This window comes from Caretta caretta, chromosome 3 (genome assembly GCF_965140235.1).
Source record: "Caretta caretta isolate rCarCar2 chromosome 3, rCarCar1.hap1, whole genome shotgun sequence".
Lineage (NCBI taxonomy): Eukaryota > Metazoa > Chordata > Testudines > Cheloniidae > Caretta > Caretta caretta.
Genome location: NC_134208.1, coordinates 107,101,329 through 107,389,686, shown reverse-complemented (window position 1 = coordinate 107,389,686; position 288,358 = coordinate 107,101,329). Strand labels below are relative to the sequence as shown.

Sequence of the window (288,358 nt, the reverse complement as noted above, 5' to 3'; positions counted from 1 at the left end):
GGAGCTCATTTCTAGTTCAGGCCCATCTTTTTAAAAAAGAACTTTAGGCAGGGTTAACATATATCGTATTTTCCCGGACAGGTCAGGCTTTTTGGTTCTTAAATCGCCGTCCGGGAGGAATTTTTAAATTTTAGAAATTCCTCCCGGGAAAATACAGATGTATGATAACCCTGTTGGTACAAAAAATACATACTGGGGCACATCCCTTAAATCAGAACTTTTTATAGGGAACTGGTTGTTAAGATTTTGGCAGCTCATCACTGCCTATAACCAACCTTTCAGTTTGGTCTGAAAGGAAAGACTTGAGCTCCTTCAGAGAGTTTCCAATCACCCTCGCAGCTTTTTGGAGTCAGGGTGTGAGTTAACACTACCAAATGCTACACAGAGTATAGCAGGATAAGTATTGATAGAGTTCCCTTGTCTAGAGATAGGAGGAGGTCATTTATGGGACCAAAAAGTGCTGTCTCAGTCTCATAATGTGGCCTGAGGTCTGACTGAGAAGGATTCTGGGAGCTGACAGGTTGTACTGGAGACTGTTTTCTGCTACCTCTCAATTAACTTGCTTAGAAAAAGGATGTTATGCCCAGGGAGGTCTCTGGTGTTGAAAAAGAGTTTATTCAGAACAAAACATACTAATGCATATTTCAGCCTGCATGAGATTAAAGAAGGTGTTGACAATCTGTGTATTAGAGGCTCCCAGGTGTTTTCCACTCTCCTACAATCCACAAAGTGCAGGGCTCAGAGGCTACATCTCCTTTTCTTCAATTCTGATTGCTGTGGTCTCTGTGTTTTCCCAGTGTCTGACAGAGGTAATGACCTGCAAGGAAAAGTTGGATTCAACTCAGATAAGAAACTGTCAGGAGGACTGGGGCTGGTGGGTTATGAATGTGTCTTGTTATGGAGGTGGATGTATAATTTTCCCAATACCATTCACCGATGTGGGGACATTATTGGATCCTTTGCTACTCCTGGATTTCCCAGACATTTGTGAAATATAATGCCTTTCTCATCCTCAACAAGCTTGGAGCTATGACAGTTCATCTCAGATGAGGACCTTGCCAGGCTCTGCATAGTGCTATTTCTGAAAAGCACCCAGCTTTTCAGTGCAGCCAGTCTCTTGTCTCCAAAATGGACCAGGCCACATAATACTAATGTTATTAGACTATAATATCAGTTTGGACTGCATTGGCTACATATCTGTTCCCCAGATGCAATTTAAGATGCTGATTATGAGCTCTCAAGCTGAGTCTGAGACCTATTTATCAGACAAATCATCTTTCATCTTGTGTCTGTTTTGGTGGGATTATTCCAGTGGATGAGTCTTGAGGTATGGTGGTCCAGGACCAGTACGTGGGTGTTCTCATGCCTCTGCAACCTCATTCCTCTGGCAGTCTATCAGAGACTGAATTTGCTGAGCTTCAGGGATTAACCACCCAGATTTTTAATTGATTTGTAGGCCATTTTAAAAAGAGGCAGAGGTTTTGTTATTGAGTCTTTCATCTCTGAAGAACCTCATGTTTTGTTAATATATTGTTTAGAGCAAAGTATATAAGATCAATGATTAGGCTAGCCATGACATATGGTTCAGAATGCTGGCCAATGAGGAAAAAAGAAGAGCTTCACACTGCTGAGATGAAAATGCTCAGATGAATGCTGAGTAAGATGAAAATTGATAGACTATACAACAAAATGATGCAAGCCATGGTGCAGGTAGCCTCCGTTATGGAAAAGCTGATAGAGAGTATTAACTGAAATGGTTCAGTCAGGTGAGACAATGAGACAATGCAGGATATGTTGGCCAGAGAGTACAAGATCTAGTAGTCACAGGACAAAGACCAAGAGGAAGACCCAGAAAAAGATAGTTCAAGGTGGTGAAGGAGGACATGAGGAATGTTGGTGTCAGATTGGAAGGCACACTTGACAGGAATGCTTGGAGATGAAGAACAAGAGCTCAGGACAAGGCAAAAAAGAAGACTCTTAATTTCTGTAAATTGCCTACATGCTAAGGAGATGGGCAATGTACCAAATCTTAAAGAACTACTTAAAGAAAGAATAATTGACTGGTTTCTGGTTAAATCATGACCAACCCCCTCCCCCCCCCGATATTATAATAGATTATTATATATAGGAAACAATACGGAATCTTCTTTATTAGAGCACTTCCTCATGCACAAGGCAGTGTCCAGTTTGAAAGGCATTATAGACAAGATTAACAACAGTATTTAAGAGAGACCTATTTTCTACTGCACTGTAAATCACAGTTTGGCTGTATGAATTGAAAAAATTGATTTGTTTTGGGGGTTTCCCTGTTTGGATTTAGTAGAGGAAGAAGGATCGGGACAAAAGAAATCAGATCCAGTCTGGCAAATGGAATGAGCTTTGAAACAGCCAAGATATTATCCACTGAAAATAAAGATATTTAAATACAGGTTAAAAAAAAAAAAAAGCAAAGCTGTGCAGCAATATGCCAACAGTCAAGCTTCTTTGTGGGCTATATCACAAGGTAATTGGCTGTGATGTGAATTATGCATCCTGAGCCAAATGTGAGAGTGCTTAACAGACACAAAGGTCAATTATCTCTCAGTACAGTCTGCTGAAAAGAAAGAGGTTATTGCAATTAGAACACACTATTAAAATGGTTAGTCATTTTTAGTATTTTAAATCACTATGTCTCTTTAAAAAGTTGTGCATTGTACTTGTGGTAGCTGTAAGCATCACAGAGTAATATGGACTCAGAAAAGAGATCACTAAAAATCTTACTCACCTAGGTTTCTTCTAATGTGAAACTCAGAAGCTGAAGTTATTAGAAGAAGGGATACATTCTCAAAAGAGATGAGGCCTTAGCTTATTTTCATGGGTTCAAGTCTAAACATATGCTTGCTTACTACCTAATTTCTTCCCACAATGAGGCACAAAGGCTTGCATCTGCGGAAAAACATACACAAACTGCACTCGCAAAAAGGACTCTGAATTTTGAAAATGTGGCCTTGTGTATGTTTGATAGCCTGCTATGGTGTTGAGTATTGCATAATAGATAGATGGGCCTGAATCAAAACTCTGGTCCTGTACCCAATCCCCACCCCAATATTTGGAAAGATCTTATCTGGATTTCACTGTAATTGTTTGTTTCTATCCCAACAACAAGCTTACCAAAATCCTGGATATGAAACAACTCCATACACAGTTGAATTTTGAAAAAAACTATTCAGATTTAGTTTGAGATATGAACTTTGTCTCAAACCCATCTAAAATAGAAAGAGTATGTGCCATAAGAGAGACAAGGTAGGTGAGGTAAGATCTTTTATTGTGGACCACTTTTGTGGGTGAAAGGTACAAGCTTTCAAGCTACACAGAACTCTAGTAGGTTAACTATTCTGCATACACTGCAGTTCTTTTCTACATATAAATACTGGGACTATTTGTAAACTCTCTCTTTTTTCAGTACAGCAAAAACCACTCCATATTAGGCCTTACTACATGCCATTTTTTTTAATATAGCCTTTCACAATGGAGCTTAGCAGACAAAAAACAAACTCTTTTCAACCATTCATTATCAAAATTGGACTGCCCAATTTATACTTTTCGTTTTAAAAACAAAAGCAACTCTTTCAACCTTCATATCAGGTTTCACCCAGCAGGATAGAAATATAGGACACAGGTGTTGCCTAAGTAGCCAAGACAGTCTTAAAAGGATGTGTGCTATAAATCACCACACGCCACACAACAAAACCACAAACCCAGGTACCTATCCTTGCAAAAAAGCCCGTTGCCAACTGTGTCCACATATCTATTCAGGGGACACCATCATAGGGCCTAATCACATCAGCCACACTATCAGAGGCTCGTTCACCTGCACATCTACCAATGTGATATATGCCATCATGTGCCAGCAATGCCCTTCTGCCATGTACATTGGCCAAACTGGACAGTCTCTATGTAAAAGAATTAATGGACACAAATCAGACGTCAAGAATCATAACATTCAAAAACCAGTCGGAGAACACTTCAACCTCTTTGGTCACTCGATTAGAGACGTAAAAGTGGCAATTCTTCAACAAAAAAACTTCAAAAACAGACTCCAATGAGAGACTGCTGAATTGGAATTAATTTGCAAACTGGATACAATTAACTTAGGTTTCAATAAAGACTGGGAGTTGATGTGTCATTACACAAAGTAAAACTATTTCCCCATGTTTATTTACCCCCTCCCCCCCACTGTTCATCACACGTTCTTGTCAACTGCTGGAAATGGCCCACCTTGATTATCACTACAAAAGGTTTCCCCCCCCCGCCCCCCCGCCACTCTCCTGCTGGTAATACCTCACCTTAAGTGATCACTCTCGTTACAGTGTGTATGATAACACCCATTTCATGTTCTCTATGTATATAAATCTCCCCACTGTATTTTCCACTGTATGCATCCGATGAAGTGAGCTGTAGCTCACGAAAGCTTATGCTCAAATAAATTTGTTAGTCTCTAAGGGGCCAGAAGTCCTCCTTTTCTTTCTGCAGATACAGACTAACACCACTGCTACTCTGAAATTAAATACACTTTCTATAAAATAATACACTTACTTAAACTTAAAACAATAGATATTTTAAAAGTTGCTTGGCACCAATCTCTGTACAAAGAAAGTTACACCCCACTCTATTTCCAGTATGCTGAATGTAGAACAAGTTGAGATCCTACCACAAAAATAAAAATAAGATATAGGGCATAGAATATGATGTTTCACACATACAAAATATGACCTCTCAATACTCCATGGGGCAACTGGCTTTTTGTCATCCGCCATTGTATGATAAAATTAAGAGCCTTGTTCAAAAAAGGGATACCTTTGTCTGTTTTCCTCACCCCTAACATCAAAACAATAAAAATTGTAAATACAGTGACCCCTGTGGCACATATGAATTGCCTGTGTAAATACCTAAATGCAAACCCTTACTTTGTGTAGAGTTTGGAAAATTTTACTCTTAATGTCTCTGACAGGTTATTCCCCTCACAACTTGGATTTTCACTTTACTGCTCTGTTGTTGTTGTTTTTTTGGAAGATGATGTGGTTCCATTCTATACAGATGCTCATGCCACACCTAAAATCATAGTACCTGAAACAACTTTCTGGATGGCTATTTGTGATGGATTTTCAGACTAAACATTGCAAAACACATTACATAAAAATCCTAAAGGTCAGGAATTTCTCCTTAAAATATACCTTGGTTGGTTGGGCCTTTTTGATAATTTTACACCCAAATAGTATACCAGCTTCCAGCAGGGCACAAAAAGGAATTTTGTCAAAATTGAAACATTTCACAGAACTGTACCATGAATTTCAGTGAATTTTCATCAGAAAGGTTGAGAGGAAGACAGACGATAGCCTGGGATGTGGGAGACCTAGGCTGGTTCATATCCCTGCTTTGCGTGCTTCAGAATGATCTGGGATGAAAAACTCTGCTATGAATCATGCAGAACAGAGACGTGAATCAACCCGAGTCTCCCACATCCCTGATGACCAGGCTACACACACATTTCAAACAGCCATTTTTTGCAAAAATATTAGAAAAGGTCATGGTTTTGTTCCAGTGTGGAACAAAAATACATTTCTAAGATTGCCATAAAACAGAATTTTCATCCTCCAGATAGCTTTGCTTGCCACCTCTATAACATCACCTTTCAGGAACAGTGTCTGACCCTCATATCCTTCAGAAAGTCCACAGCTCTGCTGTTTACCTGGATCCCCACTGCTTCTAGGTACACAAATAACCATGGCTGTGAAAAATACTTGTTTCTATAGAGCATGCTATGAGACTGCGTCCCCTCCTGTTGGATTGAGATGTACTCACAGTGATCCACGCATTCAGAGCCTCATTGTAATCCTTTGGAGCTAATATCTACCTTACAAAAAAATAAGAAAGTAACAAAACGCTCCAAATGGTTCAGAACACAGTAGCCCAGCTGCTCAGCATCATAGGCCCTTGACAGCAGGTCACTTCACTTTCCTGCTCTTTGTTGAATACTGGGTGATATTCAAGATTTCAGACTTCATCTTCAAAGACCTCTATGAGAACGGCCCAACTTCCCTGAGTGATTGCCTCACTATGTATGATCATGCCCTCCCATGACAACTGTATTCCCTTCCACTGGAATAATGAAACTGTTACCCTCAAGGGAGAAACTCACTTTTGGAGGACAGAGAGTTTTCTTTAAAACGGGCCCATGAATCTGGAGCTCACTCCTGCAAGAGATCAAGATGGCAATAGACCTCAACACTTTAACAGAAACCCACTTTTTGACCCACCCTTCCCCAATAACACCAGCACCCAAATACACACAAGCACAGATTCCTGCTGACTGAGGGAATATTGAGAAAGATATACACAGTACCATATGTATACACTGTATAATTCTGGGAGTTGCTAGATCACCACAGGGAACCATAAGAAGCTAACTAAGTTAAGTCTGTCTCAAATGCTAGATAAAAGTTTAATAATACTGAAAGCACTCACTCCAAGCCACAGAAAGTCTTAGGCACCTAAGTCCAAAATTTTGGTGAGACTGAGATCTTTAAAACACCTGCTCAGTCACCACTTAACTCTGGAAGTGCTTAAAATCCCTCGGCACCTAAATTTTTGCCATAGAAGTCCCTGGGCACCTAAATTTCTGACACACACACACACTGCCTCAGTATAGGTGCCTGAGTGTTTATCTCATGCCTAAGTCCCAGCACAATCATCATACACAATGTGTATCTCACTTGCAGGGACTGATCTGGTAGGCATTCTCAAAGCATGCCTAAACCCCACAAAGGATGGCTGGCAGACACTCACCTGGATGTGGGAGACCTGCTTTCAGTTCCCCGCTCTGCCTTATGTAGAGAAGGGAGTTGAACATGGCTCCCTACCTCTCAGTTAAGTGCCCTAACCACTTGGCTATGTGATATTCTGAGTCTTTCTCCTGTTGAAGCTGTTCTACTGTGTATAAATAATTCAATATGCAGTGCGTAAGAGAAGGTGTTCATAGATATATATATATATTTAGGTCAGAAGGGACTATTATGATCATCTAGTCTGACCTCCTGCACAATGCAGGCCACAGAATTTCACCCACCACTCCTGCAAAAAACCTCACACCTATATCTGTGCTATTGAAGTCCTCAAATCGTAGTTTAAAGACTTCAAGGAGCAGAGAATCCTCCAGCAAATGACCCGTGCCCCATGCTACAGAGGAAGGCAAAAAACCTCCAGGGCCTCTTCCAATCTGCCCTGGAGGAAAATTCCTTCCTGACCCCAAATATGGCGATCAGCTAAACCCTGAGCATATGGGCAAGATTCATCAGCCAGATACTACAGAAAATTCTTTCCTGGGTAACTCAGATCCCACCCCATCTAATATCCCATCACAGGCCATTGGGCCTATTTACCATGAATATTTAACTACCAAAATCATATTATCCCATCATACCATCTCCTCCATAAACTTAAATGACTTAAGTGTTAGAATGACTGACTCTATAGCCCAGAGATTAGAGCACTCACCTGAGAGGTAGGAGATACAGATTCAATTCCCTTCTCTTCATCAGGCAGAGAAAAGACTAGAACCCTGGTCTTCCATATCCCACGTTAGTTCCTTAACCACTGGGCTAAAGGTTATAAGGGAAGCTGCTGTCACTGCTGCTATTCCCCCTGGTCATTTTGTGTGGTGTCAGGTGTGCACTGCCACTGTTCTTGCAAAAACGCCTGACTCCAGGACAGGATTCCTGGTTGTGGATCCCAAGCAGAGAAAAATACTTCCTTCCAGCCTGGATTTAGGTGCCACACTCCATGAAAGGGGTGGGGCTTAGTTCACCCTTTCCTCAGCATCTCCGATTGGCTATTTTAGGCAGCTCCCCGCCTAGCATGCTGGCTCTTGTGAATCCCTCTCCTAGGCACCTATCTCTCCCCATGCATTGCACAGGGAGCCTACATGCCTAACTCAGGCTGCGTGGCTTCTACTGGGTGGCTAGGTGCCTAAAAATTAAGTGATGCAATGCTCAGCACTGCAACGCCTAGTCCCTTTGTACAGTGAGCCTCAGTACAGTAATTGTTTTCAACAGCTTTCTCTGGCAACTTAAGTTGTATCATGATACCAGATTTTTTTAAGTGTCAGTTGACCACATAGTATAAAATGAAACAAGTAGAGTTTGCTAATTTGAAACGAGTCCTAAAGGCTTTAATATTCCTTGCACTATAGCAATGCAGAAAGTCATTCCTGTTTAATTAGTTAGGCCAAAGTATTTGCAAAACAATTAAGAATGTAATTTAATTTTGGCGTTTGGTAAACATCCAGGGATTCATTCATTGTGAACTTATGACCTACACGTTGAGTTTACTTTGCAAAGTATCATTAAACTAGTCAATTAGAACTTACAATTAAAATGCATGACATGAGGAGTCCCATATATATACTGCAGAACTAGAACTGTGCTCCATTAATTCATTTTTGAAATATTTAAACATTTTTAAAATATGCAAAAATTAATTTGGGGGTGAAATCCAGATTGTTTTTTCCTCACATCAGAAGTTTCTTTGAAGCTATCAGGGTAAGGCAGACAGCATTTGGCCCTTACAGGGAGCATCTTCCATTCCAGCTCACTGCTCATGTAGAAAAGTTAATCGGCTTAGCCTGTTTGCTCAGAGGCTTCTCCTGCAAGCAACCATCAATAACAGTACAGTACTCCTCCAAACAGATCGGCAAGCTGTGGTGTTGGTGTATGTACTACATCTAGTCTGTTGCTAGGCATAGTCAGCAAAGCCCTTAGCACAGCCAGCCAGGCAATCGAAAATTCTGATGTAGTCACCACCTAGTAATAAGAAAAGGAGGACTTGTGGCACCTTGGAGACTAACAAATTTATTTGAGCATAACCTTTCGTGAGCTACAGCTCACTTCATCGGATGCATGCAGTGGAAAATACAGTGTGGAGATTTATATACACAGAGAACATGAAACAATGGGTGTTACCATACACACTGTAACGAGAGTGACCAGGTAAGGTGAGCTATTACCAGCAGGAGAGCGAGGGGGAAAAAACCTTTTGTAGTGATAATCAAGGTGGGCCATTTCCAGCAATTGACAAGAACATCTGAGGAACAGTGGGGGCGGGGGAAATAAACATGGGGAAATAGTTTTACTTTGTGTAATGACACATCAACTCCCAGTCTTTATTCAAACCTAAGTTAATTGTATCCAGTTTGCAAATTAATTCCAATTCAGCAGTCTCTCGTTGGAGTCTGTTTTTGAAGTTTTTTTGTTGAAGAATTGCCACTTTTACGTCTGTAATCGAGTGACCAAAGAGGTTGAAGTGTTCTCCGACTGGTTTTTGAATGTTATGATTCTTGACGTCTGATTTGTGTCCATTTATTCTTTTACGTAGAGACTGTCCAGTTTGGCCAATGTACATGGCAGAGGGGCATTGCTGGCACATGATGGCATATATCGCATTGGTAGATGTGCAGGTGAACGAGCCTCTCTGATCGTGTGTCTGATGTGATTAGGCCCTATGATGGTGTCCCCTGAATAGATATGTGGACACAGTTGGCAACAGGCTTTTTTGCAAGGATAGGTACCTGGGTTGTGGTTTTGTTATGTGGTGTGTGGTTGCTGGTGAGTATTTGCTTCAGGTTGGGGGGCTGTCTGTAAGCAAGGACTGGCCTGTCTCCCAAGATCAGTGAGAGTGATGGGTCATCCTTCAGGATAGGTTGTAGATCCTTAATGGTGCATTGGAGAGGTTTTAGTTGGGGACTGAAGATGATGGCTAGTGGCGTTCTGTTATTTTCTTTGTTGGGCCTGTCCTGTAGTAGGTAACTTCTGGGTACTCTTCTGGCTCTGTCAATCTGTTTCTTCACTTCAGCAGGTGGGTATTGTAGTTGTAAGAACGCTTGATAGAGATCTTGTAGGTGTTTGTCTCTGTCTGAGGGGTTGGAGCAAATGTGGTTGTATCGTAGAGCTTGGCTGTAGACAATGGATCATGTGGTGTGGTCTGGATGAAAGCTGGAGGCATGTAGGTAGACATAGCAGTCAGTAGGTTTCCGGTATAGGGTGGTGTTTATGTGACCATCTCTTATTAGCACCGTAGCGTCCAGGAAGTGGATCCCAACGCTTCCTCAGCTCTCGTCCCCTAATGACCCTACTCTACTTACGCTACATTGATGACATCTTCATCATCTGGACCCATGGAAAAGAAGCCCTTGAGGAATTCCACCATGATTTCAACAATTTCCATCCCACCATCAACCTCAGCCTGTTCCAGTCCACACAAGAGATCTCTAATAATCTAATAATAGAGCACAAGCTTATGCTCTAATAAATGTGTTAGTCTCTAAGGTGCCACAAGTTCTCCTTTACTTTTTTGCAGATACAGACTAACACGGCGGCTACTCTTACACCTGGTAATAGGCAAGCAGCAGCAGCACTCCCTAAAACCACACTCCCTAAAACCATCAGAGGCTGGCTGCCCATGTAAGAATTATTAAGCACAATAATTAAATTACATACAAAAAACTATGTTAAAAAAACATTGCCGTGGGAAATGCCAGAATGAGGGTTGCTTGTGCAACCTTAATTTGGTCCCTTTGTGCACATGTGTTACAGTACAGTCTCTTATTACATGATCACATACTATTTTTTCCACAGGATTCCTACCTCATTCAGTGAATGGGTAGTTACTTGTTTCTATCCTCCTCATCTGATGTGTGGCCCAAGCCTTATTTAACACACACCACCTCCAAGCCTTTCACTGAATACAGAATTATTAATTTCTCCTGAGTGTTTCTAGGGTGCTTTCACCATAGTATCTGAGTGCTTCACAAATAATGACTATATCTTCATAACACCCTTGTTCCCATTTTACAGAAAGGGAAACTGAGACACAGAGAGATTAAGGCCAATATTTCCAAAAGTGTCTATTAATTCTGCTTTTTTAACTTAAGAAACCCAGGACCTGATTTTCCAGAATCCTTAGCATTTTTATAGCACTTCACATGTTCAAATAACAGTGCCCACTTACTTCAGTTGCAGTCTGTGCATTCAGCACTTCTGCAAATGATGTTGGACAAATGAGAAACACACAGCTAGTGGCCACCTGTGAAACATTTGATTTAAGTGACTTGCCTAGCATCATATAGGCACAGGCAGGGAGAGAATCCAATTCTTCAGGGCAGCACACAGCTGTCTTAACCTAGAGTCTTACAGACAACAGCCTCCTTTCCTACACAGCCCGGATTCCTCCCCAGAGCACTATCATCCTGTGCACTGAATGAGGCAGGGATCCTCTGGAAAAAATAATATGTGATCACGTCACCAAAGATTGTAACATAATGCATATGCACAAGGGGACTAAATTAAGGTTGCATAGGCAACCTTAATTCTGGAATTTCCTAACTTTTGAATGTTTGGCTTTGCAGTCTTAACATTCTTTTAATACAGCTTTTTTAATGTAATTTATTGGTTTAAAAAACAAAGAAAGAATAGAAATTCTCTCATGTGGAACCACACTGACTCCCAAAGTGGGTCATCAGCAGGGTTTGGACTGTTAGATCCACAGCACAGACCTCTACTGCTTGAACTCACGGCGTAACTGGTAGCAGTAGTATGCTGTTATTATGCAGGTGGACCGGTGCTAGAAGTGGATGAGGCACACACTTTGTCAGTGAATTTTGCAGCTATTTACTGACAGTGGAAGAATGTAAGAACTCGGGACTCCTGCATTCAACTCCAGGTACTGAAGGGGAGTGTTAGTCACTAGTGGTTAGATCCTTCTGTCCCTGTCCCTTTCCTTCTATCCATACCAAGCCCCTTCCAGCTCTCACCCTACTTTCTACCCAGATTCTATCCCCTTTTGTCCTGCCCTTACCCTTCCTATCCACCACCTTTCACCTTGGCTCCTATCTATCTCCACCCTTCTCCACTCTGGCCTTTTATACCCTCCCTTTCTGGTTCCCTTCAACCTGGAATTCCCCTGCCATTTCTCACCCCACCCCTGCATGTCAATCAAGCTGTTTCCTTCTTGCTGTCTGGCTGCTGACAAGGGGAGCATTGAGATCAAAGCCATTCCATTGCCCAGCACCACAATTGCCCCCGGCTGAAGGAAGGAGCAATTGCAGGAAAGTCCTGCTCAGCTCCAGGACGCAGCATGCTTAGTGAGCCTGTGAGGATGTCACAGGCACGGTCAGATTGATATGTAGAAATTATAAGGTGCTGGAGCATGCTCAGTGCAAATAGAATCTTTGGAGAATTTAGCTTTCAAGCTCCAATAAGTTTCTACCAAGTATGTGCAAATTGAGAATTTCCAGAGACTCATAACTTTGGCCAAATTTGGGTGAATTTTCACTGGGATGGCAAAAAGCACATCTCTGACACCAGGGTGATGTCCCTGTCAAATTTCAAGTCCCTGCACCAAAACACCAGAGGCACCAGAGCTTTTCAACAAGATACTGTAGTTGTAAGAATTTTTTTACATGGGCAAACCAACATATTTTCCCTTCATCTCATTCCTGGAAACAGCTGAACCATTTTTGCTGAGCCTTTCAAAATACAATTCAGCCTGAGGCACCCACCCAGGGAAAATGTCAGCTTTGGTGAAATTTAGGCCAAATTATAAGCTGAATAAGGATTAAATCATGAGAAGTGCCAGGCAATTTTAGTGATCAGTAGCATTAGCTGTGCTGCTTGTAATGTCTATACACATACAACGCTTTGGCAGAGTCTTGTATAGTATTTTCCTCACACTGATATCAATATATCCCGATCCTGCCTGGTCTGCAACACCCTTATTGTTCCAATCTTGGGACTTCTCTGAGCAGAAACTGCCAGTCATGTAACATATATCAAATTGTGGCTTGATTTTTGTGGTATGGCCAGACACCCACTAAGGACAAGACTGAAACCACCAAACCCACGTTACATATGACCTAAGCTACCATCAAGCTTTCTAGAGGCAAAAGGTGCTAGTGTATTAACCTACTTTGTCACCTAGCCCTTCACTATTGATTAGTAATTATTCTTTTCAAATGAAACAAGGACACAGGATGTAAGGTCATCTTCAGTATATCCTGAGAAAATCCAAGACTTCTAAACCTCCTTCAATCATTCATTGCTGAAGGTTGATTAAAAAACAATGGTTCTCATTGAAATACAATTAGAAACGTAATTTAATTCAGGCCTTTGTAAAGAACAAAGGGTTCATGCATGTGAACTAGCTATGAAGCAGCAATGCCAGATAGGGTAGGTACGAGCTATAATCCCAATACGGTATAATTTGATAAAGTAAATTGGTCAAATAATAAATAACCCAAGCAGGGTCCAACAGACACTGATGACATCATCAGACGCCTTTCAGTAGTTTCCACTTTGAACATTCTCTTCTTGTGCTGATTGGCTGTTTGCTCCAACTCCTCCAGCTCCCCTTCCTCATGGTCTCCCTCCCGCTCCCTACTTTTGGCTTTGTGTATAGCCCACTAATCCCCTCCTAAAATAACTCCATACAAATTATTATTATAGATTAGCAACAACCAGAATCCCTGATCTAAATGCCCACAAATTTTGTGGGAATTGTAAATCTGAATCCAGATCCAATTGTTGTAGCTAAAACATAGCTCTATAATTGGATTAAAATCCTAGCTCCAAGCTCCCACCCAAACTTTCCAAATCCAGATCCATCTTGGGCCTTTTATCTTTATCCATAATGCATGCAATACCATGCCATAGCAGGGGGAAATACCTAGGTAGATAGAGATAGTTGATAGAAATCAGATTTCTTCTAAATCACAGCTGGTATTCAGCTAATTCCATGAAACATGAGCATTATTGTCAATTTTCAATGTAACAAATATTTTGTTCAGTTTTAATGCCCATCACATTTTCCCAGAATATGGAATGGAGCTGCCTTAATTAGTGCTAGGAGATACAGTTTGATAATGTTGATTTACTTTGGTTTTTTTCAGCCTCTACTTTAATTCAGTTTCCAAAGTCAGATGACATCCCATCTCTGAGATCCATAAATGCTTTCCCCAGCATGTAGACGCAGCACATTAGCATTTTGTATTCACAAGTGTCCTAGTTATACAGCAGAAGTTGCAGCATGCATGGTCATACAAATAGGTGAAATATATCCTGACACACAATATATTTGCAAAGTAATGAAAATTGGTCAATCTCATTATGTTTTACAGACTTTCGTTCATATCATACATTGTCAGTATAACTTAAATATATATGGGGCCTGCTTTATTTTAAATATAATATGGAAATAAATATTTTTGACATATGGGATTTAGATTAAATACAGGAAACTAAATTTCAGGGCCTGACCCTAAACCCACAAAATTAAAGAGTCTCAGTTGGGGCTATCATTCTACCAATAACTATTTCTTTTTTCCTTAGGTGTAACAAATGTCTTGGAACAGTTCTTAATCTTATACACATTGGACCAGATTCTTGCCCCCAGCTCTGCCTGCTGCTAGCAGAAAGTTTCTTTGAAAGATTTCCCCCACTAATAGGAAACATTGGGTATAGCCAGCTCTATAGCATCCACATAGAGGGTACATGAGGGAGAGGGAGTGAAGCAGAACACGCTCACTCTGCCTCACCCCAGCCAGCACGGCTTTGCATTTGCCATTCTTTGACAGCTTCCTAATTTGGCTTTACACCATGCTTTGCTCTCTAACCCATATTCTCTTCCTCATTTCTAGTTCTAATTCTTACCAGTTCCTTCAGTCATTCAGGTTTGGGGCTTTTTGTTTCTGTCCCAATCTACTACACTCCTGTCTATAAGTTGAGTGTCCAGTTAGTAGCAAGCATCCCTTTCTCTGTATCCTTCCTGGGTTGACATCCTGTTACTGAAATTGACTTTGAATATATAATAGACCCATTCACAATTCCTTTCCTTTCTTTTACTCATATCAAGAACCCCATTACTAGGGTACACACATCTTAAATATTCACAGCTAAATCGTCCACTCTTCACAATCTATCCTATTTTTAAGTTTTAATAGCTTGCTTACCTCCCCCATTAATATTATTTTTTGTGTAACAAGCAAAGGTTTCTTGCAGTAAAGACACAGGCCAAGAGGCTTGGCTTTCCAAAGCAAGAATTTCAAATGCTTTTCAAAATCTGTCTGTGACCCAGTCACTCTGGCATTTGTTCAACATATGTTGGAAAAGCAAGTTCTGTTTCTTTGTTCAGCAGCTGTAACAGTCACTAGATTCCCTCTTCTCAATCCAAAATCTTTGTTGGATCATTGTCCGTAGCCATCAGCAACTCCTCAGCATTCCCTTGACCGAACAGCATTCCCTCGGGAGTTTAAAACTGAGGTGTTTGTTTGTGTTTCCCATGCCAAAACGTAAAGACCCTTTCCACTGTTGTTGAATGTATTTGTGCTAATCTAATAGCCACATCATTCCCTTTCTTTCTTTCTTTCTTTCTTTCTTTCTTTCTTTCTTTCTTTCTTTCTTTCTTTCTTTCTTTTATGGAGGTGAGTAGGGAATGAAATGTGAACTTGCAGACACTGATGCAATGGTGATGCGCGCAGGATGAGTCTTAAAGCACATTTCTTTAAACGATACTATATCAAATATATCTTTCCTAGATTTTTTAAGTTATGCATTGGGGTTTTCTATGCACCATTCCGGTACTATATAAGAATTAAGCATATACGCACATGTTTACAGACAGAATGAATCAAGGGATAGATAATGGGAAGTAGGTTAATGGCGGGGCGGGAGGGTGGGGGGGCGCAAAAATCAGTTGGTTACAGGCCAAAATTCATTAATGTTGTTCAGTTCTCTATATGAAATGAATTGACTGTATCTCAGCTGAGGACCTAATGACCAGGTGTAAAACCACCACAATTGTCACTAGTTGTCAACCTCAGCAGAGAGGTTAAGTATTCAGTGGACATAAAAAGTGAGTTATCCCTAGAGACAGTCACTCAAAGTCAAGGCTGAAGCATGTTGGTAGTGCAGTGTGGGGACCCTTGTATTGCCTTTGCCAATGCTCTACCTGTTCTGTGAGTAAGCAGAGGTTCCAGGGCTGTCAATCTAGCATATCTCATGAATTCTGAAATGTTCTGGACAATAACTGGTTCTCTGGAGTTGGATGCCAAAAAGTTTAATTTTTTTTAAAATGAAATTTTGCAGCCAGTCACCTTAGTAAATTTAATAGTCCTGTTCAGTTTGGTATTTCTTTCTCTTTTTTTTAAATTAAAATGACATTATTATCATATAAATGTCAGCTGCTGTGCATATGAAATGACTTTTTTCCTTCGAGTTTTTTTTAATATGCATAGCTCTATTGGAATCATAATGGCTCTGACACGATGTACTGACGTGATACATGGGACCACAATTACTCCAAAGCAGCCATTGCAATCTGGCAAGGATAAAATACACATTTTATGAATGTCTGAGTTGAGAGAACAGTCTGTCATTCAAACTCTCATACATTTCAATGATTTTTTTTTTCCTCTGACACTAGTGGTTTCAGTGTATCTGCTGCCTGGAAAGGACATTGTTCTGGAAGGTTTAGCACAAAAGCATTAAAATGAAACCACAAAAAAGACTTCAAGTAGCATTAAGAATCTGATTTAAACCCACAAAAGCCAGGAAATTTAGTATTAAGTCAGACAATTAAGGCTGACATGCTATCCTTAACTCACTCTAGAGACTGCCTGCCATGCATATAGGATGTTATCGAAACCATTAAAAAATATAATTTGCACCGGGGCAGCCAGATTTCAGAGCATACTAAATTACAACTAAGGATGGGTAAACTTCAAAATGTTCAGGGGTTAATTCGGTTCAGAGATTTAACTAAACGTTCAGGTGATTGGGCAAACCTTTGTAGCCTGTTAATTGAACTGTAAATCTTCTCATAACAGCTTTCCTGCAATGTTTTCAGCCAGAATCCCCCAACCTGGTGACCTAAAGTTAGGCATCTAAATCAATAGATAGACAACCAAATAGAAGTGACCTTATATTCAGAAGTGGTGAGTACCCATAAGTCCTGCTAAAGTCAATGGGCACTGCAGGTGATCAGCCCCTTTGAAAATCAAGCTACTTACACTTAATATTTAAATATGGATTTTGGAACCCATTTGGAGGCACACCCAGGGTTGAAAATTTTGGCCTGGATTCTTTAGCTTCTGGTCCTGGTTGAAACAATTATTATGACTATTTATTATGCAGTGCCACAGGTGTTTGTGATGCTTTACAGACAGAAAGAGATGGGCAAGATCCCTGACCCGTAGAGCATATAAATCAAAGCCTTGCAAAAATACAGGGCAATAAACAAACACAAAGATTCCAAAAAGGTAGTGCATTTTCATTTTATTTCATTTTATTTCCCCAAACCTCAGCACAGGGTTGGTTCTCATTCTCCTCTGGTTTGGGGAGAAGAGTTGGGTCAGTTTTTCTTTTATCCTAATTGGTTTGCTTATCCCTAATTAAAAGAGTCTGTTTAAATGAGGACATGGAGGAAACATAATTGGAGTGGATTTTTACAGGGGTTTTAAACTGAAAGAGTGACATTTTGGGTTGGATTTGGTGATGGCTTTTGGAAGGCAGCGTGCTTAGAGGGTAGACTGCTTTAGACTGGGAGTCAGGAGACCAGGCTTCTATTCTCTGTTTGGCCACTGATTTATTTTGGGACATTGGGTAAATAGTGTCATGTCTCTATACCTCTTTTTCCCCTCTGACTCTTTCTCAGTCTCTTCTTTTTACAATAGAAGCTTGTCAGGGCAGGGACTTTCACTGTGGGTATGTACAGCATCTAGCACAATAAGGTCCTGATATCAGCTTGGGTGCTACCATAATACAAATAAACATCCTTACTATTACTATCACAGTAAAACATAATAATATAATATTTTGGATTACAGTGCACCTCCCATGCAGTGATATGAAAGCATTTTGGAAACATTAATAGTAGAATCATAGAAATGTAGGGATCGGAGGGACCTGAAGAAATCATTAAGTCCAGTCTCCTGTGCTCAGGTAGGACCAAGTGAATCTTCCCTGACAGGTGTTTGTCCAACCTGAGCTTAAAAACCTCCAGTGATGGGGATTCCACAACCTCCCTTGGAAACCTATTCCAGAGCTTAACTACCCTTATAGTTAGAAAGTTTTTCCTAATATCTAACCTAAATCTACCTTGTTATAGATGAAGCCCATTACTTCTTCTCCTACCTTCAGTGGACATGGAGAACAACTGATCACCATCCTCTGTGTAACAGCCTTTAACATACTTGAAGACTGTTATCAGGTTCCCCCTCAAACTTCTTTTCTCAAGACTAAACATACCCAGGTTTCCTCACAGATCAGGTTTTCTGAATCTTTTATCATCCTCTGGAATCTCTCCAGTTTGGCCACATCTTTGCCAAAGCATGGTACCCAGAAGTGGACACTGTACTCCAGCTGAGGCCTCACTAGTGCTGAGTAGAGTGGGACAATTACTTCCCATTATTTTTTTTGTAACTGCATCACATTGTTGACTCATATTCAATTTGTGATTCACTATAACTCCCAGATTGTTTTCAGCAGTACTATTGGCTAGTTTCAGTTACTCCCCATTTTGTGGTTCATTTGATTTTTCCTTCCTAAGTGAAGTACTTTGCACTTGTCTTCATTGAATTTCATCTTGTTGATTTTAAACCAATTCTCCAATTTGTCAAGGTCATCTTGAATTCCAATGAATTAATCTTCAACCTCACTGTGAGGTATATAAGTATTATCACCATTTTACAGATGACAATATCAAGGCATAGAGCAGTTAAGCAATTTGCTTCAAGGTTACACAGGAAGTCTGTAGCAGAGCACAAATGGTATCCATATCTCATGAGTGTCAGTTCTGTACTTTAGTTACATAATCATTATTTTCCCAAAACACTGTCTTTTCGTGCATGTGTCCTTAGTAATAAAAAAATAGGGAAAAGAAATACATTTAATATATGATACAGTCTATAAGCAGAACTGTCTCTAAACAATATGTCTTTCAATTTTTTCCATGAGGCATCAACATCACTTTAAGGACTTTATCATCATAACTGACACATAATCATTCCTTGCAGGTGGAAAACATTGTGCCACGGGATAATTAGGATAGTTATTGGATATGACTCCTCACCAGTTTTAAGGCTGTATCTGTGGCATGATTGCATTCTGCTCAAAGAGAAAAATGAATGTTCTTTGCACTTATGTCAGATTGAGTGATTTATGGGCACAGTATGTACTGAATTCAATGATGAGGGCTAACATTATCTGATATGTTGCAATTTGATCTTAAAATATGTATGTTTCCCTCCTGTACATAAATATAAATTCTTTGGATGTGTGGAGTCACCCTGCTATTAGTTTCTATATGTGGGTAATTTGACCCAATTTATATGGAGGAAACTGTCATTTCAAAGCACAATATTCATCCTAAGAGAAGCACATAGTGTTAAAACTCATGCTGAAATAGTGGTTTCACTAACAAACAAAAGTTATTAGCTGTTGTAGATGAGAACTTTAGCATAACTGTTTTTTCTACACTGAGCTGACACATTGGTGAGCATTAAATTACTCACATGAATCCTCTATCCAGTGGGCAGATTAAATGACTAAACAAGTTCTGGTTTTCTCAGACTCATGTTGCTGGATTTTGTTTTTTTCTAAGGGATGCAAGTGGGTCAGAATATGGGCAAGATAAAGGCCATTTGAAGTGGGAAATTCTCTAACCAGAGAGATTTCTGAGATCGAAATCTGTGCCCAGGTAGAATTCCTTGCTGAGACACTAGTTGGGGAAAGGGAGACAAAATACCCATGTATCTGGAAAAGCAACCAACAAGGATGAAATGTGCTACTGCTTGCTTTCCAACATCATATTCCATCTACCAGAACTCAGGAGTCAAGGAAAGAGGAATAGGGACGCGAAGTTCCTGGATCAAACTTTTTTGCAATTGTGGGTCTTGACAATTGTTTTAATGAGTTTTCCAAACACTAATTATATACATACTGTAAATCTGTCTTATTTTTCACTGTGCCATTACCAAAAAGGAAATTAAATAGAAAAACATGTACGTAATGTGAACTTTAGGTGTGTAACACAGAGAACAAAAGAGCAAGGACTTTTCTGTAGTAATGCTCACACGCCATCTTTAACTCAGAATGGGCCTGATCCAAACACCAGTGAAGTCAATAAGAGTCTTTCCACTGACTTCCCCTAGGCTTTGGATCAAGTCCAGTTTCATTCCTGTTGTCAGTGCTCATTGTTTAATTTTAGTAAAACAAAGTTGTTTAATTTCCTTTTTAGCAGTAGAATTTTCTAAAAAAACATGTTTCAATAGTGTACACTATTGGATTAGAAGCTTTTTCATTTCATGCTAGGTCAGTAGAACTGTTATGCTTTTGCCATATTATTAGGACCTAATTTCAGTAAAAAGGATGCCCAAAGCTAAGAGCCCAAAAGTTCACATCTGATGCCATGGAAACCTCATGAGAAATAACAGAGAAGCCAGACATAATTTTATTGCCAAATTAAACCCTTGGTTATTATTTTTTTGGCGCCTTCATGGGATACAGTGTCAGTATGTACAGTACTAGAGGCATATCCTGTCATTGTTCCACACGCGAAACTCCCATTGAAGTCAATGGCAACTTTGTGTGAAACTCGATGGCAGGATATGACTGTAAGAGTAGTAAATATTATTCTAATGTGAAAAATCAGACGGCATAGAAAGTATGTCACTGACTCTCAGACTGGTGATGACAACTGTGAGCAAGGTGTTCTTTGGAGAAGATGACAAACATGTAATTTTGGTAAAAGACACTAAGCCCAGATCACTTCTGCTGTAATTACACTGACATCAATGAATTTACACCAGAGATGAATTTAACCCATTCTGTTTCTTATGCTATCTTTTACCCTTCCATCTTGCATCCCTCTCCCTCTCCCTCTCTCTCTCTCTCTCGGGATTGAGGGAGTTTCTGAGAGTGAGGCTGTGTTTGGTACATACTGGGTTTCTGTTAGACTGTGTTTTTTGTTTTTGTGTTACTTGCTGTTTCTTCGCTTTATGGATGTTGTTTGTTCCCCCACCTTTTCCTTAGGGTGGGGTGAGGGGTTCACTTCAGATGAGTTCAGTGATTTGACCCACAAGCATGGGGTTCGGCATGTGCTTGCTGTCTCCTGCACTGTGGAGGATGTGTTGCTGTGTGTAGGTAAGGTTATAGGCTGTGCGCATATAAAATCTGCCGCTTGAATGAGCAAATCTATAGTGATTTTCTTGGCCCAGGAGCAGCTACCTCTGAAAACACGAAATGTTTCCTGTATGGTGACCCGGGTCATTTGAGGGGTTCCTGCCCAGGCACTGCTGGGTCAGAGGTCCCTGGGAACATAGTGGGGAAGGGGTTGGGACATCAAGGGACCAGCAGGAGACAGAACCTGCATCTGCACTGCCAGATTCCATCTCCCCGACTCTGTAGTCTGCCATTGTCCAGGGAGCAGCCCGCCTCCAGAGGAATGCTTTGTTGTGACCCCATCTCTTGTGCCTGCACAGAAGCAAGTCCTGGAGGTTGAGGAGCATCTCCCTGCAGAGGAAGTGGAGATAGGTTCTAGATATGGGGGTGAAGGACAGACCAACCATATGGATTTATGCAGGACAATTTCTAAAAAGGCTAAGACGTTGGAGGCCTCTGAACTGCTGGCAGCGGCTGAGTATGGAGCTGTGTGCCCTAAGGAGGAAGATAGCAATGCATTGGGTGACAGCTCCATGTCTGAGGCTCCCAGTGGAGTCCTGTCTTTTCCTGGTAACGCAACTCCTCCAGCTGCCAATCCTGCATGCTGCAGTGATGACACTGGGTCCTAGCCTGGGGCTGCACTGTCTCCCACTCTTGGGGAAATAGATATGCTAGCTACTCTCACTGAATGTCCCTCCTTTGTGAATGATGAGCATGTTACAGTGGCAGCTCAGTGGTTCTTCTGAGCTGATGGAGTCTGAGGTAGATTACGATGATCTATCTGAGTCATCACTGGTTCCTAATGTCCCAGACAGTCAGCTAGATAGGAAGGGTGGATACAGTGTGAAAGAGATAGTGACTTTTTGGATAGCACTGAAGGGAAGTGGGGAGTTGAGGTTGAGGCCTAGTTCCCTAATTTTCGCAGAGCTTCCCTTGTCTTGAGAGGAAACGTTTCCATCATAGGAAACATTTCCATCTCAAAAAGTTGTTGAGCAAAGTGAGGAAGCATACAGGGATTATTCAAGATAAAGAGGCCTCCCCATGGCTCATTTTCTTCAAAGTACTTCCACTTTCCATTGTCTCTCTCTGCTGCTTAGCTTTCTCCTTCTAGTCTCTATGGCTCTCTAAATATTATTGGATGCAGGATGATCATAAAAGAGCACAACTCTGAATTTCTCAGACAAAAATGGACGGATGTCCTTTTGCAAGAGATGCACTCAGACCCTGATAATCAGGGGAACTAGTTGAATGAATGGGAAAGGGAAGCTTTCTTGAGCCCTGGCTGGGGTTGCTGTTCTCTTTTCCCCAGGGTGCCAGGGCACAGATGCTCTCTGGGAAGAACATTTGCAGGGCCAGCTCCTCCAGGTGGAGGCACGTATTGGCACTATTGTTTTTAATATTTTTATTGTGAATGCCCCTACCCTGGGGCGAGAGCGTGTCTCCTTCTGCAGACACTTGCCCAGGCCATGCTGGTACTATTATTATTGTTCTGGGAGGAGATTTCAATTGCACTGCAGACTATGTTTTAAACCGGAACCACAAGGAGCCACACGGTCAGGCAGGGACCTATGTTGTCGCCTGCAGACTTTTGGGCTAGTAGATGTCTGGAGGGTCTCTCACCCCAGTTAGGCCAGGCTCTTTGCTGAAGGGTCTCCCAACCAGGTCTTAGGACCTAGATTGGATTGTTTTTATTCCATGCCGGCCAGTGTGAATATGTTTTTTCAGTCTTCCATGTCTCCCACTCACTTGTCTGATCATCATTATGTCTCTGTCAGTGTGTCCCTCCCTCTTCCTGCCTGTGCTTCCCACTGGCACTTTCATACCAAATTGTTGCTGGACTTGAATTTCACCCAGATGGTTGCTGTGTTTTGGGAGCGTTGGCGACAGCACAAGGCCATGTATGAATCCCTGAGACAGTGGTGGGATGTGGGAAAGATACAGATCCAACTGTTCTATTCTGCCAACAGCATACCCAGGCTGCCATGCTATCCTTGCATCAGTCCATGAGTGCCCTGGAACGAGACATCTTGGGACTTCATGGCAACCTTCATGTGGGAAACCCAGTGCAGATTCACCAAACCTTAACTGAGAAGTACTAGCCCCTGAGGTACTTGTTGGAAGAGAAGGTGCAAGGAGCCCTGGTTCACGGCTGTTTTACTCAGCTGCATGAAACTGATGCTCCTGCAAGGTTCCTTCTTCGGTTGGAGAAAAAGTCTATGGACCATGGGCAGATTTTTGCCTGCTGCTGCCAGATGGTCATCTGATGGCTGACCCTTCTGAGATCTGAAAAGCAGCAGCTTCTTTTTACAGTACTATGCACTTACCTGAAGCCTGTGATGGGTTGGCAATGGAGGAGTTGCACCGGGGTTAGGAAGAGGGGCTCTCTTGCAGCCCAGAAGCTCTCCACAGGCAAGGTCCCAAGTATTGATGGGCTGCCATCTGAATTTTACAAGCATTTCTGGCATCTTATTGGTCCTGACTTTTTTTCTAGTGGTACTGGAGTGCATCCAGAAGAAATAGCTGCCCCTTAGTTGCTGCAGGGCAGTGATGCCTCTGCTGTACAAAAAGGGGACCTCTGGGACTTACAGAACAGGAGACCTATTTCCCTTCTCTGCTCTGATTATAAGATTTTATCCAGGGCCTTAGCCAACTGGCTGAAGGACTGTCTGGATTCTTTGATACACGCTGATCAAACATATTGTATCCCTAACAGCTGTATTTTTGATAATTTGTGTTTAATTTGTGATGTTTTTACTGTTAGCAAACTTTGTAGTCTGGATATGCAGCTTGTTTCAATAGGCCAGGAGAACACCTTTGAAAGAGTTATCTTTTAAAGACATTAGAAGCTTTGGGTTTGGGCCAGTGTTCTCTTCATATATTTCTTTATTGTACCATAATGTTTTTAGTGTCCTAAAGATTAATGGGGGTCTTAGACACTGTTTCCCAGTCCTCAGTCATTCGGCAGGGGTGTCATCTGTCTGGAATGCTGTACAATCTTAGTTTGGAGCCATTCCTACACCACCTGAGAAGCCGTCTGACTGCCCTTTCTGTGCCAGGAGTGCCGAATGTTTTCTTGTTTCATCTGTCAGCTTATGCAGATGATATCTCAGTTTTTATCACGTTTGACAGTGATGTGCAGGCACTTTGTGCTTGTTTACAAGTGTATGAACAGGCATCTTCTGCCTGTATTAACTGAGCTAAGATCAATTCGATCTTCCTGGACCCTTGGCAGTGTAGCCATCCCCCTTTATTGCCCAAACAATTGCAATGGGGCATCTCTGGGATTAAGGTCTTGGGGGTCTTTTTGGGATCTGAACAATACATGCTAATAAAACTGGGAGTGGCCTGAGGAGAAGATGCAAGGCCACCTGCAGAAATGGGGCTGCCTCCTTCCTGGATTCTCTTTTCTGGGATGAGTTTTGATTGCCAACAACCTTGTGGTCTGAATGTTGTGGCTTCAGCTAGTATAGCTGGACCACACACACACACAGTCCTTTTAGCGTGGATTCAGGGGCATGATAACCATTTGGGGGGGAAGGGAGGAAAGGGGAGGGATAGTTACCACTGGTTGTGCCCTGTTTTGCTGTTCCTTCCATTAGATAAAGGGGGTCAGAGGCACATTAATTTAGTCAGCAGGGTGGAAGTCTTTTGCCTCCAGTCTGTTCAGTGGTTGCTGTACTCCTGTACTCTGACTCTCTGCTGGCCTGGAAATCCTTTGCTTTCTCTCTCCTCTGCTGTGCTGTGCGTTGACTCTCATCTATTTTTGTTGGCACCTGGTTGATTACAGAATCTAGATTTGCCTCCATTCTATAATGGCCTTTTTGATACCTGGCGACTTCTCCAAAGTGTGTAACCAAAAGAGCCGCTGTTTTTTAACCCTCTTTTTCCCACTAAAGCTCTCTCTTCCAGGAGCGTGTTTTCTGCCTTTACTCAGGCTGGGTTGACCAAGCTGTACCACCTGATTGTTCCTAGCTGGTGAAGCTGGAAGTCAGTGACAGCTCTTGCTGTTTAGACCAGAATCCGGCCTGTGTGTTTTTTGGATAAGATCCTCTCTGAATTCCAGGCGGTGCTCCCTCAGTGGGCTGCTCAGTATTTCCAGAAAGTTTTTGCAGGGATAGTTCTTCCAGGCTGGAATCCTGTGTTCCCCTCACTAGCTGTCTCCTCTTCTGTTGATGAGATCTTTGTGCAACCAGGCAGATTGTTGTCCTGGAAGGGTTTGGTGTATATGTTCCTTTTGTAATCAGGACCAAGAAACAGCTCTATTGTATGTGTCAAAGTGCAGCATTATGCCACCGTCTCTAATCTCCCTGATACAGCCGGAAGGGTGCCTCTGTACTTGGGTGACTCTACAGCCCCAGCTTGGAGGATGTTGTACAAAGCTCCTCTTCCTAAGAGCTCTGGGGACTTGCAGCGGCGGGTTCCACATAGTATCATGTCAACCAATCATTTTGTGTGCCATATTACCCTTGAGATGTCTGCACAGTCCCCTTTCTGTTTGGCTTCAGACATAGTGTTTCATTTTTTTCCTACATTGCGCCCAACTGATTCCTCTCCTTGGGTTTTTTGCAGCAGCTTTTCCAAGATTTGGGACTGCTAGTTCTCCAAGTGAGATTCAGTGCTCACATTTGGCTGGTTTCTTGTCTGGCTAACTTTTTGCAGGGTCAAGCAAAACTGGCCGTTTTGAAATCTAACCAGAACAGAATGGCCCGGGTAGAGCAGTGTGATGTGCTAGGGCTGTTAAGTGCACTGATTGCAGCTCAGCTGCAGATTGATTACACCTTGTATAAATTGACTTGTACCTGGACACTTCTTAGTTCATTGAGAACTAATATTTTGAGTGAACTTGGTGATGATGATATTTTAATGATCTATGTACAATGTTTGCTTAAGAAGTGTTTTTCTTTATTTTGTTCATATCTTTTGTGTATATATTGTAATTTTATAACATTTTAAATAATTTTAATGTAATTTTATGAAAATAAAGGTTTTTTTCATGTCATTTTTCTCTCTCGCTCTCTTTTTCTCTATCTCTCCTCTCCTCCTACCCACTGTCAGAAAAAAATGGCAAAAAGAAAAGCTAGTTTCTTTGTAGTTAAGGATGAAGCTAACCTAATGATATAATGCTAGTTTTGGACTAACTTCACTAACACACTAACTTCACCAAACCCAGTGCAAAACTAAACCAATCCACCTGAAATTTTATAGGGGTGATGTTATGTCTATTCCATCAGGATAGGTTTTTTTTTTTTCCTGAAAGCTTGAGGCATATCAGACAAGGCATTTGGAAGGTATGGCAGTTTTTTTTAAAAATGATGTGATATCACTTCTCAAATACTTTCTTAACTTTCGTTGATTCATCATAACCCCAAAATAACATACGTTTAATTTGTTAGTCTCGATGACGAAGGCTGGTGCCTTTGTCTAGTTCCCAGGAAATTTGATGTCAGGCTCATTTACTCTGGGTTCTTGATTCCTCATAGCCTCAGTATGGGCAAAGCACAATCAGTCCAAAGGAAACATACTGTTTTGGAGGAAAATGACAGCATGCTCCGCCAGAGCAGCATTACTGTTTCTAATAACGTGGAGGTGCTACATCCATTGCTTACTGCCACATTCAGGGTATGCCCAAAATCTAAATATTGTTTTAGGAACCCCTCATTTCACACTCATAATTTTCCCAAATATTCGGTCATTAGGCTGATATTTTCATTTTTTCAGTTATTGGATTCTGCCTGAGCTGATGTTTTTGTTTTGTGACGAAATTTTGCGGAAAAGGCCATCAGCAGTTTTATGAGTTATGAGAAATGAGAAAAAATACACTTTTTTCATTATAAAAATTTCTAACACAGCTACAGCAAAAATTGCTCATTTTGAGATGTGAAACTTAGCATGGACATAGTTGTCATTGAGGACAATTGCCTGTGCTTGGTGTGGTATAAGAAAATATTAAATTATAAGCAACTGAAAAATCATTCTTGTGCATAGTCAGTGGATAATTGACATGAGGGGGCTAAGGAGGACAACGGCTGCTCTTATTGTGCCCTATGTCACTGACTAAAATAACCCTGTTTAAAAACATGTGAGGGATCTGTAAAGCATAGACTACAACTCCCATGGGCCCCTGCCCCTGCACTTCATTTTTCCCTGTGCAAGTAAGGGAATGGGTCATGAATGAAGTGGCTGGGCTCTGCTTGGAAGTGGGAGTTGCATGACATCAGGAAGCTGTAGAGGCTCAGGAAAAAAGATGCAGACCCTTATGTGGAACAGGCTGTGAGTGCTGGATATTACAGCTGGGTGCAGGTCTGTATGGAGCTTATGGGGAGGATCAGCTGTGGCTGGGCCGGGAGCTGATGCAGAGGGGCCCAATGAGAAACACTAACTGAGGCTGGCCTGGAGCCCTGCAAGCACCTATTTTATGGAATAGAGACTGGACTGGAGAGGGCACCCTAGGCCTGAACAGCCCTGACTCTCAATTGGACTGCCCAGGGACCCAAACAGAAACAGCTATTGCTCACGCCGAACGGTCATTTTTTAAGTCTCCGTACCTAGGGCATCTGCAACCTTTCCGTTTCCTGCCAGCCCTAGTAAAATATCCTTTCCCTTAGTCATATGTCTGAATGGCTATCGGGATCCACCAGGGCTAGCGCCTACAAGATCTAGCTGCTGAAGCACCTACAGTGCTTATTTCCGAGTTGCAATACCCCTGGTATGCTACCAGCACCCTAGGGCTTTGGTATATTGGTCAGTCACAATCATTACAAACAGTTATGAAACATGACTGTGGGCTACTAGACGTTTTTTCATTGCCAATATGGATGGGAAATATGGTTCTATAACTATGTTAGCAAAGAGCAGTTTTTAGCCTGGAGGCAGTGTGGCCTAGTGGATAAACACTACACTGGCACTCAGGAGAAGGAGTTCTGTTTCCATATCTGCTGGGTGACGTTGGGCAAGACACTTCACTTCTGTATGCCACAGTTTCCCGACCTGTAAAATGGGTCCTTTATAAAGCCACTTTGAGATCTACTGATGAAACGCACTATATAAAAACTAGGTATTATTATTATTAGCCTAGACTGACATAGGGTTAATGACTAGTCTATGCTGGGCCTTTTTTGCTGAAAAATGTCCTGAAGTTAACACTGCCATGGTGGGTATATTGGTGCAGACAAATAGCAAAGTATTAAGGCCACTCTTTCAAAAATGGCCACTGATTTTGGATGCCTCAATTTTGGGAAGCCCAATTTAGATGCCTAAGACAGGATTTTTCAGAAGTCCTGAACACTCATAACTCAAACTGAAATCAATGGGAGGTATTGCTGCTCAGCAGTTCTGAAAAATCAGGCCCAAGGTATCTCCAGTTGGGCTTCCAAAAACCAGGGGTCTTTTGTCATGTAAAATATGTATAAATGTAAACAAAGTGATTTGCATGAGAATTTTGGGACCACAAGGAATCTAGAACTAGGTCTAGTCTGCTTTCATAGAAATAACTTCAGAGAGTAAATATATATATATATATATATATATATATATATATTTTATAAATATCAGGTTTTATAAAACCTTCAAAAAGAAAACTAAATCTGGGCCCTCAACAACTGTAATTGACAGTGCCCCTTGATGCAGGGCTTTATTTGATTCAGAGGGTATGGCACCATTTTACTCATGGATAATGGCAGCGGGGGTGTTGCCTTTCTAGAGAAATCTGACTGGACTGAACTTTTGAGGTCTATGGAATCTTTCTTGTTTATAATGCTTTACAAGCTCTGACAAGACAGTATTGCTTCCAGAAGTGCAACTCCTTACTGAGTTTCCCGGAATACTTAAAATATTGTATGTATGCAACAGCATTCCAAGGGTCACCTGTATCGTGCTAAGATGACCTGGAAAATATATTATTTGCTCACTCGCTCTCTCTTTTTCCTGGAGATATGTTCAAGATCCAAAACTGTTCTGACATTAAGGGCACTCTGCGCTAAGAGGGCCACATTTTGAACAGCGGGAATAGTGGATTTTTTAAATCTTTAAAGAGTTCTCACTTAATAAAACCAAAAACCTTAAAATTTGTTGTCTTTTATGTTTAAAGCATATCATGGCATCCATTTAGTGTTTTTCTTACACCATTTGTACATAGCATTTCAGTGAGGGCACAGAACGGGGATCAGAGTTTGAAAGTCTAGAAAGTATAAATCAGTCCTCATAAAACCCAATACTGCAACCTTTTCTCAAGAAAATAATACTAGTTAGTAGCACTAATTTACATAGTGTTTCCATTAGAGCAATAAATCTACCTGTCTGAGTAAAGATCATGTGATAAAAGGTTTTAAACTGTAGTTCCCAGATGCTAACTATGCAAAATCAAGTGGTTGCAGACTGCGCAAATGTATTTATTTGTTCTGTTTGTTGAACTACAAAGTATCTATCATGGTTGCCACTATGTGCTTTCCAATAATATTAAACCAAACCAAATGAGTGCTCAAATGTTGACTTAGTAATCCATATCCTCCCCTCAAGGAAAACTTGCATGCCATAAAATTCCAATCAGTCACACACACACAATTATGAAAATCTGAGCCTAAAAACTTCATTCAAAAGCCTGATTAGACTAAAAATAGATCAACAAGTAATTTCACCATCGTTTCTATTTTTAAGTCCTGTTATTGACATACATTGAAACGATAGTGAGTGGTTTGAAATTTTTTGTTGAGTGGAGGGTTTTATGGAGGGGTTTAAGGTTTTAATAGCTTGAAATATTCTATATTAATGTTTTAAAATACTAATAAAAGTGATGAAAACGCATGAAAAATCATCATTGTTTGCACAGGATTTCATTTAAAATATGATTTTTCTCTAGCTCAGTTATGATTTGCAGTGGTGTTCCCTTACAAAATGGTAAAAGGCTAAAAGAGCTTAATAAAAAACACATGCTTTTCTCTATTCCACCACCACACTTGGATGTATCTCCTTGTGGCAAACTAAACCCACTGCTAGACAGCCGTATTGTGAACTGGATCTGTATAAAAACATTCCCCAGAAATTTCAGTCTAATGGATCTTTCTGAGAATATGCCTCAGAGGATGTCTTTTTTTTAAAAAAAAATAATTCTTGCCATTTAGGTTTAAAGGGGATGTGTAGGGGAATGCCATCTATATTGTTCCAAACTAAGGAAGGGCTTAGCAACTGCAAGCAAAAGAATGTTTATGTTGAACTTGTATATCTCTTGCCATCTAAGGATAGATAATAACTATTCCCCCTGTAGTGGGGTCGTATTGGAAAACCCGGGAGGTGGGCGGGCGCAAGCCCACCCACTGCTAAAAATCCCTACCCCAGCCTAGCGGGAGGGACCACTGGACCCAGGGAACAACTGATTGTGGGGGACAACTAATGAAAAACAGGGATCGGAGTGAAGGTCAGAGGTTCAAAATGAGGATACGGGATAGGGACAACGAGCAGAGAACCCCGGACAGCGCCCACTGCTCCTCAAAGCTGTCGAGGAAGCCCGCGAATGCTGCCCAGTGGAACTCTGCCCGGATGCATGAAACTAGGGAGGAACGGAAATAGGCCCCGCAGTCGCAGAGACTCCCTCGTCCAACATGCTCCTCTTGGTATTATAGATGGAGACTTTGGCCAAAGCCAGGAGGAGGTTGACGAGGAGGTCTCACGACTTTGTGGGGCCACGGATAGGGTGTGCAAAGAGGAACAAGTGTGGGGAGAAGTGCAGCCAGAACCTCAACAAGAGGTTCTGGAGGAGCCAGAAGAGGGGCTGCAACTTGGCGCATTCGAGATAGGCGTGCGCCAGGTTCTCCCTCACGCCGCAAAAAGGGCAGGCCTCAAGTGTAGGGGTGAACTGCGCCAGGTGCATGCCTGTGCTCACGGCTCCATGAAGGAGCCGCCAACTAATGTCCCCGGCAGGCCGTGGGACCAACGTGGAATAAAGGCTGGCCCACCAGGGCTCCTCACCCTCTTTAGGTGGAAGATAGTCCCGCCATTTGGTGTCGGGGCATGACACGAGGGTGAGGAAATCCAATGTATGGAGCATGAGCGTGTACATATGGTTTCTGGGCGTGATTCAAAACCGGACCGACTGCAGGGTATGCAGCCGGCTCGGAGTGTGGGAGCGGGGAGGCCGGGGGGGCTCGCGGAACAGGGGCCCAAGAAAAATGTCCGGAGGGCCAGGGGTGAGGGGTGGGCGGGGAACACCCTCTCGCAGGGCTCGCCGCAGGAAAGCGAGAGAATCGGGTGACAAGGCGGCCTTCACCTCCTGGAGTACGCACCTAGGGGTCAGAAGGTGGAAAGCCCCATGTATCATCCGAGCGTGCGGGGCTCCACCCAATCCCCCCTGTCTAGTCCAGGAGGTCTCCGACTCTGGTGGTTTCTGCCAGGACCAACCTCCGACACACCGAGGGAGACTCCGCCACCTGCACGCGGAGGTCGAGGTTGTGTAACAGGGGCTCCGTGAGGAGGTCCGCTCCCTCGGTGGCCACAAATGACCTGGTCACTGAAAAAAGCTTCCAGGTCCGGATGAGGTCCTGGTAGAAGACCAGCAGCTCTGAGAGGTCTCGCAGAAGGCCTCTCAGATGGAGAAAAAAGAGCTGCTGGTCATATCGGAGCCCTCAGAGGTGGCGGAGGAAGGTGTGCGCCAATATGCTCCACGCCGGACTACCTGCACCGTAAAGGAGCCTCTGCAGGGCCTGGAGGCGGAAGACATGGACCTGGCTGCGCAAGCAAACCAGGCCCTGTCCTCCCTCCTCCCGGGGAAGACTCAGAGCCCCTGCAGTGACCCAGTGCAGCCCCGGCCAGAAAAACTGCAGAGCCATCCTCTGGAGCCTGGCCAGGATCCTCGGGGCCGGGCTCAGGGTATTGAGTCGGTGCCAGAGCATGGACAGAACCAGTTGGTTCAGCACCAGCGCCCTCCCTCGCAGGGAGAGACACCGGAACAGTCCTGTCCATCTCCGCAGCTGCTCACCCACCCTGGCCTCCAAATCCTGCCAGTTCTCCGGTGGAGAAGGATGCGTGGCAGAGAGATAAATGCCAAGATAGAGCAGCGGACCTGCGCTCCACCGGATGGCTTGAAGCACGGGTGGGAGGGAGCTCGCCTGCCACCCATCCCCGACCACCAGGCCAAAGCTCTTGACCCAGTTGACCCAGGCAGAGGAGGCTGCCAAATAAACGGCCTGGCAGGCCTCCACCCACACCAGGTCATCCAGGTCCTGGACCACGAGGAGTACATCGTCGGCGTACGCCGACAGGACCAGCCGCAGCTCCGGCTCTCGAAGCGCCAACCCCATCAACCTCCAGCGGAGGAGACGGAGGAAGGGCTCGATCGCCAGAACATACAGCTGGCCCAAGAGGGGGCACCCCTACCGTAGCCCGTGCCCAAGAGGGGGCACCCCTACCGTAGCCCGTACCGTACCCCGCTTTGCAAGGACTCGGCCCAGACGATGACAAGGTCCGGGCCGACGACGTCCCAGAACACGCGGTAGAACTCCACGGTCAGCCCGTCCATGCCCAGAGATTTGTTAGTGGGCATGCGACGGAGGGCTTCCGAGAAGGCTTCTCTTTCTCCAGGGCGTAGAAGTAGCGGGAGCCACGATCCATCTCCCGAAGGAGGCGGATGCAGAATCGAACAAAAGCGCCCCAGGCTCGACTGTCCTCCAGGGCCTGGAGCTCCTCCCGCTTCTCCCAGTATGCTGCACGGAGGGGTAGATCCTCGGGGCTGGAGGCGAGACGCCTCTCTAGCTCTAAAACCTCCCGCTCCAACTGCCCTATCACTACATCCCTCCGCCAGGTGGTGCCCCAGGTGTAGTCGCGGCAGAAGAGCCGTGCGCGCACCTTCCCCACATCCCACCACCGCCTCGCCGAGGGAAAGGCACGCTGCTGCCCCCGCCAGGCCAGCCAGAACTCCCGGAAGGACGCCTTGAAGCCCACGTCCTCCAGCAAGCTGTTATTATCTGGACTGAGAGAGGCTGTCACGGTCACCAAGTGGTGATCCGAAAACGATCGTCCTTGCCCCCTGGCCCTGCCCCTGCTGACCGGCCCTCCACCTCCACTTCAGAGGGCTGGGTGCTCGTCCGGGGGAAGTGTGGCGCCCGTAAATCGCGGGCTCAATCCCTCCCCTCCGAGGAGGAGGGAGAGGAGGCCCCCCGAAAAATGCTGCAGGGGGCTGATGCTGTTACATCTGTAAAGTCATATGGAAATCAGTGGTAGAGCTGAGACTAAAACCCAGGGCTGCCCAATTCCCAATCCAAACTCCCTCTCTGAAGCATGGTTACACCCAGAAGCCTCTATTTAGACACACTGTGTGACCAGCCTTGGAACCTAGTAGGCATGTACAGTAGCTGCACTTATTTATGTATTGGGTGTGGGGACCCTGAGCAGGGACCTTTGTGAAAGGAGAAGGGAGTGCTCTCTAGCAATGCCCCTTTCCTCCTCCCCTTCTACTCTGTTCAAAGATCTATGAATAATGACAGGCTTTATAGCGAGATGTATCTGAATTTCCTCACTAGAGATAGGCTCAGAGCAATGGAGGGCCTTGAGCATAACAGAAATAAAAAGGTGGGATCTTTGTTCCAAGAGAAGGGCCTGGAGCATGCATCTCCCCTTGCCCTGGAAGATGAAAAATAGTCAAAGTAGACAATAATAGTTTTGGCATGAGGGCAGAAAGTTTTCTGGTTAACATGGCTTTCAGGAGAAGAATCAAGGTAGCAAGAGTAAAAATTAAATCTACACTATGGTTTAGAATGCACCACAAGGATCGGCTACCTTGGAATTACACAGAGGAGTTTTTTTTTTCACACAGGTGATATAGGTCATGTAGCCTGTCAAGGAAGGTGCTCATTTTTTCTGAGTTTCTATCTTGGACCATAAGAGGTTAAAATGGGCAGAAGCAGTTCTCCTCAGTCCATATTATGCTTCATTTCTAGTAACAGTAAAATGAAGGAATTACTTATAAGGCCAGAAATGTCATTATTTTTGCACTCATCCTGATCCCAGCATCTAAAAATACAAACTACTGGAATTTTACAGCAGGTGACATTTTAAAAAAGGGCACAGGGAAGTCTCATAGTTTAAAGGCTAAATGTACTTAGGTGGTGGGTGTACAGAAATAGAGAGGTATCTCTGCTACTGACCTAGGTTTAGCAAGATTGGCGACATAATTCATTTAAATGACTTCTTGTCTGTGGAGTTTACCTCTGGGTATAGACAGAAGCATTCCTCTTTTCACATAATGGATCACAGAGTCAAGCTGGCTACCTCCCATCTAAGAGTGGGGTTAATTTTAGTCTGATCTTCATGTTGAACACACAAGGAATTTATATTACTTATCAACCTTTGCCAAAAGCATAAGATATCGTCTCTGAGACTTAAAGGAAGTCTGCTATTTGAAAAGATTCAACTGCCTGTCATTAATTGATCGAATTCTCCTTTTATGTCCTGGGTAGTATGATGAAGCTATATAGGAAGGTGGTTAACATTTCTAAAATGCTGTCTATCAAAGTTTGAATACCAATTCTGTAAACGTTGTACTTTTCCTTTTGTAAATCACTCTCCTTTATCTTGATAGAGACTGAGGGTCTAACTCTTCACTCACAGAGATATTACTAATGTAAATGAATTGTCTCCTGCTTAAGGGTCCAATCCTGTAAAGTGCTGAGGCCCCTCAGTGGGTGCTCAGCACCTTGAGGATTGGACCCTTGTGCAGATGTCAATCAGATCCTGACTTCTGAATTATATATCTCCCTCAGGATTTTATTGTTATATTATTTTCTACTGCTGAAGAGTCATTGTTTGAGGGCATAAGTGCTAAATGCTGTCATCCATGCAGAAAGGCAATAAGACTTCAAGTTACCGCTACTAAGGATGGGCAAATAGAGTCAGAAAAATTAAGAATCTCCCTATATCTCCTCTGAACCATAACCCATTTCCTTTCTAACAGTTAATATTCTAGTGTATGGTATGGAAGGTTGTTAACAGTCTACCATACATGTTGTGCCCCTTCTTCCAAATTTCCCAGGCAAGCTCCCCTCTTCTTTGTCCTCAAAGCAGTGATTCAAGAGATTTGGCTGGAGGTCCAGAGTGGCTCTCTAGGAAGAAGTGTGTTTGTCATACGTCCTCAAAAATTAGGATCTGATAGCAAGGAGCACTAGTTTTTTGTCACTAGGCTTCTTGCTTTATGTTGGGGTGGTGCAGGTTCTGGATGTGGTAATTTTTTCAGAAGTTTAAACACTCTGAAATCAAAATAAAACACTCTGAGGTCCAGATCCTCAGTCGTTGTAATTTCACATAGTTCCATGAAAATTATGCTGAGTTACACCATTTGTTACCATAACTCTACCTGCCCTTGTGTGTATGAATCATGAAACAGGTTTCAGTTACAGGATCCCATGTTGCTTCTCACATAATATAATATAACACTGTATAGTATTTTTGTTCACAGCATACACAGAGAGAAGTTAGATAGAAACCTTCTCAATGAAAGGTTGCAATATATCTCTACTTTATTTCTTACAATCCAGAACCCTAACCCACGAGAACAAACAACGGAGAGACAGAGACTAAGCAGGCTGCTCCTCAAGCTAAGAGGCACAACTCAATCCATCTTGACTGAGGCTGGCTCTTTGCAGGCCCACTCTGATGGCACACTTCCCTACAGAGCCCCATAGACTGCAAGCAGGACCAGGAAACCGCTGGCAAACTGAAACAATACCTTGTAATTTTAACACTGTTTTCCATACGCCACAGTTTTCAATACTACTTCGACACACGTGTAGCATCTTGTAATATTCTTTTCCTACCTACACCAATTTTATTATCATAATGGCTCAGTGTTTGCTGCTTGATTAGATTGTAATTGGCAAATGGATAACTTTTGAAGATTTCATTCATCCACTAGAGATGGGCCCAAAGTGAAGTATGGGATCTCATACAAACTCCAGACTTTAGTTGCATTCATAATGTGAAGTGTGATGTGAAAAGAACAAACAGACTCTATCTTTATGATGAGATGAGACAAAACATATGGTTCCAAATACCCCGAAAATTGGAGGTTTTCTAAATCTGGACCTGAGTTTTGTAGCTGGAGCCTACTTGTATGTAAAAAGGACCCTTTGTCCTTCATAAGACACTTCTTCCTCCTCCTGATTATTCTTACTCCAATGTCATAGTCTGGTGAATATAACAGGATTGGTTGCATCATGATTGTTATAAAAGAACTTGCAGATTGTTCATGCCTGGCTATAAACACTCTCAAGAAGGAAAGATGAATAAGAGAGGATGAAGCTTCCTCCTATTCTTCCCTCTCCCCACACTCAAACAATCTCTCTCTCTTTGTTATGTGAATTGGACGCATGTCTGAGGGCAGAATTAGGACAAAAACTTTACTATGCAAGAATTTTTATGAAAGGCACAAGTAAAGTGTTTTATGTTTACATAGAATGTTCCCAAAATTGGATAAAGGCCTGAGAAGGTTATTGCTAAAACTATGATTTTTCCATAAATTGTTTCTTCCCTTCCCTAGTCTCTCTCCTTCCACCACTATCATATTTGTCCTTCTCCTTAGGGTCATATCCAAAAGCTGAGAAACTAATAGACAAGCAGAGGCTAAGCCTCCCCTGGCACAGCTGCCACCAACCTGCCGCCAGACGCCTGGGCCATGGTGGCCCACCAGCACTCCGTCCCTTCCCTGAGAGGCCCCCACCGCCCACTGCAGCCTGATGAGTCCCTCCTCGCTCCTCTCCTCCACCCCACACCCCCCTCCAGAGGTCCCCACCACTCACGACATCCCTCTTCTCCTCAACCCCCTCCCCATAAGACCCCCCCCCCACCTGCTGTGTCCTAAGTAAGGCCCCTTAAGGAATCTGGCTCCTTAACTTGTATGGAAATTCAGGAAACTCTGCACCTATCTGGATCAGGCACTTAGACCTTGATCCTGCAAAGACATTTGCTATACACGTGCTTAACTTTGGGACATAGTGGGGCTACTCACATGCATAAAATTAAGCACATGCCTGTGTCTTTGGAGGATTCAGGCCTTAATTCCCTTTTCTCTTCCTATTCCCCGTTACATTTTCTCATTGGTGTTGAAACTCTCTCTCTCTCTCTCTCTCTCTCTGGCAATAAAAATAGGTTCTTACACTGGAGAGGAACAGAAATAGGTGCCAGTTGCCACTTCCGATTTTCTAAAAGCTAATAATCTAAGTAAAAATTCAAGGATTCACAATATTACTGCACTATCATTTTCCACAGAGCTAGAGGAAACCCTCAAACTCAATTTGTCTTATGGTTTGTCTAGGCTGTCACACCACAGGTGCCATATTTTGGTTTTAACAATGAAAAATGTTCACATTCTTTCTAGTTCAGCAGAGAAGACATGACAAAAGATAGTTATCAAGAGCTAATTACAACCGTTTGAAAATTATCTTTGTGCCTGGAAATATGCATTTTTTTCTTTGCTGCTGATGAAAAAGTTGGCAGTTCAAATAAAAAATACTATTTAAGGTAATAGTACAGTTACGTAACCTGTTCACAAAAATCACATGATAACTTTTGGAGCTTTGCATTGCTAAAAGAATTGTGCGACTTGTTAAGAAGATCTATGTGGATGATAATCGATAAAAAGTTTTTATACAAAAATAGTTTTTCCAGGTTGTAACCTTTTGAAAATGTAGCAATACTGAGGGTGCAGAAACTGGCAGTGAAACATCAGTCTTTCTCCTATTTATGACCATTTTTCTATTATGGCAGATCCTACCCACAGAACTCAGGTCTCCCTACCTTTGAGACCATGGGGAATGTGTACATACTCGATGACAGACTGTAGCCCTTAGTCTAGCTACATTTTCAGAAGTAGCCATTGATTCGGGGTGCTTCAGTTTTTGGCTGCCCAGCTTCAGATATCTTGAGCATGATTTTCGGAGTTGCTGATTGCCCACAGGTTCAACTGAAAGTAGTGGTAGTTGTGGGTGCTCAGAAACTCTTAAAATGAAGTCCAAACTGTCTCAAATCCAGGCCCATGCACACTGAGACAACCAAAATCTGTGACAGCTTTTGAATATTTTGTACAGCTGTCCAGTCTCTCCTGTCTTTTGTAAACCTATGTGTATGACATTTGACGGGGTCATCTATGCAGCAGATATATATAATATGACAATTTATAGTTGATTGAGGACCCATTGTGCTAGGGGCTGTACACATGGTGAGTAAATCCCACCCCCACACAGTTTATAATCTAAATAGATACGGCAAATGGGAGGGGAAAGGAAAACACAGAGATGTGAAGGGCCTGCTCATAGTGACACAGAAGGTCAATGGCAGAACTAGGATTAGTAAGTAGGTCTCTTGACTCAGAGACCAGCAACTCATCTGCTAGACCAGCGCTACTCAAAGTGGTGGTCCACGAGCCATCGGCTGCCTGTCTGCGCGCACATTGGGAAAAAAAATTGCCGGTCCCCCACATCAGATAGCTTGAGAAGTACTGTGCTAGATCACACTGCCTTACCTAGGGCCAAGTCTATTACCCTGTCTACACTAAATGAAAGGTTATTGAAAAAGACACTGCCTTTTAATACCTAGATTATACGTGTACAACCCCTGGCAACTGCACACAACAGCTGCTACAAGAATTTTCCAAGTGTTCTTTGTTTTAATGGGTTGTAGTGGCTCGGACAAGATCTGTAGCTCAGGTCTAGCTTAACTGTCAGTTTATAAAGTTTCTCCTCAGTGTGGACATGAAGCTGTAAGGGTTATAGCTCCGTTGTAGCATTGTAGCTTGTTGAGTCAGTCCTCCTATCTCCCACAACGAAGTGCTCTTGTTCTCAGCAACAGTGCTAGCCACCATGAGAGAGATGTTTCAGGAAGCAGGATCGACAGTTGTAAATCAGGCTGTGTGTGCACCCACCTAAATGCATGTGTTGCTCTATTGCAAGGATCCGAGGTGTAACAAGCCATTTAACACAATAGCTGTCCCTGCAATTTGATACAGAGTACAATATGGACATGAACTGAATCCCCAGAGATGAAAAGTTAGGGGCTCAGCCATGGTGAGGATATGAGCATTTTGTAAGATAGCTGCTACATGGGAATCATAGATAAAGACACCAGCTGATTTTTGATGACTGGTCTCTTTGTCTAGTGGTTGCTGAGGCATCTGAGAGTGACTAGAAAATGAAGGACTAGAGCAGTCAGGTGGGATCTCTTAGTAATCCCTGCCAATGTGAGACAAAGAATCAAAATGAGGGTCACAGGACAAAAAATGCAAAATTTTGGATTAATTTCTTAAAGTAATATTTTCTGTAATCTTAGATTCCTAATTCAGCATTTCTCATGCAAATCATATACTATGTACATTGAGAAATTCCCACTTCTTTTGTTGGAGGTGCTAGATTTACATCTATATTGAAGGACTATAAGAAATAATCCTTCAGCAGCCAATCCAGAGAGTTATAGTAGCCCAGATTTCACAAGATGCCACGCCCCCAAAATTGGTGCAGTGATGGTAGATAACTGTATGGTAAATGTAAGGTGTTTTCATATGGGGAAAACCAAACGCCATGTGAATGGTGTGTGAAACCTCTTATTTTTCCAGGTCAGTAGAACAAAAGAAGACATCTGTCACAGAATCTGATATAATACCTCTGGATCTATCCTGCCCACCAAAAAATAAATTACAAAATTGTAAAGGGTCATGAGTTCTTTGGTGATCATTGTAAATCTCTTCAAATTCTTGGTCCAGTTTTGATGGAGAACATTCAGTTCTGTAATAATAGTACTTGGGTAACCTGTACTTGACCTATCTTTGGACAGTGATGATTTTCCATACAAGATGTTCTGGCATGATAACACAGTGATTCAGATGCTCTGTCTTAAGGCAGCCAACGTACAAGTGGTTGGTTCTGGAATTTTTTTTCTTTCACTGCTGAATATGAATATAAACTGCATGTTGAAGGCCTGTCATGCCAGTCACATTTTCAAAGTACTCCGCATAGTTAACTCATTTCCATTAGAATTCTTCTGGTTTTGATTTCAAGAACATAGCATTGCACCCATGGGAGATGAGCTTTTCAGGTGTTAAAGAGGATTTGTTACAAAGAAAGTGATTATAATAGGATTTAATGTAATTGAAAGTCAAGGTACAGTAGCCAGGCACTGTATCAGAGTGTATTAAAACTTGTACTGAGGATGGAGGAGGTATCATGAAGTAAACAGCCAAAATGGAGCCCAAAAAATAACTATCTAGTAGGTTCTTCAAATTTCGAGCTGCCATGAATAAACCAATGAGGAAGGGTAGCTCAGACCTTGCACAGTTGTTCACTTTTAGTTGGATTGCCACTCCAATGCATTTTCCTCTGCAGTAATCAGGACAAGCAGCAGAGCTGAGCGATCAGAAGTGTGTAGCAGAATGTCAGAAGCCACAGGAATAAAGGGTCTAGTTCCCATCCAGAGGATCTCAGCCCATCCACATTTCCCACATGCTTCTATGCCGCAGCATTGCTCTTGTTCCTATATGGCTACTTTTACCTGTGCCCCTGCCCCCATGCCATCCAAGGTAGATAAATGTCACAGAGGTGGATTTACTGCTGCACAGGGCAATGGTTTTTGCATCATAACATATGCTGCCTTAAGATGGGCATATGCCGTTTAGACAGACCATTCCCCAGGATCCTTGAACTCTAATTAGGTATCTTCACAGCATCACTTTCACACCATGTAGTGAAGGGATCAGCTGTGTGCCCATTAGTCATCCTGATAAGACAAAGGCCAGATTCTCAGTTGTGTAAATCAGTAAATTGATTTCAATGGTGCTATCGTTTATTTCAGTGATGGTTCTGTAGATACCCTCTGCTATATGGTGAGAGAGTAGAAAGGGCTTTAAGGGGGTCATGCAGAAAGGAAAGCTGGTTATGTTGCCCTGATAACATGAAAAGAAATCATTCAACATCTCTGCAATATCCTTATTTTCCTCAGTTGCTCTCTTTCACTCCTTGACAGTCCAACAGCCCTACCTATTTTCTTACAGGCTTCCCATTTCTTATATACTAAAATAATTCCTTGTTAATTGTTTTTATATCTATGACTAATTGCTTTTCCTCAGACTTTCCATTTTACTGCTTACCTGTCCTAGTTTATGCTGCTTTCTATTGGTTTCATCTGTGCTGGGTCGTCATTATCTGCAGGATACTTGTTTGGCTCAAATAGCATCTTGAACTTTGCTATTTAATTATAGTGGGATTTATTCTTGCCTCCCAGCTTCCTTTTCTGATACCTTCTGTGTTCCTGATACAATATCCTTAAATAACCTCTGTGCTGACTCCTGTGGGTAGTTGAAGTCATTGTTGTTGTTTTATTTTAATTATATTTAGTTCCGTCTTTCATGTCCCTCACCATTTTGCCTTCAGTACCCTTCTCCTGTTCAGGAGGCCAGTAATGTTGCCCTGCTACTAGCATAGTTGTACTCTTATGTCTTGAGTCAAGTTGGTTGACTTTTTCCTCTGAACATGAACATTTTTTGTGCAAAACTTTAATTTTTGACAATATTTTCCACCAAAAACTGAATATTTTTGGTGAATGTTTTTATCCCAAACAACAAATGTTTTCTGGGAGCAGATTATTTTTCAATTTTGTTTTTTTATGGACATTTTTGAAAAAAACAAAAATCCACACACTTTAAAAAAATCCCCATGAAAAATAATCAGCAATGTTTGCCATCTCCAGTCTTGAGATTTGTATCCATACAGAAGTTTGCCTTTTTTGTTTTGTTTTGTTGTTGTCAGTCCTGTGTGATAAGTCTCTGCTGATCTAATAGCTAATGACAATGGGTTTAGCACATAAGCACTTTCACTGGTTGCCAATAAAGTACAAGGCCTAATATGCTGTTATTTATTGATTTGTTTATGTTAGGGGGTGTGGGTGATAGAAAAGACTTTGGAGGTGTATTTCACTGTATGCACTGCTGATGGAACACGTTCCTGATCTTTAATCAACCAGAAGATGGATAATTGGAGTTGTACTATATATACAATCCCACAGGGATCATTTTGCCTCACCTTCCCATCACTGAAATGTACACACCTCTATGGTGCCATGTGGCAGCCATATAACAGGACCAGCAGCAACGGTTCACCCATGCTAATTGATTCCCCCCACCCCCCATCTTTGTCCTGCTGGGAATGTCTTCTTGCCCAGGGTGTTTATAACATGGATGAGGAGGGAAAGGAAGTATGATTACTAAGGGTAGCAACCTACTGACAAAATACATGCATATAACCCGTTTAAGTGAAGGCCCCTCCAGTCGTAAGTGATGTTGTTAATATCTTCCTGCTATTTTAGTTGGTATTTTAAAGGGCTACTTATTAGCTGTTCATCTTGCAACTGAGCTTTAAAGTTCAAATGGGTTGGGAGCTGAACTGGTACATTCAGCCAGAGGGAGGCTATCGTTATCACACCATCCACCCTTCTTGTCAAGCAATGGGGACTTGCTTGACTTCCCCGAACTTTCTTTTGAGACATCACTCTAGCTCACTTTCCCAAATTTCCAGTGGACACGTACTTCATGCATTCTTTAGATGTAGGGGAGGGAAAGCTGTTTACACTATTATTTCCTTTAATTATTTCTGGCATTTCACCTCTGGTATTGTCAAGCCTTTTTTCTTTCTTTCTTTCCCAGGGAGAAAAAAGAACAATTGAGGAAGTTCATTATAAAGAAAAGTGAAATGTCACCAATAATTAGTTAAAAACACCAACCCAAGGAACCAGTTTGAGGACAAAAAAACCTGCAAAACACTTAGTGTTTCAAGCTTAAAATTTGGGGCCTTTTGATGAAAATGTGCAGTGGTGAGAGGATCAATTTCTGATGATGTTCTTAAAGGGCAGAAACTGAGATAATAACTTTGATGTGGGTTCTTTGTTTAAATGACTATTGTTTGTAGTTAGCTGCTATTTAATCTCCACAGTGGAGAGGAAGCACTTCTCCACAGCTAAACGCTCTTCTAATGAGATCATTATTTTCGTACCACTCTTTCGGATGAATGTCATTTTATATCGCAAAACTACAGAGACAGCATTTTAGAACAGTGCTACCTTTTATCTAGCCAACATAAGAGACACTTGAGAAAAGGACAAGGAGGGTCATGAAGAAAATTTATGCAGCATACTCTCTTTGCCTGATAGGCAGGAAAAGGACAAAGGAATAAGTCCATGATAACAAGAGTGACCAGGGTTATTACTGGAGATGGTTCCAAGCTGCAAAGTTTGGGGATAGTTGGATTCAGTGTTCTGGTTTGGCCCAGTATATATTTAGGGGACTGCCATAAGGTTTAGACCTGAATGCAAGCTTCCACAAAGTTCAGGGGTTTATGCCCATCTCTAATTATTATCAAATAGTTTGCCACTTGCCCATTCTCCAGTCCACACAGATAATGACAACTATGGTAACATAGAAAATGTCTGTTCTGCTTCTGTGTGCTGTACATTTAAACTTTGAGGTGCCTCCCTTCCTCCTAAAGAAGCTAGATATACTGTAGCTGCTATTTTGTGTTTCATTTGAGGTGCAGAATGTTTGAGGATCTCAGTCTGTGTTAATATTGCTGTCCTTGAGCATTCAAATATCATGAATCTGGCCACAAAAAAACATAAGATTGGCAAAGCCCGACTTCACTTGCGATATTGCAGAAATTGTGGATTCCTCTATATTAGGCTTCCACCGCAATTTTGACAGTGCACAGGACTCTCAGCCCCAGGTGCCGCAGGGCTGAGAGCAGGAGCCCTCGCTGTCAGCCCCAGGCAGCCGCTGTAAGCCCCGGGCGGCCAATAGCAGGATCCCCCCGCTTTTAGCCCTGTGTTCCCACTGTCAGCCACAGGCTCCTGCTCTCAGCCCCTGGCAGCCAAGAGTGGAAACTCGCAGAAAAATGATGGTGGTCTTTATTACCATAAATAATAAGGTAAATAAGGTAAATAAATTCTGCAATTTTCCATGGCTTGTCCATGACTCAGCTGCACTTTTTTTGACAATCATCCCTCAATTCAAGTAGGGCCTTAAAGATTGGCTTAAAAATCAGAAAAATGTAATAAATACTAAATTTAGGATTCTTTTATTTGCCTTCTGATTTTAGGGGGTCATGTTTACAAGTTTTCCTCCACAATCATGAGGACCAGAAACTTCCTTTTAAAAAAAATTGAGGATTCTCATGTAATCGTACGAGTCAGGAACTGGGGCTTTTAAAACAAAGACAACAAATTTTGTGAGATTTGTGGTAAAATCACAAGAGTTGTCCATAGTGTAGTATCTCTGAGTCATCAAGATTTTTGTATTTTTTCTTTCTTTGCGTTTCCCCTTAATCTGCAGCAAATCCTCTCTTTTGCCCTTTATTTATGGAAAAGCAGGTAATGGGGGGCTTGAGGAGAAGAGACTCATTGCTTTGCTCCTCAAACGTAGGGGTTCTTCATTCTTAATTGGAATGACCTTAAAAAAAAAAAAAAAAGCATCTGGTAGCCATTTTTAGTCTGCACTCAGCCTTACCAAGGCCTCGTTAGACCATGCCTGACTATGATGGGTGGTGTGGGAAAAGCGGGCCTCTTTACAGGGTTTCTATGTAACTATCAGATCATTCAGGCTTATGCAGACATGCCAGTACCAATGTGTGCTTTCTTTCATTTTTGTGTGTGTTTGTTTGTTTGAACAGCTGCTAATCATTATATTTCCTGCTAAAGAGAGAGTTCTGGGGAATCAGGAACTTTGAAAGCCACCAGACTGATAGGAAGGGGAAGATGCTGCTCCCATCCCCCCCCCCCCCCTTTCTTCGTGTTGGTATTCTGATACAAACAGCATTCCAGCCTCGTTCCCCTCTGAAGTTAAAAGACTTAAATTCTTTACAAGGAAGGTCATCTTTTCATAGCAAAAAGTCTGCTTTAGTCTTTCCCCCTTCCTTGCAAATAAAAACCGAGGGCATACTCCAGCCTACTTCCCCAATTCAAAAATTAAGCATAATAAACTCAGAAAAAAGACTGTCTCTCAGTTATTAATATGTGTGTTAGGTACAGGCTGCTTTCCAACAGCCTTTCCAAGAATGCTCTAAGGATTGTTCTTAGCTTGACCTGCTTAACAGTTAAAGAGGCCTGGAGTACAAATCACATATTGTTCAGAACCTCACTGTACTTACTCAAAAGAACACTGTCAAGTACATCTAACAGTATTAAATATTACTTATTGATTCTCCATTGTTTGTAATAATAACCTCTTAGAAGCTGGAGAATAATGTTTTTTTTTCCCCCTGCAGATTTTGTCCTATCAAACATTATTTTTTTCCTGGTGTTTCTAATAGACCTTGAAATTAACATTGCATTCATGTCTGTGTATATACCACACTTGTTTGTGCTGGTGCACCAATATCATCAATCAAAAAAGCAAAGCACACACACACAAAAAGCCACCTACGTGGCCTCTATCTCTCTGGGAAAAATGGAACAGATTCTGCCCTCAGACTTATGCATGGGACTCTTGTGAAGGTCAACAGACACTGAGTGTGTGTTACAGAGGCAGAATTTGACTCAGTGATTTGTTTGCTGATCGGTGCTGCATAGGTAGAATGAGCATAAAATGTTGCTTTTGAATAGGTCCTATATAAACATTGACAACTGAAGATTTTTTATTACTCTGTGATAAATGGCATGATTAAAAACAACAGATACCTGTAAAACAGAGGAAATTCCTTATGGAATTAGAACCAACTTTAAATGTTGGGTCTCAACTAAATGACCATGTCCCTTTGAACCCTGGACGAACAGCATAAGAAACATTGCTCAGCTCTCAGTGAAATATGAAATAATTGTTTTGTCAGACTGACTTATGTTTAATGAAAAGGCAATTATTCCACTTACATTAGGAATTACCAATAAAATAATTTATAATGTACTTTGAACAGTTTTATTCACTAACATAAAATGTCATTAAAATACTTATGCGGCTATTAAAAGCTTATTATGTTGAGAACCCCTGGTAAAAATTCAACATGTTTCAGGGTCACATTAGAAAAGAGCAACGGGAAAATATTACTTCAGTGCTGTTTAAAAGGTCTCCCTGTTACTTAATAGCATCTTTTCTTCCCCCATGCAAACATAAATGTGAGAAATGAGCTGACATATAAACAGTGAGAGACGTGTGGATAAGAGATGCACCATAAGCTAAGTAATAGGGCTTTGTACAAGGATTCCGAGCTCTGCGGAGGGGTTTTCCAGAGATTGTAGCTAACTGATCATGCATGGAAAGGCTGACACTGCAAAACAGCTGGTGGGGGGGAAGGGAGAAAGGAATGGGAAGGGAAGCAAAAGGAGAAGGAAAAGCATATAATGTACTGCTTTTCACATTTAGGTCTCTATTCAAGGGTACTGTAGGAGACAATTGTTAATGTTAAACCCAATAGAATCTGATGAAATGATCACACTTGCAAAGTCTCTATGTGGCTAGAGATTGCCAGAACTTCATCTGTATTTTGGGTTCCCATACAGGAAATAATGCTGGTTGATTTATGGCATTTTATTGCTCTTCTTGGCCATTGCTAACATTTTCTTCATTGAGTCATGACAGAAGCTGCAACTTGGATTTTTATTGTGCAGTTTGCCAGGCTTTTTTGCTTTTTTTTTTTTCCTGGGTGAGCTTGCACTGACTTTAGGAGCTGGAAGTTTATGGAGTCAGAGAAACCTCAAGAGAACCAAATCCAAACACTGAGCCAGAAAGAATATTGCCAGAGTTTTATCTACCCTCACTGAAAACATAGTATCCTTTAAAAAATTTAAAAAGTGATTATAAAGGAGAGAGTGACTTAGCCTGTAACTTACGCAAAAAAAATTTGGCCAGGGTTGCTGGTGTTCTTTTTTAAGCAAACAAAACAATATTTCCTAGTTGGCAGTTCCCAAAGCCCTTCCTTTTTTTTTCATTTTTTGGCACATTTTTGAAAGGTCATACTGATATTTTTCCAAAACATGGTCACTGAGTAAGTCTTCACATAAAATAGGGGCCCCTGCTGGAGGGCCCAATCCTGCTTCCATTTAAGGCAGGGGCAAAACTCCAATTGGTTTCAGGGGTACAGGTTTGGTACCTTAGTATCGCAAATCCCAGGAGACCAGCTCAGATCAGAATTATAGGTAGGGCTGCTAGCACCACCTCTTACTAAGGTTGCTCAACACTTCGCATTATAAGATCCTGTTTGAGAATCCTTATAACTTTGCCAAACTTTAACAGTTAATTTTCCGTGCTGGGTTTCAGCCTCAGGCCTCCATTTCTGAGAACAAGGCTAGGGAAAAACGCATTTCCTTGCACATGTTAAAGAATTCTGGTGACTTTTTCTTTGGAAAGCTCTCGTGCTTCCAGGTTTGGATCAGAGACTTGAACTTCGGCAGGGGGTTGGCCTTTGTGTCAGAGACAGGCCATTTGCCATCCCCATCAAAATCTGACCACATCTGATAAAGTTATAAACCTTTGAAAAATTGCAATTCATACATGCTTTGTAGAGACTATTTTAGATTTTGAAATCTATGATACATAATAGTGTAATTAAAGACTGTAATAATGCCTATGCCCAGGGAGGCTGCACAGACAACCTTAATTCTGGCATCATGGAGCAGGTCCTCAAAGAATCAATCCTGAAGCACTTGCATGAGAGGAAAGTGATCAGGAACAGCCAGCATGGATTCACCAAGGGAAGGTCATGCCTGACTAATCTAATCGCCTTCTATGATGAGATTACTGGTTCTGTGGATGAAGGGAAAGCAGTGGATGTATTGTTTCTTGACTTTAGCAAAGCTTTTGACACGGTCTCCCACAGTATTCTTGTCAGCAAGTTAAGGAAGTATGGGCTGGATGAATGCACTACAAGGTGGGTAGAAAGCTGGCTAGATTGTCGGGCTCAACGGGTAGTGATCAATGGCTCCATGTCTAGTTGGCAGCCGGTATCAAGTGGAGTGCCCCAAGGGTCGGTCCTGGGGCCGGTTTTGTTCAATATCTTCATAAATGATCTGGAGGATGGTGTGGATTGCACTCTCAGCAAATTTGCGGATGATACTAAACTGGGAGGAGTGGTAGATACGCTGGAGGGGAGGGATAGGATACAGAAGGACCTAGACAAATTGGAGGATTGGGCCAAAAGAAATCTGATGAGGTTCAATAAGGATAAGTGCAGGGTCCTGCACTTAGGACGGAAGAACCCAATGCACAGCTACAGACTAGGGACCGAATGGCTAGGCAGCAGTTCTGCGGAAAAGGACCTAGGGGTGACAGTGGACGAGAAGCTGGATATGAGTCAGCAGTGTGCCCTTGTTGCCAAGAAGGCCAATGGCATTTTGGGATGTATAAGTAGGGGCATAGCGAGCAGATCGAGGGACGTGATCGTTCCCCTCTATTCAACATTGGTGAGGCCTCATCTGGAGTACTGTGTCCAGTTTTGGGCCCCACACTTCAAGAAGGATGTGGATAAATTGGAGAGAGTCCAGCGAAGGGCAACAAAAATGATTAGGGGTCTGGAACACATGAGTTATGAGGAGAGGCTGAGGGAGCTGGGATTGTTTAGCCTGCAGAAGAGAAGAATGAGGGGGGATTTGATAGCTGCTTTCAACTACCTGAAAGGGGGTTCCAAAGAGGATGGCTCTAGACTGTTCTCAATGGTATCAGATGACAGAACGAGGAGTAATGGTCTCAAGCTGCAGTGGGGGAGGTTTAGATTGGATATTAGGAAAAACTTTTTCACTATGAGGGTGGTGAAACACTGGAATGCGTTACCTAGGGAGGTGGTAGAATCTCCTTCCTTAGAGGTTTTTAAGGTCAGGCTTGACAAAGCCCTGGCTGGGATGATTTAACTGGGAATTGGTCCTGCTTTGAGCAGGGGGTTGGACTAGATGACCTTCTGGGGTCCCTTCCAACCCTTATATTCTATGATTCTATGATTCTATGATTTTCTAACTTCTGAGTACTTGAGTTTACACCCTTAATAATGGTTTCCTAATGTAGCTTTTGTGAGTGTAATATAGATCGATTCTGTTTGTATGAGTAAGCAGAGGGATAGTCTAGCAGACGTGCACTCAAGAATCTTAAATTCAATTCCTGTTTCAGCCACATTTTTTCTGCATGACTTTGTGTCAGTCATTAAGGCTTTGTCTTTTGTTGGCAAAAGTTTTGTCGGTCGGGGTGTGAAAAAAAAACACACAAGTGCCGGTTTGGACAGTTCTATGTCGGTGGGAGAGCATCTCCCGCTGACATAACTACCGTCACTCGTTGGGGATGGTTTAATTATGCCAGCGGGAGTGCTCTCTCCCGCTGGCATTGAGCAGCTACACAGGAGAACTTACAGCGGCACAGCTGCGGTGGTACAGCTGTGCCACTATAATGTCCATAGTGTAGACACAGCCTTAGTCTGTGCCTCAGTGCTCTACCTATAGAATGGAGCTAGTACTTCCTTTCCTCATAAAGGTGTTATGCAGCTAAAATGCATTCATGATGATGAGGCTTACATAAAAATAGGAGGGGTGATCTAAAATAGGGAGCTTCTTGAAATCATGATGGTTCTCACTCCCTCCAATTAACCGTAATTAAAGAACATCTAATATTATACATAGTTACTATTTGTTTTATCGTAGCACCTAAGAGCTCCAGGTATCGGGTAGAACCCCATTGTGCAAGGCACTTTACAAATGCAGAACGAAAAGCCAATGGTGCTTGACTTCCAATACTTAGTCAAGCATAATCAGAACTGATATTTTTCTGGCATTATATACATCTAAGCCACTGTGACATGTGTCTTTCTGTCCTGGCTCTGAAAGATGTTTGTTTTTCTGGGTTTCTTATATTTATTCGTACGAAACAAAAAGGCAAGACTCAAGAACTTTAAGGATTCCTCAGACGTGCAGCCAATTGCCTCCCTCCTTCAGTCACTTTCAAAAGAGAAATGTAATATTGGCAGGGGCTGATGGCACTAATGCTTCTGGAGCGTGGGTTTATGTAAGGAGTTAAAAGCAAACACCAGTCTGTTGCCAGCTCGGATCCCTGTAAGTTTGTACAGGGCTGAGAGACTTTGAAAGGAAAGACAGGTTCCTCATCACCTATGACAACAAACATCCTAGGCAAGTTACCTTTTTGTTTATCTCACTGCAAACCTCAGAACAAGCTGCATTCAGGGTGCTTACCTTCCATAGTGTGACCTTTCCAGCAAATATATCACTTCAAACATTTGAATTCAGTGAGGTAGAATTAAAATAATTGACCTTTTATTCTTCCCCACCCCCACCCTGTTATAGCCTTTGCTTTTAATAACCGAGAAGCAGATTTCCAATTTTTGTTGTAAACACTGCAAAAAACATCAAGGTTTTTGTGATACCTTGGGCAAAATCTGAATTAGAGAACATGCTGCAGGGATTCACATTTAATCCCTAAATTATGTTACAGGGCAACTGGCAGTCTGCATGTTTCAGAACTTTGTGTCTGTGTGGTTCCTCCACCCTCCACCCCCATAAACAGAAGTACAAAAAAAGTTTCAAATAACTTTGTCATATTAACAACAAAAAAGAAGCTGGTTTTCTGGAATAGTTGGGTATCTCTTTAATTGATGAATTAGAACTCTTGAGCTTCCTCTCCTCTAGTCAGGGCCACTCAATTAAGAATCTACTACCCTGTTAAAGTCATTGTGTAATTATCATTTTGTTTAAAACATGCCAGTGTTGCTGCCTTTGGTAATGCTTCAGATTTACCATGGTGACAGAGGGAGACTTGGGTAAACGGGGGAGGACATAGCCTGATTCTCTGCACTGAACCCATGTGGAGTCAATCAGCTAGGGTGGACGACATATCATGACATCCTTCATTCACTGACAAAGCAAAAGCAAGAGGAAGCAAAACAAAGAAAGATGCTACTAAGGGAAGGGGTGGGGTTCTGTTTTTCTCAGAAACAGTGCTGTGCTGTAGGACTGTGCCATTTATTTTTGGCACAAATTGCTGCAGCAAATTATATAGCTTATCAGCTGTGGTTTGTTAGGCTCAGTAAAGAAACCACTGCAAGGACTTGTTTTCCTTGTTGTCTGCACCCAGTTAAGAGCTCAGCACCAATCAAATTCCTGATGTTGTACAGAAGTGAGGTAGAAATTCTATTGGTATTGTTTTTACTGTAATCGACTTGAGCATGACTGGGTTACAAAAATACCCCAGTCCAATGGGGTGAACCTCTGTCTTGTATACAAAAATGGAAGCGGTCCCAGTGTTCACCTTGATGCAGGTGGATTTTCAAGCACAGCTTGCATGTGAATGGAAGTGTATTAGACAAATTCAGCCATGCTGTGAGCAGACCGCAGCATAGACGTCAGCTCAGTGGAACATAAGCACACTCACTCCAGGGCTAAATTTAGTCCCTTGGTTTAAGTTGGAGCTATGGGCCCATATAGGTTGCAGAATCAAGCCTATAGGCTTCAGTTCTTTTTTCCTTAGGCTAGATTGAGCCTTTAGGACTCAGCCATGAATAAGGGATGACACGCTACTGCACTGTCCCAGATGCAGTCCTGGGAAGGCCTCTGCGTCATAACACCTCCCCTAGCCCATTCTTGCTCTGAGAGTGGGGGATGTAAGATGCTGTGGTCCTTGCAACTTGCAGCTTATTTCTCACCCTGGCCTCTCATACTTGGCTAGCCCCTCCCACCAGAAAGGGTGGGGGGCAGAGCCCAGGGTAAGCATGCATAAGGAGGAGAAAGCAGGACAAATATAACCTCTTCAAGCACTGACATGTATTTGAGGGAGGAGATAAAATGTCTCATTTTATCATTGTAAACAAAATTGGATTCATTTCACATCCTTCCTTGATTATTTCTAACTTTATGTAATTCAGTGGATTAGCTGGCTTGTTTAGACGGGGGACTAGAATTCTAATTGTGAGCCTCTGGTAGGTGAAATGGATTGATGTTCCTGGAAAAAATTCAGAGGCATAAAATTACTAGAAGACTTAGACTGTGTCTACACTACACACTTTGATCAATGCAAGTTAAATCGGCATAAAGCCACCACATTTGGCATATTGCTTGCACATGTGCATACTTGAATTGGTGCTGCGTGTACTTACCAGGAGTGCTTGAGTCAATGCATGGTGCAGCGTAGCATGGATAGGTATCCTAACATGCAACCCGCCACCATACAGCGTACTATCTTTTGGAAAGTTTCAGCAATGCATGGTGAGGCAGAAACAAGTCACATGGGGTGACTATGAGCAAGAGGTTAACTTCCCAGCATGCAACTGTCTCCATCCCATAATGTCATCTATATCCCATAATTTTCCAAGCCTTTTAAAAAAAAAATCACACAAATCCGTGCAGCCCTCCTCACTGTCTACCATCTCTGACAGAAGCATGGAGCTCTGCACTATTGTCATGAGCACTGCAACCACAGGCACACGATCTTCCAGTATTTGCAGAGCCATAAGAAGAACCAAATCAGCAGGGAACATGACAATTTCTTGGAGGACAGATTGCTGTGGTACCTAGCAAAAACCTGTTTACGGTTTCTGGTGGCATTCACAGAGCAGCTGCAGATTGTGGAGCACCATTTCTGGATCCAAGAAACAAGCACTGGTGGGATCACATCATAATGCAGGCTTGGAATGACAAGCAGTGGCTGCAGAACTGTTGGTTGCAAAAGGCCATATTCCTGGATCTGTACAATGAGCTCGCCCCAGCTCTCCAGCACAGGGACACCAAAACGAGAGCTGCACTGACAGCGGAGAAGCGAGAGGCGATCACACTGTCGAAAACTTACACCACCAGTTTGCTACTAGCCAGTGGGAAATTATTTTGGAGTTGGAAAATCCATAGTGGGAGCTATTGTCATGCAAGCATGCAGGGCCATTAGTCGTCTCCTGCTACACAGGACTGTGACTCTCAGCAATGTGGATGGATAGTGGATGGATTTGCAGCCATGAGGTTTCTGAACTGTGATAGGACAATAGATGGCACACATATTCCTATTTTGGCAACAACCCACTTTGCCACAAAGTACATCAACAGAAAGAGCTACTTTTCTATAGTCATGCAAACTCCAGTGGATCTCTGGGGATACTTAATCAACATCAGTGTTGGCTGGTCAGAGAAGGTGCATGGTGCTTGCATCTTTAAGGATACAGGACTGTTCAGAAAGCTACAAGCAGGGACTTTCTATCCCATCCAGGGGATTACAATTTTAAAATGCCAATCATGATCCTGAGAGACCCAGCCTAGGGTCCCCTGATTCATGAAGCTGTACACCAGCCACCTTTACAGCACCGAGAAAAGATTCAACTACCAGCTCAGTAGGTGCAAAATGACTACTCCAAGCCTGAGGGCATCTGGAGTGTGTACCTGGCACAGTCAGCAGGGCAATTGCACACAACAATGGAGAGCTGCTAGGTGTGCTCGCCAAGCTGGACAATCAGGAAAATGCATTTCAAAAATTTGTTTGGATTTAAAGAGGAGGGGAACTTTCCAGTCTCCATGACTCCTGCACAGTGGAGGTCACAATTGTGTCAGGCACTGTGGGATAGCTGCTGAAGGACTGTCCGGGTCGACATAAGCAACACAGTATCTACACCTGTACTGCATCAACTTCAGTACATCAACCATGGATCATCACATCTCAGGGAGGTGGTATTACTGCATTGATGTAACAGGGCAGTAATACCAAGAAATTGTTGGTTTTAAAGGTAAACAGCAAAGTTTAACAAGATAAACAAATAACTGTGTGTAAGACTTCCAACTGAATGTACCGTATATGCAGCCTTAAACATTCCACATACATACGTTGACAAACAAAATTAGTTTCCTTTATTATTTGTTAAACACCAGTTACATACTCAGTGCTGCACAATCTACAGTTTAAGGAAGTCCTTGTCCAAAAGACCTTATAGTGTAGAAAGTAGACCTAGCTAAGACAGGATTTAGCAGGAGACCAACAGAGAGAACATGAATGTGTATAAATGTTCGGTGTTGTTATAGCCATGTTGGTCACAGGATTTTAGAGACACAAGGTGGGTGAGGTAATATCTTTTATTGGACCAACTTCTGTTGGTGAGAGAGACAAGCTTTTGAGTTTACACAGTGCTGTTCTTTAAGTCAAATTAACTGGATAACTTTTTGATTAGATTAGAAGTTTGGTTGATACAGGTCATAGTGTTGACATAGTATACTTGGTAAGCTGAGTGCAAGCACACAAGTATGTGTTTTAATCCTGCTAAATGTAAATGTATACATCAGAGAAGTAGGCTATTCTTACAGGATGGGGGACTCTATCCTTGGAAGCAGTGACTCTGAAAAAGATTTGGGGGTTGTGATGGTTAATCAGTTGAACAGGAACTCCCGGTGCAGTACTGTGTCCAAAGGGCTAATGCAATCCTGGGATGCATAAATAGGGGAATCTCAAGTAGGAGTAGAGAGGTTATTTTACCTCTGTATTTGGCACTGGTTTGACCATTCCTGGAATATAGTGTCCAGTTCTAGTGTCCACAAGTCACTAGGGCTGTTGATAAATTCGAAAGGGTTCAGAGAAGAGCCACAAGAATGATCAAAGGATTCGAAAACATACCTTAAAGGAATCGACTCAAGGAGTTCAATCTATTTAGCTTAACAAACAGAAGGCTAAATGGTGACCTGATTACAATCTGTAAGTACCCACGGGGGAACAGATATTTGATAGTGGGATCTTCTATGTAGCAGATATAACACAAACCAATGGATGGAAGTTGAAGCTAGACAAATTCAGACTGGAAATAAGGTGTAATTTTTTTAACAGTTTGACCATTGGAACAACTTACTAAGGATTTTCCATCACTGACAATTTTCTAAAATGAAAACTAGTAATTAGCTTAGGGAAGTTCTATGGCCTGTATTATACAGAAGGTCAGACCAGATCAGCATTTCTCAACCTTTTTGTGCTATTTGGACTTTAAAAAAAAATCTTAAGAACATAAGACTGGCCATACAGGGTCAGACCAAAGGTCCATCTAGCCTAGTATCCTGTCTTCCAACAGTGGCCAAAGTCAGGTGCTCCAGAGGGAATGAACAGGTAATCAGGAAGTGATCCATTCCCTTTCACTCATTCCCAGCTTCTGGCAAACAGAGGCTAGGGACACCATCTTGGCCCCCTACTAGAAAAAACTACAACCTCCTACCTTCAGCTCAGCTGCAGCTCCAGGCTTCAACCCCCATTTTGAGTTCATAATCCACAGTTTGAGAACCGCAGCACGAGATGATCACAGTGTTCTTTTCTGGCCGTGGGGGTCTATGAATCTATGTGATAACTGCCAGCAGAAAGAGATTCACCATATGAGCTGCTCACCTGACCATGGAAAATGGTGGTAGCAGACTCATTACCTTTTAATGAAAATCAATACTTGACTGCAATGGATTTATATTCAAACTTTTGGGAGGTTGATGTCCTGCCTGCTACAAGAAACAAGTTAGTGATTAGCAAACTGGGGGCCTACTTTGCAAGATATGGCATTCCAGACATGGTAGTCACTGATTCTGGACCCCCAGTTTGCATGCAATTTGCATGCAAATGGGAGTTTGACCATCATACCTCCTCCTCAACGTAGCCACAGAATAATGGTAAGGTGGAATCAGCTGTGTAAACAGCTTAAGAGACAGGTACACAAAGCTGTTTCTTCTGGTTCAGTCCACTTGTTAGCACACAGGACTACCCCATCACAGAGGTGCCAACACAGTCAAGCACAAGGGGACTAATGAAGGGACTAATGACCAAAATCCTGAAAGGGCTGTTATTGGGGGACACCACCAGACCAGGAAATGTGGGGAGTTAGGCTGGAAGCACTTAGCCATATGGGCAGAGCAGTCCACAGGATTTAATAATGTTCCACTTGTTCAACTTAACCCGCATTCAGCTTCACTCTTTGCAAATGAAACGCACCCCATTTCTCTGCCAGTTCCACTGAATTTTTACTGATGCAGACTTTTGTGTGAGAATTGGTACAATTGGGTCATGGTGTATTGATTGGTATCTTTTTAGAAACACAGCTGTTTCTGTTCTTATTTAGCACAACTTTTCAACAATGATTTACTTCCAATAGTAGAGGCTCAAAGAAAAACAGTCCCTTTAGGGTACAGTTCCTGCAGTCAGGGTAAAGATATCTGTTATGATTCATGAAGGCCTACAGCAATAAGAAGGTGCAAACCAAAGATACAGTAAAAGATGAAGAGGTATCTATTGATACTGTTATGAAACTACACAACTTCTACATATGCTTCTGAAAATGCATGATCATCTCATTTCAGGACAGGCAAAATTATAATAAACAATGAAGCTCTGGTTCAGGAAAGCACTTAAGTAATGCTTAAATACATTTGTGCTCCGCAATAACTTAAGCATGTGTGTAACATTAGCCATGTGTTTAAGTGCTTTGCTGAAGTCTGAATTTGAGACATGTTGCTAAAAAAGGTTTAGGCAAAAAATTTCAAACTGACAACCTACAGTTAGACACCTACATAAGTGATCTGAGTTTCAGCGTTGCTGAGAACCACAACTCCAAGTGAAATCAAAAGGAATTGCAAATGTGCACTGCTTCTGAAAAACCATGCCATTTATCCAGGTGCCTAAGTTTGTGCTCAGATGCCTGGCATGAAGGCATCCACATTTGAAAATGTTAGCTTTTGCTTTTAAAAATCCTCTTGCCAATTCTCACGTATTGCAAGAGTTAAGCAAGCAAGTTTGGAATTTGAACTTAAGTTGTACAAACAACTCCCATACACAGGGCAATGGACAATCTACCTTATTTAAGAAAATGTATACTGCAACTGTTTCATGGTCTCGCCTTGGAAGTATCTGTATAGAACCAGTGCTGCTGTATTTAACGATAACAAATTTATCTAGCTACACAGAAATAAATGTTAATTTTAAAAAGTATTATGTGTAGTAAAAGAAAAATGGAAGAAAAGAACTGCTGCATGCTTCTGTTTGTGGACTTTCTGAATTTTCATGCTAAATGTGAGTTTAATGTCATTCATGAAAATACCAGGTCAGCACAGTTGAATAAGAGACTATACCCACTCCTACTTTCTGTCATTTCAGTTTAGCAGATGTACACAAGCAAACTGCAAGATGGGGGGGCAAAAATGAAACTCAAAACAGCCTGGCAAGAGAAATGACCTTTGCCATTCCTTTCATAGTATTTTGCAAATTTCTCTGCTAGTGGTTAGGAATTTTTTTTAAAACCTCTTTCAGGCAAGAGTGGAAGATTACATGAATAAAAGTGTATGGAGTCTCATGAATTTAATAGAACCATTATAGCCCCAATCATTGCTTTTTCCAGAATGCACTTTAATTTGGAGCTGAAATTCCCACTTTGATTTATTTAGCAGGTTATCTTATGCAAGGTAAGCCTTGCACATGACGTGTGTGTAAGTAAGAGAAACATTTCACTTGACAGTACTCCTGATTGGACTATATTTCAGGAGAATTACAGAGCCACTGCTGAAATATAAGAAAAAACTGGCAATCTAACAGACTCATGTAAATACCAAAGATCTAGAAGGGACTGTGACCTATCCTCACTACAAGTCTTCTGTTTCCCAGCAATCAAGGTCATGGTCAGCCTTTGTGCCCTTTTGCACTCATCACTATTCACAAAAACACTGATAGCAGAAATAGCTAGCAATTGACTGGTTTAGGGTATTCTTACTTTAAATATTTGCCTAACCAGGAGCCCCTGCTTGTGTGGGGGATCAATATGGGGTGAAGGAGCATGGTATCCTGGGCACTAATCATCTACATAGATTGCCCCCATCTGCTTCCACAGACTGTGGGTTGTGTTTATCCTGTTATATTCCCCACCACATGGAGATAGGGCCTAACAGATCTGTTCCTGAGTCTGCCCCACACATAACCCCTATGCTGACATGTAGAGTGCTGTTGTAGGAGGTTAGATCCAGGATTTATAAAAAACTAGTAAGTTCATCTGCAGGGTCTTCTGCACCTCTTGCTCCAGGGAGCAGCACAGTAGCCATTCCAGTGTGTCATGGGCCTTCTGCAGCCCCTCCACATAACCCTGGAAATTACCTTTTAAGTCCTTATTGCAGAAATAAAGTGAATGTATTACAAGGGTAGCACACTTTCATACTGCATGTTGTATAAACGATATTGAAGATTAAATAAGGCAATATTGTTCTTCATCAACACTTTACATGCATGCAGCCACATAAAATTGCATGAGAATGTAAGTAATCTGGGAAGATTCTGCTCCTGCTTTCCTAACAATAAGTTCTTACAACTACAATACCCACCTGAAGTGAAGAAACAGATTGACAGAGCCTGAAGAGTACCCAGAAGTTACCTACTACAGGACAGGCACAACAAAGAAAATAACAGAACGCCACCAGCCATCACCTTCAGCCCCCAACTAAAACCTCTCCAACGCATCATCAAGGATCTACAACCTATCCTGAAGGACGACCCATCACTCTCACAGATCTTGGGAGACAGGCCAGTCCTTGCTTACAGACAGCCCCCCAACCTGAAGCAAATACTCACCAGCAATCACACAACAAAAACACTCACCCAGGAACCCATCCTTGCAAAAAAGCCCGTTGCCAACTGTGTCCACATATCTATTCAGGGGACACCATCATAGGGCCTAATCACATCAGCCACACTATCAGAGGCTTGTTCACCTGCACATCTACCAATGTGATATATGCCATCATGTGCCAGCAATGCCCCTCTGCCATGTACGTTGGCCAAACTGGACAGTCTCTACGTAAAAGAATAAATGGACACAAATCAGACGTCAAGAATTATAACATTCAAAAACCCCTTCAGTCTCTCTGGTTACTTGATTACAGACCTAAAAGTGGCAATTCTTCAACAAAAAAACTTCAGAAACAGCCTCCAACAAGAGACTGCTGAATTGGAATTGATTTGCAAACTGGACACCATTAAATTAGGCTTGAATAAAGACTGGGAGTGGATGTGTCATTACACAAAGTAAAACTATTTCCCCATGTTTATTCCCCTCCCCCCACCCCTACTGTTCCTCAGATGTTCTTGTCAACTGCTGGAAATGGCCCACCTTGATTATCACCACAAAAGGTTTTTTTCTCTCCTGCTGGTAATAGCTCACCTTACCTGATCACTCTCTACACTCTTCCACAGTATGCATCCGATGAAGTGAGCTCTAGCTCACGAAAGCTTATGCTCAAATAAATTGGTTAGTCTCTAAGGTGCCACAAATACTCCTTTTCTCTCTACAGTGTGTATGGTAACACCCATTGTTTCATGTTCTCTGTGTATATAAAATCTCCCCACTGTATTTTCCACTGCATGCATCCGATGAAGTGAGCTGTAGCTCATGAAAGCTTATGCTCAAATAAATTGGTTAGTCTCTAAGGTGCCACAAGTCCTCCTTTTCTTTTTGCGGATACAGACTAACACAGCTGCTTCTCTGAAACCTATTATAATGCAGATTTCCTGTAGAATCTCACAGATCACTCTGTGCTGGGATTTCACTTTTCAGCTGAAATACATTTCTGCAGAGGTATTGTTCTTTTATTCAACAGCTTTATTTTTAAATATAGCACAGCATAACTGTGCTTCACTAATTCATTGTAAAGTTGTTGAAATGTTCAGTTTTTGCTTAGGGCTTCAAGAATCAAGTAACACTTAAATGAGTTACACTGAAGTCCTTTTTATCCTTTTCTTCTTTAATTTAAAACTCACCATTAAAGGTTAAAAGTAAAAGTAAACAACCTGAAAATTCCACTAGTTTTTTTTCATGTATTCATTTCCAATCAAGTCTGCTTCTTCTTTCATACTTTCCACAGATTTTTTTGAAACCATTATCACTGGCCCATTGACCTTAGCATCCCATTTTCACTTCACTTCCATTTGTGGCAGGCCAGAGTGACGGTCTCACTCTGCTTGTCATTAGAAGCCAAATTTAACCTCTGTGGCATTTCAAAGCACAGAGCCAGCCAGAACTCCATGGCCTCGCCAGGGGCCACAGTCAAGAAGCAGAACAGGAATTCTGAAGGGGGATTTAGAGTGATGACTGTGTACCATGACTGCAAATCCCCATTGTCCTGGCCAGAGTAATCTGTGAATTCACCCCACAGGGATGGTATTGGAGAAGTCTTCTGCATGTATTGGACCTCTCTGGCCCTGAGATGGTGACAGGATGGTCTTCTGCAGTGCAGCACTAGAGGATTTTGAAGGTACCACGCAGCCCAAAGTTTACCATCAGGTGGCAGTTCCAAAAATGAGGAGTAGATAAGATGGAAGTGATGGCATCACAGTGAAGAAACTCCCAGTGGGAAAGAATAGGTAAAGGGCATATCTGCACAACTCATCACCCTTCCCACACAGGTATTTTTCATCTGGAGGCTGAGGACAGATTTAAGAAACCAATTCTGATCTTGTTCTCTTTCCCTCCTGCCGCTGCTCTCTGGAACTTACTGCAGCTTTTGGGGAGATAGAGGGAGACTGTGGTTGGCAAACAGCAAGGTCTTTGGGGAAGAGGTTGCTCATTTGCATCAGCTACCTACCCCTGAGCAACTCCATGGGTCCCCACAACAAAGCTAAGCACTGAGCCTTTCTGCAGCACTTTTCATATAGACCTGATGATGCTTGAAATCAGTAAGGCTGATTCAGATACCAAAGGAGCAGGCGTAAAGTGTTAATGCACCCTTTGTCCCTGCTTAACTAGGCCTAAGGAAGTAGCCTTAAGTGCACAGTTCTCAAACAGTCAGAGGAAGGTTGTTTGTCCTATGTTTAGAACACCATAGGACAAAATCATGCCTTTACTATCTTGCCCCGGTCAAAGGGGTGGGGAAATCAATACCAGCCTTGTAGATCATGGTTACTGAGCCATCCTACCAGTACAGGGCAGGTTGACCCAGGGAGTCCAGAGGGGCATGAGCTTGAGAGCACGTCTTACGGCTACTTCCAAAAGGAACAGTAAGGTTTGCCCTTGCAATGCCTACTACAGCAAACACATGAAAACCAGCGTGCCCAGTCGTATCCTGTGAGTCCAGCTCCGGGGCTTCATTAACTGGGTCCCTCTATTAGCGTTCAAGAGAGCACTTCGGCCCTGATTCAGCAAAACATTGAAGCCTGCGCTTAAGTCCCCTGACTTTGGTGGCCCTGAAGCACTTGCTTAAAATAAAGCATCTGCTTAAATGATTTGCTGAACAGGGATGGATTTAAGCACATATGCATGTATTTTAAGTGCTTTGCTGAATCAGAGCCGTGAGAGGGACCTTTCTCTGCTGCTGCATTGGTGCTCTTGACATGAAGCATTTCTCTATATTTTCTGTCCTCGTAAACCACAGAATGCAATGGAGATTTTAACCTTTACTTTAAAAACCCTTGATCTTAGTTAATATCAGTTGGAACCCTTAAACTAGCTCCATGAGCTAAATTCTTTCTTCACATATGCATGTGCCACTCCTCTTGAGCCTCTTGCACACAAATCCAAGGACAGAATTTGGTTATGTTGGCATGTACATTACTACCCTAAATATCATTCTCTTTCTGAGGTTAAATACAAAACACAACTAGAGAGGTCCCTGATAACACCAAACCTCTTGCTTATACTTAAAATGCCAGGCTCCCAAGGATGGCATTAGAAAGAGACCTCAATATATATGAGTTCCTGAAAAGAAAAACTGATTCAGAATTTTTAAAAAATGTTCAAGTTTACACCAAAAAAGTTTAGCAGTAGAATGATACATTTTAAGCACTAATGACTATGCCTTATGAGTATAGCTTTACCCAGTGTATAATGCATGAGCGGTAAAATAGGTCAAACCCTGGAAGCATTCATATCTTTGAAATCATTATGAATGCAATATAGCGCATCACCACTTGCATAAGCATAAGCAAAGCCTTCTGAGGAATGCAAAGCATACTGAAAATCCTTGCTCATGTGGCAGATTAAAGAGCTACTGCGATTTTTGGACCCTTTCCCATTTGATACATTTTTGTGGCCAATACTTCTAGATTTTCTCTCCTATGTGAGATAGAATTTCTTTATATTTTTTATATTGCTCCTAAAACTTTTGTTGTTTGTGACCCAACATTTCCGTATGTTAGCGATGATATTGTTTTTTGTGCAGGGAAATCTTCTGGTCACACCATTAGTACTCTGCTTGGGTTTTTTTTATTCCATAGTTTGTTTTCAATGTCCCATCCCCCACAAACAGAGAATGCTCATTCACTCTACCTACCCTTACTGCTAAAGTTATGTCAGTGTCAGATAATGAGAAGGCTTTGTTATTTAGCAGGCAAATAATAGAGAACCTTTGTGCAGGGATAATTACAGTGGTTTGGATATTCCTGGATTAACTCTTGGGTGAACAGACATCGCTGTAAATCACTGATGTATACATTAGCACTACATGTCTCCAATTTATCCTCACATCATCATGGTCATGTTGCACTCAAAAAATAATCTAGAGCCATTTTTACAGAATTGACTTCATTACAGTTTGTTTAACTTTGTTATATTATTTTAACAAAACAACCTGAGTCTCTTGCATTTTACCTCTGTCTGGTTTGCTAAACCAGGAACAATAGTAGATAGCTCATAAAGGTGTGGTGAAGATTAATTGGTAAATGTTTGCACAGCTCTTTGAAGATATATGGCTTGACTCATTGCTGCCTTACTTCAGTTTTATGCTGGTTTGAAACCATGGAAATCAATGGCATTACACTGGCATAAATCTGGAGTAATGTAGCAGAGGATCCAGCCCCCCAAAGGGCTAAGTGTTATTACTGTCACTATTGTACCTGTTCATGTTGCCACTGGTACAATCACACCATTTCATATTGCAGAAAAGGATAGTCTCCACATCATGTGAATGTGGACACTATTGTCACGATTCATTGGAATCAAATTCCATTTGATAACATCTGTGGAAATCCATGAACTTAAACTGGAGTTCCCTGGTTGTAAGGGAGAGTAGAATTTCACCATTAATTTCTGATCTCTTGCTACTCAGTTGACAAACAAAAGTGTAAATTTACCATAGCAAAATACCTTTCATTATAACATGGAAGCCCCCTGCACTCACTGACACCTTATTGTCAGACTGGGTCATAAAGAGGTGCTCAAAGAGTATAAAGAGCATTAAATATTTACTACCAAATTGTGTTGCATGGATTAATATACATCATGCCATCCAATCTTTAATATAATATTTATTTGTAGTAACCAACAAGCATTAAATACATTGGCTATTTCAATATTGCCATGGCTTCTTGCTTCAGATGCTGACGTACAGTAAGTATAATAATACCTTTTGCCTAACAGATTGGCCCTAATCCCAGGGCCTAACTGGGCAGTGTTGGTGCAAATCAGGAGGGGGCGAGGTAGAAACACTGCCTTACACTCACTGGCCCTGGGCTACTGTGGTGCCAATCCAGTCCTCCGAAAAAATTTGAGAAGAATTCAGGTTGTTCTGAATATTACCAGCTGACATCTTCCCCCAGAGAGCTGAGGATTGCTGGAGCATAGCGATACCCCAGCAGTGCCTCCTTTTGCCCCAGCTCATACCTCCTATCCCAATCATCAGGAGAGGGGTGATGTCAGAGCTGCTGTGGCAGCTGTATGCCACCCATGAATTCACCTATTACAGAGGGAGTCCTCCAGTAGTTGGCTAAGCTGCCTGTAAGACAGCATTATCACACTGCATATTTGGGCCTGGTATCAATTTCTTACATTTCTTCACTGACAATATTCAGCCATGCCCGCTGCCTGCAACAGCAAACACTTTTTTCTCATGACTGAATGTCATGATACGTTTTCATTTATGAAGTTCTGTTTCATAGGAAATTTTTTAAGCTCTTGTCCCTTTTTATTTGTGTACCTTTTCACGACAAAGGGAGCATCTCACCTTCAATGTTAACATGATGCCACCTGCGCAAGGGCATGTGAACATGGCCCAGTAAATCAAGAGGTGCCAGCAAAAGTGAAACATCATCTCCACCATGCTCACCTAGCAACACATCCTTTCTTCCAGTCCATAGATGATACAATAAATGTTTAAGTACAAATAAAATACAAAGTTTATGGAGGGAAAGTAACACTGTTATTATGGAACAAAAAGTGCTCAGCAATTGCAGTGAAAGGCTAGAAATCTATAATTGTATTGCCCAACCTAGCTTTGCCTTAAAATAACAAAACCATGACTGTTAGAGATGGAAAAAGACCTATTTGGTCATTTTTTTTCTGTCTTCTTATTAAGGGTTTCTCCCTCTAGTATTCTTGACTGTTTTGTTCAGTTTGAAATTACTCAAGCAATGAGGGTTCCATCACTTCCCTTGGGACACTATTGCACAGCCTCACAACTTTCACTACTAGGAATTATTTTCTGGGGATCAGCATTTTTTTCTTCATTCAGTTTCATCCCATTACTCCTAGTTATCTCCTGCTGGACCATTTCATATGGTTCGTGTTTCTTCATTTAATCTCATATGCCAATAAGCATTTCTTTCCTACTGGAGTGAGATATTGGGCTAAATCCCAACTTCAGTAAAGTTACTGGATGTAAACTTAGAAGACAGCATTTGGTTTACCACAAGAAAGTCCTTTATCCCTAGACAATGAGCAAAAAAATTCATCTGATACTTAAATTTGTGGGGGAGGGGGGGGAACGAACGCTTTCTTCTCCCCTCCCCTACCAAATGTTAGGTTTTTGCACATACAAGGCTGTCTGCTTCTCAGATTCACTTGGGCACTTAGAAAACAACTCAGATCAGAATCTGCCTCCCCACCCACCCCCGGCTAATCTAACCTTCTGGAGCTGCTAGACAGATTGCATTATAGTTCACATTTAAGGGGTAAAAATGTCTATTCCCTCTTACAGGACATGATGCAAATCATATATTTGTCCAAATTATTAACTAAGAGTGACAATCATCTCTATGCAGAAGGTTGGCACAGGCCTATGTACCACTTTAATCCCATTTATGCCCTATTTCACCATAACTGCAGATTCCAGGACCTCTTTTCATTTAGCTGTGTGGAAGGCACCCTACCCTCAAGGTCAGTTCTGTCGAGGGTCACTTAACCATCATGGGTTATTAAATGTTGTAATGTACACCGAGATATTACAGTGAAGGGCATAATTTTTTGAAAATGTTAACTATTATTGTTCTTCCACTCCCCTGTGCTTTCACAATCCCTTAGGAACTCCAGCAACTTAACCCTTTATGCCTGTGTTAAGAAAGTTGAGGACTTGTTGAAAAGCCTTTACAATTTTTCATGCATTTTTGCTACAGAACAGTAGAAAAATACCAGGAAAGGAAATGCACAGTTATCTTTTTTATCTAACACTTAAAGCCACGATGGGAGAAAGAGAAACCAAACCACCAGTGCATAAAAGAACAAATAAGTTTCAGGAGTTTAGTGTTAACTTTAAATTGAGCTAATGAAATGTTTAATAGTAAAAATGTTTATGGCTTTTTGTTTCAGAGATGTAGCCTTTGATTTGGAGCACAGACACCGGAAAAGGACACTCGGCTCAGCATGTCTTCTCCTTTCAATCTTACAACCCTTCGTTCTCTGTAGTCTGTCCCTTTTCAAGCATATCTGCACTCATCCTCAGTCGGAAAAAGAACCTTGGCCAAAAGGGTCACACCTGGGTTCCTAAAGTTAGGCCCCTAACTCCAGAGCTCAGCATTTAATTCCATAGTTAGGTAGCCAAAATAAAAACCCAACTTTAGGTATTCAGGGCCAATGCGTCTGGTTTCTGGGGCCTTGGTATCTATTTGTATTATTAATTTTCTGAGCAAAATAGTTTTGTCAAAAATATATACTTAGTCCTTGTTTCCTGTTGTATAAAGTCAAGTTCTGTCTTTTTATGCGCAGAGGGTTGAATTAAATGAAACTCTTTAAAATTTACAGAATAAATATTTGGTCCCCTATAAGTGTCCCTTTGTCTAGTGAAAATAGGTTCCATTTACTCAGCTGTCTTTATTTGTAATACACATTCTGGAATGATAGACAGTTCAAGACCATTAGAGCCCTTTGGAACTAGTCAGCAGGATGCCCTGTTGAATGAAATAAATGTGGTGAGCTCCATTTTTTTTTTTTTTGCTGTAAAACTAAATTGTTAAGTAAAAAGTGTGTAACTCTACATTAAATCATAGGTATCTAGTAGTAAAAGGTGAAGCCCAGCGTGTCTGTTTAGTGGAGAAAGGTACACTCCATCTGTAAATTTCCTAGGCTGTGTGTAAGTTAGGCGCTTCAAATTAGTTGTTTTATATGTTCTTGTGGTTTAATTTCTTCTTTGTTTTTTCAGAAGTGGGTGAAAAGAAAAAGAAAACAAAGAGAGAGAAAAATAAAGAAACTCATCAATACTCACCCTTTCGGGAGTAGGTCCTTATACCACCCTCATTACTGTAGTATCCAAGCACCTTCCAGTAGTGCATTAAGCACCATGACGACACATCTGTCACATGTTTATTCTCTCTTCCTCTCTTTGGGAGAAGATGTGTGTGCAGTGGAGTAATTTGATTTGGAGATACTATAGGCAAGGTCAAAGAGTGGAAGGTGATAAGATTAGTGATGGCCCTTCATTCCCATGGGAGTTCATCCCAGTGTCTTGGACCAGCGTCTGAGATAATTCTATCGCCTGTCTCTTGTCTAGTGCCAAGTGCCCTAAACTCCCAGTCAGCCAGAACTGTTAGCAAAGATTGGTGTTGACACAAGGGACTACATTCCCCAGGGGATGAGTGATCTGCAGCACTTCCAGACCTTGCCAGCCCAGCAAGTAAGAGACTAGGTCCAGGAGCCCTTCATCCATCCACAGCACCAGAGCTAACCCACCAGAACTGACCCACAAATGGATTTCTCTCTCTCTCTCTTTCTCTCTCTCTCTCTCACACACACACACGTCTCATTCCAAAATATAAAGAAGTCTTATCAACCTCAAAGTTGGCCAGTAAGATCTAAAGGCTGAAGTAGAAATGTTTTATTTTATTTGAAATGAATTGAACAAGAAATCAAGGTATTCACCAGAATTCCAAAAGTGTACTAATGTTTTTGCCATGTTGGAATAAGAAACCAAAAAGGAGAGATCTCAACACCTCTTTTATTGGACTCCCTTAGCTAGGATCTGCTGTACACAAATAAAAGTGATTGATTACAGTTAATTTGACAAGTAATTCTGAATCCTAATGGTAATGATGCTGTGGCTTGCTGGTCCCAGTGACCTATTTTTGGTTTGTCAGACCACTTATCGGTGATTGGAGAAGGTGGATCTTCAATTCCCAGATGTTCTTCATGAAGTCAGGTGAACAACAAGGAGAGAATCACCTGTAATTATGTTGCTCACTGACTCCCCCATTCCTGCACACTTCTTGCTGTCTATAGGAAGAATGTCCTGCCCCTGAAGACTTTAGGAGAGCTGCAGGAGTAGGGATGGGAAGAACACTTGGATAGAGCAGGGAGCTTTACCAGTTGTTGTTAGGAGCTCATTCCCCTACTTCATTGGTCTCCTGAGGCCAACCGGAAGGAGACACACCAATCACCCTTAGGAAGCTTTTGAAAGTCCCCCACCCTCACAGGCTTTAGTGTCATTGGGACCACTGAAGTCTTTGAAGGCTGAGTGAGAAGCCCTCACATTCTCTAACTCCCCACCACCACCACCACCCACCCTTAATTGGCATGTTAGCTCCTAATTAGACTATTTTGGGAATTACTGAAAACAAATTATCCTGGGAAACAATTTCAGATAATTTTCCAGGCCATACACTCATGAACAAGAGTTGGAGACGTAGTCCAGAAATCAACCAATTTTCCCATCACTCTCTTTGCTGACTTCTCACCGTTAATGACATCCAACTGGGCACAGACTTCCTTAAGCCAACCTGTACACATAACATTTTGAACTACTTTCTAAAACAGTCTGAGAGTTCTACACTGTTACATCTCTACTGAGACAAAATTAAGGTTGTGGTGACTGTGACAGGTTCCCCCAGGGTGCCACCTGGAACTGGGGTACCACTGAGCCCCCTGAGCCACCAGCCTGGGCTCCCTCTTACACTTATTGCTCTAACATGCTACCAAGCCCTCCAGGCTTCAGCCTGCACTTTCACTAGCATACGTACAGGTAGGGACACACCCAGCTGCAGTTACATGCAGACAGGCTCTTTGACCAGCCCCTGCATGGGAAGGCTTCAGCTAGGGCACCTCCCAGTTCCTCAAGCATGCACCCCTTCTGGAGTATAAACTCAAAATTATACCATCTTGCGCTGCACAGGGAACTGTACAGCATAAGCTCATAAAATTCTCCCCCTCCCTCAATGTGGAGAGGAATATGCAGCAGCTTTCTGCCCCTGAATTATGATTTCCATGCACTGGTTTAGATAAAGCAAAAACACATTTATTAACTACAAAAGATAGATTTTAAATGATAATAAGGGATAGCAAACAGAACAAAGCAGATTACCTAGCAAATAAACAAAAAATGCAAACTAATCTTAATATACTAAACAGATTGGATATGAATAGCAGATTCTCACCCTAAGTGATGATACAAGCAGGCTGCAGATTCATAAGGGGCAAGCTGCACTTGCTTACAGCTTGGAATCCCCAGATGTTTCATTCACAGGCTAAAAATCCCTTTAGCCTGTGTCCAGCACTTCCCCCAGTTCAGTCTTTGTTCCTCAGATGTTTCCAGGAGTTTTCCTGGATGGGGCGTCAGTGAAGAACCAAGATGATGTCACTCCCCTGCCTTATATAGTTTTTGCATATGGCGGGGACCCTTTGTTTCAAAGCTTGGTTCCCACGCCAGTCAGTGGAAAAATATTGACATCCCAAGATGGAGTCCAGCACCAGGTGACTTGGTCACATGTTCCTGTAGAATCACAGCAGCCATCCGCCACTGGCTGTTTGGAGTGTTCACAGAAAGGCTCACTAGGTGAGAGATCAGCTTCTCCTAAGGCCTATCGTTTCTTCCTAATGACTCATTAACCTGAATGGGCCCTTCCCAGCCAGACTTCTAGACTGAGAGCATTTTGCCTAGTGGGCGTTGCCCAGGAAGAGCTACATGTGAAATAGATACATAGTCAATATTCATAACTTGGGATACAAAAATGATACATGCATACAAATAGGATAATCATATTCAGCAAACCATAACCTTTCCAATGACACCTCACATGCCTTATCTTGCATATAATACATCATAATTATGATATAATTATATCATAGATTCATAGATACTAAGGTCAGAAGGGACCATTATGATCATCTAGTCCGACCTCCTGCACAACGCAGGCCACAGAATCTCACCCACCCACTCCTGTGAAAAACCTCTCACCTATGTCTGAGCTATTGAAGTCCTCAAATCGTGGTTTAAAGACTTCAAGGAGCAGAGAATCCTCCAGCAAGTGACCCGTGCCCCATGCTACAGAGGAAGGTGAAAAACCTCCAGGGCCTCTTCCAATCTTCCCTGGAGGAAAATTCCTTCCCGACCCCAAATATGATGATCAGCTAAACCCTGAGCATATGGGCAAGATTCACCAGCCAGACACACAGAAAATTCTTCCCTGGGTAACTCAGATCCCACCCCATCTAACATCCCATCACAGGCCATTAGGCCTATTTACCATGAATATTTAAAGATCAATTAATTACCAAAATCATGTTATCCCATCATACCATCTCCTCCATAAACGTATCGAGTTTAATCTTAAAGCCAGATAGATCTTTTGCCTCCACTGCTTCCCTTGGAAGGCTATTCCAAAACTTCACTCCTCTGATGGTTAGAAACCTTCGTCTAATTTCAAGTCTAAATTTCCCAATGACCAGTTTATATCCATTTGTTCTTGTGTCCACATTGTGTCCACTGAGCTTAAATAATTCCTCTCCCTCTCCGGTATTTATCCCTCTGATATATTTATAGAGAGCAATCATATCTCCCCTCAACCTTCTTTTAGTTAGGCTAAACAAGCCAAGCTCCTTGAGTCTCCTTTCATAAGACAGATTTTCCATTCCTCGGATCATCCTAGTAGCCCTTCTCTGTACCTGTTCCAGTTTGAATTCATCTTTCTTAAACATGGGAGACCAGAACTGCACACAGTATTCCAGTTGAGGTCTCACCGGTACCTTGTATAACGGTACTAACACCTCCTTATCTCTACTGGAAATACCTCTCCTGATGCATCCCAAGACCGCATTAGTTTTTTTCACAGCCATATCACATTGGCGGCTCATAGTCATCCTATGATCAACCAATACGCCAAGGTCCTTCTCCTCCTCCGTTACTTCTAATTGATGCGTCCCCAGCTTATAACTAAAATTCTTGTTATTAATCCCTAAATGCATAACCTTACACTTCTCACTATTAAATTTCATCCTATTACTATTACTCCAGTTTACAAGGTCATCCAGATCCTCCTGTATGATATCCCGGTCCTTCTCTAAATTGGCAATACCTCCCAGCTTTGAATCATCCGCAAACTTTATTAGCACACTCCCACTTTCATGCCGAGGTCAGTAATAAAAAGATTAAATAAGATTGGTCCCAAAACTGATCCCTGAGGAACTCCACTGGTAACCTTCCTCCAGCCTGACAGTTCATCTTTCAGTAGGACCTGCTGTAGTCTCCCTGTTAACCAATTCCTTATCCACCTTTCAATTTTCATATTGATCCCCATCTTTTCCAATTTAACTAATAATTCCCCATGTGGCACGGTATCAAACGCCTTACTGAAAGCTAGGTAAATTAAATCCACTGAGTTTCCTTTGTCTAAAAAATCTGTTACTTTCTCAAAGAAGGAGATCAGGTTTGTTTGGCACGATCTACCTTTTGTAAAACCATGTTGTATTTTGTCCTATTTACCATTGACCTCAATGTCCTTAACTACTTTCTCCTTCAAAATTTTATCACACTAATATCACTATGAAGAATAGGGGGTGCAGTACCACACTGACTATTTGAGTGGATGCCGTGGCTTGTGAAAGTGCAACCTTAACTCTGAATTACTTGAGTTTCTAACATTTGTTTTTTTCTTAGACACTAATGTTTTTTGAAAGCTAATGCTGATATGAGCTGGCAAGTGTTAATTTCACTCCAGCAAAGCTTTAGAATTGTCAATTAAACTCTGAAACATAAGGGTTCATAATGGAAATGGAAACCGACCTTGGTATAAAGCTGCCAACATGAGAAACAGTATAAATAGATTTATCTAATATGTTGGCTATATGTACACAGGCTGCTATTCCTGCTCATGCTTACTAACAAGGGATGGATTTTAGACAGCAATAACAAGGAATTCGCCATGTGAAACATTACAGTACATTCTACTTTAAATACAGCAAATGAAGCATTCCAGCAGGTTGGATGCTGACAATCTCATTTCATCTTTTGATTGTGTTTGAAGTGGCAGCCTAGGTGACTTTAATTTATTGTCAGCATGTATTTACCTACCAGCTGCATCAAAACTAGCGTTTCTTCTGAAGAATTTCCCATCATTGCTAAGAGCAGTACAGCTCCCTCAGTGGTAGCTCCCTCATATGCTGCTATGGACAAGACTCCAGATGGCTGGTGGTGTCTTGTCCACCATTTTGTCTAAACCTGCTCAGAGTAGTTCTACACCACACAGTCTCCATTAGAACACCGACTATTGCTACCACCGGTGGAGATGCACTGAGGTTAGCAATGTTGGGAATTTTTTTCAGGCAAAAACCTAGTGAAGACAAGGCCACAGAAATGACCCCTCAAAGCCAACCCTCATCCTGCCCCACTGCTTTCTGAATCCTTTTAAACACATTTTTTAAAAGTGTTAATTTTTTTTAAATGAATGGTTTTCGGAAAAGGGATTGTGATGCACTCAGACTATCACGAGTGTTTTTAGTGTAGATCTGAAATGTATGGTTCAAAGTGGTAAGCATAAGGAAGCCACATATGACTCACCTTATTGCAAATGAATCACCTGCGGGGGAGGGACAGGGATCAGAGGTAAAATTTCCAAAGCACCTCAGTGACTTAGGAGCCTAACTTTCATTTTCAAGAGTGATTTAGGAACTTAGGAACCTAAATCTCATTAAAAGTCAATAGGACTTGGGGTATATCTACTCTGCAAATAAAACCCATGGCTGGCCCAATCCAGCTGACTTGGGCTCATGGGGTTTGGACTGTGGGGTTGTTTCATTGCAGCGTAGACTTCCATACTCAGGCTGCAGTCTGAGTTCTGGGACTCTCCCACCTCACAGGGTCCTAGAGACATGGGCTCTAGCCTGTGCCTGAAAGTCTACATTGCAATGAAACAGCCCTGCATCCCGAGCCCCATGAGCCCAAGTCAGCTGGCATAGGTCAGCCACAAGTGTCTAATTACAGTGTAGACATACTCATAGACTCCAGATCTAAGTCACTTAGATGCGTTTGAAAATTTACCCCATGTCATCTTCTATGTCTATACACCATCGAGCACACTATTGATACTCCAAAGGTTAGCATAGTCACAACCTCCATGTCTTCCTAGGAATGTAACAATTGCAGATGAAGTGTCCCAGTCTTTTCCTTTTTTCTTCCTGATTCTATTTCACATTTGCCATGTGTCAAGTTTTCATTTGCATAAAACATTTTGAAAGATGGAGGTTTCAGAAAACCTTTCTGTGAGCCAGCCCTTTCTTCATCCTTCCAAATGGAATGCTAGGATCAGTCACACACCAATTATTGAATTTTTAAAATTAATGAAGGAAGAAAGATTCATTTTGTTTCCTGGTGTTGACAGCAGAATCTGATGATTCATCTTTCTATTTAGGGTATATGGCATCCATCACTGTCATATCCTAGAGTAACTACATCTTCTTTGGGCTTTGGTACACTTGGCCTTATTCAGATTACACGCCTCTTAATAAATAAATACTCAGCAAGATATTACCAAGAGCCGAGTGAGTCATGAGAGGCAGTGTGGTCCAGTGGATAGGGCACTAAAGTGTCAGTCATTTCCAGCTCTTCCACTGACCAGTTGTGTGTTGTTGAACAAGTCTGTTTGCCTCTGTTTGACAAGTCAAACAAGTCACTTCACCTCTCTGGGCCTGTATCTCCTCTATCCCTTGTCTTGTCTGTTTAGAGTGTACTTCTTTTGTCTGTTGCTAAATGTCAGTACAGCACCTCACATAACAGACCTCCAGATGAGACTGAGGATGGTAGGTGCTACTGTAATACAAGAATTGTAGATGGAGTGCACCAACCTGAAAGCATGTTCGGGTAGAATATTCAACTCGCTAACACCAAAAGATGACCTGAAGAGTGTAAATAGTGAATTACCAGCTAGCAGAAAGAATTAGGCTAGCCAAATGGCTCAGGAACAATAGCAAGAGACACATTCAGAAATGAATAAAAATAGCATTAGTAGCAACAGTGATCTTGTTTTTGAGCTCTTGACATTTTTTTCATCCAGCTTCTTAGCAGATCTGTGTTGCCTACTTTTTATTTTTTTTTTTTGTCTGAACACAGTATTTTCAATCTCTGAACATCTTCTTTGTAGTGACCAAAACACAGGACATGTGGATGCAGTTCCTGCACTGACACTGATTGATTCTCTGATCTTCACCAAGTCAATTAACATATCTTTTTTATCTTGCTGTAAAATGGACATAAGAATTCAGCAATTTCCCAACATACAGGAGTGTTGTGAGATTGATCAATGTCTGCAAAATGCTTTGAGGTCTTCAGCTAGGCTTGTATGTGTGCAAACTATTATTGTTATTACCAGTGCATCACCTTTCTTCCAGACACATTTTCTGAGATTGCCATCAATACCAGTTCAATAGATCAGCCATTGTGGGGCAATGGGAACTGTCAAAATAATAAAACTGATGCCCTCCCCCAACACCAACCCTGTTGTATCTTCAAAAACAGAGGTGTCATTTCTCTGGCAGGGAATGAGGGAGGAACTCAAAAGGGTGTTCTCAAATCAGGACTCCGCAAGGCCTTGCCTCTCAAACAAGACACTAAGGGAGTATCATGACGACAGCTGCACTTACATCACTGAAAATAATTATTCTGATCCAGGGATACAAGCTAAGTCATAAGAGTGGTCTTGTAAGCAAAGGTTTGTTTTAATAGAAACATAAGTATTATGCATTACAGTCTATTGTAAATTGGCTGTAATTTTCTCCTGACACTCTGCGAATTAAACTAGTTAGGATACCAAATAAATAAATAAATAAAATAACAAATGCCACAAAGCAGAAAGCAAGCTCAGTGTCTGAAGGTTAATGATTGCTCATGAAAGCTACAGAAATAAATTATCTGCCTAGGGACACTGTCACATGATCAGCACAAAAGCTGTAACAGCCAAAAATGTTTATGTAGAGGGGGAAAAAAACACTGTCAGCATCACAGAACCCTTCCCCCACTGCTAAATCTGAGTCCCAAGCCAAACAGCTGCTCCTGACTGCTTACATTAAACTAATTTGTGCTGCAACATTGCAGCTGCTTAATTTTTAGTCTGAACTTTATCACCAATAAGTGTTACAATAACAAGTGATTCAGTTGTATCTCTGAAGAAATATCAGTTCCTCAGCAACAAAAACGGTTTAACATAAGTAGATTGCAAATAAATGTAAATTTAAAAAAAATAAAGACAATGAACCAAACAATGCAACTTAAAAACTTGGAGTGGGGGAGACTTAAAAGCCTGTTTTGTTCCTAAATTAATTATAGGACAGATTTTGCCCTCAGATACACGGGCATCTCCCACTGGTGTCAATGGGTGCATATGCAAGGACAGAATCTGACCCATCAATGATTGAAAATATAGAGTGTGGAATCTAAATAACAATAGCTCCTGGAAATAAAGATGAATTGCAACCATCTGAAGGGAGAGGCTAGATTCATGTAGGGCCCAGATCCTGCAGTGAATAGTGTGTGGGTGAACTGCTATGTTTGTGTGGAAAACAATGGGGTTTCCCGCAGAGGTTTCCCAGCTGTCCACCCATGCACTAGACACTGCAGGACTGGATCCTTAAAGAGCATATGCAGCATTACTCTTCCCTTTACCCCAGACCTAGCCTGACTTTTACTCCAGTGGAATGTGGGACTTCCTCTCTTTGGATTAAATATTTAAGTAGTGTCTGTATGTCACTCTTCCTGTGGAAGATTCTGATGTGTGTGTTGCTGTGAGAGATTTTTTTAAATAGTCACACTCACCATTTAAAAAGTCTAGCTCATTTATATGGTCACAGCTTGAACATCCTGACCTCTTCCCCCCCCCCCCCCCCCTCCTCCCATGAATAAAAATTTGTTCAGACTCGGTTGCATAGAAGGAAGTGTTTTGAGAGTGACTGCAAAATGTTGTTCCTTGGGTAACAGTCCTGCTGCAGTTACAAAATGTCACATGTTGTTCCTCATGTTTTCCTCTGAATTATTTTCCTAGCCTGTGTCACAAGCTGAGCCTCATCTTTCTGCTGAAACAGACACTGACCTGAACTGGTTGTAATTCCTGCCAAATATGCAGGCACTGTTTTGCTACATTTTGGAATTTGACTTAGTCCATGTGTCAAGCATTTGCTTGCACTCAGGAAAGAACTTTTTTTTCACCCAGTGTTTGGAATGCACAGAAATTTCAGTTTTTAATTAGTTTAAATATGATTAATGTTTTTAAGCTGGATATCTTATTACGCCTAGTATTTCCTGTAAAAAGCGACCATTCAAATTTACTAGTCTTAGTTATTAAGAAAACAATTTGAAAGGAAAAATAAAGATTAAAATAGCAATTTTAGTTAAACAAAAACCTGTAGTTTCTAGTAGTACTAACAACAGGGTTCAAAATATAATGTTGCTTGTTTGATGGGGAAAAACGGGCTTTGGGTTTTGCTAAACTAGGGGTTATTTAGCTGCAGGCCCCCATCTTATCCAAACCTCCAAAGATTAGCTGGGGGAAAGAGGAGTTAAATGAAGCTATGCCCCATCTCTTTTCGAAACAGAACTGGGGGGGAAGGGGTGGTTGGTTGGTTGGTTGGAGGTTTGGGGGCTTTTGTTTGGGTTTTTTTGTTTGTTTATTTTGTAAAACTCATCAGTAAGGTTTTGGCTTAAAAAAAAAGTCAAAACAAGGGAAGGTTTGATATCTGCATGCCCATTTTATCCTGCCCCCAAAGTTTTGGGAGTGGGGGGGTGACTCGATAAATGGGTTCCTGCTTGTATGTATTAGTATTTATGGAGTAATGTTGCTAGTGTGGAAAAAAATTCTGATGGCAAAAAATAATTGCCTCAAGCTGTTCGTATGGAGGAGGAAAGGTGAATAGGGTAGTAGTTCCTTATGTCCCTATGGAATCCCTGAGATTCCTCCTCTATTTTTCTCCACTTCACACTTTAAACCTAGAAACGCGAAGGGAATATACTAGATATAAGATCAAGATATAAAATTTGAATCCAAATCTGTATTTTGAACACCCCAAGTTCCAGAGTGGGCTGGATTCTGAGTTTTGGCTTAGTCCATTATAAATATGGTCCAACCAAATTCACAGCCATGAAAAACGCATGACGGACCATGAAATCTAATCCCCCCAGTGAAAATCTGGCTACTGTAGGGTGGTCACAGTTTTGCCACCCTTACTTCTCCACTGCTTTCAGAGCTGAGCGCCCAGAAAGCAATGGCTCCTGGCCTGGCACCTAACTCTGAAGGCAGAAGCCACCAGCAGCAGCGCAGAAGTGAGGGTGGCATGCACAGTTCCCTCTAAGCTGTGCGCGTGTGCGTGCGCACACAGATCCTAAACGGCGAAACACTGCGCACACAACAATTTGCACAGAAGCACAACAATTTGCACAGAAGAAATTTTTTGTGCACACGGCCTGTCAAAAATTAGAGGGATCATTGGTGGCATGGTATGGAGGGTTGTCGCTTTTTGGGGTGGTGCAGGGCCGGCCTCTGTGGGCGACCGCCCAGGGTGCCATGCTCAAGGGAGCGGTGTAGTCAACCCTACACACACCGCCAGCCCAAGGTCCCTCTAACCCCTGAGCACTGGGGAGGAGCAGGGCATGGCTCCTACTATGCACCAGGCTCCAACTGCTAGTCCTGGGCAGGCTGCGGAGTGACAGAACTCTCTCTTCCCCTGCATGGGCCGCTCCGGGGGCCGGGTCACACCCACCTCTGGAAGCGGCACAGAAGTAAGGGTGGCAGTACCATACCATGCCACCCTCACATCTGCACTGCTACTGGTGATGGCGCTGTCTTCAGAGCTGGGCTCCAGCCAGCAGCCGCCGCTCTCCAGCTGCCCAGCTCTGAAGGCAGCGTCGCCGCCAGCAGCAGCGCAGAAGTAAGAGTGGCAATACCACAACCCCCCTACAATAGCCTTGTCACCCCCCCCACACACACACACACACACAACCCCTTTTTGGGTCTGAATCCCACAGCTACAACACTGTGAAATTTCAGATTTAAATATCTGAAATGATGAAATATAAGATTTTTAAAAGCATAGGACCATGAAATGTATCAAAATGGACCAGGAATTTGGTAGGGCCATAATTATAAAGAAGTAAGGTGTCATCTGAAAAACATGGAGCTCGGTTTTGGAGCTGGATTGTGAACTTTGTCCATCCAAAACTGTCAGGGTGTTTGGATTCTGGGTTCAGGTCCATCTCTATTGTATACATTATTATTATTACTGTAATTAATTTATAGCACACCATAAATAAAAAGATACATATGCTGCCCAAAGAGCTTTCAATCTATATAATGTAAGGCAAACAGAAGATGAAACACAGGGCACTTCAGAAGAGTTAGGGGGAGAAGATTATAGCTAGCTGAGAGGTCAAAGGACTGGCTGGAGAGAGGAGGCAAGTTGGGGCAAGAAGATTTGTTTCAGCTGTAAGGGCAGCATGGTAGAAGGTATGAAGCCAAGTGTAGGAGAAGGAGACAAAGGAGAGATCACAGGAAATGAGAAGGGCAATAGGACGAAATATAGGTGGAAATTTAACTAAGTAGGGTCCTATAGGTGAAGCTGAGAAGTTTAATGTGATGCAGTTAGAGACAGCAAGCAAATACAGAGATTTAAAGATGTTGGTAATATACATGTGTAGCCGTTCTGCCAGGTGGAGTTGGCAGTAAGAAGGGCCAGGTTCCATATCTAGGGGTTCCTTTTAACAATACACCATAGAACTGGCTTGACCCCAACCCAGTAATCTGGGAGAATTACGCCCCACTCCTGGGCACCTCTGAAAGGGAATACTTCCCCTCTCGCAAGCACTGAGTCTGAGTATAGAAAAGAAAACCTTTAATAGCTTGGCATTAATTTGGGGAAACACCGCAAGCATATGACCATGAGCAAAACATCTACCCCAGAGTATGTTGGGCCTTTGCCTCAGGTTCTCAGCTTGCGGTGTGAAAATCCAAGAAACAAATGTTCCTTTAACATGCCACTCCCCGCTCCCTTCACCACACCCCACTCACAGTTGTTGTCCTGGGTCAGCGAAGACCCAGAGTTCAAAGGTGCATTAGCATGAGTTCACCTCCCACCCCAGCGGGAGGAGTTGTCAAGCAACGCCTCAGCTGCTGTGCTGCTCACTCTGCATTGCTACCTGCTGCCACAACCACTCTGCCATTCACTCCACACTGGCCGCTGCGCCGTCATCTATTCCATCACTGGCCACTGTGTTGTCATTCACTCTGCCTCTGTGCTGCTGGACCACTGGACACTGTGTCACTCTACTACAGCCCCTGCGAGGTCCCGCCACTTAACACAGCTATCAGTGATGTCAGCAGTTAGCAGAGGAGCCTCAATAGTAGGGCAGGTTGGTCAGTCTCTGTCACTGTAGATGTTGCCCCCCAGCAAGTCTAAGGCTTAGCACTCAGATCTGGTTATCAGTGATTTTAGCTCTAGCGATCTATAACAAAACAGAAGACTCCCCATTGAGTCTAATCAGCTCAGGCACTAAAAGTGGAGAGAAGAAGGGTCAAATAGTGTCTAGGACTCTTTAGGGAGAGACAATACCACCAGAACAGGTACTTGTCCCCACCCACTCTCTCTTCACTGTGCTTTGGCATCCCTGCCCCCTACTTACCAAGTGCAGTTCAGCTGAGGGTGACCACCCTCAATCAGGGCATGCCAAGCACAGTTCTGCTGCCCCCACTCACGCATCAAGGACAACAACCTTGCATCACCCCTGCACCCAACACCAAAATGACTTGCAATCTAACAACAGCCCAACGTGATCATTTGAATGAAACACTCCACCAAGCTGCACACCTAGGCAGAGTAGGCATGTCTGTGCAAACAAGGTCAGTTCCTGAAGTCTTTTTCCCCAGCTCATCACTCGATGTCAGGGGAGAGTTCATTCAGACCCTGCTTGTACATGTGATGGACCGGAGGGGCAACTGGTAAATTGGACAGTCATATGATACATGTATTCATCACTCCCCTTTCACTGCATTACCTACCCACTAATCCATCCTTCCACCCTTTCCTTCAGTTAGTTGAACATTGAAAAACTCAGTAGAATCTAGCAGCAACCAGTTCCTTTCTAAGCCAATCTGCCAGAAAAAAGTTTCTTCCTTCTCACCTCAAATGTAGTATTTTTCATACACACCCAACTTATAAAATAACCGCAGTTTGAATACATGGTGTGGTATAACTCTGATCTGTGGCCAATATTTGTGTAATATTATAAATTATCATGCACCTTCGACCTCTGCACACCTTTCCTCTTGACCCACTAATCCATCTCTATGGAACTTAATCTAACATTCCAGAGCCAGAAGGAGCTTCAAAAAAGTACCAGTTAAAAAAAAATCATTCTTCTCCTTCTCCTCCCTAAATTGCACTTACCTAAGGACCAAGAGGGGCAAGCTCTGTAGTGAACCAATGACAGATATTATATTCATTAAAATGTCACATATTTAAAACCTGCTACCTTGCACTCCTGGAGGGCACCAAACAGGGAGCGCTGCCATTTTCCCAGAGGATCCAAGACTTGTTTCCAGCCCTGAAAATTTCCTGACATATCACATTTTAACCTCCTGAAGTTCTTAGCTAATTTTCAGAGGTTTTCATGGCTCCCTCTAAGATCTATACAGATAGACTCATAGTAACTAGTGCATTTGGGTTTGCAGACAGAGACAAACATGAAATTACCCTGATATCGTTTTCAAACTCTTGAACTTGTTTCTAAAATAGTTTTTCTATTGGCATAACACAAGTAGCCCATTCAAAATGCAAGGTGGTGTGATATGGCACAAAGGTTATATTGAGACATATCTGGGATGACTTGCAATAATTCACTCAGTAATAATGTAGGTAACCCAAGTCATGCAATATATATATATATTTCTAATGTACATAATCTTAGTGCAATAAATTATTCTTTCCACTCAGATCCTGGCAAAATGTATCATATCCATTCTCATTTTTAGTAAGAAAATATGTCTTCTCATTTCTAATTATCACATAAGTTGAAGCAGTTAATGAGGTATGCAGCAATTTCTAATTCACAGCATTAATGCTCATAGTAATAAGCCTCAAATTTATCATTTTTTGGAGACAAGCAAAATGTGAGCTATTTTATGAACATGAAAATTGTACAGCTCTTATTTTATAGAGAGGTGGGCCTGAGCCATAAAGTTTGTATTCAAACTACTCAATAAAGTGTAGGGGGGAGGAGATACAGGAAGTATGTCCAGGATTTTGTTTTGAGTCAAGTTTTGTGTGTTTTGAAACAAAAGTATATATAAGGATCAAATTCTGTGCTCAAACCCATATGTTCAACTCCTTTGGAGCTAGGCTGAGCCTTTAGGTTCAGCATGTAGCTGTGCCTCAACAGGAGGAGCATCGAGAAGGAACTGTGACTATGTCACAATCCCTCCCCTGCTCTTTTCCTGATCAGGGCAGGGGGAGAATAATAATTTTTTTGCAGTTTTGATAAGGGTTCAGCTCACGTCTATTCTCATTCCCAGCCAGTTCCAGTTGCTACAGCATAAGTTGTGGCAGAGCCATGATTCTACCCACTCCCTGCCCTAGCCACCACATTAGGAAGAGCAGGAGCAGGGCAGAGCCTTAACTCTGCCAGGGACTCAGAACTGTGACCCAAGTAGCCTTAACAAAACCTCGCAGCAGGGTAGGTTTCTCCCCACCACTCCTCTGAACAGCCACTTCAGGCTTAGGCATTTCAAGTCTAGCCCTTTGACTTCAGTAGAAGTTCAGCTGTGTAGGCACATCTGAAGGTAAAAAACAAGTACTTAGTTGTAAGGCAGTTTATTAACTTGCAGGACAAAACAACAAAAATACAAAGGCTCAGGTCAACATCCCAAAGCTTCACAGCATTTTATTAATGGCACAGTAGTCAGCAGTACACTGATGAGAGCAATTCAGAAACCCAACATCTGCAATTCAGAATCAGAGTTATCAAACAAACGGTGAAGCCTGCTATTAATATACTGTCTGCACTCATGTTTTCATGCAAAGCATCCTCCATATGGTAGTAGCTGCAGCTTTCTTTATCGTTGTCATCATCATAGATGGCACCATTTTGGCACACTGCATGCTCATTATAAGTCACCTGTAGCTACCTGATTTATCATAACTAAGGCTACGTTTATGTCATGGAAGTCATGGAAGTCGCAGACTCCGTGACTTCCAGAGACCTCCATGACATTCTCTACTTCAGCCCCAGGGGCTGCCAGACTCTGGAGCTGGCAGCTAGCAGGGCCCTAGCAGGGTTCCAGTGACAGGCGACAGGACCCCCTTGCAAGGTTCCAGCCACAGGTGACAGACTCCTGAGGGGGCCCTCCTCAGGGTTCCAGTGACAGGCAACAGCCTCACATGGGGGAGAGGGACGCCTCAGGTGTGGGGCTGGGAGTGTCCCATTTTCTCTTGGGGAAATATGGTCACCTGCAGCTCCCAGCTGCGGCGGGCAAAGGGGAATCCCACAGCTCCCAGTCACCACGGTGGCAGGGGAAACCACAGAGCCGCAGCAGCAAAAGTCACAGATAGGTCACGGCGTCCGTGAATTTTTGTTTATTGCCCGTGACCTGTCCGTGACTTTTACTAAAAATAACCATGAAAAAATCTTAGCCTTAATCATAACTGTATCTTTAAAACAGCCCATATATAGAATGATCCTGCAAATATTGAGCATGACTAAGCATCTTCAAGTATGTATGGTACTGTGAATTAGGTGACCATATGTCCATTTTTTATAGGGACAGTCCCAATATTTGGGGCATTTTTTTCTATAGGTGCCTATTACTCCCCACCCCCATCCCGATTTTTCACACTTGCTGTCTGGTCACCCTACTGTGAATTCATTCTGTGGCTCCAATCTTGTACACTCTCATGCAAGTTGTGCTATTGAATTCAGTGGAACTGCTCCTATGTGCAAAGTAACTCATATTGCTAAGAGTTTTTCAGATGGGAGCTATAGTACATAAATTACACAAATTACTACATTTTAATACACAAAACTTATTGACACAGTAGATAGTGCAGCCCTGGGGGGCCCTACAATCTATTGTGTCAATAATCTGAGGATTAGCAGAGTCTCATACTTCCACTGACTTCTATTTGGTTGTTTATGAACAAAGACAACAAAAAAGTGGGAGTACTGCAGAGGCAGAAAGGTAAAAACCCTGTGGAAAAAGACACTTTGTGTACTGGTGTGCAGTTTGAAAAGGGGATACATCCTGACTTTCTCCAGCCAAAGAAAGCTGGGACCGTATTATTTATGTTGTGTATATAATTAGATTGGATAGCACCAATCTCAGACTCTTGGGGCCTGCTTTTTAAATGCACTGAGTACCCACAGTTTCCAGTGAAGTCAACTGAACTTGTGAGTGCTTGGCACCGTTAAGAATCAGGCCCATTAAAAAAATTTTAAAACAACAATATTGAATTCAAACATTCTAACCATTAATCTATTAACTGAATTGCCATATAAGCCTCCCCAACATGTACACAGACACAAACAAACTTCTGCTTCTCAAAAAGAAAAGGAGTACTTAGAGACTAACCAATTTATTAGTCTCTAAGGTGCCACAAGTACTCCTTTTCTTTTTGCGAATACAGACTAACACGGCTGTTTCTGCTTCTCAGTCCATCAACCCAACCCTTCCACAATTGCCTATAGTAAAGCTGGGGACGCCAAGTTCCAAAGATAAGGAGTCTTCAAACAAAAAGCTCTGACAGCCAGAGTCTTTCATTTAAAATGACTGCCACTGCTGAAATTTATAGCTTTGCTAATATCTCACAGTGAGAGAGATACTTTCTCAGGAAATGGGTTACAAACTGTTTCAGTTTAGAGCTGCTCAGAAAATTTAAGCAGTAATTTTCCTGAAGTTTGGTCTGTGTTCTGAGCAGGTCTCATTAAAATCAATAACTTTGAGCTTCAGTTTGAGCTGCCAGCTCTGCAGTGTAGCATGCTCTCTGTGAGCAACTTGAGCAGTGATGAGCTGCCAGAAGCTCAAGAACCGGTTCCTTCCTCAGGCCCACTGAAGACCTGGAGCGAGTGACGGACCCACCGCCGAAGTGCCACCAAGGGCTCGGAGTGCCGCCAGATCAGTAAAAATTCACTTTCGAGCCTCCCCAGCTGAGAGCTGAGGCAGGATGGACAGGACGGTCCCGCGGGCCAGATCTTCCCTGAGCTTGAGCTTCCCGCCTGAGCTTCCCCACCCCTTTAACTGACTCTAATTCTTTTCTCTGGACATTACACCATGTCTACTATGCAGTTAGGCAAATAATTTCTTAAAACTATGTTTGATTTTATCAATCATTAATCTGTCCTAACGCTGAACTTTTGGAACTATTATTAAGCAGAAATCAAATTATTATTATTACTACTAATAATAAAGTTTACACTTCAGAATGAAGATTTAGTTATCATAACACATATGGTATCTGTGAAACCCTTAAAGGAATAAAGGAAGGGAGTTAGATGTCTTCATGAGATGAGGGCAACAAAAAGAGTGCACTGTGAAACTGCATCAGTTAATGAATTTCCCTTGGAAAGTGGGAGTACTGTTTATGAAAAAGTATTATGCTGAAGATTTTTGTTCTTGTTTTAATAGTGTAGGTCTTGAAACTGACAAAAGCAGCTGAAAACAACAATGGAAACTGAAGGGATGTTGTATATTATGAAAAATAACCACAGTCTCCTTCTACAGTAAGTTTTCTAAGGCTCACAAGTTTTTAAGCAATGGGTTACAAAGAGTGTGCCAAGTCAAGCACTTTCCTTTTTGGTCAGTCTGCTACCACTCCTCATGGTAAATAATACCTCACTCTGTGAGGAGTCTACTGATCTCAAGGGCACTACTTAGAAGAAAGCACTATTCAGTGTAAGGATGGTAGAATCTGGCCTTGACTGAGAAATGACAACATCGCTAATGGAAATGGCTAGTTGGATGGCTAAAGAGACCTCTCATCAGGTAATCTTAATGGAGAGTAATAAACCTGATACGCAATAAGTGAACAATCAGGTAATGGAGTCATGGAACCATATAGCCAAGGTGGAAAATAAATGTCAGGGAGTTGAGAAATCTAATCAATGCCTGATTAAGCTAATTGAAGCCTGGCCACTGAAAATTAATGATTTGGAAAATTAGTCCTAGAAAAGGAGAAAAAGCAAAGATTATTGGGTCTCACAAAAGAGACAGACAGTTCAAATGTGAACACAGTTACCAAGAGATTAATAACTGGTACCCTGGGTGTGGAAGAGTTTGCGATATCACCTCCTACTGCATTGAGTATATTGCTCCCCAGTTGCTTCTTCAAGCATGTGCCACCCAGTAAGCCTCAGAAGCCCATCGGTTTGAATTTTTAAAATTGTAAGTAAAAGGGAGGAAATGAGATTGAAAGGTGTTATGTTCTAATGGCTCCAGAATTTCTTTCCCTTCCATCTTCAGTGCAGGGGTATAACGAAGGAGCTGAGCACAAAATGACAAACTTTAAGTAGAACTGATAGACAATTGATGGCATAAAATGCAAGTATTCAAACTGTATTCTGCCCAGTTGCAAGTTTCTAGCTCCATTTACCACTCAGGGTCCTTACAACTAGAACAGCCTCAGGGTTCCTGATATTTAAAGAACTTAATCAAATTAAAGCAGGGGCCCTGGTAGAGAGACACATGATCCAGTGGATAGTGGGTGGAAGTCAGGAGACCTTCCTTGGTTCTAAGCACACCTTACCAGGAATCTTAACATTTTGTTTGCTTTTTTTGACCACCACTACACATTGAGCAGAGGTCTTCCTTCGCGGTGAAGAGTGATGCCCAGGTCTTTTTCCTGAGTTTATGTAACTTAGATTTCAATAAAATGTACAAATAGTTCAAATTATTTCTTCTAATATGTATCACTTTGTTTGAGGCAACACTGAATTTCATCTGTGACCCTGCTAGCCATATGCCTAGCTTGGTTAAGTCCTGCTGAAGTTCCTCATAGTCTTCTCCAGTCTCAACTAACACACTGTTCACCCCCTTTTCCAGATTATTAATAAATACACTACCCAGCACCAGTCTTGGAGGCATCCCACAGTTAAACTTTTGCCGTGATGAAAATTGACCATTTTCTCCTACTCTTTGTTTTGTGTCTCTTACTCAGTTTCTGCATGACAATACTTTACTTCTCACATCATAACTACTTAGTTTCTTTAGTAGCCTCTTGAGAGAGACTTTGTCAAAGGCCTTTGTTTGTCCAAATAAATTATACTGTCTGGTTCCCATTTATCCACTATTTTATTGACACATTCAAGGATTTGAATACGTTAGTGAGGCACAATTTTCCTTTGCAAAAGCTATGCTTATTATATCCCCAATGTATCATGATCATCTAGATCTTTTGTAATTCTGTTTTTAATTATCACTTCAACCAAATTGCCAAAGGCAGAAGTACTCGTCTGTAATTCTCCCAATCACTGCTATATCTTTTTTAAATGTAGGTACAATATTTGCTACCCTCCAATCTTTTGCTATAGTACAGTGGTTCTCAAACTGTGGGTCAGGATCCCAAAGTAGGTCGTGACCCCATTTTAATGGGGTCGCCAGGGCTGGCTTAGACTTGCTGGGGCTTGGGGCTGAAGCCGAGCTCCATAGCCCTGGGGGGCAGGGCTCAGGTTACAGGCCCCCTGGCTAGGGCTGAAGCCCTTGGGCTTGGCCTTTGACCCCTGCCCCCCCCCCCCCGGATGGTGAGACTCAGGTTTTGCCCCCACCCCGGGGCGGTGGGACTCAAGCAGACTCAGGCTTTGGTCCCCTCTCCTGGGGTCATGTAGTAATTTCTTTTCATCAAAAGGAGGTAGTGGTGCAGTGAAGTTTGAGAACCCCTGCTATAGTAGCTGACATTAATAAGAGATTGCATATTTTTTTTTACTAGCTGCCACTGCATTCTTAAATTCATTCAGAATTCTTGGGCATATACAATCTGGGGTATACTGCTATTTTTAGCTAATCACTTTATCATGTTTGGATTCTTCAGCAATTTATACTTTATCTCATCAGATGAGCAGAGAGAACCTCAACTCCCAAGTCTTCATTGCCTTAAAGGTGAAATTCCTTAAGCTGGTAGATGTCAAAATGCCATCCTCTGAAAGGGTGCCTCCTTCAGGATTTGTCCTGACTTAATCTATTAGCCAGTGCCAGTATCCTGGAATGGAGATATGCACCAGGAACAATGCTCATCACAGGAACATAGGCTTCACATCAACATCCTGGAGCTGTGGATGGTCCAACTAGCCTTTCTGATCTTCAAGGAGTCCTATAACAGCCACCACATTTTGTTAGAACAGACAATACAGCAGTGGTCACCTATCTGAACAACCAAAGCAGAACAAAGGGTAAGATCCTGTTGCTAGAATCAGCTCTTTTCTTCCATATTACACATTCTGGGGAAACAACCTCCAGGGTGACTGAAGGAACCTGGAGGAATGGACATTCAACAGGGAATCTTCAGAATTGTATCTCCTACAGCTGTCTTCCCTCCATGTACTGTTTGCATCCCAGTCCAATCACTTCCTGCTCACAGGGCAGTACATACCTCGAGCCAAAAACCTGGAATCAGGAGGCTTTCTCTGTCCCTTGAATAGCAGTTATTTTATGTACCCCCACAACTTTTCTCACTGATCTGGAAGAGACTAAATAAAGCACAGCGAGACAAGTGCCAGGTGATTCTAATTTTCCCCAAGTGGCTAAGAGCCTCATTTGCTGAATATCTGTGGCACTCCTCCATCTTCCAGATAGGCCAATCCTTTTCCAGCAAATGTCCATCCCCCAGACAGCTTTGAAGTCCTCAGGATCAAATCTCATGAGAGGAACTTCTTAAAAGTTGGATCATTCTGATAAAGTCCTGTGCACTCTGTAATATTCTCATAGGAAAAAGTATCAACTTAGTTTACTAGAAAGCATGGCTGTCTTCTCAGCTGGAATACGTCTACTGAACTTGGGCAAAAATGATCTCCAACTCAGGACAACTAGCTCTCTACAGGACCAAGCATTGGCCCTTAATGCCCTCAGGGGGTTTACTGAAGGGGAACTGACTCATCCCTTTGTGACTATACTGCTAAAATTTAGTAAATATTCAAGCATTCAATCTTAAAATTAACTTTTCTGGAGTATTCACAATTGTAACAATCGTGCTTGAGTTTTCACAGAAAGGACAGTGGACATGACCAGAACAAAACTTGCTTTTGAATTCAAATGAATGATTGCATACAATTTTTCCCACTATTCAATCAGCTCTAGTCAGATTTGGCACTGAAATAGCAATGTACCAAAACATGCATATTGTGAAAGCACTTAGAAGGTGCACTATGTCAATATGTTTGTATGGAATTTTAAAAATAAAAAATGAAATTGTCCTATGAAACAGATGAAGTAATTTTTTCTGTTCGCTACTGTTGTAAGTCAAAGAACTATATTAGAACCAGTCAGGAAATGCACACATTCATGAGCACTTCATGAGAAGTTGGGTTGTATCCAGGCTTCATAACTCTTACTCTACCATTACATATTGTGATGTGATCATGATGAGCAGGAATGGTTTAAATTGGGTGTGCAAGATACAAAAAACCCCCAAACAAAGCCAGTCCTCAGGTCAACTCAAAAACATATCCACCCGTTCTTCCATGTTGCCTCACACCCATGGGACTCTCTCTCTGAATCGATAAGGTTACTGCTCTCTCCTTCAAATCCCTACTCAATACCAACCTTTCTTCCACCATTTAAAAGAAATTTTCCAGAGGCAGGTGGGAAAAACTAATAATGTATCTACTTAATAATAATAAAAAAGCAAATGTGTATATGTATGTAACAAGGATATATATTTGATTGTATCTTTGGCTACCCTCCCACATACATCAAATGTCACCTGTCTTTTAAGGCCCCAGTCCAACAAATACATATGTACATGTTTAACTGTAAGCATGTGAGTAATCTCAATGAGCTAACTTTAAGCACGTGAGCAGTCTCAGGATCATGCCCCCAAACAGTAAGTTTTATGTGAAGCAAGCTGTGACAGGTTGGATCACAGAAACCCCCTTGGGACTGTCACCTGATGTGCCAAGACTACTTCTGCTCCTGCTTTCCTGCTCTCTCAGCTTAAGACTTCAGTGCCCTGCCTGGTTTGAGCCAGACCCACTAGCCTGCTGCAAACCCAGACCCAGGTCTGAACCACGTCCCCTAACAGCTGTAGGCTTAATTGAAAGCAACTTAAGAAGTGTTCCTGTCTTTAACACTCAGATGCCCAACTCTCAATGGGGTCCAAACCCTAAATAAATCTGTTTTACCCTGTATAAAACTTATACAGAGTAAACTCATAAATTGTTCGCCCTCTATAACACTGATAGAGAGATATGTTTGCCCCCTCCCCCTCCACCCCACCTCCCCCCCACCACCAGGTATTAATACATACTCTGGGTTAATTAATAAGTAAAAAGTGATTTTATGAAATACAGAAAGTAGGATTTAAGTGGTTCCAAGTAGTAGACAGAACAAAATGAATTACCAAGCAAAATAAAATAAAACACGCAAGTCTAAGTCTAGTACAGTAATAAAACTGAATACAGATAAAATCTCACCCACAGAAATGTTTCAATAAGTTTCTTTCACAGATTGGATGCCTTCCTAGTCTGGGCACAATCCTTTTCCCTGGTACAGCCCTTGTTCCAGCTCAGGTGGTGGCTAGGGGATTTCTCATGATGGCCTCCCCCTTGTTCTGTTCCACCCACTTACATATCTTTTGCACAAGGCAGGAATCCTTTGTCCCACTGGGTTCCCACCCCTCCTTCTCAGTAGAAAAGCACCAGGTTAAAGATGGATTCCAGTACCAGGTGACATGGTCACATGTCCTGTGAGACCCCAGCCTTCATTCCTCCCAGCCTGACTCACAGGAAGGCCTGCCTGCAAACAGAGCCATCCACAGTCAATTGTCCTGGTTGATGGGAGCCATCAAGATTCCAAACCACCATTAATGGCCCACACTTTGCATAATTACAAAAGGCCCTCAGAGTTATATTTCATATTTCTAGTTTCAGATACAAGAGTGATACATTTATACAAATAGGATGACCACAGTCAGTAGATTATAAGCTTTGTAATGATACCTTACAAGAGACCTTTTGCATGAAGCATATTTTAGTTACATTATATTCACACTCATCAGCATACTTTCATAAAATCATATAGAGTGCAATGTCACAGGAGCCATATCTCTATATGTGTTGGCACATTGCCTATCACACTGGAACTTTGATCCTCCTGATCGGGGCCTCTGGACTCTACTGCAATATAGGTAGCTACTGCAATATAAATATTAAATAATAATAAAATGAAACAGTAAAAATTAAGTTCCCAGACTGAATTTGTCTTCTTCCAACAAAAAAATATGAACTGTGTGCTACTCTTTATAATTTCATGGTGTATCCCAGTGTTACCACAAGCCTTGAAAGATAAGGGTTTTTTTCTTTTAGGAAAATCAAGTTATTAAATTGGTCAGAGAGGACACTAACAGAAATGTACTAAAATATTTTTTATTAATTACAGAAGGAATTTCATTTGAGAGTCGCACAAAATTTTGCTCAGTTTTCACAGATAAAATATATTATATTAAAAAAGTCCTAGGATTTAAATTTGGTAAAACTCCAATAGTGTTTAACTGAGCAAGTTATTCACTGTATGGAGAAGTGCTCTGTGGGACTGTTTCATTCTTTTACAGAGCATTAGTTTAATCACCTAGGAGATTTCTAACAAATGTTGAAATCTAAATGGCAACAGGAACTTAAGTTATCTTTGAAGGAACATACTTGGTTTTACATTCTGTCTTAGCACCAGACAATGTGCTGAAAATAAAACAGTCTAAATGCACTTTAGTTTCATCCCACAAAACGTATTTTGCTCCTGTTAAATATAAAAGAGCACTGTCAGAATACTTTCTATTGACGTTGTAGGGATTTTTCACTCTTTCCTGTTAACAATCCTCTTGAAAGTGAAGTCTTTTTGATTCTTTAATTTGAAGTTTATTATTTTCCAATATAAAATAATTGCGATCAGTACAGTGGCAAATTATTAATTGCATGAACAAAAGGAGACAAAACCAACAGACAAAGGGGGAAAATCCTGTACTCCCTATTCAGGAAAAACTGGCATTACATGTCTTTCCTGAGCAACAAGTACAGGATCAGGCCAAAACAACATAACAATAATAATAAAAATACAATTGATAATAAAATAGACATGGTAATATAAGTCAATAATGAAAAACCACATTAATATTCAGTATATACTGCTGCCATGTATACTCCCACTTCCTCAATGCTGTTAGCAGTTGCAAATGTGTTCTGCTCTATAAAATGCATAAAGATATCCCATGTATACAGCTTGACATTCAGTAAATCATCCTGAAGTTTGCACAGGAGACAGACAAGCTATTTTACCACCATTTTTTCTCCATCCTTGTGCTCTTGCACTGTTATTGTAGGATTGTTGGGCTTGTAATTATATTTGTTGTATATAGTTCACACCTAGTAGCCCTGATAGCCCAAAGGTTGAAGTACTCACCAGGTACCATCTAATTCTAATAGACATATCATCTTAGTAGTGTATAAATATAAATGGGAGCTAATATGCAATCTTTTTGTCAAACTCATGAATCGCACCAGTAGATCAGAAAGTTGACATCTGGTTCCTGCTTCCTCATTTTTCCAGGTAAACTGCACCAGCCCTTATACCTCCCTCTGCTTCCCTTCTCCTCCACACTGGTTCAGCTCTGCTAGCCAGTGCATGGGGGGAGGTGGAGTCAAGGCTCCTCCCATTCCCTGCCTTTGTTCACTCACTCCCTACGCCCTTGTGCTGGAAAGGAACAAATGGCCCCATGGCAGCGATGCTCTTCTCCTGCATAGGCTGGGATGAGGGAGCCCACACAGGGGCATACTCCCCTTCATGGGTGCATAAAGCAGCTCACAAACGAGCCCAATGGAATTAGGATATAGTGTGGAGGATATGAATAAATTGTATTGTCTTATTTACATGGTAGATATATTTAAAGGTTTAAATGGACACATATTTTCCTTAGGTTAATTAATCTGAGCCCAATCCTGCTGTTGTTGAAGTCAAGGGAATTTGGCCATTGATTTCATGAAGAGAAGGAGCTGACCCATGACTTAGCTAGTTATAAGTTTAGATTTGCTCCTTCTCCAAGTGAAATCAATGGACTTATGCAAGGGGAGTATATAAAATGTAATTGTCAGATATATTTCTTCATATTCATGTGCATACATTTAAACAAGAGAGTAAAGCATGGAAAATGATTGATTAAGAATATGCACATAGTGTAACAGAAATGAATGTGATGTAGTACTAATGCAATACTCAGTGAGTACGCTGGTGAAAGAAAAGGAAAGGTCATGACCCTGTTTCAGTACTATGAGTTCTCAGAAAGGGGATCTCAGAGTAGCAAAGGGAACTAGGAAAAACAAAACCTCCAGTGCTAAGAATACACTCAAAATGGATCCTGCATGTAAGAATCTAAAGATACTGAAGAGTGGAAAAAGCATATACTACACATATATGATAACCATGCAAAACATTTATTCATGATTACATTAAAATTTGTATTAAATACCCCCCCATCTGGACCTAACCGGTAGACACTGGATGAGAAAACAGATATAGATAGTCAAATATTTAACTCTGGGAGAAGGAACTGTTCTTTCACTTCCAAACATTTGCACAGACAGTTTTCATATTTACATCAGAATTATGTGGATAGCTGCTAAAAAACCCACTTTTATTTAGATTGCATGTTCTCTGGGACACGGACTGTCTTTAACTCTATGTTTGTACAGAACCTCTACAGGGTCTCTGTCACAGCCTATATTGTTATTATTTATATTACAGTTGTTCCTGGAGGGCCTATCTGAAATCATTGCACTAGGCACTATATACGCTAAGAGATGGTCCCTGGCCAAAGTGCTTTCAGACTAAATAGACAAAGTGTGGGAGAAATGAAGTGATATTATCCCCATTTTACAGAGGGGGAACTGAGATATAGAGACTAGTTCAGTGACATGTCCAAGGTCACACAAATTGAAGCTGCCTCTCCTGAATCCCAGTCCAGTGCTATAAAAACTATCGGGTTTTTATAGGTAGATTTTTATATTTTGGAATCCAATACAAATTCAGGAATCCACAAATATAGTGGAGCCATATTAGACTTCTGTTTTAGTGGGGAAGAAGTGTGACTGAGTGTTTAGAGCAGGGAACTGGGTGTCAGCACTCTTGGATGTTAGTCCCAACTATGACACTGACTCTGAGCGAAGTGAAGACAAGCCACAGTGCCTTGTCTGTGCCTCAGTTCCCTTATCTGTCAAATGGGGGTAAAAACACTTCCCTACCTCAAAAGAGTGTTGTGTGATATTCTATTAAGGATTGTACAGCATGTCGAGTTCCTCATTTGAAAGGCCCAGTTAAAAGTGTTATATTTTACATCTCCTAACTTTTACTATTTGTAGTAAGCAGTCCAACTGGATGCTCTGGCAGGGTTGCAATTTTGATTCTGAAGAATCAGGCCAATCTGAGCTATTATTAGTTACCCTCATTCTGCTGCAGCCCCTCCTATCCCAAAGCCAGAATCCCACAAAACCTCTGTGCAGTCACACTGCTGCTTTCCAGCCTCTCCTATTCACCCAGCAATTTTATTCTTTTTGTTTGTTTGTTTTTCATATGAGTAAACCCATCCCACAGAGTCTGTGGAACAATGTGAGACCAAACAGATTTTATTTTTAAAAACTTCTTACAGCCTGATCTCAGGCGAAAGTCTAACTCCAAATGAGCTTCACTGAGTGCAAATACAAAGCTTGGAGCAAAGCCCATTGGGCAGAGAACCTCAGGGGCTATTAATCCACAGCCTACAATTTGTAAACGTGCAGGATACTGAGTCAGTAGAAAAAAATAATTTTAAACATCTGTGGTATTCTTTCAATTCCAGATTAATTACACTGCTCAGATTTTAATGTTAGCCAGAAATTTCAAGTCTCTCCACTGCTATGTTGGGAATGTTGCATTTTCCTTTGTGTTTATCACTCCTCTGCTACAGTAGGAGGCTTCCTGTCCAACACAATCTTATGCTGTCTTCTGTGTCCTACTTTATTCCGCTGCTCACCTTGTCTGCCTTTTCTTTCTCCCTTTGTACTGCGACTTTCTGTAACTCTTTGTTAAACTGGATTATTATTACTTTTAAGACAAAGGCTGTATATATACCCCCACATCACTCCATCAAAATGGCAATATAAATGAAAATCTAAACAGGCTGTTTAATTCTTTTGAGAAGCTAATAATTATTTTCAATCAGCAAGGACTGCTCTGCCATTTCAAAGAATGATTAATGAGAGCAAATGTGTTTGTAATTTATTAGCAGCAGCTTTTGGGCAGGGGGACTCAGAAGTGGCAGCAGTAGAATCAACATCTGACTGTGTATTACCGTACTATAGTTAAATATGAGCCCCATACTCTATACAGTGATCTATACTCTGTATAGTGACATAAAGCAACTGGGACATATTAATGAATGGTGCATGATTACTTTTTGTGGAAGTTTTGTAGAAAAAACACCATTAGGTACCTCTTCCACAACACTTACTCAAATATCAGTATTCATCAAGGTGTGTTTCTCTAAGAACAGAAACATATTCCACCAGAACATAGTGGAAAGGGTGTGTAACAGGGCATGCATGCCCCGCACTGGGACTGCAGGGGATAATTCCTCTCTTTGGGCCAAGGAGGCCATGCCCCCTCAACCCTTCTGGGTATGCTCCGTTTGGAGGCAAGGTATAAAAGGGAATAGCCCAGTTCATTTGGGGTTGACTGCCAGAGAGGAAAGCGGTTTGCTGCAGGTTCCTGCTGAAGGACCGCAACACTTGATGACACAGAGGCCAGCCAGGCAGCAGCCACCCGTGACCCCCAGGGGCTGGATGCCACAGAGGGAGGAGAGACCGGAGGAACTCCAAGACCACAGGGCATGGAGAAGCAGAAGTAACCCAGGAAGACTTTGCGGGGAGGTGATTGGAGAACTGGAGACTAGCTTGGCATGTTTCCGCCAGATCCCCGCCGAGCTGATGGCAGGCAACCCTGCCACCGTCAGGGCCCTGGATTGGGACCCAGTGTAGAGGGATGGCCTGGGTCCCCCTATCCTGGCTGCCGCCCACCCTGGGGTGGCAGCCTGCCTCACCAGCCCTATGGACTCTGGCCGCTGGGCTGCACAGCCCTGATAAAGAGGGCAGGTGGATTGACTTTGGCTGTTAGGCCACATTACTCTGAGACCCAGAGGGGGTTGCTCAGACTTGACCATGGGCCTATAATGACTGTGCCCCATTCCCAAAAGGGGACAGGGTGTGCATGACCTGCGACAGGGTGTATAAGTTGAAACCAAAAAAGCAGACGATGCAGCAGGGAGGGACAATAGGAAGGAATACCTATCGTAACTAGACGAGGCTAACTGCATGAGCTCCATTACCATAGTATCTGAGCACCTCACAATCTTTAATGAGTGTATTTATCCTGTGAGGTAGGGAAGCACTATTGTCCATATTTCACGGCACAGAGAGGCTCAGAGAGACTAAGGGCATGTCTTCACTACCTGCTGGATCAATGGGCAGTGATCGATCCAGCGAGGATCAATTTATCGTGTCTAGTCTAGATGCAATAAATCGACCCCCCAAGCGCTCTCCTGTCGACTCCTGTACTCCAGCGCCACCAGAGGTGCAGGCAGAGTCAACAGGGGAGTGGCAACAATTAATTCATTGCGATGGAGACACCACAGTAAGTCAATCTAAGTACGTCAACTTCAGCTATGTTATTCACGTAGCTGAAGTTGCGTAACTTAGATCGATATCCCCACCACCACCACCCCAGTGTAGACCAAGGCTAAGTGTCATATTTTAAAGGTATGGAATGTAGGCCTTCCTCTGTTCAGCATTTAAATACCTTTAAAAATCTGGCACTCAGGAGCCTCAGTGCAAGTCTGTGCAGTGGTTTTTTACACCCCTAAGCGACATAATTATACTGATGTACATTTTTTGTGGAGACCTGGCCTCAGTCTCATTGTAAGTCAGTGGGACTTTGGCTTTTAAAAGCCAGATTTTTAAAGGTGTTCAGATGTCTAGTGGGAATTTCAAAAGCCCCCAGGCACCTGACCCCCTTTGATTTCAATGAGAGTTAGGTGGGCACCTATCTGCATCTTTAGGCACCTAAAATTCTTTCAAAATCTGATCCTAAATACCTAAGTGACTTTTATAAATATGACTTAGGCTCCTAAGGCCTGGTCTACACTAGGATTTGAGGTTGAATTTAGCAGCGTTAAATTGATTTAACTCTGCACCCGTCCACATGACAAAGCCCTTTTTTTCAACTTAAAGGGCTCTTAAAATCAATTTCTTTACTCCACCCCTGACAAGGGGATTAGCGCTTAAATCGGCCTTGCGGGGTCAAATCTGGGGTAGTGTAGACGCAATTCGACGGTATTGGCCTCCGGGAGCTATCCCAGAGTGCTCCGTTGTGACCGCTCTGGACAGCACTCTCAACTCAGATGCACCGGCCGGGTAGGCAGAAAAAGGCCCGCGAACTTTTGAATCTCATTTTCTGTTTGGCCAGTGTGGCAAGCTGCAGGTGAGTGCAGAGCTCATCAGCAGAGGTGACCATGATGGAGTCCCACAATCGCAAAAGAGCTCCAGCATGGACTGAACGGGAGGTACGGGACCTGATCGCTGTATGGGGAGATGAATCCATGCTATCAGAACTCCATTCCCGTTTTCAAAATGCCAAAAAATTTGTAAAAATCTCCCAGGGCATGAAGGACAGAGGCCATAACAGGGACTGGAAGCAGTGCCGCGTGAAACTTAAGGAGCTGAGGCAAGCCTACCAGAAAACCAGAGAGGCAAACGGTTGCTCCGGGTCACAGCCCCAAACATGCCGCTTCTATGATGAGCTGCATGCCGTTTTAGGGGGTTCAGCCACCACTACCCCAACCGTGTGCTTTGACTCCGTCAATGGAGATGGAGGCAACACGGAAGCAGGTTTTGGGGACGAGAAAGATGATGAGGAGGAGGTTGAAGGTAGCTCAAAGCAAGCAAGCGGAGAAACCAGTTTTCCCGACAGCCAGGAACAGTTTCTCACCCTGGACCTGGAGCCAGTACCCCCCGAACCCACCCAAGGCTGCCTCCTGGACCTGCCAGGCGGAAAAGGGACCTCTGGTGAGTGTACCTTTTAAAATACTATACATGGTTTAAAAGGAAGCATGTTCAATGATCAATTTGCCCTGGCATTCACGGCCAGTACAGCTACTGGAAAGTCTGTTAATGTGTGTGGGGATGGAGCGGAAATCCTTTAGGGACATCTCCATACAGCTCTCCTGGAGGTACTCCCAAAGCCTTTGCAAAAGGTTTCTGGGGAGGGCAGCCTTATTCCGTCCACTATGGTAGGACACTTTACCACGCCAGGCCAGTAGCACATAGTCAGGAATCATTGCAGAACAAAGCATTGCAACGTATGTTTGCTGGCATTCAAACAACATCCGTTCTTTATCTCTCTGTGTTATCCTCAGGAGAGTGATGTCATTCATGGTCACCTGGTTGAAATAGGGTAATTTTCTTAAGTGGACATTCAGAGGTGCCCGTTCCTGCTGGGCTGTTTGCCTGTGGCTGAACAGAAATGTTGCCCGCTGTTAGCCACATGGTGGGGGGAAGGGTGAGGAGTTAGCCACACGGTAGGGGGAGGCAAAATGCGACCTTGTAATGAAAGCACATGTGCTATGTATGTAATGTTAACAGCAAAGTTTACCATGAAAGAGTGTACCCATTGTTGTATAAAATGTGTCTTTTTAAATACCACTGTCCCTTTTTTTTTCTCCACCAGCTGCATGTGTTTCAAGGATCACAGGATCGTCTCCTCCCCAGAGGCTAGCGAAGATTAGAAGGCGAAAAAAACGCACTCGCAATGAAATGTTCTCTGAGCTCATGCTGTCCTCCCACACTGACAGAGCACAGACGAATGCTTGGAGGCAGACAATGTCAGAGTGCAGGAAAGCTCAACATGAATGCGAGGAGAGGTGGTGGGCTGAAGAGAGTAAGTGGCGGGCTGAAGAGAGGGCTGAAGATGATAGGTGGCGGCAGCGTGATGACAGGGGGCAGGATTCAATGCTGAGGCTGCTGGAGGATCAAACTAATATGCTAATTTGCGGATGATACTAAACTGGGAGGAGTGGTAGATACGCTAGAGGGCAGTGATAGGATACAGAAGGACCTAGACAAATTGGAGGATTGGGCCAAAAGAAATCTGATGAGGTTCAATAAGGATAAGTGCAGGGTCCTGCACTTAGGACGGAAGAACCCAATGCACAGCTACAGACTAGGGACCAAATGGCTAGTCAGCAGTTCTGCGGAAAAGGACCTAGGGGTGACAGTGGATGAGAAGCTGGATATGAGTCAGCAGCGTGCCCTTGTTGCCAAGAAGGCCAATGGCATTTTGGGATGTATAAGTAGGGGCATAGCGAGCAGATCGAGGGACGTGATCGTCCCCCTCTATTCGACATTGGTGAGGCCTCATCTGGAGTACTGTGTCCAGTTTTGGGCCCCACACTACAAGAAGGATGTGGATAAATTGGAGAGAGTCCAGCGAAGGGCAACAAAAATGATTAGGGGTCTGGAACACATGAGTTATGAGGAGAGGCTGAGGGAACTGGGATTGTTTAGTCTGCGGAAGAGAAGAATGAGGGGGGATTTGATAGCTGCTTTCAACTACCTGAGAGGTGGTTCCAGAGAGGATGGTTCTAGACTATTCTCAGTGGTAGAAGAGGACAGGACAAGGAGTAATGGTCTCAAGTTGCAGTGGGGGAGGTTTAGGTTGGATATTAGGAAAAACTTTTTCACTAGGAGGGTGGTGAAACACTGGAATGTGTTACCTAGGGAGGTGGTAGAATCCCCTTCCTCAGAAGTTTTTAAGGTCAGGCTTGACAAAGCCCTGGCTGGGATGATTTAATTGGGGATTGGTCCTGCTTTGAGCAGGGGGTTGGACTAGATGACCTCCTGAGGTCCCTTCCAACCCTGATATTCTATGATTCTATGCTCCAGCATATGGTTGAGCTGCAGGAAAGGCAGCTGGAGCACAGACCGCTGCTACAGGCCCTGTGTAACTAACCACCCTCCTCCCCAAGTTCCATAGCCTCCTCACCCAGACGCCTAAGACCGCGGTGGAGGGGCCTCCAGCCATCCAGCCACTCCACCCCAGAGGATTGCCCAAGCAACAGAAGGCTGGCATTCAATACATTTTTAAGTTTTAAAGTGCTGTGTGGCCTTGTCCTTTCCTCCTCCACCATCCCTCCCAGGCTACCTTGGCAGTTATCCCCCTATTTGTGTGATGAATTAATAAAAAATGCATGAGTGTGAAGCAACAATGACTTTATTGCCTCTGCAAGTGGTGATCGAAGGGGGAGAGGAGGGTGGTTAGCTTACAGGGAAGTAGAGTGAACCAAGGGAGGCGGGGGGGTTCATCAAGGAGAAACAAACACAACTGTCACACCATAGCCTGGCCAGTCATGAAACTGGTTTTCAAAGCTTCTCTGATGCACAGCACACCCTGCTGTGCTCTTCTAACTGCCCTGGTGTCTGGCTGTGCGTAACCAGCGGCCAGGCGATTTGCCTCAACCTCCCACCCCGCCATAAACATCTCCCCCTTACTCTCACAGATACTGTGGAGCGCACTGTAAGCAGTAATAACAATGGGAATACTGGTTTCACTGAGGTCTAAGTGAGTCAGTAAACTGCACCAGCACGCTTTTAAACGTCCAAATGCACATTCTACCACCATTATGCACTTGCTCAGCCTGTAGTTGAACAGCTCCTTACTTCTGTCCAGGGTGCCTGTGTATGGCTTCATGAGCCATGGCATTAAGGGGTAGGTTGGGTCCCCAAGGATAACTATAGGCATTTCAACATCCCCAACAGTTATTTTCTGGTCTGGGAAGTAAGTCCCTTCCTGCAGCTGTTCAAACAGACCAGAGTTCCTGAACCTTTCATGTACCATTCCCGGCCATCCCACGTTGATGTTGGTGAAATGTCCCTTGTGATCCACCAGTGCTTGCAGCACCATTGAAAAGTACCCCTTGTGGTTTATGTACTTGCTGGCTTGGTGCTCCGGTGCCAAGATAGGGATATGTATTCCATCTATCTCCCCACAACAGTTAGGGAATCCCATTGCAGCAAAGCCATCCACTATGACTTGCACATTTCCCAGGGTCACTACCCTTGATATCAGCAGATCTTTGATTGCGTTGGCTACTTGCATCACAGCAGCCCCCACAGTATATTTGCCCACTCCAAATTGATTCCCAACTGACCGGTAGCTGTCTGGCATTGCAAGCTTCCACAGGGCTATCGCCACTCACTTGTGAACTGTGAGGGCTGCTCTCTTCTTGGTATTCCTGCGCTTCAGGGCAGGGGAAAGCAAATCACAAAGTTCCATGAAAGTGCCCATACGCATGCTAAAGTTTCGCAGCCACTGGGAATCATCCCAGACCTGCAACACTATGCGATCCCACCAGTCTGTGCTTGTTTCCCGGACCCAGAATTGGCGTTCCACCGCATGAACCTGCCCCATTAGCACCATGATGCCCACATTGCCAGGGCCCGTGCTTTGAGAGAAGTCTGTGTCCATGTCCTCATCACTCTCATCACCACGCTGATGTCACCTACTCTCCCGGTTTCACTTTGGCAGGTTCTGGTGCTGCATATACTGCTGGATAATGCGTGTGGTGTTTATTGTGCTCCTAATTGCCAAAGTGATCTGAGCAGGCTCCATGCTTGCCGTGGTATGGCATCTGCATGGAAAAAAGGGGCAGAATGATTGTCTGCCATTGCTCTGATGGAGGGAGGGGCGACTGACGACATGGCTTACAGGGTTGGCTTACAGGGAATTAAAATCAACAAAGGAGGTGGCTTTACATCAAGGAGATACAAAAACAACTGTCACACAGAATGGCCCCCTCAAGGATTGAACTCAAAACCCTGGGTTTAGCAGGCCAATGCTCAACCCACTGGTTATCCTTCCCCCCGGTATTCCAGGCAGGACTGAATCGCCATTAAACTTTTCAAGGTGCCCCAACAGACCTCACCAAAATGATTGTCGGCCATTGATTTCATAGAGGCAGGGAGGGGGGAGCAAATGACTACAAAACAAATCTGGTGTATTTCTTGTTTTGATCCACTCCGTCTATCTTTTACATCTTAGGCTGGCAGCAGACGGTGCAGTAGGACTGCTACCCATCCTCATCTCCTGGCTACTCGGCAGAAGATGATGCAATAGGACTGCTAGCCATCCTCATCTCCTGGCTGCTCAGCAGAAGACAGTGCAATATGACTGCCAGCAGGACTAAAGAGAATGACCTGGTCGAGTCACTCCTATTTATGTCCCTGCGCCCATATCTGCCCAGGTGCTCCTGACCGATCTCACCGAGGCGGCCAAGAGCACTTAGGACATGATGATGATGGTTATCAGGCCTATTGCACTGTCTGCTACCACAAGGCAATGAGCTGCTGCTGTGTAGCAATGCAGTACCACGTCTGCCAGCACCCAAGAGATGTACAGTGACAGTGAACTGAGTGGGCTCCATGCTTGCCGTGTCTGCACAGGTAACCCAGGAAAAAAGGCGCAAAATGATTGTCTGCCTTTGCTTTCACAGAGGGAGGGCAGGAGGGAGGGCCTGATGACATGTACCCAGAACCACCCACGACAATGTTTTTGCCCCATTAGGCATTGGGATCTCAACCCAGAATTCCAATGGGCGGCGGAGTCTGCAGGAACTGTGGGATAGCTACTCACAGTGCAGTGCTCCGGAAGTCGATGCTAGCCTCGGTACTGTGGAAGCACTCCGCCGAGTTAATGCACTTAATGCACTTAGAGCATTTTGTGTGGGGGGACACACAATCGACTACATAAAAACAATTTCTAAAAAACCAACTTCTATAAATTTGACCTAATTTCGTAGTATAGACATACCCTAAGTTAGTTAGGCATTGCAACATCAAGCAGAGCCATGCCTAAATATTGTCTATAAATCTTGACCTAAATAATAAGGCCCACGGTCACTCAGGAAGATCTGTGGCAGAGCAGGGAACTGGACCCCACTTTCCCACATCCAGGCTAGCACCCTAAGCACCAGACTGTCCTTCCTCTCAGGTATTATGACCTTCCTTGGGCACTAGAACATGCACAAAGGAGCAATGAATTCACATTCATGAATGGAAGAATGTAAAAGTGTTCTGAGAACTCAACAAATTACAGTTGTTCCAAACAGTTTTAACTTGCAAACCCAGCACTTACCACACAAAGCATATATAACTCAAGCAGACACTGAACTTGGCAGCATTACAGGGATAATATTTTCCTAAGGATGAACTATTCTTGTAGAATTTTGCCAGTGTATTAGACACAGATATGCTTTCCTTCATCAACAGGAATGCGTGTCTTCTTGTTCCTCCTCATTCTTATTTAGCCAATGTGTTTACAATGAACAATGCAAAGAAGCCCTGTTCTTTGGGATTTCTCCATGGTGCATTATAAAGTAGATTTTTTTTTTATTTTTTATTTTTTTGGCCTTCCTTTACCGCATGGAGGATTGACCACTGCTGGAAGCAAGATACTGGACTTCATGGACCAATGAGCTGAGCTGATCTAAAAAAGCCAGGTTTTTATTCCATTCCCTTTGATGTCCCCTTCTCCATGTATTCTTTTGTTTTTGTTCTAAGTGTTGTATTTGTCTGATCTAGACTACAAGATCCTGAATTAGACATGCTTGGCCAAGATTTCAGATCTGACTAATAATTTGGGGTCCTCAAATTTTGGGTACCCTCCTTGACACACTACTTTTAGAAAGTGTTGAGCACCCAGCCTCTGGAAAGCGGGCCCCTTTTAGGGTTCTTTCATCTCCCTCTTACAGTGCACCACTGTATTTGTCTGTCTGGACTCAATGACTAAACTTATGATGAACAGTGCCTCCCCCTAGCCCAAAGTACTGATAGAATACAGTGTTCTGCATTTGACGTTTGAGAACACAGCAGTAGTTAGAAACTGTCTGCCCCAATAATTCAGGGACTGATTGTGCCCTGAAGATCTGTTCACAGAGGGGGACCTTTGTATATGGATTTTGCCTCCCATGCAGAAGTGGTCTCAAATGCCTTTTCAGCAGCATTCCCCACAACTACCCCTACAGCTTCCATGGAAAAAATGGATCTGTGCAGCGGGAGATAACAGGCAGTGGGAAGGCTGGGGGAGGAGGGGCAGGACCAGACATCATTCTTTCTGTGTCCAGTAGAACCCAGTAGAGTGGGAATGTAATACAGCTTCTGTGGTGGGGATCCTTCTTTAAGGTGGAGTCCCAGGGTCTGCCACCTGCTGCCGAAGCCCTAGCAGCAGAGTTCTAATGGAGCCACACTGCCTAGTTGTTGGAGATGGGGTCAGTGTCAGACAAAGGCATAGAGCCTGTGCACTGGTGAGCCTCTCCTTCTGCTGATCCTTCAGGATATTGGGTGAGTCCTGGGGTCCGTAGGGCTTGTAGGTGGGAAAACTCTTCCTCCCCCACACCAATGGAAAACTTCTCTCTGTACCCTCCTGCAAGCATTGCTGCAGAAGGGGCTGATCGGTCCCTCAATATTTAAGTGATTATACTTCGTTTTCCTCATCTTATAATGTGAAGATCTGGAATATGTTCCTTGACTCATTAGTCAAATATGTGTAGGTAGGGGAATGACAAAGGATGAAGAGGCAACAGCTTTTGAAGCATCTCATGCCTGCATCAGGAAAGTCAGCATGAACAAAAACCATGCTGATGCAGGTGTCCTGTTCTGCCTTATGATTCCAACTAAGTTTTGTGCATTATGGATGGAAGGCTACTTTGTGCTGCTGAACAAAGCATAGCATTTGGTGTATTACAGGACATTTGCGTCCTGCTCTCATGAAGGCACAATAGTAGCAAATCTCTTGTCAGTCCAGCATAGTACATCTTGATAATGTTCATATAACCCATGCCAGAGCACCCCAATGAGCTGGCAAGGGTTATGTTCACATGGCAGAATGAGTGTTTTCCATACATCTGCCTAATGAAATCAAATATATGAATAATTCCAATCTTAATTACATTTATCAGAGTACAGGTTATTAAAAGATGTGTTTATATTTCACTGAGTTATTAGGAGAACTTTCTCACACCATTTCTATGGTTTCTAATGAGAAGGAAGGTGCTACTGGACCTGGCTACAACTGATCCTGCAGACCTTACCTGGGATATCTGAGAACCTCTTGGTAGCATCAATTCTCTGATGATTTGGTTCTCTGATTGCTGGGCAGGAGCAGACAGAAGATGTTTAATGGGAAGCTTTAGAAAAGCAAGGTTTTTTATTTTTCAGAAAATGCATTCAGATGTTTAACTGGAACTACTGTACAGTTCAGTATTTTAAAGGTAAGGGAGTGAAATACTGATGGAACATATTTAATTTGGTTCTACTTATCATGCAGAGCAGATTTATCCCAATTTTCAAGAAAGCAAGTAGAAGCACAAACCAGTTATCTTGGCTTGCCAGAGAGATGAAAATTATGTGATCAAAAAAGAAATGTCTTTATAAAAAGTGGAAGAGTAGTGAGGTGAAAGGATGTAGTGGGTGAGGTGAAAGAATGAAATGAAGACTAGTTTCAATGAGTTATCTTGGGCACATACAAGAAGAATCACAGACAAAAATGTGTAAAGGGCATGGTAGCTAAAATAATATGATGTAGGACTCTTGAACACTGAAGCAGTAGAGACCTTGACAGAGGACATGAGAATGGCTGAAGATCTGAATTAAGGTTTTTTTCAAAGGTATTTATTAACATTAGGAGATGAGAGATCCAAAATATATGCTTTTAAGTGTGCAAGAGGGCAAGAGATGAAGATGATTTTATAATAGCCACAAGCATTGTGTTCAAAAATTATACATAAACTGATAGACATAAATGCTTTATACCTCAGAATACTAAAGGAGCTCTTTCAAACCATTTAGCATCTGTAAGCAATGTATGCTAGGTCTCAGGCATATCCTAGACAATTGGAAAGGGGCTCATATTAGCTCCATCTTTTAAAAGGCATGAATTATGGAATGTTAGGGCATTATCTATTGGGAGGGCGATGAGGAGGGGTCAGATCCTCAGCTGGTGTGAATTGTCATTTGCATTGCTGTAGCTGTACAGATGAAGGTGCACCAATGCAAACCCCTAGTGTGGACAAACTGCTCTGGTGCAAAAAATGAGTTGCACCAGTTCAGTTTAGCCTGGGTATTCTGATGCAGCATGTCTACATTAGGGATTAACACCAGTGCAGCTACATAAGTGCACAAAAAACAAAACAATGTAGACAGGGCTTCAGCCATTCGTAGGTAGAACTATGGAATCTACCATAAAGGACAAAACGATAGATAGGCTTATAAATAAAGTAAACAAAGATATATAGTATTACAAAAGTATGTTAGGACAACTCTTTTTAAAGAGGAACAGAGTAAAACTATTTGTCTATATTACTGTCTCTGTAAAGCTTTTGCCAAGCATTTCTTTCTAGGGCTATGTCTAGACTAGAATCTAAGAGGTGGGGCAAATACATTTTAAAAGTCTCACACAGGCAAGGAATACTGCCTTTAATATATGTTAGCTGGTTGTGATACTGCAGAAGGGGGAGCTTAGGCTTTGACTCAGCCAGGTTAGCATGTGTTATAGTTAACGTGTGCTAACATCACACCTTTAAATCCTTGTCGAGGCTCAGAGAGGCCAATTTCTGTGTGGAATGCAGATATATAAATTAGAAAGGTTAAATAGGCATAAGCAAAAAGTTAGTGTGATGACAATTGCAGTGGACAGAACTCACCAGTGGGGTACCTCAGGAATCAGTGGTGGGTCTGTTGCATTTCAGGTGGTTTATTAATTGCCTAGAACAGGGTTGTGCCTGTAGATGGGCAAAATTTTGTGACGACTCCTGAATCATTATTAATACCTTATGTGACTCACAGTATGTCTTCACTTGTGCATTATCTTGACTTAACCACACTCAAGTAAGAATGGCCACACTGAAATAACACTCCAGCTGCTTTGTCCACACTGACACTGCACTCATTCATGTGTAGCACTAAAAAGACTTCTGGGGGAACATCCCATGATTTTTTGCATTGTAGTAAACTTTAAACTGAGCCACTTTACGAATTCTTCCCCCGTGAATTGTGGGAGAATTTGCCTGTCCCTCTTGGGCACACGGTGGGGATTGTGGAAAGGGATTGGAGAACTAGTAGCACTCAAGTGGTGCTAGCTTGTGTTCACACTACAGAGTAGCCATGTTACAAGGAGACAAATTGTGTTTATTCAAGCTTTAGCCTATACCTCCTAACAGGACAGCCCACTTGTGTTAAAAGCATGATGGCACTGGATCTAACGGCTTTTGTGTGTGGAAGGGACTTGGGTTAGGAGGAGCAACCCTTGAGTTATAACTTGAGTTAACTTGATTGTGGGTTCGATTGGTTGCACGCTCAAAAATTGGCATTAAAATTGGAGACTGGATCTTAAAATCTGGTGCTCAGAGATCACAGTGAGGTTATTGGTGTGCTGAGACCGCAGTCTGTCATGCTAACCAACACTGTCTGATTGGTCTCTGTCACAGGGCAGCCCCTTCCTGGTGCGCCCTCCTGATCAGGCCAGGTCTCGGTGAAAGGCTCTCCCTGTCCTAACCCAAGTAACGTGGCCTGGTCAGGGGCCTAACCTTGACAACACTGGCGTTGGCTCTCTATGAAGGACTAGTGTTTATATTATGGACTTTAACACCCAGATGGCTATTTTTGAGATGAGTTTTAATTTGTTTCCTGTCCACTGTGGGGCTAGATTGAGAGCTGACCTGGCCAGAGAGCTAGGCCCTGGAAGCAGCAGACCATTGTAGAATCAGGACACTACAGAGGAAGAACCCCTGCAGAGCAGAGGAGGGTGCTGTCGTCACAAGTGCACAGGATAAGAGTCTGTCTGTATTCATCTGTTGTCTCTTATTTTATACTTAGATTGCAAGGTTCTTGCGGCAGGGCCTGTCTTTTTGTTTTGTGTTCATACTGCACCTAGAGAGCTGGCAGGTCACATGGTATTGGCTCCTGCTCCTTGTTACCAGCGGAGAGAAACAACAGTTGAGAGGAGGAGATAAATAAGTAGAAAAAGTAGATAGCGTGATTCACTTTTTTCAAACAGAACAAAACAATTAACACATTAAAAGACAGCTAAGAATACATCTTTTCCTAATACTATTTTACCTTGTAAAAAAATTGCTACAGTTGCCACAGGAAGGCAACAGATTTACAGTGGTCTAAGCAATTGCGAATGGTAGCGGAGGTATCCACTTCAGTCTCTCTATGCAAAAGCTTGAAATTTAGCCTATTAACTCTAATATCATTTATTTGAGTGCATTTGCCTCCCATTCTAAAAAATAAGCTAGTCATAAGCATTACCATGCTTTATATCAGACAGTTTCCCTGTGAACGTTAGTATATAAAAAATAACTTATAAATGGCTACCCACTGGGCATTAAAGTAATCTAATGAAGTTAAAGCAGCTGTTTTAAAACATATTCAAACAAAATCTAATCATTGAGATTTGGCTCTCTGAATTTTATGTTGTACTAATAGATATTTAAAATGTAGGTGATATTAAATGAATTCTTCAAATCAAGTGAAAAGTCTAGCTATTTGAACACCTCATTATACTACACTGAAGATCTTTTTCATCCATGATATCCTATTAAGGGTTGTAGTGATAACCAAAATTGTTTTCACTGGTATAATAAAAATGACATGCACAGTACCATGGTCCTGATCCTGCAGATCTTACACAGGCATATCTCCTGCTTATCTCAACAGGAGTTTTGTCAGATAAGGACTACAGAATCAGGCCTTCATTTGTAAGCCTACAATATGACTTCCAACAGAAATGTAATTTTCTGCGGCATCTTAAAAAAAACCAAAGCTTCAATCATGATTAAACACTCATGCATGGATATTCCTTCCCCTTCCCATTCACAGATCTTCTTTGAAGCAGGATGGGTGCATTAGCTTCAGACTATTTAACCTTAAATGGGACACCATCCGCTTCAAAACCATATTTCTCTTCTACCTACAAAATGTTATATCTATCCCATTAAACAATAATACCTAAGATTACTATAACTGAAAGGAGTTAGCCTTGGGGTTTTTTTTATTTTTGCTATTTCTTTTCAGTACTTTTACTTTGCCCATCATGTGTAAGCAGCTTCACTCTACAATCAGGCTGTTTATATGATCAGGGTCTTAGTTTCTGCCTGGCTAAAAAGACCCTTATAAACAGCAGCAGGGGAATAGAAAACCTTAATTTTTAAAAGATTTTGTTTTAATTCAGGACCTATTATTTAAAGGGCAAGCTACCAGAAATCTGTTTGGATTTTTTGTTGTTTTTTTTTAAATTCGTAAGTTTAAAAAAGATCGAGCTGACAGTGTCCCTTTAAAATATTCAAAATAAAAGAGCATTCATTCAGGTAGGGTTACACATATTTTATATTAAAGTATAAATGATAGATATGGGCATCATTATTTTAAATTCAACCATAAAAAATATTCTGCAAATACTAATGTGGAATGAACAGTGTAGTAGAAAGGCCCCCAATCTTAGGAAGGAGAGCGTAGAAAATGTATGGTTTCAATGTACAGACATGATCCAGCTCTAACTAAAGTCAATGAGTATTTTGCTATTAAATTTAGTGGGAATAGGTGAATGCCTTTTGAGAAGACCTGGTTCAATACAATGTATTTTAGCTAATAATTTCTGATACCCACATAACTAATTCTTGTCCTAGGTGGTAGCTATCAGCTATTAATATTTATATACTATAAGAAAATATATTGCCCCAATCTTTTCTCTTAACATCTTCCTTCTGATTGTTCCCATCATTCTCTGAAGCAGTCATCTCATTATGCCTAGTGAGCCAAATTAATTGCTGGTGTAATTCAACTAAAGTCAATGATGTTGCACCACGTAAGAGTTTACCCAGGATGATCACTATTAGATAAATATTACCAATATATATGGCTAAAATGAAACAGTTAATTTCAATCAATAGTGAAGTATAGAGATGCCTATGAAGGGTAAAATAAAACAGAACAAAAGATTCAAAGAAAACAATTACTAACAAACAAATAAATGTGTTTTATGCTAAATCACTTCTGGAGTAAAAACAAAAAATCTATCTACAATAATTGCAAAATGAGCAGGATCATTTTAAAATAGAACCATTAGCCAAATGGATCCTAAATGTGACAAAAATCAATAGCCATGTTTTGCTGAGTTTAGTTTTATATTCTCTTCATATCACATTCAGCTTTTTCCTCCCATACTCCTCCCATTCCTCCCTTTCTTTTTTTCAATTTCAATTTCCTCCCCCAACTCTGTTCTGAAATGTACTAGAATCCTTAGTGATGTATACTAAGCACAAATATTGCCACAAAGGTGAGAATTCTAGTAACTGTCACTTTGCTGCTGGCCCATCAGAACTACATGAATGTGACAGTCCATCTCTGTTCTCACAGTTGGTCCAGGAATAAAACAAATGTATAAAAGAGTGAATGGCATGTGTACTTTAGCCATGAACCTGGTTGCCTCTTTAGCTGCTGCTTCTCTTTCATACTTTTTCTCTTCTCTCTTTCACACACTGAAAAGATGGGACAAGGGGTACCATTTGGTTGTTCTCATGCCAAGATGAGGAAAATAGACAAACCCTCCCTTCCCCCCCCAAAAAAAAAATCTAAAATAAACTAACTCCTGGTGTGGGGGGTTATTTAACATTCTGATCTTGTGGACTAAGCACTTGACTGGGAGCCCAGGAACTCCTAAATTCTAATAATAGCTTTACCAATGAGTTTTTCCATGGACTCAATCAATTCATTAAGCCTCTCTGCCTCAGTTTATCTGTAAAAATTAATATAATAATTCTTGTTTGCCTCCCTCACAGAGCTGTCATGAAAATTAATTAGGTCCCAGTTCTGTCCATAGTGTGTGTGGACACCATTTCCATTGCCTTCAATAGGAATTGTGCCTATTTATCTGAGAGTAGAATTAGGCCCTTGAGTGTTGGATTTTGCACTGCTCTTTGAAGATGTGATAGGCTGAGTATTATTATTAATTTATTAAGGGAGATGCGACATATGCAAAAAAATAAATGTTGAACAAGAAGCTGTATTACTTAGTCATACCCCTTAAATACTGTACAAAGGAGAGGAAAAGGCAAACAGTAAATGGAGAATGGAGTTATCCTTTGAATTAGTACAAATATGTGTCCCAGAATAGAAGGTGGAACGAGAAGATGGTTGCTGTTGAAGGAAAGTATGTTAAGTGCCTAAGACACTGAGTAAATTGTTCAAGAACATTTCATGCTTACTTAATGAATGATTACTCTATAATGTTGCCAAGGTCAGGAAAACCTTGGGTTATCTATCATGTGAATGCCAGTTCCATGAGTTAAAGTGACCATAAATGCAGTAACTTAACTGATGTTTTTCAAAGATGTGTACCTCTACTATTTATTTATTTAGACTTAGTAAAAATGTGCCTATCCCATATGCTGTTGTGCAGGTACAATCTTTACAAACTATATATTAATAAACAGGGCCAAGGTCCAAAACTGGAGATTCTCCCACTTCCCCCTGGCCAACATATTAAAAAATGTCTTGGAAACACCTCCCTCATCCTCTTATCTTACTCCCCCAAGAAAAGACCCAGAAGGACAGATACTATGACTTAAAGGTCCACAAGTTAAGGCTCTGGGAAATAAATGAAGGAAGAATGTTCCATAGTATAAAAGATACCCTCACTAAATTTGCCTTGACTACAACCCCTCAAAACAAAATCAGGATCTGAAGAAATATTGAAATAAGACCTGAAGCAGTGCTCTGTGTAGCCTGAAAGCTTCTCTCTATCACCAACAGAAGTTGGTCCAATAAAAATTACCACATCTACCCATCTATCTCTCTAATAAAATCAGGAGGCTGTTAGCTCAAGCTTCTTAAATATCTCCAGTGCCGTATTATCACCTGTGGAGAAAGGCAGTCCCTGAGTTAACTAGGACCAAATACATTTAAGGATTTAGGGCTTAAAACTAACACCTTATATTCCATCCGGAAACATATCAAAAGCCAGCTAAGAACACAGAGCAGAAGTGCAATGTGCTCTGTATGACAAACACTACTCAGCAAGAGGGCTGCCACATCTACAGGAGTTGAAGTTTCGGAATGCTCTTATGGTGCAGCCCCATGAAGAGTACTTTGCTGTAACCAAATCATGAGTTGACAAAAGCATGGGTCACTGTGGTGAGGTCTGAAAGGAAAAGTTGTAAATGGTAAGTGCTTTTAGACATCCTGCTGGACATCTAGAAACAGATGATTAGTGAATCTATGTAACACAAGGTGTGCATACTCCCCCAGCTGAGGGAGCAACTATCAACTCTTGCTACTTCTTCCAGTTTATTCCTCCAACCTACCAGCATTATCTTGACCTTGTCTGGATTACATTGCATACCCTGATTCTGGCAAGACAGTGGGTAAAACAATCAACCCTCTCCTCGGGAAAAGAATAGAGCCACTCAACAATGACTCAATTTTTCATTACCAGGTCTGCATCCAGGGCTGGATTTACATCTTGGGTGCCCCTAGGAACAGGGGCTTGTGCTGTGGGGCTGTTTCATTGCGGTGTAGACTTCTGGGTGTGGACTGGGGCCAGAGCTCTGGGACCCTCCCCCCAGCAGGGTCCTAGAGCCCAGGCTCCAGCCTGAGCCCACAAGTCTACACAGCAATGAAACAGCCCTGTAGGCCGAGCCCCATGAGCCTGAATTAGCTGGCATGGGCCAGCCATGGGTTTTAGTTTGCTGTGTAGATATACCCCATAAGGGCAGATTTCTGTGCCTGCCCGGAGCTTCACTGATTTAAGTGAAGTTTCATGTGGGCTCAAGGATCTACCCACTGGGACCTAGGTATACAATGGTGACAATGCCTCAAAGAGCACTATAGGTCAGCAATTAGTTTCCTTAACGAATGGTTCATTTTGTTGTTAAAACTTTTTAATATATACCTGTACAACAGCATTTGTAATTATTTGTATAACTATTAATTATTCTTGTGGGGATATATGATATATACCATTAACACTATCTAATACTGTGCTATTCAGATTTAATCCTGGGAATCATTCTCTATTATGAACAGTTTCCTTGTAATTTACTGAGCATTTTTTAAAATGTTTATATATAGATAGAAGGGTTATATAACCACTGTAAAGTAGATTTTGCTATCGTGTGACTGCCTGCTTAACTAGCCAAACTGAATTTAGGGCCTTATCCTGAAACCCCTTAATTCACACAAGCAGTTTGAATGAGGTCAATGGGAGTTGTGCATACTCAGCACCTCTCAGGATTAGACTCTTCTGATGTAATACAATACATGGCCCAGTCCTGCATTCCTGTATGCCCAAAACTTCCACTCGTGCTAATGGAAGTTTGGAGTGAACCAAGACTACAGAAGCAGGCACATGATATTTTGCTCTTGCGCTCAATTGCTCTTTATGACTAGGTCATTTTTTTTGTATAAAGAGGTTTTCCCCTCCCCCTCAGTTGGTTTATTTTTCCTGATTCAATTAGGTAGTGCATTAAAGTGAACCAAACAGTTATTACTGCAAGTGCCACAATTCAGAAGTGGTTTCTTGAACAATTATTTACTGTTCTGTTTTTGTTTGGTCTGCTGGGTCTGTACAGTCTGTTCTGTCAGTGCACAGAATTTAAAGAATAATTCTCAGTGGATGTTATTAAACCAATGCCATCTGAGTGCTTCAGTTTTCTTATTTATATACACAAAATAAAAATACTGCACCTTTTTGTTGTTGCTAAAATGGAAAGGGTCTTGGTAACAATTGCTCTTTAATTTACCAACACCGATAAACCAGACTTATTTTGATGGAGCTTTTGTCTAGTAACTGTTTGTTTTGTAGATTATATCTAAAAATGTTTCCATTCAGAATCTAGAAATTCATTTATTTAACCATTCATAAAAAAATTAAACTCGTATGTAAATATAAGATGCTGGACTGTGCTACCTTTGTTTCCTTCATTTATTTTAATCTCATTTGGAAGGTTTTTATTTTTTTAACTGCTTGTTGATTTTGTACGAAAAGTGATTATGTCTGTGTTAGATGTGGCTTTGGAATTCTCTTTAACATTATAGCACTTGTTTTGGACCAGGTGTTGACCGGTCAAATTACAGGAACATGAAGTATAATTTGTACTTGTCACACAGGCAGCCCTCGTTTAAAGATGTTAAGTACTATCTTTTTCACCTGATTCAGTGAAAGGCGATCTAAATTTGTAGTGGGCAGTTATACCCTCTCAGTGTGCCTCCGCCCTCAGCACTCCCTCACCCTGTGGATAGTGCTTTGTTATTTGAGCTCTGGAATTATGCAGGACACAGCTGGTGAAGTAAGTTAAAGAGGGGTGGATGTGGGAGGGATGGAGCTTAGAAACCATGCCTGGGTTTGTTAATAGGGAAAAGCTATTTCAAATTGAGAGGATGCCATTTCTAAGTGATTAAGCCAGAGAGAAACATGATTTATTATTCTTCCACAGGAACTGTAGGAGATATGCAGTTATACCCTAATGCACACAATGGTCCAGATTGTCAAATGTAGGTGCCAAAAATTAGGTTCCTAAAAATGTAGACACCTTAAATAAAAGAGGCTTATTTTTCAAAGGACTTGGGTACCCACAGCTCCCATTGATTCTTGCTTAATATTGACTGATTATATTTGGACTCATTAGAATAACATTAACATACATAATAATGACCAATTAATTGAAAGGTATAAGAAATATTAAAATTGCATCCCACTCTTTTTAATGCATCACACAGCACATTGTGGGCTATAGTCTGAGTGGTGGTTGGAGTGGGGGACTGGCAGTCAAAACTCCTAGTTCTTGTCCCAGTTATGCCACTAGTTTGCCACTAGCTGTGTATACTTGGGCAAATCACTTAACCTCTCTGTGCCTCTGTTACCCATTTTACAAATGGGTATACTAATACTTACCTACCTCATAGGGGTATTATAGAGTGAGATTCACAAAAATACTTAGGCCTCTTAGTCTGGGGTTTGGGTACCTAAATCCCAGTTTTTAGGCTCCTTGTGATCCACAAAACTCCCCCCCACCCCCAAGCCTGTAGGTGTCCAAATTCACTCAGTGCCTCAGTTTTCAGGTTAAAAGTTCCCTAGGTGCCTAAGTTTCTGCCTCTGAGCATGTGCACTGCTGGCCCATGCTAGGCATCCAGGTGCCTATCTTCCACCTAAGCCCTAGATTGATCCATGAACTGGGGGGAAGATAGGCCTTGGCTGCCTATCTCACATGAGGAGCCCAATCTGACAGGCAGGTACAGAAACCACCTACCAGAGTAGGTCCCATTCAAAAGCTGCAGTGGTTACAGCCCTGATGTGAGATATTTGGGTTCAATTTCCCCCTCTACCTGATGGGGAGAAAAGATATGAATGCACTTCTCAGGAGAGTCCACTGAGTTATGATGGGGGGTGGAGGGCTCTCAGTCATAGAATCATAGAATCATAGAATATCAGGGTTGGAAGGGACCCCAGAAGGTCATCTAGTCCAACCCCCTGCTCGAAGCAGGACCAATTCCCAGTTAAATCATCCCAGCCAGGGCTTTGTCAAGCCTGACCTTAAAAACCTTTAAGGAAGGAGATTCTACCACCACCCTAGGTAACGCATTCCAGTGTTTCACCACCCTCTTAGTGAAAAAGTTTTTCCTAATATCCAATCTAAACCTCCCCCACTGCAACTTGAGACCATTACTCCTCGTTCTGTCATCTGCTACCATTGAGAACAGTCTAGAGCCATCCTCTTTGGAACCCCCTTTCAGGTAGTTGAAAGCAGCTATCAAATCCCCCCTCATTCTTCTCTTCTGCAGGCTAAACAATCCCAGCTCCCTCAGCCTCTCCTCATAACTCATGTGTTCCAGACCCCTAATCATTTTTGTTGCCCTTCGCTGGACTCTCTCCAATTTATCCACATCCTTCTTGAAGTGTGGGGCCCAAAACTGGACACAGTACTCCAGATGAGGCCTCACCAATGTCGAATAGAGGGGGACGATCACGTCTCTCGATCTGCTCGCTATGCCCCTACTTATACATCCCAAAATGCCATTGGCCTTCTTGGCAACAAGGGCACACTGCTGACTCATATCCAGCTTCTCGTCCACTGTCACCCCTAGGTCCTTTTCCGCAGAACTGCTGCCTAGCCATTCGGTCCCTAGTCTGTAGCTGTGCATTGGGTTCTTCTGTCCTAAGTGCAGGACCCTGCACTTATCCTTATTGAACCTCATCAGATTTCTTTTGGCCCAATCCTCCAATTTGTCTAGGTCCTTCTGTATCCTATCCCTCCCCTCCAGCGTATCTACCACTCCTCCCAGTTTAGTATCATCCGCAAATTTGCTGAGAGTGCAATCCACACCATCCTCCAGATCATTTATGAAGATATTGAACAAAACCGGCCCCAGGACCGACCCTTGGGGCACTCCACTTGATACCGGCTGCCAACTAGACATGGAGCCATTGATCACTACCCGTTGAGCCCGACAATCTAACCAGCTTTCTACCCACCTTATAGTGCATTCATCCAGCCCATACTTCCTTAACTTGCTGACAAGAATACTGTGGGAGACCGTGTCAAAAGCTTTGCTAAAGTCAAGAAACAATACATCCACTGCTTTCCCTTCATCCACAGAACCAGTAATCTCATCATAAAAGGCGATTAGATTAGTCAGGCATGACCTTCCCTTGGTGAATCCATGCTGGCTGTTCCTGATCACTTTCCTCTCATGCAACAGTCTTTCCTGTTGGAAGATTTTTCCAGTTTGTATAAATACTTAGAGTCACTGGGCCAGAGAGAGAGAGAGTGTGTGCGCGTGTGAGAAGGACTTCATACCCTTGCATCAAGGTAAGAGACACAGTCCAGTCCCTCTGCGCCAATGATGACTGTTTATTTATCTACAGTGGAAAGAGCTTTGACAGGCGAGATTGAGAGAGCCCCATATCAGACTATCCCATAGCTCTGCAGTTCGAGCACTTACCTGAGGTGTGTGAAAGATCCCATTAAAATCCTTTCTCCCCCTCAGGTGAGTGCTCTAACCACTGCACCAAAGATTATAAGGTGGGCACCACTTCCTCTTCCAGATGTTTTGTGTGGAGTAAGGCAGGCACCTAACTCATTCTCACAAAACCAAACTTAGGCACCTAAGCTGCCTAACTGCAGGAGAGGGGTTCCCAGTTGTGGATTTGCAAGCAGAGACAGTAATCCTTGCAGCCTGGATTTAGACCCCTATCACTTTGGGAAGGGAAGGGCTTAGGACACACATCTGTCCTTGGCATCTCTTGTTGGCGAGTTTGAGATCTCCCTGCCTAGCATGCTGGCTTCTGTGGATCCCATTCTTAGGCACCTAGGCTCTCTATACAATGAACAGGGAGAGCTATGTGCCTAATTCAGGCTTTGTGGATGACAATGTTATTCCTGTGATTTTCTAGGTTCCTAAAAGTTAGACATTGCAACATTCAGCATCAGAGCACCCAAGTCCCTTAGTGGATCCAGGTCATAATGCTTAGTTAGCTCAAATTTGTAAAGCACGAGACTTTCATATGGAAGGTACAGGTACAATAAAAGTCCAGTCAGGAGTGCCGGAAGCTCCCTAGAAGTGGGGAAGGGGGCACCAGTGCCCAAACCATGGTTTTGTCCCTTCCCCCATGGCCCCACCCCTTCCCCAAAGCCCTGCTCTTGCCCTGCCTCTTCCCCAAGGCCCTGCCCCACTCACTCCTCTCCACCCCCTTCGTCCCCATCACCGACCCTTAAGGCAGGTAAAAAGTGATGGGGCCATGGCCCCCTGGCCTCACTGTTCCAGCACCCCTAAAATCCAGTATATTTTTATTTTATATGTTGTTCATCCTGGGACTGATTCCGCAGCTCCTCCACTTGCAAAGCTCCCAATTAGGTCAACTGGAGTTTCAGCAGAAACTAGAAGTAGGCCCTCTATAATACTCATTGACAAGATTCATTATCAACGCTCCTTCTGAATCATTATGAGCTACATCAGTACTCTAAAATATTTTGCTGATGAGTGGATTATTTAAATTTCTCAATGCACCATTAGCAAGATGATTTTAAAAATTAAATAGCAAAAGGATGATTTTCTTTTCCTATCTTTCTCTCTAGCCCTCAAGGCTGTGAAAGAAAGTTTGAAAATGTGACATGAGTCCACCCTAACGGCAAACAGAAAGAATAACCAATGTATTGTTTTTAAAATCTCATCCTTTTTAAGCCAATCTCATGATTTTGGTGGGTCTAACTCATGATTTTTGAACACGAGTGGTTGGCAATACTAGGTGAGGGGGAACTGGCCTTAAGCTGTCTCTTTACCTTCAGTTCTGCAACTGGAGGGAGATTGGATTAAGTTATGAGATGCAGAACTTGGATGGGATGTGGGATCCCCCCCAAAACAGAGCACCTCAGAAGAGCAGGAGTCCAAACAGATTCTGTCTTTGTGCCTGAGGCCAGCCCTCAAAACAGAGGGTCGAATTCCCCCTAGTGTTCTAAGTGCAGTGTCACAATTTTATTTCAAGTCTCACAATATTTGGTGGTTTTCCTGAAGCCCAGCAGCTGGAATCAAGGGATTACATGAAAACCTCTGCTTTCAATGAAAAATAAAGAAGTGTAGCCCGCACACACACTGCTGGTAAATGTGAACCAAGCGCACCCTGAGGACTTAGAAACTAGAGAGCAAATATAAACAAACAATCTCATTATTTTGGAGCCCATTTCACGATTTCCGAATGCTTGGGGCTCACAAGGCTGTAAGTGGGTGCCACCCGGTAAAAGGCCATGCAGTTGCAGGTGACTCTGCTGCTCCCTTCACGCCACGCCCGCTTGCCCTTGCGTTTGTCTTCTTAGCTGGCTGCAAGCAGTCGCCAGCTCCACTGCACGCTGAGAAGGGAACAACAAACAGCCTTGCACAGAGCGGATCCGGTTTACACCCCCCTCGCCATCCCACCCGGGCAGCTGCCCGCAGAGCTGGACGGGCCCGCAGCGCAGCCCTGCTGCCTCTTGCTAACGCAATAACGCTGCCCCCCTCCTACCACAGCGGGAGGGGAGAGGAGGGCAGGGCCAGCGCGGCGCAGCAGCCCCTCCCTCGCAGCTCGTCTCGTTCGGCCAAGGGGTGAGGAGGAGGGAGGGAGGGAGGTAGAAGCGCGCAACATCGGCGCAGGGCTGATGGAACGCGCCCCGCCGCGCGGGCAGGCTCGCTAGGGCTTGCGCCCGCCCACCTCCCGAGTTTTCTAATAGGCGCTGCACGGTGGGGGAAGTGCCCAGTGGCAGCAGTGGCGGGGAGAGGAAGGCTGGCTATTGGCTGAGGAGATGGGGGCTGGCGTTGTGCTGGTGGGGAGGTGTCCAGCTGATTAGTTTGAGGGAGGTGGGGGATGTGGCAGGACAGGAGAGGCTTAGCTGGAGGGAGGGAGAAGGTGGACATGTGGCTGAATGAGGCGATAGGGGAGGGGGAGAAGAGGGAAAGGCTGAAGAAGGGTTTGGGGCGTTTGGTTGGCAAGAGCTTGACTGAAAGAGAACAGGGCGGATTTGCCCCCAAATCGTCTAGGGCTGTAGGGTCAGTTAGTATGCAGGAGAGTCTGCCACTGAAACAAATATAGCTAACCAACTCTCCATCCCCCCACCCCAGACATACACCCACATCCTGGAGAGGAAGTGATTAAAATATGGCTTCACCTTTGCTGTCATGCATGTGCAAAAACGAGCCACCTGAGTGGCTCTTGGGGTGAAAATAAACCCTTCACTGGAGTGAGACCTGTCAAATATTAGTCCTAGAACAGGTCTGTGGTGCTTTCTCATTGGTAAAACTTGATTTTCCTGATTTTTTTTTAAACAAGCTTGCAAGTGGTTGAAAGCCTTGCCCCTGGAGGGTTTCTAATCGTGCAAAATGGATTAGCCTCTTGAATGTATTTACCTTGCAAAATAGTTCCTTTCTGCTGTGGCATTTGATTAAAATGGGACTGAGAATGACTCCTGCATTTTTTGGAACATGTTGGGACGACATAAGATTTTTTAAAAATGCTGCTAAATAATATTACATTGAAAACTGCTGGATCAAAACATGTTTTTAAAGGACTCTGAAGTTATGTTTACATGCTCTTATTTATTTTATAATGGTAACAAAATAATGGGGATCCAGTGGATGTAATTTATTTAAACATTCAAGAGGCTATTAGGGAAAGTTGCTAACACAGAGGGAGAGGTAAATCCTGTCAATCATGGATTAAAGTCTGGTTAAGAGATGGGTGGGGGGAAGAATAAGAATAAATGGCAAATTCTCATTGTGAAGAAAGTTAATAGTGGGGTGCCCCAGTGATCAATACTAGGCCCAGTGTTGTTTAATATATTTATTAAGGGCCTGCTGGAGATGCTGACTAATGAGGCACTGAAATCTGCTCTCTTCACAAATGACATAGGTTATACAAGATTGGGGAGGCACAACAGAATGACTTGACAAAACTAAATAATTGGGTAATGCAATGGCAGATGGGATTCAGTGTAGGTGAATGCAAGGTAATGCACCTTGGAAGGAATGATTTAAACTATTTGTACACACAGATGGGTTCTGAATTAATTGTAACCTTTCAACAATAGGATTTAAGCATCCGTGTGGACAGCTTAATGAAGATGTCTGCTCAATATGCTATGGTGGTCAAAAACAGCAAATAAAATGTTAGGCTGTAATAAAAAATGGAACAGAGAAAAATACAGAAAATATTGTAATACCATTATATAAAACATTGCTAAGTAGGTTCTCCCTTTGATTATTTTGTTTTGGTCACCTTTATCTTTAACGGTATGTGGGGATAACTCTGTATGAGGAAAAAGTTGAATGGCAATTTAGGGCTCAATCTTACAAAGTTGAGTGACCTGAACTAGAATTGACTACAGTATTAGCTCAAGTTTTCAGCACCTTACAGGAGAAAGGCCTAAGGGTTTTGTTTGTTTGGGGGGGGGGGGGCTGCAAAAAGTACAATTTTATATATACACATACAATGAAGGATGGAAGAGAGAAGACCATGTGACATTCTTATTTTATCTTGTCCCTTAATAATAAGGGGCTATTCAAAAGGATACATTTTATCTCTGCAATGTATAATTAATCTGTGAAACTCACTGTCAGAATGTTATTGATGCAAATAGCTTAGTTTAATTCACAAATGGATTAGCCACATGCAAAAAAGAGCAGGCCAAATCTGTAGCTGGTGTAGGTCCTTCAAAGTCCACGGAGCAATGCTGATTTGATCACCAGCTAGGGATCTGGCCCAGCATCTGCAGTTATAGAAAGATAAAATTGACAACAGCTATTCATCTTCCTGTTTTGAGGCCAAAACTGAATGCCAGCTGGATTAAGATAGAAATCCCCTCCAACATATATCTCCACCACTGTATAGATAACTGGCTGGCTGCTTTATCTTGGGTGGTTTGTCTTCTGAACTATGGGACCAGGAAAAAATTCTTCCCATTCATCCATGGTATAATATCATTCAATTGGCAGGTGCATTATAAGTCTTCATGAGAAGTAGTTAATGTAGACCACTACTTGGAGGCCGGATCCACTGGACTAAATGGGTCACTAGCCTGTTCTGTCATAGCAGTTCCTATGTTTAGGCAAAAGATGTGTGACTGAACTTCAGATGTCCTTTTAGCTGTTTGTTTTCCTTCCTGAAATCAAATCCCTGAGCACTGTGCGAAACAAAAATAAACCAAGGCTATACATGAGCAAGAACAAACCTAGTATTAGGGTAAAAATAGCATAAATTCAATTTAAGCCTGCTACAGTCACAGAGCTGTTTGTTTGTTTTTATTCTGCAAGCCCATCATAAGTATTCTGTGAGGAATCAACTGCCCTTGACAAGTTATACATTTAAGATAATGACTGAAGTGTTAATAAAACATTATTAGCTGACAGAAGTTTTCTTCTCAAATATGAAGACCTTTAGAAAATCTGTAAATGAAATTATTGAGCAATTAATGTTTGTAAAGCCTGTGGAAGATTAAAAGCTTTACATAAATGCTTATTAGTGTATTAATAACAAGTCTTACCCTACCAGATTTACTACCATCCTCATCCAGGGTGGGTTAGGCAGGACTCCATGGCAGATAGAGAAGTGAGTCAGTGATGCTCCTCTGAGAACATCTTTCACTAAAATTCCTTGAGACTATCCCTAAGACAACTTCAGATGGATGTGAGGGCTCTCACACAAAGCTTCCCTCCCCTCCACCAACACACATTCACATTCCGGAGCAAGCTATGAGGGAGTTTTGGGGGGGACTATTTGCTCAGTGAGTGGGCAAACTGGTTGGTGAGGATGTCCTGGGATTAATTTTGGGAGAGTTTGTTTGGAAGGCAGCAGAAGGGTGGGGACAGGGGTGTGGGCAGGGGGAGCTGCTGTTGAAGAACATGGATAATTTGTTAGGCTGCTACTGTTTGCTGTATCAAGGATATTTTTCTAATGGGGAGTTGCAGGTAAACCGCAGGAAATGGGTAATTTGGAAAGAAAATTGCAGTGATCTTACTGAGCATAGACAGTGAAGATTGAGAGTTTGCAAGGATACTTTATCCTGGAGTTGAGAGGAAGCAGGGGCTCCAAAAGGATCATTTTTGCAGGGGTAATTTGTAAGGGTCTTGGAGCTGGGATATTTGGGACATACAGAAGGGTAAGAGTAGATATCAGTGTTTAATTCTGCTGTTTGCCCTCACATCCATCCATTAATTCTGCTGTTTGGGAGTGTGGAAAGGAACTGCGGCCAAGGGTAGGGAGCTGGAAATGTATTGTAGTATAGGTTTAAATATATATATAGGACAAAATCCTAGCTCCATTGTGGTCCATAACAAAACTCCCATTATCTTCAGCTGGGCCAGGATTTCACCCATGATCTTAAATAAAAACAAGGAACCAGCATAGTCTTAATAATTGTATGACAACAACTACATATAATAATAACAATAACTCAAACTAATGTAGTGTCTTTCATCCAAGAACCTCCAGGCACTTTACAGAAGTGAGAACATGTTATTATCCCATTTTACAGACAGAGAAGATGAGGTGCATTTGAGATTGAGGGGATGGAGTTTTCAAAAGTGCATAAGGAAATCAGATGTCCAACTCCTATTGACTTATATGTCACTGGCAGAGTTGGGAAAAAAGCCCACCTGACTCCCAGTCCCTTGCTATAACAAGTGGCATAAGTCATTATATAACTCTAATTTACTTTTCTGATTACACAATAGTTATTTAAATATTCTCCTTTAGAAAGTAAGTAGAAAAGAATGCATGCTGCTTTCTAGAGTAATTAGTTAATATTGGTATTGTGCTTTGAAGCCATAAGATGCTACTTTAAGTAAATATTAAGTATTATTATTATTATTATTATTTACTATTATTAGTGCATGAGTATGATATAATTAATCTGACGTACGTGGACAATACAACCTGCTCAGCTTGCCTAAAAGTTAAAGTTACAAAATTGCACAATTGTCTAACATATATTTGATTAGAAAACAGGTTTTAATTTTAGGTTTCTAAGCTATTGTTATTAACAAAATTTAAGTTTAAAAATAATTTTAGAAAGTATGAGTAATTTTATAGTTTAGACATTAATTTTTAAAATATAATTACTTAGTTGTTTCCCAGAGGGCTCATCTGTGTTACTGTACATATTCCAACAGTTAAACAGCCAACAGTTAAAATCTATCTGGACCCATTGTACTGCTTCTAGACACAATGGCCCAAGAACCAGCCACTGTCAAAAATGAAAATAGAAACCCACAAAAGTTATCCAAAAGGAAAAGAAAGTAAAAAAGTGAGGTTTTCCAAAGGACACAATTCAAATGGAAAGGTCTTAGAACAGGGGTCGGCCGCGTCCGGCCCACCGGACGTTTTAATCTAGCACTCGAGCTCCCGCGGAGAAGCAGGGTCTGGGGCTTGCCACGCTCTTGCACTCCAGTCGGAGAGTGGGGTCTGGGGCTTGCCCCACTCCACGCGTGCATGTCCCCCCTCCAGCTCCTACACAGAGGGGTAGCCAGGAGGCTGTGCACACTGCCCCCAAGCCAAGCACTGCCCCCGCAGTTCCCATTGGCTGTGGTTCCCAGCCAATGGGAGCTGCAGGGGCGGCGCCTGCAGACAGGGCAGCGTGCAGAGTCACCTGGCCATGCTGCCGCATAGGAGTTGGTGGGGGAACATGCTGCTGCTTCCAGGAGCTGCTTGAGGTAAGCGCTGCCTGGAGCCTGCACCCCTGACCTCCTCCCACACCCCAACCCTCTGCCCCAGCCTTGATCCCCCTCCTGCCCTCTGAACCCCTTGGTCCCAGCCAGGAGCACCCTCTTGCACCCAAAACTCCTCATCGCCAGCCTCACCCCAGAGCTCGCACCCCTAGTTGGAGCCCTCACTTCCCCCTTGTAGCCCAACCCTCTGCCCCAGCCCAGAGCCCCCTCCAGCACCCTGAACTCCTCATTTCTGGCCCCACCCCAGAGCCCGCACCTCCAACCACAGCCCTCACTCCCTCCCATACCCCAACCCCAATTTTTTGAGCATTCATGGCCCGCCATATAATTTCCATACCCAGATGTGGCCCTCGGGCCAAAAAGTTTGCCCATCCCTGCCTTAGAACAAGTCTTGATGGTTGTAACAGCAAGTCTCCTCTGGATATGTTCAGGAAGGGAGATCCACAGACATGTAGCTTCTGAACTGAGAATGCCCTACCCAGATAAGATTAACTCTTATGACAAAAAACCAGGACAATTTATCTTATCTCAAATGCCTTAGGGAGACAGTGGGGGAGTGTTGAGTTGAAAGCTGGCCTGAGTTACAAAGCCTGAAACCTAAGGGTTTGCAATAAAAATTATTACCAACCTGTAACTAAAGATATGTACTAAAGGGCTTCTGAAAAGATTGGTCAGACTGGGATGTTTTCCCTTTCCCAGGGGTTATAATTGTAAAAGGAAATCAAATCAGGGGGAAATGTGTGTGAAAGATTCTCACAAAATTCTGACTGAACAAAATAAGAAGGCTCAAAGCTTATAAATTCCCCTGAACCACAACATATTCCTGATAGTCCTTGCGTGAATGTTTTTGTCATTACACACATTTTGTATACGCATTATAATTATTTAATTTAGAAGAAAAACAGAATCAAATCAAAGGGGAAAATGTAACTAATTCTGCAACTGTCAGCAGTGCATAATCCATGACCACTGCCACCTCTCCTTGTAACCCTTTATCACCGAAAGTAAATTGGAAGGATTCAAATACTTCACAATGTATGTAAATACAACATAAACATTTAAAATTAGCAAGGATGCTGGTGAAGCACTAGTGGCAGCCATGGTCACAGTGACAGCAACAGAGCAGGAATTACTTACTTACATACACAGCCCCTAATCCTGCAGACACACGTACTGAATTTTGAGCCCACGCAGAGTGCCATTGAAGTCAATTTTGTGTGTGCAGATTAGAAGATACTGCTCCACATGAAGATGTGAGATCCAAGAAGGGTATGCAAGTCTGTACTTACCTAAACCTGAAGTGAAGTATAATACCAAAGATAGTTCTCTTATATATCCTAATATATTATTACAGTCCATCTTAATATGGCTAATATTTTTACATATATGTAATAATGGACATGTAAAGGTAAAATGCAGGTTTTGTAAATAGAAAAGTACATTCACATTTTAGATTTGACATGAAAAATCTTTGAGCCATAGCCTCAGCTGGTGTATATCAGCATATCTCCATTGATGTTAGTGAAGCTATGCTAATTTACACAAGCTGAGGATCTGGGCCTACGGAAGTCAGAACTGAGATTGACATCATGCTTATGTCTGAGTTGCCCAGGTTTTGTCATTTTAGATCATAATCATAATGGGCCAGATTCTGTTAACCTTGCTCATGCTGAGCAGTCAGTTCCCAGGTAGTCCCATTGATTTAAATGCGAGTTTGTGGTATGCAAGGAATGAAGTGCAAGGCTCTAATGTGCAATGATCTACAAAAATATAATAGAGCTGTTAGTCATGTGCATAAGTATTTGCAAGATTGGGGCCTGTACGGGTGTAACCACAAATCTTTGTGAACAATAGTTGCTTTTTTTTTTTTTTTTTTTTTTGTAGAACATAGCAACACAGTCTAACAACTTATCCAGTGAATAATGTCTGTGGTCTGCATCAAATTAATTACTTGTCAACTACCAATTAATTTATTCCAGGAATATTTTCTCACATGTTCAACCTCTAGGATATAATTAGAGGGAATTCTCTATTTTCTGTACCAAAGAAGTTTTCAGAAATGTCCCACCAAGACATCTGCATGCACTTATGCAATACAAGAATACACAGTATCTGTATGATTATCTTTTATAAGGTCATCTGTACCAGGGCTTGGATCCAGCTAGTATGTGGCAGCATGGTGTCCAAGTACCTCTCTCCAGGGGTTATCTTGGTCTCCAAATCTCAGCCTTCATTTTTTAATAGTAAGGGCACGTCTTCACTAGCAATGTTAAAGTTCTGCCGCAGCAGTGCTTTAACGTGGCTTGCGTAGTCGCAGCAGAGCGCTGGGAGACAGGTCCCAGCGCTCTAAAAAAACCACCTCCAGGAGGGGAATAGCTCCCAGTGCTGGGAGCGCGGCTCCCAGTGCTGGTGCACTGTCTACATTGGCGCTCTACAGCACTGAAACTTGCAGCGCTCGAGGTGTGTTTTTTCACACCCCATGAGCGAGAAAGTTGCGGCGCTGTAAAGTGCCAGTTTAGACAAGCCCTAAGTCATTACCTGGTGTAGTTGTAAAGAAAACCTCAAATATGTGAACGGACAGTAACCAATGTGGAGAAGTCTACACGAGTCTGCAAAGAGCCTGCCACAATGGCTCTGAGAGGTAAGAACTGCCCAATTCATTTGATAGGTGTTAACTGAGACGACCAGTGATGATAATTTTATGTTAACTATTTCATTCCACATGTAAGAAAGGACAGGAAGGATCACAGATCTGAAAATGTACTATGAGTGAGATCTGATTTTGGTGCCACAAATAGCTGGCATTTAGGAGATACCACCACTTATTTTCCCCCCTCAATCAAGGAGCCAAGCTCTAGGAACGTAGCAGAGTCTATGGGCATGGGCAAGGCCCACCAAAGGAGAGTTAGGCTCAAGGAGCCCAATGTTGCTCAGAGAGATGCAGTCTTACTTTTAACATCTGTACAATCTACTACGAGTAGTGTTTCCTCTTACCAATTCACAGAAGAAGGGCTTATTTTCTGTGTGGAACTTGGAAGAATACCTCCAGCTTTTTTTTCTCAATTTGACATCTATCTTTAGTGTTTGTTGTCCATTCTTGTAAAAGGGAGGTTTTGATGGATTTCTGTGTACTTCAGGTCCACAGTAGTATATTTTATCAGATGAAGCAACAAGAATGGTATAAAGGGGTCTGAGTTTAAAGTGAGAAGCAAGCCCAAGTCCCAAGTTAGAATGCGCACCACCACCAGAAGTAGGGCAGTGTGGACATCAGCCATCTCAGTAATTACTGGCTGTAAGTAAGAGATGATTTTATCATGGTTACAAGTACCTTCATGGAGAAAAAAAAAATCTGATAGTAGACAACTCCTTAATCTAGCAGAAAAAGACATAAGGAGATTCAATGGTTAGAACAGGGATTGGCAACCTTTGGCACACGACCCATCAGAGAAAGCTGCTGGCGGGCTGAGCCAGTTTGTTTACCTGCAGCGTCCACAGGTTCGGCCGATCGCAGCTCCTACTGGCCGCGGTTCACCATTCCAGGCCAATGGGGGCTGCGGGAAGCGGCGTGGGCCAAGGGAATTGCTGGTCGCTGCTTCCTGCAGCCCCCATTGGCCTGGAGCGGCGAAACACAGCTGCGATCAGCTGAACCTGCGGATGCTGTAGGTAAACAAACCATCCCGGCCCCCCAGCGGCTTTCCCTAATGGGCCATGGGCCAAAGGTTTCAGATTCCTGGGTTTGAAGCTGAAGCTAGACAAACTCAGACTAGGCGCACATTTTTAACAGTGAGTGTAATTAACAATTGGAGCAATTTACTGAGGGATGTGGAGGATTGTCTGTCACCTGAAGCTTTCAAATCAAGTCTGGAGCTCTTTCTAAAAGATATGCTATAGCTCAAACAGAAGTTGTGGTATTGATACATAAAATATTAAGGGAAGTCCTTTGGCCTGTGTTACACAGGTCAGACTGGATTATCACAATGGTCTCGTCTATGAAATCAAGACAGCAACTACAGTTCTAAATATGGTCTCCATTCTACAGATGCTTATGCACCAAGTAAAGCATGTGAGATTATGGCTGAAATTGGAAGACTCCAAAATTATGCTGGAGATCTAGGTTCAAATTGTATTTAAACTCATTTTTATCTATGGTTTCTTGAGCTTAGTCTATCTCCCAGTGAATGTTTGTTCACATAACAAAACTACAATAGAGTCTGGTACAATTCAGCATACTTGGCATCCTCTGTTCTGGAGAATCCTAGCATTTGCATTTTGAGGTAGTAAAGGAGAGAGGTTTAATTTATTAAAACAATCAATAGATTAATTTATGGTGAACATCAGTATTGAAACTCTCATTGGTATATGGCCACTATTCTCTACACTTTATAAGTAACCATAACTAGCCATCTATGAATATAGGAATCATATTTAAAAAGAGTTTAAATTGTTTTTAAAAGGTACAAGAGAACTCTCTCTAAACTAGATTAAATCTATCATTATTTCTACTCCCTCTTCATATAACCTTTGTAAATCACATAAACCTAGGGGTGATTTGAGACATTTCCTTTTCATTGTGAAATGTTTAAGATTCATACTTAAATATTTTTAACTGTGCTCATGAAAGGTACTAAATTAACATATCTGGAAATCAAAGTCTTCTGTTTATTCACAGAAGAGGCAGTGTGGGCAGAGACAATGTAAATTTCTCATGTCCCATCAATGTTTCAGTCTAGTTGTGGAGATACCTCACTCAAGGTCCCTAGTACACAGTCAGACAACTTCAGTTTGGAAGAGCCCACCCATTGAGGTACCCCCTAGGTAGCAATGTGCTGTTTGCTCCTCCAAATCTCTTTCCTCTCTCCTCGTGACCTCAGACAGAGTCGTTCAATCTTTGTGCCTATTCAGTCTTTCACCTTTTTGGTTGAGACTTGCAACAAGGATAGATGGCATTTTATACCATTTGTCATGTTTCTTTAATGTGGACATTTGTCTACTAGAAACTGGACAGAGACCTTCAATTTATTTCATGGCGGCCACTGGGCTATCAGTTGGTGAGTACTTTTCGTCACAACTAATTTGGACTGAATTTGAGCCCAGTGACCTTGAGCTTACTTCAGAAGCCATTACCAATCTCCTAAATGCCCAAAGGAGTTCCCAATCCTATTATTTAGTCCCATTTAATAACAATATCCAAAAGATATAGAGATGTACTAAAGATGTCCACACTGGGATTAGGTGTGAGAGAATACAAACAGATGAAATTTAATGATTATTTTGATTATTGTATCTTCTTGAACCACCTGAGAAATAACTTTGTTCTGAATAGTCTCATTTTCAGATTTAAATTTTAAAAGAAAATGTCTTAGAATAGAATTACGCTTACAAAACAAAAATGTTAATTATGTTCCCTCAGCTATGAAGTAAGTGTACGGGGAAGGGGACACAGTACAAAAAAAATGGATCCTGGCAACCACCCATTATCCCTGGATTCTCTTAGAGTGAAGAGACAACACAGGTTTATGGTGCAAAGGATACAGCCACTATATATATATATATATATAAACTAACTTGAGCCATCTAGACAAATAGAAAGAAGGCATGTGGGGAAGTGCTGGTGAGACTAGCTCAATTTATCATTCTCCTGGCACATGTCCCTCAGCTTAGAACATCTCTTCACTGAACAAACCTATGGTTCCTGGCATGTAACTGGGTAATTTAGGTATGGGGGGGACCGCTCACTAGTGGCAGTGTGTTGTTAGCTCCCCACTGTCACTTTACTCTGGCCTCATGACCATCTCTCACCAGAAGGCATTAACTACCCTATGAAGCCCAGCAAAGAAAAAAATCTGACCTGTGCAGATAACTCTTTCTCTAGCTTTCCTTTCTCCCATACTAATTGACTGTAGCTTATTCACTACAGATTCTGCATCTTGCAGATGCTTGTCATCAGTCTATCAATCTTTTAGCATCATGCCACTACTGCAGGGGATTCCCACTGGGGGAGCTCTCCCACACCAGGGTTGGCTGGTTATGTGCCAGGGTTTATAGATAGACTCACTAAGTAGCTAGCTTCACTGTGGTGAGAGGATGCTCTAAATAGGAAGACATATGGTAGGCTCTGGGGAACTCCTGGCTTGTCTAGTGGAAGGAACAACAACCGTGATTACATGAGGCTTGTGCCTGGTATTGCATGCTGTAGCTTCTCCAGCTCTATCCTCCTGACTTTGACGATATCCAAACTAGAAAACTTGCCAAAGTCATTTTCTTCCAGCTGGATAATCAGGGAATCTGGTGCTGAGGCTTATAACCAACTCTGCAGTACTGGCACCAGCTGTGTCTACTACATTCTCCTTCTACCAAACCAAGTAAAAGCGGCAGACTCCTCAGACAACCCTAACTATTGTCCTTCTGAACTAGTCTTTGTCCATTGCTCTGTACAATGTGTGATAGAATGCTCACAAATGCACTCCAGGATGGTTTGCGTTGGCAAGGTCACAAATGAGTACAGCTTGGCTTTTCAAAGGAGCCAAAGAGAGTCAGATGCCCAAATCCCACTGAAATTCACTGTCCCAGTGAGAGAGATACCGATCTTCCTATCATTGTATGTCTAGAGCTGAACATTGTTGTTGATCCCAGGAAATTAGAGGTGCATGGTGGGTGAGGTAATATATTTTATTCAGCCAATTTCTATTGATTAAAGAGACAAGCTTGCAAGTTACACAGAGCTCTTCTGCAGGTCTGGGAAAGGCAGCTGTGCATAACATTTATTGCATCTGCTTGGATTCTTCTTTTTGGTTTTCCATTCTGCTATGCCTATTGCTGTTGCTCTAATGTGCAAGAAATGAGAGGAGTAAGCACTCAGGATCCCACTATCCTGCATGGCTTTCTGCTTCTAACTCTTAACTCCCAAGTTGGGGGGGGGGGGTCCATCTTCATACTCCTGTGCTAGCACATTGTCAGATATTTCTCCATTCCTCTTCTGAACACAGGTACCAACTATACCCAAGAGCCTGTTGTAGCTGGGTCAGCTTTTGAACTTCTCTGCCATACTTTTACTCCCATTGCATGCCTTCCCTGCATATGCAGTGCCCTACTTTCTCATTAGCTGATGGCAGCACCAGCTCAGTTATGCAAAAGGCCCTAGAGAACACCAATGTGTATGCTGCCTTAAATAACTGTGCTTCACACTGGGACTGGCAAACTAATGGATTCATGCTTTGTACCGAGTACTCCCCATTACCCGTCCCCTACCTTGTCTTCCTGTTTTTTTCCCATTTGCTGTAGAATCCTATGCATCCCTCTGGTGAACCATAAACTAAGTTGCTTTGCAGCCTCTGATGAAGAAAACACCATATAAGATGTAAATGCCTGAAAACACCTCTCAGGCCCATAGTATATTGGGTGATATGCCTACTCATCTTTCTTGCTGTCATGTGCCAGTTCTCCACAATCTGCTTTGGCATCTCTACTTCTGGTGCCAGCTTCCAGAATCTGTAAAACTGAAAATAAGAAAGAGCATCCAAAGCAGTGTTAATCCTAACTGATATGTGTTGAGCTTTGAAAAGGCATTGCAATACAAATGGTCTTACCAGTGTCACCATGGATTTGTATTTAGCAAATTGCTTGCTCATATTGTCCACAACTGCCTAATTGTCAAACAGCAACAGTATGTCCTCAATACTCATTCTTTTGCCCACAAAACTACTACTACCATCAAGGGAAAAATCTCCAGGATGGTGGTTGTCCCTCTTTTTATCACTCATGGCCCAGATTGGAGACCATGGCTAAATCATATTCCCCAAATCAAGAGCTTCAAATGTGCCAGAGAACACCTGATTATCCTCTCCAGCAGGCCAGATATTGCATCACATGGTAGAGACCCCATTCAATTCCTGTAGAAATTCAAGCCAGATGATGAGGTCACTTCCTTAGCAAAGCTATTCTGGTGATGTCCTTGCTCCCATCTTTTAATGCTTCCTGCCACCCCTTTCCCCAGGGAACTCCATCCTTGTCACACTTCACTGTTCTTGTTTTTTAAGTGGTCTGCCTCTCCCCTCCTTCTGTTCACTTATCAGCTCTGTGCTTGGTTCTTACCCGCTGTGTGCAGGACTGCTGCTCTCTGCACATCTTCTGCTCCAGTTGCATCTGTTTCCTGAACCCGAGTTGGTTCCAATAGCACTGTTCACATTACCCACCAGACTAAGTTCCCTCTAAGCTGCGCACCTGTGCAGCAGGCTATCAAGGGCCATGCAGGCACACAGTGGGGAGAGACACCTCTCCTCCAGGCCACAGCCCCAGAGCTGCTGCAGCAGGGAAAGGCACTCTCCCCCAGGCCCTGGGGTGCTACAGCAAGAGAGGGCTCTCTCCCTGCTGCAGCCCCAGGACAGGCTGCACTCCAAACCCCTCATCCCCAGCCCCACCCCAGAGGCCACACCCCCAGCCAGAGCCCTCACACCCCCAGCACCTCAACCGTCTGCCCCAGCCCTGAGCCACCTCCCACACTTCGAACCTCTCAGCCCCACTGCCACCACATATCACCTCCATATTGGTGCACATAGCAAAATTCATTCCTCACATGGATGGAAAAAATTAGAGGGAACATTGCCGCCAGAGCAATTTAGGCAGAAAAGCATCACCTTTAACTGACCTCTAAATAGGTTATGGCCAGGGTAGACAAGTAAGGCCCTGGCCAGTCAAACTGCTTTAAAAGAGGGTCAGACTTCTCCTTCCCCAGTAGGGGCCCTACAGCCTGCCCTGTGCTGTCACAGCAGTGCCCTGTAGTTCTACTCTTTGAGATGCATGTGTGCCCGCAGCACACTTCTGTTCTTGCACTGGGAAGTGGAGGGGACAGAAGCATTACTGCTTGCTACTGATGGCTGTTTGAACCTAACAAGGGGTATGTCCCATTCTTTGTCTCCAAGCACAGCTGCCATAGAGCTGAACCAGAGCCTTCAGCACTCCCAGTGAGCTGTGACATAGTGTCCCTTCTTAAGAGTTTTATACTAGATAAGCTTTAAAATAGGACAGTATTCAACTTCACTGCAGTGTTTGCAACTGTCCTCCCCTTGCCCTCTCCCTCTTGTGTGATAATTTAGTGCAGCTGGGAAGATTTGGTGGATTTTTACCTAGAGATGTATTTTGAAAATCCAGGATTTCTGAAATGTGGGGTTCTGTTTGCATGCCATCCCACCGTACCAAATGAGTGGTGAATGTTAGAGATGATGTGCTGACGGGCAGGTTTATGGTGATGTGCCTCAGCTTACAGGACTACTGTATTTACAAAGCAGTTACCATGTTTATGTCTTTCTTTTTTCTTTTCCAGCAAAAAAGCAGTATCAAATAGCGCTTATATTCGTTTCCTGCAAACCCGATCCCTCTAAATCAGCCCCAAATCACCACCAGACAAAGCCAGTCAGGCGAGAGGTTGTGCAACTTTGCAATCACCTCTTTCCTCCCCCACCTCCCAGATCAAGGGCAGCAGCAGCAACAACCGTGTATGTGTAAAAAGGTGGATCTCGGGAATGAGTCTTGCTGAATTTGTTTACAGAGCAGAGTCGCCTCCGTGTGAATGCCAAAGCTACCGAGAGAGGTAAACACAAACTTAGCAAAAGCACACGTACATGGAGCAGCCGAGTGTAACCCCGAAAGTGCGGATTGGATCTGTGTCTCTGTGTGCCATGGAAGACAAACATCCCCAGTTCTATTCCTTGCCACCTGCAACCTCTGCTTTATGCGTGCGACAGCCCCCTCCAAATAGAGGGAGAGGAAGAAATACCTCGAGGGATGTGGGGGAGGGAGTTACCCCTTCCTAAAAAAAAAAGTAGACACGCTCACATAAACAGCATTAATTCTCACGTGTCTGGAGCTGTATCGAGGAAACCCAGCAACTGTGAACAAGGCACGAGCAAGGCTGTTCAGTTGCTTTCAGTGTAAGACTTGTAATCGGAAGCAATGTTGCAGAATTGCATGGGGGGGGGGAATACCATACACACAACCCTTGCTCCACAAATCGACGGCAGTTTAAAACAGCCTGCTTGATTTGAGTTGGGAGGGAGTGCAAGTTGAGTACCATATTATTTGACAAAACCGAAGCCTGTTAAGTTGTTATTAGCAGTGGCTGCAACAGTGTCCATTATGATACAGAATCTATTTTCCCTGTCAGTCTTCTCTCCTCCAGTTCTATGCAATAGATTCGTAATCCCCTCCCCCTCCCTCGCTTTGAGATATAAGAGGAGTGTAGCAGGGATATGGCTCCTAGCATTAGCTGATCTGAAGACACCGCATAAGTGATCAGCAAACACACGTGTCGCTCAACCAGAACGAACAGGATTCTTTGGATTCCTTCCAGATCCGCCTGGCTTTTTTTCCCCTTTCTTTCTTCCCCCGCCCCCCTCGCTTGCTCCAGGTTTTACTTCTGGTTGCCTGTGAGGCTTTTGCTCCTCCCTTCTGAAATCCTATATTAACCGTGGCCGAAGCAGGGTAAGGGAAACACAGCTCATTGTTGGCAAGTGTCGATGAGCCTCGCAGAGGAGCGAGAAACAGCTTTTGCGTCCGTAGCCGCCGCCGCAGTCATACCAACGCTAATTAGTAATTCGTATCCTCAAGTAACCACAGGGAAGAGAAAAAGAAAAGCCCTCTCTATGCTGGGCTAGTTTTACTGCCTGGTTTCCTCAACACCCTTGGAGCAACAACAACACAAAGAGAGAGAGGTGAGGGTAATGGAGGGGGGTTTGATTGTTGTTTTGCTTGTTTATACTTTGGTGTGCGGCGGCAGCCCGGATGTGAGCGGCGCAAGGAAGAATACGGCTCATTCTCCGCGGTGCACCATAAGCGCCTTAAAATGCGTGTTATAAAAATAAAATAATGGGTGCGGGGGGGGGGGGGAAGCCTTGTGGACTTAATTCCAAAAGTTGGTGACGCGGGGAGGTGGGACTTGTTTCCTTCGCTGTTCTTTGCAGGGTATCTTTTGAAAGGTTTCCATGGCTTGGAATGGAAAGAATGGCTCACTCGCCTGGGAGGCGGGCGTTGTACGCGATACTTTTAGGTGCTAGGTGTGCAGGAGTTGCAATGGGAAGGTGGGTGAGTTCTCTGGATTCGCAGCAGGGACTGCAGACTTCTTTCAAAGAAATCAGTAGTATTGTGTGGAGGAGCGCTGCTGCACGCCCTCTCGGAGGGAGGGGTGCTACTGAGCTCGCTTTTTAAGGGACTCCTGTAAGTGTAAAAGAGTGTGGGTAATGTCTGTGGATTTTAAGAAATACCTCTTCCCGTGTGTTAACTTCCTAGGTGGCAAATGGCAGACCACATGATGGCCATGAATCATGGGCGATTCCCTGATGGAACCAGCGGGCTTCATCACCACCCTGCACATCGAATGGGGATGGGTCAGTTTCCGAGCCCCCATCACCATCACCAACAGCAGCAACATGCCTTCAGCGCCTTGATGGGCGAGCATATACATTATGGAGCTGGAAATATGAACGCAAATGGCGGGATCAGACATGCAATGGGGCCAGGGAACGTGAATGGGGGGCATCCTCCTAGCAGCATGCCTCCCACGGCAAGATTTAATAATTCTCAGTTCATGGCCCCCCCTGTTGCAAGCCAAGGAGGCCCCTTAACGGCCAGCATGCAGCTGCAGAAGCTAAACAACCAGTATTTTAGCCACCATCCTTATCCTCACAACCACTATATGCCAGACTTGCACCCTGCAAATCATCCGATGAACGGAACAAACCAGCATTTCAGAGACTGCAACCCAAAGCATAGCAGCAGCAGCGGCATGCCTCCTTCAGTCCCCCATGTCCCTGCAGCAATGCTGCCTCCCAATGTCATAGACACTGACTTCATAGATGAGGAGGTGCTCATGTCCTTAGTCATAGAAATGGGTTTGGACCGCATCAAGGAGCTTCCTGAGCTGTGGTTGGGACAGAACGAGTTTGATTTCATGACAGACTTCGTTTGCAAACAACAGCCCAGCAGAGTGAGCTGCTGACTTCTTTAAAACAAACAAAGGACTTTCTATCCGTGTGAATGAAAACATTCCCTTAGACACAGTATCTCGCTTTTCAGTGCTTGAAAGGTTGAGAATCTGGAAAACAGAGTAAACTATGAGCTTGTATAAATTGGGGTTGTTTTTAAATAATTGCTGCCACTTTTTCTTTCTTTTTTGCTTTGACACTCACTTCGCTTCCTGTAATAATTATTTCTGGCTAACTCTGGCTTTTTATGGGTTTCCCCCCACCTCTTAATTTCCTCACAGTAACATGTCCGTAATTTCTACAGTGCTCAGCTGTTAGATACTAATCTTGGCAAATTGCTTAATCTTGTGGATTTTGTAAACAATGATTTCCAATGACTTGAACTGCATTCAGATTCTGAGTGAACAGGGAAAAAATTGCATTAGTTGGTTGCATGAACTTTGAAGGGCAGATATTACTGCACAAATGCTGCCATCTTGCTTCATTTTTAACTATGCATTGCAGTGCAGACTTTTTTTTTTTAAATATGCTAAACTGGAAGCTTAACAGATGTGGGCCAACCCCTCCTAGATCAGGAAAAGAATAATGTTACTTAAAGTCTGCTACCCAGTCCCCCTCCCCCATATGTATAGACAATAATATGGTGTGGATGAAATGTTGACTAGTCAGTGGCAAACATTTCACAGATTTTTATTTTGTTTCTGTCTTCAGCATTTTTGACACTGTGCTAATATAGTTTATTCAGTACATGAAAAGATACTACTGTGTTGAAAGCTTTTTAGGAAATTTTGACAGTATTTTTGTACAAAACATTTTTTTTGAGAAAATATTGTTAATTTATTCTATTTTAATTTGCCAATGTCAATAAAAAGTTAAGAAATGCTTTAGTTTTTCTAGAAGTCATTTACGAAATTTTTTCTTCAGAACTCCCCTTGCCCCTGGTAAGTAGAACATCTACCTGTAAAACTGTGTTGGTGTGCAGGAAAACATTCCAAAGTAGAATTACATTGCACCAATGTATATTGAGCTCAGGAGAGCAGGATTTAAACATAATTATGGCATAAAGCTTAATAAGAACCATTGTAATATGCCTGTCAGTGTGGTTTTATCAAAAATAAAGTTGCCAAGAAGCAACTTTCTGTGTGTGACTTGCCAGCATAGTTGCTTTAAATGTAGTTGTCCAGAATTATGATGCATAAAGTATTTATTATATTTATCTATTAAACTTGTAATTTTATAAATTCTCTTTCACTTACATGTTAGACTATTTTTACTATGTCATGTTGAAGAGTTATTTAAGAGATGGACTCATTAGGTGGTAGGGATTTTTTTTCTATGCCATCTTTGATTATTTGGATTACATAGATGCTGTATGAAACTAAAAGACATGCATCACATTGAAATCTACTATTTTTCTTATTTAGGAAAAGGAAATACCTAGCAGTTATAAGTTTTCTACTGTGGGACAACCCTAATCCATTTTTCCCCGCCCCCCCAGACATGGTTGCCAACTAATTCCCAATTAAATGAATTTATACCCATTTCTTTCCAGTATTTGGGGGAACCTCCTTTCATTATAAGGCAATATATACATTTTGTTCTTTTTAAGGGCCAAATCTTGTTGTCCTCTTTGCTCCCCTTCCCTCCCCCCAAAAAAAAACCCAACAAAATCCCTTCCATGTAAATCCTTACTTCAGTAAGGTCAGCAAGATCATATCCCTAATACTTATAATCTCATTTAGCTATGCTTCCCAAGCTTGACACTGATCTGACACCATCCTCTTTCTAATTCTTTTTAAATTATTTTTTCAGTGTTGTCAGTTCAAGTGTGAGGGAAAGAACAAAATGATTATGTAGTTGAATTTTTGAACATGGGTGTGTATAAACAGAGGACAATAACCCCAGGTAGAGTATTTGTGTTTGTAAGTTACAGTGTTATGAATCCAGCTGGGAAATTAAGCTGGTTAGTATTGCCAAACAACTGATGGTAAAAGTGATACTTTAGCTTTACCCTTTTTACACACAAACAAGTTTGTAACTAGAGTTACTATGTGACAAACCATACTCCTATTCAAAATGGCTAATGTTCATAAAGTACACCAACAGATAACACTAGAGACAAGCAGGTGTGCAGGTTTGCGGGGGCAGTAGTATAATGATCTTTTACTCCCCAGTATTTCCGGGTAGGAAACATTCATTCTTTCCTTCGACCTGCCTCTGAAGAGACGACAGTATGTTTCAGACCATGATCACTAATTTTGTGTGACGCTAAATTTAATACCAAATGCCATTGAACCATATCTTATCAAATGTCCTACAACTTTGTGTTTGAAGAATGCAGATATAGTCTTAATACCTGCTGCCTAATTTGGCACTAAATAAATCTTTTTCCATTTTTGAGGCTGTTTGTCCTACACATTGCTTTGACAGCCTCCTTTATGTTTTTTTTTTTTTTTCTGGTATAAAACAAACTATCTGAATATGATACTTACTGCTATTTAAGTCCTCTTCAGTAGACTCCTAAGACTACTCCTTTATGTTTTCTGTTTACTGCTACAGATTCTTGATTTATAAAGTTGATGAAAACATGCATTCTTCTTAGTGGAAGCATTACTACTTAGTCTGTGTGCAGTGATAAATCCTCCCATATAAGCTTTTCCATAAATAGGTAGTTTTATAGGCACACAGGAAAAATCTATTTGCATACACCTTATTGCATAACTCCTGTGCTCCAGTTCCTCCAGACAATGTCAGATCAGACTGAACTGCAAAAAGCACTGGTTTTTTCCAGAGAGAAATAGTGCAAAGAATTTGTGTCGACTTTTGAGATTATACCACAGATAAATTTGCAGAACATTTATAATCATATCACCTACATTGTCACTTAATTGCTAACAAAGAGTCAGATCACAGTGGAGGTCGTAACTATATTTCTTTTGCTACATTTCAAACTACATTTTCTTTTTCATAGCATTGTCTACCAAACAACAGTTAGAGCCTGACCCTACTCTCTCTGAAGTGAAGTCAATGGTAAAATTCTCACTGATTTGATGTGGAGCAGTAGAAGGCCTTGAGTTGGTCCTAGCTGGCTTTCTGTAGTGTTTATAGATCTGTTTATATAATTTGTAGTTTGAGCAAAATGATTAGTGAAATATGTACAGTGACCTAGTTTACCAGATATTCATAAACCTTGTGGTCTTGCATCCTGTTAATTTGCTTATAGTACAGGAAACCTGACCTCTGTACTTTGGCTGTTTTTCAAAAAGTTCTAATATGGTACATGAGATCTACTGTTCTTTAAGCCATGTCCATAAATAGACGCACTGCTTTAGTTGCAGGGGAGATCAAGGATAAGCTTTCACATAACACCAAACACACTTGTCAGAAAAATAGATCCTGATTAATAAAATAATTTCAGGGTCTTATGGTTGGAAAAATATAGGCACGGCCACTTTGCTGGTGCTGATAAAGCCATTACAGCCTTAGCTGGGTCTTGCAAGAACAGTTACCTCATCACGGCTGTTTATGGAGTGCTCTACAGAGCACACCAAGAACAGGCTGACATCTATTGTGAAGTTTATAGTCTCCATGACTTTTACAACTGTAAAAGCCTGGGCTGGATATAAATTGATGTCATCAGTAAAGGCCAGGTTCTTTAGAGCAAAATATTAATCCACTAATCTGTTATGGGTGGTCATTTTGAAATATAAACTCTTTTCAACCCTGAATATTTTAGGTGTTTGCGCCCCCTTGTGGTTTGCATATTAACAGGAAAGCAGCTATTTTCTTAAAGGGATATTTTTTCAGAACCATTTTTACCTGTGTAATAACAAGCATACATCTGAATGACAGATGACCAGTTCAATTAAAGGGATTCTGAAAACAAACTGATAAAAACTGGAGAAAGGAGGTACATTAAAACTCAGAAGAAAATAACCTTATATGACAAAGAGTTATAACAAACTGTATGCAGCTTACTACACTCCTTACTCCATGAAAATTCCCAGTCAGGAACCAGTGCTACAGATTTCTACAGGAGCAGTCCAAAACACTGTTGTATAATACAGTATATGGAAACAGGGAAGCTCTCAAGTGCAGTCACTTTCAGGTGGAAAGACGGCAACTATTCTGCACCCTAGCATCATTATCCACACTACTGGGGGATGAAGTGAATAATAAAAGTATCCAATCGTACCCACAAGGAGTCAAAATATAATTACTTGGCTTGGAAATTGCCTTATTTCTGTAAAAAGGACCAGAGTGAGATGTCATGTATTTAAAAGTAAACAAATTCCCTTTCTGTGTTACATACCGCACTGTACGTAACTAAAAATGAAAACATTTCCTTTTCACTATGATTGCTCTTTGTTTACTTTTAATATTTCTCTCAGCATGGACAGTGATCGCTTTTGAGTCAATTCCTTTTTCTTGTTCTTATTCACTAGCACAGTGTTACAGAGTTTGGGTTTCAAGTGCTGCAGAAGAATGTTTGTTTTAAAAAAGAAGTTTTCCATTATAATTAGAAAAAATTATGAAAATATTTCTGTCAGTCTCATGTTTTGTAAAAGTTTATTATTCTACAAAATCTAAGAGTTAAACTGCCCTCTGCTTAAGTTATTCCTGTGATAGGGACTGGAAACTGCCCAAGTCTTGGTTGCATGCAGTGTAGTTGTAGCTGTGTCTGTCACAGGATATTAGAGAGACAAGGTGCGCGAGGAAATATCTTTTATTGGACCAGCTTGTTTCTCTTACCAACAGAAGTTGGTCCAATAAAAGACATTACCTCACTGACCTTGTCTCTTGAGTCTGGATTGGTGGAGTTTCCATTTAAATTTTTGTTTGGCAGAGACACTGGTTTCCACACACCCAGATCTGACAGGGAGTTTATATTCTGCAACCTATGTATCTTTGGAGATTGACCAGAAGCTACCGTCATCTATCTGTATGGACACCCATACCCATTATGTTTCATAGCCCTCCTGTGTCTGTCTCCCCACTGGCTTCTTCTCCCAAAATTTCTCCTGAGTGAGGTATTACCATGCAATAGGGGGTACAGGGTTAGTGACTACTGAAGGGACCAGTGTTCATTTATACCAAAAACCTTTACAGGGCTGTTAGAGGAAATGATGGAACAGAAAGTTACCATTGTCCATGCATGGGCCTTGCATCCTCTCACCCATGGAGCCTTCAATTCCTGCAGAGCAGCCACGGAAGTGTTCCCACATTACTGGGGCAAGGAAGGCTTATGCTGTAGATCTGGCCTACTCCTTAAACTCATCTGTTCCGTCTGTCTCTCATCTCTCATGTTGACAGAGGAGTCACTGGGGACTAACTACGAGACCAAATTTGACCTGACAGTGAGGGAAGCAGAATAAATGATGAAGGCAAAGTCATTTACTTTTTAAAAACTGGCAGATAACATTGTCAGGAAAATAGAAATAAGTCTAGAAATCAAAGGAATTTGGGACCCAAGGCAGAGGCAGTTTCTCAGGCTTGCATGTACTTCAAGTACATTTTGTCAGTAGACAAGAGATTCAGAAATTGTATTTACTCATTTCAATAGCATGCCCCTATCGTTAAAATCAGAGCTCACATACAGGATAAAGCTGAGTCTCAGGAACTGCAACAATAGAGAAACACATCAAATGACTGAACAGATGAATCACTATTATTGTATGTTCTCTGTTTTTCTTTTTGTCCCATTATAGAAAAGACATTTGCAACATCACGATTTTAATAGAGAAGGGTCAGGTGTTTCAATCCCAGTCCATCTGACACAGACACATACACGCACACTCTGATGGGCAGTTTGATCAGTGCCCAATCTTAATAGCCATATCAAAGAAAAAGAGATTTGCTACGTGAAAAAAATAAAAGGCTTCCATCCATTGATATTCAGTATTCCTAAAATGCTCATCACTTTTCCTCATCTCTTTTCTTTTCCCTAGTCTTCTTTTTGATGGTTTCTTATAGCAGAATGTTTACCAGGAAAGCTATTCACCAACTTGACTATTGCTAAGGCTACTGGTAAAGTAAAATAAAAGATAATGGGCATGATTTTCAGAAGTGTCAAACACCTATACCTACAGCTAAAGTTCATAGCAAGTATGGGTGCTCAGCACCTCATAAAATCAGGCTCCAAGTAATAGATACACTAGGGTGCTTTGGGACAAATGTTATCCTGTCTCAGCCTCTTTGTATGCCATGTAACAAGCTGATAGTTCATTTGATTGTTGTGTAGGAAGATTTTAAGATCATGGTAGGACTTTGAAACCTATTTTGACTTTTTATCTGCTGCTTAGCTAAACAAAGAAGCACAATATAGGGGGGGGGGGGGTTGAGAGGGGAATAGATTTTGAGCCACTCAAAAGTACTGTGAATTCTATATCACAGCCCAGCCAGCTAATGTTAGACCACTGCACATGAAAGTGAAGTTTTTTAAGTCTGTAAGATGTCCATTCTGCCTTCATTTAAATAAGTGCTTGGTATATCTTTGCTTCACCTAATTCAGCAAGGATCCTTTGCCTTCTCAAGTCAATCACAAAGTTCAGATCGGGCTTGTCCAGGATGCAGTCTTAAGCCTTTTGCTCAACCTGTTTTAGGCTATCATTCCTCTATTTCTCCTGATCCATTGATCTCTCTCTGCACAATTTCACTTAATCCCCTTTCTGAGAAGACTGGCAGACAGCACAGTTCAGTTTTACACTCATCAGTTTAATTTAGGTTAAATAAATACCAAAATAAACACTTTAAAATGTACTTTATTGTTTTTGGGGAAGGGGAGTTGCCTTTAAGATACACATTGGGACTCTTTGCAGGCTTGCACCCTAAAATAGTATGGAATACCTGAATTGACCTATCAGAGAATTGACCCCATGCCAACAAAGGATGAGAACATCATTACATAGGTAACCTACCTAGTCCATGTGTTCACTGATCTGGATCCTCCATGCAACAATACGTTGTGCGATAAATCACTAGATCATAAGCCACATGGCTCTTTAGAAAATGTTCTCACCTTTTGAAGCGAGCTTCTTTTTTCCGAAGCTTTTAATCAAACACTGCAAATGAAAGACAACAGTGTACAGATGATCACATAGATTTGTTAAGGAGCCACTTACATTGTTGAAACTCTAACATGAAAAATGTTTAGAGTTAATTCTCATTGTACATACTGAGATAGAACAGGAGTAATTTAACATGACAGATTAAAAAAAAAATCTACTGCCATGGCTGCAGAGAGTCTGCAGTACTCAGCCTCTGGCCACTAGATGTAGCTGAAGCTCTGTCTTATTTAAGCATATAGTTAGAGATAGATATTTCTATTTGATTTATAATGTACGTCTTAATTAACTGAAAGGCAGTCAACAAAAAGGAACAGTGCTTCATGTTAATGGACAGTTGTTCTTTTTCTCTTTAACTTCATCATACTATGCTAAAAATTCCATAATGTAATGTAATCACAGATATAAGAGTAATATGGAAACGGTCATCCATGCTGTCCTCTTCCCAGCCAGTCCAGGATAGCTCCTTACTTTGTTCATTCTAGCCATAAATGTTTCAAGCAATGGGGCTTTTCACCACTTCTGTTGAGAGACTGTTCACAGTCCATAGAAGTCTTGAAAGTCACCTCCCCCAGTGCTATCACTAGGGCCTCTATTTGCCCATATTAGCTCTGCAGCTGCCAACCTATTGAAATGTCACCTAATTCCAAAGCTGAACCATTGCTTATTATTGCAGTTCAAGAGATGAAAGGAGAATTCTGTAGTCTTTCCTGCAGCTCCTTTTTGCAGGTGCTCAGCTGCAGCCCTCAAATGGTCACTATAAGGTGGCCAAGAAGGTGGAACAACACTGATCTCTTTGGTTGTGGATGGGGGAGACAAACCAAGAAAAGATTTGGAGTAAGCTGTAAAGCAGGATCAATATATTTACTCTCAGTTTCATTGCTTTCATCTTCAGCTAGCTCTCAGAAGGCTGGAGTATCTGCAAACAAGGATCCTGGTTTGTGGTGCATGCTGTTTAATAGTGGTTAATAATCATCGATCCATGATTTGACCAGAGATAAGGGCCATGACTTTGCAAGCATCACCAAAACCTGGTTCGATGATGTTGCTGGGCTTGTTCTGGCGCACATGGGGATGACCTGTGTTTGAAACAGCATAAAACTATGTAAGATTGATGGGTTGGTGATGTAGCTGTGCTGTTCACTTCCAGTCTGAATTGCAGGCAGTCTCCCATACCGAAACTGGATCAATCCACTTCCTGGTATCTTCTCCCTTTTTTGGTCAAGATTACTGAGAAGGTTGTGACAAGACAATTCTTTGAACATCTAGATACCTCCGGCCTCCTTGACTGGGAGTGTCTATAGTCTGGGAGCAGACCTGGTTATGGCATAATATGACTAAGTAAAGGCACTGCAGCCTGAAAAGAATTAACAGGTCGCAGTTGGTCACATGTCTGCTTGGCCAGAGTATAAACGGAAGAGGAACCTGGCTCAAAGGGAATGGGTGTGCCTTCTCTCCTGGCTGGCTAAAACAGGGAAAACCTCTGGGGTACGACTGAGCTTTTTTTTTTTCCAGTTGATTTTCTTTTGGTGATTGTTTGGTAGAGATAATAAGCAAGCCCAGAGGAAAGAGCCTCAGCAGGACTGAGTCTTTTCCTGGCTGGTGAAACTACTCACCATCTTACACACACTGACTACTCTGGTTGTTTGATGGATGATCTCCTACTGGCACTGGATAAAGATCAAGGTCCTGATTTGTCCTCCACATCTTAGCTGTGTGGGAGGCAATGCAGCCACTTCTGTCAGCTTTCCACCCTCAGAGAGTTGTCCTAAGCAAGAGGAATTCTCCACAAGCCATCTCTGGTCATTTTAAGACTGCTTTGTGATGCTTATGTGGCACAAAGTGGCCTTAGTGGACTGGAGAACCAGGTTTCAGGTATCCGTGCTCAGGTAATGTTGGCTTCTCTGTGAACTTTAGCAGGAGTAGATCAGGATGCCTTTCAATTAGGGCTGTAAAGCGATTAAAAAAATTAATCGCGATTAACCACATGTTAAACAACAATAGAATACCATTTATTTCAAATATTTTTGGATGTTTACTACATTTTCAAATATATTAATTTCAGTGGCAACAGAGAATACAGATTATACAGTGCTCACTTTATATTTATTTTGGATTACAAATATTTGCACCATAAAAAACAAAAAAATTGTATTTTTCAATTCACCTCATACACATACTGAAGTGCAATCTCTTTATCATGAAAGTTGAACTTACAAATGTAGAATTATGTACAAAAAAACTGCATTCAAAAATAAAACAATGTAAAACTTTAGAGCCTACAAGTCCACTCAGTCCTACTTCTTGGTCAGCCAGTCACTCAGACAAACAAGGTTGATTACAATTTGCAGGAGATAATGCTTCCTGCTTCTTGTTTACAATTCACCTGAAAGTGAGAACAGGCATTCGCATGGCATTGTTTTAGCTGGCGTTGCAAGATATTTACGTGCCAGTTGCGTTAAAGATTCATATGTCCCTTCTTGCTTCAACCATCATTCCAGAGGATATGCTTCCATGCTGATGATGGGTTCTGCTTGATAACAATCCAAAGCAGTGCAGACTAACACACGTTCATTTTCATCATCTGAGTCAGACGCCACCAGCAGAAGGTTGATTTTCTTTTTTGGTGGTTTGGGTTCTGTAGTTTCTGCATCAGAGTGTTGCTCTTTTAAGACTTCTAAAAGCATGCTCCACACCTCGTCCCTCTCAGATTTTGGATGGCACTTCAGATTCTTAAATCTTGGGTCAAGTGTTGTAGCAATTTTTTGAAATCTCACAATGGTGCTTTCTTTGCGTTTTGTCAAATCTGTTGTGAAAGTGTTCTTAAAATGAACATGTGCTGGGTCGTCATCCAAGACTGCTATAACATGAAATATATGCAGAATGTGAGTAAAACAGAGCAAGAGACATACAATTCTCCCCCCAAGGAGTACAGTCACAAATTTAATTGACACATTTTTTTAACGAGCATCATCAGCGTGGAAGCATGTCCTCTGGAATGATGGCTGAAGCATGAAGGGGCATATGAATGTTTAGCGTATCTAGCATGTAAATAGCCCTGCTATGTGTCTACAAAAGTGCCATACGAACACCTGTTCTCACTTTCAGGTGACATTGTAAATAAGAAGTAGGCAGCAGTATCTCCTGTGAATGTAAACAAACTTGTTTGTCTTAGCGATTGGCAGAATAAGAAGCAGGACTGAGTGGACTTGTAGGCTATAAGTTTTACACTGTTTTGCTTTTCAGTGCAGTTATGTAACCAAAAAAATCTGCATTTGTAAGTTACACTTTCACGATAAAGAGATTTGCACTTCAGTACTTGTATGAGGTGAATTAAAAAATACTATTTCTTTTGTTTATAATTTTTACAGTACATATATATGTAATCAAAAATAATAATATAAAGTGAGCACTGTGCACTTTGTATTTTGTGTTGTAATTGATATCAATATTGAAAATGTAGAAAAACATCTAAAAATATTTAATACATTTCAATTGGTATTCTATTGTTATAAGTGCGATTAATCGTGATTAATTTTTTTAATTTAATTTACTTTTTTTGAATTAATCGTGTGAGTTACCTGCAATTAATTGAGACCCCCCTACTTTCAATGGCTTCATTCCTCTCTTTTGGAGAGGTTACAAGCATTGTTTTGTGCAATTGCACTTTGTATCCCCTGGACAGTCTCAGGTGTGGTTCTTCAGGGCTCCATCATGTCCTCCCTCTTGTTCAGTGTGTATCCGGGGTTGTTAGGAGCATTAGTGAGACAATAAAGTTTTATAACTGTCTCATTCAATCCAGCCAGTGCTGTCAAATTCTTTAGCAGGTGTTCAAAACAGACTGGAGCATGGAAGAGGGTTAGCTGACTGCATATCAGTCCAGTTAAGACAGAAGTGGTATTGGTAGAATGGGAAAGCCACGAGAAGGTGTGGTGAGGATATGTGCCCATAATTCATTATAAGAATCTGCAATTTATGCATACTCAATGAGTCTTATAGCAGCAGTGCCCAAACTAGCTCATTTCCAGCTATATATGGCCAGTAAGTTTGTCTCAGTTCTGAGCCTTGTTACCATGATGTGTGACTTTGTTAATTTGAGATTAGACTACTGCAGAACACTCTATATAGTGCTACACATTGAGGCACCTCGGTCTCTACTTGTGGTACATAACAGTGTAGTCTCATTCAGTCTAACTCAAGTTATTGGGCTTAATATAGGAGTATCTAGGTGAAATTTAATGACTATGATATAAATGATCTAATGATCCATTCTGCAAAAAACCTGAGGTCTACCAACCTATTCTTGTGGATTCATGTCTTTCAATGGCCTGTTATATGTTTTAAGAATTTAAACAGACTCTCTGCATTGAAAATAGTGAATAGTAATTTAAAAAATCAGTGACATCATTATTAATTTTTATTATTACTATTAATTTGTACTGCGGTAACACCTATAGCCCCAATCTGAAATCAGGACCTCATGGTGCTACGCACTGTACAAACACAGAACAAAAGGATGGTCCGTTCCCCAAAGATTTTACTGTCTTTGTATAAGACAGGGTGGGAGGGGAGCACAGGGTAGCAATGAGACAAGTATAACTGCATTTTATTAGACCAAAAAAGAAAGGAGGGAAGTTTATAAGAAAAATACAATTAGTAAGTAATGTATTCTTACAATGACAACAATGGTGATGTGTGCAGAGCAGGGAATTGTATTTGCAAGTTGACTGTGATGGTTTAAGGGACAACCACAAAATTTTGTCACAAAGGAATAATTACTTTCATATGTTAATTTCCCAGTTGCAGTGTGTATATTGAACTAAAACAACAGCTATTTTGAACACAGAGGACTACTTTTTATTGACCACTGAAAGTGGCCAAACATTTAACAGCCTCATATCCTGCAAGCTCCTCATGTGAACCCTATACTGTGAAGGATAGTGGTAGGGTTTAGAGGTTTGGCATTCAAGTCAGTTAGCAGGAACTAAAACAAGGTCCTGATTCAAAGCCCGTTGAAGTAAATGGAAATCCTCTAAGGCCCCAAGACCCTTTTTGAGGTGGCTCCATTTTCTCCAAGCATGTGAATAATTCCCATTGGCATGTACGAAGAGTGTGTCTAACGATTAGAGCAAGAGACAGAGTCAGAACTCTTTCTGTTCCCAGCTCTATAGCTGACTCACTCTGTGATCTGGGCCAGTCATTATATTTCTGTATTTCTATTTAACTCTTCTGTGCCTCAGTTTACCTATCTGTATAATAAGTACAATAATATATGCCTTCCATACCTCACCAAAGTGTATTGTGGAGTTCTGTTAATAGATGTTTATGAAACACTTTTAGATCCTTGCATGGAAATTACTATATAAATGGAAATCATTATCACAGAGAGCAAAGGAGATCCCTTTATTTGTCCTTTAACCTTTAACATCAAAACTAGTTCTTAATTTGAAAAGTCTGACCTATGTTTTTAAAAAAGGCCTGTTTATTTTAACCTAGCTAATCCATGATCTGTATATAAACAATTGTTCAGTTCAAGCAACCTGATAAAACCATTGTTAATATTATGAATAAGTGATTAACAAACTTAAGAACAAAATGAAAATGTGAGCAGTCACATGTCTTTCAAATCTATAATAAAATAATCAGAATGCTGATGATCATTTTGGGGTACTTCCTGCTTATAAGGTACTGCACTGAAATGGAATTGTTCGGGGGGATAACAATTATTGATTCAGGTTTTTCCTAATTCTGCAATTCCCTGCATTCTGATTAGGTTGGGGTGTCTGATATACATAATCACTGGGAGGTAATGGAGAAATGCTACAAACTAAATCATAATCTTGCCTTTATAATGTCATATGCAGAGGAAAACTTGTTATACTTTTTGAAATTCATAATAGAGAAATGTTAAGATATATCTGAAGATATTCGGGGCTAAATACCACCCACACATCACTCTACAACCCCATTGAAGTCAGTGGGGCGGCAAGGGTATAATTTAAGACAGAACTTGGTGCTTACAGTATATATGACAACACACACACACTGACTTTTATATCTGGGGACATGAAGATTTATTATTGATCTTGGCTTCACTTCAGCCATATTTACCTTTCAGGTCAATAAAACTTGATATTCCCCATATCAGAGCTGGTTGTTTTTTTTTTGTTTTTTTTTCTATTTGTCTCTACCCCTGCTGTTTTATATGTGTTTGTTTTTCTTACTGTGTCTTTACTTACTTGAGCTTTGAACTGTTCTCAGTAGAAGCATGTTTGAGGAGATGAGTCCACGTACATAGCAGGCAAACTCTCACGCCTACATACCCATATGCTAGGTCTGCAACACAACTTTAATTTGTGAATGGAAATACATTTTTATACCTATGTACTGAGAGGCCTCATGGAAAAGATTCTTCACGTGGTGCTTCTGTGCCCATAGACATCTTAAAATGTGCTTCAATACAGAAAAGTTGTTGTTTGCATCACAAACAGCTTTAGACAGCACACAATAATATCTGCTCTTTCTGTTATTCACTGCATGCTCCCTTCTGAACAAACAGTTCATCTGCCAGTCTGTCTAGAAAACAGGATCATCATTATACTTAATTCACCATCATTGTGTCTATTACTATTTCTATCTCTATCTATATTTCTTTGTCTTCCAGAACAAATGGTCCTTACCATTTCCAAGCACTGTACATCTACTATCTCAATTTTTAACCTTCTACTGTATCAATCTTTATTCTCCCCATTTGTATCATTAGTTAAATATCGTTCAGCTCTCCTTTCTTAGATTTCATTGTCATCAGAACCTGGTCCTGGGAGGGACACTCCAGATAAAGACTTTTGGCTCCAATCCTGAGATGCCTTACAGCCCATGGTCTCCTGCACTGCTGAGGATCTAGCCTTCAGTTTCCAACTTTCTTATTTTCTATTCTTCTCATTAACGGGTGTTGCTTGCGAAATCCAGGGAAGTGCCACATACAGAGCAGCTGCAGAAATGGGCCCTGGTAGATCTTCTCTATTTCTAAGTTTTAGTGATGACCTAAATGGTGGTGCATGTTGATAACAACTTTGATGTAAGTGAATGTTATTTTCACACTTAAGGAGGTAGAAAGAGGATGTAGCAGGAAAAACAACTAGCAATGTAAGAAAGTATTATATAAAGTAAGCCCATCCTACTTTATCTTACACACCTTTGGTATAGTTGCTTTCCCTTTTATTGTCCCCAGCACTGTCCTTGGCATGGAAATTACTCCAGTTTACATGCAATGTGAAAATTCAGTAATACCGGATTAAAATATATATAGGAATGACAGAGTAGGTCATGCTGGTGGGGGAGTGGCACTATATGTGAAAGAAAGCATAGAGTCCAATATAGTAAAAATCTTAACTGACTCAAACTGTACCATAGAATCGCTATAGATAGACATTCTATACAGAAATTATACCTGTATAGCAGGAGGAATATACTTCTGACCACCTGACTAGGATGGTGATGGTGACTGTGAAATGCTCAGGGAGATTAGAGAAGCTACCAAAACAGAAAACCCAATAATAATGGGGATTTCAACTATCCTGATACTGAGTGTGTACATGTCCCTCAAGATGGGATGCAGAGATAAAATTTCTAGATACCATAAATGACTGCTTCTTGGAGCACCTTGTCCTGGAACCCACAAGAGGAGAGACACTAAGTGGAGCATGGGATCTGGTCCTAGAAGTGAATGTAGCTGAACTACTCAGTAATAGCAACCATAAGGTAATTAAATTTAACATCCTGGTAGAGGGGAATACCAAAGAAACCCACCACTGTATCATTTAACTTCAAAAGGGGAACTACACAAAAATGCAGAAGCTAGCAAAGAGAAATCATAAGGAACAGTCACAAAAGTGAAAGCTAGCAAACTGAATAGAAACCATTTTAAAACACCATAATACAGGCTCAAATTAAATGTATATCCCAAATAAAAAAACCATTAAGAAGACCCAAAATTATCACCATTGCTAAACAGCAGAGTAGAGAGGCAGTTAGATGCAAAAAGGCACCCTTTAAAAATTGGAAGTCAACTCCTGCTGAGGCAAATAGAAAGGAGCATAAACTCTGACAAGTCAAATGTAAAAATATAATTAGGCAGGCCAGAAAAGAATTTGAAAACCAACTAGCAAAGGACACAAAAACAAACAGCAATTTTTTTAAGTACATCTGAAGGAGGAAGCCTGCCAAACAATCAGTGAGCCGCTAGATGATCAAGGTGCTAAAGGAGCACTCCAGGAAGACAAGGCCATGGCAGAGAAGCTAAATTTAATTCTTTGAATCAATCTTCACTGCAGAGGATGTGAGGGAGATTCCTACATCTGAGCCATTTTTTTTCAGTGACAAATTTGAGGAATTGTCCCAGATTGAGGTGTCAATAGAGGAGGTTTTGGAGCAAATTGATAAACACAAATAAATTACGAAGGAACTCAAATATGAAATTGCACAACCACTAACTGTGGTATGTAACCTATCATTTAAATAAGCTTCTGTACCAGATGACTGGAGGATAACTAATTCAACATCCTATTCAGATGGCAAAAATAACGAGAAGTCCTTGTGGCACCTTAGAGACTAACAAATTTATTTGGGCATAAGCTTCTGTGGGTTAGAACCCACTTCATCAGATGCATGGAGTGAAAATACAGGAGCAGGTATAAATACATGAAAGAATGGGGGTTGCTTTACCAAGTGTGAGGTCAGTCTAATGAGATAAATCAATTAACAGAAGGATACCAAGGGAGAAAAAATAACTTTTGAAGTGGTAAGAGCGTGACCCATTACAGACTGTTGACAAGAAGGTATGAGTAACAGTAGGGAGAAATTAGTATTGGGAAAATTAAGTTTAGGTTTTGTAATGACCCAACCACTCCCAGTCTCTATTCAGGCCTAATCTGATGGTTAGCTGCAGAACTGGAATTAATTTGCAAACTGGATACCATCAGATTAGGCACCCATCCTTTCATGTATTTATACCTGCTCCTGTATTTTCACTCCATGCATCTGATGAAGTGGGTTCTAACCCACGAAAGCTTATGCCCAAATAAATTTGTTAGTCTCTAAGGTGCCACAAGGACCCCTCGTTATTTTTGCTGATACAGACTAACACAGCTACCACTCTAAAACCTATTCAGATGGCGTCCATCTCATGAGAACAGTCTTCTGTCCATCAATGTCTCCTAGAGGTCAAATATCCCAAAGCCCTCCTAATAGCACCACAGCCTGAGCCATCTGTTGATCATCATAATCTTGTCTCACCACCATTCTCCTGCTCCAGGGACAGGTAAAATCCCATTGAAGATCACCTGAGCCTCCATTTCATTAAGCGGCTTCCCCAGCCTGGATGCATTCTAGTGAGAATCTAGCTGTGTCATTTGTTCCCACATGAAGGACAACCAGTGGATTCTTTCCTGCTCCCATTAGGATCCTCTTCAGCCCCAGGTCCACATCCCGTATCTTAGCTCCCAGCCAACAGCACACCCTTCTGTTCTCTGGATCAGCTATGGTCACAGGCCTGTCTGTTCTTCTTAGTATAGAGTTACCGATCACATAGACCTGCCTTTTCCTGGTAATGGTGTGATTCTCTGGCCTTCCTCCTGTTCTTTCTGGCTGCAAGTCCTCTTGTCTTTTATTCTCCCTTGCAATCTTCTGCGAGTCATCCTGTATTCTCCTGTGGTTCTGAGCTACAGGTATTTCCATTGGCTATTCTCTTCTTCCTTGCCCTCCCTCCTTCAGTTACAGCCTGCTCTGCCCCTTCTTCATTTTCCAACTCTGCAAACCTGTTCATGAGCTCACTTTCTCCCTCATTATCTAGTCTTTTCCTCTGCCTGGTTCTCATAGTCACATGTTTCCAATTGTTACTTTCCTCATCCAGCAGTCTCCCATCACAGTTCTTCAGTCCAGCTTGCATCTTCAAATCTTGACTTTTCCCTTCAGCCTCCTCTTGCCTTCCCTCCATCATTTGCTTGAATCCCCTTCAAAACTCAACCATAGTTTTCTCCTGCATCTCCAAACCTCAGATTGTCTCTTCCATCAGTTCTATCAGGCAGCACTTCATACAAACTAAGCCTTTTTCAGATACCTGCTCCAAGATCACATACATCCCGCAGCTTCCACATCTGGTCATCTTCTTTGTCTCTTCTATTGCTTGGTTCAGTACCACTGCTGCCTCAGTTCCCTCTGAAGCACCTGGCATTGGCGTCTGTCAGAAGACAGAATACTGGGCTGGATGGACCATTGGTCTGACCCAGTATGGCCATTTTTGCGTTCTGAAATAATTTACACCACTATTTACATTTGAATTTGTTCCAGAGACTTCCATGTGATTATACCTGCTTACACCAGGTCTAAATTTGGCCAGACAATCTTGGATCCCACAGGTGTGTTGATATGAAGTCTTTTTTGGTGGAGGGGTGACACATTTTTTAAGGCAGTTGTACTGAAATAGATTTGAAAAAAAACTGTCCTCGGTTCAAGGATTTTTTTGCACTTCTGTTCAGATTCTGCTCCAGTTTACAGTGGTGTTAGTCCCCAGTAGCTCCACTGAAGTAACAGAATAACTGAGCAGAAAATCTGGCCCTTTTTCTTCTCATTAGATTTCCTGCATATATTGGCGTAAAGAAAGGCTATTTCAAAACTGCAGAGATGCATTCAGATATGACTGCATGCACCACCTGAGGGATTCCATTACCTTCAGTGGGATTTTTCGTGAGACTATTAATCAACTCACCAAGTTCCTCAAACGGCAGATCGCATAACAGATTTATAGCGAGTTTATCTCTTAGGCAAGCTGAAGTGGTGGAAATTGCCTGGAGAAAATTGAAACCCTAATAACTGATTTTTATTGCTGTTAAGATTTTGAAAGTCCTGAGTCTTTCCAAGATCAAATCAAAACTGCTCAGCAGCAAGCCATGGGGAATTCCTCCAGATTTCTAGAGCAGCTTTCTCGCTTAAATCCAGAAATGATACTGTTACAGATGTAAATTTAGAATGAAATTATTTGCCTAAAATAGACAACTCTGTTACCTCTAGTGATTTTCAGTATCTGCTAATTTGGCTGTGTTATTAACTTTGTCATTGGTATCCAGGATCTATGAATTGTAGAGGAAACCTGCAAAAGCTTAGTTATATAAGAAACCCTCAAGGCCATAAAATGTTATTAAGAGGCAAATCATAAACTCACAGCTCTTCTGAGATTGATTTGGAGCCAGAAAATCAGAGGGAAATGAATACTGTATGGGACACCTGGTTTATGTATGTAAATAAATATATGTGTATATGCAAATATGATTTTTTTCCCCTTCTCCATTTTGATGTGGGAGCTGCTGGTGATAGCAGAACTTCGTCCCATTGCCAGCAAGGTCACCATTCATAAACATCTGATTGATCCAAATGTTTACCACATTCCTACAGGGGTAAATTAAATCTGAAAGAAGACAATTCATGACTCACAGTAGGGGTTTGAAGGACCATGGGTGCTGGAACAATTTGTATAGTGGGGTTGCTGAGAGCCATTGAACCAAACTGTAAACCCTGTATATGATGGAAACCACTTCAAGCCAGGGGATGCAGCAGCACCCCCAGCACCCCTAATTTCAGCACCTATGTGTAGGACCCGATGGCAATAAAACTGTAGCTGTATAAGGCAGAGAAACACTGCCAGACTAAGCACAAGCCTCTGCATTGTTTGCAACAAAATGTGTCCCCACATATCCTGGAAACAATTGTCATATAGTGTTCATTCCACATGATACTTCTCTTACGTGTTTCATAAAATACATTGCACATATGTTTAAATATGATGGGACACATTTATCCCTGAAGTAGAATTACACCAGGAATGAATTCTGCCCATTTGTGTGTAAACCCCTGTAACGATGCTGGTTCTGGCGGGACCCAACTGAGAGTGCCAATTCAGGACAAATTGCTTAAAGCAGGGCAGTTACAGCCCAAGGGTGGGGTTTCTGTGCACACCAAGGCAAACCAAACAAGCCAAACAGAGAAGACTTTGGTTTTACCCCACTGGCTAAACACAAGTCACACAAGCAATTCCCTTAGACACTCCAGTTTCCTAGTATCACCACCAGTGCCACTCATTATGGGGATAAATGGTTATGAAAACCAGTACCCCAGTAAAAGAAAAAAAGGTTCTCTCGATCCCAAAGGACCAAGCCCCAGACCCAGGTCAATATACAAATCAGATTTTACCCACAAATCACGTTGTTGCCAATCCTTTAGAATCTAAAATCTAAAGGTTTATCCATAAAAGGAAAGAAATATAGATGAGAGCTAGAATTGGTTAAATGGAGTCAATTACATACAGTAATGGCAAAGTTCTTGGTTCCGGCTTGCAGCAGTGATAGAATAAACTGCAGGTTCAAATCAAGTCTCTGGAGAACATCCACAGCTGGGGTCCTTGGTTCAAAGCTTCAGTGTAGCAAAGTTCCTCCAGAGGTTTGAAGCCAGACTGAAGACAAGATGGAGGAGCTGCAGCAGCTTTTTATATTCTCTTGCCATGTGGTCTTTCTTTCTTTGTTCCAAAGACAAGCTGTCCATCAGAGCCTGGAAAAACCTCAGAGTTCTGTCCATAGGCATGTCCCTGCATGCCTTGCTGAGTTGCAAGGCGTGTCTGCCTTCTCTCAGTGGGTCAATTGAATAGCTGATGGTCCTTAATGGGCCCTCAGGCAGGCTAGGCAGAGCTGACACCAACTTGTCTGAAGTGTTCCCCAGAAGCATAGCACAAGTTTGAAGTACAGACAGTATAGAGCCAATATTCATAACTTTAACTACAAAAATGATACACACATATAGACAGCAGAATCATAACCAGCAAACCATAACCTTGTCTTAGACACCTCATTTGACCCCCTTTATACAAGATTTGGTGCCACTACAGGACCTTGGTTGCAACAATGATCTATACAGTCCCAGTTTATGTCAGTAACGTCACAACCCCACACTGGGACAGATAGGGTGACCAGATGTCCCATTTTTAAAGGGACAATCCCTTTTGGGGGGACTTTTTCTTATATAGGTGCCTATTACCCCCCACCCCTGTCCTGTTTTTTCACAGTTGCTATCTGGTCACCCTAGGGACAGAAGGGATTAAGGAGCTGTTCTGGGCCCAGGTGACTCCATCCCTCTACATCTTTAGACCCTGTTGCAGTGGGAAGAGAAGCTTAAGAGGGAGATAGCTCAGAAGGGGACAGGAGAGGGAATGGAGGGAGCAAGGTAGAAAAGAGGTGAGAGGAGAGGAAACCTATCTTGGGAGCTCCTGAATAAGGGTACAGCCAGAGTCCTTCCTGAAAGGGTGGGGCCTGCAAGTGGCAGCTGCTCGAGGCTTTAGAAAAGGGGCTATGGAAGAGATCCAGCTGAGAGCTTTCCCTCTTGGGCAGAGGGCTAAGAGAAGCCTGGGAGCCTGAGCCCTGAGCTGGGATCCTGGCTGGAAACAGGGCTGGTCAGGGACTGTAGCCTGCCTGAAACCATGGGTTGAGAGAGAGCATGACAGCCTTGGGCAGTGGGAATGAAACCCAGGAACTTGCCCCAGCTTGAAGTGGGGTCCAGCCTGCAAGGAAAAAGGCTACCAGTTGAGCTGAAGATTCAGTTGTGTTTGCTATCTTCTGTTGGAGTGAAGGATTTTGATGCCTTGTGGGGAAGCAAGTGGTAGGAAGTGCTCTAGGGTGGCAGCCCTGAAGCATTCTGGGGTGTTTGATATCACTGCATCTCATAGGGCTCAGGGTCAGAGTATGGTAGAGAGCAAGAGCCTGGGCTCCCCTAGCAGCCACCCTTTTTGTGGAAGGGGTATAAACCCCTGCCCCAAGGAGAGGATAGGGACATTGTAAGCACTGAGTCAAGGGTGTGTCACCCACAACCAGCTTGGAGGTGGACTGAAGATTTTTCTTTTGCGGGGACTTTGGGCTGTATATATTTTGTTGGATTCTGTTACCCCAGAAGGGAGAAAGCTCAACTGGTGACCTGATCAAGGCAGGTTTCTGACAGAATTTCATCAAAATCCACATGGTCTTGCAGAACATGCTGAGTTTGACAAACTGACAAATTCTGACAAAAACATGTTATGCCAAATTTTTTCCAACCAGCGCTACTAATTCTTGCTCAGGATTTCATGGCACTCACTACCCCAGCTTTCCCCACCCCCTCAGCCCCCCCCCCCTCAATTGTGCACTCCCAGAGGGCTAGGAACAATCTGACCCAAAATGTCTGCCGTTGCCAGTTTTTAATAAATTTGAATCAGTAGCAGCGTATGAGTCGGTAATGCTGGTAAATTCTGTCTGGGTTTTCTCTGTGTTGATGCTGGGCCTTCAGGGACCCTACTTTTAAGTGGTCCTACTTCATCCCTCCCTGCTTACAGAGGCATTGTCAAGTTAAAAAAGGACTTCCCTTAAGGACTGATGTTTCTTGTAAGCCATAATGTCTGGATTCCCTCTGGATAATGTGTGAAGCCATATTTCCCATGTTGGGAAATAAAAGCAAGCAACAAAACTCCATGCAAAGTGTGCATATGTGGACTCTTTCCCTTAGCTCAAGCCACTGTGCCTACTGCTGCATTAGGATCCTTAGTTCCCCCTAAAGTCAGGTGGAGATCCTGGCAACATGTTGAGCATCTTCTGGTCCAGCCTTAACTCTCACTCGTCACCCAGTTCACTGACCTGCAATTTTCCACTTCCTCACTGTCCTAAGCTTAAGGTATCCTTTGGGCTCTCTAATAATCGAATGAGCTGGGTTGTCTTGAGGATTTGGTCCAGCACATTGTAAAATGGGTCCCTCAGCCCTAAGGGACATGTAGAGCTTGCTGATTATGGAAGCTTCTATTATATTTTTAAACTTAAAATTGTGACTCATTTGTGTATGTATGTTTTTCTGCTTTAACCTTGCAAATAACTATTTGGTTCCCTTTTCCTATTTAATAAGTCTTTATATAGTTAATTATAGGATTGGCTACAAGCATTATTTTTGGTGTGAGATCTAAGGTGCTATTTACCTGGGGTAATTGTCTGATCCTTTGGGGCTGGGAGTAACCTGAATATTGTGATTTTTGGAGTACAGGACCATCTATCACTAAGGCACACTCACCCAGGTGGCAAGATAGATCAGAGTACTGCAGGGGACTGTCTGTGACTCCATGTTAAGGCTGTTATAATGCCTGAACAGTTTACATTTGCTAATTCTTGCAGATATCTCAGTATAGAACTCACAACCAATTTGGGGTTTGTGCCCTGGTTCTTAGTCCACCCTGAGGTTGGTACTCATGCTCTTGAGTCACTGCAGACAAGATTATAGGGCCTCAATCTGTCATTATCTTTCTTCTCTCATTAGGATGTCAGAAAGGCGAGCAGCAGAAATGTCTGTTGGGCAGTCAACTTGCAAGGGGCCTCTCTGCTCTGCTATTAGAGTCAGTCCGCTGGGATACTTGCACTCAAACTCTGGAGTGTTTCTCTCTTGCTGTGTCATCCAGTCCTTCCCCCTCCCTCAGTCGCTCAGTCCCTCTCTCTCTCTTGCTAGCTGGAATACTGTGAGAGTCCTGTTGCTGTCCTGTCCTTGCCTGCGCCTTCCTCCTGATTTTTACTTCACTCAACTCTTCTTCTGTTTCTGGTAAGTCTGATAAACAATTTCTCTGCTGACACTATTTTGTGCCTTTCATCAAAATGCCTACTTCAGTACTGTCAGTGCAAGTTTTCAAGACAAGTTTATTTTGGGGGCGTTACTTTGAAAGCATAGGTGCTGTGTGTGTTAGACACAAAGCCAATATTACAATAACAGCCCTGCGGGGGCTGCCACTGTCAGCCAGACATGCATTTCTCTAAAGAAAGATTAAAAAATAAAACAGAATTAGATGAAGATGGATCTTATGTGAGATGAAGGAAAATGGCAGTTTTGCTACAAAAATAATCAGGACTCAGGTGTGGCATGAGACGTAAAGCAGGTCATCTAGTAAAATTTCTGGGTCTGGTTTCTTACTATTCTTCTCTGGGTGTGTGTCCTGCAGCATCCAGTTACTTTGCTGATCTTTGTCCTAGAAGTTGTAGATAAATGCCAAATCCTTGATACCTGTTACATAATTAGTCATGTCAGGTTTATTATTGTTTTTGAAGGAATACGAAGGGTTTAGGATAATACAAGGCACATTAATTTGTCTGTGGATAATCAGAGCTAATCTGACATGGGACTTGCCGGAGTTTGACATTTACTGCTTTAAGTTTTGCTGTAGTTTAAGGCTGAGTTCATTTCAAGATAACACTTTAGTTTTGATCAACACATGCTGTTTGGTTTAATCATGTTGAAGACTCTGCTTTACTGATGATTTTTAATGAATTTCAAGAATAAAGTGCTAAATACCATTACCCATTTTAGAAGTGCTTAAAATAGCTTCTGGCTGCAAAGCAGATGCCATGTGTCTTTCTGCTGGCTACAAGAGAAGGCAAGAACTAAATATAGACAAGTGTTTGCAACCCTACTTGCAGTGCAAACTGAAAGAGGGGAATGATAAAGAAATACTTGTGGCAGAGAAAATGACACTTTTAATAACCCCCATCCCCACCTTAAAGGACTTATGTTGTTTACAGAAAAAAAAACATTTATTTTTGTGGCTGTTCATAATAGATCAGTATTTCCTAAGTGCAGAATGTAACAAGGTTGCAGAGCGTCTGTACTGCATGGGTGACTATTTTTTCCAGCAGTAGAAGAATACTATTATCACAATACTGCTAAATCAGGACACTCTCCTTTTCTATTTTGGGACTAATTGGCCTTTAAAGTAAAGGTAGAGACCTGAAAGTGAGATGTTAAGGGTCACTGTAAGAAAACATTTAAAAGGGTGCTGTATTTTAGATCCAAACAAACAACATATGACAACACTGACAGTCTTGGGATTATCCAACAGGGATTCACAGTTTCTCTCTCCCTTCACGCTAAACAGATTGTATGTTCGAATTTCCCCACCAGTGCATGGGCTGACTGCAATATTAGAAGTTGGACTGGCTGTTAAAGTGGGGTGTTATCTTCAGTGGAAGTTAAAGTCTTGTTACATTTGTTTTGAAAAGGAATATTAGAGGATAACTCCAGTGTCCTAACCAACATTCCCACCAACAAAACTTTTCCCCCCTGAAGGCACAAAGGGTAGGTTTACACAGCAAAGACAAACCCACAGCTGACCCATGCGAGTCTACTTGGGCTTGCGGGGCTGTTTCATTGCTGTGTAGACAGCAATGGGCTCCAGCCCAGAAGTCTACACAGCAATGAAACAGCCCCCAGCCCTAACCCTGTGAGTTCGAGTTGTCTGGCACGGACCAGCCACGGGTTTTTCTTTGCTGCGTAGACAGGCCCAAATGGCTCTGGTCCCAGGGACACAGTGCAGTTCCATGATTCCTAAGCTCCAGCATGCAGCCGAGTTGGGGAACAAGGCAGGGCCCATAGATTCATGAATGGACAGATTCATTGCCCATTCCTCCTTCCCCTCACCACAGAATAGGGGGCAGCCCATATGGGAACTACCACAGCCATGAGGCAGTTGTAGTATTCACACAGAGTGGAATCCACTTAGGTGCCTAAACCCAGATTTAGGCCACCAAGTCCCATTTTTAGGCACTTAAGTCCCCCATTGTGATCCATAAAACTCCTACCCTCCAAACTCATTGGGTGCCGAACTTTTTCAAAGTAAAAATTCTTTCAGTACCTACATTTCTGCCTCTTGCATGCACACTGCTACCTTGATCTAAGCATCCAGCCACCTGTCTCCCGCCTCAGCCCCAGAGTGATTCACAAACCAGGAGAAGACAGATGTTCCGCTGCCTAGCTCACCCAACGGGCCTGATCCAGTGGGCAGACTAAGAGGGCACCTACCAGATCAGGCCCCATTCAAAATAGCAGAGGTAGTTGTGCCCACCTTATAACTTTTATCCCAGTTGTTAGACCACTCACCTGGGATGGGAGAGACCCAGATTCAGTTCCCTCCCCCATGGCAGGGGGAGAAGGATTGGAACGGGGGCCCTCCCATCTCCCAGGTGTGTGCGCTAACTACTGAGCTGTGAGACATTCTGAGCTGAGTCTCAGCTCTCCTGTTGAAACTGTTCTATTCTGGCTGAATAATGGAAGAGTGACTGAAGCAAGAGGATTTGACCTAGAATCTCCTGCCCCCTAGGTGGGTGCCCTCACTAGTGGACTACAGAGTCAGTCCCGCTCTCTTTCTCTGACCCAATCGTTCTGTCATTATTTAATCCAGAGTACAACAGCTTCAACAGGAGAGAGTCTGACATTAGAATATCTATAGTGCATTCTCTTAGGTGGGAGACTCCAGTTTCAATCCTTTCTCCCCCTCTACCTGGCAGGGGTGGGATCTGAACCTGAATCGCTCACGTCCCAGGTGAGTGTGCTAACCACTGAGCTAAAAATTTTAAGTTGGGTATTACCACCTCTGGCCATTTTGTGTGGTGTGAGGCAGGCACCTAACTCATTCCCTCGGGAAACTACACAGGCACCTAAGCCAGGAGAGGGATTCCCATTCATGGATCGCTCGCAGAGCTTGGCACCTCCCAGCACCTATCTCTGAGAAAGGGGTTGGGCTCAGCATATCAGTATCTGCCATCCGCTAGCTTAGGCAGCTCCTCTCTTAGCATGCTAGCTTTTGTGAATCCCATTCTTAGGCACCTATCTCTCCTCATTCACTGTATTGGAGCCAAGTCCAGACACCTAACATGACTTTGTGGATCGCCTGTTGTTCATGTGATTTTCTAAGCACTGTGACTCTCAGCATTGCAATGCCTAAATCCTGTTGTGGATTCCACCCAGAGTGATTCTATAACTGCTTTATGGCCTGATGAAGAAGGATTCCTGATGCAATGCCAGGTTACTCTGTAGGGAATGACAAGGTGGGTGAGGTAATATCTTTTATTGGACCAACTTGTGTGGGTGAGAGAGACAAGCTTCCAAGCTTACGCAGAGCTCTTCTTCAGGCCTGGGAACGATACTCAGAGTATCACAGCTGAACACAAGGTGGAACAGATATTTCAAGGGGTAATATTAACATATTCATGTGTCTGTTATAACCAGATATGATCTAACGTGTGGTACCATTGAGCAACTGTAGCACATTTAAGGTTATATGTTATAGAATGTTAGTTATGAATTTCACACTGGGTTTGCCTAGATTAGAGTTTGTGGTCCTGTTTTAACTCTAGTTCATTTATTGCCAATTAATTCAAATTAATGACCACAATTGTAAATGCTAGTCTAAACACTTCACAAATGTTTGTATTCTGGAACAAACATTTGTAGAGCATCCAGACTAGCATTTATAATCATGGCAGTCAACTTGAATAATTGGCAATCGATGGACTCAAGTTAAAATAGGACCACAAACTCTAGGCTAGACAAATATATTAATGCGAACAGGAATTGTTTGGATAAATCACTTATGCTGGGCCTAATTTTCCTAAGTAAATTAGGCACAAAATGCTATCAAATCAGAATGGTAACATTTTAAACTAATTTCACACAGGGGTACTGACTACAGTAGCGACAAAGCAGCAGAGATATGATATGATATCATATGATATGATATGATATGATAGCATTGTCCGTAGGACCAGGCACTGCCGTCTTTGCACAGGCAACATAGAATCATAGAATATCAAGGTTGGAAGGGACCTCAGGAGGTCATCTAGTCCAACCCCCTGCTCAAAGCAGGACCAATCCCCAACTAAATCATCCCAGCCAGGGCTTTGTCATGCCTGACCTTAAAAACTTCTAAGGAAGGAGATTCCACCACCTCCCTAGGTAATGCATTCCAGTGTTTCACCACCCTCTCAGTGAAAAAGTTTTTCCTAATATCCAACCTAAACCTCCCCCACTGCAACTTGAGACCATTACTCCTCGTTCTGTCATCAGCTACCACTGAGACCAGTCTAGATCCATCCTCTTTGGAACCCCCTCTCAGGTAGCTGAAAGCAGCTATCAAACCCCTCTCATTCTTCTCTTCCACAGACTAAACAATCCCAGTTCCCTCAGCCTCTCCTCATAAGTCACGTGTTCCAGTCCCCTAATCATTTTTGTTGCCCTCCGCTGGACGTTTTCCAATTTTTCCACATCCTTCTTGTAGTGTGGGTCCCAAAACTGGACACAGTACTCCAGGTGAGGCCTCACCAATGTCGAATAGAGGGGAATGATCACATCCCTTGATCTGCTGGCAATGCCCCTACTTATACAGCCGAAAATGCCATTGGCCTTCTTGGCAACAATGGCACACTGTTGACTCATATCCAGCTTCTTGTCCACTGTAACCCCTAGATCCTTTTCTGCAGAACTGCTGCCTAGCCATTCGGTCCCTAGTCTGTAGCAGTTTATGGGATTCTTCTGTCCTAAGTGCAGGACTCTGCATTTGTCCTTGTTGAACCTCATCAGATTTCTTTTGGCCCAATCCTCTAATTTGTCTAGGTCCCGCTGTATCCTATCCCTACCCTCCAGCATATCTACCTCTCCTCCCAGTTTAATGTCATCTGCAAACCTTGCTAAGGGTGCAATCCACACCATCCTCCAGATCATTAATGACAATATTGAACAAAACTGGCCCGAGGACCAACCCTTGGGGCACTCCACTTGATACCGGCAGCCAACTAGACATTGATCACTACCCATTGAGCCCAACAATCTGGCCCCCCCACACCAGCACAGCTCCTACCAAGGCTTGGGGGCCACCCAGGCTCCTGCCAGGGCTCTGGGCTGCCACCCCCCCGCAGCTCCTGCCCAGGGTCAGGACACACAGGCTGGGGGTTGCTGCCGCCTCCTGCAGCTCCTGCCATGGTTTGGGGCTCCCATTCCCCCTCCTGCCTGGGGTCAGGGCTTCCACCCCGTGGCTCCTGCCAGAGCTGGGGCACCCATTTTTCAAGCTGTCTGGGGCACCTGGATACGGGCCATATGGGCCCATGCGTTAGTCCACCACTGGCCCTGAGTAGCAGCTAGGAGCCCCCAATTGGGGCATTCCCTGCAGCACTGGGGAGATCGGACCTACCTCCACCTCTGGGAGCCTCCTCGAGCTGCAGGAAACTCTGCAACTGCAGCACAGAAGTTAATATGGCAATCCAGCAACCCCCCTACAACAGTTTTGCCCCCACCCCAATCCTCTTTTGAATTAGGACCCCCCATGGTTACAACATCCTGAAATTTCAGATGTAAACATCTGAAATCATGAAACTGATCAATTTTAAGACCTGGGGCCATGAAATTGAACAAAATGAACCCTGAATTTGATAGGGCCCTATTTATTGTGAAAGCAAGCTCATCTTTCCAGGATAAGACAGCATTGATCTTACATATTGGATTAAAAGCAGACAAAGAATTCTTATTTACTAGACACTCTGGGGCTTTATGTTTTACCAGATGTGTGACCTGTGCTATCACTAAAGGGGACAACAACAAATAAGACATATGACAAGACTGAAGGAGAGAAATCCAAGGGCAGTGTGAACTAGTTGTAGTATCAGGAACCAATTCTGGGATCTAATCCTACCGGTTTGCACCACTTCAGGAGTGCAAAGTAGCAGTAAAGTCAACTCAACCTATTCCCTGAGGATTTCCCTTGTTTAAACTGTATGTCTGAATGGCATAGACCCAAAGTATTAGCTCTTACACCACACCCCCTCCAGGACCCCAGCCTTCAGGGTGTGGTCAAGACATCTTTATGCCCCAGTGACCCCTGTTGCTAGAATGGTCCCAGGCTCTTGTTTAAGTTAGAGCAGCCTTCACGCAGAGTCCAGACCTCAGGGTTTGGGGAACATAAAGGAGGATTAACGCACAGCATAATTTAACTAGTGACTGTGGATGAGAACTATTATGGGTTTTATTTGTTTAGCTTTACAAGGAGGAGGACAACACATAGTGTACCAGATTCATCTCTTGCATAACCAGTGAAGCATCATGAAATAATGTTATGATGCTGGGATTCTGTCTTTTTATATGTTGTGTACAGTGCCAAGCACACAGTTAGCAGTACTAATTAAATATGAGAATAGTGTTTTGCAGAAGTTTATTTTGTTGTTAATTATTTGGTTTATTGTGGTAGTGCTGATGGGCCCCACCGTACTAGATGCTGTACAGTTACATAGCAGTTTTAGATTTAAATATTTCTCTTCAATGTTGCTAACTGAAGGTATGACAAATTGTGCCACAATGAGTCTGAACTAGAAAGTGAAACTGATTAAAGTCTAAAGCAATGGTCCCCTAACTTTTCAGGATCATGCCCCCCCCCCCTTAATCCTGTGCGTGTCCCCCACCCCACCCCGGAGCCAGGAATGGAGCCATGGCCAGGGCCCAAGGCTGGGGGTGGGGCCAGGGCCGGAAACGGAGCTGGGTACGGAGCCACAGCTGAGCTGTGGTCGGGGGCCAAGGCCAGGGGCGGGGCCAGAACAGAGCTGGGAGCAGGGCTGGGTGGCGCTCCCTCCCTGCCCCCCCTTGCGGGATGGCCTGGGCCCTGCTGCACCATCCCGAATGTTCCTCCTTGCCCCACCCCCAGAGGGGCACCCCACAGTTTGGGAACCTCTGGTGTAAAGTGAAGCTGCCGCAGTCAGCTGGGAAAAAAATGCAAGAAGTAAAACAAGTGGCATACAGTACACTCAGAAAGCACAGTAAATTAGATAATATCTGGTTTAATCGTCTGTGGTATCACTGGCAATGGGGATAAGGATTTTTTTTTAATGTTAGTTTTATGTGGGCATTTTCCATTTTTAATGTATAAAATTTGCTTTTTTCACTGGGGATAAATTGCCTCAGATGCTAAAGTTTTTTACATGACATATTTATCAAGTAACAGAAAAGCACATTCCCCTGTAACCTAGACAAAACCACTAGTGTGTTGTGTGATATTTGTGTACTATTAGATGGCTACATTAATTGGTTAATGTTAAACTTACATTTGTGTGCTACTAGGTACTACACCAAGTATGGAGAATAACCAGTCCACTGATCTCAAACCTGAACACCAAGCACTCGCTCCTGCAAATAGCACTTCAACATCACCTAATCAGAATGGCCTTGAGAAACAAGACTGTGAGAAATCCTCTCCCAAACCCCAGCCCCCGGAGAATGAAACAAGTGTTCAGCCTGAAACAACAGTTTGTGACATATCTGAAGAGTTGAACCGACAGCTGGAGGACATTATTAAAACCTATGGGTCTGCTGCTAGTCTAGTGGAGAAAGAGAGAGCTGCTAAAGGAACTGACAGGCCTGAGAAGGGAGAATCATTCAATAACGAGGATGGAGACTATGACGATGCAAATGACGAGAGCGAGAAAGAGCAGATAGCTACCGGGGATGCCTCAGGAGCAAAGGAATCCAGCATAAATAAGGAGCAAAAACTGGAAAAGAAAATCCTGAAAGGGCTAGGTAAGTATTTATGTAACTGAAATGCAGCCCTTCTATGAGTCATTGCTTAAAACAGAAAAAAGAAACACTCTGATCTATGTTGAGTCCCACATTAAATCTCTATTGGTCATTGATAGTAAGAATTTTCTGGTTACGTGTGGAGAAGTGTGACTGTTGTTGCAAACTTTATCTAGTTACATATGTTTTACATAATTATCCAAGAAATAAGTTTAGGCTGCATCAGATGTTGAGCCTTTTAATGACACGGACACTCAGGAGAATATTATACAATATTGTGCCACCCAACTAGCACTTTTTTCTCCTAGTCAATGCAGTTTGGAAGTTGTGGGTTGGAGAATATGCTGGGGTGAGAGGTGTTACCCAGGGTTTTGCTGAATCCAAAGTTCTCGGTAACTTTACTCTTTGCGAGGCAGTGGCAGGCAATAAATCAGTGAGGACACAGAATGTCTGGCCGATAGATTGTTGATGCAAGCAGGAAAACAAAAGTGCTTTCACTCAAAGCTTCTACTTTATTTAGTCTCCAGCACTTACACAGGTTAGCAGAGCATCCCAAATTAACCCCAGATTGAGGGTTGAAGGTCTTCAGTGGATATCTGTAGACTTCCAGTGGCCCACCTTCCATCTGCAGGGGAACTTGAGAGGTGTCCGAGAAATGTCCAAAGTATCCCAAGTGAACAAGTGTCCACTGAGCTCAGATTGTTTCCTTTTTTTATACCCAGTTTGTTAGTATTACCATGGCTTGTTCATCAAAAAACCTGTTGAGCAGAAGTTAAGTGTGGAGTTCTCCAGCCTGTCAGGCAGGGAATTTTCCAGCAGTTAACCAGCTGTATTTCACATAACCATAGTTAACTATTGCCAGACTTTCCGTCTTGCTTCAGCAAAAAGCTCAAGTCAGGATGGCACAGGGCCATCTTTACTTCTCGTGGTCACTCACTTCCCTCTGCCCTTCTGGTCAGTTAGTTGTGCTAAGGTCTCAGAAACAGCCTTTCTAGCTGTTTTCAGCAATGAGCATAACAATTGATATTCCAGCTGCAGGCAGTGGTCCAGGCATGTTACTGCGCTCTGGGCTACCAAAAATCTCCCTCTCCTATTAGGTGTACCTTCAGAAAAGGAAAATCTGATCATTAGCTTATACTTCAACAAATCTCTCCTCCCCAACTTCTTTGAAATAGCTTATCAATAATAATGACAAAGTGTTTGTTGCAACACTATGAGGATTGGTCATGAGAAAAATTGCAGAACCAGTTGCAAAGTCAAACTGCAAGGCATGCGGATTTCTGTGTGATGTTTTACCCAATAAGCTTTTGGAATTGATGCAAAAATATGTAACAAATCCATGTATTACATATATGCAGACAACTCCCTGGGCATAGAAATCAGGACCCTCAGTTCCAAGACACAGGGTTCTATTATTTGAGCTAAACAAAAGTCTCTGCTAGTTCTTCCTACTATCATGGCTTTTAGATTTCTGTGGGCCAGCCACTAGAGAGCAGTATAATCACATAACAATTTAGCCAGTATATCATAGACATACCCATCCACCCTCAGCTCATAGAGACATAGCTTGTCCTCAAGTCTCTGAGCTTCCCAGGAATTCAAATCCAATGTCAGTCCATAACAAAACCATCAACACAACCAATAAAGAATGCGATTGCCGGTTCTGACTGCAGGCACATGAGATTGAGAATACCTGTGCAAAGTGAGTGTAAAGATCAGATCAGAGTTGTCCACTTGCACCTAATTTGCACGCAAAGGGTCATGGCTGCTATCGTGGTGTATGAGGGCCAAAACAGTGGACTTTTCCTACAGGGAGTACACCCGGAGTTAAAAAGATGTCCAGCTGGTGTAAAGCTGGTAAATTAGCTCCCCTCGCAGCCTTTGGAATAGGAAGAGTACTGTGGGAACAGAAGGGGCCATGACCACAGCATACTATGCTCCAACTATGCTCAACTGCACACAACCCCGAAGGGGCCTTTTGCAGGCTGGATGTAAGTTAGAGCAGCACTAATGCTGCTCTAATTTATACCAATGGTCAAAATTGTCCCCAAACAGTACCAGAATATTGGTGTTACAAAGGTGGGTATAAAGTATTTAGTTGTCCACCTCAAAGGTGGGTGTGGGTTTAAGTCTGGCAATGTATGTACAGTGCATTAAAGATATAGGGCTAGATTCTCTCTTGCATCCGAGATTCCACATGGGGTCAGGGAGCCAGATGTGGCTACCTGAATGCATGGGCAAGTCTGCACTGGTCCTCGATAGAGTAGCCTGGGGGCTGCTTCCATCTATGCTAATGGCATGTGGTCACAGATGATCAGCATAATGGCATACAATCCTACCCTGTCCCTCCCGCACTTCAGCAGACCCCCAGCATGAGCTTTCCCAGCACCAGCATGCCCCCTATACTAGGCAAAGAGGATGACACAGCACCAGCTAAGAGTATCCACCTGCTGAGGGAATTCTTATATGTTACAGCCAGAATCCAGCCCTTTTGCACCATACAAAGACTCTGGCCCAGAAATCTCTAGGGTAGTACTGTGCATATAACCCAATCACTTTACTAAAAAGTATTGAATAAAAATTGTTCATGAGCAGGGATCCTAGAAATTCGTTTGCCATGGAAAAAATGCAGAAAAATGCAGAATTTGGGTTTTTACAGGAGGATCTTTAGGTTTTAAAGTTTGTGAAAAAATAAAAAATATATTAACTATTAACTAAATTTTATTGAAAATACCAATGTCATTTATTCAATGCGTGCAACCTCCCCACCTTGTGGTTGATTTTTGAATGCACTTTAAATTTACACAGCTAAACGTACTCCAATAAACTGCTTCCGGGAATAAAGGTTACTCCGTTGCGTATAGGGGGTTCGTGCTTTAGTGCATCTCAAATTTCACTTCAGCTTCCAGACGTGGGTAAGAAAGGATGCCAAAAACATTAAAAATCACCCTAAATCATGTCACTGTGTTTGGCAAGGACAAATTTCATGTGGATGGTAACGGGCTCTTCTGAACTTTATGCAGCACGGCTGTATATTATGTTAAAAGGCAGATAATTGTAGGACACATGGAAAGCGCTAAGCAATCAATGAAAAGAAATGAAAACAAGAGGCTGAAACAGCAGGGCAATCGACAACAGTAAAGAAACACTGACTGGATCGTTCTATTAATTTTATTTTATTATAATGATTGATGGCACTGGTAGGCTTCAAACTCTTAAACGTTGTAAATATATCAATAAAACATTGTGTTTAACTGATACCTATATATATTGTTGCTAGGAAAACTAAAGTTCAGCTTTTCATTTTAATTCTAGAAAAATGCAGATTTTTATGGTTTCTTATTGGAGAATTTTGGTTTTTGTATTATAGAAAACTAGGATCCCTGCAGATTTTCAAAGGCAATTAACTCCCATCGACTTTCAATGGAATTTATGCACCTAAGTGTGCTTTTGAAAAATCTACACCTATAGCGAGAAAACTGTTCAGGACCAAGTTCTAGAATGGGATCAAGTTCTAGAAATGTTTGTGATCAGCAGGCTCTGTTCATGTCTTTCTTTAAAAAAAACAAAAACAAACAAGGTGAAACTTATTCCTCTCATACCAAGAGGTTTCATTTCAAACTGATTCTTTTAGATTAACACATCAAACAGCCTATTTCCTAACAGCATACCATATACTAACTGCTGTCTCATCAATCCTCTGTTTCTTTTTTTTAAGGGAAGGAAGCCACGCTGCTGATGCAAAGCTTGAGCAAGCTGAGTACACCAGAAGAGAAGCTGGACATGTTATTTAGGAAGTATGCTGAGATGGTTAGTATAGTATTTGTTGACTTATGTGAGAAAAAATAATCTATACCTGAAGCAATAAACAAGATGTGCAATGCAATATGCTCCGACTTTATTCTGTATAAAGTCTTTTATACAAACTGTGTCTCAAAACACTTTTCAGGGTTAAATAATAAATCATAGCCGAAGAAGAAGAAAAACTAAAGGGCAAGGACCAAAAGATATATTTTCAGAGGAGAACTGAAAAGAGATGGAGAGTTGATGAGGCAGAACATTGGCAGTTTAAATGAAATATGTACCAAACCTTTTGGTAAAGTGCAGCCGAATTGAAGACATGGATTTTGCCAACCAGCTGTGAGGCTACAGCCATGATAAAGAATTAACATCTACTGCAGCTGAAAAAGGATTTTCTCCTTATTAAATTTGCATATTTCCTACTATTCCTAGTCCTGTTTAAAGAAGACTAAACATTATTTTTTTATACTATAGGTATAAGCTTATTTACCAAGGACCAGAACAGTTGTTTCTAATTCCATGTATTCTCTCCTCTTCATTTCTCAAGATTTGCCTGCCCCCTCATCCCACAAGCAACTTTCACAAGAAGATTCTGAGCACATAGTTTAGGTCAGAATCTTATCTCATATACATCAGAGTAGCTCCACTGATTTTCTATTCTGGATGTAACTGGGTAGAACTGATATCAGGCCTGGGGCCAATATCACTTGTAACATAGGGAAAGCTAAGGAAAGTATCTTTGACACAAATATACAGGCGGCAGGCTTGTTCCCTACTTGCACCTCGTGTAATTATTTACATCTTTTCAGAGTGCTTATAAAACCACTAGGGGCCTGATTCTCCTTTGCCCTGCTCCATGTATTATTAGCACCAGTGCAAAGTGGATGGACAACACTACCACTCTGATTTGGTAGGGTTTTATACCAAATTGTGTAAATTACTACACAAGCTCCCAGACAGGAGAGAAGTGGGCCCTATAGCTACCATCCAAGTGCCTGATCCTGCAGTGAGCTCCCTGCAGGCAGCACCTCTGCACTCTCTCCCATACAGAGCCCCATTTAAGTCAGTGTGGGCTGATTTTCAACATAAGTAAACTGGGTCCATGTGAACGCAGTGATCTTCCCATGCTGAACTAATTGTGGGATCAGGATCTAGTTCATCCTCTGTGTAATTCTATTGGCTACATTTGGACCAGTGTGGGCACCAACAAAATAAGAAGAATTAGGTAGGTACATTGATTGATTTAGGAGCAGGATGATAAGAGACCTGATGAAGAACCAAGAAAAATCAGCCATAAAAATGTTGTGGACTAAATTTGCCACACTGTGCAAGGAATTTGCCTGGTGACACCTGTGATCATGTACCATGAACATGGAGTGCAGTAGTAAAATAGGCAGCACTTGCTACTGGACAGCACTTTAGAGAGAAAATTTCAGGGAACACTAGTCTTCATTCTCTCTTAACTCTGCCTGCTGCAAACACTTCAATGCAACTTTTGTTAAATCGTTTTTCTCATGCACATTTAGAGATATGCTGAAGTACCAAGGTTTGGAAAAGAATCTTCTCCAAAGTTCAGGGGTGTTCATTTCTGGGAGTTGGCTTTAGATCCATCTCTAGAATATTAAGGATAAGGAATCAGAAGAGGTGTGACCGAGATGGGTAAAGATCCATCTAGTTTTGTTTGTGTAACTGAAACAGCAGTTCTGTGAAAACTGGCTTATCGTAACAAAAGTGCGCAAACAGCAAGGTGGCCTGTGATTTGTGACCCTTAAAATTGTAGGAATCAGTGATTTCATACACTGGAAACCTGCCTACTAATATCCACTGTGCTTAGGAAAACCAATCTTTGTGAAAAACACTGTTAAGAATTCCAATTACATCACCAACCAAAAGTCTTGGGTTTTGATGAAACAGAGAGCAGGTCAAGTTTGTACTTTAAACAGCTCTCTAAAAACCAGAAAACAATAAAAGTTAACAGCCTATCGCATTTGACAGCCTGACTTCCTCAGGCAATGATTTTCTCAGTGTATTGGTTCCTGCACTGTTTGCTTCCTAAAACAGATTAAAAGAAAACTGAGAAACTGAGCATGGCTTTGCACTATCAAACCAACACACACTGGAGATTAGTGGAATCCCTGCTTTCAGAAGTGGGTGTTACTATGGACACTCCACAGCTAAGAATGACTGACATTCCTAACTTTCCATTTCCTTTCTTTTGAGACTGATATTTATGTGTGTGTTTGTGTATGTATATATAATTTTTAAACAGGAAATTATACTCTGGTTTTAAGGATCTTTTAAAAGGAGTGGAGACAATTTAGGCATCATTTTCTCAATAATAATATACAGAGCTTTTAAAAACTAATTAAGTTGTAATTATGAGTAGTTTAAGAGCTACGCAGGTGGTGTCAGAGAGAAAGCTTTGGATTCTTTGACCATGGGATGGTTTTCCAAGAAGGAGGAGTGCTAGGCAGAGACGGGCTCCACCTAACGAAGAGAGGGAAGAGCATCTTCACAAGCAGGCTGGCTGACCTAGTGAGGAGGGTTTTAAACTAGGTTCACCGGGGGAAGGAGACCAAAGCCCTGAGGTAAGTGGGGGAAGTGCGATACCGGGAGGAAGCACGAGCAGGAGAGCGCGAGAGGGGAAGGCTCCTGCCTCATACTGAGAAAGAGGGACAATCAGCGAGTTATCTCAAGTGCCTATACACAAATGCAAGAAGCCTGGGAAACAAGCAGAGAGAACTGGAAGACCTAGCACAATCAAGGAATTATGATGTGATTGGAATCACAGAGACTGGTGGGATAACTCACATGACTGGAATACTGTCATGGATGGATATAAACTGTTCAGGAAGGACAGGCAGGGCAGAAAAGGTGTGGGAGTTGCATTGTATGTAAGAGAGCAGTATGACTGCTCAGAGCTCCGGTATGACACTGCAGAAAAACCTGAGAGTCTCTGGATTAAGTTTAGAAGTGTGAGCAACAAGGGTGATGTCATGGTGGGAGTCTGCTATAGACCACCGGACCAGGGGGATGAGGTGGACGAGGCTTTCTTCTGGCAACTAACGGAAGTTACTAGACTGCAGGCCCTGGTTCTCATGGGAGACTTCAATCACCCTGATATCTGCTGGGAGAGCAATACAGCGGTGCACAGACAATCCAGGAAGTTTTTGGAAAATGTAGGGCACAATTTCCTGGTGCAAGTGCTGGAGGAACCAACTAGGGGCAGAGCTCTTCTTGACCTGCTGCTCACAAACTGGGAAGAATTAGTAGGGGAAGCAAAAGTGGATGAGAACCTGGGAGGGAGTGACCATGAGATGGTCGAGTTCAGGATCCTGACACAGGGAAGAAAGGAGAGCAGCAGAATACGGACCCTGGACTTCAGAAAAGCAGACTTTGACTCCCCCAGGGAACTGATGGGCAAGATCTCCTGGGAGAATAACATGAGTGGGGAAGGAGTCCAGGAGAGCTGGCTGTATTTTAAAGAACCTTATTGAGGTTACAGGGACAAACCATCCTGATGTGTAGAAAGAATAGTAAATATAGCAGGTGAACACCTTGGCTTAACAGTGAAATCCTTGCTGTTCTTAAACACAAAAAAGAAGCTTACAAGAAGTGGAAGATTGGACAAATGACCAGGGAGGAATATAAAAATATTGCTCTGGCATGCAGGAGTGAAATCAGGAAGGTCAAATCACACCTGGAGTTGCAGCTAGCAAGAGATGTTAAGAGTAACAAGAAGGGTTTCTTCAGGTATGTTAGCAACAAGAAGAAAGTCAGGGAAAGTGCGGGCCCCTTACTGAATGAGGGAGGCAACCTAGTGACAGAGGATGTGGAAAAAGCTAATATACTCAATGCTTTTTTTGCCTCTGTCTTCACGAACAAGGTCAGCTCCTAGACTACTGTACTAGGCAGCACAGCATGGGGAGAAAGTGACCAGCCCTCTGTGGAGAAAGAAGTGGTTCGGGACTATTTAGAAAAGCTGGAGGAGCACAAGTCCATGGGGCTGCATCCGCTGCATCCAAGAGTGCTAAAGGAGTTGGTGGATGTGATTGCAGAGCCATTGGCCATTATCTTTGAAAACTCATGGCGATCAGGGGAGGTCCCAGATGACTGGAAAAAGGCTAATATAGGGAAAGGAAGAAGGAGGATCCAGGGAACTACAGGCCAGTCAGCCTTACCTCAGACCCTGGAAAACTCATGGAGCAGGTCCTCAAGGAATCAATTCTGAAGCACTTAGAGGAGAGGAAAGTGATCAGGAACAGTAAGCATGGATTCACCAAGGGCAAGTCATGCCTGACTAATCTAATTGCCTTCTATGACAAGATCACTGGCTCTGTGGATGAGGGGAAAGCAGTGGACTCGTTATTCCTTGACTTTAGCAAAGCTTTTGACATGGTCTCCCACAGTATTCCTGCCAGCAAATTAAAGAAGTATGGGCTGGATGAATGGACTACAAGGTGGATAGAAAGCTGGCTAGATTGTCGGGCTCAATGGGTAGTGATTTATGGCTTCATGTCTAGTTGGCAGCCGGTATCAAGCGGAGTGCCCCAAGGGTTGGTCCTCGGGCCAGTTTTGTTCAATATCTTCATTAATGATCTGGAGGATGGCGTGGATTGCACCCTCAGCAATTTTGCAGATGACACTAAACTGGGAGGAGAGGTAGATACACTGGAGGGTAGGGATAGGATACAGAGGGACCTAGACAAATTAGAGGACTGGGCCAAAAGAAATCTGATGAGGTTCAACAAGGACAAGTGCAGAGTCCTGCACTTAGGACGGAAGAACCCAATGCACAGCTACAGACTAGGGACCGAATGGCAAGGCAGCAGTTCTGTGGAAAAGGACCTAGGGGTGACAGTGGACGAGAAGCTGGATATGAGTCAGCAGTGTGCCCTTGTTGCCAAGAAGGCCAATGGCATTTTGGGCTGTATAAGTAGGGGCATTGCCAGCAGATCGAGGGACGTGATCGTCCCCCTCTATTCGACATTGGTGAGGCCTCATCTGGAGTACTGTGTCCAGTTTTGGGCCCCACACTACAAGAAGGATGTGAAAAAATTGGAAAGCGTCCAGCGGAGGACAACAAAAATGATTAGGGGACTGGAACACATGACTTATGAGGAGAAGCTGAGGGAACTGGGATTGTTTAGTTTGCGGAAGAGAAGAATGAGAGGGGTTTGATAGCTGCTTTCAACTACCTGGAGAGGGGGTTCCAAAGAGGATGGATCTAGACTGTTCTCAGTGGTAGCAGATGACAGAACGAGGAGTAATGGTCTCAAGTTGCAGTGTGGGACGTTTAGGTTGGATATTAGGAAAAGCTTTTTCACTAGGAGGGAGGTGAAGCGCTGGAATGCATTACCTAGGGAGGTGGTGGAATCTCCTTCCTTTGAAGTTTTTAAGGTCAGGCTTGACAAAGCCCTGGCTAGGATGATTTAGTTGGGGATTGGTCCTGCTTTGAGCAGGGGGTTGGACTAGATGACCTTGTGAGGTCCCTTCCAACCCTGAGATTCTATGATTCTAAGAGTAAAAGTAATATGAGTTCAGTTATTTAAAAGAGGGAGGAGGAGTAAAAAACCAGAATATTCAGAGTCAATGTTAAACTTAAAAAAACCAAAACCCCAAATATCTACAGAATATGGGAATGAACCGTCAAACGCACCAAACCCCTGTTCCCACACCAGCCTTCTTTGTTTCTTTCATACTTTGCAAGATGTGTTATTTTTGGGCTAAGAATTTTTTCTAAGTGCTCTAAGGACTCCACAGCCATAGCCTGTTGATATCTTCCATTTGGAAACACCACTACATTTGTACAGTTTGCAGAGTATTGAAAATTTGCCTCACAGAACATTGGCTTTATAATTGGTTTTATGCACAAGTGTCTCTGATGTTATGTGTGATGCTTCATCACAAAATTGAGCTGTGCTCTTTTCAAGTAATACCCTTATTTAATAACCTGGGTGATTTATACTGACTTTGATGGGGGTTAAGCACATACTTAAAGAGATCTCATGGCTGCAGCATAAGTTAAAGCAGGACCGGTCCTGCTATAATTTACTCTCCACTACAGTCAATCACAGCTTGAAAATATGGGCTCATACCACCAACTGCCCCTGCAGAGGAGAGGCTTTGAAGAATCTATCAGAAGAGAAGCACAAAAGCATTCATGCTCTGCTGCCTCTCGAGATATAACTCTGACATACATTAGCCATGATGATCAGGGATGCAACCCCATGCTCCAGGTGTCCTTGTGCCTCTGACCGCCAGAAGCTAGGACTGGACAGCAAGAGATGGATCACTCACCAATTGCCCTGTTCTAGTCATTCCCTTGAAGCATCTGGTACTGGCCACTGTGGGAAAACAGGATACTGGGCTAGATGGACCACTGTTCTGACCCAGTATGGCAGTTCTTCTGTTCTTATGACATTGCTAAAGTGAATAAATTAACAAAATTAACCAAAGGTTTTGCTGACAAATGCTTATGCTATTTACTCTGCTCTACCAGCTGTGCTCTAGTCCAGCACAACCCAGTAAAGGTGGTTTGGATTAGTGGAGCAGGGTGTGGTTTATCTTAATTTTTCCCCACAAAGCATTGTGCCAAACTCCCATGTGGTCAGTTTACACTCTTAAGGCTCTCCCTATCTGGAAAAAAAGGCTAGAACCTTAGCGTGAAATCCTAGCCTCACCAACATCAACAGGAGTTTTACCATTAACTTCAGCGGGACCATGATTGCAACATTTTTTATTCGTAATATCATTACTGAAGGCTTAGGTCTCCAACTGTCATTTGTTAACCTTTACAAGTCCACTGAAATATGATGGCCATTCTGTCATTCTTAATTTGCCAGTGAGTTACTGCCCAAAGATTCTTCTTCAATTTCAAAATAAATACCATCTTCTCAAGAACTTTCAAATACAAGTTTCTAGGGCAAGCCGTTTTTATGAGATGTAGCAAAAAAGCAGAAGAAGAATTTCCAAGTCATGATTAAGACCTAATTCTTTCTAAGTCCAGTGTCTCAAAAACAGCTTGACTGAGTCATCTACGATTTGGACAAAATATTATCTGCTGGGCACAGGTCACACATGCAAAATCTGAAGCAAAGAGAATTTTTGTTATATTTTTAAAAGGAGAGGGAAAGTGGGTCAAAAATCAGGCTTATAAAGGAAAACAAGTCTCAGCCTTAATTATAGAGAGGCTACTGACTCTCTATAATGGTAGAAAACGTATTTCAGCAAGTGCAGTCTGATCATATGTAAACACAGTTTTGGGCTACATATAAAAATATGAATATGTATAGTGAAAGTTGGACATAAGATGCAAATATATTTGAAGCAATGGAAGTATAAAACAATATTCATTAAGATTGTCCTCTGGTTTGAGCTACATATCATTTCACTTAGTGAACTCTCCTTGTCATGCCGTTTTAGTGTTTCAGAGGCCATTCTGTGATATTTCTGATAAGATAGTGATTCACAGTGTCTTTTTTTAAACCAGACAATACTATTCACAGGGACATGGCAAGATAAGTGAACCACTTGTGGAACATACTTTCAGTGCTACATGTCTTTGTTCACAACATGATCCCTGTGGTGAAGAGTGGTGTTGTGTAGCATCAATAGAACAGCAAAGAACCTATCTGACTTCTTGAAGTCTCTGGCACTTCTCCATTTATAGGGTCAAAAGTCTGCTTGGTGTAGGGTGGTAATTTTGTTTGTTTTTCTGGTAGGTATTACGGAGTAGAAAGGGGAATCAGTAACTACCATTCTTATGGTGGAAAGACTTTGTCCAAGGAGTATTTTTTTGGTAGGGGATTGTGAGGTCAACGTTATTCACAAGTTTCTTCAGTGAATAATTCCTGGCCTGTAGAGCATTCCAGTTGTGGATATTGAAACTTAGATTAATTAATAGTTGAATAGATAAATCAGTTTCCACTGCTTTAATTAGCCACATATCATGTGGTATTGTTTCTGTTCACAGATTGGGTGATTTACGTAACTAATCAACACAGTCTAAAATTCAAGTTTTATATTCTATTGTAATATTCGCAACTCACATCGGCACTGTATTGGTCAGTTGCATACGTCAACCATCAGGGAACATAAATAATACCATGTAACTTATGTAACCGACCAACACAGTGCAAATATTGAATCGTCTACTTTATTGTAGAATGTGCAATTCCCGTTAACTGTAACAGGATCAGGTGTCTCTCAAGAGCCCCTCATGGTCAAGGTTGCTTCAACAGCACCCTGCCTCGGTTTCCCTTATTCCTGAACACCTTAATTAAACTCAAACAGGCCAGAGTCCTTAAACATTTCCCTTTTGGGTCTAATTTTCTGACATAGATAATTGTTCTTGGACAAAGCCTTTCCACCCTAAGAATGGCATACCCAGATATCCCCTTCTACTCCACAGTGCCTACCAGAAAAACAAACAGACCCATTACCATCCTACCCCCCCAAGTATACTTTTGACCTCATAAAGGGAGACACATCAGGGGCTTCATGAAGTAAACTGTGGACTTTGCTACTTCTATTGATGTTGGACAGCCCCACTCTTTATCACGGGGATCAATTGCACTGTGAACGGACAAAGAAGTGTAGCACTGAAAGCAGTGCTCCACGTGCTGTTTGCTTATCTTGTCACGTTCGGGGCTGTAATTCAGATCAGTGAGAGGTTGTGTCGTTGCGTCTTCTGTAACCCTGAGTGCCTTAAAATGCTCTGCTGCTGTAGCTCTCCATCTGGACGCTCCAACCCTGCGTACAAGCATGTACTGAGTCTGTGTGAGTTAAGCAGCCCTGGTTCAGCAACTCTGACTCCAGCAGCCTGCTTGTCACACCACAGCCATGCTCAGGACTCCACCAGCCTTGGTTACTACTTGTCAAGTGACTCCAACACTTGACTAGTAGTTCCCAAATTTCCCCAAAACCATCTGTCCTGAAATGCCCAGCCCTCTCCTGGACTACTCAGAAGAGTAATAAGGTCTGTTGCTCCTTTAAAGAGACAAAAGCACAGCAGTTTGTTTCTTTAAATAGTGTTAACAATCACTTCAATTCTAACAAGCACGGGGTTGATTTAGAATAAAAGTAAAACAATTAATTTTATTTAATCAAAAAGAGACGGTATAAAGTCAGAAATGGTTACAAGCAAATAAAAGTGAAAAACACTTTCTAGTGACAAAGTCTTAACAAAACTACAGTCTTGATTCAAGGTAAGACTCTTACCTTGCTCCTTCCAGCAAGATGGCGGACCAACCCATTAGTCAGGATCTCCCACAAAATCCAAAAGTCTTGGTTCCCTTGTCTTCTTGGGTGAAAAATAACTTGGGATTCTTTGCCCATTTCTTTTATACACCAGTGAACTTTTGAAATGTATCCTTCCCAAAGTCCAGTGCCTCTGCTGTGAGGAAAAGTGCCATGGAGTCTGATGGAGAAAGTTCCCTCCTGGTTTCTTCCCCGCTCATGCTTTCTACAATGCAAAGTGATCTGTCCCTGCAGGCTCCAATATGCCAATGGCTGATCACTTGATTATAATTACTAGTTGTCTGTGATTGTACCGGAATGGAAGCATAGGCATTTTCTTTGCCTGGAAAAACCCTCTTTCTCCACTCCCCAGATTTATCTAGTTCAAATACATTTTAGTGACATCATACAGAGGGAATTCATAACTTCACATATAACATGAACACAGGCATTTTACAGTGATACTAATAACCACTGTATTAGCTTTCATATGATACCTCATAAGGCATATTTTGTATAAATATTATTGCAGTAGTGCGTAGAGTGTGAATACAGGGGTGACTAACTCAAAACAAACTCAATCCTGGGGCTTCTCCCCTTTTTCCAAAAGAAGATCCAAGCAGGAAGGGGTGGAGCGGGGGCAGGGCCTATGGCAGAGCCTGGGGTTGAGCTGTGAGCCTCCCCCAACACATTGGAAAGTTGTCGCCTGTATCTCCAGCGCCGGAGTCGCATATTAACTTCTGAAGAGCTGCAAGTAGCTCCGGAGCCACAGGTTGGCCACCCCTGCTCTAGCACAACTGGGCAGTCATAGGTGCACTGGATCCCCTCCTTCTTAAAGTAGCCAGTCACCCTGTCACAGTAATGAACAGCACCAATCAAAAGTACAGTTGTAATTCTATGATCAAATGCACCACTAAAACGTAGTTGTGGCAAATATTTAGAAGTTCACACCAAATACTTACTTCAGCCAATATAGTATGATATTATTTTTTGGTACCCTAAAGGAATTTGTACCGCTAAAGAATGCACTGCCAGTGACAGCAGAAACCCACAGAAAGGCTACATTTTTGATTACCAAGGGCTTTTATTTCAACAGCTGCTTGGGTATCTAGTAAATTTTTGAGTTTTGTTGCTTTCTGGCAGTGATAAGTGAACAAGGCCTGTCTGAAAGACCGCTCTACTTCTCACAAAGCCACAGTATAAAATGAGTAATCACTGAGTTACCTCATGACAGGGTATGAGAATTCCCACTGCATAAGGCTCCAGTGATTGCCCCAGTTTTAAACAGCAAAACAGAACAAAAACATTCAAGCTTGGATCTGGCAGACTGAAGAAGAAAGGGTTGAAACGGGAGGACAGAATATTAAAAATTACCTTCATGCTCCCCCCATCCACATGCGCGCGCACACACACATCATTCACTGGGCTATTGTACAGATTGTGATTTTACTGCCAGTAGTTTGCCTCTTTTCACTAGGTGCTGATATAAATACAAAAAACTCTCCAAACAGTTATGAAAGAGGAGGAACTTAGTTAAAAACCAAAGAGCGCATTTTCTTTTCCTTCCTTTCAATATACTGCATTTTTATTTTTACCTACATTTTGCCCCTGTGTCTTCAGCTGGAAGAACATCGTGCTGAGCAGAAAAAGCTGAAGTATCTACAGAAGAGACAGGCGCAGATCATCAAAGAGAAGGACCAGCTGCAGAGTGAGCACAGCAGAGCCATCCTTGCCCGCAGCAAACTTGAGAGTCTCTGCCGGGAGCTCCAGAGACACAACAAAACCCTCAAGGTTAGTAAGAGGCCTCTCAAACTATACAGCAGGATATATGCCCCATACTGTGTGGGCAGGCTCAGAAACGTTACTATGCTGTTCAAACATCACACTGAAAAGATTATTTACATTAATGTACACAATATGCAATTATATACCGTAGGCCTCATTCCTGCTTACATTAAGGCCCTTTACTCAGTTCTGGCTCTGTAAAAGGGCCATTAGGTGAGTGTAAATGACATTTTCACCAATTGTAATCCTTATTTATGCTGTCAGAGTGGTGCAAAGGGCCCTTTGTGTGAATGACACACAGGGTATGCTTACAATGCAATCAGAGGTGTGACTGAAGACTGTGTAGACATACCTGAACTAGCTCTGAAGCCATTGCAGCAAGGGTGGCAGCATGGGCTGTACAATCATGCCTGGAACCATGGGCAGCTACTCAAGTGGCTAATCGATGTTGCCACCCTTTCTGTCATGTAATTCTTGTACACAGTAAGTTGCAGGACTACTGCTAACAGTTCAGACTCTTGTGCCAGATGTGGACAGGCTACAGAGATTCCTTTTCAGAGAGAGATACATCAGATGTGCCTGCCATGAGATCCTTTAAATCAGCGTTTCTCAAACTGGGGTCTGTGGACCCCTGGGGGTCCATGAAGGTACTCCAGGTGGTCTGCGGGCCTGGCTGATCAACTCCATCCCCCTCTCTCCCTCAACTCCTCCCCTCCCTTCCAGTGCCTCCTGCACACCGGGAAACAGCTGTTCAGCAGTGTGAAGGAGGCATTGGGAGGATGGGCGAGGAGTGGGGATGGGGCATGCTTGTGGGAGGGAGTGGAATCATGTCCAGGGTGACCAGCCCCACTGATCAACTCCTCCCCCTCCCTTCCAGTGCCTCCTGCATGCTGGGGAACAGCTGTTCCCCAGCTAGGAGAAAGGCGGGGGGAGCGAGGACCGGGTGTGCTCTGGGGAGGGGGAAGAAAGACGCAGGGAAGAGGAGGGGCAGGGGTGAAACTGGGTGGGAAGAGGTGGAGCCTTGGGGGAAGGGGTGGAGTGGGGGCAGGGCCTGGGGCTGAGCAGGGGGGCTTGCGGGTCTGTGAAAAATTTTAAATCAAAATGGGCGTCCTCGAGTTGCTAAAGTTTGAGAACCGCTGCTTTAATGCATTGCTAGTCTCTGGCTTATTACAAACTCAGGTAAAGTATGTTTCACACAAGACCACCTAGTGGCAAAACATTATAATGCAGCTTTATATTGCACTATATCTCCCCCTTTAAGTTTTACATTCCAATCATTTACAAAATGTACACTAGGACACGGTCTTTAAAGTTCAATATGGATTAGTCTGTTAAGTGTCTCTGAATCATACTGGTTTTCTAATTACACAACCTGAACACGTAACAACTCGATCATCTGGCTATCCATATTTGCAACAACTGGCCATGGTTGGTTTGGAATCTGTCTTTTTTTTCTTGTTATGTACCTACTATCTGCAGAGTTTGCTCTGTTGATTGTGATCTCTCAGCAACAAACTGTAGTTGTCAACAGTTTCTGCTGAACTCTCCATGTTGGTTTCAGTCACATATAATCTGGACATGAGGGTTTTTTTTCCCCTTTACAATAGCTAGATTTCTCCATCCTTTTTCTCCATTCAGCTTTGACAAAAACACTATCATGTTCTACACCCAACAGTTCTCTGAGTTACCTCTGTTGTAAAAGAGTTTAAGCTCTTTCCTTTTTAGCTGATTCGGCTACTCCCTTCATGTCTGGCCACTTTGGAGATATGACTTTGGAAAAGAACCTAACAGTAGTTCTGAGGTCTTCCCATCAGGAGTTGTATTGGATTATATAGGCATTGATCTGTAAATCAGAAGAACAAGGAATGGATCTTCCTGTTGTCCAAACAGCTCTCTCAGACTCTCCATTTGCTTGTGAGTAATGTGGGCAGCTAGTAATATGATCAAAATCATATTTCAGTTGGAATTACTTATATTCTGCAGTGGTGAATTGTGGTCCGTTGTCTGTCACTAGTTGTTCTGGAATACCAAAATAAGCAAAAGTGCACATCAGTTTCTCAATAACACTAAGACATATTATGTCTTTCAAATACATTTCTATATACCTGGAAAACTACCAACCAGCTAATGATGGCCTCTGAATTAGCATAAATTTGCAGCTAGTCTCTTCCAAGGCCTGTCTGGTAGAGTTGTTATTCTATGTGACAGGTTTCAGAGTAGCAGCCGTGTTAGTCTGTATTTGCAAAAAGAAAAGGAGTACTTGTGGCACCTTAGAGACTAACCAATTTATTGAGCATAAGCTTTCGTGAGCTACAGCTCACTTCATCTATGTGACAGGTTTCAGAGTAACAGCCGTGTTAGTCTGTATTCGCAAAAAGAAAAGGAGTACTTGTGGCACCTTAGAGACTAACCAATTTATTTGAGCATGAGCTTTCGTGAGCTACAGCTCACTTCATCAGATGCATACCGTGGAAACTGCAGCAGACTTTATATATACACAGAGAATATGAAACAATACCTCCTGAATGAAACAATAAAGTCTGCTGCAGTTTCCACGGTATGCATCTGATGAAGTGAGCTGTAGCTCACGAAAGCTCATGCTCAAATAAATTGGTTAGTCTCTAAGGTGCCACAAGTACTCCTTTTCTTTCATCTATGTGGTTCAGCATTGCCTCTTAAAGTTATTTTACTGGATCTCCTTTTAAAACTCCAGTATCATCAAATACTTCATTGAGTTCTTCCACCTTTCTCACTAGTCCCATCATGGCTGCCATACAGAAGCTGAGAAGATCATTGGTCTTTAATCCTTTGATCACATGCACTTTGAGTGCAAAACTTTTTCTTTTTTTGGGGGGGATATGTTGTTTCTGTGGGGAACTGGTCTGTGCAGTTCAGAATACCTCCAGGGCTAGTCAGAGATGTGTCAGGTGACTTCAGCTGTGGGAGGTGCTGAAGGTGATTGTAAGTCCCCTCTGATAATATGACTCATGTCTGCTGCTGAATCAATAGTCTTTCCATGAACATCCAGTTTCACTCTCCAGGTGGGCTCTGTGTCATCACACATGATAAAGCCCAGAAACTATGGCTCTTGATTGCCTATAATATGAGTCAACACCCTAACTGCTTTAGTGCAGCAAATTGCTGCACAACGTCCATATTTTGTGCATTTATTACATATTGCACCTTTGACTGGACATGGATCCCTGGGCTATGAATTTTCCCATATCTTATGCATTTAGTCCAAAAAGTATGTAGTTAGCCTGGGCTATATCCCTCTTAGTCTCAGAGGTCCTATGATAATTACTTTTAGCCCTCTTTACAGCTTGCACCTGGACCAAAATAAAAAAAAATTTGCACCAAATCGCACCTGGAGCTGAAGCTAGCAAGAGATGTCAAGAGTAACAAGAATGGTTTCTTCAGGTATGTTGGCAACAAGAAGAAAGCCAAGGAAAGTGTGGGCCCCTTACTGAATGAGGGAGGCAACCTAGTGACAGAGGATGTGGAAAAAGCTAATGTACTCAATGCTTTTTTTGCCTCTGTCTTCACTAACAACGTCAGCTCCCAGACTGCTGCGCTGGGCATCACAAAATGGGGAAGAGATGGCCAGCCCTCTGTGGAGATAGAGGTGGTTAGGGACTATTTAGAAAAGCTGGACGTGCACAAGTCCATGGGGCCGGACGAGTTGCATCCGAGAGTGCTGGAGGAATTGGCGGCTGTGATTGCAGAGCCATTGGCCATTATCTTTGAAAACTCGTGGTGAACGGGGGAAGTCCCGGATGACTGGAAAAAGGCTAATGTAGTGCCAATCTTTAAAAAAGGGAAGAAGGAGGATCCTGGGAACTACAGGCCAGTCAGCCTCACCTCAGTCCCTGGAAAAATCATGGAGCAGGTCCTCAAAGAATCAATCCTGAAGCACTTGCATGAGAGGAAAGTGATCAGGAACAGCCAGCATGGATTCACCAAGGGAAGGTCATGCCTGACTAATCTAATCATCTTTTACGATGAGATTACTGGTTCTGTGGATGAAGGGAAAGCAGTGGATGTATTGTTTCTTGACTTTAGCAAAGCTTTTGACACGGTCTCCCACAGTATTCTTGTCAGCAAGTTAAGGAAGTATGGGCTGGATGAATGCACTATAAGGTGGGTAGAAAGCTGGCTAGATTGTCGGGCTCAATGGGTAGTGATCAATGGCTCCATGTCTAGTTGGCAGCCAGTGTCAAGTGGAGTGCCCCAGGGGTCGGTCCTGGGGCCGGTTTTGTTCAATATCTTCATAAATGATCTGGAGGATGGTGTGGATTGCACTCTCAGCAAATTTGCGGATGATACTAAACTGGGAGGAGTGGTAGATACGCTGGAGGGGAGGGATAGGATACAGAAGGACCTAGACAAATTGGAGGATTGAGCCAAAAGAAATCTGATGAGGTTCAATAAGGATAAGTGCAGGGTCCTGCACTTAGGACGGAAGAATCCAATGCACCGCTACAGACTAGGGGCCAAATGGCTAGGCAGCAGTTCTGCGGAAAAGGACCTAGGGGTGACAGTGGACAAGAAGCTGGATATGAGTCAGTAGTGTGCCCTTGTTGCCAAGAAAGCCAATGGCATTTTGGGATGTATAAGTAGGGGCATAGCGAGCAGATCGAGGGACGTGATCGTTCCCCTCTATTCGACATTGGTGAGGCCTCATCTGGAGTACTGTGTCCAGTTTTGGGCCCCACACTACAAGAAGGATGTGGATAAATTGGAGAGAGTCCAGCGAAGGGCAACAAAGATGATTAGGGGTCTAGAACACATGAGTTATGAGGAGAGGCTGAGGGAGCTGGGATTGTTTAGCCTGCAGAAGAGAAGAATGAGGGGGGATTTGATAGCTGCTTTCAACTACCTGAAAGGGGGTTCCAAAGAGGATGGCTCTAGACTGTTCTCAATGGTAGCAGATGACAGAACGAGGAGTAATGGTCTCAAGTTGCAATGGGGGAGGTTTAGATTGGATATTAGGAAAAACTTTTTCACTGAGAGGGTGGTGAAACACTGGAATGCGTTACCTAGGGAGATGGTAGAATCTCCTTCCTTAGAGGTTTATAAGGTCAGGCTTGACAAAGCCCTGGCTGGGATGATTTAACTGGGAATTGGTCCTGCTTCGAGCAGAGGGTTGGACTAGATGACCTTCTGGGGTCCCTTCCAACCCTGATATTCTATGATTCTATGATTGTAAGCTAGTTTCTTGTCTTTCAAGACTGGCAAATAGCTCTTGATTTTGCTGTTGGACCAGTTCAGATACTTTGCTATTTGAATAGCTACCTGTAGGGTTTTCTGTTTTTAACTATTCATAGAGCTCGTAGATAAAATCTTTCAAAGCAGCTGCATTCTCAGGCCCAAAATCACAGTTTTCTGCTAATGCATGTAAAGTTCTGATAAAAGATTCAGCAGATTCCCCTGTTTATTGAATTCTTTGGTGAAAACATGCCCTTTCATAAATCACATTTCCATGAGGTATAAAGTATTCATCAAACATAGCCAGAAACCTTTCACAGTCATCTCTGTGACTCTCTTTAGTAAAGGTAAAATACTTAAAGATGTGCTCTGGGTACTTTCCCATCGCATAAATTAAAGAGCATACCTGGATATCTCCAGTTTCCTTATGGAGTTTGGTTACATTGTGAAATCTTGCAAAATATTGCTTCCAGTCTCTCCATTCTTAAGGTGTATCAAAGCTGAAGTTCTCTGGGGCCCTAAAGAGTGGCATGCTGATAAAATAGATCCTGAAAACGTTGTTGCTTTTTTTCAATGTGCAACCTTTGTTGCTGCTTTCCTTCTGTTTCTGTTCTCCTCTGCAGTTAGGTTGCCTTTACTGCTGACATCTTGTCATGTACCACATATGGACTAGTTACAGAGCTTCCACCACAGAGAGAGATACAGAGAGATTGTGATGGGATGACTATCCCACACTTACCCTGCAGAGTTTAATGCAGGCCAGATGGGCCAATTAACCCATCAGGTAGCTGATTAAGGAAGCTCAGCTGAGCAGGATTAAGCATGGCCTATAAAGCCCAGGAGCTGAAAGAAGAAGGGGTAGCTGGGAAAAGGTAGACACTCCTAGGAGAAAGGGAGGAGTAAGTGGAGACTGCAGTTACTACCTGGGAGAAAGGCTTCGGGGAACTGGTAGGCCCAGGAAGAAATGGGGAACCAGTAGTAGGAAGTAACCCAGAGATAGAACAGTGATGCCCGAGAGAGGAGGCCTGAACTGCTGAGCTGAGGGCCCCTGGCTGCAACCCAGAGAAGAGGGTGGGCCCAGGTTCACCTACCAGCCATTGGGCAAGTAGCACCAAGGCAATGAGTGGGAAGACTGCCTAGGACTATTGGGGAGCTACCCCTCCCCTGGAAGGGGTGAACATGGGCTGTGATACAGCTGGAGGGCCAAGCCACAAAGAGGATATTACAGGTCCTGAGGCTGTGAGGGGGCTGCAGGCGGACAGCAGAGACAGAGTGACGGTGTACAAACCGCAGGCAGGAGGCATCAGCCTTGAGTTAATCCCCAGACTACCACTCACCAGTCTGGCTGTGAGTGGTGCACACCATGACAGAGATGTGTTCTCTTTAAGACACACTTTAATGCACTGACAGGTATAGCCATTGAGGTATATGCTCCAATAAGGTATATTACACATTGCGCCACTTAGTGACTAAACAGCATAATACAGTTTAGCATTTCTCTACGCATTCTGCCATGGCATCACGGCTATTGTTATTCAAGCTAACTAGATCAAAGCTAGCTCAGGTATTTCTACATGTGTTGTAGTCACAGCTCTGATTGCAATGTAGACATACATTGAAGGTGATCAGGAACAGCCAGCATGGATTCACCAAGGGAAGGTCATGCCTGACTAATCTAATCGCCTTCTATGATGAGATTACTGGTTCTGTGGATGAAGGGAAAGCAGTGGATGTATTGTTTCTTGACTTTAGCAAAGCTTTTGACACGGTCTCCCACAGTATTCTTGACAGCAAGTTAAGGAAGTATGGGCTGGATGAATGCACTATAAGGTGGGTAGAAAGCTGGCTAGATTGTCGGGCTCAACGGGTAGTTATCAATGGCTCCATGTCTAGTTGGCAGCCGGTATCAAGTGGAGTGCCCCAAGGGTCGGTCCTGGGGCCGGTTTTGTTCAATATCTTCATAAATGATCTGGAGGATGGTGTGGATTGCACTCTCAGCAAATTTGCGATGATACTAAACTGGGAGGAGTGGTAGATATGCTGGAGGGGAGGGATAGGATACAGAAGGACCTAGACAAATTGGAGGATTGGGCCAAAAGAAATCTGATGAGGTTCAATAAGGATAAGTGCAGGGTCCTGCACTTAGGACAGAAGAACCCAATGCACCGCTACAGACTAGGGACCGAATGGCTAGGCAGCAGTTCTGCGGAAAAGGACCTAGGGGTGACAGTGGACAAGAAGCTGGATATGAGTCAGCAGTGTGCCCTTGTTGCCAAGAAGGCCAATGGCATTTTGGGACGTATAAGTAGGGGCATAGCGAGCAGATCGAGGGACGTGATCGTTCCCCTCTATTCGACATTGGTGAGGCCTCATCTGGAGTACTGTGTCCAGTTTTGGGCCCCACACTACAAGAAGGATGTGGATAAATTGGAGAGAGTCCTGCGAAGGGCAACAAAAATGATTAGGGGTCTAGAACACATGACTTATGAGGAGAGGCTGAGGGAGCTGGGATTGTTTAGCCTGCAGAAGAGAAGAATGAGGGGGGATTTGATAGCTGCTTTCAACTACCTGAAAGGGGGTTCCAAAGAGGATGGCTCTAGACTGTTCTCAATGGTAGCAGATGACAGAACGAGGAGTAATGGTCTCAAGTTTGGATATTAGGAAAAACTTTTTCACTAAGAGGGTGGTGAAACACTGGAATGCGTTACCTAGGGAGGTGGTAGAATCTCCTTCCTTAGAGGTTTTTAAGGTCAGGCTTGACAAAGCCCTGGCTGGGATGATTTAACTGGGAATTGGTCCTGCTTCGAGCAGGGGGTTGGACTAGATGACCTTCAGGGGTCCCTTCCAACCCTGATATTCTATGATTCTATGATACCCTTAGACTCAGTATGTTTTATATATTATATATGTGTCTCCATAACAAAATAAGCACTAGTGATTTGCTGCAGGAGACTCACAAGGAGCTATTGGGTATTTTGATATAATTTGGGTGCTGGGATATTTTGAAATGACCATTGAGGATGAAACAAGCCAAAAAGTCAGTCTTATTTGCCTTGAGGATGAGAAAGATGTTGACCTAGTCTGCAAAAACTGTCTGAAGTTACAGTATCTGTGTGAGAGAAATTTTAATGTGTGTCAATGGGCTCAGATTCAAAGTGTGTCTGTAACTTCTTTGGTGTATTAGGTTGTCATGGATTCATAGGGTCTGGTCTATGCCCCAGCCTGTAACCAGTCCCTTGGGAGTGACCCCTTTAGTGTGCTCGTCCCCAAGGATCCACACAGTTCCATAGGGGAAGACCCATGCCTCCAGGACTCCTAAAGTAGGCCTTCAGGCACCAGCAATCCATGGCTCCCTGCAGTGAGTCCAGCCAAACCAGACTCCTGTGGGAGACTTGGTCTATGCCCCATCAGGGCTCAGTGTTCTCAGTGAGTATCTATAGTGACACCAAGCAGCTTTTTCAAACAAGTTAACAATTTATTAGTCACCTAGCATACAGAATCTGAAAGTCCTTAGGTTAGCACAGAGAGGCAAAGGTTAAGAGAGTTCAGCCTGGCCAATGCCAGGCCGGGGCTCCCTTCAGCCATCTAGGCTCTCTCTCCATCTCCATCCCTTTGTCCTTAGTTCCCGGTGTTTGAGTGTCTCTCTCCAGAGGCCAGTTCTCACCCAGCTTTTCCTTTTGTCCTCCAGCTGGTGCCTTTGCTCTGCCTTCCTTCTGAGAGGTGGGGAGGAAATTTCCTTCCTCTTGGTTGCTGATTGCTATGAATGTCCTGGCCAATGTCCCAGTCTTTCCAGGTTCTCAATTGATATGCTTTTCAGCCAGTCCTTTCATGACCTATCCATACCACCAGAGACAGTATAGTTACACAAATACTTCATGTCTCTTACTTTGCCCCAACAGTAACATTTTGGCCCTTTATACTCTGTGCATAGCAAGGCAAAGCATGGAGGGAATCTCAGACACACGGGAATCATAAAAATATTACTAAAATTCCCATTTTTCACATATGCCACTTAGATGTGAAATCTACAACAACCATGTTTCTTTAAATATCTTATTTTCTATTAAAAAGGCTCTGTTGCTAATTTTCCTGCTAGTTGTTTGTGAATACCTATAAATAATAAATATTATTATTGTTATTACATAAAAAATCTCTTCTGATCATTTTACCTTAAACCAATATCAGGCAGTTTTAAAGTGACTAAAGTATGTCCACTCATAGTTAAACCAGTGGAAACCCTAAGTATTTTTTTTAAAACCCACCTTTAGTTAAACCAGAGCAACTTTGTGTGTAGAGCAGACCTAATAGTATGGTGAGAGTAGATATGGAACTGGTTGCATTGTTGAATATCATAAATGACATCTCAGTAGTCAGATACTTCTTGATCTCACTATGACCAGGGTAACAGAGTTTGCTCCCTATTTTTGCATGGGGCATAAGTAGTTAATAGGGGCTTTTACCCTTAAACCTAGTGAGACTATCTCCAATATCTGTCACCTTTTAAACCATTTTACTTTGGAACTGGGTGACCAGCCAGGCAAACTTTTGGCTATTATTATAAAGCCAAATTCTGTCTGGCTTCCATTGGCTTTAGTACTTGCCATGTGAACACACAAAACACAATTACACCCATAGCAAGAACCGAGTGTAAGTCTGTCCCCTAAAGGGGATAGAAGTTTAAAATTTGGCCACTACTTTCTTAGCCCTGGTCTCCACTACGAGTTTAGGTCAAATTTGGCAGCATTAGATCAATTTAACCTGCACCCATCCACACGATGAAGCCATTTTTGTCGACTTAAAGTGCTCTTAAAATTGATTTCTGTACTCCTCCCCAACGAGGGGATTAGCGCTGAAATCGACAGCGCCAGGTCGAATTTGGGGTAGTGTGGATGCAATTCGATGGTATTGGCCTCCGGGAGCTATCCCAGAGTGCTCCATTGTGACCGCTCTGGACAGCACTTTCAACTCAGATGCACTAGCCAGGTATACAGGAAAAGCCCCGGGAACTTTTGAATTTCATTTCCTGTTTGGCCAGCGTGGTGAACTCATCAACACAGGTGACCATGCAGTCCCAGAATCGCAAAAGAGCTCCAGCATGGACTGAACGGGAGGTACTGGATCTGATTGCTGTATGGCGAGATGAATCCATGCTATCAGAACTCCGTTCCAAAAGATGAAATGCCAAAATATTTGCAAAAATCTCCAAGGGCATGATGGACAGAGGCTACAACAGGGACCCGCAGCAGTGCCATATGAAAATTAAGGATCTCAGGCAAGCCTACCAAAAAACCAAAGAGGAAAACGGCCACTCCGGGTCAGAGTCCCAGACATGACACTTCTATGATGAGCTGCATGCAATTCTGGGGGGGGAGGGCCTCCCACTACCCCACCCATGTCCGTGGACACCTGCAAGGGGGGAGTCTCCTGCAATAGGGATGAGGATTTTGGGGACAAGGAAGATGAGGAGGAGGAGGAGGAGGAGGATAGCGCACAGCAGCAAGCAGAGAAACCGTTCTCTCTGACAGCCAGGAACTGTTTATAACCCTGGAGCCAATACCCTCCCAACCCTCCCAAGACGGGCTCCCGGACCATGCAGCTGGTGAAGGCACCTCTGGTGAGTGTACCTTTGTAAATATGATACATGGTTTAAAAGCAAGCATGTTTAATGATTAATTTGCCCTGAAGACTTGGGATGCATTCGTGACCAGTACAGCTACTGGAAAAGTCTGTTAACGTGTCTGGGGACAGAGTGGAAATCCTCCAGGGACATCTCCATGAAGCTCTCCTGGAGATACTCCCAAAGCCTTTGCAAAAGGTTTCTGCGGAGGGCAGCCTTATTCCGTCCTCCATGGTAGGACACTTTACCACCAGGCCAGTAGCATGTAGTCTGGAATCATTGCATCACAGAGCCTGGCAGCGTATGGTCCTGGTGTTTGCTGGCATTCAAGCAACATCCCTTCTTTATCTCTCTGTGTTATCCTCAGGAGAGTGATCATCCCAGAGAATTGGGTGGGGAGGGGGGTTTAGTTGGGTTTGTGCTCCACGTTAACCTGAAAACCACAGCCCCTCCTTTTAAATGGCCAACCCAATGGGTGCTTGGTATGGGAAAGGAGGGTGCTGCTGTCTGAAACCATTCCCACATGTTATGAAGGTTGAAGAAGCTGAAAGACTGTGACTTACCATGGCTGCCTGCAAGCCGAATTCTGTTGCCCGGCCCTGCATGTGTGATCTCTCACACCAAACCGGCAGGCCCTCAATATAAGAGGCAAAATGCGACCATGTACCGAAAGCTACATAATGTTAACAGCTTGGTTCACTGTGAAAGAGTCTACCCATTGTTCTCTAAAATATGTCTTTTTAAATACTACTCTCCCTTTTTTTCCTCCTGCAGCTGCAAATATTTCAACGCTCCCCCTATCATCTCCATCCCAGAGGCTAACACAGATAAGAAGGCATAAAAAAAGCACTCATGATGAAATGTTCTCTGAGCTCATGCAGTCCTCCCACACTGAAAGAGCCCAGCAGAATGCATGGAGGCAAACAATGTCAGAGTCCAGGAAAGCAGAAAATGAACGCGAGGACAGGAGGGACGAGCGAGATGAGAGGTGGCGGGAGCAAGATGAGAGATGGCGGTAGCACGATGAGAGGAGGCAGGATGCAATGCTGAGACTACTAGGGGATCAAACTGATATGCTCCGGTGTCTGGTGGAGCTGCAGGAAAGGCAGCAGGAGCACAGACTGCTGCTGGAGCCCCTCCGTAACTGCCCTCCCTCCTCCCCAAGTTCCATAGCCTCCTCACCCAGACGTCCAAGAACGTGGGGTGGCGAGGGGTCCTCCGAGCACCCAACCACTCCACCCCAGAGGACTGCCCAAGCAATAGAAGGCTGGCATTCAATAAGTTTTGAAGTGCAGTGTGGGCTTGTCCTTCCCTCCTCCCCTCATCCACCATCCCACCCGGTGCTTCCGTCCTCCCTTATCCTTTCTGGGCTACCTTGGCAGTTATCTCCCTATTTTGTGTGATGAATTAATAAAGAATTCATGAATGTGAAGCAACAATGACTTTATTGCGTCTGCAAGTGGTGATCAAGGGGGGGAGGGTGGTTGACTTACAGGGAAGTAGAGTGAACCAAGGGGCGGGTTTTCATCAAGGATAAACAAACACAACTGTCACACTGTAGCCTGGCCAGTCATGAAACTGGTTTTCAGAGCTTTTCTGATGTGCAGTGCACCCTGCTGTGCTCTTCTAATCGCCCTGGTGTCTGGCTATGCATAATCAGTGGCCAGGCAATTTGCCTCAACCTCCCACCCCGCCATAAACATCTCCCCCTTACTCTCATAGATATTGTGGAGCACACAGCAAGCAGCAATAACAATGGGAATATTGGTTTCGCTGAGGTCTAATCGAGTCAGTAAACTGCACCAGCACGCTTTTAAATGTCCAAATGCACATTCTACCACCATTCTGCACTTGCTCAGCCTATAGTTGAACAGCTCCTTACTGCTGTCCAGGGTGCTTGTGTATGGCTTCATGAGCCATGGCATTAAGGGGTAGGCTGAGTCCCCAAGGATAACTGTAGGCATTTCAACATCCCCATCAGTTATTTTCTGGTCTTAGAAGTAAGTCCCTTCCTGCAGCTGTTCAAACAGACCAGCGTTCCTGATCCTTTCAGGTACCTTTCCCGGCCATCCCACGTTGATGTCAGTGAAACATCCCTTGTGATCCACCAGTGCTTGCAGCACCATTGAAAAGTACCCCTTGCAGTTTATGTACTCGCTGGCTTGGTGCTCAGATGCCAAGATAGGGATATGGGTTCCGTCTATAGCCCCACCACAGTTAGGGAATCCCATTGCAGCAAAGTCATCCACTATGACCTGCACATTTCCCAGGGTCACTACCCTTGATATCAGCAGATCTTTGATTGCGTTGGCTACTTGCATCACAGCAGCCCCCACAGTATATTTGCCCACTCCAAATTGATTCCCAACTGACCGGTAGCTGTTTGGCGTTGCAAGCTTCCACAGAGCTATCGCCACTCGCTTGTGAACTGTGAGGGCTGCTCTCATCTTTGTATTCCTGCGCTTCAGAGCAGGGGAAAGCAAATCACAAAGTTCCATGAAAGTGCCCATACGCATGCTAAAGTTTCGCAGCCACTGGGAATCATCCCAGACCTGCAACACTATGCGGTCCCACCAGTCTATGCTTGTTTCCCAGGCCCAGAACTGGTGTGCCATGGCATGAGCCTGGCCCATTAGCACCATGATGCCCGCATTACCAGGGCCCGTGCTTTGAGAGAAGTCTGTGTCCATGTCCTCATCACTCTCATCATCGCGCTGCCATTGCCTCCTCGCCTGCTTTTGCAGGTTCTGGTTCTGCACATACTGCAGAATAATGCGCAAGGTGTTTACAATGCTCATAACTGCCCTGGTGATCTAAGCGGGCTCAAAGCTTGCAGTGGTATGGCGTCTGCAGGAGAACAGAGTTGCAGCGGAAGCGGTGGCTGACAAGAGATGCCACGAGAATAGATATTTACAGAGAATGATGAGAGCACCTGCAAGGTGGATTCATGAGAGCAAGAGAGCAGAGTTGCCACGGAAGCGGTGGAGGATGACGGTTAGCACCGCACACATTTCCCGAGGAAGAACACACTTACCCGGAAGCCCATGACAGACAACATGGAGAAATTCGCTATTGAGACAATAGCAGCAGAGCAGAGTTGCAGCGGAAGCGGTGGATGACGACGGTTAGCAGTCCTAGTGCATCGTCTGCTGCCAGCAGGACCTAGGACACAACAGCAGCGGTGTCGGTGAGCTGAGCTGAGCGGGCTGCACGCTTGCCGTGGTATGGCGTCTGCGTGGAAAAAAGGCATGAAACAATTGTCTGCCATTGCTTTCATGGAGGGAGGGGCCACTGGCGACATGTACCCAAAACCACTCGCGACAATGTTTTTGCCCCATCAGGCATTGGGAGCTTAACCCAGAATTCCAATGGGCAGCAGAGACAGTGCACCGCTCCATAGGTCAATGCTAGCCACGGTAGTGAGGACGCACTCCGCCAACTTAATGCGCTTTGTGTGGACATACACAATCGACTGTATAAAATCAATTTCTAAAAATCTACTTCTATAAAATTGACCTAATTTCGTAGTGTGGACATAAAGATGCTATAGACCTTTCTGTAAAACACAGAAGCACTAAGCCTACTCCAGCCTTGTGCAGACATTACAAGCAAGCAAAATAAAATAAGCCTATGGGAAAAAATATCAGTGTCTCCAAAATGGATAAGAATGAAATTCATAATGAAGAAAGTCAGTTGCCAATTCTCACAAATTTAACATGATCCTTGTAGTATTTAGTGGATTTTTAAAAGGCCCACATTCTGGAGTCATGTGATTACGTGGGGAAAAAAACTAAAGCTACATTTCTAGCCCTTAGGGTTTCAGAGAGAGAGAGAGGCTAAAAAACCAGAAAGCAAATAAAAAGAATCCAAAGTGTATTATTTTAACCATGGTTTTAACCCAATTTAATTATTGGTGGGGGGAGGGGAAGGAGAGCCTGGCACATAATTTTTGAACACTTGGGGCTGGCAAATCTGCTTATATTATAAATCATGGGGAAAAGAAACTATAGAAAGCAGCTGATAGTGTCACTTAAGTTACAAAGCGTAAAACTTACCTCTCCTATCCACATTATGAATCTCCTCTCACTTGCCATGGCATATTATATGCACATCATGTCATGTGAATATCATGTGTATAGTCTACACTCGTTCAGTGTGTGGAATTCCCACTGACATGCACTGAAGTGCTGCAGAATATGCAATATAGAATTGTACTACAAACAAGAAATACACAACAGAAAGGAAAGTTTGTCTTGGTTCTTTTTTTGGTTAATATCAGGAACCTCAAATCTTTATGCAGTTACAAACCAACCATGCAAATGATTTCCCTGCAACTACACTTGACAGCAGAAAACAGATTTTTAATTCTCCCTCAAGAAAAGCAAAATACATGTTCCTAAAAATAACAGAATTTATTCTCATTGTTATACTGTATATCCCACTGTCTTTTACAGAAGTCAGCTAATACCCCCAGTGACACATTTCTCTGTGTTGTGTTATTGTTCTGAAAATTAGCTGACAGTCTGGTGGCTGTTTAATTACATAAATATCTCATGTCCCTTGTGCTTCTTGCTCATGGACAGTTAAGAGTGAAAGACTCTTATGTAAACACCAGCCAGTCACCAGTTCTGATTCTGGGCATGACCGAAGCAGTTTGTGAGTCAGACTGCACTGCCTCAGAATCACAGGATCATCAACCTAATCAGGGAGTAGTAAACTGATCTCACTTGCACTCCTTTCACTCAGGTATGACTTCAGTGGAATTACAGTATTCTTGATTTACAAGATCAAAATCAATCCTGGATAATCTTAATTCTATGAGGTCTTTTATTCATAAAATATCACTCATTAAAATGATTATGCCTACACATAAGGTAGCATTGCCCCTTTTTGACCCAAGTGGCTAGTCAAAGTTCAGGGCTATGTGGGAGTTTGAGGTGGAAGGAGAAATTGGTGGCAGCCAGGTATTTCTTTGATGCAGCCTTGTTTATTTACAAGGAATGCACAAAGTCCTGTGTCCCTGACCACAGAAGGACCCAAGAACAAAAGGGAGCAGGTCCTTAGCTTACCAGCCCCCCAGACCTCTTTGGCCAACACCAGACCTAAAAACTCTCTAGCTTTTCCCACTCCAGCATCACACCACTGTGCTTACAGGCTCCTGCTTGGTTTTTCTTGCCATTTTTCCTCTGCCTCTCTCTCTCTCTCTCTCTCTTCTTCTTTGTGACCTCAGCAGTATCTGAATGCTCTTTCACAGTCCCACACAGCCCTCCCCAAAACAATACGCAGCCCAAAAGCTCCTGAGGGGGTTTACACACTCCTGTTGTCTTAGGTGAGGCTTATGTTTATAGTTAAGTTAACTGAAGGGTGAGTTGACACCTATCACCCTCAATGGCATTTTAACCCAACACATAACAAGCTTTCACCCACTTCATAACAGTATCTTCTTTCAGATGTTATGAGATTTTATTAAATTTATTATTGCACTTTTAACAGTGAAACATAGGAAGGCTATATCAGTATCATATTGGCATATGAGGTATGGATATACCTCCAATATGGGAATTAAGAAAAGAGAGCGAGGTGGAGGAGAGAGTAGAACTGGATCAAGGGGATATCTTAAGAATCAATTTTAGTTTCTGGAAGCTCATCCACCTGTAAGCATAGAGGAGATGCAGCATATTTATTTGTGTTAAAACTCCAAACCATAATTTACAACTGTTAGAGAAGTGAGTGTAGATTTCACTAATTAATGAAGGAAATATGATTTGCATGTTCTGAATGCTTCGAACATGCTGAAAGGAAATCCTACAGGAAGAGATTCTGCTCTGTGACAGCAGTGTGAATCCAGAGCATTGGATTTGTGGAGCTACTCCAGCTTTAACAGCTGTAAGCAAGAGCAGATCTGACTCTTAACGTTTAGAATTATGAAGAAAACTTAAATGATCTTGCTGTACAGAAACAAGCCTGAGAAACCAAGAGCAACAGGCAATAGAGGGAATGCTCACAGATTAATATGGATAGGAATGACTGGAGATTTTGGATGTACTTGAGGTGAACAATTACACAGTAACACAAATGGGAAAGTTTACTTTGAGCCAGGTGATGGCTGCCCCAATGTGGGGGCAACAGCCTTCCCCCTTCCGTGTGACCGTGCTCAGGGGGCAGCACAACTGGTGTAGAGAGAAGAAACATTGCTAAGCTAGATCTAGAGAGCCATTGCCTCTCCACTGGCCCAGTGTAGGTGCAGTACATGCCACTCCCTTTCCTAGGGAGCTAAAGCTACTGCTTCCTGGTACACTCTGGGAAGGAATTATTGACAAGTCAGTCAGCATTCCTCCTACAGTAGTGTTTAGAGGCCTCTGAGATCAGAGCCCCTTTGTGCTAGCTATTGTACTTACACATAGCAAGATACAGTCCCTGCCTGAAAGAGTTTACAACCTAGACAGGCAAAGGAAGTATTATTATCATACCCATTTTATAGATGGGAAAACCAATGTACAGTGTCACTCAGGAGTTGAATGCAGTTTTCCTGAGACCAGTTCAGTGTCTTAACTATAAGACCAGCTTTCCTTTCAGCTAGATGCAGCCTCGTTTCAAAATACTTGAAATTCAACTGGTGACCATTATCTGATACCTAAAATCATAATATGAGAAATTCTGATTGGACCAGCTACTCTATGGACTCCCAGTTCTGCACAGCTGCTTGTAGAGTGTTCCAAAACCCCACAAGGCAGTCAGTAGCTCAAAGCCACCGTCTGGCCTTTTGTTTGGGGGAGAGAAGGAGATCAAATTGAACAATGCACCCCACACCAAAAATGCATGATGACTCTAACAAACCTTAACCAGCAATTCTTTTGTTGTGCTTCAGGTAATTATTCTTCCTTCCAAGGTGAATAATAAATGAGACCCAAAGTGTTATCACTGTGTATGTTTTAACATTTGCACAATTGCTACTTTCTGGCTATTTTATGTCACCTTGCTACAAAATGGTTCATTGTAGCTCATCTCCAAGACATGGAAATGTTTTGCTTTATATTCATTTGGATATATTTATTACTTTCTGAGCTCAGAATAATGATAATGATATTTTATTAATGCACTTTGCTCTTCTAAAAGAATGAAATATCTATGGAGGCTCGACTTAAGGATTAGGCCCTGTGCTAGGAGTCTAAAAGACACGTATTCAATTCCCAGCATTACCAAAGGCTTCCTGAGTGAGCTGGATAGATCACTTTCTCTCTCTATGGCTCAGTTGTCCACCTGTAAAATGGAGATTATAATATTGCTTTCCTCCCACTCTTTGTCTTGTCTATTTTGGTTGGAAGCTCTTCTTTGTGTGTTTGTGTGTACATATAGCGCTTAGTTCAATGGGGCCCCAATCTCAGCTGTGGCCCCTAGGCACTACTACTACTGTAATACAAACAATAATGCTATCCCAAATTTCTCTCCTCCAGAAAACTGCATGACTCTGTGATCTCCATCCATGTCCAGTCCACCACAAGGAAAAGTGACCTCCAATAGAAGCAGTAGTTGTTCTTCATCAGATCTTTAAGATGTGTTCCTTGTAGAAAGTGTAGAATGTTACACACCCACTGCGCGCTCGTTTTTTTTCTAGAATAGGAGATAAATCTATGCCTTTGAGGAACATCTATAATATAAATTAGAGTGTGCTAGTCAGCTACAGCTGTGTTCACACATGGTTATAATAAATTATCCTTGTCCAGTGTAATCAGGGATTTCATATAAATAAATATGCTAGCTGAACTATGCTATGGGATTGTAAAGTAAGCCACTATGCAATTTGTAGGTTGGTTTCTTAATGTGTTGTAACATGTTAGGTGTGGCTACCAATAATGTTACAACAGGATTACACACCCTTAGAAGCAAATAACTAAGAAATAAAAAACTGGGTCATCCCAATGCTAGAACACTGAATCCAGACGTCTGATACTTTCACTTATACATAAAAACATCCTAAATAGAGTTTCACTGATAAGTGTGGAACAAATCCGGCCATCCTTACTCCGGCAACACTCCCATTATTTGGCTCTGTGTTGGCAAATAAACTTCTGTATCTGTACAACACACAGCCCGGTATAGTTGTCTGATTTACTGCTCGATGAAGCAGAAGAGACTGGGTTATGAGAGAGAAACCCCTCTATTGGTGCTGAATGAAGACCAAACATTTTTGTTCGTGGCCAAAACTTTTCGGTTTGGGGGGGTTTCAACTAAAAGCCGAAACTTTCCACAGAAAGCAAACACCTTCCAACAAACATGGTCATTTTGTCAAAAACCCAAGTTTCCATCAGAAAACAGTTTGGATGCAACATTTTTGACCAGATATCTTCCTTCATAGCAAAGGTAATGCTGAAATATTGGGAATCGTTACATTTATATTTTGTATAAACATTCTCATACCCAAGCTGCTCTGGTTTGAGAGTTCCCTTTAACTCAATCTGTATAAATGCAAGTCCTTGTTTTCCTCCTTTCTTTCAAGGCTACTGCCTAATCCAGTCTATGTATTTATAGTCACACTCATTACCTGGGTTTAAAAAAGAAAGACAGAGCTCTAAAGAGACATTATAACCTTCAGATGAGTCCAAGTCTTTTCTTTTTTTTAAAGCTGGCTGTTGTGTTACCCATTTAAATTATCACATTCTCCACATTTTTAACAGGAGGAAACTCTTCAACGGGCCCGGGAGGAAGACGAGAAGAGAAAAGAGATCACTAATCATTTCCAGGGCACACTGAGTGATATCCAGACTCAGATTGAGCAGCAAAGTGAAAGGAACATGAAACTATGCCAGGAGAACACAGAACTGGCCGAGAAACTGAAAAGCATCATTGATCAGTATGAACTCAGAGAGGAGGTGAGACTACTAAGGCATGCAGCCTCCTTGAGGTAGGGAAAGGCAGGTTTTGAAGTTCATGAGGATTAGATTTATTGACACCACCCCATCCTCTTAATCTGCAATCATTTTTGTTCTTCACGAGGCTTTTCCGTGAAATGCAACATGGATAACATTGTCAAGATTTAATAACACATTGCAGTTTAATCCAGACCTCATCAGAAGCAAGTTAGTGTTTCAACCTTTCTCTGGCAGCTGCAGATTAATAAAAAATGTAAACCAGGGATGCTCGGCATCTGAACAGACTCTAGTGTGCAGACCCGCAGTAAAAAAATATACAGATAGCATATTATCCCTTCAGTAAATCTCAGAACTATTGAGAAAATTTCAACAAAACTCCTATATTTTCAAACTATGCTGATTTTTTTCCCATCTTTAGTAAATATCTCAACTCATGACTTTGTGGGACTTTTTATTGTTAATTAGTATGTTCATTGTGGTTCTCAGTCCAAATATATGCACTAAAAACAGAAGGAAAAGTGACATAAGTACTGTGTACTTCCAGTCTCAGAGGCTGACCCACTTTGGACTGAGCACATCCATCTAATTATTTTAAAATCTTATCGTATCACACATGAGACCATCCCCTGAATGAACTATAAATGCATTTTAATGGTTTCTATCAAAATAAAAAGAAATTTTATCTAAATGTGGCATGATTTATAGACCCATCTCATAAGAGATTAAGAATTCAGATTTTTTCCCAACCCAAATCAGAACAAAATATCAAAATTTTAAAAATGTTCATGAACTAACAATCTGAAACATTTTTTGGATTATGTCAATTCATAATTTCAAAATGTTTTGTTCTGATTTAGACTTTTTATTCTTAAGCTTTTTTTAGAATAAATTAGCTAAAATTTTGAAACGTAAAGTCATTTCAAACCATAAAACAAAATTTTTCTATTAGAAAATGTCAAAACAGGATGTTTTGACCATTTCAAAAGTTTTTTCTCAAAATTTTTTCAAATTGAGCAATTGGTTGAAAGCAACCCTTTCCTGTGGACAGTTTTGGTTTCATAAATCAGCATTTTCCCCCACACAAAAAAGTTACACTGGAAAATTCCCAGCCAGCTCTAATGATTTACTCAACACAGCAAGAGCCATTGCTATTGCTAATATTTCTTTTGGGAAAGCCTGCTATAGAGTCATCGATTCAAAGACCAGAAGCACCATGAGATTATCTAGTCTGACCTCCTGTATATTTCACCCACTAATTTCTGCATCAAACCAATGTTATGTGGTTGAGCTGGAACACATGTAATTACCAGGAGGAAACAATAGTCAATAAGGGCTCAACCTCACAAAGTGCTGAGCACTCTGGCCTGATCCAGTAAAGTACTGAAGCACATGCTGAACTTTACATGTGTGTGTAGTCCAATTGCCTCAGCAAGACAGCTCCTATGCTTAAATTTAAGCATGTCCTCAAGTGCTTTGTTATGTCAGGCAAGAATGCTCAGCACCTTGTAGACTGAAGCCCAAAGGGCCCGATCCTGTTTAGAGCTCTGTCCCGATGAACCCCTGCACCCACATTGAGCTGTTTGCAGGGTTGGGGCCTAAAATCTCTGTTTTCACTTTATAGGATCAATTGACTTTGATGTTTGATTCTAATATGCTCCATCTGTCAAAATCTTGACCAGTTAACAGCACCAATAAACTGTGTTATGCATGTTCATGATCTAATGAGCAAGCATTTGAAATATGATTAATCTTTTTGATTCTACTAATGAGTTTATATGTGGATATTGTACATTCTAATGCACAGTATTGGAAAAGGTCCCCAGGACTTTTTTGTTATTATAAATCTAAATGAATACAAACTTGGTTTCACTTCTAGAGTAAATTCTGGTACAATTTGTTCTTATGACAAGACCTATCATTTTCTAATAACTGCAATAGGCTGGGAATGTTTGGGGTTTCCATTTGTAGAGCCCTTCTCAGTACAAAAATTGGATCTGCATTCAATAGGTGATCTGTAAAGATGGTAAGCAATACAACCGCATCCGCAGTTATAAAGTAGATATCCATGGATTTGCAGGGCTCTATCCATTTGCAATATTTTGGCCTTTATGCTTGTTCTAGTAGGCAGCCATACATGTGTGAGCATGCAGGTCTGTTTTTTCACTACATCTGCAATTTCAACACAGCAGAGTTTGTTTTCTTGCAGCAACTTGATAAAATATTTAAGCACAGAGAACTTCAACAGAAACTGGTGGATGCCAAGTTGGAGCAATCACAGGAAATGATGAAAGAAGCAGAGGAGCGACATGAACGAGAAAAGGAATACGTACTTATCTATCTAATCTGTCTGCTCATTTGTCTGTCTGTCGTTAGATAAAAGATGGGCCCAAATCATCCCTGAATACCATTTCACCACTATAATTGGCTCTACAGGTCTGAGTTGTGAGACAGTGACAGGGCAGTGTGAGAGAAACTTTGGTGTGACTGTACTATAGATTCAGGAATGCAGCCTCCAGAACTGCCAGATTGCCACCTTTTCTTAGTGCATGGCTAATTCCTCAGTCATGGGGCCAGAACATGCTACCAGTCCTAAAGCACCAATCTCCATCAATGCCTGCCAATGATATTTCCCCATGGGCTCTGATGACCCCACTGAATGTGCCTGAATTTCAGTTGGGCCCAGCTGGTAGAGGGTGTCTCCAGTAGAGGGTGTCTCTAGTAGAGGGTGCGGGCAGTGGCGAACAGAGAGGCCAAGGAAGGAGTTTCGAGTGTATCATCCAGTAATCAGATCAACAGGTGCTGAAAGTGGAACCCCTAGAAGTGCTGTCCCTCTCAGAATGTGGGGGCTAGAGTTGTCACCTTTGCTGACTCTGTCTACAAAACCCTTTTCCAAAAGTATTTTAGCCAGGCTATATGGACCTATTTCTGTTATTTCCATTTTTTCATGAAGTAGCGAAAAATCAACATTCTTTGTACATGGTTTTCTGGAGAGGGGAATTTTCTTCGCAATTCTCCGGAACAACTAGCACCTATGAAAGAGTAAGCTCAATAACTGGTTCAATTAGCTATAAAATCATACGGGAATGGACATATAATAATACATACTTATGCTTAAATAGTTTTATGAACATTAACTGAATTAATGCTCGCAGCCTGCCTTTGAGGTAGGCAAGTATGGATTATTACAACTTGGTAATAATACAGCCCAAACTCAGTCAAAGAAGTTAAGTGACTGTATACGCACAGACTCCATGGGTACTCCAGGGCTGGAGTACCCATGGAAAGAAATTAGTAGGTGTTTAGCACTGTGGCAAGATGGCTGATTTTAGTCTGGTGGGCCCTGCGCTTTTCTTGTCGGGGAGCTAAGATGCCACCTTTGCCCTGCTCTTGGGTGCCGAAGGCTCTGCTACTAGCCCGGGAAGGTGGTAGAGGAGGGAAACGGGGGAGGGGTCTGGGTTTGCTATGAGTCCCAGCCCCTCTCAACCCCTGTGGGTTTCTTACCCTCGTCCCCCTTAGGTGGGGTTACCCTCGGTCCTTAGATGCTGGGGAGAAGGGAGTCTCCCTGTCCTGCTGGGCAGGGTCTCCCTTACTCCAATTCTCAGGTTTTCAAAATCTCTCAACGCACCTCCAAGCTCCAGTCCTTCCTCCTCCTCCTCTGTCTGCCAGATGCAGGGGGGTTGATTAGGTTCCTAACAGGGCCTTAATTGACTGCAGGTGCTCCAATTAACCTGCGGCCACCTTCCCTAGTCTACAGGGAACCATGCCTCAATTGGTCTTGAGCTTATATATCTAGCACTCTCCCACTGGTCCCTGGCCCTCCTGTATCACAGCACCCATGGGCAGTCAGCTCTCCCCTCCCCCTCCAGCACCTCCTGTCCAGCTGCTGCCCCGCCAATCAGTGCCTTCTCCTTCCTCCCAGCGCCTACCGCCCACCGCGATCAGCTGTTTCGTGGTGTGCTGGAAACTCTGGGAGGGAGGGGAAAGAGTGGGGATGGGGCACGCTGGCAGGAGGGGGCGGAACTGGGCAGGAAAGAGGTGGGCAGGGGTGGGAGTTTGGGGGAAGGGATGGGGTGGGTGTGGGGCCTGGTTCGGAGTGGGGGCGGGAAGACGTGGGTCGGGGGTGGGGGTTTGGGGAAAAGGGTCAGGTGGGGGTGCGGTCTGGGGTGGAGCGGGGGTATGAGCACACACACACACCCACACACCCGTCCAGAGGAAACCGGTGCCTATGAGTGAGTGACTCAAGCCATGCGATGAGTCAGTGTCAGAGTAGGATTGGTACACTGGAATTCATCATTCACAGTCTTGTATCCAGACTGCAGGACTATACTTGTCCTCCACCTGAATCATATTGCACACTACTGAGTTCAAGGCACCATGCTATTAAAATATATGTAATTAAGACATTTATGATCCAGCCCTCTTAGGATGAGCTCAGTAGTACAGAAGGGCAAACTTCAATCACAGAAAGCACTTGCTGGAAAAGTCTTTCAGGGACAGAATTGTCTTACAACTCTCTATGTACCATTTTGCAGAGCTCTCCCCATCAGTTTTGCCTTAAGTTTTTAGCTTTTTCAAGCTGTTTTTTAATAAAGTGTTTTTATTCTTATAGTTATCCAATTAGTCTTTTAATTGTACTTTTTTGTCTTAACTTCAACACCATACATGGTTTACTTGCCCCAGCACAAAACCTCTTTACCTCCCTCAGCAAGCGCTGCGAGATCTACAAAAACATACAAGGAGGGACATTTGTGCAGTGACGTTTTTAAAATGTGCTCTTGCTTCTTAGGAACCTACTCACTGAACATTAAACAAACCCTGAAATTAAACAAACCCTGAAAACAAACCCTTCAAGCAAACATGGCACTGCACTGCATGCAGTATTGTGAAGCAGGTTTCTCCAGTCTATTCCTCCTCCTCTAACTTCCCCCAAAGATCCAGAGCACTCAGCCCCGATATTGAGGTCAGGCAGCAGGGCCAGGATTAATATAAGTGCCGACTGAGAAAACAAGTTAGTCACCTAATAAAAATGAATTGTCTAACTGACTGAGCCTGCAAGGCCCCACACTCAGCTCACTGGAGTTTGTCTGTAACACAATAACTTTTGAACACTGTGTCCGATCAATTCTAAAATACCCAGAAGTGTTCTAGGTATCAATGGGCAGAGCCCTAATCATCTTGGTGAAAGTGGAAAAGCTCGATTTCTGCTGTGAGAGGAAAATCAGGCCCACCAAGTGCCCACTTGGGGCTGCAGATGGCGGAATCGCCCTGGCGGCCCCTGCTGATGCTGACATGTCATAGGCAGCCCCTTCATACACTGCTCTCTCTCGTGGGCTGTACAGCTTGGCCTACAGAAGCAATGAAGAGTGTGATTCTCTAGTAAAAATGTAACATTTAGTACTACGTGTGCTTCTTTAACTGTTAGCACAACCTGAGGATGTGTTAGCACACGGCTTCAATGGCCTAAGGTAGATTTTCTTCACTGTCCTACATTTGGAGGGTGTTGCTTTGACATCCCAATGTGCCATGTATTATTGGATCTGCAATTAAATGCGGGTGCAATGTAGGCCTACTAGACTTCTAAGTGCTTGATTTGAAGGCACAGTCAGGTACTTGAACATCTAGTTTACGTGAATTTGCAATTCTGTGGGTGCCAAAAGGAGAGCCTGATTTGAAAATCTAGCCTATAATACTTTGTTACACCTTGCCTTAAAACAGATTGTAAACTGTTAGGTGCAGGGACTGTCCCTTACTCTGTGTTTATAATGCATACCACAATGGGGCCTGCCTGGTCCTGACTGGGGCCTCTACCATAACACAAATACCAAACAATCACATCATAATTTTTCTAAATATTGCATTCGATATTTTTATTATGAATTGGTCTCCAAGTTGAGTCCGCCCTTATTATCACTTCACATTTTATCAATACAAATACTAATTTTTATGATTCAGTTTCTCCCAGTTTGTTTTTTGCAGATTATCTTGGGCTGCCTAAGACTGCACATTAATCTGTGTAGCCAATCTGTGGTTTGCTTATGTTACAGAAAAGTTTATTAACTCCTGGATTTTACAAGCTGCAGAAATAGTGCAGTGTGATAATATGTTGGAAGGATTTCATTATTGTCCAAAAATACTACTTTTTCTGCCTCGTTTTAACTCTGTTTTGTTGTAGCAGGGGACATACGGGTCTGACCTTGGGTCTCTTCATCATCCTAGCCAGGATGTCTGTCAAGGTGACCCTTATGAACATTTAAGAAATAAAGATCAAAGCACAGGCAGTTTTGGGAATTAATGACTGGCCTAGACACCAAATGGCCCTGAGGCTTTTCAAAGTTTTGTTTCAAACCATTAGACCCAACCAACCTGTAATTCCTCAAGAAGCAACCATGTAAGTGCCAAAAAGGGAGACCTGGACTTGAAAATCCAGCGCAGCCTGCAAATGTTAACATAATTAAGTATTCTTCACATATGTTATCTACATACTTCCTCAAGAAAGTGACTCAGAAATTAGGGCCCACCTAACTAAGAGTTATCCACACCATCTCTTCATGCTGCATGGCCTTCCATAGGATCCCTTGGATTATATATGTATCTATCACCACCTATTAAATTGACCTTGGTCAGAACTTGGGATCCTAGCCAAAATTATCTAAACACTGAAATCCTGTCTCCATTAAAGTCAATGGGAGTTTTGCCATTGACTTCAGTGGGGCTAAGATTTTACCCAACTGGCTGAGTAAAGTATATGTAGATATATTTTCTTAGGTGCTGTACGGCCATGTTGTATACAACATATAGGAGCTTCTACTCCAACTATTTTTGAAATCCCCGGTTTTTTTTCACTGAACCCCCACCCCATAATTTTCAAACTCATGCTAATGGCCCCAATCTAGATAGATTCTTTGTGCAGCACATGGATGGAATTTATACCAGCTATTTCCAAAGATACTAATATAAAGTAGTTGGAATGCCAGGATTTATCATTGCTAAGGCACAGATATAACAATTTTCTCTCTGTTTCTCTAAACACAGCTACTGACTCAAGCTGCAGAATGGAAGCTCCAGGCAAAAATGTTGAAGGAACAGGAGACTGTACTACAGGCCCAGGTGAAGTTGATTGCATGGTGTGCCTTTGTGTGTCCATTTTTAGCCCACGTGCCACATTCCAGGTAAAGTATTCCAGAAGCTTTGTATGCATGCCCCCTAAGCCTATCCTGAATCATTAAGACACTGTAGTAATGGAATCAGGCTATATTCAAGCACGTAGTAAAACAGTGCACCACACTGAAGTGTTTGCATGTGCATACAATACTGAGCCGCAAAGCTCTGTGCTGTAATAATGTTGGATGCCCATACCAGTATACTCACCATAACTCTTCCTCAGCCCAGACCTACACGCCTCTGAAGCTCCAGTCCAGCAAAGCACTGAAGCACATACTTAACTTTAAGCACATGAGTTGCAGTGAAGTCAGTTGTTAAGCACGTCCTTAAGTGCTTTTCTGGAATCGGGCCTGAATCAGAATTCTCATTAACTTCCATGGCAGTTCCAAACACAGAGTGCTTGTACAAATGAGCCTTTTGTGCTTTCTGCTCAAGAGGGCATAAAACAGTGTTTGAAAAATACATTAAAATGGAATGTATTACATAAACTATCACACAGATAAGGCTGGAGCAAAATGCAATGGCAGCCAAGTAACATACAACTAATAGAAAAACATACAACAGTTACTCCATCACAGAGTGGCACAATACCAGACCTGAAATGTGGGTAAGCAATTAAAAGGGGACATAGGATGTGTATACCAAAAAGAGAAAACATTGATAGATTTTCCTAGCCTTATGGAAATACCTAATGGAAATATTCATAGAGAATGATCTTCTTTTAGGATTTAAATGAGAATTACCTCCATTTAGTAGAATTTTTAAACCAGCCTCTAGTACTCTATAGCCCAGAAAGAATTCACTCTTAAATGCTGGTGGTCCTCAGAGCACTTCCTGGAGATCCCTGGAGAGCTCAGAGCAGGTCTGCCAAACACAGTGGTGAAAACCCTAACAATGGCTCCGTACCTCATCTGCACTGGTGCTTCCATTGTTATAATCATCAGGCAAATTGCACAGGCTATAGCTATGGGGGGAAGTTTTATGGAAAAATGACTATTGTAGACAGAGCCTCAGCAACTTTGGGGTTACTTATGGGCTAGAATGTAATTTTATACTCTGCCCACAGTAAAGGGCAACATCTTCCCAGGCGCAGCCCAGGGATGGCGCTATGACTCAGACCGTCAAAATTCATGCCCACTGGGTGAGGCATAAGTTATTTATCCCTTTTCATAGAGTAGCATATCTCCTGCTCTGCACTCTGCCAACTATTCTGGCCTGCGAGGAAGGGGAAACAAAGCCAGGGCTCCTCCCACTCCACACCTCCTCCCTGTCCAATTGCTCACATTGCATAGGACTGGGGGTGTGGATCCGGGTCTACCCCGGAAGGCAGACTCACAATCCAAGTATGGTGACCTAACATCCCTATGCAGCCAAGTAAGAGCTGTGACAGTCTAGCCAACGGCCAACAAGGTGAGAAGGATATGGTCCTTTATGCAGTTTTTCAAAGGTTAAAATAAGCAGGGAAGAAATTGAAAAATATTAAATAAACTTATTCTGCACCTACTGTTTATGGACATCAATTTGATAGGTTCTCCAATCAAACCTCGCAGGCTTCCTGAGGAGTCAGTCCCCAATTTTCTTTGAGTGTTTTTAATTAAGTCTTTATGTTCAGCTAGAAAGAGTTTTGTGTATCAGCCAGACCTCACTAGCCAGTTTAATGAAATTGAACAGGAGAGAATATATTAAACATGCATTTCAAATGGTAAAAATAGTAATAAAGGAATCCATTCAAGCCTCTCTCAGACTGCCTTACTTGGGGGTTGAGGCTCTGATTTTAATGGGACTACTCACATGCTTAAATTAATCTATACACTCAAGCTCAATCTAGACACTTAACTGAGTGATTGGCTAATCAGTCAGCTGAGTGGCTAGTGTGATTTCAGCAGAGGAAGAGTCTGCATAGATTCCAACTGAAGATTCCTACAAGCAAGTGGAGGGAAGATGTTGTTTTAGACTCAGCAGACTGTACAGACTTTGTGATCAAAGACTCTAACTGAGACTTAGGTGAACAAAACCTAAGCTTTTGGGAACTTTCAGTTTCTTCTCACTGTATTTCTGTGGGGACTGAACTGTTCAGATTTTAATTTGTTTTCTTTATTTATGTTTATGTATAACTGTGAAGGTAATGTCTGTGGATGATAAAATAGCCGTGTCATGTTGTAAAAATTAGATTATTTGTTTCTTTATCATAAGATTTTATAAAGTTATTTAATTAAACTCATTTATTTAGTTCCTTTTGGGACTTCAGTGTGGGGAGGTTGACCCCGTGCATCCTTGCTGAAAATCCTTAGAGACTGAACTCCTGGTCTCCAAGTAACAGCCGTGTTAGTCTGTATCCGCAAAAAGAAAAGGAGTACTTGTGGCACCTTAGAGACTAACACATTTATTTGAGCATAAGCTTTCGTGAGCTACAGCTCACTTCATCCTGAGCTGTAGCTCACGAAAGCTCATGCTCAAATAAATTGGTTAGTCTCTAAGGTGCCACAAGTCCTCCTTTTCTTCCTGGTCTCCAGCTACTCTTCTGTAGGAGTTGGGTTTTTTTAGGAACTGGCAAAGGGTAATGAAGTGAACTCTAGCCCGACCAAAGGTTACACTGGCACACTGTAATAGCATTTTTCTCCTGCTTTGTTGCACTGCCTCATGTGTGAACAGCAAAGTGAAATTGACAAGAGACCCTTGCTACTCTGCTTTTGCTGGCCCTACCTGCTGCTCCACTCCAGGTACAAGCCAGAAAATAAAGCTGACTAGATTCCTTCTCAGTTCACTCTGCTGCTTCCCTGTGAAGTGGCTCAGCAGGTGGGGTCAGGGAGTTGAGTAGTGAGAGGAGGCCAGCTAGAGGGTGCAGGAAAGGGCAAAGCAACCAGAGAACATAAAGGTGTAGGGAGGAGAGAGGAAATAAATAAAAAGAGCACAAAGTGAGAAGGAAAAGAAACAAGACTCGGAATAAACGAAAAAGGAAAGAGAGAAAGGGAAAAGATTTAAAAATAGGAAAAGTGAAGTGAGAGAAAAAGAAGCAAGAATTGGGAGAGAGGATAGAAGGTGAGATAAATGGAGGAGAGTGAAGGAGGAGACACAAACACACAGATAAAAATAGGGAAGACTGATAAAGGAAGGGAAGGTCAAGATGGAAATGGGCAGGAAATGTGTCACTTTGGGATAAGCCACTGCCAGCTGAAGCTCCCACTAAGACGGATCTACTATGCCTTTGTTACAAATGCTTCTTAAACTGCCCAGGCCACACTTGGCATTTTGGAAGGCATTGCAGCTAGGACTCTGAGCCCTTGGGTTGTTTACGAGGCTTTACTGCTCTCTGCCTGTGGGACCTTAGGAAAGCCACATAGGTCAAAATTTTTCAAGTCTCTACTTATTTGACATTCTTCTAATTTTTGGGTACCCATATGCCACCTTGAGCCTGATATTCAGAATGCTGAGCACCCACAGCTCCCACGTACTTTTGAAAATATTGGCCTCAATCTTTCTGCTCTTCTTCATTTTATTCCTCTCTAATATAAGGATAATATAGTTCCCAGCCTCATCAGGGTGTAGTGAGGCTAAGTTCACTAATGTGATGCTTTGAAAGCTGCTCTACACGCACAAAAGGATTATTATTGAATCATATTTATTCCCTTTTCATTTAATTAGCATTAAAACAAGGTGTGTGTTCATTCAATTTGCCCACATGGAGCTTCTGAAACTGATCTGTTTGTTCCTGTGTACGTAGCTCACCCTCTATTCTGAAAGGTTTGAAGAATTTCAGAAAACACTGACAAAAAGCAATGAGGTGTTCGCCAGTTTCAAACAGGAGATGGAAAAAGTGAGTAGCATGTATCATTTCTAAAAATCTGACACTTTCCATTTTGATACACATGGTTCTCCTTTGTGATCATTTATCTTTGATTTGGAAAATTTCTGTACGCTTGGGTGAAACAAACTTGTCCAAGTTTGAGTGGGATGTGAGATAGGGCTCAGGAAGACCAAATATATTGCAATATTGTTTTGATACTTTGCGTACGTTTCTGATTTCTGTCAACTGATATAACGTCTAATAGAAAAAGAGACCCACAATCTCCTCTCCACAGAAACTTATGGGACCAGCTCTTCAGCTGATGTAATAGACTTACACTAGTTTATACAAGTTTGGAATCTGGCCCCTTGTGTCTTAGCACTGGAAGTTAAAGCTTCCACTCTCTTCTCCAGCAAAGAAATAACAAGTATGTGAAAGAAAAAGGAAGTATAATCAATGAACTGCTTACAATCTAACCTGATGGCTCATATGGCCATTCAATACCATTTATGAATTGGCATAAAACGTTTAGTGTTGGTATAAATATTTAAGGCACAATTCACTGTTGCCCTGCACTTCATGCAGCCATTTACCCCACTGCCAAAGGAGTTTAAAATGCTATCTAGTCAGAGTTGTCCCCCCACTTTGCACTGGTGGTTTAAATGACTGCACAAAGTGCAACACAAGAGAGAATCTAGCCCATAATTTTCATGTTCCAGGGGCTCAAAATTCTGAGGTCCTGATTGAAAAGAGCTCTAATTGTCTTCAGAGGGCGTGAGGTCTGAGTAAAGACTGAAGGGAAGATTGTGGAATTTAGCTATTGGCCTGTACTGAGGACACTGCAGAGGTGATCATCCCAGAAGGTGTTCCACTAGGAGTTGTGCCTCAGAAGACACATACTGCACCTGCTCCCCTTAGCATAGCCAGCCAACTCCACAGTCTGGGCAAAGGGCAAGGGCATGGCCCCACTTCTTCCTTGTGCCCCTTTTGTGATGGTTTGCACTTCAGGGGGAGGCAGGAGCGTGCTCAGGATTTTGTGTCTGGACCCAGTGCAGGAGTGCACAAAGGGAAAGAATCCCCATTCCTTCTCCTCTCCTGTTCAGGGGAAGCACAGTCTAGTCCTGAGCAGGACCTCAAGTGGGGAAATCTTAGGCCTGGTCTACAGTACGCGGTTATTTCAGAATTAGCCGAGTTAATTCGAAATAAAACTGATTCCGTCCACACGACCAAACTGGTTTTTTCGATTTAAAGGGCTCTTTAATCCAATTTCTGTACTCCACCTCGGCAAGTGGAGTAGTGCTAAAATTGAGATCGCAGTTCCGGGTTACAGGTACTGTGGATGCAATTTGATGTTATTGGCCTCCGGGAGCTATCCCAGAATGCTCCCTTGTGACCACTCTGGACAACACTCTCAACTCCGATGCACTAACCAGGTGAGCAGTAAAAGCCCCGGGAACTTTTGAATTTCATTTCCTGTTTGGTCACCATCAGCACAGGTCACCATCAGCACAGTCTACCACCACAGGCAACCATGCAGAGTCCACCATCACAAGAGGCCACACAGTCCCGGATTCGCAGATGAGCTCCAGCATGGTCCAAATGGGAAGTACTGGATCTCATCGCATGTTGGGGAGATGAATCTGTTATGGCAGAACTAGGTTCCAAAAAAAGAAACACAAATACGTACGCTAAAGTCTCCAGGGCCATGACGGAAAAACGCTACTCCAAGGACACAGAGCAAAGTCATACAAAAATCAAGGAGCTCAGCCAAACGTACCAAAAAGCCAGGGAGGTGAACGGGCACTCTGAGTCACAGCCCCATACATGCCGCTTCTACCGTGAGCTGCATGCAATTATGGGGGGTGACGCCACCACTACCCCACCACTCTTCATGAACACCTGCAAGGAAGGGGGGAGTTGCACGGAGCAAGGAGGAGGAATTATTGGAGGATGAAGAGGAGGAAGAGGAGGAGGAGGACAGTGCACAGGCAGCAAGTGGGGAATCCATTTTCCCCCCTAGCCAGGAACTATTCTTAACGCTGGACCCAATAGCCTCCCCCACTCCCAATGCGGGCTCACGGACCATGACCCTGGAGAAGGCACTTCTGGTGAGTAAGAGCCTGATCGGAGCCACACAGTGGGGGGTAGCGGGAAACCCAGCCACGCTGGGCTGTTCGCCTTTAGTTTAAAGGGCTCATCCCTGCTCAAAGCCTCATCGGAGCCACACGGTGGGTGTGGGGGGGGCAGGGGTGGTGTGTGAAGTGATCATGCCAGAGAGCCCGCAGGCCCTCCTTTTCTATGGCAAACCCACCAGGCATTGCTTGCTATGGGAAAGGGGGCCTGGCAGTTTGAAAGCATTGAAATGAATGCGGAAGAAGCAGAACCCCGCGTGCCCCTAGGGCTTACCATGGCTGCCGGCAAGCTGAATTCTGTTGCCGGGCCACATGTGAAGGCTTACTCACACCAAAGTGGCAGGCACTTCAGTAGAAGAGGCAAAATGTGACCTTGTACAGAAAGAACATGTGCTGTGTACTATGAATTGCCTGTTTCACTGAGAAAGTGTCCCCTTTGTTCTCTAAAATGTATCTTTTAGAATACTACCCTCCCTTTTTCTCCCCCCGCAGGTGCAAATGTTTCAACACCCCTATCTACTCCATCCCAGAGGCTGGTCCAGATTAGAAGGTGGAAAAAACGAACTCGGGACGACATGTTCGCTGAGCTCATGCAGTCCTCCAGCAATAATAGGGTCCAGCTGAATGTGTAGAGGCAAACAACTGTGGAGTCCCGTAAAGCGTTAAATGAACACGAAGAGAGGAGGGACGCACGTGATGAGAGCAGGCAGGATGCTATGGTCAAGCTCATGGGGGAGCAAACTGACATGGTCCGCTGTATGGTGGATCTAATGCTGGAAAGGCAGCAATACCATGGACCGCCACTGCAGCCCCTGTATAACCGCCCTCCCTCCTCCCCAAGTTCCCTAGCCTCCTCACCCAGATGCCCAAGAACACGGTAGGGGAGGCTACAGAGACCCACACACTCAACCCCAGAGGATTGCACAAGCAGCAGAAAGCTGGTATATCTGAAATTTTGATTTGGTTTCTGGACTTGTCCTTCCCTCCTCCTCCACCCTCTCCACCACCACCAGCCCCCGGGCTACCTTCTGATTTCTCTCAATGTGTTGTGCAACAAATAATAAAGAATGGTTTTTAAACAATTGTGACTTTATTTCCTTTCATATATATATGGGGGCGGGTAACTTCAAGAGAAACAAACACAACTGTCACACCGTACCCTGGCCAGTCATGAAACTGGCTTTCAAAGCTTCTCTGATGCGCAGCACACCCTGCTGCACTCTTCTAATAGCCCTGTTGTCTGGCTGTGCGAAATTGGCCACCAGACGAGTTGCCTCAACCTTCCACCCCGCCATAAACATCTCCCCCTTAGTCTCACAGATATTGTGGAGCACACAAGAAGCAGCGATTACAATTGGAATATTGGTTGTGCTGAGATCTAACTGAGTCACTAAACTGCACCAGCAAGCTTTCAAATGTCCAAAAGCACATTCTACCACCATTCTGCACTTGCTCAGCCTATAGTTGAACTGCTCCTTACTACTGTCCAGGGTGCCTGTGTACGGCTTCATGAGCCATGACATTAAGGGGTAGGCTGAGTCCCCGAGGAAAACTATAAGCATTTCAACATCCCCAACAGTAATTTTCTGGTCTGGGAAGTAAGTCCCTTCCTGCAGCTGTTCAAACAGACCAGAGTTCCTGAAGATGTGAGCGTCATGCACCTTTCCTGGCCATCCCACGTTGATGTCAGTGAAATGTCCCTTGTGATTCACCAGTGCTTGCAGCACCATGGAAAAGTACCGCTGGCGGTTTACATACTGGCCGCCCCGGTGATTCGGGGCCAAGATAGGGATATGCGTTCCGTCTATTGTCCCACCACAGTTAGGGAACCTGAGCACATTAAAGCCATCCACAATGGTCTGCACATTTCCCAAAGTCACTACCCTTGATAGCAGCTGGTTAATGATTGAATCATAGAATATAATCATAGAATCATAGAATATAAGGGTTGGAAGGGACCCCAGAAGGTCATCTAGTCCAACCCCCTGCTCAAAGCAGGACCAATTCCCAGTTAAATCATCCCAGCCAGGGCTTTGTCAAGCCTGACCTTAAAAACCTCTAAGGAAGGAGATTCTACCACCTCCCTAGGTAACGCATTCCAGTGTTTCACCACCCTCATAGTGAAAAAGTTTTTCCTAATATCCAATCTAAACCTCCCCCACTGTAACTTGAGACCATTACTCCTCGTTCTGTCATCTGATACCATTGAGAACAGTCTAGAGCCATCCTCTTTGGAACCCCCTTTCAGGTAGTTGAAAACAGCTATCAAATCCCCCCTCATTCTTCTCTTCTGCAGGCTAAACAATCCCAGCTCCCTCAGCCTCTCCTCATAACTCATATGTTCCAGACCCCTAATCATTTTTGTTGCCCTTCGCTGGACTCTCTCCAAATTATCCACATCCTTCTTGAAGTGTGGGGCCCAAAACTGGACACAGTACTCCAGATGAGGCCTCACCAATGTCGAATAGAGGGGAACGATCACGTCCCTCGATCTGCTCGCTATGCCCCTACTTATACATCCCAAAATGCCATTGGCCTTCTTGGCAACAAGGGCACACTGCTGACTCATATCCAGCTTCTCGTCCACTGTCACCCCTAGGTCCTTTTCCGCAGAACTGCTGCCTAGCCATTCGGTCCCTAGTCTGTAGCTGTGCATTGGGTTCTTCCGTCCTAAGTGCAGGACCCTGCACTTATCCTTATTGAACCTCATCAGATTTCTTTTGGCCCAATCCTCCAATTTGTCTAGGTCCTTCTGTATCCTATCCCTCCCCTCCAGTGTATCTACCACTCCTCCCAGTTTAGTATCATCCGCAAATTTGCTGAGAGTGCAATCCACACCATCCTCCAGATCATTTATGAAGATATTGAACAAAACCGGCCCCAGGACCGACCCTTGGGGCACTCCACTTGATACCGGCTGCCAACTAGACATGGAGCCATTGATCACTACCCGTTGAGCCCGACAATCTAGCCAGCTTTCTACCCACCTTGTAGTGCATTCATCCAGCCCATACTTCCTCAACTTGCTGACAAGAATACTGTGGGAGACCATGTCAAAAGCTTTGCTAAAGTCAAGAAACAATACATCCATTGCTTTCCCTTCATCCACAGAACCAGTAATCTCATCATAGAAGGCGATTAGATTAGTCAGGCATGACCTTCCCTTGGTGAATCCATGCTGGCTGTTCCTGATCACTTTCCTCTCATGCAAGTGCTTCAGGATTGATTCTTTGAGGACCTGCTCCATGATTTTTCCAGGGACTGAAGTGAGGCTGACTGGCCTGTAGTTCCCAGGATCCTCCTTCTTCCCTTTTTTAAAGATTGTGTTTGTGCTTGCAGCACAGCAGCCCCCACAGTAGATTTGCTCACTCTAAATTGATTCCCGACTGACTGGTAGCTGTCGGGCATTGCAAGCTTCCACAGGGCTGTGGCCACTTGCTTCTCAACTGTGAGGTCTGCCCTCATTTTGGTGTCTTTGTGCTTCAGGGCAGGGGACAGCGAGTCACAAAGTTCCATGAAAGTGGCCCTACGCATATGAAAGTTTCGCAGCCACTGGGAATCATCCCATACCTGCAACACTATGCGGTCCCACCAATCTGTGCTTGTTTGCAGGGGCCAGAATTGGCGTTCCATGGCATGAACCTGGCCCAACACCACCATGATCTCCCAATCGCCACATGCCGTGCTTCTAGGAACGTCTGTGTCCATCTCCTCATTACTATCATAATCACGCTGTCGTCACTTCCTCGCCCGGATTTGCAGGTACTACACATACTGCTGGATAATGCGCAAGGTATTTACAATGGTCAAAACTGCAGCGGAGATCTGAGCGGGCTCCATGCTTGCCGCACTATGGCGCCTGCATGGGTAATCCTGGAAAAAGGGCACAAAACGTAGGAGAGCAGAGTGGCAGCAGAAGAGGTGCTGTTCAGTTCTCGATCGCCGAAAAAAGGTGGGAAATGGTTGTCTTCCGTAGCTTTCTTGGAGGCGGGAGCCCAGGACAGACAACATGGAGAAGCTTGGTAGCATGACAAAAGCGGGAGAGCAGAGTTGGCAGCGGAAGCTGTGCTGTTCAGTTCATGATGGCCGAGCAGAGTTGGCAGTGGAAGCGGTCGATGAGGAAGAGAAAGAGCAGATACTTATAGAGATTACATAGAAAGATGAGAGGAAATGTGAGGTGGTTTCAGAGTACCAGGAAAGAAGCAGTGCACCATACTGCACCATCTGCTGAAAGCAGTATGGCATCTGCACACCAAAAAGGCGAGAAAAGTAGGATAGTTTGCTCTTGTGCCCTTAATAACATCTCTTTGAAAAACTGCCAACTGTCTTCAATTGTTTTTTCCCTTAGACTTGTTTCCCATAGGATTTTACCTACCAACTCCTTGAGTTTGCTGAAGTCTGACTTCTTGAAATCCATTGTCTTTATTGTGCTGTTCTCCTTCCTACCATTCCTTAGAATCATGAACTCCACCATTTCATGATCACTTTCACCCAAGTTGCCTTCCACTTTCAAATTCTCAACCAGTTCCTCCCTATTTGTCAGAATCAAATCCAGAACAGCCCCCGCCCCCCCAGCTTTCTCAGAGGATTGGGCCCTAAGGAAATCAGAAGTCTCCCTATCAAGTGTTTGTAATTGTTCACATTAAAACACTAGTAAGACTGTAATCTTTGCAGCAGAAAGTGAGAGAGAATTGAGTGATCAGTTTAGAAATTGGCCATTACTATTGGAGTAACCATTTTGTGTAGGCTGTGGCACCAGGATATCTCTTTTCTTCATGTAGATTTCCTTTGGGAAATATTAACTTTCCTTCCTCACAGCCTTAACTATTTTTAACATGTATAATCATTTTTAACCATGTAATACATTTTTCCTATTTTGAAGCACGTGGGTGTGAATGGCAGAGGGTATTCACTTGTGTCAAAGTTTAACGCTTGGGGAGTTGAAATTAAACGAGTCTCTCGCTATATGTTAGTCAGCCATCATTCTTTGACAATGCTGTATTAATTTTTATTGTAGTTACTGGTAACAGAGCTATAAGTAGAGGTTTAAGAAAAGATAACTAAAATGATGTTCTAACTTCAAATAACATTTGGGATTCCTGCTGTGATTCTCTTCCTGCTTCTGTAGATGACAAAGAAGATGAAGAAGCTGGAAAAGGATACAGCTACATGGAAAGCCAGGTTTGAGAACTGTAATAAAGCTCTATTGGACATGATTGAAGAGGTGAGAAACCTACTTCATAATTTTTTTCATATTTTCAAGTTAATTAGGGGCTGATCCAAAGCCCACTAAAATCAATGGGAAAACTCCCATTGATATTGATGGTCTCTGGATCAGGGCCCTTTTTCCTAGTATATGTTGATAAGGTCAGATCTTGGAAAAAACATCGTATCTATGGAGGCCAAGATATTACTGGGCCTGGCTCTGTGCCTACACTAACAGCTTGTCCACACGGGAAGTTAAGCCTAATTGACTAAAAGGGTGAATTTAAAGTGCATTAAACCCCCATATGGATGTTCTCATTCAGAAGTGAAGTGGCTTTAGTTCACTTTAGATTAAGGCCACTTGACTTCTGAAAGAAAGTGTCCACACAGGGGTTTTAATGTGCTTTAAATAATGCACTTTAAAGTCAGACCTTTGGTTAATTCAGCTTATTTTCCAGTATAGAAGTCACTGGGGACCATAATACATTTAAATGTTCCCTATATAGAGAAATTGCATAGAAAATTAGTAGGGATGTGGAAACTGATTCAGATAAAATAAGAAGTTACCTAAAGTTTCATCCCAAACTTAATTGTAACCTGGACTAAGTTTCTGAGGTTTGAAAAAAGAATGAATAACGTCCCCGCTGCAACCTCCAGTATTGTCATTTTTGTGGACTTCTACGTCCAGCTAGAATCAGAAAATGTAGATGTCCACAAAATGCTGCAAGAAAGGCTGTTCTCACAGAATTTCCAGCCAACCAAAAACAAGATGGATTGAAAATATGAGGCAGCCTGTTCTCAGGAAAATTCCAACACAGTGTTCCAGGAAGTCCAGATAAGCAATACAGGTTTTGGGTGCTTATCTGTACTGACATTCTGAATGTTTTATGGTCCTTCTATCACTAGAGATTATTCATGGCTATGCCTATGCCTCATATCTCTCGGTGAAATTCAGCTGAGTGCAGAGGACCTGCAGAATGCCTTATTTACCACTTAAGTGACACACTTCAGTTAACTGGGATGAATTAGTACTTAATTAGGAAGATTGTAATTGCATCTGATTACTCTGGGGACTCCAGCTACCTTGCAGTGAAGAAAGGTTGCATGTAACAAATTATATCTTTATAACTGCAACATACGTGTGTGAACTTCATGAATATTAACTCCATTTTTCTACACCTTTGCCTGATTTTGATTCGATCACAGAAAGCAATGAGGGCTAAGGAGTACGAGTGCTTCGTGCTGAAAATCCAGAGGCTAGAGAACCTTTGCAGAGCGCTGCAGGAAGAGAGGAATGAACTGTACAAAAAAATAAAAGAAGCAAAATTCACTAACGAGGAAGAGGAGGATGAGGAGGATAGAAATGATGACATCTTGGGAAAAGAGGCTGATGCAAGTCCTTCCGTTACTGAACAGGATAGTGCAGAGCTCTCCATGATTGATGAGAACATCCTGAAGAATCTAGCTGCAGCATTCATGGTGACCCATCACGTGCAGGATCCCCTCACAGTCTCCAGTGAGACCAGTAATCCAGAGCCAGCTGACCCTCAAGCATGCAGTCCTCTTTGTCTCACAGATCCAGGGCCTCCTTCCCATCCCACCCCTCAGCCAGAGGCAGGGAATCCCTCTGGGCAGCTGAGTCTTGCTCTGAAGTCCACTGAATGTGTGCCAAAGGCTGAAAAATTTGAAGGCACCCCAGCAGAGCAGCCCACGCAGCAAACAGGAGATGCTGACATAGAAGGAGTAGATTAAACGTAACGCTGTTTTCTGGCTTGTCTTTCTGTCAGTCACAGCTCCATTTTCTCCCAAAACTGATTTTCTGAAACAAAAAAAAAATGGGGCTTGAAAACATGCTCAAATGTGTTTTATAAGGGTGTGTAACGCATCTTACCTCTTCGCCACCACCCCACACTAATAATGGGTTTGCTATTTTGGCTGTCCCTGATGTACGCAAAGCATAATATTTTCTTAATGTCAGCAAAATATAACAAAATTACAAGATCTTCTTTCCAGGCATAATGAGTCATCTCACTCGACAAAATCCAGGCAAAGTGTTGAGGTTTCATGTTTTAAGAATTGCTGCAATACGGATACACATTTTTTAAAGCTATATAATTAAATATATCAATTTGGCTTGATGGTGCACAAAACATGCCCTGTTTAGAAGACAGGTGAGCTTAATAAATGAGGTGATGAGGATTTGTGATCACAGCAGAAGCATTGATAGGGTAGACTGAAGCCATTAAGAAATACAATAATGGCACATTTTTGCAAAAGTTACCTGCACAAATCATTAACTTGTTATTGGAAATTTTGTATCTAAACACCCACACACAACTCCAAACATCTACCCCTAACTGCCATCTCTGTTCAGTGCTGTGATTGTGTCATTGCTTTCAACAGAACCATCGTGAAAGGGGAAATTTCTTCGCACGATGCCTCCTAATATTGCTGTTTTAATCTTTAGGGGCAGATCCTGGCTTTTAAGCAACAGCCCTGCCTCAGCAGGAGCACCAGAGATTGTGTCTCAGGCAGGTATACTCTCTCCCCGATTTCTCTTTGTGCACAGGTGGTGTACAGTCTGCTCTGTCCACAGATTGCTCCCAGAAGCATAAACCCGGGTGTTTAAGCTGGTGCAGTCAGGAACGGGAGCTGAGCTATGCTGCTTCCTCTTCACTCCCTTTTTGGTATCCTGCTCCTCAGAGTGGAACAAAAGCAAACAATCCCTGTGCTCCCCTGAGTGCCAGGAATGTAGAACATCGGAGAGGAAGGATTGCTTGTGCTCCCCTACCCATCTGCAAGCCCACTCAAGGGCCCCTTACACTCTGGCCCTCACTATTTTAGCCAGCTTCTGTGTGTCATCAACTTGTTTTTAGAGTCATGAGCAAAAGGGGGAGCTTGTAGGGCATTCAGCAGGGAATGTCAGGAGTTTTGTTTGATGGAGAGTCCTAATCTGCCCTGCCTGCCCATTGCTAGAATCCCTCTCTCATCCCCAGCATGCATCCTCTGCACTTAATCCAGTGGGCAGGGAGCCGTAGTGGGCCAGTCTGTATTCTGCTATGGTTTCATGACTCTCTGGGGATATTAGTTGGCAGTTTCTCCATGGAGCAATGAGCACAGGCATTATTTGGCACAGTTTATGGAATCCCATGACACCTCTCCTATCTGTGGCAAGAAAGAGACCTTGGGTCACATCTATGTAGAATATGTCAGGCTGCAGCCATTCTTCCGGCTCCTTCAGAATCTTTTACTGAGGTTCTGGCTGCACTTTTCCCCTCACCTGTTTATCTTTGCACACCTTATCCATGGTCCCAGGATGTCGTGAGATCTCCCCATCAACCTGCTCCTGGCACTGGCCAAAATGGCCACCACCAAACCAGGAGGAGAAAGCTTGGTGGGGCAGGAGAAGCACTCGGCAACTTTGAGGCCTATTTTTGGTCCCTTATCAAATCATACCACTGGTATGATTCCTGTGGGTGGTATCCACTGACTCCTTAGACTTCTTTAAGGAGTGGTGGACACTGTCAGGGTTCTCTGCTTTGTGTCCCCTTCTGAATCCCTGATTTTTAACCTTTGACCTTCACTCCCATTGCTGTTTTCTAATTCGTTCTCCCACGTAATCATTTGTGGCCTGGGCTTAGTGGTTCCTCCCCCACCAGGGGGCAGGCCTTTAACTATGGTTGGGACTAGGCCTGCCATTTTTAGGAACATAAGAACAGCCATACTGGGTCAGACCAAAGGTCCATCTAGCCCAGTATCCTGTCTTCGGACAGTGGCCTATGCCAGGTGCCACACAGGGAATGAACAGAACAGGTAATCATCAAGTGATCTATCCCCTGTCGCCCATTCCCAGCTTCTGGCTACCACAATAGGTACACTTAATCCAGAGCCCACCAATCCCAGTACCCACAATAGGAATACTTAGTCCAGGCCTTCATGCTACCAGTTCCTGGTCTGACTATCTCAACACTGTGAAAAAGCCACTAATATGAGAACAGAAGTCGAGAAACCCTCAAATGCTCTAGAAAATCATACATGCAGATTTAAATTGAAATATTGGTGACCTAGGCGGAAAGATGTCATTTGTCAGATACTGTGATCACAAAATTCTTGTTCCATTTCACCCAAAAATGAGTCTCCATTTTTAATCTTCATTCATTCCCAAAGAGATAATTCAGCCCGGTTAACACAATATAATTTTTTTCATTATTTTCACTGTTTGGTACAATCTTTTGGAAAGTTATCTGTTGCAGTATTCACAGTATGATTTGTGACAGTTGTTTGTTCTGGGGTTGGCCTTATCCGTTATGGCTAAAATTTTTAAAATTTAGATGCCTCAAGTTAGACACTTCCTTTTATATTTAAGCACCTAAATGTTGGTAATCTCCTCTGAAAATCAGGCCGCTTAGGTGCCTAGCATTGAAACTTTTAGCCTATACATTAATTGTTTCAATTGTTGAAAATCTATACTCATGTGGTTTACTTTCTTTAGGTTCCAGTGATTTTGTGTCTATAGAAACTGAGTATAAATTTGAAGCATATAGTTTTGCTTGTTGTTAGGGTGTTTTTTAATTAAATTAGCATGATTCATATATACATTAAATCTCTTTCTGCTCTGGTGATTTGTGAATTTTTTGGTTTGGGTTTGTTTGAGGTTTTGTTTTGTTTTGGGGTTTGGGGCTTTGATTTGGTTTGGTTTGGGGGGGTTTTGTTTATTCATTTGTTTTTGTTTTTTGTCATTTTAATACCTGTCTTTGTTTTATAATGTCTTCACAACCATTGTATCTAAGTTCCTTACAAACTTAAATATCCAATTACATCCCCCAAAACTACATTAAAAGAACATTCAGTTTACAAAGTCATGCACTCTGAAGGAAGGAAACACCAGAATTAACATTGTTCATGTAACCAACAGACAACAGCCTCAACCCCCAACACCACCCTGATTCATTCTCAGCACACCACCCATCCTGTGCACTGACTAAGGTAGAGGTCCTGTGGAAAATTAGTATGTCATCATGCCACTTTTGCTCATGCCTCTCTTCCCATCCCAGCTCTTGCTCCTAACTCCCTTCCCCAAGTCTCCCAATTCCCTCCTCTCCCTCAGGCTCCTGCACGTGTCTTCCAACCCTGCATCTCTTCACCTACCGCCCCACAGCATAGGCCAGACAGTGAGGCCCATTATTGTGCTTAGAAAATGAGTTTCATTCCGGCACTAGGGGTACCACTTACTCTCTGCAGATTTATACAGCCAATAACCTGAGAGGCCTTGCATTAAAAGTTCTCTGCAAGAAACCCTACATTTTTCTGTCATGGCACAAAGTTACCAATTTTGATACCATACCGAAAATAGTTCTTGTCCATAATTTCATTAATATTTGCCCTGTAAAGGCCCAAATTGACTGCAAATGATTGAAATGTATATGGAAGTATATTACAGGCAAGGCAGAATGGACTGAGGAACTTAGAAGTCATACACAAGAAAAAATATTGCAAATAGCCAATTTGGGTGAAAAATCTTTTATTTTTAGTAGTTGTGGATAATAAAATGTGCTAAAGAATTACAAATTCTTGCCCTACTGGCGTGTTTATGCATTAATATTTTCTACCATCAGTCTAACAGATAATGTGCAATAAATTACCATGACTAGCTTTTCGTAGTAAGTATAGGTCAAAATATTACCCCATCCCTATCATTTGTTTTTCTTGGCAATACTCACCTTTCACTGTAGGCTGAATTATGTTACCATTTACCCTCAAGAGAAGTGTTTGTGCACCAGCCTAACTACATGAAATGATAGAAAAATGCATCAAATATATTAAATTTATGAAAATGCCTAAAACGTTATTTTCCTTGGCAATGAGCATGTTTCTTCAGCCACAACACTGAACCAAGTAAAACACAAATCTTTTGACTGGACTGCCCTTTATTTCTTGCTCAAATATTTATAAGTGGCAGTTTATCTGAATTGGTATGAACTGACATAATTATTGATATAAGTCAAAATTGTATTTTCTATTTCAAGTCCAGTGTTGGCTGTGAATTATATATATTGTTATTGGTCCTGTATTGCTTATTCCCTGAGTAAAGTACATTTTTATTTCCCAGTCCGGCATCCTACTCACCACAATCACTCTTGCCGGACACGTCATCATTGTGAATAACAGGTTCAGCAGCCTTTTGGTCAATGTTCTCACACTTCTGACACAAGCCTGGGCAGGAAAGCCCAGCAGCAAAACAGGAACAATGGAACATCACCATGTTTGACATTTTACATGCTTGCAGGCATGAATCACTGCAACATACAATCTGGTGCTGGATTTCTTGCCATCCAGGTCATGACAAGCTCCTTGTTTTCTAAATGCTATCCAGGGCCACCAGGGGAATGAGCATTCATCCTGTCAACAAGAGAGTACCTCATTATAGCAGCCTGGTCATTTGCCTGCTTGCTGCATTGGTGTAGAGCATTACATGTTGGTGGCACGCTCAGTTCAGGCAGTGAAGATGAAGCTAGGCAGAACACCTTGCATCGGGCATCACTGACATCCTATGGTGAAGCATGGCCATACCGGATGGCACACACATTTCTCAAGCACAAGGAAAGTTGAGTCTTGAAGTGTAAAGTCTTTCCCAAGGTCTGTGAAAGCATCCAGGAACTCTTCACTCTGAGAAGCCACAGCAAATGCCTTTCTCTTTCCTTTTCAATAGAAGGCACTTGCAGAATCACATCCTGTGAACGTGTGGAGTCCAATAAAGGGGATACTTACTTTCGGGCCTAGAGTTGAAGTGACTTTCTCCAAATCAATAGTGTGGCTTTGATTCCCATCACAACTGAAGAAATGCGAATTGACTGGCCGTTGTGACTTAAGACTGATGCCTATGACTGTAACATCTGTATCTGGGTTCCTAATGATCACAGTCTGGTAGTCCTTTGCAGCCTGTTTCACGTAGTCACATTCTTCGTGGTCACAACTTAATTCATCAACAGCTGTGACTGTCACTGAACCCTTCTGCACAGCCAGACAGTAACACTCTTCTCCATGAGCTATGTAGAGAATGATGTCCTTTCCTACAGCTTGCAAATCTGCATCCCTTCACATCATGTACAAGAATGTCTGAAGTGCTTCCTTATTGTTGCCATAAGAAAGAATCTTCTTCCACTGACTGGAGGTTTTCTGGTCCTTTCCATAGATTTGTACCACTTGGAAGCCACCTGCTGCTCAGCGTGACTGTTCCACATTTTTGATGTTCACATTGAGTTACTGATCTGTGACAAAGTCTAAAGAAAGTACACTTGTACTTTCTTGCAAGCTTAATTATGTACATTAAAAGGGCATCTGCAAGCTCACCCAATGTTGAAAGAATATCACGTAATGCTTGGATGACAGCCATTCCATCAAAGATTATTGCACTATTCTCTGGAATGTGGTCAGTAAGGCAGTCTCCACCTTTGAATTGAAGATAGAGCAGAGCTGATTTGTTGGTTTTTACCAGAGCATCATCAGCACTAGCAAAAGGGTAGGAAACTGCTGCCAAGGAGTAGGACAAGATTTCCCAGAGACTGAGGCTAGATACATATAACAGTGCAAACCAGTTTTATTAAACTGAATTCTTTGGAATCTTAGATGATTGACAAGGGATTTCCTGGTCTTCGTGACCATCCTTGAGCACGACCATATTGGTTGAATACATGGAACTGGTCAAATTCAAAGCCACCAAGCTTTACTACTGTCTCTTTTTATGTGGTGCAAGTGGCTCAATACTGGGTTAACTTTCCAACATTTGCACACTGGATGCTAAAAAATGAAGGGGAAAAAAAACCGCAACATCTAGGAGACAACACAAAGCCACTTTCTGAAAATCTACATGGTTAACAATGTTTATTGCTGTACGTGCAATGTGCCATAAATATTAATTGCTGCTACAAAAATGCAGTGGTGCTAGGTACAAGCACCCTTTGTTGTGTTCCTACACTGACTTCCTTTTATTTGAAATCAAATGTATCATCATTTGAGACATCAAAATCTCCCATAAAAGACTGTATGTGCTATTTTTCTATAACACTGCCACTGAGAAAAATATGCTGTTTGCCATGAAAAGACATGTTACTATGAATATTTAGGAAAAAATTAATTTTAAATATCATGCATTTATCATCCAAATTCTTTGCCTGGAGTTAAAATGGAACACATTAATAGCGATACTGAACCATGAGTATTGCTGATGATAAGACAAATTGGGAGCAGGGTAAAGTTTTGCACCACTAATTTTACCAAAATAGAGATATGGCTAATTATTGCACATAATCTGTTTGCATGATAAATGAGAAAAATATTGGTGTATATTATGCACTAGGCAGACCAGACTTCTGGGCCTTATAAACAATTCCATGCATAATTCAAAGATAAAATACAAACTCTGACCATTTTTTGGAACATTTTGAGCATGTTTTCACCCATGTATCATCTATAAGATGTATTATGCTTTCACTGATCATTGCAAGACATTTTTGAATATATTTCAATTATTTTGAACATCTTGGGCCAAGATTAGGCAAATATTCAGGAAATTATAGGCAAAAATTCTTTAATCAGCATGGTGTCAAAAACTGTTGCCAGCCAGATAACTTTGGATGTGCCATGACAAAAACTTCAAGGTTTCTTGCAGAGGACTTTTAACATAAAATCTCTCATGTTATTGTCTGAATCAAATTTCACAGACTATATAGTGCCCCTCTTGCTGGAATGGCACGGCACAATAATGGGCCTCACCATATGGCCTACCATAGTTACTCACCTCTCTGTGTTTCAGTCAGTCTGCTTCCTCCTTCTCCTACTCACCTCTCTGTGTTTCAGTCAGTCTGCTTCCTCCTTCTCCTCCACACTGCTTGGGTGCCAGCAGAGAAAGACTGAGAACACAGAAGAGACAGTCTCCCTCTCTTAGTTAAGGCACCCAGCACCACAGTGGCCTGCAGTAAATGGGAGGAGGAGCTGCCATGAAAGTCCTGGCTTAGCCCCTGCAGCTCCAGGATGGAGCATGCTCAGTCACTGTGTGGGGATGGCCACATGCCCAGTCCAGTCTCATGTAGGAACTGTGTGGAGTAGAGCAAGCTCAATGAAGACAAAATCTTCAGCAAATTTAGTTGACAAACTAAGAAGCCTTCCCTGAGCATGTGTAAGCTGAAATTTTTCAGAGGCTTATAACTTGGCCAAATTTGGGCAGATTTTCCACAGGGATGGCAAAAGACACATCCCTGATGCTCACAATACCCCTGCCAAATGTCAAGTCCCTGCTCCCAGAGTTGCTACATCTTCTCAAGGAAACGAGCTGTATGCATTTTTTTAACATTGTCAAGGTTCCTTCCCCACTCTGAACTCTAGGGTACAGATGTGGGGACCTGCATGAAAGACCCCCTAAGCTTATTCTTACCAGCTTAGGTTAAAAACTTCCCCAAGGTACAAACTTTGCCTTGTCCTTGAACCGTATGCTGCCACCACCAAGCATTTTAAACAAAGAACAGGGAAAGAGCCCCTTGGAGATGTTTTCCCCCAAAATATCCCCCCAATCCCTACATCCCCTTTCCTGGGGAAGGCTTGATAATAATCCTCACCAATTTTTACAGGTGAACACAGACCCAAACCCTTGGATCTTAAGAACAATGAAAAATCAATCAGGTTCTTAAAAGAAGAATTTTAATTAAAGAAAAGGTAAAAGAATCACCTCTGTAAAATCAGGATGGTAAATACCTTACAGGGTAATCAGATTCAAAACATAGAGAATCCCTCTAGGCAAAACCTTAAGTTACAAAAAGACACAAAAACAGGAATATACATTCCATCCAGCAGAGCTTATTTTACCAGCCATTAAACAAAAGGAAATCTAACTCTTTTCTAGCTAGATTACTAACTAACTTAACAGGAGTTGGAAGGCTGCATTTCTAATCTGTTCCCGGCAAAAGCATCACACAGACAGATCCTTTGTCCCCCGCATCTCCAGATTTGAAAGTATCTTGTCCCCTCATTTGTCATTTTGGGTCAGGTGCCAGCAAGGTTACCTTAGCCTCTTAACCCTTTACAGGTGAAAGAAGGAATTTGCCTCTGGCCAGAAGGAATTTTATAGCACTGTATACAGAAAGGTGGTTACCCTTCCCTTTATATTTATGACAAACATGGATAAAATAATGTATTTTAGATAAAAACCATTTTATCTGAAACTTCCCACAAAAAGTCAGTCTGAGGCAGACACTCCTCAAGGAAAATTTCAGCTCAAATGTTTAGCCAAACTATAAGCAACTGAAAACAGGATCTTATAACAGCAAGTCTTGGGCAAACTTAACTATTGGTGTCACAACCAGAACTGTCTATAATACTCTCTAGGGTGGCCACCTGTCTAGCTTTTTCCAGGATCTTCCCTCTTCTCTCTCTCTCTCTCTCTCTAAATTCCCCCTCCCCCACTCCCCCCACCTTCTAATAATTACATCAATTTAACTTTAGGCCAGATTCTTCCCTGGGATATGTATACACAGCTCCTGTTATACTGCAATCAGTGAGCACTGCATATGCATCCACGGGACAAAATTCAGTGCTGATTTACCCTTTGAAATGAATGGCATTCACAGGATGTACATCAGTGCTCAATTTGGCCCTTGGTGTTTATTTTAAAAGTTTGTTTAAGAAACTATAGCATCAATCATGGTATTTATACCCTATCTATCCCTCCATAAAGTTGTCCTTTATTTATACTGCAGTGTGTTTGATTCCCAACACTTTAAATAAACTACCTTTACTTAGACATGGAAAAATATTAGATTTGATTAGTTTGCTTCCCTTTTTATGTCTCTTTTCCAATTAGCACAAGAGCTGTGAAGTCCTGTACTTTCCTAAACTGCTAGGAGTCCCTTCCCATGATGCACAGCAGGGGAGGTACATCCTGATTTCAGAAAACGACCCTCCAAAACAAAGTACACAAAGAGTTAGGGTTTCCCTCCCTGACAAAGAAAATTGCCTTCCTGCCAGCAGCACAATGAATACTTTCAGAGGACACTGAAGTTACATAGGCCCCCATGCTCCCTGTTTCTACATCCTGAGTGGGAAGGCAAAAGCAGATTCTGGGCTATGTGATGAAGGGGCTGTCCATAAATTATGGAATGCATTAAGGGGTGTGGGTGTCCTTAATTTTGCATGTTTGTTTCAGTGTTCCAAGGGGTGGGTGGGTTTGGAAAATCACAAAAAATAAATGTGTAATGTAATTTATGAACAGCTGCAAAGGGGAAAAGGCAACTCTATCGGAGCATGGCTGCCACAGCATCCAATGCACTCCCTGTTCACATGGATGAGGGGCTGTGCAAGAAAAGAGTCTGAAGAGCCAGCAGGGTACCGAATCAGGAAATAGTTGCTGTACATTGAGTCCCTGACCAAATCTGCATCACATAGATGGCGGGTTAAAGTGAATCCTTCTTGAAACAGCAGTAATGTTCCTTTGATACTCTTCGCCACTATTCAGAGTGGTCACAGAGTGCAGTCATGCCTTACATAGTGACGGAGGTTATGCGGCCAGTTTTGGAGGCCTGTATAGGATGAGGACTTCCTGCATTTGCACAGGGCAGCTGAGCTTTCCCCCCTGCACATGTGCTTTGTGGCTAGTCTCTCTTAATATCCCATTGGAAATATTATCTCCATGCAATAGTCTGTCTGCTAAAAAAGGTAGAATACAAGTCTACACCTGAGTAAGTAATTATTTCTCTGTGATTCACCTGCCACACCTATGATAATGCAAAGGGAATGAAAAGCAACATCAGCAAATGCACCACACTCAGCTAAAAATATTTTGAAATCTGGGCAAAGGCTTCCCACCAGATAGCTGCAGGCATGGGACAAATAAGGGGAGAAAATCATCTCATTCTTACTGAACTTGTTAAAATGTCAGAACTTTGGAGCCAAGTATATAATTTAAGAATTTGTAACATATTCCTTATTTTTTATCACGGATGTTTCTGATGCCCGCCTATTTGCATTTGTTTTACACAGTGCTTTCCATAAATAATAAGGGCTCCATGTCTGTCACGGAGGTCGCGGAAGTCATGGATTTCGAGACTTTCCATGACCTCCGTGACTTCTGCAGCGGCCAGTGTGGCCGACCCCAGGGCCGCCCAAGCAGCTGCTCAGGTGGCCCTGGGGACAGCCACACCAGCTGGTGCTTGGGTGGTCCCAGGCAGCTGGCCCCGGGGACCGCCTGAGCAGTGGTCCCAGGGGTGGCCAGAGCAGCCACTGTTGGTAGCCCCCATTAGCTGGTGCTACTGGCCCCGGGCACCCCCCGAGCAGTGGCACACCCCCCCAGCAGTAACCCCCCCCCCCCCGGAACACCCCCCAGCAGCAGTCCAAGGGGCCAGAGCAGCCGCTGTCGGTGGCCCATGGCAGTGGTCCCCGGGCTGGAGCAGCTGCTGTTAGCAGCCCCACCCCTCTGCAGCGCCCCCCTCCCCAGGGTGCCCCCCAGCAATGCCCCCCCCCAGATTTAGTCAGGGGTATTTATAGTATAAGTCATGGGCAGGTCACGGGCCATGAATTTTTGTTTATAGCCTATCCATGACTTTTACTAAAAATACCCATGATTAAATCACAGCCTTATAAATAATATATCACATATAGCATCTTTAATCTCATAGGATCCCAAAATGTTTTACAAGCAATGGATATTCTGAAATCACTTCACCCACTGCTGAAAAACAACCAGCTCTGTGGTGGACTGGAACCATTTTTTCACAGTTCATAGTAAAAATGAATTTAGGACAGTTGGCTTCATTAGATAGATAAGGAATATAAATTCCTCATGCTTCAGAGTATAGTCCAGCTACTAATTAATTGCCTGGGGTTAGGAAGAAGCTTTCCCAATGATCAGATTATTCCCTAATTGCTCATTATGGGGCTCTTTTGCAGCTTCCCCTGAAACATGTAGGTATGACCACAGCCTGAGAAAAAGAGTCAAATTCTCAGCTGGTGTAAATCTACATAACTTCCTTGAAGTTAATAGAGCTACACTGATTTACATCATCTAAGAGTCTAGCCCAACATCCGGAACTGCATAAACCACAGGCAATTCCTTTGTTCCGAGGAAGTGAATATTTTACCCAGCTGAAATGGCAGGGGACATTTAGATGCACAGTTACTCCAAGGAAAATTTGGTCAGGACACTCTGTTAAACATCCCTGTTTGGAGAACAGTGCCAAAAGGGGATCTTTAATGACTGCAAGTGGTCATGACTTTTTACATCTTACCAAAAGACAGTTCCTCCAGCAGCACAATCCCTCTTAACCCCTGCTCCAGGAATAGCGCAGAGAGCAAAGTATCCATTCATGAACAGCTGACCACACTTCCTGCTGCAGCTAAGTTTTTCCTGTAGGTGTCCCTTCCAGTTACTAGCCCTGTTCTGCTTACTGCAGCTCGTTGGGCAAAAACCTTCATAACAAAATGCAAAAACAGAGCAAAACTCACCCAGTTCCAGGTTTCTTTTCAAACACAAGACTTGGGCCAGGCTCATAGAAAGGTTGTTCAGTAGACTTGAGCTAAGCTTCAAATATCAAATAGGGACTTATGGAGATACTCGGCAGTTTTTCTTGGTCAAGCACTTATATACCATGGCAATGGGTGCTAGAGAAAAAGCGAAGATAAATAAATTTATTTCAACCAGAAGCTAGTCAACATGTGTCAGTTTTAGGTAAATTTATCTTTGAGATTTTTTGGGTCATATTAACGCCAAACTTCAGGCAGTCCCACGTGACCCAAAGGAAACGACAGAAAGATTCACCCAGGTTCTGCATGGCTCTGCTTTGTGCCCGGGGCAGCTAGCCTGCGCTGCTGCTGCCATGACGTGTGCTACACCAGCTACGCTACTATTTTTGGCGTGCTGGTTCAGATAAGAGCTAACAGGAATAGGTCTTCATGAGCTGGGAATCACACCCCTAGCTCCAAGTGTAGACCTCTTCTTAAAGATGCAAAACAAGAAAGTAATGCCACAATCACAAATTCCACAAGGTTAGGGGGATGCTACATTACAGCTTGTACTAGTAAACACAAAACTCACGCTTAGAAAGAGAGGTGTAGTGGTTCTCACACTAGCCAGAGAACTGACGGGCTATATCAAGTGTCTGTGGCAAGGTGATCAGTGCATCATTATAGCTTATCTTTGTAGCTCCAGCAATTCCATTGATTGTTAAAGGGTGAACTTCTTCAGTGAGATGAATGCTTGGATTTATGTTTGTTCTATAGCAAAATCTCTAACTCAATTATTTTGGATTGCTTGTTTCTTGTATTGCTAAATGTCGAAGGCAAAAATATCTGCAGTCCATAGCTTTCCAGCACAAAAAAGATTCAGCGAGAACAATTGCCCCCCCATTTCAGGCTAAAGCCAGATGATGCAGAAATTAGAAAAACTTTCTGAAAAAATAAACAGTGTCGTCAATGGTCAGTTGTACTGAACGCAGCATTTCTGGGGGGAGGTAATGCATTTTCACATCTGGAGATTCGGGGTCACACCTGGATTAGATCAAAAGAGAAGACAACTTTGGTCCCCGTCCTAGACATTTTGAACACATCACAAAACCACCCTCCAGCCTTGCATTATTCAATGCAACTGGAAATGTCTGCTCAAAAAAGGCTAAGGACTTGAATAGTGAGGTTGGTGCAGGTCAGGAAAGAAATGTACCTGCAGATGTGAGAAACAGCTTGCTCTGAAACTTCCTGTACTATGCATGAGTCTACCCATGCTATTTGTCTTTCATTTTCAGGATCATTAAATTCATCCATAATGTTAAAAAACTAGATTAAAAAACCAATTTACAAATTAAACACAATTGATATTTAAAACAAACCTGCTTATTCATCAACAGGGTTGGAAACATGGTAAGGTGGCTCCACACAAACACTGATCTCGAAGCAGCTTGATCATCTCCATTGTGTTAAAAAAAATCACATCTACATAGTTTGCACTGTGTGTGTGTGCAAAGTAATGACTGCCATGAATTTATGCAAGGCTTCTAAATGTCCAGTTCATTAATCAGTCTCTGCCACAGAAGTGTTTCTAAATTACTTGATATAACATAGCATAACAGCTTAATCATAGCAGTGTAGGACTAGCAGGGACCTTGAGAGGTCATCTAGTCCAGTCTCCTGTGCTCAGTAACTAACCATTCCTGACATCCGATGAAGTGAGCTGTAGCTCACGAAAGCTTATGCTCAAATAAATTGGTTAGTCGGTAAGGTGCCACAAGTACTCCTTTTCTTTTTGAGAATACAGACTAACACGGCTGTTACTCTGAAACCTGTCATTCCTGACAGGTGTTTGTCTAACCTGTTCTTAAAAACCTCCAAGGATGGGGATTCCACAACCTCCCGAGGCAATTTGTTCCAGTGTTTAACCACCCTGACAGTTAGGAAGTTTTTCCTAATGTCCAGCCTAAACCTCCCTTGCTGCAATTTAAACCCATTGCTTCTTTGTCCTATCTTCAGAGGTTAAGGAGAACAATTTTTTGCTCTCCTCTTGTAACAACCTTTTATGTACTTGAAAATTGTTATCATGTCCCCTCCCAGCCTTCTTTCCCCAGACTAAACAAACCCAATTTTTTCAATCTTCCCTGATAGCTCATGTTTTCTTTAATCATTTTTTTTTTTTTTGCTCTTCTCTGGACTTTCTCCAATTCTTTTCTCTAATGTGGGGCCCAGAGCGGGACACAATACTCCAGATGAGGCCTTACTTCTCCTGTCATGCTTACAACACTTCTGCTAATACATCTCAGGATATGTCTACTGCCCACATTACAGGGCGGCTGTGGCCACTCTGTGACATGGGCCGTGTAGACACACTTTATCTCCGAGGGAGGGCTCTCCCGGCAATAAAAAAACCCCACCCTGAACGAGCAGTGGTAGTTTTATTACCTGGAGACCGGCTCCCAGTGATAAAACGCTGTCTATACTGGTGCTTTTCAATGCTAAAACTTTTGTCGCTCAGGTAGTGTTTTTTTCACACGCCTCAATAACTAAAATTTTAGCGCTGAAAGTGGCAGTGTAGACACAGCCCAAGAATGTTGTTTGCCTTTTTTGCAACAACATTACACTGTTGATTCATACTTAGCTGGTGATCCACTATGACCCCCAGATCCCTTTCTGCAGTACTCCTTCCTAGGCAGTCATTTCCCATTTTGTATGTGTGCAACTGATTGTTCCTTCCTAAGTGGAGTACTTTGCATTTGTCCTTATTGAATTTCATCCTATTTACTTCAGACCACTTCTCCAGTTTCTCCAGATCATTTGGAATTTTAATCCTGTCCTCCAAAGCTTTTGCAACCCCTCCCAGGTTGGTATCATCCGCAAACTTTATAAGTGTACTCTCTATACCATTATCTAAATCACTGATGAAGACATTGAACAGAACCAGACCCAGAAATGATCGCATGGGACCCCACTCAATATGCGCTTCCAGCTTGCCTGGGAACTACTAATAACTACTCTCTGGGAACAGTTTTCCAACCAGTTATGCACCCACTTTATAGTAGCTCCACCTAAGCTGTATTTCCCTAATTTGTTTATGAGAAAGCCATGAGAGACTATCAAAGCCTTACTAAAGTCAAGATATACCACATCTACAGCTTCCCCCTATCCACGAGTCTTGTTACCTGTCAAAGAAAGCTATTAGGTTGTTTTGATATGATTTGTTCTTGATAAATCCATGTTGACTGTTACTTATCACCTTATTGTTTTCTAGGCGTTTAAAAATTGATTGCTTGATTATTTGTTCCATTATCTTTCTGGGTACTGAGGTTAACCTGAATGGTTATAATTCCCCAGATTGTCCTTATTTCCCCTTTTTATAGATTGGTATTATATTTGCCCTTTTCTGGTTCTCTGGAATCTCTCCTGTCTTCCATGAGTTTTCAAAGATAAAAACTAGTGGCTCAGAAATCTCCTTGGTCAGCTCCTCGAGTATTCTAGGATGTGTTCCATCAGGCCCTGCCAACTTGAAGAAATCTAACTTGTCTAAGTAATTTTTAACTTGTTCTTTCCCTATTTTAGCCTTCAATCCTACCTCATTTTCACTGGCATTCACTATGTTAGACATCCAATCATTACTAACCTTTTTGTTGAAAATTGAAACAAAAAGTAATTTAGCACTTTAGTCATTTCCACATTTTCTGTTGTCTTTCTCCCCACATTGAGTAACAGACCTACCCTATCCTTGGTCTTCCTCTTGCTTCTAATGAATTTGTAGAATATTTTCTTGTTACCCTTTCTGTCTCTAAATAGTTTAATCTCATTTTGTACCATGGCCTTTAATTTTGTCCCTACATGCTTTTGTTGTTTGTTTATATCGGGGTGGGCAAACTATGGCCCTTGGGCCAGATCCGGCCTGCGAGCCATTTCAAGCCAGTCCGCAAGCCACACCATGGACTCAGCCCCGCGATGGCGCTCTGGCCAGGGCCCTGAGTCAGAGCCGCACCACGCGAATCTGTCCCACTCCATTGCTCTGGCTGGGGCACTGGGTTGGGGCTGCACCATGCAGCTCAGCCCCGCTCTGGTGCTCTGGCCAGGGCGCTGGGTCAGGGGTCAGACCACATGGCTCCTGGAAGCCACAGCATGGCCCCACTCCAGCTCCTACACACTCCAATGGGAGCTGCAGGGGCGGTGCCTATGGATGGGGCAGTGTGCAGAGCCGCCTGGCCACACCTCCACATAGGAGCTGGAGAAGGGACATGCCACTGCTTCTGGGCGCTGCTTGAGGTAAGCGCCACTCAGACCTTGCACCTCCCTGAGCCTCTCCCCACGTCCCAATCCCCTGCCCCAGCCCTGATCCCCCTCCTGCTCTCCAAACCCCTCGATCCCAGCCCGGAACACCCTTCTGAACTCCAAACCTCTCATCCCCAGCCCCATCCCAGAGCCTGCACTCCCAGCTGGAACCTGCACCCCTTCCCGCACCCCTGCCCCAGCTCTGATCCCCCCACCCCCCGAACTCCTCGGTCCCAACCCAGAGCACCCTCCTACACCCCAAACTCCTCATCCCCAGCCCCACCCCACCCAAAGCCCCAATTTTGTAAGCATTCATGGCCCGCCATACAATTTCTGTTCCCCGATGTGGCCCTTGGGCCAAAAAGTTTGCCCGCCCCCTCCCCCCAGTTTATATTCATCCTTTGTAATTTGACCTAGTTTCCATTTTTGTAGGACTCTTTTTTCAGTTTCAGATCATTGAAGATCTCCTGGTTAAGCCAGGATGGTTTCTTGCCATACTTCCTATCTTTCCTATGCAGTGGGATAGTTTGCTCCTGTGCCCTTAATAATGTCTCTTTGAAAAACTGCCAATTCTTTCCAAGTGTTTTGCCCCTTATACTTGCTTTCCATGGGATCTCACTTACCAACTCCCTGAGTTTGCTAAAGTCTACCTTCTTGAAAGCCATTATCTTTATTCTGCTGTTCTCCCTCCTACCATTCCTTAGAATCACGAACTCTATCATTTTATGATCACTTTCACCCAAGCTGCCTACCACTTTCAAATTCTCAACCAGTTTCTCCCTATTATCAAAATCAAATCTAGAACAGCCTCCATTCTAGTAGCTTTCTCCACCTTCTGAAATAAAAAATATCTCCAATACATGCCAAGAACTTGTTGGATAACCTGTGGCCTGCTGTGTTATGTTCCCAACAGATACCTGGGTAGTTAAAGTCCCCCATCACCACCAAATCCTGTGCTTTGGATGATTTTGTTAGTTATTTAAAAAAGCCTCATCCACCTCTTCTTCCTGGTTAGGTGGCCTGTAGTAGACCCCTACCATGCCATTGCCGTTGTTTTTTACCCCTTTTATCCTTACCTATAGACTTTCAACAAGTCTGTCTCCTATTTCCATCCCAACCTTAGTCCAAGTATATAGATCTTTGATATACAAGGCAACACCTCCTCCCTTTTTTCCCTGCCTGTCCTTCCTGAACAAGCTGCACCCTTCCATACCAATATTCCACTCGTGTATTATCCCACCAAGTCTCTGTGATGCCAACTATGTCATCGTTGTGTTTATTCACTAGCATTTCTAGTTCTTCCTGTTTATTCCCCACACTTCTCACATTAGTATACAGACAGCTAAAATACTGATTTGATTTTCCCCCACGTTTGCTCTTCTCTCTCTTATCCCCATTATAATGGCCCATGTTCCCCCCAGATTCCAACCCTTCTTCCAGGTCTCCACGTTTTGACTTATCAATGGGCTTTTGTCTCTTGCCCCCTTCAAGCCTAGTTTGTGAATGTTAATATAGGTCTGACATTATCACTAGTGCACTGTGAAGCCATGTGTAAGTTAGGAAGAGAAGTATGGCATGAGCACTGGACTGGGTATCAGGAGCTCCCAGCTCTTGCAACCCTGGGTGCCTTGAACAAACAAACTGATTTTTCTGCTCAGTTTCCCCATGTGGAAAATGGAGTGTTGGGCTTGAGTCCCAGTTATTTTGGTGCAAATCTCTGTGTGACGCTTTTATTAAGAATGGCCTTTTTGTTATAACTTAAATCAGCAAAAAATCTACTGAAATTATGTAAAAATAGAGCATTTTTGTTCCATTTTGAAGTGAAACAGATTACTTAGCCAAAAATCACTATTCATTATTAATATTAATTAATTTTATTTAGCACGCACCTAAAGGGTGTGAGGTGCCTTGTAGCATACACAAAAGGGGGGGGGGTTAACTGAGGTCATGTGTAAGTTAGTAACTCATACAGGTTTGTCCACCTTTACACTCAGACTTCATTAGCCTGATTGTGATCTCCTACTCTGGTGTAATTCCAATGACGTGAATGGGGTTACACTAGTGTACGAAGGGATTTAGGCCCCCTGGGGGCTACCTGCAGCTATTTGACAAATTTCTAAAGGACACTCATGATCTGAGGAACTGGAAGTTGCAAGGTAAGCCAGGGTGGGAGCTGCACAATTTTCTGCCTCCTTGCTGTGTAAAGGAGACCAGTTCAGAATCCTTTAGAGATGGTGGCACTTGTAGACAGCTGTACAGGAGCCAAAGCTAGTATAATGTACTCTAATTTATTTACATTCACTCACAATTTAGCCCTGTGACTCTCCATGAGTGACTCTAGACCGTGTCTTTATGAGAAGAGTTGCAGTGGTCTAATTAAATCAGATTTAAATTGGTCTAGTTAAGCAGCTGCAACCTCCTGATATAAATACAATAAAACCAGTTTAACCCTTGCTGAAATCAATCCATTTTAAAATTGGTTTATTTAAACTAGTACAAATTTTCTCATGTGGACCAGGCTTACAATTTATTAATAAGAAAGTGTAACTCACTCAACATATATCCGTACCTTCTTTAGGCTTGCTTTGAATCCCCTCTGAATTTGGCCTATGGCCTCTGCCCTAGTTTACAAAACTAAGTTTAGACATAACAGACAAAAAAGGGGTAAGGTAGGGGGAGAAAAGGATACCATAAAAAAGTACTTTGGTTTGTAAAGTCTTCCATGGTATTACAGTTAGGCAGACTTGGCAGTAGAGACAAGTGAACTGAAATCAATGGATCCGTTGGTGGCAATGTCCCAGAAGGAGTAGGAGCTGGGCTACCCAACACTCACCTCTCCTGCCAAAGCTGGTGATCCCAGTGCATTTTCAGTGGAGAAGTTCAGACTGAGTGTGCCAAAATCCATGCAATTAGCACATTTCAAGTAATACTGTGGCAATACCACCATGCAGGATGTGGAAACTAAATAGAATGCAGTCATGTTCCTTGGCATGAACTGAGTTAAGCACAAGGATTCCACAACCCCTTCAAGATCCTGAGACATACTTTTATCAGGTTGTGCCTAATGCTATCAAGACAAACTCATCCCTGGTCCAAGGCCAATAATTCCAGGAAAGATCCAGGGTTGAATTTGGCACATTGTCACTTGCCAGTAGTTTCTCCCAAGATTAATTTTATTTTGTAGGAATACTAAAGTAGCTGATAAAATATCCTGGTATAAATCCCTTCCCTCCCCTGCCTTTTCTGAAATTCTAATCTCTGCTCTTGCTCACTCTGCCAAATGAAAATCAATGCCCCTCCCTTAATTAACTTTCCATTGTGGATTAGCCCACCGAGGGAATTGAGATCTTAATTGTAAAGTCCTCTGTCTTGTTCTGCTGTGTGCCTTCATCCAAATTTCCTTCCTGTACTTTACAAATCCGATTTGACACTTTTCTTGCTGTGGAGGGGATTTATGTGGGTAATTCCTCTTTAGAGTCAGTGAACCCATGCAACATAGAACAGGAATTGGCCCTACTTCGTACTCAGCAAAATGTACTGTTTGGCCTGCACCTTGCTAGCGACAATACTAAACTCATAACTGATGGGTGTTGATATCTTCTGTTGTTCCCCTTCTGCTGCCTGTCCATCACAGTCTGTATAGCGTCAAATATCCATAGTGGAAACATTAACCAATGGTAGAGAGGACTTCTGTGCTGCTCAGAAAAATCTCTAGCCTAAAACTGAAGTGGAATTTAGCCGTTTAATTAGTGCTTGTGTGATAAATGAAGGGGGAAGGGGTAGCTCCTTTTTATGGACGTCCAGCCAGCCAGTTAGCTATAAAACCCCTGTTAGTAGCTGTTCTCTACTTGGTTTACCTGTAAAGGGTTAAAAAGTCCATAGCTAAAAGAAAGGGAGTGGGCACCTGACCAAAAGAGCCAATGGGAAGGCTAGAACTTTTTAAAATTGGGAAAAAACTTCCCCTTTGTCTGTCTGTGTTGTTCTCCCGGAGACCAGGGATAGGGCTGGAACTATGCTGTAAAAAGCTTTGGGCCAGGTATGAAAAATCATCACATCATACCTAGAAACTACTCATTTGAAACCCCAGATATGTAAGTAGATCAGAAAATGTCTAGGAAGACATGATTAAGTTTATCTGTTTTATTTCTTTATGGCTTGTGGACTCCTCTGCGCTCACCCCAAATGCTTTTGTTTTGCTTGTAACCTTTAAATTGGACCTCAAGAAAACCTTCTTAATGCTTAATTATTGTATTTGCTCTTTTTAAATCTAGCAATAGCCTAAGTTTTCAGATATATTTTTCTTTCTGTTTTTAATAAAATTTACCTTTTTTAAGAACAGGATTGGAATTTTGTATCCTAAGAGGTTTGTGCACGTTTAATTAGCTGGTGGCAACAGCTGATTTCCTTTGTTTTCTTTCTCAGCTCTTCCCCGGAGCGGGGATGAAAGGGCTTGAGGATACCCCCCCGGGAAGGAATTCCGAAGTGCACCTTCCTGGGTTTTCAAAGGGGTTTTTGCACTTGGGTGGTAGCAGCATCTACGCATCCAAGGTCAGAAAAAAGCTGTAACCTTGGGAGTTTAATACAAGCATGGAGTAGCCAATATTAATTTTTAGAATCTTTGCGCCCTACCCCACCCTCCGTCCTCTTCTGCACTCGAAGTGCCAGAGTGGGGAATCAGCCTTGACAGCTTGTATAAAGAAAAAGTCCTGGTTACAGAGCTTGTAATCTTTAAAGGAACATTTTTTTTTTCATTGTCATAAAAGGTATTTGACTTTTGTTACTTTCTTCAACGTCTTAGGCCTCATCTACCCTACAACTGCTTTGTACCTATACTGGCAGAGCCCCCAAGCATAGATACAGCATATACAACAGGAGGAGTTTTTCTGTCAGCATAATAACACCATCTCCTCAAATGATGCTGGCAGAAGAATTCTTCTCTCAGTATAGCTGTCATTATAATGGGGGTTTTGCAGGCATAGCTCTGTCAGCTCCGAGGCGGGGTTCACATCCCTGACTGACATAGCTATATTGACAAAACTTTAGAATAGATCTAGCCTATATCTTTCTACAGTCAGAATTCTGGGTGGCCCAGAAACTTACAGTTCCTATGGGAGATATCAAGAGGCTAGGGTCCCGTGCAGAGACTTGCTGAGTGCCCTCAATTATCCTGTGTGTTTTGAGAAATATGTGACTAATATAGTTCTCCTTTCAAAACACGTGGAAAAGAAAGGACCACAGTGTGAGGATTCTGCTGTTTGCAAACAGTATATACTTTATCTTGCTTTTGACAGCTGAGTGATGTTTCCTGGAGCCAGTCTTAAGCAATTAACTTTAGCCTATGTTTAATCAAATTCCAAACAAGGTGGATAGGTTAGTCTCTAAGCACCTTCAGCCCAACATGTCTAAAAGCTCAGACAGAGAAAGCAAGCAGGACTGAGTTATTTGGCAATTCACTATTACTATTTAAGTCTTCTTGATTTTATGGTTGGATTAACCTGTATCTCCCAGGACTCTGTTCCACAGCTCTGATTCTTGTGTTAGTGCAGTTATATAGAGCAACAGTGTCTTATTATTCAGTAATTCTATCAGGATAACCAGTGAGATGGTTGTTTTTTATTTTGAAAATGTCATATTGGAGCTTTTTATTTTTTAAAAAATGGTTGCTACGTTGGTACGTAGCAGGCAAAATGTGATGCAGAAGCAGTCGGATGGATCTTACACTTGTGTCTTTTTCAAAACAAAACCAATGCATTGTAGGTGTAACAAAAGGCTGCAGCTTCAGGTTAAATTATGCAAGTGGACCCAGGTAGAAACCCTTGAATACATGCACTCCAGGCCGGACCACAGAAAATCAGAACTCTAGTGAGGATAAGGAGGATGAGTTCCTTCTTGAAAACCTACCTTAGACAGGGAGAAGCTTCTAATGTTATTATGGTTGGCCCAATATTGCAAGCCTTACTCACATGATCAGTCCCATTGAAGGATTACTCAGATGTGTAACAGCTAAAGCATCAGGCTGTGTCTAGCGAATAATACACTAAAACAGCAAACGTAGTTTGCACTGCATGTCCTATTAAATTGGGACATTGCTGACTGAAAGAATATGCTGCAAAAATCTATGAGTAATACATACTTAAGGCCAAAAGTATTCTAAATTAAATGCAGTAAGTCAATATGATGAAGTATATTGGCTGCATCTTAAAAAGAAACCAGTTTTTGATGTATATAGCTAGGCTGTACAAGCACTGGAATGAACAGAAGAGATTTCATAGAACGCTGTCAGAACAGTAATCAAATACCAATATAGCTGTGTGAAATTTGGACCTGTATTTTTAGGTACACACCCCCACACGCATATGCAGCCTCAATAGCTTATTCCTCTCCTCTAATACAATCAGGGATGCCTCCAGCAGAAACATGAGGCCAGGCACATTTCTAACCCAATTTACCTACACCACCCCCACTTAACTACCTACTGTATCATGCAACAGTAGGATTTTTTTCCCCTGTGACTCTAGCCTACCTCTGTAGTCTCATAACAATTACTCTTTAGGAACATAGGAATTGCTCTACTGGATTAAACCGGAGGTCCATCTAGTTACCATCTTGTCTTTGAAAGTGGCCAGCACCAGGTGACTTAGAAGAAAGGGTAAGAACCCTGCAGTAGGAAGATGTGGAATAATCTGTCTCTACCAGATAATAGATTGGTTTAAGCCCTGAGCATGAGGTTTAATATCCTCTCTAAAATTTTAAATTATAATTCCAGATTCATTATTGTTGTATTCCTTTTTCTTTTCTTTTTTTCCAAATACTCCATACGTTAGTCCAATGTATGGGTACATCTTTCCTTACTCAGGAGCTGGATGATGTACAGGGTTCTTATCATTGTGCCACCTCTGTATCCATCACCTCAGTGCAACATCTGCCTCCAAAATTTAAGACTGGACAATTTTTCTGCTGGCTCACTACCCAGTCTCTCGTTTCAGATTCTCATCACATCCATCTGAGCCAATAGGTTATGCTTGCCCCATAGGGGTCATGTGCCTATCTTCCCTTCTGACCTTCCTTGTCCTATCTTCTGTAAGCCCCCAGGGTCTTGTTCTCTCTTGTAGCAACCTGACTCATTCAAGTATCCCACTCAGGTCTTGGAGTTTTTTAGGCATCTCTCCATTCTGAAATTCCTATTTGTTGCATAAAATGGCGGAAAATTCTCATTACAGAAACCTCTGCTAAAATGCGCATGTATAACTTGCCTGCATTTTAGGCCAGGAGGCAACCAACCTGATGTGGGGACCAAGAAGATACCTGGGCTTCCTCCCAACATGATTTCAGAGATAAAGTTCTCAGTCCCAGTGCAGAGAACCCTTTCTGGCTGGCAATGCAGTGCAGGATTTTCCTATTTCCCTGACATGCACCAGAGGGGCAGTTCCATCAACAGATGGAGGAACAAATAAGGCTTTAATAGGCTGCATGCTATTTATTCTCACTTGTAAATGGAATAGTTTATACAGCACATAGGGGCTTTGCTATACTGTAGCATTAGGCTCCAGAGAGGGGACCTAGGAATAGGACTCCCACTTTTCCAATGAGATGTATCCCCTTTTCTCCATGCCCTCCTTTCCCACTTAATAAACCTACCTTTCTAGTCACTATGCAGTGATTGATATTGTCACAAAAAATTAATGTCACTATGTCCTTGAATACTCCAGGGCTTCCCCACCACTACTCATTTCTGAAAAGTGACTGACTTTTTCCCCCCCCCATTGGATGCATCCAATGAAGTGAGCTGTAGCTCATGAAAGCTTATGCTCAAATAAAAGCTTATGCTCATGAAAGCTTGTGGCACCTCAAAAAGGAGGTGCCACAAGTCCTCCTTTTCTTTTTGTCCAGTGTTAATACATTTTGAGAAAGCTAGTTTAAATTATTCCCTAAATGGCCCAAAATGCACACCACAATGATTTAAACCATTAAAAAAACCTCACACAGTTAGCTTTCTGGAATTTATTTCTTTTTTTAATACAGAGAAATTGCAACAAAAAAAATCCTGTAACACCACACGCAAACAATATCATAACCAATTATTTTAATATCAACATTAATTTGCTATATACATATTCTTCCCTCTGCAAAAGTGCATTCTAAAAATGTCTCTAAAAGAAACCTTTACTGACAAGTTGTTGTTTTTTAAATGGTTTTAATGGTGACATCACAATGTATTTGTCCATGGTTACCTGATACAGTAAAGTGAGCAGTATAAAACTAAAGAAACTGGGTTAAATGTCTCCCTCTCGTTGGAATACATTTTCTGAAATTGACTTATTCCTCCAATTAAACCACCTTAGAAATTAATTTTTATAGACTAATTACTACTAGACAAAAGCAAATTCTGTATTTTTAGCTCAATAGGGTACAAAGTACTGCATCTTTTAAAATGGCTTTGTAGCAGCAGATAAAACAAGAATTTCACCCAGTTCATGTTGAAAGATATCATACATTTTAGTATGTAAAATTATCTGTTTTGTTAATTACATGTACCAAAATCTGGTTTTAGAAGTCCTATTGATGGAAAAATTAATTTGCATATATGCAACGTAAAATTTATCTGAATGCAAGCATCTCCTTTGGAAAGTTCATTTGGAGACTGTAGATATAAAGAGTACATGTCCTCACTATGCATACGAGTGACATACCTATAGAGTGAGCAGAATGACCCTCCAAAAGTCAATGGACTGTATTATGGCTTACGAATGCAAGTTTCACATGCACCACTTTAAGCAGACCACAGTGGAGGAAAAGGGGGACAGAGAGGAAGACTTGAGCCAGACAGTCCAAGCAACCAGCTTTTTAAAGTAGACAAATTGTTTCCTAGTTGAAACATTTAAAAGCTCAAGACATTTTCCACCCTTCACCAAGATGCAAAGCAAATCAATTTAAGTCTCCAGTTTAAATCTTAATGTATATTTTAAAAGCCACCATTGGATCCCAACCCTATAATTGGATCCTTGCACATGTGCAGAGCCCAGCTGAAGTCTGCATTGGCAAAAAGGTCTGCCTGTACAGATTAGATTGCAAGACTGAGGTCTGAGTTGGCATGTTAAGCAAAATACAACTTTAGGTAACGTAACTTGAGATCCAGTTCTCACTATATCAAGAAGCACAAAAAGCATTTTCTACAAATTAGGGACAATTTACTTTGCAGGGGAGGGTAAGAGGAATATTTTCATAGTTCAGTTGGCTTTCAATAAGGATACTTTTTACCCATGTGATGCTAACATCCACCTGAAAGCTGTATTTTTATAAGAAAATAGGCATTGTTTCAAGCAGTAGCATCGATGCATTCAATAGCAAAATAAAAAGTTTCTCAAGACTTAAATTGTTTTATTTTCTTGGACACAGTTCCACCTACAGTCCTCTGAACACTTTCTTTCAAGATGACCTTAAACATGCTTTATCCCATCACACTGTTTGTTGAGTTCTTGGCACTGCTTTGCAGATACTGTACAGTCTTTCAGAGTAGCAGCCGTGTTAGTCTGTATGCATCCGATGAAATGAGCTGTAGCTCACGAAAGCTTATGCTCAAATAAATTTGTTAGTCTCTAAGATGCCACAAGTCCTCCTTTTCTTGTACAGTCTTTGTCATACCTTTATCCTTTTTTAAAAATGGCCAGTCATATTTTGCCTGTACTCATGCTACAGATTGTCATACATAAATTAAGCCATTGAAAGACAGACATATTAACTGGAATATTTAGGAAAGCCCCAAAGAAACCAAGACTCTGATTCTCCACTCCCTTGCATAGTCACTTTGCAAAGTGAGTGAAAAGCAGGTATAGCATGCTACCATTCTCATTTTCTTTGATACCAACTTTGCACTGGTATAAATGACCACACGAGACTCAAGGCAGAGAAGAATCTGGCCCAAATATTGAATGATACAGCAATCTAAGTGCCCTCTGTTCCTCTCCTTATGTTTAAAGCAGTTTCTCATTGCAACATGATTTTAGATCACCAAAATGCAAAGATGGGTGCAGTAGACTACATCTACAATCAAGTCAGTTAAAGAGATTTTAATAATGCTTTCAGGCACACATGCTAGATCATTTGAAATAACTAAATATTTAGTCATTGAGTGCACAGGTGGCGCCTGTGTATTAAAATACGCTCTACATGTCTTGAGGGCTTGTCTTCACTGAGGAGTTAACTTAAATTATAACTCTAGACTCATCTACCCACAAACCCTTAACTCAAATGCTTTTAACTCAAGTTGGCTGGCCTGTCACGGGATTCAGGCTACAGCTTAAGTTAGCATAACGCATCAGCTGCTAACATAACCTTTCTGCAAGTTATATTTTGCAGAGAGGGCTCTCTCACTCGAGTGAGGCTAACTTGAAAGGAGAAAACTCTGCAGTGAAGACAGTGGTCTTGTCTACACTACAGAGCCTTTATCAGTCATAGTCATGCTAGCAAAGAACCCTACTGAGATGCAGCACATGAGGACAAAAGACGACATCCTGCCAGCGCAGCTATACCATCTCCCTGAAGGCCGCTTCTGTTGGTATAGCGTCTAAACTGGTTGTTTTGCCAGCATAGCTATGTCGGCTAGCTGTGTGTCTGTGTGATTCTTCCCCTCCAGCATTTTCCGAGCCAACATAGCTATGCCAACAAAACTTTATAGTGTTGTTGTCCAAGCCATAGCCTCATGAAAGGAAAAATATGCACTGAGTTTCTTTGTGAATACAAAATCAGTCACTAAATAACCTGGGCACAGAGTTCAAGTACCAGGTGTATGTTTTGTTTTGTAAACAGGTAGAAAAAACAGTCAATACAGTAGGTCACCAGTTTTCTTTTGCTTCTCGCCCACTTTGGTTGTATGTTTTTTGCATTCTTTTATAGGACATGCAGAATATCAAAGCCATTTTAAATTCATACTTGCAATAAACATTATAATGGGGGGAACCCATATTTTGTTGTATAAACAGTGCCTTACCACTTAAACACTGTTAGTTTTTTTTAATGTGGTAACAGACACCATAGTGATGAATGTGCTATGAAGAAGACTCCTCAAGATCAATCTAAGTTAAGTAATAGACTTTTTATTTTTAAATTCTTGCACAGAAGAAAAATAGGGAAACAAAGAAAGAGAACATTGGCAAACTTTATGGAGACGACCCCTCTGATACCAATTCATTATCTGGTATAGTCTGTTACATGTGGGAATGTAAAGAGGAATTACACTCAACTTTTTTAAAATACACATCGTTTCCAAGTCCTCAGAATCAACTGGACAATATCTGGATTTACATATTTTTGAAAGACTAAGGTGCAATAGCTATTTCAGCAAATGTACTAAACTTCGTTTGAAATAAAGTCATGACGCATTCTCATACTAATATGGCACAAATACCTCACAGTGCTCACAGATCTGACTCAGCCCAGATCATATTTTTCAAGATCCTCTTTACAAGGCAGTCATACCAGCCTCAGGCATGCTGTCTAAAGTTCCAACCCCCACCACACATGTGCACACACACCCCCCTTCATAACTGGTTTGCAATGCACCACATCTTCCTATGTGTTCCTTCTGTGCATCACAACAAAGTTCTAAAAATATTTGCAAAGCAAATAACTTTAAATAAAGTGTATTAAAATCTCAAGCTTGTTTTTGTATAAACAATTGACCTGACTGCTAAAACTACAACACTGGTGGAAACAGTACTATCTCCATACAATCTGTCAGTGAGGGTAACTCATATCAGATATATGCTGCAGGAAGACACCATGCCAAAAAAGGTTTCTAAGGTTACGTTTTCTGGCACAGATTTACATTCACTCGTCACAATATTTTAGTTTACCCAATTCTGGGAATCTGAAAGCAGACCAGCCAGTATAATTTAAGGGTTTTTTTAGGTCTAATCCTGCCCCCATTGAAATCAATGGTAAAGCTCCTAAAGAATTCAGTGGTAACAAGATTGGGTCCTTCATGAAGATTTCCCCTCTCACCAAGCCCTAAAGGTGGTGGGCCCACAAAATCTTCCATTTCCAAATGGGTCTCATCCTGTTTTGTAAAACCCTTCCACCCCTTTAAGCTCTTCTGTGATGATACAAAAATTAAAACCAAACCATTTAAGCTGAAATTTCCCCCATTCTTGGCATTAGTTGCCTTGCCTCCACCCTTTGCTGAAATCTTTTCAGGAGGACCAGGTCTTAGTAACACGCATATACATATTAATATTATATGTACATAGACACACAAAGAAGCTGCTCTTTCAGTTAGAAAAGAAATTAATTTTGTCACAGAATGGATCCTATAAAAAGGTGTCTAATAAAGTAGTAATACCCATAAAATAGCTATTACTAAAGCAAAGCTTTCGTCAATAAGCCTCCAGAACTTTAAATGAAGAGAATGGCTTCACAAAGTGGTAGTCTAGATTTCCACAGTGGGGGCACTGCTGGACGTTGCTGTATTCAGAGAAATACTGCATCCCAATCCGTACGTCTATTACTGGCTTTCCACAGTGCTTACAGTTCAGTCGAGCCTGTCAAAAAGTAGACAGAAACACTGTGAAACACTCCAATTTGCTTCCACCCTTGCCATAGACAAAGAGAATACACCTCACACAATCCATTTCTCTTTCCTAAGGACAGGCTTGATTAGGAAAGTATAGCTTATGAGATTTGATGGCAAGGGCCACTACTTAACTGGAATGGCAACTTCCTTCACTGGAATGCCTTCAGGTGATTTGGCAAAAGTACTGAACACCTCAATTCCCAATGAAACCCCTTGCAATATTGAGTGCAAAGCGATAATCAAATAGGTAACTCATCTGCATGCTGATGGTAACCTGGCTCCTTAGATAAGGCTTCAAATGTTGCTTCAATTCCTCCTTCCAAGTACATTTTTTCATCAGGCTGGCATCATCACATGACTTTCCAGATTTTTGGTGGACTAATTTAAGGGTAAAATTAACAAGAATGCCTAAATTCTATTTTCAAAAGTGACTGAGGTGTCTAAATCATTTAGGCACTTTTGAAAATTTTACCCTGTGTGCATTTCAGTTGGGGGTGGAGTGTGCTGGGGAGAACTGCTGAGGCATGATGTGTTTACCTTAACTCTTTAGTAAGCCAGCATCTTTAGACTAAGTACAGCACAGCAATGACCGAAGCAAGAAAAAGTTCAGATAACATAGTATGATTAATTTGGTCAGAGACCATCTAAGCAGGGAATCCCAACTGAGCACAGTCCATGCTAGTAAGTTCTATAGATGGTGGTGGATTTCCCACTTCATACAGTAGCTATAGTTAGGATATATGAGCTAAAGTATAGGAATAAGCAAGTTCTGCTGAGTTTTTGTAAATTAACATTCTAGAAAATCTACAGAAAGTACATTATAATATAATTATATTACATTTACCTGTATGGATGTTATTAATGAACTTCTGAATTCTTGAGACATTGGGAAAAAACCTCAATTTATCCTATGTGAAAATGAAATATAGTTCTACCTTTGACTCCTAATACTGAGAGGAATTCAGTTCTGACTGGTCAATCAAGCAGAATTTCCAACTGTGTAAATACATATGTTGGTTTTGTGTTTATTAATCCCTAAAATAAAAGTCAAACCCTTCACACCATTATCGCTGTTATGTGCTGTTGTTAAATGCTGAAGTAAAAAAGAAAAGGAATTTTTAAGTCTGTGCCATACAATTCTTAATCTACATAGTTAAAAACTATTATTGTGATGCTGTTTAGACTTCCTATATTTAAACATAATCTGACTATCCTGCGTATCAGCATTTTAATCTTTATGAATTAACAGATTTACAGGTTACGGTATTTCAGCATCATGATATGGTATTTTTAAAGTATTGTGCATGATGAAATATATTTAAACATTAACAGTCTATGTAAGAGTTAGATATTACTATAGTACAGCAATATAGTATACAAAGTATTTTACAAATTCCTATTAGACAGGACCTTGCCTTGAGGAGTCAACATTATTTGGATAGATGAGAACCAAACTGTAAATGTAAGGGTGAGAATAGACAGAGCCATCAGCAACAGACGGCTGGGTAAAATATGTGACTCTTAAGGAGAGATTTGGGAGTGCAAAAATGCAGGCCACTTGACAAAAACAGAACAGCAGGCTGTTGCAAGCACAGCAGGGAATGTGCAAAAACAGACTCAAGAGTGGGAGGAGAGAAGATAAGCAGAGAATAGAGTCCATAATGGAGTGTAGGAGGAAACAAGGGCTGATAGGTATGGAGGTGGGGTCTGAGCTGCAAGAGCCTTAACAAGACAGCCTAATGGGTGCTTCTGAACATAAACCACATCTCAAAAAACAGTAATGATCTTCAATAAGAGATCTTAATTCATTTATGTACAACTCAGGTTGAGAGGACATTAAAAGCCAGTGTCTGATCTGCTTAGAAGCTAAAGATTCCAAAGCATTCTTTGATGGAACATGCGTTTGCAATAATCTCCTTGGCCAAAGTTTCACTTCGTCCATCACTGTTGTGCTCTGAGATTTTTTAGAATAAGGTACCAGATACTACTTTTCAGTTAAAATAATTTAAGGCAATTCAGATTTAGTTTACATAATGTATCTTAACTCTGCCCCTTTGCACACATGCTTTACAATAGGGTCTTCTGTTACATGGTCATGCAACACACCTGTAGGTGAAGTAGCAAAGATGAACATATCTAATAATTTAGGTGACTGAAAACTAATCATTTTGTATTCTATTATATTGAATTGCTTACCAAGTACTTTCACACTGCCCACTGATCATATAACTAAGACTCTTGTAATATGCACACATAGGGAACAAGAATTAAGATGAAAGTGTGAAACAATCTAAATTGCCTGATTTTTGCAAGATCAAAATGTCAGCCTTAATACTGCGTTTAAAAAAAACCTTCCTATTTAAAGAGAGGCTCACAATTTAAGAAGTGCACAAAACTGTGAGGTAGCGCTCTTTACTGTAGCTGCTACTATGGGAGCCAATTAACTACAAAGCTTGATGTTTACTCATCTTCTCCAGCAGCAGCAGCAACTCTCTTCTTCTTATTACCTACCATTGTTTATTTTTAATTTTAAACATACGCATTAGTAATGAGAGCTAATGAACATTTGCGCTCTGACAAGGTTTCTTTGATTGCAAGGTCTCCAGGGCAGGGACAGTCTTCCCCTGGTATCTTCTACAGAGATAAGCAACTTGTTGGTACTTAGGGCTAGTCTACACTGGCAGCACTTTAACATGTGTGGTCGCAGCGCTGTGAGGCTCTAAAAAAAACCCACCTCAACAAGGGACGCAGCTCCCAGTGCTTTACAGCACTGCAACTTGTTGCGCTCGGGGGAGGTGTTTTTTCACACCCCTGAGCAAGAAAGTTGCAACACTGTTAATTGCCAGTGTAGACAAGCCCTTAGTAGTAATAATACAAAGACATTGCCCAGGAAAGAAAGGTAACTGGGTAAACAATGCATGAAGGTTTATCCCCATTTGGGAGGAATTCATCTGAATACAACAGAGCTACTTATTGAACTGACTCAACCTGTTTCTCCTCTCCCCTCCCCCAGGCCATTTGCTGAACAGACTCCCCTAGCACTTGCTTGGTGTGACTCCTATAATTAATCAATGGAGTATCACTTTGGGCTTGGCTACACTTATATTTTACAGCGCTCTAACTTGCTGGCTCAGGGGGTGTGAAAAATCTGAGCGCAGCAAGTCTGAACGCTTTAAAGTGCTAGTGTAGACAGGCTCCAAGCGCTGAGAGCGAATCCCCTCGTGGAGGTGGATTACCAGGAGCGCTGAGAGAGCTCTGCCAGCGCTCGAGTGTGACCACACTCGCGCTTCAGAGCGCTGCTGTGGGAGCGTTCTCGCAGCAGCGCTTTGAAGTTTCCAGCGTAGACATACTCTTATACCTCTACTGGATCATCATTTCAGCGTTACACCAGAAATTAACATTTTACGAACTACTGTCCACGGCTGCAAGGTGTTGAGCATCTCCAGTCCATCAAATCACTTCACCACACGTTAATCTGCAGCAACTGCACCTCCACACAGCATGATTCTGAGCATTCTGTCCCCTCCATGAGATTTTCTCTAAGGTATAAACTGGACTACAGTCAAGTCAAAACCAAGTTTCCTCAAAATTTGAAGATTTGCAGGATAACTTCACTTTACTCATTCTGAAGATAAGAGAGAAAGGGGAATTCTTTGAGCACAGAAAATCTCTAAGCGTTTCCATTACTTTTGCCTTTTCACCTGGACTACCCCTTGATAAAACAGCCGTAGTTCAAAACAACTGACCAGACCTTGAATAAAAGTGCTATTTTAACAGTAATTGCAGTTTTGCTACTACATTGCTATAATCCCAAAATGAATTGTGATGCAAAAGCTTGATTTGCATGAGATATTTTGTTGTGATTCTCCAATCTAAGCATCAAGGTTTAATGCATTTTAAATTATTCTTAAATGTATCTTCATTCTAGCCCCTGCACCAATGGTTTACATTAGTTTGTGTCTAATTTTTTTTAGACCTCCTGTTCCTGCAGACCCCTGCACATGAAAATTTCATAGATTTTAAGACAAGAAGGGGACCATTAGATCATCTAGTCTGGCCTCTGGTATGTGATGCTGGTTTGTGCTCTTAAACTAGGGGATTTCAGGAGGAAGGAGGGAAAATAGACACAAAAACTTTTGCTTTGTTTACCGTCAGTTGGAGCTTCACCTTATTATGCATAATACTAACCTGACAACAGGGAGAGGCTGCCAGAATATCATAGGTATACATGGTTCCCAGTTGATGCCAGCTTCCATCCCATCGGGACTTGCACTTAATGCAGATAATTTTGTGAACCCCTTCTAAGCAGTCGACACAAATAGCATAGAGGTGCATAAGCCTTCCTGTGGACAGGAAACACATTTCTTAAGGAAAGGAGACATTATCCAAAAGTTTTAAGCAGACATTTTCTGTAATGTGCCATTTTGTCATTATACAAATAATATTTTTTTTAAGAAAGAGAATGACAAAGTACAGAATGCTACTTTATAGACATGCCCAAAGTGTTTTCTAAAGGGGCAAAAGGTCCCACTTTGTTTAAAAAAAAAAAAAAAAGTGGGATGTCAGATCCTTAATTTTCTCTTTGCTGGAGGACTTTGGCAAAATACTATGAGGACCTGGAAAGTGATGTCACATCAAACTGACTCTCCAACTCCAATAATTCATCCACTGTCAGTTCCCACCTCAAGGAAGAAGAGTTGCAGCTCACTTGCCAGTCTGGTTTGACAGTTATATTCAAGTCTGCCAAATGTCTTGCCAAGATTTTCCAGCAAAGAGAAGGAAATAATGACGTGTCATTCCTAATGTGAGAAACCATAAAAAAGCAGAAAAGAGCAAAACTGCAACTCTTGGTTTTGCTTGGCAGTACACTTTAAGGCATGTGTATTGAAGACATGAGCAAATATTGCTTTAATGCATATTACTTTTTCAGATCTCTATACAAACTTCAAAATACCATATAGTATGTTAGACACTTTCAATTCCAGTGTGAAGTGTTAAAATAACTCTCTCTCCATCATATTTAATCAGAGACTTCCTATGCAGGGGTGAATTGTCAAGAGTTGGGTAAATTACACTGACTTCCATCGCTGCAGACAGTTCAGACTTCAAGACTGAATATTTACTTTATAAAAACCATGAACAGACTTATCAGTGGAGACTTACCCCAAGATACAAAATTCAGATGATAATATAAAAAGCTTCACACAAGTTTTGGAGATCCAGTATTTTGATCTGGGCCTATCCCCATGTTATTGAACTGAGCACTGGCTATTTGACTATGCACATCATACTGTAATACAAAAATCATCACCTGATATTTTGCATTACTGGTATGCAAGAAAGTTATGATCTAATATTCAACTACAAATACCATTTACAAAAGAGTTGTGTGTTGTGATTTTCAGGAAACAGGCACTTATGAATTAAAGTGTTGAATGTACAATTTCTTAATTAAAGTAATGAATTCATGAATCTAGCAGCTGCTTTGGAAAAAAATCTCAAAATATAGAAAATGTCTGGAAGCCAACAAGTACAGTTAGTCTATATCAGAGATTTTAAACAAGTTTTTTTTTTTTTTTTAAGGAAACCTTTTAGAGAAATTGAGTGGAGAATAAAGCCTTCCAATAAAGCTTCCAATTATTTTTGCACTCCTGTAACTTTAAACCGGTAAAAAAGAGATCCCAATCTGAGAAAAATTTATGAGTTTTTAAGCAAAATTCTACAATCTTCAAAAAGTAGTTTATTATGGGAGTTTTATTACTCAGACCCTGCCTTACAATACTCCTAGAGTACAAATACATCAAGATCTGTTGCTCAGGTGAATATCTGGAAATGTAAACTTCGACATAATTCCATGCATTAGAAATCTTTTACTGTGTACCAGAATTAATAACTTTTTTATAGAAGACAGCTTTAAATGTACTTTACAGTATTCATAGCTTCTGCACACACAGAAATATTTCATCTTCACCACCATTAATTTTGAGATTCCTAGTTAAATGGCTTGATGGCTAAATCACTCACTGAAATAAAGAAATAATTTGTTTAACTCAGGAGGGAAACAGTGTCCTGGAACAGAGATTCACAGTTTAACTTTGTATGTTAAAATGTGCACTAACAGAAGATTAAATGTAATCTTCTTGTAACAAATCATTCTATTTAAGACAAAGGAAAGTAAACTTCAACAATTTAGACAATCTCCTTGGATCTAGTATTTCACAGGTTTACATAGATCTTCTAAAAGTTAGGAAGTAATGAAATACATGTAAGTAATAGTCATGTTAAGAAGAGTTTCTGATTATTTCTGACAAGTGTTAAATTGACATGTGACATTTTAATTGTTGCAAAAGTATTGATTAAATTTGGCAAAACCATGAGCACATTATGCACATCTCCTCCAAAAAAGGGACAAACACTCTTGCCCCATATCACTACATATTTATCTTAGATCATTTGCTCTTTGTCTGTCACTTTTTTTCCTTTTGCAGTACATTAGGTATTACGGAAACAATACTGTTAGCATGGACAGAGCTTAGTGACTTAGTGCAATGTAATATTTATACCATTGTTTGTTAAATCAAGTAAGCTTATTTAATGGGTACTATGACCATGTATGGGATATAACAAACTTCACGAACAGGAAAAAAAATACATCTTAAAAATACCTGCTTTATGGGGTTGTCTTACTCCCACTTTCTTGCTTTTTCCATTAAATTCTCAAAGTAATCCCTGCTGTGTCAACCAAAGTAGTAATAATTCTGTTGACACTTGTCTTGCACAGATTGTTGCCCCCCCTTCTTTGGTCAATTCCCTAGATCGTGCGCGCAGTTAGAGGTAGCAAGGCATAGCCTTCTTAGTCCTGCATATTATGCTAGCCCATCACCCTCTTTCTCACCACAAAATAACTTACTGGTTGTTGGGCTTTTTATTTTATTTTTTTTAAATTTAAACCAAACTGGCCCCCAGCAAGCTATCCAGCCACAAAGTGGCATGACCGGCTCCTCTGGTAGATATCTAATTTCAGCCCCTAATCTAGGCTGCAACAGGAAATTTAATTTTGAGACAATGCATGACTTACTGTAAAACTCTCAGCAAATAAGGCAGTGCACGTGCAGTGCAACACAGAGTGACTGGAAAACCATTACATGCTGTGCCTGGAACCCCGAAGGAAAGTCCCTTTGTTGTAGAACTAATAGCAAGGTATGTCAACGTTTACACCTCCCAGCCTATACAACATATCCCTGTTTAATGAGCATACTTATACCAAACTTTATTACTTCGATTTGACCCAATGATAAACTGGAAATGAATTTAGGCTTTACAAAAGCACTTGCTGCATGGGGATGAAAATCTAAAATGAAATGCACAAAAAGCAGTTCAATCATTTTAAAGAGACCCAACACAACTGATAAGACAACCTGTACCTTGAAGGTGACAGGGAACATCATATTCAATTTCATCGTGTCTCGATGGACTAAGAAACAGGGTTCCATCCACTAGTGGAAACTGTTCAAATACGGGCAGTGCCCTGTGGCACAGCGCACAGTTTACAACATTCCTATGGCTGGCACTAAGTGCTGCAAGAATAAATTTCCGTAGGTCCTCCCCTTGACCCACTTGGGCATCATCTTCCATCCGTACATGGAAAGTATTCAATTTATGCCTCGGTATATGAGTAAGTAGCTCAGATAGGTCAAGCCTTCTCAAAAATTGCACAGGGGCATCAAAATGTCCTGATCTATGCACTTGCAATCCAGATGCCCCGTAATCAAAATGGGCATTCCTGAACATGCCACCACCAGTCATGTTCTTTTTATGAGGTTCTAAGTGAATGGCATTCTTTAAAAATTCTCCTAAGTATCGTGAAGAACGAGGGCCGCTAAAATGTGCGGGGGCAAGAATAGAGTAGCCTGTAGGAGGGGACTGGCCAGGAGAGCCACAGGGAGAACGAACTGCATAGCTCCCACTAATTATGCCTTTCTCTTGAGAGTTCTGCCTGTCCATCGAATGTCTTCGCTGAATATCATGATTGAAACCTTTTTGTGGCTTGTTGACAGGCCTGCACTTTTTAGCATCTTCCACAGACTCTGCCATGGACCTGCCTGAACTCTTCTCTGACACAGACTTTTTCTTCTTCTCATCCTGCATTCGCTTCACTTGGTACCAGTCCGTGTCTTTCTTTAAGTGACCCTGCCCACATCGGCAGGAGCAAAAGCGAAAAGCGAGATCATATCCCTTTTTTGTCCACATGTTTTGACGACACTGCTTTTCGTTCCAACTCCTTGCTCTGCCAATGCAGTTAAACTGAACAAGAATGCTGCTTTCCCACTCATAAAAACATTGAAGGTGCATCCAGGCGCTGTAGGGACAATGTTCATTGTTGCATACAACCTTCTGGTAGTCATCTTTTTCTAGATCAACAGGCCTTCCAAAGCTACAGATCAGTGGAGTAGCACAAGGTGCTTCTGTGGGACATAAAACAGAGACATTAGACCTTATGCTGAATGCAATTTATTTGCAATATTTATTTTAGGTTTGCCTGATCAGGTGTATAAGGAATCCACCACAATTACTGATTTATTTATTGTCATGGTTTTACAAACTGAGAGACTTCTGCAACATAAACAAGATTAGAAAAAACTGCCACATTAGGCTCTCATCCGACAGAGACTTAAACACCTGTGTCACTTCAGGTTCATGAATGGTCCCACTCAATGGCACTATTCAGGCATGTAAAAGGACACATGTTAAGCCTTCACAAGACTGGGGCCTTAGTGTATTAATAGTTTTTCTTTTGTTGTTTCTAGTGTCGCACTGTGGGTCAAGCCCTAAAGCCTATACATAGCAAGTATATGCGGGGTCCATGCAGGGTGCTCACTGGGAGAAAAAAGTCCTTCTCTAGAAGTCTGTCCATGGCCATGACTACACCCTCAAGCCTAGAGTAGTCTCTGTGGCTGATGCAGCTGCCTCCTCGACAGGGTTTGTCGGCCAGAGCTGCATATTCACCTTACCCCTCTTTGGCTATGCTAGAACGCAGGGAGCTCTGGAAGAGCCACCATTCCTGCATGAGCTTCCAGCAGGCAGCCTGCTTCCTTCCCCTTCCCCTCATGCCCCCACTAAATCAGTTCAGCCACACTGAAGGCTTTTGGAAACCACTGAGTCAAGGTATGATTTACCCTTATGTGAATCCCAAACCAGCTTAACTAGCAGCCTTTGCTATGTTCTGGAGCAAGAACAGTCCATTTGAATTTCCCTGTCATATGAAACTGTCTGCTTCTGTACCTGTGTTTTCCATTATTATGGTTTATCTATTTTTTCCCTAATCTAAATGTCTGTTGTAATATATGGAGAAACCATTTGGCTGGCTTTTGGACTTGTAACTGAAGATGAGAAGGGCTAGAAGCGGTATCGCTGCCGCTTTCTGGATTGCTGAATATGAAAACCTTTTTTTTTTTTTTTGGGGGGGGGGGGGGCAACTTCTAATACACGAAGGATTTTTGCAGTATAGTTAACCTTGGTCAAACCTCAGGAGATTTGACTCTGATAAGCATCAACATTTTCAGGCACTGAACCCAATATTGAGGATATTCTTTCACCTCCCACAATTTTTCTTACCCTGCACTTCCTCCCTCCACCTCACTTCCCAGAAATCATTCAGAATTTTAGCAGATCAGGCAGGTACTATGGCATTCAGATAATACCACCCTTCTCCAGGGCTTCTGTGGTCAAAGGCAGCCCGGAGCCCAATGTGCAAAAAAAGAGTGCACAAGTCAGGGAGCAGAAGGCACATCAGGAGAGCTGACAGAACTCCTGGACTCTGCAGAAGAATTATATGGGAAGTAGATAAGCCTAGTGGGGAGGGAATTTCATCCCAAGCTGGGGGACAGCCAACAGCTACAGAGGAGCCCACAGTTCAGGCGGAGACATCCCTCAGGGATCACAGAATCACAGAAGATTAAGGTTGGAAGAGACCTCAGGAGGTCATCTAGTCCAACCCCCTGCTCAAAGCAAAACCAACCCCAACTGACGAATATATTAAAGGGAGACTCAATATCTTACTACAGAGGACAGAAAATAACTTGGTTAAGTAGAAGTAGGAGCTAGTGAGGAACAGTCAAAAGTAAGAGTCCCATTTAGGTATAACACATGAAGTCAAGCCACTGAATCTTGACCAAACGCTTACATACAAATACTAGGAGTCTAAATACTAAAGATGGGTGAATTAGAGTGCCTGGCATTAAATTAGGATATTGAAATAATAGGCCTTGTGGAAACTTGATGGGATAAGGAACATCAAGGGGACACCATAATACCAGGGTACCAAATATACAGAAATACACAGTAAGGTCACACTAGTGGAGGAGTGGCACTATATGTGAAAGAAAGCATAGCATCAAATAAAACAAAAATCTTAACCGAAGCAAACTATCACAGTATCTCTATGGACAGAAATTCCATGCTTGAACAATAAAAGTATAGCGCTAGGAATATTTTACCGACCACCTGGCCAGGATGGTGACGGAGCATGAAATGCTCAGGGAAATTAGAGAGGATACAAAGGCAGAAAAAACCCAATAATGATGGGGGATTTCATTATATCCTTATATTGACTGGGTATGTGTCACCCCAGGAAGGGATGCAGAGATAAAATTATTAGACCCTTAAATGGCTGCTTTGTGGAACAGCTTGAACACACACACAGGGAGAGGCAAATCTTGATTTAGTCCGAAGTGGAGCACAGGATCTGGTCCAAGAAGAAAATATAGCTGAACCACTCGGTAATAGTTGACCATAACATAACGAAATTTAACATCATTGTAGAGGGGAAAATGCCAAAGAAACCCACCACAGCAGCATTTACCTTCAAAAACGGGAACATTACAAAAATGAGGAGGCTAGTTAAATGAAAATTAAAAGGGTTAGCCATAAGACTGAAATGCCTGTAAGATGCATGGAAACTATTTAAAACACCATAATAGAGGTTCAAACAAAATGTATATCCCAAATTTAAAAAAAAAAAAAAAACAACATAAGAAGACCAAAAATAAACAAGACACTGTGACTGAACAGCAGAGTAAAAGAGATGGCTAGTGGGAAAAGGGCATCCTTTAAAAACTAGAAGCGAAATCTTAGTGTGCGATGTATAGAAAGGAGCATAAACTCTGGCAAATCAAAAGCATAAGGCAGGCAGGCCAAGAAAGAATTTCAAAGCAACTAGGGAAAAACACAAAAACTAAGAGCAAAAACATGTTTAAGTCCATCAGAAACAGGGAGGCTGCCAAACAGTTAGTTGGGTCACTTGACGGATCTAGGTGTTAAAGGAGCAATCTGGGAACATGAGGCCATCTCAGAGAAGATAAATTATCTGCATCAGTCTTCACAGCAGAGGCTGTGGAGGAGAGCCATTCTTCTTAGGTGACAAATCTGAGTAACCATCCCAAATTGAGGTGTCAATAGAGGAGGTATTGGAACAAACTGATACAATGAACAGTAATAAGTCAACAGAACCAGATGGCATTCATCCAAGAGTTCTGAAGAAACTCTAATATGAAATTGCTGAACTAACAACTGTGGTATGTAACCTATCGCTTAAATCAGCCTCTGTACCAGATGATTTGGAGGGTAGTGAATGTAATGCTGATTTTTTTAAAAAAAAGGCTCCAGAGGCAAATCCTGGCAATTACAGCCTGGTAAGCCTAACTTCAGTACTGAGCAAACTGGTTGAAACCAGAGTAAAGAACAGAATGATCAGACACACAGATGAACACAATAGGTCAGGGAGCATCAACATGGCTTTCGTAAAGGAAAATCATGCCTCCCCAACTTATTAGAATTCTTTGAGGGGAATCAACAAGCATGTGGACATGAGTGATCCAGTTGATATAGTGTACCAAGACTTTCAGAAAGCCTTTGACAAGGTCCCTCACCAAAGGCTCTTTTGCAAAGTAAGCAGTCATGGGATAACAGGGAAGGTCCTCTCATAGATCAGTAACTGATTAAAAGATAGGAAACAAGGGTAAGAATAAATGGACAGTTTTCACAATAGACAGCAGTAAATAGCAGGGTTCCTTAAGGATCTCTACTGGGACCTGTGCTGTCCAGCATATTCAGAAACAGTTTGGAAAAAGCTCTGCTTCAGCTGCTTCTGGCCATCACTAAAAACATTATGCTAATTTGATTCAAAATACGTTACTTTTATTTAACAGCCACCTCCACTTTAAGAAACTTTCCTTAATCTTATACAGTGGCCATGCATAGACACATGCAGTTCATTTTAAGACAATCAAATCTTCAACATTCTAGTAGTATTGTTGCCCTTTCCTATAATGTTCTGTTAAAAGGATAATAAAGCCACAGAACCTTTAGCAAATTCATGAAAGGTAAAGAACTGAAAGCTCTGGAAACCTTTTTATCCAAAACATACATACAGACAGCATGGAAAAAAACTACCAATGCTGCTCCACCAATGTGTCTCAACTTTCCTCTGAAGAGATCTACCTCTTAGTGTAAGAGGTCAATTGAGTCTCCATAATTATTTATTCGATCATTCTCCTCTCTGTTCCTAATGCCAACAATGGTGTCCACAATAGTGGCAGTTTCTGAGATGTAGATACCTTTTCTCTCAAAGTGTGAAGAGTATGCATTCCATTTCAGAATACATATTCTGTAAACAGATCAGATGCAGAGAGGAAAACACCACAAGTAAACAAGCTGGATGGAGAGCGTCAGGAGACAGCTATGGTATCCCTCCAGCACCATTTAGGAAGCTCATCCAACTAATACCAGGCCTGTTTTCCTACTAGTTATCTAAGCTCACAGAAACTATGGTGGGGTTTTGTTGAGTTTTATATTTCTAGTCTTCATTTATTATTATTTGTTGTTACTATGGCTATTAAAACTTCTCTTCAAGCTGCTGACGTGTATTACTGGGTATACTAACATTGGCTAAGATAACAAAAAACTGAGTTTCCTAACCCAGCTACTCATCTGATACTGCCCATTTCAATTGAACAGACATCATGCCACATCAAGTAATGCTTGTGCAGGCTTTTTTCCTTTGGCTCTAGCAAGTAGTAATACTTTTATGATACTTAAGATTTGAAAAAGTGTATCTTTGGATTATAGCATATTAGGCAATAATATGCAATGTATCCCAGAAGATCTAATTAAAATTAAACCATCAAAGGCACATCATAATAAACCCGATGCTGAAAAAGTTTTTTTTTAAAAAAGTACTACTGTGAAAATCTCTCATTTACACATCCTCCAGCATTCGTCTACTTTGTAATGCAGTCTTTCATACCATTTTTGAGGGAAAGAAACCAAAAGTCCAATACCCCCGTAAAAAGTTTAAATATTCTCTAATATTTGTGTGCACAAACACAACTGAGATGGCCTATAATTTAATTATCATTTTAATTTTATGTCCAGAGTTCTCCAATGTTATGTTTTATTAAAACACCCTTTGGAACAGAGCACTAAATCTGTTCCTTGTTATTAACTATTTTAATTCTCCTTATCATCATCAAGGATCTACAACCTATCCTGAAGGATGACCCATCATTCTCATAGATCTTGGGAGACAGGCCAGTCCTTGCTTACAGACAGCCCCCCAACCTGAAGCAAATACTTACCAGCAACCACACAACAAAAACACTAACCCAGGAACCTATCCTTGCAACAAAGCCCATTGCCAACTGTGTCCACATATCTATTCAGGGGACACCATCATAGGCCTAATCACATCAGCCACACTATTACAGGCTTGTTCACCCGCACATCTACCAATGTGATATATGCCATCATGTGCCAGCAATGCCCCTCTGCCATGTACACTGGCCAAACCAGACAGTCTCTACGTTAAAGAATAAATGGACACAAATCAGACGTCAGGAATTAGAACATTCAATAACCAGTTGGAGAACACTTCAATCTCTCTGGTCACTCGATTACAGACCTAAAAGTGGCATTTCTTCAACAAAAAAAACCTTCAAAAACAGACTCCAATGAGAGACTGCTGAATTGGAATTAATTTCAAAACTGGACACCATTACATTAGGCTTGAATAAAGACTGGGAGTGGATGTGTCATTACACAAAGTAAAACTATTTCCCCAGGTTTATTCCCCCCCCCCCCACCGTTCCTCACACGTTCTTGTCAACTGCTGGAAATGGCCCACCTTGATTATCACTACAAAAGGTTTTTTTTTTGTTTTGTTTTCTTTCCCTCTCCTGCTGGTAATAGCTCACCTTACCTGATCACTCTCGTTACAGTGTGTATGGTAACACCCATTGTTTCATGTTCTCTGTGTATATAAAATCTCCACACTGTATTTTCCACTGCATGCATCCGATGAAGTGAGCTATAGCTCATGAAAGCTTATGCTCAAATATATTTGTTAGTCTCTAGGGTGCCACAAGTACTTCTTCTCTTATCATAAAAGTAAAGCTGATAAAACACTTCCTTTGTCCCACCCTCGTAACACATACAGTTTGCTAAATGCCAAAAATAAAATATCCATAACCATTTGGACAATACTTGTGCCTCAGCAGCATGCAAACAAAAAATGGGATTCATAAAATAAATGCTAGAAATAAACAAAAAAATAGCCCATGCTTTGCACAGAGGGCATCCATAATCATTTTTTGTTGTTGTTTGTAATCTTCTTTGTTACATCTAATGGATATTTTAACGGCAATTGCAAAGGAGTGGGAGGGATTCCCCCCCCCTTTTTTTCCTTTTCTTTTGCGCTGTTTCATGATGGATAAAGTGCTTTGAAAGGGGTTTGGTTTTGTTCCCTTCCCCACAGCCTTAGAAATATCAGAACTGTGAAATGTGGTCTTCCTTAGTTTTTCTGAAGAACCTACTGGATGTCTCAGCATTGTACAGTGGGCAGGGCAAGGCTCCTCTCTCTCCTGCACAAAGGTACAATTGCAGAATGGGTGGCTCTGGAGCCTGACCATGTAGTAGTGAGAGACAACAGTGGGGCTCCATATGGACCACAAGGCTTGTCGACACTCAGCTAATTGCAGAATGGGACCTAAGAATCCAACAAGAGTATTATCCAGATGAACATACACGTGGGTATGTATCTGGATGGCAACATACCAAAATAACTGTTCTGCACTGTAAGACAAAACAATACCTCTCATCCCTTCATCCCTCTAGTTGCTGTCCCTCTCTTATAATGGATTGGGTGGGGCTTTCCTTTTAAGAAATGTCTTCACTGTGTTCTGTGCAGATATTGGATCTGGTCCACTTCTACGCTAATGTAACTCCATTGATTTCAATGGAATTATACCAGTGTAAAATTGAAGTACTGTGTTGACTCAGGCCCACAGCAGCTGAATGTATGTAAATATCAAAACACATTTGAATACATTATAGAAATTTTTAAAAATACATATTAAGTCCATTTTCTTCTACTCCCAACTGCCTCACATCACTCAAAATATTTAATGACCAATTTGAAAGGAACCCCTTGGTCTGGATGCCTAATGGGTACAGGCCACTGTAAATTTTGAAGTTTGAGCTCCGTATGTGCTTCCGTATACTCCACACCCACTATAGAGTGAAGTGGCTTGGGAGAATGGTCACCAGACCAACTAGGTCCAGAAAGATTTAGATGGAAGGGATGTCTTGCCAGGTGCAATACCTCCACACACACACAAATCATCATCTCATTACTGAGTTATCTGGGACAATCTTCAATTTGAGTGAAGATCTTCTATCACAAAAATCAAATTAGATTACAATTTCAACTAAATCTAAGACAGGATCAAATAAAACTTGATCACCACATAACTAGGGCCTTACCATCCTAAATCATGGTAATCTTATAACTTAACGATTAAGCTTAGAATTTTAATACCAGAGGAAGTAACTTAAACTTGGTCCCAAAGAATGATGATATGCATGTGATGGATACATACAGATACTTATAAACTAGAATGCATAAATATTCCTATTCCCTTGGTTTGCTTACTGATGTGATTTCTTTTCCATTTCCGGCTTTGAGAAATTACACATTATGTTCTTGGTGTGGGTTTTTGTACTGTGTTGTTACTCTTACATATACAGGCTTGTAAGAAATAAAACAATATTTAAGCAGGTGGTTCTCAACCAGGGGTCTTCCAGAGGGTACATCAACTCATCTAGATGTTTGCCTAGTTTTACAACAGGATACATAGAAAGCACTAGTGAAGTCAGTACAAACTAAAATTTTGTACCAACAATGACTTTATACTGGTCTATATACTATACACAAATGTAAATACAATATTTATATTCCAATTGTTTTATTTTATAATTGTAAGGTAAAAATGAAAAAGCAAGTAATTTTTCAAGTAATAGTGTGCTTTGACACTTTTGTATTTTTATGTCTGATTTTGCAAGCAAGTCATTTTTAAGTGAGGTGAAATTTAGGGTTACGCAAGACAAATAAGACTTCTGAAGGGGATACAGTAGTTTTAAACCAGTTTTAAACCTTTCTCAGATATAAAAGGCAAAAAGCAATTGGTTAAAAGAAAAGGTATATCTGAAGTGAAATTTTCAGGATAGTCCAGTTGAATCAATAGTTCTCTTGAATCAATAGTGAAATGCTTATAGAGGATACTAGGGATCTGTATGCAACCAATATATGCCAGAAGGATTGTGAATAGACTGTTTTCCTACATATTGTGCCTCCTCAGCCAACAGTCTACGATAAACCAGGAACAGATTAAACTTTTCCATAACTTCTTCCTTGTCCCTCATGTGCTTATTTTATTTTTGTAGGAAGCAGTCTTATGAAGCTGTAGTCTTACTTTACTGTAATGTCTATTCACTATAATACTGTCTCTTTGCAAAAAGAGTAGTTGATACAAAAAATTTTAAATACGAAGACTACATGAGTGAAATTCTAAGGTTTTAGATTGCAACTGCAAAGAAATAAGGAAAAAGTCAAACATACAATTCAAATAGCATCAGGGATTCATCCTACATTATTTATATGTAAAGTCAACATTACTATGTACAGTACAACAAAATATGTGCACATATACTAATGTTTAAGTACATGTAATGATTATTTCATATATACACATCTGATGCTAATCAATTATTGATACAGGAACCATATATTTGTGTTTCCTGACTTAAACAATTCAAGTTTCGATTTTAGTGCTCCAAGCTATTTTTAAATAGACAGACAGTTTGCTCAAACATTCATTTAAACAAGTTTCAAATTTACCTTTGAATTACAATCCTCCATCTCAAGGACTGAGATCACTAAAAATCTATTGAAATTAAACCAACTGTAAAACCTAGTTAGTTTAGCATGTGGTAATATGGCTTGTTTTCTTAAACACCAAGCAATTGTTTTAAAGAATACTATAGCCAGTACTACAAAACAGTGACTGAGCTTTTTTCAAAATCTCAATATTTTACGTTTAATGAATAGGAAAACAGAGCAGAGCTTTAACTTGCTGACATTCCCTTGGAGGAACCCTTTCTGAGTGGCAGACTCTCAAGGGGTTCCACACTACCTTAAGGGCAGGTCATGTGGCCTCAATGCCTCTGAGACTGAACCTCTGGGCTCCTGCATCACACCATGAGATCTGCTCACCAAGTTCAGCCGAGATAGACTCTTGATCAGAGACTTGTATGCTGTACAGGAACCCTTGCACTGCAGGAAGTATTTGCAATGACACCAGGCAGCTTTTTCAAAACATTAGGATTTATTAGTGAACCAGAACATAGCATCTGGAAGTCGTTAGGTTAGCATAGCGCATTCTCGCCAAGCCAGCCTTCCACCCAGTGAAGCTCCCATGGAATCCCTTCCTGGCTCTAACTCTGTGTCTCACCAAAGGGCAGCCCTTAACCCAGCCACCTGACACCTTTCTCCTTTGTTCTCAGGCTGGGGGCTGTGCTCTGCTTCCCTGATGGAGGTGGGGGAGAATCTCCTTCCCCTGGGTTGTTTGTTGCTATGAATATCCTGCCCATTGGGGTTCCTCTTGTCTTTTCAGATTCTCTATTGATATGGTCAGTTTCAGCCCATCCTTTAAAGATCCATTCATTCTACCCCAGACAGCTATGTGACACAAACACCCCATGTCTCTTACTCTGCTCCAAGAGCAGCTTTAACCCTTTTGCACCCATTGGGTAGCAATGCAAAGTACTGAGGCATGCACATGATTCATAAAAATATTACAGACAAATCCCACTTCATCACACAAGCATCTTCATTTTTTCCCCATTAAACACGATGATAGTTTATTTTCTCCCAATCTGTTTAGAAAATATGAATACTGTACTCAAAAATAAAATATTGTTCCTTTTGCCAGAGGCTTGTTTAGCATTTAAACTCAATCTGCTTCCAGGTAGCTGTCTAACCACTTGCATCCATTTAATGGTTCCACTTTCCAATTTTGGAAGCCAACATGCACTTCAGAACAGGTCCCTTCCAGTTCTGATATTGAATGGTTGGCAAGACTAATGAATGATTAGCAGATGCCTATGTCATAAAAGTATCCATTTAGTAGAGCTTTTTGCAACATTTAGGCATCTTTGCCAAATGCCAATTTAAGTAGTTCTGTTCTGCCTATCTATAATTCCTCCTATAGTTTTACCTGAAGTTGCTATTCTCTTATTCTGTAATTCTTTTAAGGAGGGCAAATGAACATGTGGTATTGCTGTAACAGAATGGCTTCTAGGTTTATGCCCAGACATGGCTGCATTTCAGAGACACGAATATCAAGTTCTGATTCACCGAATATATGATTGTTTAAACAAGCCTTGTTTCCATACAAGTGATTTCATGTATTTGGTGCAGTAATTGTTTTGTGACAGTTGAACAAATACTTTTATATAGCTTAGCGTCTAATAAACAGATCAGTCCTCCCAGTTGTAAGACACATTTACCTGTTTCTACTGACTGAGAAAAACAGAATGACAAACGCATAAGAACTCCCCCCATACACACACACACTTGATGATGTAAAGACAATTTGAATTCACTCTTTGAAGCCTTCCCCATGGCCTTTAATTCTTTGAAGCTCTTCAGAAAACTAATCCCTATGTCTCAGGAAGAAGAGCCTAATAATTAATGCAGATTTCCAGTGCTTCCGCCCTAGTAGACTAGCAGTGTGAAATTCCAATTCATGATATGAATAAAGGGGTCACTGCAGTGAGATTACTGAATTCCCCTCTTAAGTACAGTACCCATTCCTAAAGAAAGGAACTGAGGCCTGGTCTATACTACAAAGTTGGTTTATGTAAACCAGTGGCTCTCAAACTTTTTTACTGGTGACCCCTTTCACATAGCAAGCCTTTGAGTGCGACACCCCCTTATAAATTAAAGACACTTTTTTATATATTTAACACCATTATAAATGCTGGAGGCAAAGCGGAGTTTGGAGCAGAGGTTGACAGCTCGCGACCCCCCATGTAATAACCTCACAACCTGCTGAGGGGTCCCGACCCCCAGTTTGAGAATCCCTGATGTAAACTGTCTTACACTGACCTAACTCTGTAAGTGTTTCCATTAAAATGTAGCTCCCACCGATGTTGCTTGCCCATTATACTTACTAACTCCACCTCCGCGAAAGGTGTCGTGCTTAAATCTATGTAGTTAGGTTGACACAATGTCAGTGCAGACACTGTGTTGCTTACATTGACTTGCTGCCATTCAGAAACCATCCCACGATGCCCCACACTGGCAGTTAAATCAGTGCAAGCGCTCCTGGTGAGGATATGCACTGCCAACCCAAGGAGCATAGTGTGGACATATAAACCAATTCAATTACTGTGGTGGCTATTCGTCAATGTAACTTAGGTCTACTTAATTTTGTAGTGTAGACTTGCCCTGAATCTTAGTGTAGACGCTTTAAGTGGATGGGAGAGAGCTCTCTCGTTGGCTTAATTATTCCAGCCCCCATGAGCAGCAGTAGGTATGTCAGCTGGAGAAGCTCTCTCCCCAACATAGCGCTGTCCACACTGGCACTTAAGTCAGCATAAGTTATGTAGCTCAGGATAGGTAGCTAATTTACACCCCTGAGCGACATAGCCTAAGTCAACATAAGTTATGGCTACACTACAGCTCTACTTATAGTAGAAACACATCCTCTCTCTCTCTCCCTCCCTTCCTAATGTTACAACTGCAGTTTAGATGTATCCCATCTTCACAGCCTTGCACTCTTCCATGACACTCCAGTGCTGCAGTCACTGGTTTCTTACTCAAAGTTGAGATAGCCTTCTGCATCTGAACTTTCACTTCTGTGAACTAAGCTGTTTCCTCAAAACTTCTGCATTTCTGTAATCCTGAATTTCTGTGAAAAGGACTCTAATTAGAAGAAGGGTGAGACTTTTTTTTAAATCATTATTTTGTGTGTTATTGTAATTCAGGTGCCTTTTTAAGGTTCCAAACCATATGGATTTATTTCCTATAATTTAGGCCCAATCTTGCAACATGCTGAGCACCCACAACTCCCAATGTCTGTACCCCTGAAGAGCAATGGGAGCTCAAACACTTGGCATCTCAGTTGATCTAACCTTTAGGCTGAACCTATTAAACTGCGGACACACAATAACTTTTGTCTAATATTCTATAGGCGGAAAAGTAGAGGAGCAAGGATGGGTTCAGGACCACAACTATCAAGCAGATAAAAGTGTGTGTCTGTATGATGATGTAAGGGCGGGTAGAGAAAGAGCTTACAGATCTCTCCCATGCCCAGAAATTGTTTTGTCACTACTGTTTACAAACAAATGGGAGGGAGATCTGGAATGAGTGGATGCAAAGAAAACTCCCCTCTTAGTTCTTTCAACAGTCTCTCACCAGTTTCAAAGAAGTCTGTTTTTAAAATACCTCCTAAAGCAAAGCCTAGTAATAAATATAGGTCCGTGAGCATGGAATCCAGCCCATGGTTAACCATTTTGAGAGCATATAATTTTTTTAATTTCCTGACATCTGCATGTATATTTGCTTACCTCACACGTATACAGGAACAGTCTTTATTGTATTCATCAATACTACACAATTGCCTCTATCTGCACAGATTTGTAATTTTATGAACTGTTTTGTCCACAAAAGCAAGTATTTGCAGTTTCTAGAATCCTACAAATAGGTATTACAAATACAGCATGAAGGCTCTTTTCAAAAATAAAGTGCACTGGTGTAGACAATAAAACAGTTATGTTCAACTGAGTTTGGAGATAAATAGAATTATGAAGCGCAAGTTATGCTTTAGTATCCTATTATAGGTCATATTTTTATGTCCTTACACTTAGCAGTACTTTAACTCCACAAGTGGTCCCATTTAAATCACTCAACGAGTAGAGAATATTTGATAGAGAATATTTATCAGTGCTTAGCCATAGTGATTTGTATTCCATAAATATATATTGTGACAAAGTTCCTGCTCTACCTTGGTGGGTCTTGCACTTATTGGCGGATTTGCTCGCCTTGGAGCTTCGTGGCAGCCCTCAGCTTGGACGTTTTTCTGAATTCACAGTCCAGGTTGACTCCTCCTGTGTCTGACCAGGAGCTGAGAGGATTTGGGGGGAACCCAGGCCCGCCCTCTACTCCGGGTTCCAGCCCAGGGCCCTGTGGAATGCAGCTGTCTAGTGTGCCTCCTGGAACAGCTGTGTGACAGCTACACCTCCCTAGGCTACTTCCCCATGGCCTCCTCCCAACACCTTCTTTATCCTCACCGTAGGACCTTCCTCCTGGTGTCTGATAATGCTTGTACATCTCAGTCCTCCAACAGTCCACGTTCTCACTCTCAGCTCCTAGTGCCTCTTGCTCCCAGCTCCTCACACGCACACCACAAACTGAAGTGAGCTCCTTTTTAAAACCCAGGTGCCCTGATTAGCCTGCTTTAATTGATTCTAGTAGCTTCTTGATTGGCCTTATTGGGATTGGGCGAAGCCCGCCCACTGCTAAAGGATCCCCCCCAGCCTAAGGCGGGGGTCCACAGGACCTGGAAAACCAAATAATTACGGGGGACAACTAATGAACAACAGGGACAGGAGTGCGGTCAAAGGGTCAAACGAAGGGAACCGGACGGGGACACCGAGCAGAGGACCCCAGACAGCGCCCACTGCTCCTCAAAGGCGTCAAGGGAGTCAGTGGACGCCGCCCAGAGGAACTCTGCCTGGAGGCGTGAACGGACAGAGGATCGGAAATAGGCCCCACAGTCGTAGGAGACTCCATTGGCCAACCTCCTCACCCTGGTTTTATAGATGGCCACTTTAGCCAGGGCCAGGAGGAGGCTGACCAGGAGGTCCCGCGACTTAGTGGGGCCACGGACAGGGAGTGCATAGATAAGGAGGTGAGGGGAAAAATGCATCCAAAATCTTAACAGAATATTCGTGAGGAGCCAGAATAGGGGCTGCAGCCTGGCGCACTCCAGGTAGATGTCCGCCAAGGTTTCCCTCACGCTGCAAAAGGGGCAGGTGTCCGGGATTGGGGTGAACCACGCCAAGTACACGCCCGTGCTCACGGCCCCATGAAGGAGCTGCCAACTGATATCCCTGGCGGGCCTCAGGACTAAGGTGGAATATAGGCTGGCCCACCAGGGCTCCTCACCCTCTAGAGGTGGCAGGAGGTCCCGCCACTTTGTGTCAGGGCGAGACGCGAGGGTGAGGATGTGAGGGGTGTGGAGCATGAGCGCGTATAGATGTTTCCTTGGTGCGGTCTGGAACCAGACCGGCTGCAGATCGCGTAGCCCGCTCACGGTGAAGCGGGGGTGGGGGGGGGTCGGTTGAGTCCACGGGGCAGGGGCCCAATGAAAAGGTCCAGAGGGCCTGGGGTGGAGGGTGGGTGGGCGCGCCCTCTCTTAGGACCCAGTCGAGGTAAACCCAAGCAGCGGGCGGCAAAGCAGCCCTCACCTCCTGAAGTACGCGTAGGGGAGTACAAGGTCTGGAGAGCCCCATGCGCTGAGTGAGCGTCAGGGGATCCAGCCAGTCTTCCCGGTCGTAGTCCAGGAGGTCTCCGACCCTCGTAACTTCCGCCAGGACCAACCTCTGGCGCACCGAGTGGGACTCCGCCACCTGCACACGGAGCTGGGGGTTGTGTAGCAGGGGCTCCGCGAGGAGATCTTCCCCCACGGAGGCCACCACGGACCTGGTCGCTGTGAACAGTTTCCAGGTCCGGAGGAGGTCCTGGTAGAAGACCGGCAGCCTGGAGAGGTCTCGCGGAAGACCCGTCGGATAGAGATAAAGGAGCTGCCGGTCATATTGGAGCCCTCGGAAGTGGCGCAGGAAGGTGTGCGCCAGTACGCTCCACGCCGGACTACCTGCACCATAAAGGAGCCTCTGCAGGGCCTGGAGGCGGAAGACATGGACCTGAGTGCGGAGACACTTCAGGCCCTGCCCTCCCTCCTCCAGGGGTAGATGGAGAACCCCTGCAGAGACCCAGTGCAGTCCTGACCAGAAGAACTCCAGAATCAACGTCCGCAGGTTGGCCAAGAAATCCGGGGCCGGGACCAGGGTGTTGAGCCGGTACCAGAGCATGGACAGGACTAGCTGATTAAGCACCAGTGCCCGCCCTCGAAGGGAGAGACACCAGAGTAGTCCTGTCCATCTCCGGAGCCGCTCTACCACCCTGCCCTCTAAACCGTGCCAGTTCTCCTGCGGAGACAGATGTGTGGCAGAAAGGTAAACGCCGAGATAGAGCAGCGGACCCGCGCTCCACCGGATGGCCTGAAGCGCGGGTGGGAGGGAGCTCACCCCTACCACCAAGCCAGAGCTCTTGACCCAGTTGACCCGGGCAGAAGAGGCTGCCGAGTAAACGGCCTGGCAAGCCTCCACCCGCGCCAAGTCGCTCGGGTCCTGGACCACAAGGAGCACATCTTCGGCGTACGCCGACAGGACCAGCCGCAGCTCCGGCTCCCGCAGCGCCAACCGTGTCAACCTCCTGCAGAGGAGACAGAGGAAGGGCTCAATCGCCAGAGCGTACAGCTGGCCCGAGAGGGAGCACCCCTGCCATACGCCTTGCCCGAAGCGGACCGGTTCGGTCAGGGTCCAGTTGAGCCTGACCAGACACTATACGGAGGCGTACAGCACCTGGAGAAAACCCACAAACTGGGGTTCGAAGCCAAACGCTCGCAGAGTGCTCAGGAGATATCCTGTTGAACACCTTCTCCTGATCCAGGGACAGGAGGGCGATCGACAGGCTGTCCCTTCACCCGAGTTCCAAGAGGTCCCGGACCAGATACAGGTTGTCGAAGATGGTGCGGCCCAGGACGGTGTAGGTCTGGCCTGGGTGGATCACATCTCGCTGCGGTTAGAATCCGTGCTGGCGGACGGCTTTCGCTGCGACCTTATAGTCCGTGCTGAGGAGCGAGACGGGACGCCAATTTCGTAAATCGCGGAGGTCCCCCTTCTTTGGCAATAAGGAGAGCATGGCTCGCCTGCACGAAAGAGGGAGGACCCCTCTCTGCAAAGACTCGGCCCAGACGGTGACTAGGTTTGGGCCGCTTCTTGATTGGCTGCAGGTGTTCTAATCAGCCTGTCTTATCTCCAGAAGATTCCTGATTGTTCTGGAACCTTCCCTGTTGGGAAATGGAACGTCCCTCGCTTGCTCCTCAGCTATCTGCTTTCTATTCTTTCCTAAAGCCCCCTGGCCTGGATTTTTCTTACTTTTTGATTCTGCCTTAGTTCCCCCTCCCCTGCCCCCCGACCGGGCCAGACGCTTTTTTGTTTTGTTTTTTTGCCGTTTTTCTTTGCTGCCGTTGAGTGCTGGTCGGCTGCCAGCTTGCCGCCAGCACCCCCCCCCCCCACGCCTGCTCTTGGGCGCAGCTATTTGCCTTAGCTGAAACCCCTGGAGGGGGGGGGGGGGGGAAGATTGCCGACCCGCTATCCGGAGGGGGGAGTGGAAGCCCCCAGACCCAGCCGTTTTGCTGTCAGCTTATCTCTGCAACATTCCCAGCCCGCCGGAAGCCTTGGTACACAGCCAACACAGCTGGAGAAGAAGACAGAAGACAGACAAATCACCCAAGGAAGCTAGAAATCATCGTGGAGGGGGCCGTAAGACTGAGTAACTTTTTGAATTATACTCTCGTGGGGGGGGAGTTTGACTGTGGTTTAATTGCGTTTGTGGTGGCACAGGGGGTGTGGCACGGAGCTGCCCCCCAATCCATCGGTGCCCCCCCAACATTATTACAACCGTCACAGCCCCCCGCCGTCCGTCCCTGCTGGCAACCTGCCATCTGCCTTCGGATCCAGCTGTTTGCTTTGAACTTTGCCTTTCGGACCGGACATAACAGCCGACCAAACGAGACTCTTTGGACAAACGTGCGTGGCTCCACAACCCCCCCCCCCACCCCCGGATGTTTCACCCCACAGCTTGCCCCTATCACCGGACCCCGATTTCTGTTTTTTCCCCTCTTCCAGTCCAACCCATTTGGTACCCCCCCCCGCCTGCAGCCCAGCAGGGAGGAACGGTTAATCTGCTTCCCCCTCCCCCCTCTGGTGTCTCCCCATCTCTCCCTGCTCACAATGGCGGGGAATGAGAGGGGCGAGGCCCCTCTAACAATATCAGTTGTCCCTCCCCCACCTGCCCCCCTGCCCAACCCCCTCCCCCCACCACCACCGTCAAAACACCTGCCACCATCCCCGCTGGGGCACCGGCAGCAGGAGGAACTGGGGCGACTACTGCCGCTGCTATGTCCACCGCCCCCCAGATTCTAGGACCCCCCCCCCAGTTGGCTGGAAAGGCCAGGACGGGAAGAAAGGAAAGGGCCCCGCTAAAACCACTAAGCCCTCCATGGCAGGGGCTGCCCCCACCGCTGTGGCCTCGTCATCGACCATGGCGTCCCTCCCTGCTGTTCCCCCCACCAGCTCTATGAACGTCCCTCCCTTGGCCCCAGGGCGTATGCCCGGGCGGTGGCAGGCTCCCCGCGCCTGCTGCCTCATCATCTCACCCACCCACTGCCTCCGCTACCATCACCAGTGGCTGGGGCCCCTTCCCCACCTTGACCAGGAGGCACGGTGTCCGCTGCCTCCTGGTGCCCGCCTCGCCCTACGTGGAGGCATACATGCAGGCGTTGGCGAAGGTGGTAGGACCCACGGCTATTGTGGCGGCCTCCAAAATGTATGGGAAGGTCTTTTTTTCTTCGCTTCGGAGGCTGCTGCCCAGGAGGCAGTGGAGAGGGGCCTGGCGGTGGGGGGAGGGGGATGTTTGTCCCCCTAGAGCCGCTAGAAGACCTGGGCGTTCGCCTCGTCCTCACCTCCGTTCCTCCCTTTTTACCCAGTGCTGCCCTGTTACCCGCTCTCTCCACCCTGGGGAAACTTGTCTCTGTCATCAGCCCTCTCCCGTTGGGCTGCAAGGACCCCACCCTCCGTCACGTCTTTTCGTTCCGCCGGCAAGTGCAGCTTCTACCGCCGGCGGCGGCGCGTGACAGAGAGGCGCTCGAGGGGTCCTTCCTAGTCCCTTACCAAAGAGCCCGCTATCAGGTCTTTTATTCCACCGGAGAGGCCCGGTGCTACCTCTGCCGCTCAGCGGGGCATGTCCGCAGAGACTGCCCTTTGGCCCGGGGGGGAGGGGCACCCGAGACCCCCGAGACCCGGCAGGACATCGGCCCCGTCGTTGCCGACGCCCCTGGCCGCCCAGCACCTGAAACCAACCCTCCTACTACTCGACCCGCCGCTGCTCCCGTCCGGGCCCAAGAAACACCTCCCCTACAACGCCCAGGCGAGCAAGGGAGTCCCACCCTTGCTATTACCAATCCGGCAGAGCCTATGGAGGAGGGTGTGGCCAAGATATTACTGGGTATAGGAGAGGGCCCGCCCCAAGGAGAAACCCCGCCCCTCATGCTGCCTCACCGTCACCCCCCTGAACCATCGTCTCCGCCCCCCGACACGACCCCTGCTAACCAACCCCCAGACGACGCTATGGAGTGCTGGACCCTAGTTCAGAGGAAGCGAGGCAAGTGGAAGGCTCGAGCTCTACTGCACCCATCCGATGCAGAAGCCCCCCGGAAGACCAGGAAGGGAGGCACTGATATTGAGCCTTCCGCTATGGCCACGAGTGAGATCCATCCGCTGGTGTCGGGAGGGGAAGACAGACTGGCATTGGAGGGCAGAATCCCCCCTCCACGAGAGACCCTCCCCTCCGAGACCCCTGAGGAAGCTCCTTCTGCCCGGATACCACCCGAACCCCCCGCGAACCCCGAGGCGACCGTTGAGGTGGGCCCTAGAGGAGAGGCCCCCGGGGTAGCAGGAGTTGGCCTCTCCTCCATGTATGTGGAGATTGAGGCCCTAGATTTGACCCCGGTCACCCAGGGAGAGGATGAGCTACTGCCAGCTGGCCTCGATCTGGGCAACCTCACCCCAGCTCCCCTTTCCCCATGCTCCCTCCCCCTAATTGCCATCCCGGGCGAGCGCCCTGCAGAAGGCGGTCCACCACCTGATGCCATGGCCGCCAAGACCACCACGCAGCCAGGGCCTAGCGTCACTGGGAGCCCCCTCCCTTACCCCTTAACCCTCGACTCTGCTCAGGAGGCATCTTCTTTTAGCTGCTCGCCTCCTGAAGCCCAGAGCCTTACTTCTGCCCCTGCCCCCACCCCTGTCCTTGCCCAATTCACCTCCTCCTGCAATGCTATTGCCGCCCCTGGGGTTATTTCTTTCCCGCCTTTTGCAGATTCCCCCCAGGGAGCAGTCTTTGCACTTTCTAGTCGCGACCCATTAGGAGTTGCAATTTTTCCCCTGCCATCCCCTTCCACCTCAAGGCGTGAAATAGATTTAATAACCCCAGCCTGTCAGACGCCCCGTCGGTGGTCCGCACCCTGCCTACCTGCCTTAGCGGACCACGAGGCTGCATTAAGAGCCCCACCAGGGAACACCCCGGAAATCGTAACCCCACACCCCCATGAACTGCGGCATGCACTATGGAAGTTCCTAGAACACACCCGTGGCGCCCGCAATAGGGTACAGCTGGCTCTTCAGCTATGGGGGGACTTTGATCAAATTCTTCAGGCCACAAGGGCCCTTATAAAGGAGGGCAGGGGGCAAGGAAAGCGCGGAGCTGCGGCCTACGAGCAGGCCCGCGGCTTCTGAAAAGATTTACTCGTCCATGGGATGGGTCACGGGTTGCTGTGCAACCCGCCGGGGGCCACGAACACCCCCACCAATAAGAACCCCCCACCCTCCCCAGCCTTCCGCATGACGCCTCTCATTATTGCAACCTTGAACACCAGGGGCCGTAGGATTGCTCTCCGCAGGTCCCAGGTAAGAGATACCTTCGGGAAGGGGGGTACTCTGTAGCTTTCCTGCAGGAGACCCATACGGACCCGACTGTCGAGGCCAGGTGGCGGCTGGAGTGGGGGGACAGGGTATACTTTAGCCACTTCACGACTTGGCAAGCTGGAGTGGCGACCCTGTTCTCCCCCACCCTACGGCCCGAGGTGCTAGGGGTCACTGAGGCCGGGCCGGGCCACCTGCTGCACCTTTGAGTCCGTATGGAGGGGCTCGTGGTCGACCTTGTTAACATTTATGCCCCGCAAACGAGCCCAAAGCGGCCACAATTCTATCAGCGGGTGTCCGACTTTCTCGGCACCCTAGATTCGCACGAGTGCCTGGTCCTGGGAGGGGACTTTAACACCACCCTCGAGGAACGGGACCGCTCAGGGGCCGAGCCGAGCCCAGCCGCCGCAAACGTTCTCCGAGGAATAGTCGAACATCATTCCCTAATGGACGTCTGGCGTGACCATCACCCAGATGACACTTCCACGTTCACCTTTGTCCGGGTGGAGGCCCATCAGTCACACCACTCTCAGTTGGACCGTATTTACTTATCCCGTTTCCATCTTTCACAGGCCCACTCCACCATTCGGCCGGCCCCATTCTCCGACCATCATTTAGCCACCATAATGGTCTCCCTCCGTGCAGAGAGACCGGGGCCGGCCTATTGGCAGTTTAACAACAGCCTGTTGGAGGACGAGAGCTTCGTGACGTCCTTCCGGGAGTTTTGGCTGGCCTGGCGAGAGCAGTGGCGTGCCTTTCCCTCGGTGCAGCGATGGTGGGATCTAGGGAAGGTGCGCGCCAAGCTCTTCTGCCGTGACTACACTCGGGGCACCAGCCAACGGAGAAATGCGGCGATAGAGCAGTTGGAACGGGAGGTCTTAGAGATGGAGAGGCGCCTGGCTGCCAACCCCGAGGACCCGTCCCTCTGCGGAGCGTGCCGGGAGAAGCGGGAGGAGCTCCGGGTCCTCGAGGACCACCGAGCCCGAGCTGCCTTCGTTCGGTCCCGCATCCGCCTCCTTCGCTTCTTCTATGCCCTGGAGAAAACGATGGGGGCCAAGAAACACGTCACCTGCCTTCTAGCGGAAGACGGCACCCCCTTCACGGATCCGGAGAAGATGTGTGGGAGGGCCCGTGACTTCTACACAAGCCTTTTCTCCCCGGATCCGACTGATCCTGGCGCTTGCGGGGTGCTCTGGGAGGAACTCCCCACGGTCAGCGTGAGCGGCCGAGACCGGCTAGAGCTGCCTCTCACCCTGGCCGAGTTCTTGGAAGCCCTCCGTCGCATGCCCACCAATAAATCTCCGGGCATGGACGGGCTGACCGTGGAGTTTTACCGCGCGTTCCGGGACATCCTTGGCCCAGACCTAGTCACTGTCTGGGCTGAGTCCTTGCAGAGCGGGGTCCTCCCTCAGTTGTACAGGCGAGCGGTGCTCGCCTTGTTGCCGAAGAAGGGGGACCTCCGCGATTTACGAAACTGGCGTCCCGTCTCACTCCTTAGCACGGATTACAAAATCGTAGCGAAAGCAATCTTGCTGCGGCTAGGGTCCATGATGGCGGACGTGATCCACCCAGACCAGACCTATACTGTCCCGGGTCGCAGCATTTTCGACAACCTCTTTCTAGTCCGAGACCTTTTGGAACTCGGGCAGAGAGATGGTCTGTCGTTCGCCCTCCTGTCTCTTGATCAGGAGAAGGCGTTCGATAGAGTAGACCATGGGTACCTCCTGAGCACTCTGCAGGCATTTGGATTCGGACCTCAGTTTGTGAGTTTTCTCCGGGTGCTGTATGCCTCCGCAGAGTGTTTGGTTAGGCTCAACTGGACCCTGACCGAACTGGTCAGCTTCGGGCGAGGAGTGCGGCAGGGGTGCCCCCTCTCGGGCCAGCTGTATGCTCTGGCGATCAAGCCTTTCCTCTGTCTCCTCCGCAGGAGGATGACAGGGTTGGTGCTGCGGGAGCCGGAGCTGCGGCTGGTCCTGTCGGCGTACGCCAATGGACGTACTCCTCGTGGTCCAGGACCCGGGCAACTTGGCGGGAGTGGAGACATGCCAGGCCATCTATTCGGCAGCCTCCTCCACCCGAGTCAACTGGGTCAAGAGCTCTGGCTTGGCAGTGGGGGACTGGCGGCAGGTAAGCTCCCTCCCACCCGCGCTTCAGACCATCTGGTGGAGTGCGGGTCCACTGCTCTATCTCGGCGTTTACCTTTCCGCCACGCACCCTTCCCCGCCGGAGAACTGGCAAAATTTAGAGGGCGGGGTGATAGAGCGGATCCGGAAATGGACGAGGCTACTCCGATGTCTCTCCCTCCGTGGGAGAACACTGGTGCTTAACCCACTAGTCCTGTCCACGCTCTGGTACTGGCTCAACACCCTGGTCCCGGCCCCGGGTTTCCTGACCCACCTCTGGAGATTGATTCTAGAGTTCTTTTGGTCAGAAATGCACTGGGCCCCTGTTGGAGTTCTTCATTTACCCCTGAAGGAAGGAGGGCAGGGCCTGAAGTGTCTGTACACTCAGGTCCGTGTTTTCCGCCTCCAGGCCCTGCAGAGGCTCCTTTATAGTGCAGGTAGTTCGACGTGGAGCATATTGGTGCACGCCTTCCTGCGCCGCTTCCAAGGGCTCCAATACGACCGGCAGCTCTTTTATCTTTGTCCGAGAGGTTTTCCGCGAGACCTCTCCGGGCTGCTGGTCTTCTACCAGGACCTCCTCCGGACCTGGAAACTGTTTCTAACGACCAGGTCCGTGGCGGCCACCATGGGAGCAGACCTCCTCACGGAGCCCCTGCTACACAATCCCCAACTCTGTGTGCAGATGGCGGAGTCCCGCTCGGTGCGCCAGAGGTTGGTCCTGGCGGAAGTCACGAGGGTCGGAGATCTCTGGACTACGACCGGAGAGACTGGCTGGATCCCCTGACGCTCGCTCAGCGCATGGGGCTCTCCAGCCCTCGTACCCCCAGGCGCGTACTTCAGGAGGTGAAGGCCGCCTTGACCCCCACTGCTCGGGCTTATGTCAACCGAGCCTTGCGCGAGGGCGTATCCTGCCCATCCTCTACCCCAGGCCCGCCGGACCTTTTCATTGGGCCCCTACCCTGCCGATCCCAACAAACCCCTCACCCTTTCACTGCAAGCCGGCTGCATAAACTGCAGCCGGTCAGTTTTCAAATCGCACCACGGAAATATTTATACACACTCACGCTTCACACCCTTCACGCCCACACCCTGGTGTCCTGCCCCGATACAAAATGGCGGGACCTCCTGCCACCTTTGGAGGGTGAGCAACCTCGGTGGGCCAGCCTGTATTCCACCTTGGTCCCGAGGCCCGTCGGGGACATCAGTTGGCGGCTCCTTCACGGAGCTGTGAGCACGGGCGTGTTTCTGACACGGTTTACCCCCATCCCGGACACTTGCCCTTTTTGTAATGTGAGGGAAACCCTGGCGCACGTATATCTAGAGTGTGCCAGATTGCAGCCCCTTTTCCAGCTCCTCACAAATATTCTATTGCGCTTTTGGCTTCATTTCTCCCCTCACCTTTTTATCTATACACACCCCATCCGTGGCCCCACAAAATCGCGAGACCTCCCGGTTAACCTCCTCCTAACCTTGGCTAAAACAGCCATTTATAAAACCAGAGAGGGGAGGTTGGCCCATGAAGCGTCCTGCGATTGTAGGGCCTTTTTCCGATCCTCAGTACATTCACGTATCCGGGCGGAGTTCCTCTGGGCGGCATCCACCGACTCCCTTGACGCCTTCGAGGAGCGGTGGGTGCTGTCCGGGGTTCTCTGCTCGGTGACCCCGTCCGGTTCCCTCCGTCTGACCCTTTGATTGAGGGGAAGAGCGAGAGACGCCAGCCCCAGCCGTTGCCGCTGTGGATACCATCATTACTGTCATCTAGGAGTCCTATAATACATGGGTGTCTACTCCCCCACCCCTAAACCGCCCACCCCGCAGCCGTGCCCATCTTGCCGGGCACTCTCAGGAGAGGGATAATCGGTGACACTGGGCGTGGCACTAGGTAACTCGAGGGGGTGGAAGACTACGAGTGTCGAGGAAGCCCCCCCGCTCTGGGCCCAGGCTAGCCTGAACACTTCTCCCTCCTGAAAGCTGCTGTGTTATACCTTCTGTTTGAGTTGTTTTGTTGTATAGTTTGTTTTGTTTCCTTTGGTAATTCTTTGTAAGTGATACAATTCTTTTTTTTTTTTTTTTTTTAAAACAGAAAACACCTTCCTTGTTATCTTACCCAGGGAAAAAGGACTTACTTAGCCTGGGGCTAATATATCTGCCTTCTATTCCATCTGGCCCGATCCTGTCACAATATATATATGTTAGAATATTTCATTTTGAAAACTGAACCACTGATATATTCTTACACGAATTCTCTGGTCCTCTTTAAATACCCCAGCCCCATAATGTAATCAGTTTTTAAATTGTAATGGTTGACTAGTCACAGTTTCAGCATATTTTAGTTACTGTTGTGCCTACATTTTTCATTTTCTATTTTAAAATATTAAAATCAGGATATTTTTATATATTTTTTCCAGCCTGACATTTCTAACTGAAAGTAAATAAAGTAGTTCTTAAGAACTTATATAGTCACAGTTAAACACTACAGAAAGGTACAGCGGGACACCTTAAGTTTCTGGGGGGAGGGAGTTGTGGGTTTTTTTTGTTTTTTAAAGAGTCAGTTTTCAATCTGCATGGATAGATTTCACATGTGAATACTCTAATAAATTATGAAGCATCTTTCTTTGACAATTTCCCCCCAAAATTTACAATACTGACATTAGTATTCAGCACATAGTGGTACCCTTCACAACATTTCAAATTACTGTTTCCTCTATGAAAAAACTAAAAAATGTTACCTGCATTTCAGGTTATTTATTTTAAATTAGCCATACAGTAATCATGATAAACTTGGAGTGGGCATATTTTAGGACACCAATAAAAAAAAAAACGGAGTTGCACACGTCACTCATCTTGTGCATTACAAGACACCACAGGTTTAATTATCAGTTTAACTACATATAAGACATACTTGAAGGCTGTGCAGTCACTTCATATAATGCGGCATTATATTTCTAGCCATACCATCTTGAGCTATGACCCAACTCAGATCTCTCAAATTAAGCAGGGTCAGAGTAGGTCAATAGCCATATGGAAGGCCTAATGAACACATAGGTGCTGCAAGAAGTTGTTGTGGTGATTTAGAGAAAATAGTTCCAGCTACAAAGACAGCACTGAAACAATGCCTTAGCAGGTGAAGAGGAAACTGCACTGTTAGGAAATTCATTTGAAAATGAAATTGTATAAAAAAAAATAGTCTTGATCATGGAATCACAGACTGTAGCATAATGCATATGCACAAGGGGGACGAATTAAGTTTGGACAGGGAACCTTAATTCTGGCTTTTCCTACCTTTTGAATGCTTGACTCCACAACCCGAATGTACTTTTAACATAATTTGTGTGTAGTAATAGGTATGTTATAATATTATCCAAAATTGAGAGGGAGGGAGGAAAATCAGGTTATGGTACTCTATAGTAGAACTATACTAACTTAGGGAATCTGAAAACATTCCCAAAACTCACTGCAGTACCACATCTCAGAGTTTGAAAAAAATCCTTTTGTAATCAGCTAAGAATAAGTGAAATATCTCAGATTTATGAAGCCTGTTGTCTCAAAGGCCCTATCTACATTACACCTCAAAGGAGATTCACAGACTTTAAAAACAACAGGGACTTTATTATGAGCCCCCAGATGGCGGACCCACTCGCACAACTGCTATATTTTGTAGTGTAGGCAATACTCTACAGCATGTATTGGGTTCTTCTAAAACCATGGTTTGAACTGATCTAAAGCTTTGGACGTACAACCTAAGACAACTGTGAGCAGGAGTTACGATCTGATGGCTGTTTGGTGGCCAATGTAAAACGAGGTTAGTGTCCACATAATAAACACCTTTATTGGTAGTCTCAGTGGGGAAGAAAAAAGCCTGAAAGGAGCCTGAATTAACTTTTCACTTCTACCAGCAGTCCCGTCAGGTTTGGGATGAGGCACATTGGCTGGCAGGGCAGTCTGACTGTATTGGCACTGCTCAGAGCTGCCCCTGTGGATTCCAGTCTCCAGGGGTTGTCAAAAAGACTCTGAAACCTGTCAGAAAGACAATGAATCCTAAGGGAAACAAAATAGAGTTCAAAGGAACTTTTCAGTATGATTTTTCAAAAGGTAGCCTCGACTTCTTGAGAACCCGATCAGAATAGAGCTAAGGTATGCAAAGTACTTGGTACAGTCAGAATTCTTCTTTAAAAAGGGGAAACTGTCCAACTGGAGGGGAACGAACAGTGCTATCAGTATGGTACTCAGAACTCCCATTGTCTTCAAACGGCATCTGTATAAGAAATGACAACACTTGCTACCCACAATGCTTCTGGTATCCCACTGGTTTCATTTGGGTTAGGGAGAAAAAAAAATCAGGGGTCTTTTTCCCTCCTTTTGTCACCTTGAAGTGGTCAGTTCATACAGATAATATCTAAACGAAAATCGTGTTTGCAGACCCAATACTTATTCTCTGATTAAATAAAAAAAGTAAAAGGCTCTCGTCACGTAACATGGCAAACAAGGTAAAAAGGTTCCAAATCTTCTCTTACTTCAATTTTTCCTATTCATGCACCTAAACCAAAAAATAGGACCTAATCACTTACTCTACAGAACTATACACAGAGTATTATTATATTCTTATAAAAAACAGTCTGACAGAGGCCTAGTGAGATAAAAAGGTTTGTAATTAACTATATTAATTCCATTAAATATATGCAACAGGAGCTCTCTTCCCCCCCAAAAATGAAGTGATACTCTGGTGGCTGACCTTTGTGACTTTGTCCTCACCCACAACTATTTCACATTTGGGGACCATGTATACCTTCACGTCAGCGGCAGTGCTATGGGTACCCGCATGGCCCCACAGTATGCCAACATTTTCATGGCTGACTTAGAACAATGCTTCCTCAGCTCTCGTCCCCTAACACCGCTACTCTACTTACGCTACATTGATGACATCTTCATCATCTGGACCCATGGAAAAGAAGCCCTTGAGGAATTCCATCAATTCATTTCAACAATTTCCATCCCACCATCAACCTCAGCCTAGACCAATCCACACAAGCGGTCCATTTCCTGGACACTATTGTGCTGCTAATAAGCGATGGTCACATAAACACCACCCTATACCAGAAACCTACTGACTGCTATACTTACCTACATGCCTCCAGCTTCCATCCAGGACACACCACACGATCCATTGTCTACAGCCAAGCTTAAGATACAACCGCATTTGCTCCAATCCCTCAGGCAGAAACAAACACCTACAAGATCTCTATCAAGCATTCTTAAAACTACAATACCCACCTGCTGAAGTGAAAAAACAGATTGACAGAGCCAGAAGAGTACACAGAAGTCACCTACTACAGGACAGGTCCAACAAAGAAAATAACAGAACGCCACTAGCCATCACCTACAGCCCCCAAATAAAACCTCTCCAGCACATCATCAAAGATCTACAACCTATCCTGAAAAATGATCCCCCACTCTCACAGATCTTGGGAGACAGACCAGTCCTTGCTTACAGACAGCCCCCTACCCTGAAGCAACCACACACCACACAACAAAAACACTAACCCAGGAACCTATCCTTGCAACAAAGCCCGATGCAAACTCTGTCCACATATTTATTCAAGTGACACCATCATAGGACCTAATCACATTAGCCACGCCATCAGGGGCTCATTCACCTGCACATCTACCAATGTGATATATGCCATCATGTGCCAGCAATGCCCCTCTGCCGTCTACATTGGCCAAACCGGACAGTCTCTACACAAAAGAATAAATGGACACAAATCTGGTATCAGGAATCATAACGTTCAAAAACCTGTAGGAGAACACTTCAACCTCTCTGGCCACTCAGTAACAGATTTAAAGGTGGCAATTTTGCAACAGAAAAGCTTCAAAAATAGACTCCAATGAGAAACTATTGAGCTTGAATTAATATGCAAACTAGATACCATTAACTTGGGTTTGAATTGAGACTGGGAGTGGCTGGGTCATTATTGAATATATTTCCCCACGTTAAGTATTCTCACACCTTCTTGTCAACTGGCTAAATGGGCCATCTTGATTATCACTACAAAAGTTTTTTTCTCCTGCTGATAATAGCTCATCTTAATTAATTAGCCTCTTACTCCACTTTTTCATGTTCTCTGTATGTGTATATATATATCTTCTTACTATATGTTCCATTCTATGCATCCAATGAAGTGGGCTGTAGCCCACGAAAGCTTATGCTCAAATAAATTTGTTAGTCTCTAAGGTGCCACAAGTACTCCTGTTCTTGAAAAACTGTCATTGCTGATTAACAGCAGTGTGCAAAATTGTCATGCCAAAGTACAAATCCAGTTGCATCTACTCTCCTAGCCTTGCCAACTTACTTATAACGGAAAAAGTTAAAGCACCGGTCCTGAATCCTGATTTGAATGGGGCTCTTCACATGGTCCTCACAGATTTGATTGCAGGACCCAGACCTATTGCTTTATTTGCCTCTCAAAAAACCCCAGAAACCCCTAACTTCACTTGGGTTTGTACAATTCTGAATGCTCCTTTAAAGTAACTAAAGCTTGGTAGTCTAAAAAAGAAAAAAAAACTGCAAATGGTAAAATAAGTTTCCACAAGAAAACATCCTAGCAAAATGCTCTGAGCCAAAACTATAGAGCTCAAAAATGGCTTGAGGGAACTCAATTACAAAAGGATGACGTAGTGTGCAAATATGATTACATTACACCCATTTATGTTAACTTTAAATTTATTTTTATTTGACATTTTATAATAAACCAGGACTTGACCATTTATTTAATCATAATTAGAAAAAATAAAACACTTCTAACAAGTGTTTTAAATGAAGGAACAATTTCCACCCAGAGCATTGCTTTAAAACAGTTGGCATAATGCAAAACCCCTCATTCATGTTAAAAGAGAATTTCTGCTTAAACATGGATGGTACAAGCCCTGAAAGTTCTATACCAGTGCAATACAATAATCCTACCATGTAATACCTCCAACATTCACTTCAAAGGACAGCAAAACTGTCACAAATCTGACCTTCCTGAAAACCTTTGCCAAAGTAAGGGTCTGGATTAGTGGCAGGGGATGGTGTTTCACTTCGTTTGAATCATGGCCACTGATAGTGAGTAACCTAGGGGTTGCAAACTGACAGTTTGTTACAGTACTGGATGGATGTCTACAGTTCCATTTTAGAAATCTGAAAAATTAAAAATAAATTACCTATGAGTTTAAGTTGTAAGTGCGCCCCAAGGGCTGCGATGGTAACACATTTCTATAAATGCAGCGGTAAGAATAGCCATCTTCATTAGAATGTGCTGAGCACATACATCTATGACCTAATCTTAGTGCCAGCCAACTCTTAGATTGCTATTTTCCCCCCCAGTAATATGGTGACTTTACCGCGTTTGCTTTCAAAGTGTGTAAGCTGTCAGGCCCCAATGCCTAGGCAGTCGGCAAAGTGCTCGCCACCTGTTTGACACTAATGCACATACCCCTGCACGCAAAGGGGGAGAGATCACTTGCAGGTTAACCGCAGGCTCCATCACAGCGCTCAGCCTGAGCAGATGACCCCCTCGCCCTTCAACGCCACCCGACACAAAGAAGAGGAGAATTTTTTTCGAGATAACTTTTCCTCTTGGCCCTTTTTCCTCCCTACTCCCCTCCCCACAGCCTGGTGTGGCGCATCACACGCGCTGGGAGCAAACACAGCCCAGAGCAGCACCAGGAAGGAAAATAAAATATGGGGCGGGGAGAAGAGACAGGAAAAGACAAGGAGTCTGGGCAAGTAAAAGCCTCCCGTGGCCTTTGTCAGCCCCCCACCCCAGCGGCTGCACGGCGGGGGAGCACATGGAGCTCACCAGATGACATTTTGTTTCCTATCGGGCAGCGTGGCCCGTAGGGCTGCACCGGGCGTTTGCTTTTTGCCCAGCTTTCTCCCGGCGCAGGGCGGCGGCAGCGGCCGGCCAGACCGCGGGCTGAGCATGGGGATGGGGGCGAGTCCTAAGTTGCCCATCACGCTGCAGCTGCTGCAGAAACCAGGGCAAACCCCCCTCCCCAGCGCCGCCCCCCTCTCACCGCTCCTGCTGTCGCTGGGAGCCGCACCGCCTGCAGCCACCGCTCCGCCGCCGCCTCCGGCCGCCACCGCCGCCACAGCCGCCGCTCCTCCCGATCCTCCAGCCACCCCGGCCGCCGCTCCCATCGCTGCGCCCGCCGCCGCCGCCAGGGCCAGGGCTCCATTTTCCTGCTCGTCCCCGCTGCTGTTAGCGCGCTTGTTCTTCTTGCCCTTGCTGCTCTTCTGGTTCGGCATCGCGGAGCTGGAGCTGGAGCAGGAGGCTGAGGCGGCGGCTGGTGAGGAGGCGGCGGCTGCTACCTCCGGCTCATTGCGGCTTCGTTGCAAACAGGGCGCCCAGGAAGGAGAGAGGAGCTGGCTGCGGCTCTCCCAGGCTGAGCGCTCCCTGCCCTCCCGGGCGGGCACCCGCCGCCAGGCCAGCCCAGCTGCGCACACACTTACACACGCAGCCGCCCGGCCCGGGGGAAGCAGCGCCAGGGGGAAAGGCGTGTCCCGCTTGTTTTGATTCTGCTTCCCCTACTATCGCTCTCCTCCCGCCCCTCTCGGCTTCCTCCTTTCACTCGCACTAGCGCTGGCTGGTGACAGAGGGAAGCCGCGCAAGTTAAAAGGGCGGGGGGAGCTACGGCGCTGAGCTCCGCCAGGGCAGCAAAGAAAGCAGGAGGAGCTCGAGTGGGAATGGAAAGCCGCCCCACGCCTTCCACAGCAGGGCCTGGTGGCTGCTAATGCTGTCGAGGGAGCCATACAAGGCTCCTCCCTTTGGCCTAGGAGAAGCCTCACGTGCTCATAGCAGAGGGGAGCAGCTTCCTGGAAGATCTGCCTCTTTTCCTAAAGGAACAACCCCCAACAAATGCAAGGAGGGAGGCAGCGCAAGCTTGTGTTAAGCGTACTTCGCTGGAAATGCCTCTGGTCTTCTCCCTGGAAAAGAGCTGGAGCTTTATTGGCAGGATTGTTAACGTATTTCAAAAATAAGGGACTGTTTTCTTAGCACTCCTGCTCTACCCTTCCTGATATTATTATTATTAATAATAACAATTATAGTAATAATAAGTACTCACCTATATTTGCATAGAGTATTTCTCGCTGCCTTTTGCAGTGCTCAGCAACTCCCGATTTTGTTGCACAGAGATGAAAAAATAAGGGACTGTTGGCAACCCTAGTTATGGACATCAGCAATGGCCCTTGTGTACTCTGTAGCCACGTATTGTGCAGTAATATGGACCAAAA

At 43.0% G+C, this 288,358-nt stretch overlaps 3 protein-coding genes across 4 annotated transcripts; 2 read left to right on the top strand and 1 right to left on the bottom strand.

The window, feature by feature from the left end:
- The first annotated feature begins 133,568 nt into the window (after positions 1-133,568).
- Positions 133,569-136,363, top strand: CITED2 (Cbp/p300 interacting transactivator with Glu/Asp rich carboxy-terminal domain 2). Its single transcript, XM_048844372.2, has 2 exons — positions 133,569-133,843; positions 134,418-136,363. The coding sequence occupies exon 2, from the start codon at positions 134,425-134,427 to the stop codon at positions 135,124-135,126; it is 702 nt and encodes a 233-aa protein (XP_048700329.1). The 5' UTR covers positions 133,569-133,843; positions 134,418-134,424; the 3' UTR covers positions 135,127-136,363.
- Positions 136,364-157,665: 21,302 nt separating this feature from the next.
- On the top strand, positions 157,666-223,019 carry TXLNB (taxilin beta). Its single transcript, XM_048844402.2, has 10 exons — positions 157,666-157,821; positions 165,145-165,600; positions 169,316-169,407; positions 180,259-180,429; positions 199,924-200,118; positions 202,325-202,444; positions 207,151-207,225; positions 211,001-211,093; positions 218,324-218,419; positions 219,607-223,019. Exons 2-10 carry the CDS (start codon positions 165,159-165,161, stop codon positions 220,150-220,152), a joined length of 1,830 nt encoding a protein of 609 aa, XP_048700359.2. The 5' UTR covers positions 157,666-157,821; positions 165,145-165,158; the 3' UTR covers positions 220,153-223,019.
- Positions 223,020-247,245: 24,226 nt separating this feature from the next.
- On the bottom strand, positions 247,246-287,894 carry HECA (hdc homolog, cell cycle regulator). Of its 2 annotated transcripts, XR_012667680.1 has the most exons (5): positions 287,140-287,894; positions 256,165-257,205; positions 252,929-253,083; positions 252,151-252,365; positions 248,644-248,708 (listed from the first exon to the last, which is right to left on the bottom strand). XR_012667680.1 is itself a non-coding variant. In XM_075126780.1 (4 exons), exons 1-4 carry the CDS (start codon positions 287,369-287,371, stop codon positions 248,544-248,546), a joined length of 1,593 nt encoding a protein of 530 aa, XP_074982881.1. In that variant the 5' UTR covers positions 287,372-287,891; the 3' UTR covers positions 247,246-248,543. The 2 variants fall into 2 exon arrangements, 1 of the variants encoding a protein (XP_074982881.1); XM_075126780.1 differs by lacking the exon at positions 252,151-252,365 and having other exon boundaries at positions 247,246-248,708; positions 287,140-287,891.
- Between the last annotated feature and the right edge of the window lie 464 nt (positions 287,895-288,358).

Coding starts and splice junctions, on each gene's coding strand:
- CITED2 (XM_048844372.2), top strand. CDS start 134,425: ATGGCAGACCACATGATGGCCATGAATCATGGGCGATTCCCTGATGGA.
- TXLNB (XM_048844402.2), top strand. CDS start 165,159: ATGGAGAATAACCAGTCCACTGATCTCAAACCTGAACACCAAGCACTC. Junction 169,408..180,258: donor TTAGGAAGTATGCTGAGATG/GTTAGTATAGTA, acceptor CTGTGTCTTCAG/CTGGAAGAACATCGTGCTGA. Junction 180,430..199,923: donor GACACAACAAAACCCTCAAG/GTTAGTAAGAGG, acceptor CATTTTTAACAG/GAGGAAACTCTTCAACGGGC.
- HECA (XM_075126780.1), bottom strand. CDS start 287,371: ATGCCGAACCAGAAGAGCAGCAAGGGCAAGAAGAACAAGCGCGCTAAC. Junction 257,206..287,139: donor TCCCAGCGACAGCAGGAGCG/GTGAGAGGGGGG, acceptor TATGTCCCACAG/AAGCACCTTGTGCTACTCCA. Junction 248,709..252,928: donor CAGCCTCTCCCTGTTGTCAG/GTTAGTATTATG, acceptor ACTTTTTGACAG/GCTCGACTGAACTGTAAGCA.